Below are 288,358 nucleotides of genomic sequence, written 5' to 3' on the forward strand. Positions count from 1 at the left end.
AAGAGGCGCACTCATTCCTTCCCTGGTGTTAAATTGCAATCTTCGGATCCATTGAGAACCCTATAAGGAGAAGAAACAGGCTCAGTAGGAAATAAGCCCTTTTAGAGATCCCGGAGGTTAACTGTACCCCCCTTACTCACCTTTCCCCCTCACCCTTCCAGTGGCCTCTCCCACGGGGGGGTGGGGGGGGGGTGGGTGCTAGATTGAATTAAAGCTGGGGAAACAAACAGGAGGGGTAAGAAAGAAGGGAATAATGAACAAAGCAGCAGCTAAAGCAGGAAAAGGGGGAGTACCCAAAACCTCAAAGGATAAAACTACGGGTAGTACAATACAACAGTACATGTCCCAAGCTGCCAGTCCAAGAGGGGGAGACCCAGAGGATCAAGGTGGATTAAGGTCTGGGAGCAAAGGGGGAACCCCAAATAAAAGGGAAGATAGGAAGGCGCAATCAAGAGAGAATTCCTTAATGGAAGAAGAAATGGAAATGAGCCGAAGGGAAGAGAGAAGAACAAGCACCCAGTTGATTTCTAAAGAGGAACTGAGTAATATGCTACAGAAAATGGAGACTGCCATAAAAGTAGAAATAGGCCTGGCAAGAGCAGACCTGGGAAGCCTCTTGGAAAGAGTGGAAATAACAGAAAAAAAAAATGATGAACTTGATCTGGAGTTGAGGAACCTTAAAGAGCAATTAAAAATAGCCAGACAAAACCAGAAGATAATTCTCTACAAAATCGAGGATCAGGAAAATCGTGATAGAAGGCAGAATTTAAGACTCCGCTTTGTCCCAGAAAATAAAGGAGAAGATCTTAGGAAGATAGCCTCGGCAATTTTGGGCCCACTTCTGGGAGAAGATGCTAGGGAATCCCCCAAGATAGAAAGGATACATCGAGTTGGAAGATTATATAATAATGATCCCCAGAGGCCCCGGGATGTGATAATTAGATTTAGATTTTTTGAAGATAAAGCAGCAATTCTATCCAAATTGAGAATCAAACCCCCCCTAAACTTTGAAGGATCAGAGATTCAGGTGTATACTGACCTCGCGCCTGAAACGTTAGCTAGGAGAAAGCTTCTGAGGCCTCTATTGGATTTGTTGAGAGATCAGAAAATAAAATATAGTTGGGGGTTCCCAGCTTGTTTGATGGGATATAGGGATGGAAGGTCAGCAAGACTAAGATTCCCCGAAGAACTGAAGGACTTCTGTGATAAACTTAATATACAAGTCCCAAAATTGCCGGGCTGGAATGAAGAGTAATTTGGTCTCGCTTGTGGGGGGGGGGGTTGGGAGTGAGGGGAGAATGCATAAGAGGGTGTAGAGTGCCAAGGGGAAGAAACGGGGAGATAAAGGAAATTATGGAAGGTTTGTTGGGGAGGGGGGTCAGCGGTGGAGAGAAATGGGGGAAGAGCTAAGGTGGACGCCGGTTTACCCCTCTTTGCTAATACCATCATGCAGGAAGGGGCGAGAGACACGCTCAAAGTCCCACCTCAAAATAGAAGATTCACATCGTTCTATGGTATCCATAGCGCTGTGTGAATGGGGGGCCAAAAGGTGGCCGGGGGGAAGGGGGGAGGGGGGAGGGGTGGGGAAGGGGGAGGGAGGTGGTGGGGGGGGGGGAAGGGAGGCTGTGCACTGGGTTAAAAAAATCTAAAGTCAATTCAGTAAAGCAAGTCCAACAGAAGAGATTTGTAATAAGATGAGGAAGTTAAATTTTGTGACCTACAATGTTAAAGGCCTCAACACGCCTAGGAAACGTCATAAGATTCTTGAGGAGTTGGGGAGATATAGAGCAGATGTGGTGTCTCTCCAAGAAACCCATCTGACGCATGGTTCTAATATCTATTTGTGGTCAAAATCTTTTCCAAGTTGGTTTTATGGGGATTCACTTACTAAGAGGGCAAGAGGAGTGGCAATAGGAATAGCAAAAGGGGTGAATTTTAAAGAAGAGGAGAGATTAATTGACCCAGGGGGAAGGTATATCTTTTTGAAAGGCTCTTTAGAGGGATGGGAATGTACATTGGCCAATGTGTATGCGCCAAACAGAGAGGCTAGTAGTTTTTTAATAAATACATTAGAAAAATTAATGGAGTTTAAAAAGGGGGGTCTGATCCTGATGGGGGACCTAAACCTCTGTATAGATCCAGTGGTCGATTGTACGTCACGCGCACTGGGGAAGATGAACGGGAGCCTGAGAAACGGAAGTTCCATTCCTGTCAGTTGCTTGATGTATGGAGGATCATGAATCCTAATCGGAAGGATTACTCGTTCTACTCCCCAGTGCACGGGACGTACTCTAGGATTGACTATATCTGGATTGAGCATTCACTCCTTGATAGAGCCGTAGAATCTAAGATAGGGACCATAACACTATCAGACCATGCTCCAGTCAATATGGGATTGTATATCTCTAATGCCCAAAGAATCCCACCAGCGTGGAGATTAAATGAAGACCTAATACGGGATGAAGCGAATCTAAAAATAGTAGAACAAGAACTAAAACAATATTTTATAACAAATGACACAGCAGAGATATCCGGGTCCTCCCTGTGGGAGGCCCACAAGGCCTATATCAGGGGGATTTTAATAAAACTGGGAGTTAAAAGGAAAAGAGAAACAAGGGAAGAAATTAAAAATCTTAATGAAGAAGTATACGAGCTGGAGCAGGAGCATAAGAGAGGACTAGGCCAAGATAAGAGGGTGTACCAAAACTTAATCATAAAAAGAGAAGAATTGAAAAATCGGATAGATAAAGAAACTAAAAAAGAATTTAATAAAGTGGCAAAAGAAAGATACCAGAGTTGGAACAAGAGTAGCCGACTCTTAGCTAAAATTCTGAGGAGAAAGAAAGCTAGAAACTACATAGAAAAAATCCAGAATAGTAGAGGAGAGATGGTCTATACAACAAACGACATTGGGGAATCCTTCAGGAAATATTATAAGGATTTATATACAGTAGGGAAAAATAAAACTCAGGACAGATCCCATAAAATAAAGATAGCTGAATTTTTGAAAAAAGCAAATCTCCCTAAGATCGCGGATAATTGTAAGGAAGATCTAGAGAGCCCGATAACAATAGAAGAGATAAATATAGCATTAAGTGAGTCAGCTTCGGGGAAAAGCCCGGGTCCTGATGGATTTACCTCCCTTTACTATAAAAAATTTAAAGACATACTAACTACTAGACTTTGTGATTATATGAATGGGTTGGGTACGAAGTTTGAGCTAAGCAGAGAGGCATTGAAAGCAGAGATCACGGTTATTCCTAAAGAAGGGAAAAATGCTACAATTTGCTCTGGATATAGGCCAATATCCTTGATTAACACGGATATTAAACTATATGCTAGAGTTTTAGCCAATAGGTTAAAAGAAGGGATGAGTGAATGGATACACCCAGACCAGGTAGGATTTACCCCAAAAAGAGAAGGGAGGGATAATGGGGTGCGTACTCTGCTCCTTCTTCAGAACATCAAGGATAGGGGGCCCCCAGGTCTACTCTTGTCTATAGACGCAGAAAAAGCGTTTGACAGAGTGGACTGGGGGTTACTGTTCCAAACTCTTAAACATTTAGGATTGGGCCCAAAGATGATGGGTTGGATCCGTGCTTTATATAACCAGCCAACGGCCTCGATAAAAATCAACGGGTCTTCTACGGCTACCTTTAGAATGGAAAATGGGACAAGGCAGGGCTGTCCTTTGTCCCCCCTTCTTTTTGTCCTCTCCTTGGAGCCACTGCTTTCCGTGATCAGGGAGGACCCGGATATAAGCGGATTCTGGGTTGGAGATGAGGAGCATAAGGTCGCGGCCTTTGCCGACGACGTGCTGCTCTTCATAGCCAACCCTAGAGTCACCATGCCAAATGTATTGAAAGTATTTAGACAGTATGCGGAGGTGTCCAACTTTAAAATAAATTTGGCAAAATCCGAAATACTGAATATTAACATAAGCAAAAAAGAAGAAAGTAAGTTGAAAAAAGAATTCCAATTTATATGGAAAAAAGAAATAAGCTATTTGGGCATAAAATTAGCAAATTCATTAGGGAAAATCTATAAAATAAATTTCATCCCTTTACTTAATGAAATAAAGGCTGAGAGTAAAAGGATAATGGACAAGCCACTATCATGGTTCGGTCGCATTAATGCTATAAAAATGATTTTATTGCCTAAGATTATGTATAAGCTACAGATCCTCCCACTAGCAATTCCTCAGTTGTATTTAAAGAAACTCAACTCAATTATAGTAAAAACAGTTTGGAAAGGGAGAAGGGCAAGAGTCTCTTTTGATATTTTAAAACAGGAAAAGAAAAAAGGAGGTTTGGCTGTTCCAGACATTCAAGGATATTATAAGGCAATACTGGTGTCGAGGGCGGTCGAGTGGGTCAGGGAAAACAAACACAAGAGATGGGTGAATATAGAAAATAAATTAAGCAAAGCACATTTAGGACACATAATTTGGAATCCTCCACATTATAGATTATTAGATAGAAACACACATACACTGACGAAGGTAGCTATTAAAGCATGGGATACAATATATAAACAAATAAATAAAACATTTAATTCCCCTTTAATTTCACTTAGGGAAAATGATTATTTTGCACCGGGGAAGATAAAAATAGGGGGTAACTGGATTAAGAAGGAAAAAGTGCAATTAAGAGATATAATAAAAGAAGGTAAGATTGTTCCGTTTCACGAATTAAAACACAACAGAGATGTATGGGTGATAGATAGATGGAGGTATCTCCAGCTAAGTAATTTTGTTGAGCGCCTCCCAAAGCCAATAAGGTCTGGAAAAGAGCTCTCTGAGTTAGAGGAGCTATGTTTGAAGAACAACACGAAGGGTATAATATCTAAAATCTATAAAATGGGGCTAAAGGCAGGTAGGCAGGAGATACCTCCATATATCATAAAATGGGAAAGGGAATTAGAATCGCAGATAGAGAGTAATACTTTAAGTAAAATGTTAGAACTGGCCCACTGTTCGTCGGTCGACACCAGTGTTGCTGAAATGAATTATAAAATTCTGTCGGGATGGTATGTTACTCCCGACAAGATAAGTAAATATCAAAGGGATAGGACATCGGAGTGTTGGAGAGGATGTAAAGGAGTGGGCAATATGGCCCACATATGGTGGAACTGCCCAAGAATCAAAAGATATTGGGAAAAAATATTGGGGTTCATTAAGGAAATAACAAAGGTAGAAGTAAAAGCGGATCCCTGGAGGGTATTACACCATGGTATAGGAGGGGAGGTGAAAAAGTATAAGGAGTCCTTGGTCCCACACTTGCTTAATGCGGCCAAAAAAAACATACCAAAGAAGTGGCAGAAGGAAGAAAGTCCTTCAATATGGGACTGGGTTAATGAAGTAGAAAGTATACGCTTGATGGAGGAGGAGAACTATGGGAGAGATGGGGGTACAGAGGGAGAGACGAATAACTGGCAGTGTTGGAAGGAATTTAAAAAACAGTGGAGTATTACGGAGGGATTGACAATTAGATCTAATTAAAATGAACAAAGTGGACCTAGGGTGCACAGAAAATGGGGGGGGGGGGTGGGCGGTGAGGGAGGGGGTGGGGGGGGGGTAACGGTGGTGGGATAGGGTTTGGGGATTATATGGGATAGGGTTGAGATAATAGGAGTCTTTTTTATCTGTTATAACCCAAAAAAAAAAAAAAAAAAAAAAAAAGCTTATAGATATTTTTTTATAACATAACCCTGCTTTAAACTTCTTCACAACTTTATCCCTGATCTGTCTGGTGTGTTCCTTGGCCTTCATGATTAAATTACACACAGGTGGAGGGGGGGGGGGGGCTGAATACGAATGCACGCCACACTTTTCAGATATTTATTTGCAAACATTTGAAAACCATTTATCATTTTTGGTTGTAACATGACAAAATGTGGAAAATTTCAAGGGGCATGAATATTTTTTCAAGGAAGCAGAAAACCAAGCTGCACTTATGTGGAGTACCACATTGTGTCCTGGAATGTCTCTGACATTCCAGGACACATTTTTCAAAGGTAGAGACATTTTTCTCATGAAGACCTATGAATGTAGGATAAAAAACAGTAAAAGGGTGTACATGCTGTGAGGAGGTAGTTTCCAAGCAACATATAATACATAGCATGAGAAACAAAAAATATTCAAACTCTAGACATACAAACAATAGAATAAAAAACATCCCAATCATTGAGAGCATATAATCCCACAACAACCAACTATGGTGATAGCCAAAAGATTTAACTGGGGGGGATAGCAAAGGACAGTCAAAAGTTAAGTTTAAGTAGTCCCTCCTAAAACGACAGAATGTAAGCATAGAAAATAAAGGCAGCATTCAGTCAGAAAATTCCAACGTGCCACAAGGAGTCTCAGTTATGAAATGGCCAGAGAGGTGGCAGAGTTGGAACGGTGTAGATAGGGGGTTGCATTCCCCATAATTGCCAACCTAACAGGAACAGGAAAAACAGGGCAGTAGCAACAAGGATAGCATAAAATAGGAGGCATGGGCCACCAAGACCCCAGGATTTAGGGTCGTCAACAGATCATTAATAAGAAAGGAGTGGTATACTCGGGCAAGGAATCAGGAACAGCCAACTTGTGCAGGAGTGTCCGAAAAGCTCATTCAGCCTTTCCATGGCCTCTCTAGGGGTTGTGAAGAATATCACCTTGCCTGCCAAGATGACCTGAAGCTTGGCTGGATACATGATGTATTGTAGGCCTTGGGTCAGGGTAGAAGGAAATCTGATTATGGAGTGTCAGTGACATTCACAGGTTAAAGTGTAGGAGAGGAGTGGGAGGCTGTGAGACCTGCGACTGCAACTGCAGAGATGTCGAAGCCTTCTGGAAGCCAGCATGATGTTGCCGACAGAACCTGGCAAGTTCCTCAGCGGGGAGGTAGGTTGCTTCTTCTGTCCTATCTTTACCATGGCAGCGGCGGGGAGGCAGAGCAGAGGTAGAGGAGCAGTGCGCCAGCACTGGAGGAGCCAAAGAAAGTGCAGGACGGATGGACCTTGAAGATTAGTGCTCTGCCATCAAACCATACCCCCTAAGCACTTTTTTTGTATAATTCTCCTTTAACCACTTCCCGCCCGCATGACGTCATATGATGTTGTCGTCATGGGCTTTGAGTGGAGATATCTAGATGATGCCTGCAGCTACAGGCATCATCCAGATATCTTTTTTTTCGGCCGACGATTCCCTGCAATGTAAAAGCCATCCTAGTGGCTCATCAGCCACTGTATAGCTTTTATAGGCAGCTGGAAGGGACATCCTCCCCTTCGCCGATGCCTCTCCAGGCTCTCCCGTGCAATCGGGAAGCTGGAGATCTGATCCGGCGATGGCACTGGATTACCACAGAGCTGGCCAAGGACTGGATGGTCCCTGGCCATCTCTATGACCCTGGGAAGCCGCAAGTGATATTATGATTTCACTTCTGGCTCTGGCAGATGTAAACACTGCCATTTTTTCCCCCTAGAAAGCAGAGATCAATTTTTTTTTTTTGATCTGATGCTTTTCAGGCTAGAGGAGATATCTGGGGTCTTATAGACCCCAGATCTCTCCAAAAAGAGGAAAAGAGGACCTGTCATGCCTTATTTCTATCACAAGGGATGTTTACATTTCTTGCGATAGGAATAAAAACGATCAAAAAATAAATGAAGGGACAGTGTAAAAATAAAATAACATATATATATTTTTTAAAGCACCCCATACATAGATCATGCCCGCATATGTAAACGGTGTTCGCGCCACACGTGAGGTATCACTGTGAACATCGGAGTGAGAGCAATAATTCTAGCGGCAGACCTCTGTAACTCTAAACTGGTAACCTGTAAAAAATGTTAACGCTTCGCCTATAGAGATTTTTAAGTACTATAGTTTGGCGCCATTCCACAACTGTGTGTAATTTTAAAGCGTGACATGTTAGATATCTGTTTACTCGGCGTAACATCATCTTTTACAATATACAAAAAATAAATAAAAATGGGGTAAATATTGTGTTTTTTTTAAAGAGGAAGTAAACTTGTTTTTTATTGAAATGGCCGACAGGCAGGGTATTTATGACAGAAGAGACCTTTATTCGTCTCTTCTGCCATAAATGCATCCTTCTGTCTGTCAGCTGTCATGTTCACTGAGCCACGCATGCGCAGCTCAGCGAACATTTATGGCCCTGATCGGCCCCTGATCTGTGCCGTGGTGATGTGACTCCTGTGCATGTCATCGCGGCCTTGCCTATCAAGTGGCCGAAGGCACGGGACCAGGAAGGAAGACCGGGCGAAAATGGAAGCGCCTGGGGCCCACCAGATCGGTCCTGGCACTGTGCTGGGAGGACACCATATGACAGGTACGTCTGCCATAATGTACTAATATGCTGTGCATACTAGAAAATGATGGCATAACCCACCTGGGGGACCATGGAAAAAAATAAAAATACAGCAGACTTTACTTCCACTTTAACCACTTAACCACTTCAGCCCCGGAAGGTTTTACCCCCTTCCTGACCAGAGCACTTTTTACAATTCGGCACTGCGTCGCTTTAACTGCTAATTGCGCGGTCATGCAATGCTGTACCCAAACGAAATTTGCGTCCTTTTCTTCCCACAAATAGAGCTTTCTTTTGATGGTATTTGATCACCTCTGCCGTTTTTATTTTTTGCACTATACACGGAAAAAGACCGAAAATTTTGAAAAAAAATGATATTTTCTACTTTTTGTTCTAAAAAAAATCCAATAAACTCAATTTTAGTCATACATTTAGGCCAAAATGTATTCGGCCACATGTCTTTGGTAGAAAAAATGTCAATAAGTGTATATTTATTGGTTTGCGCAAAAGTTATAGCGCCTACAAACTAGGGTACATTTTCTGGAATTTACAGCCTTTAATTTATGACTGCCTATGTCGTTTCTTGAGGTGCTAAAATGGCAGGACAGTACAAAACCCCCACAAATTACCCCATTTTGGAAAGTAGACACCCCAAGGAATTTGCTGAGAGGCATGTTGAGGCATGTTGAGCCCATTGAATATTCATTTTTTTGTCCCAAGTGATTGAATAATGACAAAAAAAAAAAAAAAAAATTACAAAAAGTTGTCACTAAATGATATATTGCTCACACAGGCCATGGGCATATGTGGAATTGCACCCCAAAATACATTTAGCTGCTTCTCCTGAGTATGGGGATACCACATGTGTGGGACTTTTTGGGAGCCTAGCCGCGTACGGGGCCCCGAAAACCAATCGCTGCCTTCAGGATTTCTAAGGGCGTACATTTTTGATTTTACTCCTCACTACCTATCACAGTTTTGAAGGCCATAAAATGCCCAGATGGCATAAAACCCCCCCAAATGACCCCATTTTGGAAAGTAGACACCCCAAGCTATTTGCTTTGAGGCATGTTGAGTCCATGGAATGTTTTATATTTTGACACAAGTTGCAGGAAAGTGACAAATTTTTTTTTTTTTTTTTTTGCACAAAGTTGTCACTAAATGATATATTGCTCACACAGGCCATGGGCATATGTGGAATTGCACCCCAAAATACATTTAGCTGCTTCTCCTGAGTACGGGGATACCACATGTGTGGGACTTTTTGGGAGCCTAGCCGCGTACGGGGCCCCAAAAACCAATCACTGCCTTCAGGATTTCTAAGGGCGTACATTTTTGATTTTACTCCTCACTACCTATCACAGTTTCGGAGGCCATGGAATGCCCAGGTGGCACAAACCCCCCCCAAATGACCCCATTTTGGAAAGTAGACACCCCAAGCTATTTGCTGAGAGGCATGGTGAGTATTTTGCAGCTCTCATTTGTTTTTGAAAATAAAGAAAGACGAGAAAAAAAAATTTTTTTTTTCTTTTTTCAATTTTCAAAACTTTGTGACAAAAAGTGAGGTCTGCAAAATACTCACTATACCTCTCATCAAATAGCTTGGGGTGTCTACTTTCCAAAATGGGGTCATTTGGGGGGGGGTTTGCCACCTGGGCATTCCATGGCCTCCGAGACTGTGATAGGCAGTGAAGAGTGAAATCAAAAATTTACGGCCTTAGAAAGCCTGAAGGCGGTGCTTGGTTTTCGGGGTCCCGTACGCGGCTAGGCTCCCAAAAAGTCTCATACATGTGGTATCCCCGTACTCAGGAGAAGCAACAGAATGTATTTTGGGGTGTAATTTCACATATTCCCATGGCATGTTTGAGCAATATATCATTTAGTGACAACTTTGCGCAAAAAAAAATAAAAAAAATAAAAAATTGTCTCTTTCCCGCAACTTGTGTCACAATATAAAATATTCCATGGACTCGACATGCCTCTCAGCAAATAGCTTGGGGTGTCTACTTTCCAAAATGGGGTCATTTGGGGGGGTTTTGAACTGTCCTGGCATTTTATGCACAACATCTAGAAGCTTATGTCACACATCACCCACTCTTCTAACCACTTGAAGACAAAGCCCTTTCTGACACTTTTTGATTACATAAAAAAATAATTTTTTTTTGCAAGAAAATTACTTTGAACCCCCAAACATTATATATTTTTTTTAAAGCAAATGCCCTACAGATTAAAATGGTGGGTGTTTCATTTTTTTTTTTCACACAGTATTTGCGCAGCGATTTTTCAAACGCATTTTTTGGGGAAAAAACACACTTTTTTAAATTTTAATGCACTAAAACACACTATATTGCCCAAATGTTTGATGAAATAAAAAAGATGATCTTAGGCCGAGTACATGGATACCAAACATGACATGCTTTAAAATTGCGCACAAACGTGCAGTGGCGACAAACTAAATACATTTTTAAAAGCCTTTAAAAGCCTTTACAGGTTACCACTTTAGATTTACAGAGGAGGTCTACTGCTAAAATTACTGCCCTCGATCTGACGTTCGCGGTGATACCTCACATGCATGGTGCAATTGCTGTTTACATTTGACGCCAGACCGACGCTTGCGTTCGCCTTAGCGCGAGAGCAGGGGGGACAGGGGTGCTTTTTTTTTTTTTTTTTCTTTATTATTATTATTTTTTTATCTTATTTTTAAACTGTTCCTATCTTTTTTTTTTTTTTAAATCATTTTTATTGTTATCTCAGGGAATGTAAATATCCCCTATCATAGCAATAGGTAGTGACAGGTACTCTTTTTTGCAAAAATTGGGGTCTATTAGACCCTAGATTTCTCCTCTGCCCTCAAAGCATCTGACCACACCAAGATCGGTGTGATAAAATGCTTTCCCAATTTCCCAATGGCGCTGTTTACATCCGGCGAAATCTAAGTCATAAAATGCTCGTAGCTTCCGGTTTCTTAGGCCATAGAGATGATTGGAGCCATTCTGGTCTCTGATCAGCTCTATGGTCAGCTGGCTGAATCACCGGCTGCATTCTCAGGTTCCCTGTTGAGACAGGAGAGCCAGAGAAAAACACGGAAGACGTTGGGAGGGGGGGCATTCCCTCCCACTTCTTGTAAAAGCAGTCTAGAGGCTAATTAGCTGCTAGGATTGCTTTTACACGAAAGCCGACCGCTGGCTGAAAAGAATGATACCAAGATGATACCTAAACCTGCAGGCATCATTCTGGTATAACCACTCAAAGTCGTGAATGGCGTACCTGAAGACAAAAAAATGGTTAACAATAAAGCACAGTAAACGGTAAGGTATAAAAAATTGCATATCTGAAAAGCAAGCATGATAAAACATAACAACAATAAAACATTGCAGAATAGAATACAGTAAAAAAGAGCAGAACAATAGAGAGAGAATAGAGAGAGAGAGAACAATAAAACGACAACTATTTTTTTTTTATTTTATATTTTTGTTTGTGTTTTTTTTTTTTTTTTTTACACTTTTTTTTTGTAACTAACTTTTATAACTGTAACCGGTTCCAGGTTCGGGTCTCTCAAAATGCGATGGCATCTTGGGAGACCCTGTGAAAGTGTGCCTAGTCTGTGCAATGCTGTACCCTACGCTAATACTCAACTAGTGAATGGTAGCGTTCAAAACATTCACCAATGCAAAGACCAGGATTGTCAGGACAGGAGGGACAATAATAGCGGGTGTCACGCCTATATCCGCGCTTGCTGCAGACGCGACATCTTTTTTGGGGGGGTTCGCTGGGTAGGGGTACTCGGGAGGACATAAAGAAAATGCCTCTCATGCAGCCGACTGCATTTGGTTGGGGATGTGAATGGGGGAAGTACGGGCGCTGCAGAAGCGGTGGATTCCCAATTAGGATTGGCGAATGCAGCAGGAAGGGCACTATGGACACGACGGGCCTGTGTTTGTCTTCTTGGTGGCAGCGGGACACTACTTGTGCTTGCCACCTGACCCGCTTGAACTGCACTTATGGGACTCGCCACGTCACCAAGTGTTACTGCAGTGCTGGTTTGACTACGACCGGGGTGTACTAGGCTGCTGGTGCTTGCCAGTTCACCAAAACGCTACCAAAAAAACTGTTAGCGATCGCAGGGATCAGGCCTGACTCTGCGAACGCTGCAGTTATGCATTTAGTGTTTTGTAAGTGTCAGTGATCGATCGATACTTCACTTGGGTGGGCTGGGCTGGGCCGGGCGGAGGGGCAAAACGCAGGTGCTAGCAGGTATCTGGGCTGATCCTGCTAACACTGCGTTTTTGGGAATCCTAAACTGCTGGGGACGCTAGTATAGATCTGATCAGATCAGATATTGATCCGATCAGATACTATACCACTAAGGGAGGTGTACGGTGCGTGCGTGGGTGTTAGCGGTACTGGCGCTAACCTGACGCTGCCTGGGGCTGGTGCTTGCCAGTTCACCAAAACGCTACCAAAAAAACTGTTAGCGATCGCAGGGATCAGGCCTGACTCTGTGAACGCTGCAGTTATGCGTTTAGTGTTTTGTAAGTGTCAGTGATCGATCGATACTGCACTTGGGTGGGCTGGGCTGGGCCGGGCGGAGGGGCAAAACGCAGGTGCTAGCAGGTATCTGGGCTGATCCCGCTAACACTGCGTTTGTGGGAACCCTAAACTGCTGGGGACGCTAGTATAGATCTGATCAGATATTGATCCGATCAGATACTATACCACTAAGGGAGGTGTATGGTGCGTGCGTGGGTGTTAGCGGTACTGGCGCTAACCTGACGCTGCCTGGGGCTGGTGCTTGCCAGTTCACCAAAACGCTACCAAGAAAACTGTTAGCGATCGCAGGGATCAGGCCTGACTCTGTGAACGCTGCAGTTATGCGTTTAGTGTTTTGTAAGTGACAGTGATCGATCGATACTGCACTTGGGCTGGGCCGGGCGGAGGGGAAGAACGCAGGTGCTAGCAGGTATCTGGGCTGATCCCGCTAACACTGTGTTTTTGGGAACCCTAAACTGCTGGGGACACTAGTATAGATCTGATCGGATCAGATATTGATCCGTACAGATACTATACCACTAAGGGAGGCGTATGCTGCGTGCATGGGTGTTAGCGGTACTGGCGCTAATCTGACGCTGCCTGGGGCGACGCATATCACCGCCGGGCGATCAGGGGCTAAACCTTTATTCGGTAATAAACGGCGGGTGCCCTGACACTATAAAAAATAAACGAACTAACCAGCGTCACCCGTAACGGTTATACGGTGATCAGTGGTGAAAGGGTTAACTAGGGGGCAATCAAGGGGTTAAAACATTTATTAGATAGTATATGGGGGTCCCTGTCACTATAAAACGCTGACGGCGAACCTAAATATTTACGTTCCTAACTAGCGTCACCAGCGACACTAATACAGCGATCAGAAAAATGATCGCTTAGTGACACTGGTGACAGGGGGTGATCAAGGGGTTAAAACTTTATTAGGGGGGGTTAGGGGGGTATCCTAGACCTAAAGGGGGGTAATACTCACTGCCCTAACACTGTAACTGTCACAAACTGACACCATGCAGTAATCAGAAAAAAAAAAAAAAAAAAATACTGCTTGCTGTCAGTTTGTGACAGGGGGGGGGTGATTGGGGGGGATCGGGGGGCGATCGGGGGGGGGATCGGGGGTGTAAAGTATGCCTGGCATGTTCTACTGTGTGTGTGTGTGTGTGTGTGTGTTGTGCACTTACATGTCTTCTCTCCTCGGCGCTGGGACGGAAACTGCCGAGCCGAGGAGAGATGACATCACATCCTCTGCCTGATGAAACTACACACAGGCAGGGGAGGATTCCGATTGGCTGGGAGCGATCGCGAGGGGGGGGCCACGATCGGATGGTCTCCCCCTCGCCTCCCGACGCTCCCAGTCAAATGCCGACCGCCGCTGGCACCGGGGGGGGGGGGTCCGATCGGACCCCCCGCCCGCGGGAGGCAGATCACGTACAGGTACGTGATTCTGCCTGCCCGTGCCATTCTGCCGACGTATATATACGTTAGGCGGTCGGCAAGTGGTTAAGGACCGCCCAACACATATATACTGCGGCAGGGCGGTCCTATTGCGCGAAACAACATACCCGTACGTTGTTTCATGAACGAGACACTGTGGGCATGCCCACTGCATGGTGGGGGTGCACGGGTCCGGCGGCTGCAATCCGCCGGGCACCCGTGATTGCTCCTCAGAGGGGCAGAACGGGGATCTGTCAATGTAAACAAACTAGATCCCCTTTCTGACAGGGGAGTAAACAGAGATCAGAGACCCCTCCCCCCACAGTTAGAAACACCTCCTTAGGACATACTTAACCCCTTAATCGCATAGTGTTAATCCCTTTCGCCTAGTGTTAACCCCTTTCCTGCCAGTGTCATTTATACATTGATGAGTGCATGTCTATAGCACTGATCAATGTAATAATGTCACTGGTCCCCAAAAAGTGTCAAAATTGTCCGATCTGCCTGCCGGAATGTTGCAGTCCCGCTAAAAATCGTGGATCAAAAAAATATTATTATTATTATTAAACAGGATTTATATAGCGCCAACAGTTTGTGCAGCGCTTTATAACATGAGGGCAGACAGTACACTTACAATACAAATCAATACAGGAGGGATCAGAGGGACCTGCTCGTTAGAGCTCACAATCTACAATCTAGAATAATAATAATAGAAATGCCATAAATCTATCCCCTTTATTATCTATCTCTATCTATCTATTTTGTAGAAGCTATAAATTTTACGCAAACTAATCAGTATACGCTTATTGCGATTTTTTTTAAACAAAAATATGTAGAAGGATACATATTGGCCTAAACTGATGAAGAAATGTGTTTTTTTTTATATATATATATCTTTTTTTGGATATGTATTATAGCAGAAAGTAAAAAATATTTTTTTTTTTTTTCCAAATTGTCGCTCTTTTTTTCTTTATAGCGCCAAAAATAAAAACTGCAGAGGTGATCAAATACCACCAAAAGAAAGCTCTATTTGTGGGGGGAAAAGGACATACATTCTGTTTGGGTACGTCGTACGACCGCACAATTGTCAGTTAACCACTTCAGCCCCGGAAGAATTTACCCCCTTCCTGACCAGAGCACTTTTTACAATTCAGCACTGCGTCGCTTTAACTGACAATTGCGCGGTCGTGCGACGTGGCTCCCAAACAAAATTGAAGTCCTTTTTTTTCCCCACAAATAGAGCTTGCTTTTGGTGGTATTTGATCACCTCTGCGGTTTTCATTTTTTGCGCTATAAACAAAAATAGAGCGACAATTTTGAAAAAAACGCTTTATTTTTTACTTTAATAAATATCCCCCAAAAACATATAAAAGACAATTTTTTTTTCCTCAGTTTAGGCCGATACGTATTCTTCTACTTATTTTTACCCCCGCGGCGATCAAGTCCGCGGGACCCGCGACCCGACTCACGGAGCTTGCTGTGGGCGCGCGCCCGCCTCTTAAAGAGGAACGTACAGGTACGTGGTTTTGCCTGTACGTGCCATTCTGCCGCAGTATATCTGCGTGAGGCGGTCGGCAAGTGTTTAAAGCGACGCAGTGCCGTATCGCAAAAAAATGGCTGGTCATTAGGGGGCAAATCCTTCCGGGGCTGAAGTGGTTAACCTTTTTTTTTTTTTAATTCGTCTTTAAGGGGGCGTGACCTAGGCCTACATACTTTTGTTAATATACGTGTCCCTCACCCCCATGTCAGAAAGTTGGGAGGTGTGACTTATGCTGTGGGCCAAACAAAGATGGGCACAAGCAACATGCTTTCAGGTGGTATTTGCGCCCCTGCCACGTTCCGTGATTTGTCACTCGTGTCCACGCTCGGAAATGACTCTCCATACATACACATGGATTGCGCCTCACCGTGCTGTTAATATAAACTCCGCCCCCCCCTCACGTAATCCGGCCTGGCCAATGAGCGCAACGTCTTCCAAAAGCCCCGTCGCCGCCTTCTAATTCGCTCTCTGCAATCACATGGTACAGAAGCGTCACCCCTCCTCCCCTCCAGCTCCGGTCATGTGACGGCGAAGCTGGTTGTGACGGAGATTTGAATGTGGCGCTTTTGGGTTCCATGGCGTCTGTTCTGGTGAGACGTTGTCAGTCTGCCTTCAGACATAACATGATGATTTACGCCTGGGGGGCGCTGTGTTTCCATATGAGATAAACCTGTAGGGTGTCACAGGACTGCTGTCCTTTGCATAGTCCGGGCAATGGACCGGTGACTGCTTGGACAGGAGTCCTGTGTACAGTACCTGGATGTCAGTGCTTTCCATATACAGAGTTCAGTCTGTTTAGATTAGCTGGGTGGCAGTGTCCGTGCCTAGTCCTATGATATCAGGTATACTGGGGGAGATTTACTAAATCTGGTGCAGCTGTGCATAGTAGCCAATCAGTTTCTATGTGTTAGACTGGGTTCACACCTGTGTGATGTCAGACGTTGCATGTGATTCGGGCAGTACTGCTGTGCAGATCGCATGCCGTGTCTGTGCGATGCCAGTTCAAGTTTGCATTGCACTCGTACCAAAATAGTGCAGGACTTTATTTATTTTTGGTCCGCACTGAGATCGGATCACATGGGTGGTCATACCTATGCGATCTGATTCCTGCACCGTTTGACAGTTCGCACTGCGAACAGATCTGGGGGTGTCATTAACTTTGCATTGACACCTGCAACTAGGGTTGTCACCTCATCTCCGCTTAAAGACCAGGTCTCTTTTTCAGACTCGGTGTTTACAAGTTAAAAACAAGTTTGTTTGCTAGAAAATTAACCGCCAAACATTTTACTTTTTTTTCCCCCCTAACACCCTAGAGAATAAATCGGCAGTCATTGCAATGCTTTTTGTCACACCGTATTTGCGCAGCGTTCTTACAAGCACACTTTTTTTGGAAAAAAATACACTTTACTGTTTGTTTTTTAATTCAAAAAAGTTAGCCCAATTTTTTTTTTTTATATTGTGAAAGATAATGTTACACCAAGTAAATTGATACCCAACATGTCACGCTTCAAAATTGCGCCCGCTCGTGGAATGGTGTCAAACTTTTACCCTTAAAAATCTCCATAGGCGACATTTAAAAAAATTCTACAGGTTGCATGTTTTGCGTTACAGAATTATTGCTCTCGCTGTAATTATCACGGTGATACCTCACATGTGTGGTTTGACCACCGTTTTCATATTGCGGGCGCTACTCATGTATGCGTTCGCTTCTGCGCGCAAGCTCGTTGGGACGGGGTGCTTTAAAAATTTTTACTTTTTTTTTTTTCCTTATTTTACTTGATTTTATTTATTTTTTCACTGTTTAAAAAAAAAAAAAATTAAAAAAAAATGGATCACTTTTATTCCTATTACAAGGAATGTAAACATCCCTTGTAATAGAAAAAAAGCATGACAGGTCCTCTTAAATATGAGATCTGGGGTCAAAAAGACCTCAGATCTCTTATTTGGACTAAAATGCAATTTAAAAAAAAATAAAAAATTGTCATTTGAAAAAATGACAACAGAAATGGCCCTTTAAAAAAACGTATGGGCGGAAGTGATGTTTTGACGTTGCTTCAGCCCTGCTATAGTATGGAGATGGGTGGGGCCCATCTTACCCTCACTCGTCTCCATACCCGGCCACAGACAGGTCCCGATCGCCGCTGCCAACGGCTCCGGTAAGCGGCGGAGAGAGCAGCGAATCCGTCACAGAGACCACCATTATCGTAAACAGGACCGCCGGCTCTAAAGATGGATACCTCGGTTGTGGCAGCAGCTGCTGCCGTTACCGAGATATCCATCTTTAAACTGCCGACGTATATGTACAGGAGGCGGTCGGCAAGTGGTTAAAACTGAACACATTAATTACTCTGGTTCTGTGGCTGATTTAGGTGGTAATTAAACTCACTCGGTGCCTTATCTGCATTAACTTAGCCTCAGAACCTGTGTAATTCATATTTGTTCAGGTTTAAAGGTAGAGTTGCCACCTCATCCCTTTAAACCTGAACACATATAAATTACACAGGTTCTGAGGCTAAGTTAATGCAGGTAAGGCACCAGGTCAGTGTAATTACCACCTTAATCTGCCACAGAACCTGTGTAATTTAATATGTGTCTGGGTTTAAAGGGATGAGGTGGCAACCCTATCTGTAATGGTTCCCAGATGTCAGTGTGAGCCGCTGGCAGGTGACATGCGATGTGGGAACCTGCACTGGAATTGCACTGGTTCGTGCATTGCATATATGCGAACTGGCACTTAGCCTGGGTTCAAACTGACTGCGGGTTAAAAACTGTGCGAGTTCAGCTGATCTGGCACGGTTTTTAACCGCAGTCAGTTTGAACCCAGGCTAAGTGCCAGTTCACATATATGCGATGCGTGAACCAGTGCAAGTCCAGATTTCAAGCCGGCAATGCAGTCCGAGTTCGGGGGCGATTTGACAGACATCTGTGCGGCTTCCTGCACAGTCTATTCAAATCGCCCCTGGAGTCGCCAAAAGTAGTACAGGAACTACTTTGGGGAATCGGTGCGGCGCTGCTATGTCAAATCTCATGCCGAATCGGCCCGATGGGAACCTGGGCTTATTGTCAAAGCTTAACTGCCAAAGTTAGCCAAAGTTAGAAGCTGATTGGCTACTATGTACAGCTGCACCAGATTCAGAGTGCACCACTTTTAGTAAATCTCCGCCCACTGAGTGGTCTCAGGTTGTTCACCTAAGATTAGCTGTGAAATGGTATCTATTAGGCCCCTTTCACACAAGCATTAGGCAATCCGTGAACAGATGTACTAATGAATTGGAGCATAACGGGACACATGTCCCTTTTGTCCACCCAGTGTTTATGCTCCATGCTGAAGACTTTATCCTCCATATCAGATATATATGTGGCTAGATATAAACTTGCACCCGTCTACATCAGGCCACCTCTGTCACATTTAGGTTTGGAAAAGAACACAGTCCTTTTCCATTTGTTGTTTCTGGACCAGGATAGACTTGGAGGTAGGCAGATTTAAACAAGTAGTTTACATCTACCTGTCCATAGAACGTTCAATCAAGTCTGCTTGAAAATCTCACAAGGCGGATCTGATTGGGCTATATTGCACATTCAGCATTGGAGCAACTTGTCAAGTGATTTGACAGGTCAAATCATATGACACATTTCAGCCTATTGCAGACAATAGCACAAGTCCAATCTGTGCGACGACGACTTTGCGGTGCTGCGCCAATATGCAAAAGTAGTTCCTGCACTACTTTTGCCGCTATCAGGTGCAACTTCAATCGATATCTCTGCATGAAGCCGCACAGATGTCTTTTCAAGTAGCACCTGAAATCTCGCTGACCTGCTACTTTGAAATTGCACTGCTTCTAGTAAAGTAGCATAATTTTAAAGTAGCGTCAATGAGAACCAGGGCTTAAAGCAGAACTAAACCCGTCAATTTACCAGTTTTCCAAAACCATTGCATTTGAGGCATGCTGTGAATGATCCCTTTCAAAGTCATTTGTACTCAACCTAAAATTTCAAACCATTAAATGACTGGTGTTATAACTGATCACATGTGCAGCACCATGGTAACTGCAAATCACACAGAGGCCAAAATGGCAGCTTTCTTGGCTGTAAATTATGGGAGGGTTTAGTTCCAATTTAAACAGCAACAAAGGCACTTAAAGTGGAACAAAACTTTTTTCCATTTGAGATAGAGTAAGGCCCTCCCCGGTCAGTTTCTTTTTTGCCATCTTTGTCCCATTGGAGAGATTTCCCTTTACCTCCTATCCCATAGCCAGAACAGGAAGTGAGAAGAAATCCCACCAAAATGAAGAAATCCCTATTTGTCACCAGGGTCACTATTGGAAGATTTTCCTCTATTGCTGCTCTGGTGATGACCCAAAAAAATTGTGATCTTCTTTCACTTTCAATAACGATAAACTGGACAAATAGGGTGAATCTCACTAACAGGGGCACAGACTGCATTAAAGTGGAAGTAAAGTCCACTTTTGAATTAGTATCTACAGGTAAGCTTATAATAAGGCTTACCTGTAGGTACAGTGAATATCTCCTAAACTTGCACCGTTTAGGAGATATTCACACAAGATGTAGCCGGTTACATCACCAGCGCATGCGTTCTGAAGGGATGGGGCTCTTACGCACATGCCGTCGTGGCCCTGGCCATTCATACAGCCGGTGCCCACAAACCCAGAAGGAAGACTGGGTGAACATGGAAGTGCCAGGGAGCCATGACAGTGCTGCGCTGGAGGGCGTCTTGGACAGGTAAGTCTGTCATAATGTGCTAGAATGTGGTGCATATTAGTACATTATGACTTAAACCTGCAGTGGGCCTGTTTTTTTTTTTTTTGTTTTTGTTTTTTTTTTTTCTTGGTGTGTGTGGCAGTTTACTACCACTTTAAGATCTAACAAGGGTTCTAATCCCTCTCTAATGTATTTAAAACACTCTTGTTATACTTTTAAAAAAGGTTTGGGCTAGGCATACACTTGAATGGGAATATTTATAAAGCAATGGATGTGACATTCACCAAACATATGCTGCAGGTGAATTAATCACTGTAATTTAAAACATATGTACCAGAAAAATACACCTGCAGGCTACAGTGTATGTCACATTCACTGCTTTGTAAACATGCCCCTTAAAGAGGAGGTAAACCCTGATGGGTTTTACTTACTCTTTTGTTCCCTGCAAAGTAAAAGCATAATGAGCTAGTAAGCTTCGCATACTAGCCCATTATGTGCCGCTTACCTGCAAATGAAGCCCGCGATGTCTCCGCTGGTGGCCGTATCAATCTTCACCTGTCTTCCGTCCGGGGCCGTGACTGGCCGGAGTCGCATGGCGGTCACGGCACGGGCCCTTTAGAAATGTCACGATCATGCCCTTTCTTCAGTGCGCATGTGCCGATGTCGGTGCAAGTGTATACAGTAAATATCTCCTTAACCGTGCAGGTTTCAGAGATATTTCCAGTACCTACAGGTAAGCCTTATTACCTGTAGGTAAGAGTGGTGTAACTAGGTTTACAACCACTTTAAGTGTGTATGTGTTAATTATCAGCTATTCTGTCCTATAATTAACCCATGTAGAGGCATCTTTCTAGCAACCCATCTTATATTTAATAATATTAGTATTCTAGTGCACCAATATTGTATTTTTTTTTGCCAGGAGGATCCAGCCCTGCAGCAGCATTTCAGAGGACATAAAGACGCAGTCACATCCATTGACTTTAGTCCAGACAACAAACAACTTGGTATTTTTTATGATCTTATATTTTGTAAATGTAGATCAGATGTATTACTGGCAGGAGTCTGTGATATAAAGCAGAGTTCCGGCGAAAAAAAAAAAAAAAAATAAAGGTCAGCAGCTACAAATACTGCAGGTGCTGACTTTTAATGTATGGACACTTCCCTGCCCAGGGCGCCCGTGATGTCCTCACCCGTAGCCGATCTGTCCCCCGACTCTCGGGTGGAGGCATCGGCATCTCCAGTAAGGGAATCAGGAAGTAAAGCCTTGTGGCTTCACAGCATGGTTCCCTACTGCACGTGCACGAGTCACGCTGTACGATCTCACTGGTCCCTGCTGTCTTCTGGGATCTGTGTGTCTCCCAGAAGACAGCGGGGGGGACAGAGGAGGGGCCCGACATTGCGTAGATAGCCGCGGATACTGCGGCGATCTATGCCCGGAAGTGGGAGCAAATACCTGGATTATACGGGTATCTACTCCCCCCTGAAAGGTGTCAAATGTGACACCAGAAGGGGGGAGGATTCCGAAAAAGTGGAAGTTCTATTTTTTGGTGGAACTCTGCTTTAAACCACAATTGTATAGACAAAGTGATGGAAACATAGGGCCGAAACAACTAATCGATAGTAATTGATTCATTTCATAATCGATTAGTTATTTTCATAATCGATTAATCGGCCAGTAACATAATGGGATTAAAAAACTAAAATTAGCCCTTTAGAGTACAAAAAGAGCAAATAATCGCTACAGCAAATATTACTTTCACTGTTGCACAGTAAAAAAAAATGAACCCCTTACAGTAGCGATTATTTGTTATTTTTGTACTATAAAGGGCTATTTTTTTTTTTTTCATTTTAACCCCATTATGTTACTAAACGTCTTAGACCTGGTTCACATCTACGTGTTTGTTGATGCTTTTTGCAGAACCGCACTACAGTTCATTTAATGTTCACATCGAGGCTTTTTTCAGCTGCTGCATATTTGGAAAGGGTCAGGGACTTTTGTCAACGCAAAGACGGTGCTTTTTTTGGTTCATTATACTTCAATGGAGAAGCTGCAGAAAAGTGTGTGATGCATTTTTTGTAGCAATTTGTGTTTTTTGTTTTTTTTATCTGCCCAACAACAAATTGGCCAAAAAGGCATAAGAAAAATGCAAAAACGCAAATCGCAGCAAAATCACGTGTGCAAAAAATCAAAATGCACAGCAAAAAGCACTGTAGAAACAGCTCAAAAGCAAACTGCCTAGGTATGTAGCGAGCCTTATGCTGGCCACACGGTTCAGTTTTCAGACGAGAATATTCAGACGAAAAATCTTTGTGCATTCGCTGAATGAAAGAATGTTGTTTGAAATTTTCACTTGTTTTTAACATTCTGTTTTAAAATGAATGTAATTTCTGAACGAAAATCACATACACTGTCTGAAAATTCTTTTGACCAAGAGGTTTTCTATAATTTTTAAATTTTTCTGTCACTGTGGTTGAAAACAAACGTCGATTTGACCCCACTAACGATTAGAAAATCGAACGAACGTTCTTAAAATGAGAAATTTATTTGAAGGAAGACTTTGTTTTTGTATGGCCAGCTTACAATATATTACAGTTCTGTTTGAAAATTTGCAAAACAGTCTAACTTTTTTTCTTTTCAATAAAATTTTGATCTCTGAGTCTGATGATATTTACTAGATTCAACCTCTAACAGTATGTACAGTATATCTCCTCTAATAGTATATACAGTACATCTCTTCTGTCCGTTATTCTCAGAGTGGATTAAAGATTTTACTCCCTAAACATACAGTTGGTTATTTATATTTACCACTGCATATAGAGATATTTAAGAATAAATTGCCTTTTATTTTAAACTTTACATATTACCTAAATTATACACCACACTTTTTTTAAGGTTATTAACCGATTAATCGAAACTATAATCGGCCAACTAATTGATTATGAAAATAATCGTTGTAGCCCTGGAAACATAAATGTCAGCCAAATGAGCTGTGATATTGTGTGAAACAGCCTTGCAGCACAGCCTGAATAACCCAAAAAGGATGATATTGCGGAATTTATTTCTGTGTGTTCATATGGGTCAGCTGACTCATCATTATTTTAAGTATTTGATAAGTTTCAGTGTTATCGGTCACCCCCTCCCTTTTATGCAAGGTAATAAACATTTGTTTAAAGAGTAACTGCAGTCTGCTCACATAAGTTGTCAGAAAAACATCTTTGCCATTCCAAAGCTTCCCTCCAATCACTTTACATATTATTTTATATATACTGTGATTCTGTACTTGCCAGATATGCTGCAGAAATCTCCCTCCACTGAGTCTGGCTGCATCCATTTTAACTGTGGGCAGCTGAAGCTGCTGCCTGTTCACTTCCTGGATTCGCACAGAGGCACACCTCCAGCTCTGCAGCTCTCAATGACCCTCTTATGACTCATCCCCCCTCCCTTCCTGGCAAACTCTCACGTGAGAGAGATAGCTGTGCATGATGTCATAAGCCAAGGCTTTTTACCAGACAAGAAACAGGAAGTGGGCTGTATAAGGTATTTACTGGCAGAAAAAAAATGTTTTACTATCCAAAGTTAAAACAACAAGGGAAGAAGATTTAATAGATGGAAAGATAAAAAAAATGACTGAAGGTCCGCTTTAAGTTATTTCATGTGCTCTGATGCTGCTTGTAAGAGTGGTACAGACCAATAGACGTTGTAAGCTTCTTGATGTGTGCAGTTCTCTTTTTGTTGCAGCTCATGATTATATAAATTTTTTAGTTACACAAGATGTCATTTAAAGTGGACCTGTCATTTAAAAAATGACTTTGGTCATAATAACATATTTTTACAGAACAGGGTCTTTAAAACCATGGTAATTGAATTGTCTAGCCGTGCCAATGTGGCTAAAGAATAGTATAGGCGTCTACACTAATGCCTAGCACACACGGGTTGAATGTTGACTGACATTTTGCCCGTGTGTATGTCAGCCGGTCTGCTTGGTCGGCTTCTATCATACGAGCATGCTGGAAAACCAGCAGCTGACCGAATCCCGATCAGCATTCTCGGCCAGTGGTTGAGAGCACTCACTGAAGTGTTCTGGCGGGAGGGGGGTTGGGGGGAAATCGCAGTACTAACATTGAATTGTTAGTACAGCGACTCCAACTAGGGTTGTCCCTTTTTTTCATCTTACTCAATACTATTATTGGCAGTTCGCTAACACTACTAGTAATATCGCCTGAACTAGAGGGAAATCATACCTTATTAATCAGTGTATCGCTATAAATCCAACTACAGGGGGTCCCCGGGTTACAAACAAGTTAGGGACTGTAGGTTTGTTCTTAAGTTGAATCTGTTTGTAAGTCGAAACAGGTACATTTTTTAAGTGTAGCTCCAGACAAAAAAAACTATTTTTAAGCTTTTTGGATAGCATAGGGAAGGGTTAACACCTCTGTAACATTTGTTTTGCTGTGTGTGCCCCTGTTCAGAAGATTTCACCTCACTTTCTGTCCCAATGACAATTGGATTTTGAAAATTTTGGGTTGTTGTGGAAACAAGCCTTGGTGATAAAGCATCAGTGGAGGTACCTTTTCCCCATAATAGCTCTTATAGGAGTGAATTTCCCTTCCTAGGGGTAGATTTCCTCTCACTTCCTGTTGTCTCCCTCCGTTTGTAAGTAGGAGTCGTTTGTAAGTCGGATGTTTGTAACTAGGGGACCCCCTGTATACAAAAAAGTAATCAATGAGGTATAAAAGTGCAATTAATATTTCCGATATCAAGTCCAACCTATGTCCTAGAGTCCAAAATTATGGCGTAATAATGATGTGTGCCCCAATGTGAACATACACTAAAGTCCCCTGTGCATTCTGTGTGACGATACAACAATATCACTGTGCAAACTTTGTAAGCACTTAATAAAATCTAATGTGCAATTCATGCAAAAAACACTTTTCTTGCAGGTAAAACAATCTTTAGGTGGCACACTGCTCTCCCATATTACTTCAAACTGCTCACCTTGTGGTGTTGACCTCAAAGTTCCACAGAAGTCGGCAAACACATGTATCCCCTTCTGGGACCATAAGATGATGATCTCCTCCACAGAACTCCTACAGGGAAAGCAGTTCTAAGGGGTGCCTCATCCACTCAGAAGTCACATGAGAAATAAAGCCTATTATAGTGCCCACTGACCATTTAAGGGACGCTCACATGCATAAATTCTTTAAAATAATGAATAAATTAAAAGCTGCCACATGACTGACACTAGTGTGGCTCACCACTTGCTGGGCCCAATCCACTGCTAGCCCTGTCGCAGCTAACCATCTCCCTTGATCTTCTATGCTCGATTAAAGCATGATGATGTCATTGGCCAGAAACTCTACCCCCTCACGCTTATCGTCCAGTGCCGGACTTCTTCAGAAAGGTACCTTATCTCTCCTAAGAGGACATATATGTGTTTGCTGACCTCTGTGTAACATTGAGGTCAACACCACAAGTGACTTCTGAGTGGATGAGACACCCCCTAGAGCTGCTTTCATTTTATGATCCCTGAAAGGGATACATGTGTTGCTGACCTCAGTGTAACTTTGAGGTCAACGCCACAAGATGAGCATTTCAGAGTAATATTGGAGAGGAGTGCATCACCTGAGGATTGTTTTGCTTGTGAGAAGTGTTTCTGCATGAATTGCATATTGGACTATTGAGTGCTTACACAGATGGCACAGTGATTTTGTTGTATGGTCACACGGAATGGGCAGAGGAATTTAATGTATGTTCACACTGGTGCACAAGTTATTATTGCACCACGATTGTGGACTTTATATTTACACTGGATATATTGATTGTAATTTTATATATGATTGTTTATTTTTGTATATGTGGATTGATAGCGCTACACTGATGAGTTACGGCTGCACTAAGGGTCATATTTATACAGCCATGAAAATGACTTGCATCAATCATTCGCTGGTGGTTAATCACTCACTGTCATTTAAAATATATGCACCAGAAAGATTCACCTGCAGAAAACATCAGATTACCCACATTATAAATATACCCCTAAGGGTTCATTCACATTGGCGGCCAGGGAGCAGTAAAAGTAGGCGGTTGAGCTGCAGTTTTACTGCCTGTGTAAACACAGAAATACAGCCCATCAAAGCTGTACACATGCCGCAGACATATGAAAAATTAAATAGTGTCACATTAAGTGTTTTTTTTTTTGTTTGTTTTTTTTTAAATGCAGACAATTACTATATAACTATAATAATTTCAGAAATACTTCACTAACATTTTGAAGTGAGTAGAAAAGTTGGTGGCTACTTTCATTCATTTTACAAAATTGCTGATGTTCATCTTGGCATTATGCCTCTATGTATACAGTATATCAGGGATATGCAATTAGCGGACCTCCAGCTGTTGCTAAACTACAAGTCCCATTCTGCCTCTGGGTATCATGCTTGTGGCTGTCAGTCTTGCTATGCCTCCTGGGACTTGTAGTTCTGCAACAGCTGGAGGTCCGCTAATTGCATATCGCTGCAGTATATGATTAACGTTAGGGTAACCCCAAATGGAATTGTGAAAGAAGTACAGTACATCTTTTATATTTAATGAGAAATCCTTATTTTAGCCAAAATGTTTGCAAGTTTGAGAAGCTGTTGTCTTAATATTTTAGATAATGGATCACATAATGGGTTTGTTGGCGCATACAGTACCTTTTTGTGTCTAAAATTACTGGAAGAGGTGTACATTTAATAACAAAATAATTAAGCTATATTCACATTTTGTATCTTTTAGCTTTGTTTAGCCCTAAAAGGGAATGTAATTGGAGAACAATTCCTGAAAAGGCATAAACCCGAATCTATGGCATCTGTATCTGTAGGTTTAAAAAGACTCAAAGCAATAAGAAATTCCCCAGTACACTCTCTAGCTAGTCAGCCTGAACGCCTAGCTGAACTGTTTTAACATGTCATGTGTTTCAGTAAGAGAAAAAGCGTTTATTTTTCCCTCTGCTAAAATATTGATTGTGTTTTACTTCTGTAGCAACATCTGCAGCAGACACATTTGTCATGATCTGGAATTTCAAGCCTCAGTCACGTGCCTTTAGGTTTATTGGACACAAGGAGGCAGTACTGAGCGTGCAGTTTTCTCCCATAGGACACTTGGTGGCATCAGCTGCTAAAGACAGGACAGTGAGACTTTGGACCCCTAATATGTAAGTAAGGTTTTAAATCAATAGTTTTTGTGCACTATACTCAGTCTTGATGTATCCACCTTGGCAGCTGTGCTGATAACAAGGCTCTTTTACATATATATTTTATGTTGACGTAAAACAAGGCTAACTATAGTACCTTTTTCACACCGCCAGTGGGTCGCGTTAGCGGTAAAGCGCCACTAGTTTTAGCGGCGCTTTACTGTTTTAGGTTAAAAGTGCCTCACTAGCGGTCGAAGAAAGGGTTAAATGCGCCCGAAAAGCGCCGCTGCCGAATCGTTTTGCAGGCGCTGTGACAGCGATGCCCGTTCATTTCAATGGCCATGGGCGGTGGAGGAGCGGTGTGTACACCACTCCTCCACCACCCCAAAGATGCTGCTTGCAGGACTTTTTCTAACGTTCTGCAAGCGCACCTGCCAAAGTGTGAAAGCACTCAGGCTTTCACACTGTGGCTTCAGGTGAGGCGTTTTTCAGGCGCTTTACAGGTGATATTGTTAGCCTTTAGCGTGTAAAGAGAAAACAAATAGGCGCAATATAAATAACCCTTTTCTATAAAAGCTGCTGAACACCAATGGTCAATGATGCAAATCCCTAAGGCAAAAATATATAAAAAAAACAGTGCAGCCCTAATAAAGCAAGTCCATATATCATAAACAAGCCAATCCGTGAGATCTTCAGTGATGATATACAGATAAAGCATGCAGGTGACTTTGTGGGAAAACGGAACCTCCACCGAAAAAAATGGCAGCTCACCTCACACAATGGACCCTTTAATTATAGAGGGTCTGATACACTTTCCCTTTCAGGGTATAAGAGGATGAGTCAAAGATGCAGCAGACCAGTCCCAGAATTCCCCCTCTTTGCTCGGTTCAGATATGCCAAAAAAAAAAAAAAAAACATTTTCCACTCCACAGCCACATGGATCATGAAAATATAAAACATTACATAGTGCTCTCCACAAATATAAAATATTTAATAAGATTAGACAGAATAAAACTTACAAGTATGGCACTTAAATCCAAGTGCCTGGTAAAACAACGTGTATGCAAACAGAATCAGCGATGGCCGCGGGTGACGTCACGTCAAAAAAACAAAACCAGGTCAACACAGGCCCATAAAGTATCAAGAAAAACATGCTAAAAAATGTAAAAAAAAATAATTCAACATGCATTGAACATACCAAACACATATCCACCGGCCAGTGCATTGAAGAAAAGGTGGTTGTGAAAATCAAATAATATTGAAAATAAATGGTGAAGGAATATGGATAAAACATAAAATATTTAAGCAGCACATACAAACCTAAGTTTAGAAGGCAAGGTAAACCTCCCAGAAATAAATAAAAAAAAGTAAAATGTAGGGAAACTCAGTCAATGTAAAGAAAAATAATCATAAAAAATGATTAATTTTTTGAAATAGAAAATTACCACTAATCATCACAGCAACTAATAAAGAACCACAACACTCCTCAACATCCAAAGCATATTAAAAGACCAAGTGAACTTTTTTTATAGAATGTGGGCGTTTTACAATGTGCTAGTGCTTTACTGTTATATTAATCTGCCCTGTTTCAGAAGATCTCTGGACTGCTACTCTCGCACAACTCATTGGTCTGGGTCTCTAGCAGTCTGAGATGTCCGCTGCATAGTACTGCAGCATGAGTATGGATGTATGCTGTACCATTTACTTTTGTATGAGCCTTGCTTCGTGAAATTTGGTTTGAAAGCTGCCAGATTTTCTTAACCGTACATCACGGGACACAGAGTCATAGTAATTACTATGTGGGTTATAGGCCACCTTCAGGTGATGGACACTGGCACACCCTAAGACAGGAAGTCCACTCCCTATATAACCCCTCCCACTACTGGAAGTACCTCGGTTTCTTAATCGTACATCACGGGACACAGAGCCATAGTAGTTACTATGTGGGTTATATAGGCCACCTTTAGGTGATGGACACTGGCACACCCTAAACAGGAAGTTCAACTCCCTATATAACCCCTCCCGTTACAGGGATTACCTCAGTTTTTTCGCCAGTGTCTAAGGTGTTGGTCACGAGTAAAGATGTGCTGAGCTCCGCTGGAGTAATCCTTGCTGGGGCAGGCCAGGACCCGGATCCATTCAAAGTGTCTTTTTAGGCCGAATTGAATGGTACCTGGGCCTCATGTCGGAAGAAACAAGGTTTTACCTGTAAGACTTCTCTTTTTAGCGAGCTGGACCCCGGGATCCAGTGCTTTGGTATTTTTAGCCATAAAGTTTCCTGGCGGGGTGCTTTACGGGGTCCAGGGTGTGGATCCCGATAAAAAGGGGCTCCAGTTCCTGAAGGTTTGTTAACGGAGCCCACCGTGAGTAGGTGAAGATTGGGTCTGTTTGGTTTACCACAGAACCTTGCAGCCAGATAAGGTAAGTGGAGATTCCTAAGGAATTTTCTATTTCTTATGGGTTTTCTCCTTTAAGTAAATGTTGTCATGTCTAAAGTTGCCACCGGGGGCTGTCAAGAGCACTTACCTGTTCCATGCTGATCAGTCTTGTTTTGTGTCAGATAAGCTGCACGCTTCCTCCAGCCCAGGTCTCAGGTAGGAAGAGGAGGATTTTTTCTCAGATATCCCCCACTTGGGCAGAGATATATCTCTCCCCAAAAGGCATATGGGCACGGATTAGTTGGCGGTATGCCGCACCGCTCCCACCACCATAGCATGGCGGTTCTTCTTCTCCAGCCCTCCTCCCCTCCTTTCATCCCAGCCCTCCCTGCATGCGATCCTGTCTGGATCAGAGCCCCGCTCGCGCGGGAAAGCAGGCTTTTTTGAAAAAAGTGGGGGGGGGGGGGCACGGTGGGAAGTCGGAGGGGGGGGGGGCCTCTTAGTGCGACGTTAATGTTTTTCAGATGTTCTCAATGCAGTGGCTCTTTAAGCTATAGCATACACCTTTTGGCAGGTGCATTTAGCTGACGGAGGGACACAGAAAAAACGAGGGCATGTGAGTGTTGGTGTACTGGCATTCTAGGACACATTTACTTAGCATCAGGCTGAGTTTTTAATAGCGGCAGTGCTGGACTATTATTCAGAGGTGGGTGCAATTTTGGTAGTACCTCTGCATTTGTGCTTTGCACTATGGGTAGAGGAGGTACAAATACCCCAAAAGATAAGGGCTCAAAGGGATCTCCCTCAGGCTTGGAGGACCCTGCCTCTGCAACACCATCCTCCCCTGAAAAACCTAGGAAGGCTGGTCAGAATGAGCCATTGGGGTTGTCAGGGGTTGTTACTGCTTCCGACATTTCAGCCCCTGAATATATGACTAAGCAGAATTTTTCCTCAGCCATAGTCGCATTAGAGGAAAGATCAAGACTTTAATCACATCTTCACAAGGTGGAAGAAAGTGCATGAGGTCCCCTTCTGCCACCCAGGACCCTCAAGTAGAGGAACAGGGGCAGGGGGAAAATGAGTTCTCCTCGGGATCATGAAGAGACTGTTGACTCCTCTTCAGAGGGTTCAGGTGGAGTAGGACCTTTTTCAGCTTCGCAAGCTGAGAAATTGCGGGTGCAATCTCTTACTGAGATGGTCCGTTCCACATTTAAACTACGCTTAACTGAGTCGGCTGAAGAGCCCACTTCTTGTTTGGGTTCACTAAAGCTTCCTTAGGCTTTGCATGCTTTTCCTGTTCATTCGTTGCTGGAAAAGCTTATGTATTCTGAGTGGGACCACGCAGATAAACAATTTTTTCCTCCTAAAAAGTTCTCAACACTTTATCCTATGGAGGAAAAATTTACAAATATGTGGGGTATACTATGTGGGGTATACTAGCAATTGATGCTGCTATATCCTCTGTGAATAAAAAATTTGACTTGTCTGGTTGACAATGTTCAAATGCTTAAGGATCCAACTGATAAAAGATTGGAAACCTGCAGTGGCGGCAATTGGGGTATGTTAATCCCTGAGAGACCATTTTAGATTAGGGCTTAAAGTTTTCCCTGAACAGCAGGCTCAGGATTTAGTCGAGCTGCCAGGGGCTTTGTGTTTGCAATTGACACAATCAGAGATTCTATTCTTTAAACCTCTCGCCTTACACTTGGGTTGTTGGCCTACATCACCCTGTAAGCACCCGATTTCGTCTGATCTCGGAGGCTGGTTAGTACCTGGATGGGAGTCCGCCTGGGAATACCAGGTGCTGTAGGCTACAGATGCGTAGAATCTGATGGTTGAAAAGTTGGTCAGCCGAAGCGCCATGCAAAAGCTCTTGGCTGGTTTTCCTTTCCATGATGAAAGGCTGTTTGGGGATGGGGTAAAGTACCTTTTTTGCCAGTTAAGAAAAGGAGTAGACATCCCTCATTTAAACGGGCCCTTTCTCCAGTGCCAGGGGCATCAGCCTCCAGGCAGGCACCACGGTCCCCACCGTCAGGTTGGGAAAAGTGGAGAAAAGACTGCGCTACCAATTAAATAAAAGTATATATAGTGAAAAAAGAGCTGCTAACAAACAAAGTTCAACGTGTATGGTAAATCAAAAAGTGTAGCGCTAATATGCACACTGAAACAGTATAGTGTATATGTGCTATAGATGTAATACATAAAATTAAATGTGATAAGTGAAATCAAAAAGTAGCTGTGCTTGAATGCACAAGGTGTAAACATCGAAAACAAAATGAAACAGTCCACATGAATAAAAGAAGGAAGTCTCTTCTTGTTGGGGTGACACCCAACCAGCGGGGGTAAGCAATAGATTTGTCTGTAGTCACTCTCATCGAGACTCCAAGGTAAGTAATTAAATACTCTTACCGACTGAGGTGGACACAAATGTCGTACGACAATGGGTCAAAAAGGCTCAGACTCCTGTACGGTCTTGATGTTGTGTCCCGGAAAGAGTTGGGCGGGTCCAACACGTTATCCTCAACTCCTGGTTTCCGAGCTCCACGGATGGTCTCCACCATGGACGGGACTTTTTATGCAACCATCTCAGTCGGTAAGAGTATTTAATTACTTACCTTGGAGTCTTGATGAGAGTGACTACAGACAAATCTATTGCTTACCCCCACTGGTTGGGTGTCACCCCAACAAGAAGAGCCTTCCTTTTATTCATGTTGACTGTTTCATTTTGTTTTTGTTTTTGATTTTTACACCTTGTGCATTCCAGCACAGCTACTTTTTGATTTCATTTATCACATTTAATTTTATGTATCACATCTATAGCACATACACTATACTGTTACAGTGTGCATATTAGCGCTACACTTTTTGATTTGCCATCCACCGTCAGGTTCAAGAGGACCTCAGGGTCAACCTCAGGGACAAAGGAAGTCCTGGGGGGAGGAAACCTACAAGACAGAGCGCTAAAGCCTCTTATTAAGGGGCGTCCCCGCTCGCTCGACGGGGGGAAGACTTGCCGTTCTCAAGGGCCTGGCAGGAGGAGTTTTGAGACAGATGGATGTTCTTCATAATAGCTCTAGGTTACAAACTAGATTTCCGAGATTTCCCGTCTCCTCCTTTCCTCAGGTCAAAATGTCCTGAGACCCAGAGAAAAAGGTCTTTTTTTCAAGCATTAGACTGACTTTTGTCTCAAAAGGTGATTTGCAAGGAATCAATCTGAGCTGTTGTCTCCATCCTATAAGGAGGAGAACTTTTGGCATCAATTGACATTAGGGATGCATACCTGCATGTGCCTATTTTTCCCACTCACCAGAGGTGTCTGCATTTCAAAGTATAAAAGCTCCATTTTCAGTTTATAGCCTTGCCTTTAGGTATGGCTACTACACCTCAGGTGTTTACAAAAGTTTCTGGCCTTCCTTGGCCAGATTAAGGACTCAAGGTATAACAATTGTAGCATACCTAGACAATCTGCTCTTGTTGGACAGGTTGGTAGCCCACTTAGACCAGAGCATGATCACCACAATCATACTTAGGTTGGGCCTCAACCTAGAGTGATTTAAAACCATTAAAGCAGGCTAAGAGTACTTGGGTCTGATTATAGATACAGCCCATAAGAGGGTGTTTTTACCCCAAGCAAAGATCAGTTCCATAAGGGAGCTGGTTCAGGTGGTCAGGGCAAAGGATGGTCCTTCTATTCGCCTTTGCATGAGGTTGTTGGGAAAGATGGTGGCTTTATTCTAAGTGGCTCCCTATGCTCAGTTTCATTCGAGACTGCTGCAAAACGGTATCCTGTCTACCTGGAACGAGAAGGTCCAGGTGCTAGATTGTCCAATGTGTCTGTCGCCAGAGCCTTCAGTTGGTGGAGGATATCCAAGAATCTGCAGAAGAGGAGATCCTCCTTACCAGTTACCTGAAGGTGGTAATAACATATGCCGGCCTTTTGGGTTGGGAAATAGTCCTGAAAGGACTGTCCAAGGGAAATGGTCTAGAACCAGAAAGACCTTGCCCATCAACATTCTAGAGATTCGGGCAGTGCGCCTATCCCTAAGGGCCTGGACATTCAGGTTGTGGAATCGTCCTATTAGGATTCAATCTGACAATGCCACAGCAGTGGCTTATTTCAATCACCAGGAGGGCACCAGAAGTCATGCAGCCTAGGGAGAGGTAAAACATATCCTAACCTGGGCAGAAAGGCATGTGCCGTGCATATTGGCAATCTTCTTTCCAGGTGTAGAGAACTGGCAGGCGGACTACTTGAGTCGCCAGCAGTTGTTCCCGGGGGAATGGTTCTTTCACTTCGACATCTTCCTGGCTATATACCAAAGATGGGGGATTCTGGACATGGAACTGTTTAGCGTCCCAGGTTCAACATCAAAGTTGGCAACTTTGTGTCAAGAACAAGGGATCCACTCTCATATGGAACAGATCCGTTGGTAACCCCGTGGGATCAGTTTTCACTGATTTATGCATACCCTCCTATTCCACTGCTACCACGACTGCTTTGCAAGGATCAAGCAGGAAGGGAAGTTGGGGGTTCTTGTGGCCCAGAAGATCTTGGTATGCAGTGATTGTAAGGATGGCGGTAGGGGACCCTTGGACCCTACAACCATGTCCAGACCTGCTCTCGCAGGGACCAGTGTTCCATCCTGCCTCACAAACACTAAAGTTAACGGTTTGGCTTTTGAAACCCACATTCTGAAGAATTGGGGCTTTCAGGCTCAGTAGGTTCTACTTTGATTAATACAAGGAAGCCCGCTCTGGGAGGAATATATTCCAGGTGTGATTCCAGGGGTTGGCATCCTAGAAAGTATGTTATAGGGGAAATCCTTGCCTTTGTGCAAATAGGATTAGAAATGTAGCTGGCCTTGAGTACCATCAGGGGCCAGGTTTCGGCCTTATCAGCATTGTTCCAACGACCACTTGCTTTGAATTCCCTGGTCCGTGGTTTCATACAGGCGGGTGATATGGCTTAATCCCACTGGTTAGGTCACCCTTAAAACCTTGGGACTTGAATTTGTTTTTTTGTCAGTTTACAAAAACAGCATTTTGAGCCGATACAATATACTCCCTTGATCCTTTTGACAAGGAAGTTGTTTTTTTCTGGTTGCCATATCTTCTGCAAGAAGGGTATCAGAATTGGCTGCTCTTTCTTGTAAAGAGCCATATTTAATTATTCACAAGGATAAGGTGATATTGCGTCCTCATCCTAGCGTTCTGCCGAAGGTGGTTTCAGGTTTTCCTCCAAAACCAGGATATTGTTCTACCTTCATTTTTTCCAGAACCCTGTTCTACGGAAGAAAAGGCGCTACATTCTCTTGATGTAGTGAGTGCAGTCAAAGTCTATTTGAAGGCGACCGCTCACATTCGAAAAAACGGATGTTTTGTTTTTGTTGCCTGAAGGTCCTAGAAAGGGACAGGCAGCGTCAAAATCTACTATTTCTAAATGGATTTGGTATGTAATTATTCAAGCTTATGATTTGAAAGAGAAGATTCCATCTTTTCAAATCAGACCGCACTCCACCTGGACTGTTGGTGCTTCTTGGGCAGTGCGTCACCAAGCCTCCAATGTGGCTGTCCCCAAAGGTGTTCCAGAGCCTCAGTTGGTGATCGGTATCTGGGAATCTGCAGAAGGAAAAAACCTTCATTCCAGTTACCTGGAAAGTGGTAACGACAGATACCAACCTTTCAGGTTGGGGAGCAGTGCTGGAAAAGACAACTGTCCAGGGACAGTGGTGCAGAACCGAAAAAGCCTTGCCCATCAACATCCTAGAGATTCGGGCAGTGCGTCTGGCTCTGAGGCCCTGAACATTCAGGTTACGGGATTGTCCTGTCAGGATCCAATCCGACAATGCCACAGCTGTGGCCTATATCAATCGCCAAGTGGGCACTAAGGGTCACGCAGCTCACAGAGTGGTGGACCATATTCTAGCTTGGAAAAGGATGTTCCTTGCCTATCGGCAGTCTTCATTGCAGGAATAAAGAATTGGCAGGCGGACTACGTGAGTCGCCAGCAGTTGTTCCCGGGGGAGTGGTCCCTTCATCCCAAAATCTTTCTGGCTATAGCCAAAGATGGGGGATCCCAGACGTAGATCTTTTGGGGCCCAGGTTCAACATGTAGTTGGTCAACTTTATGTCAAGGACAAGGGATCCACTTGCATGCGAGACAGATGCGTGGTGACCCTATGGGGTCAGTTTTCACTGAGTTAGGCTTTTTTTTCCTATTCAGTTGCTGCCACTGCTTCTTTGCAGGATCAAGCTGGAAAGAAAGCCGGTAATTATTGTAGCCCCAGCATGGCCCAGAAGGTGCTGGTATGCAGAAATCATAAAGATGGCGGTGGAGGATCCATGGTCCCTTCCACTACTGCCAGACCTACTCTCACAGGGGCCGATATTCCATCCTACCTTACAAACTCTAAGTTTGACGGTTTGGCTATTGAAGACCACATTCTGAAGAGACGTAGTCTCTCTGGGTCAGTGATTTCTACCTTCATTAATGAAGCCGGCTTCCAGAGTTAGATATTATAGACTCTGGAGGGCTTATGTTTCCTGGTGTAAGTTCAAAAGTTGCCACCCTCGGAAATATAACATTGGTAGAATTCTTGTTTTTTCTACAAGTACAAATGAAGCTGGCCTTGAGTACTATTAAGGGCCAAGTCTCGGCTTTATCGGTCTTATTTCAAAGACCGCTTGCTTCGCATTCTTTGGTCCGGGGTTTTTTATACAAGGGGTAATGCGGCTTATTCCGCCAGTTAGACCACCCTTGAACCTTTGGGACTTGAACTTATACTACTTGGTATTGCAAAAACAGCCCTTTGAACCGTTACAGCACACTCCCTTGATCCTTCTGACAAGGGAAATAGTGTTTCGGGTTGCTACACCCTCTGCAAAAGGGTATCTGAGTTGACCGCTCTTTCCTGTAAAGAAGCCATATTTAATTATTGAGGTGGTTTTAGGTTTTCACCTAAACCAAGATATTTTCCTGCCGTTGTTTTTTTTCCAAAACCAGGGTCTAGGGTAGAGAACTCACTACATTGTCTTAAGGTAGTGAGAGCAGTCAAGGTCTATTTTAAAGTCGACTGCTCAGGTCTGAAAGACTGATGTTTTATTATGCTGCCAGAGGGTCCTAGGAAGGGACAGCTAGCATCGAAATCTACTATTCCTAAGTGGATTTGGCAAGTTATAATTCAGGCCTAATGGTTAAAAGGTAAGATTTCACCTTTTCATGTCAAAGTGCACTCTTCTAGAGCGGTTAATGCTTCTGGGGCAGTGCATCACAAGCCTCCATGGCTCAGATCCTCTAAAAAAGGGCATGAGGATATCGCCTTTTGGGCGCAGTGTGCTGCAGGCAGCAGTATAGATCCTCAAGTCTGTTGGCGCCCTAGGATTGTGTCTCCCTCCCCTCAAATAGCATTGCTATGGGACCTCCCACATAGTAATTACTATGGTGCTCTTTGTCCCGTTATGTACAATAAAGAAAATAGGATTTTTATAACAGCTTACCTGTAAAATCCTTTTCTTGGAGTACATCGCGGGACACAAAGGTCCCGCCCCTCTTCTTCTGGGGTATATGTAGATTGCTTTGCTACAAAAACTGAGGTGTTCCCCGTATGGGAGGGGTTATATAGGGAGGCAACTTGCTGTTTAGGGTATACCAGTGACCATCACCTGAAGGTGACCTATAACCCACATAATAGTTACTATGGTGCTCTGTGTCCCGTGATGTACTCCAAGAAAAGGATTTTACAGGTAAGCTGTTAGAAAACACGCGCAAAAAAGGGCATGTCAGAGGTTGGTGACACAGGCATTCCCTTGGCACATTTACTAGAAGCACCAGGCTGAGCGTTAAATAGCAGCGGCAGTTGCTGGACAATTTGCTCAAGCAAATGTGATTTCTTCTGGTAGTACCTCTGCATTTGTGCATCAGGCTATGGTCAGAAGGGGGTCTCCCCCCAAAAAAGGGCTCAAGAGGGACTCCTTCAAGTTTTAAAAAGCCTAAACTCATCTCTAAGATGGCATTCTTCCCTGAGAGATCTGAGGTGGCTGGTCAGAGTGAGCCATCAGGGACATCATATTAGGATTGGAGCAGAGGTTAGTGGCTTTAATCGCATCCCAGAGTGGGACTAAGCGCAATAGGTCCCCTTCCGCTACCCAGGACCCTCAATCTGAGGAACCGGGATCGGGAGATGATGAATTTTTCTCAGGGCACCGGGAAGATGCTGATGATGCCTCTTCTGAGGGGTCAAATGCGTAAGGATCAGGTTCACAATCTGAAAGATTGATGGTACAATCTCTTACTGAATTGGTCCGCTCCACATTTATGCTACCCTTAACTGAGTCGGTTGACAAGCCTACTTCTTGTTTGGGTTCGCTAAAGCCTCCCCAAGCTGTGCATGCCTTTCCTATCCATTCATTGCTGGAAGAGCTTATGTATTCTGAGTGGGATCACCCAGATAAGCATTTTTATCCTCCTAAAAAGTTTTCAACACTTTATCCTATGGAGGAAAAATTCACTGAAAAATAGGAGATACCAGCAATTGACGCTGCTATATCCTCTGTGAATAAAAGTTTGACTTGTCCGGCAGACAATCCTCAAATGCTTAGGGATCCAACTGATAAGAAGTTGGAATTCCTATTAAAAATACTTTTTCTTTGGCAGGTTCAGTGACTCAGCTTGCGCTGGCAGCAATTGGTGTATGTCAATCCTTGAGACCAGTTTAAACAGGTACTCAAGTTTATTCCTGATCAGCAGGCCCAAGATTTGGCCGAGCTACCAGGGGCGTTATGTTTTGCAATAGACGCTATGTGAGATTCTATTCTCCAGGCCTCACGCCTTACGCTGGGGCTGGTGCATATGCGTAGAATACTTGATTGAAAAATTGGTCAGGCGAAGCACCCTACAAAAAGCTCCTGGCTAGTTTTCCTTTTTTGCGTTGAACGGCTGTTTGAGGATGATCTGGATAAGTACATCCAAAGAATTTCTAATGGTAAAAGTACCATTTTGCCCGTTAGGAAAAGGAGTGATCATATTTAATTTAAACGAGCAGCTTCTCCAGTGCCAGGAGCATCGGCCTTCAGGCAGTCTTGATGGCTTCCACCGTCAAATTCAAGAGGTAAACCTCAGGGTCAACCCCAGGGACAAAAGAAGTCCTGGGGAAGGAAACCTACAAAACAAAATACTAAAGCCTCCTTATGAAGGGATGCCCCTGCTCGCTCGAGTAGGGGGAAGACTTCTGCAGTTCTCAAGGATCTGGTGGGAAGAGTGTCAAGAAAATTGGGTGGCTTCCTCAATTACTCTAGGGTACAAACTAGAGTTCCGAGACTCCCCGTCTCCTCGTTTTCTCAGATCAAACGTTCCGAGGGATCCAGAGAAAAAGAAGTTTCTCTTTCAAGCATTGGACTATCTTTTGTCTCAATCGGTGGTCCCCATAGGAGAGCAGGGATTGGGGTTTTATTCAAACCTTTGCACGGTACCCAAACCAAATGGAGATGTCAGACCCATTCTAGATTTCCAAGATCTAAACTGGTTTTTGAATATCCACTCTTTTCACATTGAGTCAATCCGATCAGTAGTCTCCATCCTACAAGGTGGAGAACTTCTGGCGTCAATCAACATCAAGGATGAATACCTCCATATGCCGATTTTTTTTTTTCCCCCCCGCTCACCAGAAATATCTACGGTTCGAGATAGAAAATCTTAATTTTCAGTTTGTAGCTCTGCCTTTCGGACTAGCTACTGCTCCTCAAGTATTTACAAAGGTTCTAGCCCCTCCTCTAGCCAGATTAGGGGCTCAAGGTATAACCATTTTAGCGTACCTAGGTGATCTGCTCTTGATAGACCAGTTGGTAGATCGCTTAGACCAAAGTATGGTCACCACAGTCAACTACCTGGAATACCTAGGTTGGATTCTCAACCTAGAGAAATCTTCCTTAAAACCATCAAGGAGATTGGAATACTTGGGTCTGATCATAGATACAGCCCAGAAGAGGGTATTCTTACCCCAGGCAAAGATCAGTGCCATAAGGGAGCTGATTCAGGTAGTCAAGGCAAAGAAGAATCCTTCTATTTGACTTTGCATGAGGTTGTTGGGAAAGATGGTGGCTTCATTCGAGGCTGTTCCTTATGCTCAGTTTCATTCGAGACTCCTGCAAAACAGTATCCTATCGGCTTGGAACAAGAAGGTCCAAGCTCTAGATTTCCCAATGTGCTTGTCTCCAAAGGTGCGCCAGAGCCTCAGTTGGTGGTTTATAACCAAGAATCTGCAGAAAGGAAAATCCTTCCTACCAGTTACCTGGAAGGTGGTAACAACAGATGCCAGCCTTTCGGGTTGGGAAGCAGTCCTGGAAGCGGCGACTGTCCAAGGGAAATGGTCCAGGTCAGAAATGACCTTGCCCATCAATATTCTAGAGATTCGGGCAGCGCGCTTGGCCCTGAGGGCCTGGACTTTCAGACTACGGAATTGTCCTGTCCAGATCCATCCGACAGTGCCACAGCAGTGGCCTATATCAATCACCAAGGGGGCACGAGAAGACGTGCGGCCCAGAGAGAGGTGAATCATATCCTAACTTGGGCAGAAAACGATGTACCTTGCCTGTCGGCAGTCTTCATTCCAGGAATAGAGAATTGGCAGGCGGACTACTTGAGTCGCCAGCAATTGTTCCCGGGAGAATGGTCTCTTCACTCCGATATCTTCCTGACAATATGTCAAAGATGGGGGATTTCGGACGTAGATCTGTTTGCGTCCAGGTTCAACAAAAAGATTTACAACTTTGTGCCAAGAACAAAAGATCCGCTAGAGTGCAGAACACATGCCTTGGTATTCCCGTGAAATCGTTTTCCACTGATTTATGTATTCCCTCCTGTTCAACTGCTTCCACGACTTCTTCGCAGGATCAAGCAGGAAGGGAAGTCTGTGATTCTTGTGGCCCAGGAAATCTTGGTTTGCAGAGATCATAAAGATGGCGGTAGGGGACCCATGGACCCTACCACCACGTTCAGACCTTCTCTCGCAAGGTCCAGTATTCCATCCTACCTTACAAATGCTTAATGGTTTGGCTATTGAGATCCACATTCTGAAGAAGCGTGGGCTGTCAGGTTCAATGGTATCTACCTTGGTTAATGCAAGGAAGCCGGTCTCCAGAATCATATATTATAGAGTCTGGAAGGCATATGTCTCCTGGTGTGAATCCAAGGGTTGGCACCCCAAGAAGTATGTCATAGGTAGAATCCTTGACTTTCTACAAATGGGGTTAGAAATGAAGTTGGCCTTGAGTACTATCAAGGGCCAGGTCTCGGCCTTATCAGTATTATTTCAGCGACCACTTGCTTCGTATTCTTTGGTTCGTAGCTTTATTCAGGGGGTAACGCAGCTTAATCCTCCGGTTAGGTCACCCCTGAACCCTTGGGACTTGAATTTAGTTCTGTCAGCATTACAGAAACAGCCTTTTGAGCCAATAAACCATATTCCCTTGGTCCTTTTGACAAGGAATCTAGTTTTTCTGGTAGGCCTATCTTCTACAAGAAGGGTATCAGAATTGGCATCTTACTTGTAAAGAGCCATATTTAATTAGTCACAAGGATAAGGTACTATTGCGTCCTCATCCTAACTTTCTACTGAAGGTAGGGTCAAGTTTTGATTTAAACCAGGATATTGTTCTACCTTCATTTTTTCCAGAACCCAGTTCTACGGAAGAAAAGTAACTACATTCTCTTGATGTGGTGAGAGCAGTCAAAGTCTACTTGAAGGCGACTGCTCAGATTTGAAAAACGTATGTTTTGTTTGTATTTCCTGAAGGTCCTAAAAGAGGACAGGCAGCAGCAAAATCTACTATTTCCAAATGGATTCGACAAGTAATTGTTCAAGCACACTCCACAAGGGCTGTAAGTGCTTCGTGGGCAGTGAATCACCAAGCCTCCATGGCTCAAATCTGCAAGGCCGCAACTTACCATAGTTATACTTATACATTTACCAGATTCTATCAGGTAGATGTAAAAAGTCATGAGGATATCGCCTTTGGGCGCAGTGTGCTGCAGGCAGCAGTATAACTCCTCTGATCTCCTGGTGCCCTAATTTTGTTGTCTCCCTCCCTTCAGTTGGCATTGCTCTGGGACATCCCACATAGTAATTACTATGGCTCTATGTCCCATGATGTTTGATTAAAAAAATAGGATTTTTATAACAGCTTACCTGTAAAATCCTTTTCTTTGAAGTACATCTGGTAGCAAAAGATTGGTTAGTCATTTAACACAGCGGAGCTGAAGAAAGGACATCAAACCTCCTAGGACACTAGATAAAGGGGCATGAGGCATGCTGGTATTAGGAGGGGTTAGCCAAGTCTGGCCAGCAGTTTTTTGTTTGGCAGTGTCCATCCCTTCCATAGGTGGCAGTATAACATGAAGCTTAAAGTGATACTAAAGTCTTGTGTTGTTTGTTATTTTTAATGAAAAAAAAAAAAAAATGTTATTCTTACCTGCTCTGTGTAGGGGTTTTGCACAGAGCAGCCCCGATCCTCCCCTTGATCCCTCTTCGGTGCTCCTGGTGCCTCCCTCCTGCCCCCACAGCAGCTGTGGGGACACCCGAGCCGAGCCTCAGCTTCGTGTGTCCATTCAGACACGGAGCCGCGGCCTGGCCCTGCCCCTTTCTCTCCTCATTGGCTCACCGACTTTGACGGCAGCGGGAGCCAATGGCGCCATACTGCTGTCTCAGCCAATGAGGAGGGGAGTCCCGGACAGTGGAGTCTATTGTGCAACATCGCTGGATCTAGATGGACCTCAGGTAAGTATTAGGGGGGCTGCTGCACACAGGCTTTTTATCTTAATGTATAGAATGCATTAAACGGTAAGTTCACCTTTACAGAAAAATCTGTAATGTGAAATTACACAGTACCCTCCCCCAGTCCCGCTGACCTGGATCGCGGCGATCTCCCGTTCTGAGCCCTGGTATAACCATGTCAGGGGTCTGGGGCTTAGAAATCCCTGCAGCTGAATCTCCAAAACGTATCCCATCAGGAGGGATGTTTCGGAACATTCTAATTGTCCGGTGCCGACCAATCAGAACCCGCGTAACCTGTCCTGTCAGTGGAGAAGACGTGAATGCCGAGGGGATTTCTAAGCCCCGGATCCCTAAAGCGGCTATACTGGGGCTCAGAACGGGAGATCGCCATGCAACAGGTCAGCGAGACTGGGGGGGGATGAGGAGGGCGTCCTGTGTAAGTTCACCTTACAGGTTTTTCTGTAAAGGTGAACTTACACTTTAAGTTAAAAACTTTTGCCTTCACAACCACTTAGAAGTTCTGTGTCCCTTAATGGATGAGAAAGGAACTTTGATTTTTCTGTGATTTTACCTTTAATATTTTAAGTTGGTGAAAGGGGTCTTCAACACTTTTTGTAGTGAAAGACGAACAAGCATACAGCTAAAACAAGCTAGAGCAGAATGAAGTCAGAATTTCTTAACTGCCTACTTGCTCAGAGGGCAGAGGAAACGTCAGGGGTCTAATAAACCCCTGATGTCTCACTAAAGGGAACCTGTCACTATAAACATGCCATCACATTGGGAACTATTTGTCCCCTATGTAAAAGCAATAAAGGTAAGTGAAAAACCCTGTAAAGAAAATAAAAAGGTACATTCAAACAAAAAAAAAAAATTGGATCTGCCCCTGTACATACATAAAACATCAAACATACAAAAAACATCAATTGTGCTATCCTGGTTCCATACTGCACTGCACACCACAGTTAACTCTAAAGTAGTGACCTGTAAGTGCTTTTAAAGCCCACATCAATAGAAAATTTAGGTACTGAAGTTTGTTGCAGTTTTATTGGCACACACAATTTTAGGGCTTTACATGTTGGATATCTATTTACTCAGCACAACCGCCTCTTATATTTTACCAAAAATTGTATGATAAATTTCATTTGTGCGCAATAAAATTAACTTTAATGTATTTTTACTGAAAGTTTGAAACTGCTGTACTAATATTATGTTACTAAAATAGAAGACGAAAATAAGATTTTTTCTATGTTAAAAATTATTTTCTTGGAATTCATTGAGGGAAATATGCCCTACTGCAGACCTGCTTTGCTACAAAACTGAGGCATATTGGTATATCCTGGTCTGGCCTATAGTTGAAGGTGTCCCTCAATGAACTCCAAGATTTAATGGTGAGAAGGAAGTTTCTTTTTACTCTTGTGTTAGGCAAACTATTCTTCCCCTTCTCTCAGCTCCCTAAATATCCTTTCAAGTAGCTACTGGGCTACTCAGCCCCCCTAATACTTACCTGAGCCCAAACTTCTTCCAGCAATATGCACGTGTACCTCGGCCATCCGGGACTCTCCCTCCTGACTGGCTGAGACACAGCAGCCCCATAGGCTCCCGCGGCTGACAGTTATTTAACCAATCGGGAGAGAGGGGCTGGGCTGAACCACGCCTCCGTGTCTGAATGGACACACAGAGCAAGCTGTTTGCTGTGGGGGCACTCAGCAGGAGGGAGGAGCCAGGAGCCCAGACGAGGGACCCGAGAAGAGGAGAATCCAGGCTGCTCTGTGCAAAACCACTAGCAGGTAAGTATGTTTGTTATATTTAAAGAAAAAAAAAAAAAAGAGACTTGAGTATCACTGCGCGTACAGGATATTCGTATGGGAAGATTTTTGTTGAAATGAATGACTTGGCTACAGGGTATCTTTTAAATTGGCGATAGACTCGCAAATATCAGGAATCAGCCGTGGAAGCCTCCTTATTTTTTTCATAACAAGTTTCTAATAAATTCACAAGCAAAAACTGTTTATTTGCTTGCCCCTCACTGTTTTGCCTGGTTTCCCAGCCCTCATCTAGAAAGATGAGCACTTCCTGTTCAAGTCCATTTCAAGCATCCTACGGCCTTACATGAGTCTGGCAAAGGGTTTTGGATGGTAGTAGGACCAGAAAGTGTATAGGACACAACTAGCAGAACATAGGTACTAATGAAAAAAAGAGGTGTTTTCTTATCACTTCCTTCTGATAAAAGATCTTTACTGGTCTTGTCTTTACAAGCCCTCTTAGGTCTTGTTTTACAGATTTGTGCTGGTAATATGTTTTAGCTTTTACAGTCAGCAGTCCAGTGCCAACTGAATTATTCAGATGTGTCTAGTTTTGTCAGTAGAAAAATATGCACAGTGCACTTCAGAGTTCATACTTTCTGCCTACTAATTGTAATGGCTTGTTTTACACAGTAGCTATGGGAAGCTAGTTTCAGAACACAATGTGCTTGAAAGTGTTCTGGGAATCCTTCCAAAAGTTACATCTAGCTTTACTTACATTTTTATAGATGTCCCTTAGAAAAAAACTGCCATTGAATGCTTTGCTGTAAAATTAAATTTAAAAAATCTGATTTCAACCGTGACTTGCATACCCTCATATATAAGTGGAGTATATTTCATTTTGTTGGTTTATCCATATTTGAACATCTAAATTGATTTGCTTTTCTTGTATTCAGCAAAGGCGAATCAACCATATTTAAGGCCCATACATCTTCTGTGCGATGCGTTGACTTCTCAAGTGATGGTCAAACCATTATCACCGCATCCGATGACAAGTCAATCAAAGCGTGGAATGTGCATCACCAACGTTTTCTTTTTTCACTTAGCCAGCATACAAACTGGGTGAGATGTGCCAAGTACGTATTGTACAATATTTACATGTTTTTGTGTGATTGCATTGATTATGCTGAAAACTTTTCCACCTTAGAAAATACATGTTTTCCTTTAAAAAAAAAAAAAAGAATAGTAAAGTATTGAATTGTTTTCCATTGAGAAATGCGTAATTTTGGAGTTTAAATGATAACATTTATTGACTAAATTAGGTTGTTAAAGATGCAAGTTTTCGAGGCCTGTTCAGTCCATTTTCTGGGTTTATTTCTGAAAATGGTTTTAAATGCACATATAGAATTATAAGAGTTACAAAGAGAAGCAATAAAATACAACCATTAAAAAAAAATGCCATTATTGTTTTCCTGACACACTTGAGTTGTAATGGCTATTGTAAATGTTTAGGCCAGTGATCTCCAAACTGTGGCCCTTTGCTTGCCTTTTATATTGCCCTTGGGGTACTATTTCACCAACTGACACCAATAATAGGGCACCATTCCTCCTACTGACACCATAAACGGATCACTATTCCTCCCACTCAATCCAATGATGGGGCACTGATGCTGGGGCATTTTCTACTCTCACTGGCCACAGTCCAGCCCCCCCCCCTCTCAAAGGACAGTAAACTGATCCCTCGCTTAGAACATTTGGGGACCCCTGGTTTAGGCAATAGAGATAACTTCAGAGTCTTGGGGAACTTCATCCTAGATATTGTTCCTAATATCGTCACACTAGATGAGAACTACCTCACATGATATATTACAGTGAATAATGGTAGAAATCTGCATGCCTCCAAGAAAGGGAGGCATCAAACTCAAAGGTGCCTAACTGGTGAATATCGGGGTTAGAGATGCTGGAAGTTTGGCAAAATGTCGTGCTGAAGAAAATGTAAATATGATATAAGGATGAGAGCCAGATAGCCTTACCAGTACAAGGTCAGGGGAGGAGACAGAGAAAAGTGCAGTGTTAACCACAGGGTGAAGTTAGAGCATCAGTGTTTGGGCCTATGATCAGAGGTTTGGCTCGGGAGCTTTTAAAGAAAGATGTCCAGGGCACCCTGTGATATAAAAGCTTAGAGTTTGATTAAGGGTCTAATAACGCACCACAAGGTGTTGTCATATTAGCAATGTAAAAACTATAATACAGCGTGGATGGGAGTAAACCCATCAAATTTCAGTTGCAATTAAAGTGATTCTAAAGGCAGGAGGTTTGTTTACCTTTAAGTGGACCTTCAGTGATTTTTTTTTTTCATATTTCCATCTATTTAACCTTCTCCCCTTGTTGTTTTAACTTTGGATGGTAAAACATTTTTTTTCTGCCAGCAAATACCTTATACGACCCACTTCCTCTTTCTTGTCTGGTCATTAGCCTAGGCTTATGACATCATGCACAGCTCTCTCTCTCTCACTCTGGTGAGAGTTTGCCAGGAAGGGAGGGGGGGGGGGGGTGAGTCATAAGAGGGCCAATGAGAGCTTGAGAGCTGCAGAGCTGTGTGGTGTGAGGCGTGTATCTGTGTAAATCCAGGAAGTGAACAGGCAGCAGCTTCAGCTGCCCACAGTTAAAATGCAGCCAGACTCAGTGGAGGGAGATTTCTGCAGCATATTTGGCAAGTATTGAGTCACAGTATATATAAAATAATATGCAAAGTGGTTGGATGGAAGCTTCACAATGGCAAAGATGTTTTTATTGCAAATTATGATAGCAGACTGCAGTTCCTCTTTTAATGCATTGTATGCATAAAGGTAAAAAACCTGGATGCAGCTCAACCCCCAGCCCCCCCTATACTTACCTAAGCCCAAATCCAGCGATGTGCATGAGAGCAGCGGCTCTTCTGGGTCTCTCTCTCTCCTCATTGACTCACACAGCAGTGGAGGCCATTGGCTCCAGCTGCTGTCAATCCCAGCCAGTGAGCCAATGAGAGCAGGGGGCAGGGCGAGCCACTCACTGTATGTTAATGGACATTATCCATTCACAGGAGTGCAACTCGGGAGCGAGCCTGCTCGATTCCCCCATAGCAAGAGGATTACTATCGGGGCACTCGGCAGGGGTAAGGAGCCAGAACCGACGGCGGGGGACCCAAAAAGAAGAGGATCAGGGCTGTTCTGTACAAAACCATTGCACAGAGCAGGAAAGTATAACATGTTTATTTTTAAATGACAGCCTTTATAATCGCTTTAGATTTAAAGGATCTCTCATAACAGATATACTAATAGGTACTGTATATAGAAGACCAGGCAGAAGTCATGCTGCCGATGAAGTTTTTAGCATGATGGGACATGCATTGTAAGTGAATAAAAGTCCTTGTGATGAAAAATCCTTGTAATCCTTCCTAAGGCCCCTTTAACACTTGTGCAACCTGAAAGTCGCACAATTATACCGCAGTTTTTTTCCAGTAACTTTGACACGACTTGAAGCAATGCCTGTGTAATCTTGAGGTTTATGGACCTCAAGTTGCATCAAAGTCAGACCAAAGTAGTGTAGGAACTACCTTAAAGTTGCACAGATATGAATTGTACTCATTGGAAACCATAGGGTACGACTTGTAATGTGACTTTGCTGTCGCACAAGTGTGAATCGAGCCTAAGAGGGAAGGAGATGACTATCATTGAAAGATGCAAGAAAGTGTAGGAAAAACCGTCTGCCTTGTGAAGCGGTAAATAAGAAAGTGTAGCAGAGAGAAAAAAAATTAAAAATAGGACAGCAATAAAGACCTTCTTTTTGAGCTTCTCCAAAAGACAGAGTGAAATAAAAGGGCTGGGACGTCTTTGCCGGAATACGGAGCAATTGTCAATAGACCTCCATTTTCTGCTTTAAGGGGTGGGGGGTGGGGGGGCAGCTTTAATGCAAAGAAGGTCTGCCACAAGGTGAAGGACCTGAGGTAGATGATGACTCTCTGAGGGGGCGAGCAGATCGTATCTGTACAGTAGAGAGGCCCATTGGGTAGGGTAGTATGATTGAGGAAAGTGGGGTATGAGCCGCCTTTACTTCAGTAGAGACCTAAAGTTATTCCTTAAGGGAATTTCCAATGAGGAGCTTACCTTTTGAAGGGCATACACAAAAGGCACCTTTTATGAGCACATTCTCCTAATTAGGCTTTAAAGTGTTGGTAACGTTAACTATAACTATTCTTAAAAGTGTTCCCTGCCCTGTATATATAAAAAAAAAATCTGTGTACTTGCCTTTTTTTTAAAAATCCGGTCTGATCATGTAATTCAGTAGCTCTGACTCCTGTGTAAGACCTTCATGTACACTAGCAGCTCCTAAACTTGAGTTTAGGAGCTTTTGGTGTTTTTTTTGCCAAAGCTCCTAAACTTGGACTCCATAAAATCCTATGTGTCAATGTACCCACATGCTTTGAGCAGAATTTAGGAGCTGCTGCTTTTAGGTGAGGTTCAACCTCCCTCTCTTGAACACAGAAGAATCACATTCAGGATAGGAACGTTTTGACCACCGGCCATAGAAAAATGCAAAACGTAGTGTACATGAAGCCTTAGGGAGCACTCGACAACGGCTTTGAATTCCCAAAGCCAGAGGTTCCCATGGCCCACGTGGTGTTGGCACTCCCTCCTGTTTCCTGCAGCAGCCGCTTGCTGACACAAGGCAGCCGGAGCTGCTTGATCATGTGACCGGACTGGGTTTATACAAGGTAAGTTCAGGGTGTGCAGGGATCAGTAGGAGGAGGGGGAGGAAATGATTTTAAGAATGGGTAAAGTTAGCCATAAGATTATGTACATATGCACAGAAAGTAAGGACATTCTTAAGATTTGAAGGATCATGTTTTCCATGGTGTCTACACAAAAAAGCACTGTTGAGGGCACGAGTTGTAATCTTGCAGCCTGATTAGGATCAGCTATATGTGGGAAAAGTTCACTAGCAATTAATAAGAATAGCCAGGTCCACAGCATGAACAGACTTTTCTTCTTAAACTCCCTTTCCATAGGGTGCAAGTCATCAGAATTATCAGGAGGAAGGCGTAACCATCTGAGTTGTGCCAGTCATTATATAAGGCCCTCTTGGCTTTATCAAGAATTGGGAAAGACATTTTAAGAATAGCCTTGTATATCATGCTTGGAAGGATATGTGGGGGATGAGCAGCACTAGGTGTATCTATCCTGGGACTAGAATGCACTGCTTTAGCCAGTGACTCCACAGTAGCTAGCATGTAGCGAGAAGCTGAAGAAGTAACTTGATGAAATTCTGGAGGTGAAAAATCATTCTCAGCCTCTGCTAAAAAGTCAGTGTCCCTCTTGCCTTCTGCAAATAGAAGTGCACTAGGCAGTTCCGGTCGTATTGTCTGAAGATAATCAGAGGGTGGAAAGACAGAAGAGCATATATGGGTGTTACTACCTGCCAATTTCCAGAAGTGGAGATAGCCCTTGGAATAGATCAGACATAGTAGCAGAGAATTCTGCTTTTGTCAGACAGGCATGTCTGTGAGTGAGTCCGATTTAGGAGGCTGGAGCGGCCTTAGTGCACCTCGCTCTGAAACAAGGAGACTTCTATCAACCTCAAGGAACTTGGAGTTTTCTCTAAGCCTATACATCAGTGGTCTCCAGATTGTGGCCCTTGCTCGCCTTTATCCAGCCCTTTGGGCACTATTCCTCCAATTAATTGTCAGGGCTGGGCTCAGCCCTTCCTTCTCTGAGCTGGCCACTCAGCTGTTGGCTAATTGCCAGCTCCTATCTCTCCACAATGACTTACCTGTTGCTGATATCCTGCTCGTCAGTCCTGCTTACCTAAGCCGTCCAGCCCAGATGAACTCGGCCTTTGCCTTGGTCACATCTCTAGAGACGCTCGCCTGTGTTCTTGTTAAAGACTTGTTCGGCTGACATTCCTCTTGGCTCCAGATCCTGCTTGCTGTTCTACTATGCTCGTCTCTGGCTCCCTGACGTTTTGGCTTGTCTGACTATCCGTTACTGTTCCTGAACTCTGGCTATGTTTTGACTAGGTTTACTCTGTTTACCTTTTTTTATTATTATTAAACAAGTGTGATTTAACTGTACTTCTGTCTCGGTCTGATTCATGGTCTCTGACAGAAAGCGAAGGCCATGAATTCAGAAGCCCCAGTCTCTGTTCAGGCACCAGCCTCGAGTATTACCTCTATAAGAGGTATGTCTGGTTTCGCTCTGCTTCCCCAGCGATTTGGGGGCGATCCAGTTCAATGCAGAGGGTTTCTCAACCAGGTTGAGATATACTGTGAGATGCTGCCCCAGGCGTTTCCCACGAACAGAAGAAAAGTAGGTTCTGTGATATCTTTGCTTTCTGAGAGAGCCTTGGCAAACCTTCCTATGGGAGATGCAAAAACCTGTTACCCAGACTTTGTGGCTTCCTTTAAAAGGGTATTTGACGTTCCCGCACGTTCCATTTCTGCTGCCAAAAGCCTCATGTCTATCAAACGGTACGAGAACTGTTGCCGATTACGCCGTTGACTTCCGTACCCTGGCAGCAGAGGTTGCGTGGAACAATGATGCTCTCGTGGCTGCTTTTTCTCACAGTCTCTCGAATAACATCAAAGATGAGATAGCAGCCCGAGACATACCCACTGAGCTAGAGAGGTTGATCTTGCTTGCCATGCTGATTGACTCCAGACTCTGAGAGAAAGCTTCCTTTTAAGGAGTGCTTACGGAAGCCTCCAGTACCTTTTTGGCTCTGAGCTTTGCAGTCCCACCCTTGCCTCCCTCATCTCCCATGCCTCCTGGTACCGAGTCTGTCAGTGAAGGTGAAGCCATGCACTTGGGCTCCACATGTCTCTCTGCGGATGAGAGAGCCCTTAGGAGGAGGGAGAGATTATGCCTTTATTGTGGCCAGGCAGGTCCCTTTTTTGAAGTCTTGTCCTACCCATCCAGGGAACGCCCGAACCTTGAGGTCCTGTCACGGACAGACCTTAGGTAGTGTTGTTTCATCCCCAGTGATCCAGAAGGATAAGCCCCTGGTTCAGGTTACCCTTTCTTGGGCTGAGTCATCCGTCGAGATACAGGCTCTAATAGACTCTGCGGCTGCAGGCCTGTTCATTGATGCTGCCTTTGTATCGAAGCACTCAATTCTGCTGCAGCTGTGTGACACTCCACTTGCCATTGAGGCTCTTGATGGGAGACCACTACAGCCTGCCCATGTGACTCATGAGACTGTTCCGTTGTCCATGGCAGTACGGGCTCTTCACCATGAGATAATCCAATTCCAAGTTATTTCCTCGCCTAAGTTTTCTGCTGGTTATTGGCTATCCTTAGTTACAGAGGCACAACCCCTCTTTTGATTGGCTCCGTGCTGAGGTTCTCTCCTGGTCACCACAATGCAGTAAGACATGCTTCCAGAAGATAGCCAAGGTCCTGTGCACCTCTTCACTCTTCTCCCTCCTGGAGGAGTACCGCAATTTTAGCGATGTCTTTGACAAAGGTCAAGCCAGTAGTTTGCCTCCACACTGGTCGTATGATTGCACAATTGACCTTCAACCTGGTGCCATAGCCCCTTGTGGCTGGGTTTACCCTTTGTCAGTCTTGGAGGATAGGGCCATGGAGGAGAATGTTGCAGACGCACTCTCTCAAGGTTTCACATCCGCAAATCCTTGTCTCCTGCTGCTGCTGGTTTCTTCTTTGTGAAGAAGAAGAGTGGTGAACTGAGACCTTGTATTGATTATAGGGGTCTCGGTTGTTCCATGATTAAGAGAGCCTATCCGATTCTGTTGATTACAGAGTTATTTGACTGCCTCAAGGGAGCAACGTTTTTCACGAAGCTTGATTTAAGAGGGGCATACAATCTCGTGAGGATTAAGGAGGGCGACGAGTGGAAAACGGCGTTTTAATACCAGAACAGTCCATTATGAGTACCTCGTAATACCATTTAGCCTTAGTAACGCTCCGGCAGTTTTCCAGGAATTTATTAATGATGTCCTCCGAGATTTGTTGCAGTAATGTGTGGTGGTTTATCTCAATGATATCCTCCATATTTTCCAAGTCCCTGGAGAGCCAACACACAGATGTCTGTTGTGTGATTCAGAAACTAAGAGAGAACAACCTCCTATTGTAAATTGGAGAAGTGCGAATTCCATCGTGAACAGGTTAAATTCCTGGGTTATGTCATTTCCACTGCTGGTTTTTCAATGGACCCAGAGAAACTTTCAGCAGTCCTGCAGTGGCCCGACCTGTGGGTTTACATCCTCTGCAGCGTTTTCTTGGCTTTGCCAACTATTATCGGAAGTTTTATTCGTAACTTCTCGTCTCTGGTCGAGCCCCTGACTGATATGACCAGAAAGGACAGTAACCCACAGTATTGGTCTCCGGAGTCCATTAAGGCCTTTGAGAGTCTCTAGGCTGCTGTTTCTGCTTCTGTGTTGGCACATCCTGATCCTACTTTACCTTTTATCCTTGAGGTTGATGCTTCTGAGACTGGAGTTGGCACTCTTCTGTCTCAACGTCCTACCTAAGAGCGCTATGCATCCTTGTGGCTACTTTACCAAGAAATTGTCACCTGCGGAGTGCAATTACGAGATTGGGGACAGAGAGATGTTAGCGATCATTTATCCCTGAAAGAATGGAGACCTCTCCTCGAAGGTACCATTGTGCCAGGGCTCATTCTTACTGACCATAAGAATCTCACATTCTTGTCTGAGGCTTAACGCCTCTCTCCCAGAAGGGCGCGATGGGCTCTTTTCTTGTCTAGTTTCAATTACATTGCCTCATTCTTACCCGGTACTAAGAATGTAAGGGCTGACGCTTTGTCATGACAATTTTCCTCCACTTCCAAGATGAAGTTGGTTTCGGTTCCTGTGATTCCTCCTGATCGTATTCTGGCTACGATTCACACCAGTCTCACTTCTCCTTTTAGTGACAAAATTCTTGCCACTCAGGTCCATGCTCCTCCTGAGAAAATTTGTGACTGCTGATTTGTCCCAGAGAGTCTCCATACTGCCGTGCTCCAGATTTGCCATTCTCCCAAGGCTGCTGGCCACCCTGGGAGGAATCAACTCTTTTGGGCCATTTCCCAACAATTCTGGTGGCCTAGTCTACGTGCTGATGGTAACCGCCTTCATAGCTTCCTGTTCCGTGTGTGCTCAGAGTAATGCCCCGTATACACGGTCGGACATTGATCGGACATTCCAACAACAAAATCCATGGATTTTTTCCGACGGATGTTGGCTCAAACTTGTCTTGCATACACACGGTCACACAAAGTTGTCGGAAAATCCGATCGTTCTGAACGTGGTGACGTAAAACACGTACGTCAGGTCTATAAACGGGGCAGTAGCCAATAGCTTTCCTCTCTTAATTTATTCTGAGCATGCGTGGCACTTTGTGCATCGGATTTGTGTACACACGATCAGAATTTCCCGCAACGGATTTTGTTGTCGGAAAATTTTATAAATATACAAAATAACAGCGCTGGCAACTGGCCCAATATAAATATGAATATAGCTGAAGGTGTCGCTATATATATGTGACTAAACAAATTGCATTTGGTGAAAAAATTAAATAGTATGTGGTGAAAAAATATTGTTTCTGTTTAGAAACAGAAACCATAGGCACGCAAAAAAATTATTATTAAATATATATACCTCAACATATAACCATAGGCAATCCAAAAAGTATTATTAGTATATATATTTTTGGATTGCCTATGGTTATATGTTGAGGTATATATATTTATTAATAATTTTTTTGAGTGTCTATGGTTTGTTTCTAAACAGAAACAATATTTTTTCACCACATACTATTTAATTTTTTCACCAAATGCAATTTGTTTAGTCACATATCTATAGCGACCCCTTCAGCTATATTCATATTTATATTGGGCCAGTTGCCAGCGCTGTTTTTTTGTATATTTATTTTAAGTCATAGCACTTGTATCTAGCAGCTGCAACAAGGTTTTTGGTGCACTTATTTATCTTGCGAGCGCTGCTTTCTTATATATTCATTTTTCATGGAAAATTTTATAGCCTGCTCTCAAACTTTGTGTGTCGGAAATTCCGATGGAAAATGTGTGATGGAGCCCACACGCGGTCGGATTTTCTGACAACAAGGTCCTATCACACATTTTCCGTCGGAAAATCCGACCGTGTGTACAGGGCATAAGACTCCATGACCCCTTCCAGTGGGCCTTCTACAGCCCATACCCAATGGAGAGAGGCCCTGGACCCACCTGTCTATGGATTTCATTGTAGAGTTGCCCAACTCCCAGGGTAACGCAGTTATCCTTATGGTGGTTGACCATTTCTTGAAAATGTCTCATTGTATTCCTCTTAAGAAGTTGCTCACTTCTAAGGAACTGGCTTCCATTTTTGCTGGGGAGATCTTTCGCTTACATGGGCTACCCAAGGTGATCGTCTTGGACAGGGGTAGTTAGTTTGTGTCCCGGTTCTGGCGAGCCTTTTGTGCACAGTTGGAAATTCAGGTTTCTTTCTCCTCTGCGTATCACCCGCAGTCTAATGGGGCCGCAAAACGAGCCAATCAGTCCTTGGAGCAGTTCCTACGTTGCTATATTTCTGACTATCATAACTGGTCAGACCTCTTACCATGGGTGGAGTTTGCTCACAATATAGTGCCTTGAATTCTGCTTCCAGATTGTCCCTGTTTATGGTGAACTTTTCTAACCTTCCATGTTGCCTGACTCATTTGTTCCGCAGAGTATTCCTGCATTGGGTTGGAGGAGCATCTTCGTGGTCTTCGTTCCACTTGGGCACGAGTCCAGGAGGCTTTGTGACATACTAATGATAGGTACAGACACCTTGCTGACCGCAAACGCCAGCCAGCACCATCCTACCAGGCTGGAAACAGGGTCTGGCTGTCATCTCGCAACCTCCGACTTCGTGTTCCCTCTCTGAAGTTCGCAACATTGGTTTATTGGGCCTTTCTGTATGCTCCGCAGGATTAACCCAGTGGCTTACGCGTTAGAACTTCCTTCTAATATGCATATCTCAAATGTATTTCATGTCTCCTTATTAAAACCTTTGGTCTGCAACCGCTTTACCACCTTGGTGCCACGTCCTCACCCTATACAGGTTGAGAACCATGAGGAGTATGACGTACAGTCCATTGTTGACGACACTCGTAGGTTCCATGGGCGCATACAGTACCTGGTGCATTGGAAAGGGTATGGTCCAGAGGAACGCTCCTGGGTCTCATCCTCAGACGTACATGCCCCGTTCTCCTCCGTGATTTCCATAAACGTTTTCCCCTCAAGCCTGGTGGCCCTCCGAGGGGAGGGGTCATTGAGAAGGGGGTACTGTCAGGGCTGGGCTCGGCCCTTCCTTCTGAGCTGGACGCTGCTATCTCTCCACAGTGACTCACCTGTTGATATCCTGCTCGTCAGTCCGGCCTACTTAAGCCATCCAGCCCAGAGGATCTCTGCCTTCGCCTTGGTCACATCTCTAGAGACGCTCGCCTGTGTTCTTGTTAAAGACTTGTTCGGCTGACATTCCTCTTGGCTCCAGATCCTGCTTGCTGTTCTACTACGCTATGTTTTGACTACGTTTTACTCTGTTTATCTTTTTTTTAATTATTATTAAACAAGTGAGATTTAACTTCTGTCTCAGTCTGATTCATGGTTTCTGACAAAGCAAAAATGTCAGGGAGCCAGAGATGAGCGTAGTAGAACAGCAAGCAGGATCTGCAGCCAGAAAGAATGTCAGCAAAGCATGCCTTTAACAGGAACACAGGCATGTGTCTCTAGAGATTTGACCAAGGTGAAGGCAGAGATCATCTGGACTGGACGGCTTAAGTAAGCAGGAATGACAAGCAGGATATCATCAACAGGTGAGTCACGGTGGAGAGATAGGAGCTGACAATTAGCCGACAACTGAGCGGCCAGCTCAGAGAAGGAAGGGCTGAGCCCAGCCCTGACAGGCTTGTCTGACTATCAGTTCCGGTTCCTGAACTCTGGCCATGTTTTGACTACGTTTACTCTGTTTACCTTTTTTTATTATCAAACAAGTGTGATTTAACTGTACTTCTGTCTCGGTCTGATTCATGGTTTCTGACATTAATACACTAAAATAAGGCACTATTCCTCCCACTGACACCATCTATAAGGTACTATTCCTCCCACTGACACCATCAATGGGGCACTGTTCCTCCCACTGACACCATAGATGGGGTACTATTCCTCCCACTGACACCATAGATGGGGCACTATTCCTCCCACTGATACCATAGATGGGGCACTATTCCTCCCACTGACACCATAGATGGGGCACTATTCCTCCCACTGACACCATAGATGGGGCACTATTCCTCCCACTGACACCATAGATGGGGCACTATTCCTCCCACTGACACCATAGATGGGGCACTATTCCTCCCACTGACACCATAGATGGGGCACTATTCCTCCCACTGACACCATAGATGGGGCACTATTCCTCCCACTGACACCATAGATGGGGCACTATTCCTCCCACTGACACCATAGATGGGGCACTATTCCTCCAACTACTACCAATACCCCCTACTGCCCATAGGCTTTATGCAATTTAGTCTGATGTATACTCTACTCCTCACTGGCCACAATCCGGCCCTTCTAAAGTCTGAAGAACAGTAAACTGACCTTTGCTTAGAAAGTTTGAAAAACCCTGCTGTAGATAAATCTCCACTGTTTTACCCATGTGCTCTTGCTTCTGAGTGCCTGTTATCCACCATTGCTAAGTGAGGATTTTCCCCTTTACCTTATTATTATACCTTATTATTATACCTTATTATTTATTACCCTATAACGAGTGCCCTCAAAACCATGTGTGTGCTTAGCACTGCAGTGTGACTTGTAGGATAAGCATCTAGTACATTTCCAGGTTATATTGCATCAAGATATGTGTAGCCAGGAACCGGTAAGTATTGTTCAGAGACCCTGTTTTACCTTGTCCTTGTTGCTGGTCCCATACAGGGTCCAGGTTTCTCCTGTTGCTGTAGGCATACCCCCCAAGGGGTCTTCAGGGTCTGGGTGCCATAGGGATGGACTGCTCTGGACCTGTATAACCTCCTGTGGCTAACTTGTTGCACTTACCAAGGTGAGCACTGAAAGCAGGTTTTAGTGCCCAAAGCAAACCTTACATGCTGACCCCATTGTTGCGGGATCTGGGTGCAGTTCCCAAGATGTACATCAAGGGTAACCGATCTGAAAACTGCTAGTAAGTCATAATGTGATAAGCTGCCAGATCTTGAAAGAAGTGGAGCCTCTTAGAGTGGGCAGGATTATATAGGTTCCCCCTGGAAGGGGTGGGGGGCTCCCAGCAAAGCCTTTCTTTGTGTCCAATCACCTGAAAGTAATGGCATATAACCCATAACTCAGGAATCATCTCCTGTGTCCTGTACTGTATGCATAAGATAACAAATATTGTGTTATGTAAGTAGTATTACCAACTCATTTTTTGAACTGTTGTTTTGTAGTAATTGTCCTTTATATTGTTGTCTTGTATAACTTCCCTCTTTCAGTGACTATGTGCCCTGCTGTCACCCACCTTTGACTAATTTTCTGATCTTCTATGATGTTTGGTTTTAGCCCTACCTACCCAATGTTCTGTATTGGCTCACTGGTTCCATTTTTCCCAGGTGCTGAAAACAATATAACAATAATACAATATAATTTTTTTTTTTTTTTATCATCAACTGCTATGATGTACTCACTGCCTCTTTCTGCATTTACAGATTTTCCCCAGATGGAAGACTAATTACCTCGTGCAGTGATGACAAGACTGTAAGAATCTGGGACACAACAAACAGAGTTTGCATTAACACTTTCATGGATTACAAAGGGTAACAAAGCTCATCTACTTGACTGAACATTTGACCATTGAGTTGTAGTCAAAATATAACATTAATTTTACTTCTCATACAAGTTTCATACTGTGTTGTGTTATTAACCATGCCTGAATTTTCATTCATGTTGGACAAAAGTTGCAAAAAATGGCACTGCGTTTTCTGTGCTTTTTAGTGTTTGATGTTGCACTTTCCATAAAAGTATATTGTATCCTATTGCGTGAGTGATAGTCAAATCTGTTACATGCCTACCAGAAACCATCTTCTGGCTTATTTAGTAAAGCAGAGCAAATGACAAACTGAGTGTAAAATCATAACCCATAGCAGGCTTTCAATTTTCAGATTACTGTGATTTTAAATGACCAGATTTCTTGTTAATTTGATGGCCTGATGTGATAAAAACAATTGTAAAAAAAAAAAACACATTTAATGCAAGCATATCAAATTAGTGTTGTTTTTTTGGGATGCAGGGAGGCCTCCTGCTCTTGTGCCTTCACTGCCTTATGGCCAGGTTCACACTATTGCAGTGCGATCACACACAATAGCTGTGACCACTCACACCTATCACAATAGTACACCCTGTGAGTGAATGGATGCCATTCATAAAAATGATTGCTTATAACAGTGATCATCAAATCCTGATCACTTCCCCAGAGTAGTACAGTGTCAGTATGGTAACACTGTACTGCTTTGGTCACAGTATTTAAAAAAAAAAAGCCAATTGTAAAATAATCCCTAATCACCACCATACCTGTCATATGATGATGCTGTACTGGTGACAATATGTAAAAGAAAAAGAAAATTGTGACAAAAAATTCACCATTCCTCTTACTACTGTCTACTTTCCAAAAAAGGGTCATTTTGGGAGGGAGGGGGTTGTACTGAGCTGGCAGTCAGTACATCAGGAATAAAACTTTCACACAGGCAAAATAATACACACAGATTTGGGTTATTTTTTCCAAAGGAACTTGGTAGAATATATTTTAGCCTAAACTTATGAAGAAAAAGTATTTTTTTGCTAACTTTTATAACAGAAACTAAGAAAATTGTGTTTTTTTTTGTTTTTTGTTCCCCCCCCCCGCTTATATAGCAAAAAATAAAAAAAACACAGTTGCGGTTTAATACCACCAAAGAAAAGCTCTGTCTCATTTAAATTATAAAAATTTAATTTGGGTACAGTGTTGCAGTAATTGTCATTCAAAGTGCGACAGGACTCCAATCTGAAAATTGGCCTGGGCAGGAAGGGGGTAAAAGTGTCCGGTATTGAGGTGGTTAAATCTCATGCATTATATCATTTTCAAGGATTACCATAGCATTCTATTTCCAGAATAGTAGACTGCAATACTTATTTACATCATTGTGAAATTACTGCTTATTTTCTTTATTTATAGAGCAAAATATCTTTGATTTCAGGCATTCCAACTATGTGAACTTCAACCCATCGGGAACATGTGTAGCGTCTGCTGGTGCCGATAGTACAGTGAAAGTGTGGGATATTCGAATGAACAAATTGCTGCAGCATTATCAAGGTAAAATGGCAGCATAATAGTTTACTAAACAAGGCAGGTTTTAGAGCGAAACTTCAGGTATTGCTGCACTTTTAAAAATATGCAGGTTTATATGGGATTAAGTCCAACTAGGTGAATAGTTGATTTCACAGGACTTGATAAACAAACAGAACTTCTTATAGCATTACCTCTACCACAGCCTTATATGTAAATCCCAGTTATATACTTAATATACCATAGATTCAATTAGTTGCTTTCACAATACTTGATATTCATGGCTAGTTGGTTTGTATTACTACTGCCAGGTGAATGGACACAAAAAAAATGGCCAAAAAAAGGCAGGAATTCCCACTCAGGCAGAACCCCTCCCAGTTCAGTTAATCCATTGTTTTTTCTTTCTCGAACATCACGGGACACAGAGCCACAGTAATTACTGATGGGTTATATAGGTATCACTGGTGATTGGACACTGGCACACCCCATCAGGAAGTTCAACCCCCTATATAATTCCTCCCCCTTGCAGGAATACCTCAGTTTTTACGCCAGTGTCTTAGGTGATGGACGTGTAAAGATGTCCTGTGCTGAGCTCCAAAGGGAATATCCTAAAATCCTATACTGGGGCAAGCCAGGCGAACCGGATCCATTCAAAGTGTCTTTTCATGGCCGAATTGAATGGTACCCGGGCCTCGTGTCCGAAGAAACGAGGTTTTACCCGTAATGCTTCTCTTTTTAGAGAGCTGGACCCCGCAGATCAGAAAATGGCTTTAAACTTCCTAATTTCTGGCGAGGTGCTTTACGGTCCCAGAACTGTTGGATCCCCCTATTTGTAGGGGGCCCCAGTCTCTGGCGGTTTTTTCAAACGGAGCCCACCGTGAGAGGTGAAGATTGGGTCTGTGTAAACAGCACCCTGCAGCCGGATAAGGTAAGAGGAGATTCCACAGAATTTTTGAGTTCTAGTGGCTTTTCTCCTTTAAGGTAAATGCATGCTATGCCTATTGTGACCACCGGGGGCTGCCAAGAGCACAAACCTACACATGCTGACTGACTGTCTCAGTGTTTGTTCATTGCTGTTCATGTCCCAGCATCTCAGGCCGGCTGCAAAAAAGGTAAGGTGGAAGGGGGGATTTCTCATGTTTGAATGTTCCCCCCCAGGCTAGAGAGGGGCCGCAGGGGTCTAGAAAGTGGTTATACCACCCGGGCTCTGCGGCCTAATGGCCACCATCTCTGAATCTAGCCGTTCAGGCAGATCTTGCTACCAGCCTCCCCCCCCCCCCCCCCCCTCCCCCAGCCTTTCTCCAGAAACATGACAGGAGAAGTGGGCCAGCGCGGGAAGCACTCGTTTTTTCAAAACTCGAGGGGGGGGGGGGGGGGGGCGGAACGTCAGCACAGGTGCTTAGACTCCCACTCAGGCCCCAGCTGCAGGCTATTAGAGGCACTCTGTACAGGTGCACACAGCCTTCTGAGAGACACAGAGCTGACGGTCGCATGTAAGGTGGGACACAGACATTCTCCTAGGCAGCATTTACTGAAGTAACACCAGACTGAGCAATGGATAGCAAGGCTTTTAGCCAGACTACATCGCTCAGCAGGCAGTGTTCATTTGTATACCTCACACCTTGTTGCTTTGCACTATGGGTAGAAGAGGTTCAAGCACCCCAGGAACCAGAGACACTAGGGGATCTCGTTCAGGTTCTGTGGGCCCCCTGTCGGCAGCATCCTCCCCCCCTAAAAATGGGCCAGGGACGGCTAGCCAGGGAGAGCCATCGGGGTCAGGGGCTACACCTGCTTCTCGCACTTCAGCCCCTGTATATATTACACAAGAGGTTTTTTCCTCAACCATTAATGGTCTAGAGGAAAGATTAATGGCCGTGATTACGTCTTCACTCAGTGGAAGAAAACGCACTAGGCTTTCCTCTGTTCCCCAAGACCCTCAGACAGAGGAGCTCTGGGATAAAGGAGATGAATCCCTTTCAGAGGATCGGGATGGGATGGATGATTCCTCTTCGGAGGATTCAGGTGGAGAGGGACCCTCTGCGACTTCCCAAGAGGAGAAAGCCTTAGTGCAGATCCTCACTGGATTGGTCCGATCCACATTTAAGTTGCCCATACCTGAAACTGCTAAAGAATCCTCTTCTGCTTTGGGGTCACTGAAACCTTTCCAAGCAGCACATGCTTTTCCTGTTCATACTTTACTTGAAAAGCTCATTTATTCTGAGTGGGATCACCCAGACAAACGTTTTTTTCCGCCGAGAAAGTTTTCAACACTTTATCCGATGGAAGAAAAGTTTATTAAAATGTGGGGAATACCGGTTATTGATGCCGCCATTTCCTCCGTAAATAATAGCCTGACTTGTCCTGTAGACAATGCTCAGATGCTCAGGGATCCTGTAGATAAAAGGATGGAATCCCTATTGAAGGATGTTTTCTCCTTAGCAGGATCAGTGGCCCAACCTGCAGTAGCAGCGATTGGAGTCTGTCAATACTTAAGAGACCATGTTAAGCAGGTCATCAAAGTATTACCTGAACAGCAGGCCCAGGGGTTTGCTAACCTTCCAGCGGCCTTATGCTTTGTGGTTGACGCCATTAGAGATTCTATCGTGCAAACCTCCCGTCTTTCACTGGGGTTGGTGCATATACGTAGAATCCTATGGTTGAAAAATTGGTCAGCCGAAGCACCATGTAAGAAGCTACTGGCTGGGTTTCCATTTCGTGGTGCAAGGTTGTTTGGAGAGGACTTGGATAACTATATCAAGAGAATCTCTTGTGGGAAAAGCACTCTCTTACCTGTCAAGAAGAAGAGTAAGCGTCCCTCTTTCAAACGGACTCTTTCCCCAGCGCCGGAGGCTTCAGCCTCCAGGCAGTCTCGACGGCCGCCTCCATCGGGGTCCAGAGACAAGAGTCAACCCCAGGGACAAAAGAAGTCCTGGGGAAAGAAGCCTACTAGGCAAAACACTAAGACCTCTGCATGAGGGGGCGCCCCCGCTCACTCGAGTGAGGGGAAGACTGCGACAGTTCTCAGAGCTCTGGCAGGAGGACTTCCAGGACAGATGGGTAATCTCCACGGTAACCTTAGGGTACAAGCTGGAGTTTCAGGAATTCCCCTCTCCTCGGTTCCTCAGATCAAGTGTTCCCAGAGACCCAGAGAAGAAGCAGTCGCTCCTTCTAGCGTTAGAGCGACTTTTGTCGCAGGAGGTCATTATGATAGTTCCCGCAAAGGACCAGGGATTGGGCTTCTATTCCAACCTTTTTACGGTCCAAAAGCCAAATGGGGATGTCAGGCCCATCCTGGACTTAAGGAATCTGAACCGATTCCTAAGGATTCAATCCTTCCGCATGGAATCAATTCGAACGGTAGTTCCACCCTGCAGGGAGGAGAATTTCTGGCATCAATAGACATCAGAGATGCATATCTGCATGTGCCCATTTTTCCTGCTCATCAGAAGTTTCTGCGCTTTGAGGTAGGAGGGCGCCATTTCCAGTTTGTGGCTCTGCCTTTCGGGATAGCCACTGCACCTCGAGTGTTTACAAAGATCTTGGCTCCTCCTCTGGCCAGATTAAGGGCTCAGGGTATAGCTGTCATAGCATACCTAGACGACCTGCTCTTGATAGATCGGTCGGTAGCCTCTTTGAATGGAAACTTGAGGACCACAGTCAGGTATCTAGAACACCTGGGTTGGATCCTCAACTTGGAAAAGTCTTTCCTAAAACCAGTAAGAAGACTGGAGTATTTAGGTCTGATTATAAATACAAGCCAGGAGAAAATATTTCTACCCCAGGCAAAGATCACTGCTTTGAGAGAGCTGATTCTGACAGTAAGGACCAAGAAGGGTCCCTCAGTCCGCCTTTGTATGAGGCTACTAGGGAAGATGGTGTCTTCATTCGAAGCAGTTCCCTATGCTCAGTTTCACTCAAGAATGCTGCAACACAGTATTCTGTCGACATGGAACAAGAAGGTTCAGGCATTAGACTTTCCGATGCACCTGTTGCATGCGGTGCATCAGAGCCTCAATTGGTGGCTCATACCCGAAAACCTGCAGAAGGGGAAATCCTTTCTACCGGTTACCTGGACGGTGGTAACAACAGATGCCAGTCTGTCAGGTTGGGGAGCAGTTCTGGAACAGGCTGCGGTCCAAGGGGTATGGTCCAAGACAGAGAGGACCTTACCCATCAACATTCTGGAGATCCGTGCGATACATCTAGCTCTAAAGGCCTGGACTATCAGGCTACAGGGTTGTCCGGTCAGGATCCAGTCCGACAATGCCACAGCAGTGGCTTATGTCAATCATCAGGGAGGCACCCGGAGCCGAGCTGCTCAAAAGGAGGTGAACCAGATCTTAGTCTGGGCAGAGATGCATGTGCCATGCATATCGGCAGTTTTCATCCCGGGAATAGAGAATTGGCAGGCGGACTATCTAAGTCGCCAGCAGTTACTTCCAGGGGAATGGTCTCTGCATCCCGACGTCTTTTGGGCCAGATGCCAAAGATGGGGGGTTCCAGATGTAGATCTCTTTGCATCCCGATTCAACAAAAAGATAGACAGATTTGTGGCAAGGACAAAAGATCCTCTTGCATGCGGGACGGATGCGTTGGTGATTCCGTGGCATCGGTTCTCACTGATTTACGCATTCCCGCCTATTCTGCTACTACCACGACTCCTTCGCAGGATCAGGCAGGAAAGGAAGTCGGTACTTCTGGTGGCCCCCGCTTGGCCCAGAAGGACCTGGTATGCAGAAATAGTAAGGATGACTGCCTTACAAACGCTAAATTTGACGGTTTGGCTATTGAGACCCACGCTCTGAAGAGTCGTGGGCTCTCAGGTCCTGTCATATCTACCTTGATTAATGCAAGGAAGCCAGCTTCCAGGATAATTTATCATAGAGTCTGGAAAGCTTATATAACCTGGTGTGAATCCAGAGGTTGGCATCCCAGGAAATATGTCATAGGTAGAATTCTTGATTTTCTACAATTAGGATTAGAGATGAAGCTGGCCTTGAGTAGCATCAAGGGCCAGGTCTCTGCTTTATCAGTATTATTTCAGCGGCCACTTGCTTCACATTCTTTGGTCCGAAACTTTATGCAGGGGGTGATGCGTCTTAATCCTCCGGTTAAAGCGCCCCTAAACCCCTGGGACTTGAACTTGGTCCTGGCTGTGTTACAGAAACAGCCTTTTGAACCAATAAGTCAGATTCCTTTGGTCTTGTTGACAAGGAAGTTAATTTTTCTGGTGGCCATCTCTTCTGCTAGAAGAGTATCAGAATTAGCAGCTCTTTCCTGTAAGGAGCCTTATTTGATTATACATAAGGATAGAGTGGTACTACGCCTTCATCCTAGTTTTTTACCGAAGGTGGTTTCTGATTTTCATTTAAACCAAGACATTGTTCTACCTTGCTTTTTTCCAGATCCCTGTTCTCCGGAAGAGAGATCTCTACATTCGTTGGATGTAGTAAGAGCAGTTAAGGCCTATCTAGGGGCAACTGCTCAGATCCGCAAGACGGATGTTTTGTTTGTGCTGCCAGAGGGTCCCAATAGAGGACAGGCAGCGTCAAAAGCTACCATTTCTAAATGGATTCGACAATTGATCATTCAAGCTTACGGTTTGAAACAGAAGATTCCTCTGTTTCAGATCAGGGCACATTCCACAAGGGCTATTGGTGCTTCTTGGGCAGTGCATCACCAGGCCTCTATGGCTCAAATCTGCAAGGCCGCAACTTGGTCTTCAGTCCATACATTCACCAGATTCTATCAGGTGGATGTGAGAAGGCATGAGGATATCGCCTTTGGGCGTAGTGTGCTGCAGGCAGCGGTACAGGGTCCTCAGGTCTGATTGCACCCTACTTGGTCGTGGTCCCCCCCCCCCTCAGGTAGCATTGCTCTGGGACATCCCATCAATAATTACTGTGGCTCTGTGTCCCGTGATGTTCGAGAAAGAAAATAGGATTTTTTAAAACAGCTTACCTGTAAAATCCTTTTCTTTCGAAGGACATCACGGGACACAGAGGTCCCGCCCCTCTTCTAATACACTATATTGCTTGGCTACAAAACTGAGGTATCCCTGCAAGGGGGAGGGATTATATAGGGGGTTGAACTTCCTGATGGGGTGTGCCAGTGTCCAATCACCAGTGATACCTATATAACCCATCAGTAATTACTGTGGCTCTGTGTCCCGTGATGTCCTTCGAAAGAAAAGGATTTTACAGGTAAGCTGTTTTAAAAAATCCTATTTTTAGCTAGTGTCCATAGGTGATGGATGTGCCTACAGATTTCTCTGAAGATTTTCCTGTCATGGGATTAATCCTGTAGTTTTTCTAGCTCCCCTTTTGGGGTAAAGCGGGCTTCATTTTGGATCGGCTGCTATGGCCTAATGACCAAGAGGGACTGTACCAGGACCCTGCATGCAAGAGCAGTAAAAGTCTGTAATGTCTGACAGTTCCTGTGTTCCTTCCGTTTTATAACAGTCCAGTGCATGAGGTCCTGGTCTTGAAAGACACAACAAATAAGAGGTCTTCTATAATGCATCCTTCTCTCTGGTAGGAGCGGCTCTTCAGACTGCCATGGCTGTAGTGAGAGTTTGCCAAGCTCTCAAAGTCTGGGCAAAACATATGCTTCGCTCCAGTGAGTCAGACTTGGAAAATTCTTTAATTTGGCAGGTTCTGGAAGTTTTTTCTAGAACCTTGATTTTCTCAGTAGGTGCCTTTCAAGAGAGCACCATGTCTGTCCGTATAAGAAGTGTTGGTCGGCAGATTTTCTCTGCAAGAAGCAATTTGAGAGGCTGCTCTTTGAGGACGATGGGCCAACCTTGGACGCCTTCATCCAAAAGGCACCTGTGGGTAAAAGCATGCTCTTCTCCCTAAAAAAAAAAAAAGGTGAAGGTAACGGGTCAGAAACTCGTGACGCCTTTGTAAAATCTTTATTTATAATTATATAAAAGACATAGTAATGAATCTGAAAGCACAAGAGACTCCAGTACAATTCTAAATTACATAAAAGAGAGACTAATTCAAAGAGATATCGCCCAGGCAAAAAATAGCTTGTAAAACCCAAGAGCATAATACAACAATTGTTACAAATTAGTACAAAGGGATTAGTAAAAAAAAAAAGCAAAAAAATGACAATAAAGACTCAAATAAGGGCCTAATACCTGAGCCTACTGAGTCCAAAGAAGACCAAGAAATACAGAGCCTGGTCAGAAACTGGTGACACCTTTTGGAATTAAAAAATAAAAAGTTTCTTTCATAAGCAGCCAGCCTTGGGCTCAAAACCCTCTCTCAGAAAATGACAACCGACACAAAATAAAATATAAAATCCAAAGTTCATTCTACGTGACTCAACATGAACAACAAGTAGATCATAATAAAAAAACGTAGAATTCAGTATTAAAAACATCAATGGTATGAAAATACACAACTAAACAGAACCCCTTATAGTGTTCTCGCGACCACCACCTTATATATAAATCATGTTTCTAGGCCTAATATAAAGGTTCAATTGCCAAATTGAATGTATTCATGTCAAACATCTAAAGCAAAAAAGTGAAATAATGTCAAAAGTTGTGCAGGAGTGCCAGTATCTCAATGTGTTTCGCAGATGTGCTTCTTCAGGAGAGGGGGTGTTTTGAAGACTCGAAAAACAAGAAACAAAGGTGTTATTACGAAGGACACACAATATGGTCTGGGGTGGTCACTACAAAGTGGCCACCCAAATAAGATGCCCTGCCTTACAAGGAATATTTTAGAAAATATTTACCTATATCAAGGTGTCTAATCCAAAGAGGTCACATGGAAAATAGCAACATTTCCTGAGCACCAAGAAGGAGAGGGAGGGCCCCAAGAATGGGTGCCAAAAACAAGGGTCTTTGAAAAAACATATATTGAAACCCAGGAAGTCCCAGACGACTGGATCTACAGCATGGTGGGCAGAGGCTACAAGCTGGTCACCATGTTTTTCTGCGTTCCACCCCTCTACGCTTTTTGTGATCAATGTTAGTCCCAAGGGATCATTGCACCTGTGATGGGAAAGGAAAGGTCTCATACCTTTTTGTTCCATCCTGTTCATGGTTCCCAAGCCAAACTGAGCCAGTCAGCCTATTCTGGACCTCACTGCTCTCAATAAGTTTGTAAGGAAAAAAGTCAGGTCATCCTGGTTGGTGATTGCATCATCAAGCGGACTCTGGTGTCGGTGGATATCAAGGATGACACACCAGTATCAAATGTTCAGCAGATGGTTAGAACGGCTGGAGAGGCTTGGCTGGGTGCTGTACTTTCAGAAATTGTCCTTGGTTCTGACATTCTGGAGTAGTTGGGCTTGATCCGGCACGGAAAATTTTACATTTCTTCAGCTCGTTTCTGGGCTGAGGGCGGCAGCGACTACATCCTTTTGGCCTAGGCCAGAAACCAAAAAGCGGCCGAAGAAATGTAAAAATAAAAAAAAGTGTAAAACCACAAAAAAGAATATGCATTCCTATCTATTTACGAATGCTAACAACAGCATGAGGATTAAAAATGATGTTGATTGAGAGAGTTTAGTTCCACTTTAAGCTCTATTGCCTTGCACAGCATAAACAGACTGACAACTTTCAGACCCTGGGTGCTTTAGCAGGAGAGTCCAGGGAGGATCTTGCCAATGGGCAAAAATACTTTTAATATAATGAACCTGTTTCTGTTCATGTTCTAGTTCACAGCGCAGGTGTCAACAGTTTGTCATTTCACCCGTCTGGTAACTACTTACTTTCTGCATCTAATGATGGCACTGTGAAGGTTCTCGATCTTCTGGAAGGAAGACTCCTGTACACACTTCATGGGCACCAGGTAATTGTTTCTCATAGTTACAGCAAGGAAGGTTTTTACTTTTTATTTTCAATCTTGTTTATTGAATAAACAACAATTGTTTTACAGAGGATATGACAGTATATACACTTCTATTGCGGTTAATGCATAACAAACAGATCTTATACATTGGTATTAACTATGTAACCAGTCGGAGTACAGGACTGACGGCTGGCACGGCACTCGAGATCCTTCAATTTGGTCCCCCCGTCTCCGCCAGCCGACTCCTGCCCCCACAAGCACCTCTCTCTACTTTTTGACCGTTCAAATAATACAAAGTATTGTTGAAGTTTGTATATGCTTAAAAGAATTGTTTAGTTCCAAAATAGTATTTTTAATAACTTTTTTTATATTAACTTTTTAGGAGAGTAGAAAAAAAAGAAAGGAAAAGGATGAAATAATAAAATAAAATAAAGTGGTCAGTCAACCCATATATTAATACCTCAGCATATAATATCATTATCATTTTGTTAAACCACTGATCTGTTGACATACCAATTTTGCCATGGGGCCCACATTTTAGAGGCCCATTCGAACTTCCCTCTCGCGGAGTAGTGTAACATCTCATATGTGCCATGTGTGTTAACACATGTTATTACCTCTGTTATTGTCGGCATTTCTGTATCTTTCCAGTGTCTAAGAATAATGAGTCTAGTAGCTAGAATAATATGGGATACTATCATTTTAGAGTGTGGTGGTATGGATTCTAATTCTAGTGAGAGAATGGCCATTCCCGGCGAAAGTGAAAGGCTCGATTGGGTGATATTTCTTATGATATGTTCTGATTGATTCCAAATTGTAGTAAGTTTTAGGCAACTCCAGAGCATATGTAACAATGTACCAGGTTCCCCGCATAGCCTCCAGCATGTCGGTGAGGTGTTTTTGAGAAATTTGGAAATGCGGATTGGGGTCAAGTACCATCTAAGGAGAATTTTTTGTTGCATTTCCAACAAATTAGTACTTTTGGTGGATGAATAAGTTAATTTAAGTGAATTTCTCCATTGTTCTACTGAATATTCCACTCCTATGTCTCTTTCCCATGCTTTCATAGATTCTGTCTTTACACACGTGTTCTTCTCTTGGAGCCCTGAGTAAAGGATTGATATTCCTTTATGTATTATCGGGGTGTGTGAATAGTAGAGAGTTATTTGTTTGGGTAAAATTGTTAGTATTTGAGGGGTCTTTTTGAGGAGTTGTGATAGTTGTATATGTTTATAATGTTCTGTATGTGGGAGGTGGAATTCGGATTGAAGTGCATGGAATGGTTTAATGGAGGTATTATCTAAGATATCTTCCAGATAGTAAATCCCTTTGTTTTTCCATGATGTTAGGTTAAGATCTGGTATTAGTTGATTAAGGGCAGAAATAGGAAGTTTCAAAGGTAGTGTCGGACCCGACCAGTGTTGCATTTTTCGGAGATAAGCCCAAGCTCGTATGGATGCTAATATCGTGGGAGCTAGTTTGCTATTTAGGGATGTGTTCGAGTGGGCTGTCATTATAAAGTCTCTTAAAGAGCCTTTTGGTATTTGTGTTTGTTCTATTTCTGACCATAATGTTTTAGAATCTGGGATTAACCATTGTTGGAGTTGGGCCAGTACAGTAGCAAAGTAATAATCCTGCAGGTGTACGTGTCCCATCCCCCCTGCTTTTCTGTGTTTTATTAGTTTATTGAATGTGCATCTAGCTTTTTTTCCTTGCCATAAAAACCTGTTTAGTATAGGTTGTAGGGTATTAAAATATGAATTCGGTATTGGTATTGGGAGGGTTCTATAAAGGTATAATAGTTGTGGTAGTATTTGCATTTTAAAAGCTGCTAGTCTGCCTAGCCAAGAAAGTTTGTTTCTGTTTATGGCTTTTAGCTTATTTTCTAGAGATTTCAAAAAGGGAGTGTAATTAGCACCTAGAAGGCCTTCTGTTTTAGGGGTTAACGTGATACCTAGGTATTTAATACCATCAGATTTCCAAATGTAACGTAGTTGTTGTGCTAATCTTTGTTTAGTTTTTTCTGGGATTCCTAAGTTGAGTATATAGGATTTGGACTCATTTACTTTGTAATATGATACGCTATTGAAGGTGTTTAGCGCCTTGTGAACCTCCTTCAATGAGGTGTCTGCTTCCGAGAGCATCAATATGATGTCGTCTGCAAACAGACTAATGATGTGTTGTCTTGATCCTATTTGGATACCTGTTATTAGTTGGTTTGAGCGTAAGTGTGAGGCTAATGGTTCCATTAAAAGGTTAAATATCAAAGGGGATAAGGGACACCCCTGCCTAGTCCCGTTGCTTATTGTAAATGGGGTAGAGATTGCACCTGAGATGAACACTTGAGCTGAGGGTTGGGAGTAGAGGGCCATTATAGCTAGATAGATGGAGCCTTCAAACCCAAATTTTTGGAGGACCTGTGCTAGAAACTGCCAATGTATTCTGTCAAACGCCTTCTCTGCATCCAGCGCTAGGAGCAGAGAAGGCGTTTTTTGTTTATCAGCCATATGTATCACATTCACCAGGCGACGGGTAGCATCCGATGTCTGTCTCCCCAAGTAGTTTTGCATACATCTTTACATCGTTGTTCAATAAAGAGATAGGTCTAAAATTTTGTGGAGATGTTGGAGCTTTTCCTGGTTTGGGTAATGCTATGATAGTTGCTTTTAGCATTTCTTGGGGAAAGGATGAAGAGGCAGCAGCAGCACCAAACATGCTCACCAAGTACGGAGATAGAATTTCACTATAGGTTTTATAATATTCTCCAGTAAAACCATCAGGCCCTGGAGATTTGTTTAGTGGCATGGAGTTTATTATTTGTCTTACCTCTGGATCAGTAATGGGTGAGTTTAATGAGGAGAGTTGGTGTTTTGTCAGTTTTGGAAGATTAACTGTCTTTAGAAAAGATTCTATAATGTCAGGTGTTGGTTGTGAGATTGTTGTGTCATCCTTAAGATTGTACAATGAGCTGTAGTAGTGACTGAAAGCGTCAGCAATTTCTTGAGGGTGTTGATGTTTTGTTTGTGTCTTAGGATGAATTATATGTTGGATGTTTGTTTTGTATCTGTGTCCTCTCAGTTGTTGGGCTAGTAATTTACCTGCTCTATTGCCACAAGTATAGTATGTCAGTTTTAGTTTCCTGGAAGCTTTTTCAAAGTCTTCCAGTAAAAGTAGTCTCAGTTCTGATCTTAATTGGGTGATTTGGTCAGTTAGTACATTAGAGGTGTGGGTCATATTTTGTTTTTCTAGTGTCTCAATTTGGGTAATTTTCACGGTGTGCTGCTGCCTCATCCTTTTAGCCCTCGTCCCCTGTTGTATCAAAACACCCCTGGCAAAAGCCTTATGGGCATTCCATAAGGAAAATGGGTTTGAGACCGAGGGTTGATTTAGTACGAAAAATTCTTTGAGCTGCCGTTCAACATATGACCTGGTCGGACCATGCTGGAGAAGGCGAAAATTAACCCTCCACACAAAAGTGTTGTTATGACTAGAAAGTCCCCCAAGTTCCAACTCCACTGGGGCGTGGTCCGACCATGTAATACCATGAATTTTGGCTGATTTACATTTGAACAACAATTGCTTATCTACCAAGAAAAGATCTATCCTACTGTAGGTTTTGTGACAGTGAGAAAAAAAGGAGTAGTCCTTCTCATTCGCATTTAAACACCTCCAAGCGTCGAAAAGATCGTATTTCCGTAGTATCGGCAGTAGGGATGGTGGAAGTCTTTTGGATTTTGCTGTAGAGTCACAGGATGGATCAGGGGTAAGGTTAAAGTCACCACACATTAGCAATGGACATTTTTGGATAATGCGGATCTTCTTCATTAATTTATGGAAAAATTTGGATTGCCTGACGTTGGGTGCATATAGGTTAACTAATGTAGATGTGTGGTTGTTGATATCACACACTAGAATGATGAATCGTCCTTGAGGATCAATGACGCTTTCGTGTAGTTGGAAGGCCACCGTGTCCCTGATAGCTATCATCACACCTCTTGATTTTTTTTCCGCGTTTGCTAAATAGACAAACGGGAATTTTGGGTGTGAACATTTTGGTGGAGCTGTGGATTGAAAGTGAGTCTCTTGGGTACATAAGATATCGCAGTTCCTCTGTAGTGCCTCCCTCCACAGAGACCTGCGCTTGGCTGGATGATTAAGACCTTTTGAGTTAATGGTTAAAAGTTTAATCGCCATGTGTTAAGGAGAGAAAGAGCAGATGACGTTGTGTGTAGTTAAAGACACTTACATTGGATGAGGTCGTTGCCAGTAGATTATGTGGTGGTGAACCTTCCTGAGGTTGCAGAAGTGCTGGTAGTGAGGCAGATTTCTTTTCCATTTTCTGTGGAAACGTGGTAATTGTGTTGACTGAAAAAATAACAAAGCAAAAAAAAATTGTGTAGAAACATAGAGTCAACAAAACTGTGGCTTGACGCCATTTAACATGAAAAGAAAATAAGTGTGACTGGTAGTCACTCATGTTGTAACTTGGGGTTAGGTAGTCTTTAGACTTTTACGGACCGGAGGTTTAACTCTTCTCAGCGGGATAAGTAATAAAGTGCACACCCACCTTCTGGTCAATTATGCGATCGGGAATTTTTACGATCAACCGTGCGCCATTCCGATTCAGATCTTGCGGAGGAATTTCTCTGGTGCGGGAATGGTTGAGGTTCTGGGATTATCCCCCATGTATTTAGCAATGCCATGCCTTTTGATACTGAGTCAATTACGTATTCTTTATCCTCTCTTGTGACAATCAATTTGGTTGGGAACCCCCATTTATACCCAAGCTTGTTGTTCCTGAGGGTTTTTGTGATGGTATTTAAATTTCTGCGTTTCTGCAATGTGTATTGGGATAAATCAGCGTAGAATTGGAGATTAGCATAGGATACGGGAATTTGTTCTTTTTGTCTTGCTGCAGACATAAGTCTTTCTTTTGTGTGAAAGAAGTGAAGTCTCATGATGACATCACGTGGCACATTTTCTGATAGAAAGGAAGGTTTGGGCAGTCTGTGAATCCTGTCCACTGTGAAATCTAGTGCTGACAGATCCGGTAGTATTTCAGATAGGAGCTGGGACACATAGTCCCTCAGGTCATGTTGTTTAACAGATTCAGGGATCCCCCTTATCTTCACGTTATTCCTCCTTGATCTATCCTCTATGTCCGCCATTTTGGCTTGCAGACCTTCTATATCATCCTCTCTATCCTCATTGGCATCTACCAAATCATTGAATGTAGTGGCGAACTCCGCCATTTTTTGTTCCACGTGGGTTACCTTGTCTGAGACCGAACGTATTTCAGTGCTAAACTTGTGCATACATGAAATCATGTCGGCATGTAGTGATCCCCTTAATGACACTAGCATCTCCTTTAACATTGTATCTAGAACCGGTTGGCCGTTTAGTGGGGAAAGCGTCTATGGAGTCAGGCAGTTCCCTAGTGTCATCCCCTGAATCTGTAAGGTAGCTCACCTCATGGTTTGCATCCGCTGCATCCGCCTTGAATCTCGTCTTTTCAGGGCTTCCTGAGGATGGTGTAGATGGGGGGGATTGCGATCCCTTAGGTGGGCTGCCTCTTTTTTTGTGTTTTGCCCTGTTGTAGCTTGCTATTTTGAGCTGCAGCTGCTGGCGTGGATGAGGAGCCGGCGCCATTTTTCCGGGGCTCGAGGGGATAGAACTCCGTCATACGCTTTGGCCTGTTGTTCTCTCTCTTTCTCCGCGGCATTGCTGGTATACGTTCCCCGGACGATCGGGATCAGATTCGCCTTGTTTGGAGAAGGTAAGATGGACCTGGTGGGTAGATATTCGCCGCTGTTGTCCCGCTGATACCGGAGCTCCGCTAGTATGCATCCATCTTGGTCTCCGGCTAGCTCTGCCCCCCAGGTTTTTACTTTTTAGTACAGCTTTACATTAAAAATATACCTTCACTGCACTGACAGTTCACAGATCAAGAGCCGAAAGTGGTAGTAAACGCAAAACCAAAAATATATTTTCTTTATCGTACATCACGGGACACAGAGCAGTCATAGTAATTACTATGTGGGTTATATGCCACCTATAGGTGAATGGACACTGGCACACCCAAAGACAGGAAGTCCCCCTCTATATAACCCCTCCCATACAGAAAGTACCTCAGTTTTTTGCCAGTGTCTCAAGGTGATGGTCTTGGTGGATTGAAGTTCTTGAAGAAAACTGCCCCGTTGGAGAAATCCTTGCCAGGATCAAGTGGCTATGCAGTTGGATCCATTCAAAATGGCAAGAAAGGCCAAAATGGATGGTACCCGAGCCTCATGGAAGAAGAAACAAGTTTGGGGATACAGGCCCTTGGATACATGTCTAATCCAAAGCGTTGTCCTGGCAGGGTGCTGTACAGGTCCAAGGGTGTGGACCCCAATATGTAGGGGGACACGGTCCTTGAAGGCCCATTCAAAGATCTGGCCCGCCGTGATGGGTGAAGATTGGGTCTGGCTGTGTTTTTTTTTTTTTTTTTTTTTTTCCAGAAAACCCTGCGACGGGAATAGTACGTTTTTAAAAATAAAGAAAAAAACCTGGGAAAGGAACACATCTGGTTCACTTCAAAGGATTTCTTCTGAGTAGCGAATGCCTTGCTTGTTTTTCACCACTAGAGGGTGTATTATAACATACCTGCTTTTTTTCTGTGTGCAGCACTTCTTTGGAGACAGCATTACCCCTCATGCTGGTTTGCCAGTTCCCTGGAACCACCCGCCTCCTACCCACGGCATGCAGCCTTCCCCCCAGAGATTGGTTCCAACTAGAGGAGCGGGGCGGCCGGCATCTCCCCACAATACACAGCCCCACAAGCTATACCGATAAGACTGGACCACCTCGTCCACGTGCGAAGGTCAGCTGGGAATAGACGCAGGGGGCATGGCTTAGGCGCGTCCAGCGTGCACTTGGGGAGCGAGCGTTCACATAGCACGGCATAGGCCATAAAGTTTGTGACTGTGATGAGTCTGGTGGCTGATGGAGGGACACAGAGTATACTGGGGCATGTAAGCACTGTATAGGTGTGGATACAGGCATGTAAAGGCACGTCTATTAGGCTGAGCAGTGATAGCGGCATTTTTTTTGCTGGACTACAGCTCTGCAGTGAATGCATATTGTGAGTATATCTACATTTTATGCTTAGGACTTGTCTTCTCGAAAGAAAGGTGGGGGGGAATACAGCAGGGAGGAGCGCAAGAGCACCGCTGTCAGGGTCTGAGGATCCTAGTCATGCTTCCACAGTATTATCTTTCCCTGAAAGGCCAGGTGCAACTGGCCAGTCTGAACCATTGAAGCTATCGGGCATAGTGGCTACATCCAACATTTCAGCCACTGCATCCGTCACCAAGGACGATTTGGCTTCAGCATTAGCTGGGTTGGAGGGAAAAATAGCCAACATGATCGTGTCTGTCTCCCAGTCTGGGAAAAAATGCGAAAGGTCCCCTTCTCCTCCTCCTCCTCCTGACCTTCCAGTTTTGGAACAAGAATGGTCAGATGACATTGAGGTGCCATTGGGTGACTGGGAAGAAGGGCAGGCAGATGACTCCTCTTCTGAGGGGTCAATCTCAGAGGAGCCCTTCTCAGCCTCGCAATCCCAAAAACAGCTGGTCCAATCCCTTATAGAATTGGTCCATTCGGCATATGAATTGCCCCCAGCGGAGGTGGCTGAGGCCCCCTTTTCTTCTTTGGATTCTCTAAAGGCCTTCACAGGGCCCACATGTTTTCCCTTTACACCCACTGCTGGAGCAACTAGTATAGGCAGACTGGGATCACCCAGAGGCATTTTCTCTCTCCTGGGAGATTTTCTCTTCTTTATCCAATAAATAAATAGGAGTCTAACTTGTCCAGTAGACAATATCCAGGTTTTCAAAGATCCAGCCGACAAGAAGCTGGAATCTTTACTTAAAGCCTCTTTTTCTATAGCTGGGTCAGCTGTACAGCCTGCAGTAGCAGCAATAGGGGTTTATCAATCCTTAAAAGACCAGCTCAAGCAAGTCCTTAAGTGTCCCTACTCAAAGGGAAGCAGCCCGCGAGTTAGCGGAGCTTCCAAGGGTGGTGGAGGTGTCACGCTTTGCCCTCTTATCTGTGCATATGTGCAGGATTCTCTGGTTGAAGCATTGGTCAGCTGAGTTGCTGTGCAAGTTCTCCTTTTCATGGGGAACGGTTGTTCGGAGATGACTTGGATAAGTATATCCAAAAAAATTTCAGGTGGTAAGAGTGCCCTTTTACTGATTTAAAAGAAGGAGTAACTGTCCTTCATTTAAACTTTCTTCTTCCCCAGCACCAGGTGCTGCAGGCTCCAGGCAGTTTCTATGGCCTCTGCCGTCAGGTTCGAGGTAAGCCTTTGATGTCTATCTACCCCACTCACCAGAAATTTCTGCGATTCGAGGTGGAACAGCATCATTTTCAGTTTATGGCCTTGCCCTTCGGGTTAGCCACCACCCCCCCAAGTGTTCACAAAGACTTTGTCCCCGGTATTAGCAAGATTCAGGCTCCAGGGTATATCAGTAATGGCATACCTAGATGACCTGCTGCTTATAGGTCAGTGGGTTACGCGGCTAGACTGCAGTGTGTCCAGCATGGTCGGGTATTTGGAGCACCTAGGTTGGATTCTTAACCTAGAGAAGTCAGCCTTACAGCCAGTAAGGAGGCTAGAATACTTTGGTCTGGTCATAGACACAGTCCAAGAAAAAGTTTTTTGCCTCAGACGAAGGTCAGGACTATAAGAGATCTGGTCTGTGTGGGAAAGGGAAAGAAGGATCCCTCCATCCGCCTTTGCATGAGGTTGCTGGGGAAAATGGTGGCTTCGTTCAAAGCTATTCCCTATGCCCAATTTCATTTGAGACTTTTGCAAAACAGTATTCTGTCTGCTTGGAACAAAAGGGTCCAAGTTTTGGACTACCCAATGTATCTGTCCCCAAAAGTACGCCAGAGTCTCAATTGGTGGTTGATAACCAGAAATTTGCAGAAGGGGAAATCCTTCATTCCGGTAGCCTGGAAGGTATTAACAACGGATGCCAGCCTCTTGGGCAGGGGAGCAGTTCTGGAGGAGGGCACTGTCCAGGGGAAGTAGTCAGAGATCGAAAAAGCCTTGCCCATCAACATTCTAGAGATTCGGGCAGCGCGTCTGGCTCTAATATAATGGACTTTCTGGTTGCAGGGTTGTCCTGTCAGGTTACAGTCCGACAATGCCAGAGCTGTGGCTTACATCAACCACTAAGAGGGTGCCAGGAGTCAGGCGGCCCAAAGGGAGGTGGACCATAGTTGTCCCTGGGGGAATGATCCCTACATCCCGAGGTTTTTTCATCCATATGCCGAAGGTGGGGTACCCCGGACATAATCTATTGGCGTCCAGGTTCAACAAGAAGTTGGACAGCTTTGTGTCATGGACAAGGGATACGCTCGCATATGGGACAGATGCGCTAGTGACCCATTGAGATTGGTTTTCACTTATTTATGCATTCCCCCCTAGTTCAGTTCCTACCGCAGCTTTTCCGCAGGATCAAGGAGGAAGGGAAGCCGGTGATACCGGTAGCCCCGGCATGGCCCAGAAGAGCCTGGTATGCAGAGATCATAAGGTTGGCAGTAAGGAAACCGTGGACTCTTCCATTCCGTCCAGACTTGCTTTCGCAAGGACCGGTGTTCCATCATGCCTTACAATCGCTAAATTTAACGGTTTGGCTATTAAAGCCCAAATTTTAAAGGATCGGGGGCTCTCTGGCTCAGTGGTAACAATCCTGATTAATGCAAGGAAACCGGCTACTAGGGCCATTTATTATAGGATCTGGGGGTCCTATGTTTCCTGGTGTGAAGCCAAAAGATGGCATCCTTCAAAATATGTGTTAGGGAGAATTCTTGCCTTCCTACAATTGGGAGTAGAGATGAAGCTAGCCTTGAGTACGATCAAGGGTCAGATCTCAGCCTTGGCAGTATTTTTTCAAAGACCGCTTGCTTCACATACTTTGATTTGGGTCTTTATACAAGGGGAAACTCGTTTAACTCTGCCAGTTAGGCGGCCATTGTGCCCATGGGATTTGAATCTAGTTTTAACGGTCTTGCAAAGACAACCCTTTGAGCCTTTGTGCCATGTTCCCTTGATCCTTTTGTCAAGGAAGTTGGTTTTCTTGGTTGCAGTAACTTCGGCAAGGAGAGTGTCAGAATTGGCAATTTTTTCCTGTAAAGAGCCATACTTAATTATTCATAAGGACAAGGTGGTGTTGCGTCCTCACCCAAACTTTTTGCCCAAGGTAGTGTCCAGTTTTCACTTGAACCAAGATGTCTCCCTGCCTTCAATTTTCCCAGAACCTCGCTCTGCGGAAGAAATATTGTTGCATTCTCTCGATGTGGTGAGAACTGTCAGGATCTATCTAAGGGTGACAGCTCAGATAAGGAAGACTGATGCTTTGTTTGTGCTGCCAAATGGGCCCAGAAAAGGGCAGGCAGCTTCAAACTTTACTATTTCCTAGTGGATTCATCAGGTTATAATTCAGGCTTGTGGATTGAAAAGAAGGGTTCCACTTTTTTCAAATTAGAGCACACTCTACCAGGGGAGTAAGTGCTTCATGGGCAGTGCGTCATAAGGCCTCTATGGCTCAGGTTTGCAAGGCCGCGACTTGGTCACCAGTACATACATTCACTAAATTTTACCAGATGGATGTAAGACGGCAGGAGGATGCTGCTTTTGGGCACAGTGTACTGCAGGCAGCAGTATAGGTCCTCAAGTCTGGCGACCCTCTTTGATATGTGTCTCCCTCCCCTCGCGGGAATTGCTTTGGGACATGCCACATAGTAATTACTATGGCTGCTCTGTGTCCCAGGATGTACGATAAAGAAAATAGGATTTTTAGTACAGCTTACCTGTAAAATACTTTTCTTGGAGTACATCACGAGACACAGAGGTCCCTCCCCTCTTGCTGGGATATACATTGCTTTGCTACAAAACTGAGGTACTTCCTGTATGTGGGAGGGGTTATATAGAAGGGGATTTCCTGTCTTTTGGGTGTGCCAGTGTCCATTCATCCATAGGTGGCGTATAACCCACATAGTAATTACTATGGCTGCTCTGTGTCCTGTGATGTACTCCAAGAAAAGGATTTTACAGGTAAGCTGTATTAAAAATACTATTGTATTGCTGCTTACCAATCCTTAAATGTGGTGGCTGCATCAGTTTCCTTTTCTTTTTTCCCCACCTGGTAATGTGGCCAGTAATACATCTCCTGTATTATTGAGGCAGATATGAATGAGTAAACTAGGCACAGCAGGCAGCAGCAGCATTGTCTGGGGGAGGTGGGGGGTAGCGTTAAATATAATAGCAGATTTACACATACTGAACAAATTAAAGCCAAACTCTAGCTCACACTTTATAATCAATTACAGCAAACATTTTTGTTTTTCCTTTTCGGATAAAGGTTTGGCATGAATAAAAAAAAGCTGATCATTTTAACCACCCCTGCCCTTGGTAAGTGGTTTGTCTACATTCTGCTGGAGAACTTGTGCTTTTGAAAAACAATAGATGTGCTGGCTGGATCAGCAGATGAAAATAGAAAGAAAGCTTAAAAAAAGGAAACTAATGCACTCATCACATCTAAGAATTGGAAAGCTGCAATATAATGTTTGGGTTTAATGCCACTTTAAACTCCTCCAAAGAAAGCATCCATAAAGCCAGTGTTCTGGAAAGCATATTGAGAAATGTAATCCCTTATTTAGGATCAAAGTTATCTCCTGAGCAGAGCTGTGTTAGAAGTACTAATGGGCTCAGGTGTGTTGGGGATCCTAGTCCCAACCCATCTGAGCAATCCTGCCAGGAAGCCAACACTGCACACCGCCAATCATAGGCAGTGAGTCATTTCCCAGTCTGTGCAGCTGCGGACCGGAAATGCCTCACTGCCTATGATTGGCAGTGTGCAGTCCCCACTTCCTGGCGGGATTGTTCAGGTGGGTTAGGACTATGATCCCAAACATGCCTGAGCCCATCACTAGTTAGGAGTGATAAATGTCTGTATATAATATTGAGCTCATAACATTGTACATGACATGTAGAATGTAATTCCACTATGTGGCGTTTCAATGATTACTCTCCTGCTCTGGTACACATTTCTGTAATTTCCATGGATTTTCAGTTACATAATCAAATAAACAAGCCTGTTTAGAAGGTGTAGCTGCTTCTTTTTTTAAGGTTATCTACTTTGGCCCATTTGTTAAACGATTTGTTATGTTCTCTGTAGTGGCATTGTTTTTGTGTCTTTAAAATGAACCTGACTGAACCTCAGACCTGGATAATGGACCAGTGGTCTGGAGTACAGTTCCACTTTGTAGTTCCATCAAGCCCCATCTCCTAGCTTTTACCAATCAAGTGCGAAAACATAAGTGGGCAGTGTAGGATCTGACGTATAACTTGGCAGGCTTTTACTGTGGGAGGTAACTTTGACTTGGTGTTTAGCTTGAGTCTTTAAAGGTTTTTTGCGGTATAAGCCAAGGAAGCTTAGACCTCTATAGTGTATTAATATTTGCTTTACTAAACAGAACAGGCTGCACATACAACTGCAGGAAACATAATATGACAAAATGTGCCTACAACATGCACAAGCCAATTATCCTTTCTAGCAAATAATAATATACAATATGTATTCAAAAAATATACTAAACAGCTACTTAACTGGGGCATTCTATTGATGGAATCTCCTCATGGCTCCTTGCTTCTTAAAGTCCAGCACAAAACATCTGTTTCCTCTGAAGTCTCAAAACCTCTCTTGCCTCTTTTGTCTTCCAGAACAACACTGTCTTTGTCTGATCACATGGCCTGTTCAGAGCCCTATTCCCCACCCCCATATCATATTCTGTAAGGAGCTTCACAAACTAACCAAATGGGTTTGTTAGCATATCAATAGGGGAGGCTTCGCTTCTTAAACTGCATATGGTCTTAAAAATCTAACTATTCACATATCATCAAAGCTATGAAAATCACCAGAAAAATAGCTAAGCAACACACTTGGGCATTTTTAGGTCCATTGGATAGCATGGGTCTAGGATTTAAAGTCTAAGTGCAGCCAAAAACAGAAAAAGCAGCGCAAAGGACCACACTCAGTAGGATGTGTCCCTTGAGCTGATTTCTCTTCTGTTAGTGAAAATCTTCCTCTGTTCTGAGCCTAAAATAAGCCACCGCCAGATGCTCTTGGGTGGTACTCGTGTTTAGGACTGTGTCCCCCGAATGCAAGGAGTCTGCAAAGATGCCAGGATTCATTGCCGTCCAAGCTACCTGTGTGTATGTAGCCTAACCTTTTTGTATACAAAAAAAACAACATAGCTTTCCAATTCTAAAAATGGTACTACAGGTCTATACATGAAAATGCTAAGATAGGAATGCTTTTTTGTAACATCTCATACCAGGTTGTTTGTCTTGCAGGGCCCTGTTTTGTCAGTGGCTTTCTCTAGAGGGGGAGAAAAGTTTGCCTCTGGAGGGACGGATGCACAGGTGTGTTACACTATACAAACTACCATAGTAAAGCAGCACAAACAAAAGTGAAAAATTCAGCACTGTATCTTTATTCCTATGACCATGTGTTGTACAAGAAGCCTGTTGAAGTACAGTATCAGAGGTTGTGACCTCCGTATTTAACTGCTAATAAAATCAGAGATGGCTAATGTTTAGAAACTAGCAGGACCTTACTCACTATGGTGGGTTTGTTTTTAGTGACAGTAAATCATTCGTTTTTTTTAATTTTTTTTTTTAGGAGTCTTGAAAATTTGCTATGCCAACTGTGTCTGTCCAACCTGAGTGAATTAGAACATGCAGAAAATGTACCCCTGTGAATAAAGTGAATGTCCAAAACAAATCTGTTCATGCTGCTCATCTGCTCAATCATAGGCTTTTTTACAGTTCAAGAGGGACAAGCAGTCAGTCATCAATACGAAAACCTTGCCGTGTTTTGCACATAAAAGTGCTTGCTCCTGAGGTTCCTTAGGAGCAAGCACTTTTTTATTTTCCGAGCACATCAAGGTTTTCATATTGATGACTGGCTGTAAGACCAAGCAAGGTCTGGGAGCTGTGATATGCAACTGCCAAGCTTTGATGTTTGCTGGTCTCCACTATGGCAGCAGTGAGTTAACTGTGAACATAGTAAATTAAAATTTTTATTTTGTTAACCTAAAAAAGGTGACATTGAGAGAGCCAACAGCAATGTTTTCATCCTAAGCTTTCCTCATCCATATTCAGCTTATTGAAGCAATGTTTTAAGCTTAGTAGCAGAAACGCATTCTACATTGTGCCATTTAATTTCCTATTACTAACCATTTATTTTGACTGCCTCCAGAATGTTGGTAGAATATTTCAAATGTATTTTAACCCCTTCCCGCCGACCGTAGAGCAGATATGCGTACTCGGCTTTCCGGGGTTATACCGGGATGATGCCCGCAGCTGCAGGCATCATCCCGGTACCGTTGGTTACAGCGGGCGATTGGCTACCCGTGTATAACAACCGATGCGGCTAAAAGCCGCTCGGTTGTTATACCGGAGGAGCGGGAGGGAACATCCCCCCCCTTCCGCCACCTCCCGCCGCTGTTACCGGGCCTCCCGTGCGATCGGGAGGCCCGGTGTCCAATCGGGTACATTCGGCGGCTGGGGGCGGGCTGGAACGAAGCTGTGAGCGGCTTCGTTCCAGCCTTCTCGTTGTAAACGCGGAAGCGACGTCATGACGTCACTTCCCGTTTACTCGGCTGCCAATGGCGCAGAATTTAAAAAAGTACACAGTATTCAGAATCGCCGTTTTCGGCGATCTGAATTTTTTGAAGTGTAAAGGAGGGATGGGGGGTCTTTTAGACCCCCCATCCCTCCATAAAGAGTACCTGTCACCACTTATTACTGTCACAAGGGATGTTTACATTCCTTGTGACAGCAATAAAAGTAAAAAAAAAAAAAAAAAAAAAAAATTTTTTTTAAACACAATTTATAAAGTAAAAAAATAAATAAAATAAATTTAAAAAAAAAAAAAAAAAAGTTTTTTTAAAGTGCCCCTGTCCCCGCGAGCTCGCGCAGCAAAGAAAACGCATACGGAAGTCGCGCCCGCATATGTAAACGGTGTTCAAACCACACATGTGAGGTATCGCCACGATCGTCAGAGCTAGAGCAATAATTCTAGCCCTAGACCTCCTCTGTAACTCGCCATTCCACGAGTGCATGCAATTATAAAGGGTGACATGTTTGGTATCTATTTACTCGGTGTAACATCATCTTTCACATTATACAAAAAAATTGGGGTAACTTTACTGTTTGGATTTTTTAAAATTCATGAAAGTGTCCCTTTTCTAAAAATTTGCGTTTAAAACACCGCTGCACAAATACCGTGTGATAAAAAATATTGCAACAATCGCCATTTTATTCTCTAGATTCTCTGCTAAAAAAATATATATAATGTTTGGGAACTCTAAGTAATTTTCTAGCAAAAAATACGGATTTTAACTTGTAAACACCAAATTTCAAAAATAGGCTTAGTCATGAAAGGGTTAAAGTATATGTGAACCCTTACCTTACAAAACAACCCATTCAGTTTAACTAGTTCCGCTCTAAAGCAATTTTTTTTTCTTGTGCTAGAATTAATACTCTCACTATGATGTGTGACGTGCGATGCAACCACAGTTTACATTTGTACTCATAGTCTCTAGTAGACCGTATTTAGGAAAGGTATGAAGGGAAAACAGGAAGTGACCTGGGGTGTGCCATAGTCACGTGGTCAGTATGCCTAAAGGGTGGCGTACCTAAATATAGGTAAAAGAGAAAGGGCGGGTGGGACATGAGAGAAATGTCGACAGGAAATGGAGGCCTTCCCAGTTGTACTCAGTCTCTAGTAGACCGTATTTAGGAAAGGTATGAAGGAAAAACAGGCAGTGACCTGGGGTATGCTGTAGTCACGTCAGTATGCCTAAAGGGGGCACAAATAAAGAAAGTAGGATGAGCTAGCAAAGCCGATTTATTGAAAACAATAAAAGAAACAATTATGGGACTTTAAATGAGGTATATGTCTCTGCAGGTATAGCATGTCAACTTATTGGTAGTAACCAATCCCCTAAGGGTAGTCCCTATAATGAACACTTCTACGTACAAAAGACATAATCAGTAAAGACCTGGATCTGCCTTGTTAAAAAAAAATTCTGAAGTAGCCTGATTGTCCGTGAAGAAAACCACCGTTTCATCTATCCAAAAGCGACCCCATGCTTGCGCTGCCGACACTATGGGGTAAATCGCAAATAAACCTGATATCCCTGCAAACCCTGGAATATCCAAGATCTCCTCTGGTCATGGCCCAGCTGCCAGCGAGTGCCAAAAATAGCCGCACAGCCTTTAGTGGCTGCTGCATCACTCAAAACCTTGAGGAGTAAAAACGACTCTTGCAAGGATGAACATGGCGAACTCGTTCAAGTGTTAAAGGAACTCATCCCACATACGCAAGTCAGATCAGCAGAATCTAGCTTGACCGAGAGTCTGAGTCAGGGCCAGGAAAAACTCTGGGATGGAAAGCTTAGGATTGAGCCTGTGGCCCCTGGACTTTACAACTACGAAAATGTCACCGCAAGCGTACGACTTGTCGGCTACATCATAGGCGGCAATTAAGAGGGACGCCAAATGAACATCTTTGCCGTCTGAAATATCTTTTTGATATGTCCAGGAATTAAGTGAGCCGGGGTAATGGAGGGAGCACTTGCACTTTTACCTAAAGCTAAAGGCCTGGGAGCTACCTGGGCTACCAAGGGGATCCTGAAACCTGCTGATGTCTCTGGAACGGCAGGATCCGATGGGGCCAGACTTGAATGGCTCTCCAAAGCCTCAACCCTGGCCTGCAAATCCTGACAGGGTGTTGCCAGTGAGCTCAGGGTGGTGTGCATCTGTGAAAGGGACAAGGTGACAGTCCGTAGGGTAACCTGCTCAGCATTAGAGCCTGAAGTACAGGGGAATAATAATGTTAATTGTTCTGCTTTGCGAGCCGAAGCCGGGTACAAACTACTTCTGCATCACAGTTCTGCCATGAATCTCGGGACGGTCCAGGTTCTTTAAGGAGGGCGTTCTACCCTGTTCAGAACCCCTGGCCAGTGTAGGAGGGATGGAGGCAAAATCTTCGATATCCGCTGCCTGTAACATAACCTATGCAACTGAGAACAAACTGTCATTAGCAAGCGTTATAACCTAATGAACCCCAAACGTACTCTAAGGAAAGGAAAATCTCTTTACTTTTTTTTTTTCATTTAACAACCTTCCAACAGTGATCATGGTTAATGACAAAGTATACATTGTGCAGAATTGAAAACGTGTCAGTTTCAAGTACTAAACATAAAAGGGGATTGGGAATAGGACCCAAGATGTCCTTACCTTCAGTGAAGGAAAAGGAACAAACTGCGGTTTAACCTGATATAACTTTATTAGAACAATTAGTAGAAAAACATTTTAATCATTGAAAGGAAAGTATAAACAATAGGAGATTGCATAAGGTAAAAACTGACAACGTTGTCACTTAAAAACGCATGCCCATGAGCTCAGCCATATCCCAGTCATCCACACGTGTCAATCATCTCAAGTCATTAAGTGTGACTTAATATAATGCTTACATGTGTTTAGGCGAGGTGAGTTCCCGGGAAACCTTGGTAGCACAAGTTGGTACCCGTATTGTGCTTAACCATGGACCTCCAGACTCCCTATATGCCTATAGAGCTGCTGCATTAAGTCTTTACAATGTTGAAGAAAGCATTGGTTATCTCAGACAAATAAATGCAATTCTGGTTAGAAAGTATTCCTGATAGTTAGTGAACAGGACAGGTTTGATTTCTGGGTGTAGCACTGTCAATCACAGAGATAATATTTAAAAAAAAAAAAAAAATGCAGCACGCTGTGATGCAAGCATGTGGCTTGAGTCAAGGAGAAACAATAGATCCACAACAAGCCTGTTAGTCATTCAGCACCATGTTTCCATGAAACATTAAAGATAGCACTGCATATAGTTTGGATAGGAAAATATAGTCAGCTGAGTCAAAACACAGAGCCTCCAAAAAAAAAAAAAAAAATGTTCAGGCTGTGATTGCTTGCTGGATATACCAGTTGAAAAGAGACTCACTGTTCAGATGGTATTAGATTGGTCCTCAATTGCAGCGACAAGGTGGTGAATCCAGAGTCCTTAGCAGGGGTCCACAGGTGTGCAGGATGCGAATCTCTGTATTCCCTAGTCCTGGTGACACCCACAGGATGTTATCCACTCAAAACCAGCATGGGGCCGCCTGGCCATTTACTTCGTTTACGGTTGTTTGTGGATTTCCAGTTTGCGGAGATAGGATGAGGGCTAAAGAGTGATGAAAAGCCCAAGTTGGCTATCGGCAGAGGGCATGTGTAGGCACACACAGACATGTTTCACCCACTTGTGACGTGGGTTTCTTCAGGGTGATGGCTGGGATATGGCTGAGCTCATGGGCATGCGTTTTTAAGTGACAACGTTGTCAGTTTTTACCTTATGCAATCTCCTATTGTTTATGCTTTCCTTTCAATGATTAAAATGTTTTTCTACTAATTGTTCTAATAAAGTTATATCAGGTTATAAATAATAAAATAGAGATTGTTGCAATATTTTATATCACACGGTATTTGTGCAGCGGTGTTTTAAACGCAAATTTTTGGAAAAGGGACAATTCCACGAATTTTTAAAAATCCAAACAGTAAAGTTACCCCAATTTTTTTGTATAATGTGAAAGATGATGTTACGCCGAGTAAATAGATACCAAAGATGTCAGGCTTTATAATTGCACGCACTCGTGGAATGGCGACAAACTATGGTAGCTATGAATTTCCATAGGCGACGTTTTAAATTTTTTTTTTTACGGTTACCAGGTTAGAGTTACAGAGGAGGTCTAGGGCTAGAATTATTGCTCTCACTCTGACGATCGCAGCGATACCTCACTTGTGTTATTTGAACACCGTTTACATATGCGTGCGCGACTTCCGTATGCGTTTTCTTCGCTGCGCGAGCTCGCGGGGACGGGGGCGCTTTAAAATTTTTTTTTTTTATATTTATTTTATTTATTTTTATACTTAAAAATTGTGTTAAAAAAAAAATGTTTTTTTTTTACTTTTATTGCTGTCACAAGGAATGTAAACAGTAATAGGTGGTGACAGGTACTCTTTATGGAGGGATGGGGGGTCTAAAAGACCCCCCATCCCTCCTTTACACTTCAAAGTATTCATATCGCCGAAAACGGCGATTCTGAATACTGTGTATTTTTTAAAATTCGGCGCCATTGGCAGCCGAGTAAACGGGAAGTGACGTCATGACGTCGCTTCCGCGTTTACATTGAGAAGGCTGGAACGAAGCCGCCCACAGCTTCGTTCCAGCCCGCCCACAGCCGCCGGAGGCAGACGATTGGACACCGGGCCTCCCGATCGCACGGGAGGCCCGGTAAGAGTGTCGGGAGGCGGCGGGAGGGGGGCTCCTCCGGTATAACAGCCGAGCGGCTTTTAGCCGCATCGGTTGTTATATACGGGTAGCCGATCGCCCGCTCGAAACAACAGTACCGGGATGATGCCTGCAGCTGCGGGCATCATCCCGGTATAACCCCCGAAAGCCGAGTACGCAGATGTGCTTACGGACGGCGGGAAGGGGTTAAACTGCAGTTTGTTCCTTTTCCTTCACTGAAGGTAAGGACATCTTGGGTCCTATTCCCACTCCCCTTTTATTTTGACTACTTCTCCTGTTCTGACAAGAAACACCACCGTATTAGGTGAGCCGGTAACCTGTTACCTGAATTGACCAACGATACTCGTCATCAGGACCCCACCCATTGCGGTTTTTTTACTACAGTCTCAAGTACTACCAAGGCCGAGTTACCTATCAGGCAAATTAAAAACTTAAACTCAGGCCTATGAAACTTGAAGACGTGTCAGGCAAGTGATATGAGTAGTGAGATGTCATGAGGTATGAAAACGTAAGCCGGATGAGGAGACTTGCCACCGCACAAGTCAATTAGAAACAATCATCTCGATCCGTTGGTACCCATAAATGTGATGGGTAAACCTGCAGAGGAGTGTTGCTGTGATACCTACAGTGTGAAGATATGATCATGTTCTGTGTATGCGATGACAATGTACCTGGTGTTAGGGGAAAATGAAGTATGCATTATAAGACTAAAAGTGTTCACCATATGAATTACAGTGACTGAGTAACCTGAGGTGAAGCAGGCCAATTAAAAATGTAAACTCAGGCCTACGAACCTGAAGACGTATCAGGTCAAATGTAGTGAGTAGTGCAATGACAACATCGTATGAAAACAGTCTAACGTCTACTGTATGAGAAACGGGTGAGGAGACTTGCCATCGCATAAGCCAATTAGAAACGATCACCTCAACCCGCTATTACCTATAAAAATGATGGGTAATACTGCAGTGGTGAATGCCGTGACCTTAAAAGGTGAAGGCAAAACTTGCCAAGTATGGAAATGACGAGACACCGGTAAAGGGCAAACCAAAAGTACCAATATCTGAGCATGAATATTGCATCAAAGGCAACCATAACTTACCTTTGACCTAGATTTCCTCTCTTATCCTTTTAAGGCCTGCACCTGGTGACCAAGGCCAATCCTGAAATACAACGTATGAGTAGGACTGAAAACGTGTCAACTCCCTAAAAAGCAGAGGCCGAGCAAACTGAAGCATGGCAGGCAAATTAAAACATAGCTCAGGCCAAAGGAAAACCTGAAGACATGTCAGGCAACTATATGAGTGGTGAAATGTCATGATGCATGAAAACGTAACATGAACCGTATGAGAACGTCTAAAAACGAACATCTCAATCCATTGGCACCAATAAACGTGATGAGGGACCTCACAGTGGTAGAACTCCGTAAGGCTTAATACATGAAATGATCACATGATATGTATGAGCTTAGCAACCGGCATAAGGTGAAACAAACAACACCTACCTGAGCTGAACAAAGCTACCACTCGAATGATGCATGGATTTTCGAACCGACCTGTGAGATGCCTAGGTACAACTGGCAGGTGCCCTTACTAGCTACTCCCCAGTGACGTGGTGGGAATGCGAGCCGCACCGACAGTAGGAACAAGGTGGTAAGCAGCGCTGCCCCAAAATCTCATATAGGCTAACTGAGGCTCAAGCAACCAACCAATAACTGCGGCAACAAGCTATGCTTTGAGGACCTGAAAAAGTATAAAACCCCTATTGCTACAACAACACCCACCTCACGTGAACATGGACACTGTGACCCAGTAAAGCTCTATCAACACAACCCCACAACAACCTCCAATGACCCATACCAAACCCCACCCAATCTCCTGCCTCCGCCTAACACCCATGCGACCATCACCGTGGTGAAGTGTGTGCTGTAATGCGAACACACAAGAAATGTTGATCCGAGAAACCCGAACCATGTATGACTGAATACATGACACTCACTGATTGGCGGATCACATACACACTTCAATCAGAAACCTGAAAAATAAACATGTGTGGGATGCAGCCTATGTAAGATGCTTAGATACCACTTAGAGCCGTGAACTGCGGTAAGAGTACCCAAAACACGGGGCTATAGACCGTATGAGGCCGATTGCATGACTCCCCACCTAACACAGACAACCTACCTACAGTGTGAGGATATGATTTTATTTATTGTTTTTCCTATATCTGAAACCACAGCCAAACAAGGAGAAGTGGTAGATGGCGTGAGCTTGGATGGGGATGGTCCGAATGCAGTGCGTGCACATGTGACCCCCTGAGTCATGCTAGGTATGTGGGGTGCTGAGCACTGGGAGGTACCCTTGCACTTAAGCCACCCCCAGGTATCCCGTGGCCGGATGCGAGCTGCTCTAGAGCCATGCGGAGCGGACCTTGTTCTGCCCCCCCAATGGCACACAAAGCAAAGATGCGGCAGCCCCTCCCCTGCCTGTAGTCCATTCACCCAATACCTATAACCCCGAGCGAACTACCTGCCAAGGTGCCAGGGTCCAGCAGAGACCCCCACACCTGCAGCCAGCAGAACCAGCAACGTGTGGCCATCGTACCAGGACAGGAGCTCAGCACCCATTCAGCACACAATACACTCATCTGCAATATACTATTTATACCCAAACCAGGACTGGGGGTGTACTCCTGATCAGCACCATAACTGGACTGGGGGGAGATCAGAATCAAGACTGGGGAGTACTTTTGATCAGCCGGGGACTGGAGGAGCCATAGAGGAGTACAAGAGACACCCAGTAAGCGTAGTACTCTACGATCTATACCTTCCTATAGAAGAGTAGAGGATCACCTACCGGCCCCCTGTCCATGATACACCAAGATGCGGGCGGACCTAGCTCTGCCCCTCCCCTGCCCGTATTGCCGCTGACCGATATCTGCAGCCCTGAACGAAAGAGCGAGGAGAAGCGGCGCCCACGCGACCTCCCTGTTGAACCGAAACCCGGAAGAGACGTCAGCAAGTTGCCCGGAAATGACGCCTGTTGACCGTCCACGAGACAAACGTCGACAGGAAATGGAGGCTAGAGGACGGGCTTAAATACAGCCCGACGACTCCTACAAATTCAGGCTGACCTGTGGTCAGCCTTCCCACAAGTGTGTACACCCTGAGCGTATGTTTGTGTTTGCACATGTGAGCAGGGCAACCGTGGTTAAGGCATATTGTTTTTTGTATACATTTTATTTTATTTCTTTTTTTACATTTTTTTTTTCTTTTTACTTGATATCACAAGGGGTTAATAAACCCCCATGTGATAACACTGGGCAGGTGACAGTTACTTCTTTGGAAACATTAGGGGTCTAATAGACCCCAATGTCTCCCTTACCCTTCACAGCATCTAACGAAGTACAGATTGGCTTGGTTAGATGTGTCCCCTGGCTGTACCAGCCAGAAAGTGATGAATCCGAAACTGAAAATGACAAAATCATCATCGCTTCCGTTTTCTTTGTTTACAGGGGAGATTAGGCATAGATTTCTCTCACACTCTCACAAATGTTGGGGTAACATATTTAAGTAAAAGCAATAATGTATAACTTGCTACTGGCATGTGTTTCAAGGTAATCTTGAGCCTCTTTCAAAAACAAGATGATCCATATAGCCTTTTGCTTACTTGCAGAAGTCTTCAAGAACGGTTATCTATATTTACTGTATACTGTCTATTGGGAATTTTTTTTTTTAGGTTTTAGTCTGGAGGACAAATTTTGACAAGTTTGGCAATAAGAAAGTTGTGAAACTGCAACAGAAAAGGTTGTGTCCTGAAGTACCGCCTCATTTAAATGATATTTATCCACGGTCTTCACATTTCCATACAAGCACTGGTCATTCTATTCAGGTAAGATGGCTTCTTCCCCAGAAATGTACTTAATGCAATGACATGTTTTTTTTTAATGTGTAGCTGTGCCTTTGGTGCCGTTATATTTAAATGCTAGCCCCTCTCAGCCCAGACTTATACTCTCCTGTCCTCAATCCAGATATCACTGACTAGATCACAGCTGTTCATCAAAATCTTCCCATGTGGGGCCAGCATATGCACTCTGCACTCCTTTATTCCACTAGAGAATGAGTCCAAAGTATGGACTTTTGATTGGAAGCTCCATATCGCTGAATGAGAGTGCAGAACATTTGTGTGCCCATCTGGAAAGATTCTGATAAGCGACTGTACACTCTAGTAAGCAATGTCTCTCTGGTTCGGGGTTGGGTAAGTATGTGATTAGAATGGGAAGGCTGGGAGACTACAGTGTAAGTGTATCTGCATTAGATGGGCAGTTATATTTTAAGCAAACCAAACAAACACCTTTAACAGAAATCTACTTATCTATTTTACGTTCTCCTGAAAGGGGGAGTAAGAAAAGACCAACCAGGGGCTAAATTATTGTACATTATTTGAATGATTTGCTTATGTTTTTATGTGTTAACCTTAGCTTGTATTTGTTGTTCAGATCTCAAAGTCTTAAAGTGGTTGTAAAGCCTAAACATTTTTTACCTTAAAGGGTAAGTTCACCTTTTGTACACCTTTTTTTCCCTTCTAAATGCCAGCTCCCCTATGCACCAATATAGCATTCATGTACTTTTTTTTTTTTTTTGCAAAAATGTCAAAGCTTTCCATTAAATCTACAGTCACTTACTTTTCTTGTGCTCATCCATGAATCCAGACATTTCCATTAGTAATGTTATTCTTCCTGATTAGACTTTAGGTCATGACACAGGAAGGAGTTGACCAGCTGACCTCATTAGCACAAACCCTGCATCATCTACCTACCCACTCCCAGGTGCACATTTTTTTAAATGAAATGCAATCAATCAGTGATTACCCTTCTTACTAAATACACAATATACAGTCAGAATGTTTAGTGTATGGCCATGTTTATACACCTAAAATTACTAGTTGCGCTTTCAGTGCCATTAATTGTTAACGGCACACCAAACACAGAAGCAAACACATATTTTGCCATGTTCTCAAGCTTCTTTGGGGCGATTGCTGTATGTAGGGCAGCCTATTCAGGTGGATGGGATGCCCTATGTGTGATGAGTGAAAATGCTCCAAAACACCTCCCCCCCTCGCTAAAAAAAGAAAAACGCAAGTGCGAGTTCCCACTATGCAGAGTTGTGAACGGGGCTTGACATCTGAGTGTTTCTGTCCACTCCCTCCTATGTACTTGTATAAAGATGGCCATACACTATGCAGTCTGATTGTGTATTTAGTGAGAAGGGTGATCACTGATTGCATTTCTTTTAAAAAGTGTGCACCTGGGAGTGGGAGGGTGGAAGATGCAGGGTGTGTGCTAATGAGGTCAGCTGGTCAACTCCTTCCTGTGTCATAACCTGTAGTCTGATCAGGAAGACAGACATTACAGGAAGATAGACATTAATCGGAAACGTCTGGAAATTCATGGATGAGTACAAGAAAAGTAAGTGACTGTAGATTTAATGGAAAGCTTTGATATTTTTGCAATAAAAGTACATGAATGCTATATTGGTGCATAGGGGAGCTGGAATTTAGAAGAAAAAAAGTGTACAAAGGTGAACATACCCTTTAATGCATTCCTTGTATTAAGGTAAATAATGTTTAGGTGTCAGCATATCCCCTCGCCCCCCCCCCCCCCCCTTTTACTTACCTGAGCCCTCATTGGATCCAGCTCTGTGTACGTCTGCAGCTCTTCTCTCCCCTCACTTGCGGGTCTCACTGGCTTTGCTGGAGCTCTGGGAACCATCGGCTCCCAGTGCTGTCAATCAAAGCCAGCGACAAGGAAGCAGGGGTCGGGTCCAAGTCCTGCTGTCTGTCAATGGAAGCAGCAGGATTCGGATGTGAGTATGCACAAGTACCCCCATGGAAAGCAGCTTCCCATGGGGGGCACTGAACAGTGAGGAGGGGCCAGGAGCACCGGAGGGGGACTCAAATAGAGGAGGTTTGTGGCCGTTCTGTGCAATTCCATTACACAGAGTAGGTAAGTATAGACATGTTTGTTGTGTTTTTTTTTTTTTTTTAATCTACCTTTACAATCACTTTAATTCTAGTCTTGGGCAGAATCCTTTGTGTAATCTGTTCAATTACTTCCATGCAAACCTTTCTTTATTAAATTCCTCTGTAACCCTTTGCTACTTATTTGTGTCATAAATGTCATATAATGCAAAACTTTGGGTAGATTTTATGCAAAACATACCTGACAAGCTTGCCTCAGATGAGCCGCAGCCCTCTGTCATTACTTCAAAAATAAGACTTACCATTATGATGTAGTGCCCACCATTCTAAAGCTATAGGATCAGCCTGTTGGTTTTACCAGTGCGGTTACCAGTCTTGGGTCCTTTAGAACCTCCAAAACCACATGGACTTTCCCAGTGTACTCACTGTTCCAAGTCTTCCTCTTTGGCTAATGTCTAAGATATATCTGATCTGAATGGCCTTTGAGTGACAATGTCTCTTTAGATCTACTTTTGAAACTATTTTCAAAGACACTGTTGTTGGCAAGAATGCCCATCTTCCTCAACGGAAGAAGCCTAAGAAACAGACTTCCTCTCGTACTACACCATCCAACTCCAGACCCTCCAAGCTTTGTTCCCAATCCATCTTCAAGGTTTTGAGCTCAAAATCTGTCAAAGCTTCAGAAAAACTTTCCTCAGCATGAAGATGCACCCCCATTTGTTAGAGGAGAGGGATGTTTGTTAACCACTTCCCGACCGTCTTCCATACATATACGGCAGCAGGTTGGCTCTCTTGCGCAAATCACTGTATATGTACGGTGGCAGACCTGATGCGTGATCGTCGCCGGCCACCAGCGATCACGGGCACGAGAGCCAGCATGGGTGTGTGTGTGTGTACACACACAAATCCCTGTTCTGACAAGGAAGGAGAGACAGATCGTGTGTTCCTACTAAGTAGGAACAGCAATCTGGCTCCTCCTCTAGTCAGTCACATCCCCTCACAGTTAGAAACACACCTAGAAAACACACTTAACCCCTTGATCGCTCCCTAGTGTTAACCCCTTCCCTGCCAGTGACATTTATACAGTAATCAGTGCATTTTTATAGTACTGATCGCTGTATAAATGTCAGTGGTCTCAAAAATGTGTCAAAAGTGTCCGATCTGTCCGCCGCAATGTCACAGTCCCGCTAAAAACCGCAGATCGCCGCCATTACCAGTAAAAAAAAAAAAAATATATGAACTATAAAAATGCCATAAACCTAGCCCCTATTTTTGTAGACACTATAACTTTTGTGCAAACCAATCAATATACACTTACTGCTATTTTTTTTTTACCAAAAATATGTAGAGGAATACATATTGGTCTAAACTGATGAAGACATTTAGGTTTTTTTTTTTTTTTTTGGATATTTTATTATTTTTTTCAAAATTGTCGCTCTTTGTTTATAGTGCAAAAAATAAAAACTGCAGAGATGAGAAAATACCACCAAAAGAAAGCTCTATTTGTGGGAAAAACGTTAAACTTGGACGTTAAATTTGTTTGGGTACAGCGTCGCACGACCGCGCAATTGTCAGTTAAAGCGACGCATTGCCATATCGTAAAAAATGGCCTGGTCATTAAGGGGGCAAATCCTTCCGGTGCTGAAGTGGTTAACCTTTTCAGACACTTGGACTGCTTATGCTCTAGAAGTCTGGGTGTAGCAAGTGGTGTCTAAGGGCTAAGCATTGGGGTTTCTTACCTCCAGTCTTCCTCTGTCATGGTACAGATTAGCAGATCTACATCAAGCCCATCCAGATCAAGGCATATTTGCCTCAGTTCTGTGACAGAATGGGGTTAAGTAGAAACAAAAAAGAAATAAAATGGGACTTTATATGAGGTATGTGCGGCAACAGAAACGCAGTCAAAAACATAATGTTTATTGCTAAATAATGATTACATAACTGGTTAAAAAAAATCCATTCATAGGTTTGTGTCCATAATGACAACATGTAACAAACATTATATGTAAAAAGCTGGCAACAATAAATGATACATTGTATAATAAATATATCACCACTGCATCAAGATAAGACATTGCAGGGTATATATAATAGGCATCCTAGATGATATGGACCACCTCAGAAACAGTATAAAGATAAAATCTGTATATATGAAACTGGTTAAACCATCCAATGGAGTATCCACTCTTCAGGGGCAAATGCATTGAATATCTGTGAATAAACATATATATATATATATATATATATATATATATATATATATATATAAAATAGAAAATAATATTGTATAAAACAATCTAGCCAGGATGCCTGACAGATGAATACTGGCCAGAGGGAGGGGATTTCTTCTCCCCCTTGGGTACTTACATATGAGCTAAATATGAAGTGGCGTGACAGCAACAATAGGGTCGCTAAAGGTGTCTGCCATGGGAGCTGAGGTATTGGGACCCAAGGAGTGTAACAGGAGCATAAAAGGAATGTCCAGAGGTGATGTGTATAGGATCTAATACTATAATTTAAAAAATAATTGAATTAAGTGGATGATTACACTTTTATAAAAAATTGGAATAATTGTGAATGGAATCCTCCACCAAGGACAAGCTAGAGATACAGGTGAAAGAAAAAAGTAAAAGGGAGGCATAGCCACATTGTGAAATTAAATGAATAAAAGCAGAGGCAGATATACAATAGTACATTGGATTACGAGCATAATTTGTTCCAGAAGAATGCTTGTAATCCAAAGCACTCATATCAAAGCGAGATTCTCCATAACAATAAATGGAAACTCAGATAATTTGTTCCAGTGTCACTGCTAGTGTATGGGGTGCCGGTGATGCTCGGAGACCACTTGGAGATGCTTGGGAACCTAATGTCTCCGACGCACCCCCCCACCTCTGGCCACATGCGGTACTGCACAACCCAGAGGCTTGAATCCTGTTTGTCTTGTGAGACAACGCTCGCAAATCGAGTCAGGATTTAAAAAAAAAAAAAAAAAAAAAAAACGTTCGTATTGAGAAACGCTCGTAAACCATGTTACTCGCAATCCAAGGTTTTACTGTACTTAATAATAGAAATCCCTCATAAGTAGGTCAGGGTGTATGCTCAAAGACTATAATAGTCAGGGATATAAGATCTCCAGTGATTACCTTAAACAAGAAGCCATATTCTAGATGGGTGTATGCAGTGTGCACAGTGTGTAATGCCATAAGGAATGGCTGGAAACGAATGAGAGTCTTTTATATGCTCCAAGCCAAGCCCAGGGTCCTGCCCAGTGTCACGCTGGCTTGACGAGCAGAGGGAAGGAGCAGGCATCCCCGCCAAAACACGTACAGCTGCAGAGAGGGGCTCCAATCACCATCTCCCCATAGTCAGCCAGAGTTGAAAACATGCCAGCATCAAGACACCTAGCCAGGGTCATGTGCCAAGGCATGTGGGCGTGTCACCGATGCAAATCAAGGCACACCAGCCCAATCCCCCACACCAACAAGAGTAGGTGAGAAGAGGAAGGGAGGGCAAGCCATGTGCATCGCAGCTCTCACACAACAGAAGCAGCCCAGCTAATGCAAAGCACCTGAAACTGCATCAACTAACCAGACAGCAAATTAATCTATTGGGCATGTAATCTATATGTAGATGGAATAAACCCCATATATACTATATTTAAATGAGGTCCGTCATGAGCTAGGAAAGAATAATACTGGTCACAGATATACATCCTTACCAGTCATATGAAAAGGGGGGGGGGGGGCGACTTAGTGGGACTTTATATGAAACGTATGTGAATACGTCTTCATCCCTGATTCAGTAGAAACAAAAAATAAATAAAATGGGACTATATGAGGTATGTGCAGCAACAGAAACGCAGTCAATATAAAAACGCAATGTTTATTGCTAAATAATGATTACATAACAGGTTAGAAAAATCCATTCATAGGTTTGTGTTTGTGTCCATAATGACAACATGTAACAAACGTATGTAAAAAAAACTGGCAACAACAATAAATGATACATTGTATAAAAATATATGACTGCTGCTTCAAGATAATACATTGTAGGGTATATATAACAGCCATTCTAGATGACACGGACCACCTCAGAAACAGTATAAAGATAAAATCTGTATATACAAAACTGGTTAAACCATCCAATGGAGATGAGATGCATCGACCAAGGCCTACACATTTCGTGGATTTAATCCACTCTTCAGGGGCAAATGCATTGAATATCTGCAAATAAACACAAATATATAAGTGGGTGATTACACTTTTTTTGTTTCTACTGAATCAGGGCTAGAGACGTATTCACATACCTTTCATATAAAGTCCCACTAAGTCCCCCCTCTCCCCCCTTTTTTTTTTCATAAGAATGGCGTTAAGGATTTTACTCCAACCTGTTCACTGTTCCAATACCTGAGCTGAACGAACTCAGAAAATCTGTATTGCATCCACCAGGACTATCATTGCCTCTCTTCACCAGGTAGGCTTTATAGATTCAGTGGACAGTAGCCTCCCTGGCGGTATTCCCGAGTGTGGCTCGGGGTTAAAATTCAGTACCATTAGCGGTAACCCCGAGCCACACTCGGGATCGCATTGCAGGATCCTGGGGCGGCTTTACTTACCTTGTCCCCGGGATCCTCCGATGTCACCCGCAGTGTCCGAGGGCTCCGTCCTCCTCCGAAGCCTCTCCGTGCCAGGCTCCGTTCCCTGCGAGCGGCGCGACGCACGGGGGGTGGAGCCTGGCGGCAAATTCAAAAAAAAGTAAAAATCATAACACATACAGTACTGTAATCTTACAGATTACAGTACTGTATGAAATGATTTCACATCCCTTTTGTCCCCAGTGCTTTGTCCCATGCCCTGCATGCAGTTTTACATGATATACACTGTTCTTTCTGCCTGGAAACTGGAGATTGTCCATAGCAACCAAAAAGTGTCCCTTTACGTCAAAAGTGGCTTTAGACCAGCTAGAAAACAGCGATAGTAAATTAGAACACTTGCAGAATTGAGCGATAGTGAATTGTGGGGAAATTTATTTTATTACTATTTTTTTTTTTAAATTATTTATTTTTATTTATTATATTATAATTTATGTTTTTGTGTTTCAAACTTTATCATACCCGGGATATCTACTAGACTCTGGTTTGGACAGATTTAAGTGTGTTATTGTTAAGATTTACAGACCTACAATATAAAACGCCAAATTTCCATGCAAAATAATTGTACCGCTTTCAGCACCTAAAATCCGAAATAATCATACCGCCAGGGAGGTTAAGGACACTTGCCTTTGCTTTGGGACCCCTGCACTATCATTTTGTGGCCCTGCCCATCGGTCTATCAGGTATTCACCAAGGTTTTGGCCCCAGTGCCCTGCTGCACTCTTTTGGATGACCTGTTGAGAAAACAGTTGGAGCAGGCTCAATCGTACAGGGTTGCTTCAACTGTCCAGGCTTTACAATTTTGGATGAATCCTGAGCCTTCAGAAATTATTGCTGTAACTGACCCATTTAAAGTATCTGGGTCTAGCTCAAAACAGTGCAGGCTGGAGTGTTTTTTTCCACAAGATCAACTTTGAAAAAAGAGAAAACGCATGTGAATAGAGTCCAAGAGTCGCACACCCCAATGTTTACAAAAAGAAAAAGTTCTCCCGGGGGGGGGGGGTTTAGGCGACAAAGTGTGTAAGTCAAGGCAATGACAATGTTATACAATTAATTCTTGTTTTTAATTATACAATAAATATACAATCGGATCGAATTCTAAAATCATCAAGTTTGTAGTCTCTGGTTAATAATCACATAAGAAATATACTTCAATGAAGGAATTGTAAAAATTATATACATTCTGGTTACAGACAGTAATGACAAATACCATAAAAATGGTCAATAATAAGATACATTGTATTACAAAAGGTAGGTTGTCATCCACATGAGTACCCCGACGCGTTTCGACCGATAGTGGTCTTCTTCAGCATTTGACCAGTATCAAATGAATTTTTCTACACCCACATGCTGGAGGGTATGCCACTCCACAACTCCAACGTGTGTTGGGACAATGTAAAATGGAGTACGTTAATAGACTGTCAAATAGTCATATGGTGATTATATATATAGTTTGATGTGCCATAACCATTAAACGCCATTGAGAAATGGTGGGTAATAATTGAAGTTACTGGGATCCATAATATATTGATAACAGAGGTGTAGAAAAACTGTGAATGTAAAAAATGTGAAAAAATAAATAAAAATGTAAATAAAAATAAAAGATCAACTTCAGACTTTGTTTTCAGATTCAGTTTGTCCAGATCAGAAGTTGTCCAATTCTCTGCTTTTACGAGAGCCTTAGGTCTAATGGTAGTCTCATTTGAGGCAGTTCCAGTTGCTTATTTTTAAAGCTGAATATCAGCAATTCAGCTACTTTTGTAATATATGCTGGTTTACTATGACTTAAGTCTATTGAGGTGCATGTCACCTGGTGGACATTTCTCTTTTTACAACGACAGTTTTATGGAGTCCTGGGTTGTAATGCTATTGCATACTCCTGGGTTGTAATGCTATTGCATACTCCTGGAGTTCTGATGGTGGACCTTCTGGCCTCAGCTCCTGTAGCTGCAAAGTTACTTGCAGCTGCTTTGCCTCCTTCTGCCGAATCACAGTTATTGGAACCTATTCACAGAATACAAAGCCTTCTGTGAATGAGCTACCATAATAAAATCTGCCGCAGCAAGAGAGGTCGATCAAATTCTTTCCTGATGAGAACTTCACATTCTTGCTTTGTCCACCTTGTTAATCCTAGGTGTGGACAGTTGGCAGATAGACTTTCTTATCTAGTATCACCTTGACCTATGGGAGTCCCTACCTAAAGTTGTTCCAGGATTCGCATTGCAAGTGGAAGACATTGAATGTGGACCTCAGGTTTGTCTCCAAGTTCAGGGATCCCCTAGCAGAAGCAGTAGGTGCTCTGTATTTAATTATTTTTATTGGTTTAATTATAGATAACAATATTTCAGGTTACATAAAACGTTTGATACCCTCTGTCAGATGAAAATTCGCATTGAAACAGGTATTCAGTAAATACATATAGAGGTGTTTAAACTCAACATAGCATAGCAGAAGTATTAAATGGAATAGTCCCATGAACGAAAAATTCAGGGTTCAAGGAAGACCGGGGAGACAGTCGTGGTGCAAAACAAAGCCACGAATCAATCACTCAGTTCGGCACGTGAATGGACGGAAGACTCCCGGATCCTCACATTCCAGCCTCAGCCTATGCATTCAAAAGTACAGTTAAATTTGATGGAAGAAAGAGAGGCAATATCAAAATTCGGTCAACTAACTCCTGTATCTAGTGTACCAGTGGTGGTATTCTGTCGCCAAGTTATGAATGAGAAGGAAAAGAAGTGAGAGGGAAAGGAAATAGAAGAAAAAGAAAAGTGAGCAACGAAAAAAGAATAGTGACATTAGGAGGAAAGGGAAGGAAGGTCACCTAGAGTATGTTGGAATATTCGGGGATATCTGCTAAACCGGATGTATTGGAACCCCTACGTATGTAGCCCAGGGCTCCCAAATTAAATCAAATTTGTGGGTTTTGTCAAGTAATTTGGCAACAATCTTCTCCTGGGCCATGATCCAGGATATCTTACGTTTCATAGCGATTATTGGCAACGAGTGTCTCTTCCAATGTCTGGCAATAGTAATTTTGGCACCCAAGAGCATATAAAAGATCAAGGATTGTTTGTGTCTGGGAATGTTATCTACTTGGGCTATTTCTGGAGTCTGTGGATTATCCATTCCCGTGATTTTCCGTGCTATGTGAAAAAAACTGTTCCAGAAGCTCCGGAGTCGTGGGCATGTCCACCAAACATGGAACAATGATCCCTAATGACCGCATCCTCTAAAACATAATGGGGATGAATCTGGAAATATTTTGGCCAGGGTGGTAGGCACTCGGTACCAACGCGTGATAATTTTAATACTAGCTTACATGAGAGAGATGTTCAGGATGCCCTTGAATGATCTGTGAAAGTCTCGATACCAGTCCTTCTAGTCCCACTCAATTGCCAGGTCTTGTTCCCACCTTAGGGCGTAGGGAGGTTTACTAATACTACTGGCAAGCAAGGTGTAGATAACGAAGATACCTCCCCTCTGATCCTTTATGTCAGAACACCATGTCTCATAGGCAGTTAGGCTAAGGGGTTCAGAGGTATCGGGCCATTTGGAACGAAGGAAGTGGATAATTTGTAACAATCTATATCTTTCCGAGTCAGGCATTTCTAATTTATTTTTGCAAAATCCGATATTGAGGGGCCCCTTGGCATTTACAAAGTGTCCAATTCGGTATAGGCCTTTATCAAGCCACCACTTGAAAGCAAGTATGTTTTGGCCCGGGGGAAACTCTGGGTTGTTAGGTGGGCGAGAGGGCGAATGTGTGATGTTAGGGAAGCGTTCTTTTGCAACCTGTCCCACAAGGACATCGAGTGAGAGAGTGTTGGGGCTAATATTGCCGGTCTAAGGCGGGGAGGAGCCCAGAGCAAAAAATCTATTGTGTGTCTTTGGGTTGCTTGCCTTTCCATCCGTAACCAGTCTGGTTTTGGGCCCTTGGAGTATGCTATGGAAATTTGGGCGATTTGTGCTGCCTGGTAATACCACCAAACGTTAGGAAGAGCAAGTCCACCTTGGGTTTTTAGTCTATAAAGTGTTTCCTTGGAGCATCTTCTGCCTTTGGAGCCCCAGACATATTTCATGATGGAGGATTGGAATTGCAGGAGCTGCGCTTTTTTCAGTGGGATAGGAAGGGAACGAAAGAGGTACAGGAGACAAGGAAGCTGGGTCATTTTTATGGAGTTCACTCTGCCCGGCCAGGATAGATCATGTTTTGACCACACGGACATGTCTGCCTCCAGTTTTTTGAACATCGGAGGGTAATTGGCAGCGAATAAGGTTTCGTATGAAGAAGTCAGGTTGATGCCTAAGTAAGGAATATGTGAAGAACACCAAGTGAAAGGAAAATGCATCTGTAGGCGTTTAAGGAGGTCTGGGGGTATTGAGATGTTTAGGACAGCGGATTTGGAGACGTTGACACGGAGACCCGAGGCATTCCCAAACTGTTCTAGGAGCTTAATAATATTAGGGGTGGAAATAAGGGGTGATGTGATGAAGAGGAGAAGATCATCAGCGAATAAAGCACATTTATGTTCTTGCGGATCGCAATAGACTCCTCTGATATTTGGATGGGCACGTATGGCGATTGCTAGGGATTCTATTGCAACTGCAAAAATCAGGGGCGATAACGAGCATCCCTGCCTTGTGCCTGTTTCTATTGGGAATGTGTCCGAATATCTGCCCTGCAATTTCACCTGGGCGCTTGGAGTAGAGTAGAGGGAGTGTAGCGTACCTAGGAAGATAGGGCCGAAACCCCATCTCTCCAGCACCCCAAAAATATATGGCCATGTGACTGTGTCAAATGCTTTTTGTAGATAAACGGAAAGCAAAAGACCCTCCTGAGGGGGACCTTTGTCCCACTGTGACCTTAAGAGGGACACTACATCAATTGCCCTTCTCACCTGGTCAGGGCCTTGTCTCCCCGGGATAAATCCTGCTTGGTCTTGGTGAACATACTGGGCTATGAATGAGGACAGACGGTTTGCTAAAATTTTTGTTAGTAATTTGAGATCATTATTGATCAGAGAGATCGGACGATAGTTGCTAGGAAGAGAGGGGTCTTTTCCTGGTTTGGGTATAACTGAAATGTATGCTAGGTTCAGGGATTTATCCAGGGGAGAACCTTTTTGAAGGAAATTAAAGAATCTGCCCAGGTAAGGGGACAGGATGTCAGAGAATATCTTGTAATATCCCACCGAGAATCCATCCGGACCCGGGGCGGATCCCTGTTTAAGATATTTGATGGTATCACAAATTTTCTTGGAGGTAATGGGTGGTTCTAGTAAATCAACGTGGTCCCTTGAAAGTTTGGGGAGTGAGATGGAGTCAAGAAATTCTTCAGGGGAGGAGTTTGGACTTGATTTGTTTTTCCCATAAAGGGAAGCATAGAAGTCATGGAAACATTCCATAATTCTTTGAGGATTTTGTGTGAGTGTGCCTGACGGTAATCGAATTTTGGGAAAAGCCAACTGACGAGGTTTGGGAGAGAGCTTGGCGGCTAATTTGGACCCGATCTTATCTTTTTGAAGATAAAACCTAGCCCCCGTTAAACGGAGGTGCTTCTCAGCCTCCGTAGTGAGGGCCAGGTTGAGCCTCAATCTATCTGCTTCTAGTTTTTGTTGAGAGGACTGAGTGTGTTCACATTTGTTACGCTTACAAGACTCCCGATATTCTTTCATAAGATTCTCGATCTCGGCTCTGTGTTCTTTTTTAATGCGGGAAGAAAGCTGAATGAGTTTGCCCCGCATTACTGCTTTGTGGGCAGCCCAAAGAATAGCCAGGGAAATCATCTCTGTGTCATTCGCGTGAAAGTAATCCTTGAGTTCCTTTGCTAGTATGGTGCAGTGTACCGGGTTACTTAATAATGATTCGTTAAGCCGCCACTTGAATTCCTTTTAGGTGTTATTGGCTTGGCGTATTGTGAGAATGACCATGGAGTGGTCCTAGATAGGTGATTCTTTGATGAAGGATTTTACCACTAGGGGAATGTGTGTCGCTTGGAGGAAAACATGATCTATCCTGGCATAGGTCTGGTGCGGGGCAGAGAAGTGCGTATATTCCTTGGTGCTTGGGTTGAGTTCCCTCCAGATATCAACTAGTCCTGAGTCAAAGAGGAGTTTGGCAATTTTTAGACTATGTTTGGGGGGGCGTTTAGAAAGAGGTCGGCCAGATCCTGATTTGTCTAGAGCCAGATCGAACGCTATATTCGAGTCTCCTCCCAGAATGATGATTCCCTCTAGTTGAGAAGAAAGGGACTGCATCATTGAGGCAAAGAATTTGTCTTGCGCCTTATTCGTTGAGTAGTACGAGACAAAAGAATATAGTGTTCCATCGATGGTGCCCTTAACCAGAATGTATCTGCCTGATGGGTCCCTAAATACGTATGACATAGCGAAATTTAAGTGTTTGGAGAAACAAATGGACACCCCTTTTGTTTTGTTCTCCGCATTGGAGAGGAAAAATAGGGGAAAGTGTTGGTGGAGAAAAGAGGGGTTATAGGGTCTAGGGAAGTGGGTCTCCTGGAGCAAAAGCAAAAGAGTTTTCTTCTTTTTATAGGGGAATTAATGCCTTGAACATTATGTGATACTATGCGTATTAGAGGAGGTTTCGTATCATTTACGTGCATGGATCAGAGAGGAGGTATGTACCATAATTGAGTGGGACTTACCTTGTGGTGAGCACCCGAACATCTTCGATCTGATAGAAAAATGGACTTCTAGGTGACCTTCAAGGGAAGAGAGGAGAAAGAGACCGAAGAATGAAGAAGAAGATGAGGACCATCTAAGAAAAAGCAAGAAGTAGAAAACATGTTAACAATACATAACCAATGGGATAAAATTACCCAAACCCCAGTAGCATGTGAGAACCCATTCCCACACACCATCATTCGTTCGTCTTAAGCAAAAACAAATAAAGAAAAATAATCCCCCTAAAAACCAGGGGGGTAAACAGTCACCGCCTGAGAAGAGAGATAAATACTCTTCCCGGTCAGAGACAAGCGGAGGCGTATGACATCCGCTCCGGCCGCCCTCCAGCACCTAAACATTGTAGTGTATGTGGGCAGGGCCCCTAGTACTATATTCGTGGTGATCAAACCACCCGAGCTGCCGAGCCGTCCACGACTCTTAAGACAGGGGTCATTTCGGGAAGGCCCAGGAGCTCGGGGGGGGGGGGGGGTTCACCACAGTCTTAAAGGGAACAAGAATAATTTAAGCATATTGTGTGGGGGAAAAAATACTGTCCTAGATTATGGACTACTCTTATATGGTTAAGCTGACTATGTAAAGGATGCCGAGCACAATATAGTGTCGTACATTTATGTAGGTGTCTATAAATGTTGCAACAGAAGAAAAAAAACTATTTAACTAAGAATTTTCAGAACGCAACCAGAATCAGAACAATTCTGTGGTTAAAAATCAAGGAGTCAACAAGAGAAGCAAAAATAACAAAAAATTATGTAATCAGGAGCAAACGTTGTAAAGGAAAAACCTCCCAACTATATAGTCGGGCAAAGGGGTGCTACGTCTAGCGCAGCCATCAGGTCACGGAGAAAATGAGTTCCTCAGAGGATCTGGATGGATCAGGTAAGATGGAAAACAGGTCCAAAAGGAGCCCTGTCCTTAAACTGTGGTTAGGGAGGCTTGGATTCCTTGGGTTTCTCAGATTCCTTGGATTTCTTAGACAGGCGCTGCTGCCATATAGGAGCGATGGGGCTGGACGGTGGTGGTCTCTTGGTAGAAGAATTAGGTCCTCTACCTGAAGGTGTGGATTCTGGTTCTTGGGAGATGAAACCCAGCTGGAACAAGAGCTTTTCCCCCTCCAGGAACGATGAGAAGCCGTATGATTTATTGTTGAGAGTGAAAGATAGGCGAAATGGAAATGACCATCTGTAAGTGATCGCTTTCTGATTAAGCACCAATAGGAGCTGTTTGAGTGATCTTCTTTTTTGTATGGTAAGTGGTGATAAGTCCCCAAAAACTTGTATGGGATGGCCTTGGAACATTAGTGCCCCTTCAGCCCGTGAGCGCTGCATCACCTCCTCCTTCACTTTGTAAAAATGAGGTTTTACTATGATGTCTCTTGGGAGGCCATCTTGGCGAGGAGGTTGTAGAGCTCTGCGAGCGCGGTCTATTTCAAGGCGGTGGTCTGGGATGTTGGGGATCAGTTCCTTGATAAATGATCGCACAATGTGGTCAGTGTCTTTAAGGGATTCAGGGACTCCTCTAATGCGGAAATTATATCTTCTCGAACGATTTTCGAGATCGTCAATTTTAGAAATCGCAATCTCGAGTTGGTCTTGTAAATCTTGAATTCTGGCCATGTTCTGGTTCATCCTAGTCACAGTTTGGTCTGCTTTGGCTTCTATGGTTTCGATTCGTGCCCCTAATTGCTGTAAGTCAGCATGGATGGCTTTAGTGATTTGGTTGGCAGTTTATGTAAGACCTCTGGATAGCATGGTAGCAAACATGGTCATCATTGTAGAAAAGTGTGGTGAGGATGGGAGGCCCTGTGTGAATGCTGAGCCTGCCTCTGGGGCGGCCATGAAATCTTCCAAGGGGGAGAGGAGCATATCATCCAGGGTCCTGCCGATCAGGGACTCAGTGGAGGTGGGAGAGAGATATCCATGACAGTGTGTACTTACTGTGGGGCCCGCTGGCCCTACAGAGCTGTCTTCCATGGCTGAACAGGAGTCCCTCCCTTCCTCCTGTTCTCCACCTCGTGCAGTCATGGCCGGCGCCATCTTAGCTGAGGCCGCGGGTCCCGGGCCGGAGGATAAAGCCATGGACAGGTCTCTCCTGGCCGAACTCCCCGCCATCCTGGGGTTCCCTGATGTATCCCCTTGCCGAAGGGGTAGAAAGGAGCCGGGGTACTGTGCTGTGTGCGGTGCCGGAGGGTGTATTGTGGCCGGAGCGGTGCGGACCTCTCGGATTAAGCGTCCATCCGACAAGCTGCCGCGCATGCGCGTCCAGCAGTAGGTGCTCTGATAGCTCTGTGGGATTAGTACATCCTAATCTATGTCATTCCCCTTTTTTTTTCCCACAGTCGTTTTCCAGGAGAGCCCATGAGACGTAGAGCTCCTCCTCTTGGGACAGAATTTTTTTTTAATCATCAAGAGTTAAAGGGCAGTCCACCAGGCTCTCGTCTAACTTTTGTTTCCCCTGGATGAAGCAAACATGTTACCCCTGGAATCTGCTCTAGGCTGTCAATGTTGGTACCTTTTCCTATGGTGCCCATCCATGAACCCCCCCCCCCCCTCTGTACAGGTAGGTGATGGCTGTGGATCCCCTGCTTTCAGTGGAGGTGAGTGTCCGCACCTCTGATGCACCTGCCAGCCTGCCTCTCCTGTGGATAGTTAGCAGTGCTTCTGCAGTGATGGATAGCTTCCTTGTGGAGGGACAGAGCATCATTTCTGGGCAGGTGACTTCATTGCAGGGCACCGGAGGCAGTGGTTCCAGGCCTCAGAGTGGCGCAGGCATAGTGGATATTGGGCACTTAACCCTCAGGCTTCTGCAGATACAGGCTCCTCCAGTGCCAGCTTTTGACATGTAAGCCTGGGGTGTCTACACACCAGCTTATCCTGTGTTTTTTTTTTTTTTCATTCATTTTGCTATGCAGTCATCTAGGGCTCCTTGGTGTTGGGCTTAGGCTGGCGGTGCACTTCACCCTTCTGACATTTAGCACATGGTGGCTAGAAAGCTGCTGGGCTAGTTTGCTATCTTTTCATTTTAAGTGTTTCAGGTCCAAGATAAAGGTCCAGTCCCTGCCCTCAAAAAGAAATGTGCGGTTCGTGCACATAAGTAAGCATCTTCGTGGGGCGAACCCTTTTGCCACTGCGGTATTGGCAGTTTGGTTAAAGAGGTGTTCCGCCCCCCCAAAAAAAATTTAAAGTCGGCAGCTATAAATACTGTACAAGCTGACTTTTAATATTAGGACACTTACCTGTCCAGGGTTCTCACAATGTCGGCACCCCAGCTGATTTTCAAATCGGCTGTCGGTTGCTGCCGTCCGCTATTTCTGCTAAGAGAAATCGGCAGTGAAACCTGTAGGCTTCACAGCTGGTTACCTACTGCGCATGCGTGAAGCACGCTGCACTTTCTGATTTAGCCCAGCAGCGGAGGGAGGGGGGCCGAACTTCTGAGGGACAGCGCCGTCTCCGGAAGTGGGGAAGGATACCTGTTTCTCCCTATGAAAGGTGCCAAATGCGGCACTGGAGGGAAGGAGACAGTTGAGTGGAAGTTTCACTTTTAAGGGGGAAATCCACTTTAAGCATAAGTTGGCGATGGCCTGTAGGAAACTGATGTCACCATTTAAAGAAGTTAGGCGTTAGAACCCCTTTAGTTGCTGCTTGTCAGCCTCTGGTAATGCCTAGGCTCTCTTCACCTGTAATTTCACCAGCATTGAAGGAAGTTTTGCTTTGGGAGGTGGCAGAAGATGCATCTGGGGCCTGGTCATCCTCTCCAGCAAAATCAGGCAATGATTTTGGTTTCTTAGGAAAATGTGAAGGACCATAATTTAAGGTTCTTTCAGATACTACTATGATTGCCTACAAAGCGTTTCACATGACTATGGGTTGAGCTCAATTCAATCCAGCTTTGATTTTGGCAAAACACCTGAAAGGCATGGAAAAAACACTTGTGGATTTCCTCAGTCATCATCAGGTGTTGCAAGACAAATGGTCTTTCAATCCAGAGGTTTTCTTCTCTCTGGTAGACATCTGGGACAACCAGAGGTGGAACTGTTTGCCTATATCCAGTATTATTAATACCCAGCACTCGGGGTGAAAACATGTACGCCAAGACTACCAATTAAATATACTGTGCCTGCAAAATTGTGTTCCCCTGAACAGTTATTACTCATTTTATATATGCTAGAAAAAAGCTGTGCAATTCCCGCAAGGAACAATTACAATCTTGGTGTGTGTAAAATAATTAAAAAACAAAGTTCTAAAACCAGTGCTTGTGTGTCTATCAGCCCTTTATACAAACATTCAAATAGATAAAACTCTCACCAGTTGATAAGACCCTTCATTTGGTCATAGCAAGGATGATGCAACAGCAAGCACAGCCTCCACATGTTGCTTTAGTTCATCTGTGCCATGAATTTTCCAAGGGGTATTAAAGGGAAAACCACAAGAGAGTGGTGAGAGAGGGCATAGTTTCTCAAGGTCAAGTACAGCATCCATGAGTGGCTACTTTGATTCTTGCAGCTTGGTTCTGGAGAACAGATTGTAAAATCTAGAGGTTTTTTTCAGACTGAGTAGTCAAAATCTTGTTGAACTGCTGCAAACCTGTCACGAGGACCATCTGTCGGCAGGTTTGGAAAAGATTTACTTCTTGGATGATGGAACATCAGAGGCCAGTCACTAATATACAGTCAATCTTGAAATGTTTTCAGGATGGTGCAGATTCGATAGTGGCCCTCCACAGGTAAAAGTTCAAGCATCAGCAATCTGTTTTTCTACAGGTTCCCCTTTTGGAGGACCCCACAGTTTTCAGACTTTTCAAAAAAGAAGACCTGTATTTGCAAAGATTGGCCCCACATAGGACATATCCTTGGGTTTTTGGGCCATTATTCTCCCTCCCTTTGAACCTTTGGAAGAGGCTTCTATTAAGCTTCTTTAAAGACTGACCCAGGGTTTCTACCCAAAGTTTTTTTTTTTTCCCTTCCATAGATCTAAGGACATTATATTACTTACCTTTTACAATTACCCAATTGGAGACAGAGAAAGAAGCTTCAGTTTAAATGGACGTGAGAAGATGTCTTTTGGCCTACCTGGAAGCTACTAGACATTTCAGAATGTTGAATGCCTTTTTTGTTCTCTTTTCCGGTAACCACAAGGATGTACAAGCCTCAGTCTTTTATAACCAGATGGATCAGACAGGCCATATGCAAAGCCTACCAGAGCATACAAGCAACTCCACCTTTTGTTAATGCTCTCTCTACTAGGGCTTTATCTACCTGTTAAAAAGAGAGAGGTGGTGCAACACCTGAGCAGATTTGTAGAGTGACTTGGTCCAGATTTTCCACCTTTTGTAAAGCATTACCATTTTGACTTATCTAGTCAAGACCAGGCGTTTAGTAGGAAGGTCCTCCAGTCTGTGGTCCCCCCCGCTAGGCTGTTACATTTTTGCTTATCGTCTCATGGGCTGTCCTGGAAGATTGCTGGGTGAAAATTGGAGTTGGGCTTACTGGTAACTCTATTTCCAGTAGTCTTCCAGGACAGTGGGATTCCTGGCTTATTAAATTGTTATGTTTTTTTGTGCTGTCTTCTTTTTAGTTACATCCTTCAGTTCAAAAGTAGTCTGTGGTGAGGTCCTGGAGGACTGCCTTTTAACTCATGATGGTAATGGGTTTCCTGTCCCAGTGGGAGGAACTCCACATCTCATGGGCTGTCCTGGAAGACTACTGTAAATGGAGTTACCGGTAAGCCTAACTCCAGTTTTCATCTGCTTCACAGGATAGAGATGGGGACATTCCAGTAATCTTTATTGCTTTGGCCTGGCTCAACGTATGTGGTACGCTGAAATGGTAAAACACCTAGTGGACACTCCATGGGTTCTGAAAGCTTGTCACGATCTTCATGGTTGATGGCTTCACTGGCAGGGTTGTTAAAGATTTTTAGAGACAGTCGACCATTCCTATGATGCTAAAAGCAAGGAAAGCTAGTTTATGCAAGGTCTGTCTCTGGACATTAAAGGCAAACTTGGGTGAGTCTTGGCTGGGTCTGGACAAGCGTATGGCTCTTGTTTCCCCTCCTTGTTGCCATCATCTCTGCAAGGTGAGTATTTAACGAGGCAGCCATATTCTGCTAAGGACCAGGTTCAAGACATCATTTTTCAGTCCCTATATTCAGCTCCAGTTCACCCAAAGCAACTTTCTCTTCATTGCCTGGATGTGGTTTTCGGCTGAGAGTCTCTCAGCTAATCCTTCTATCAGAAGATTGGTTCCTCATATTAATCTCTGAACCCATTCAGCATCTCATTACACTATTTTTGGGTGGCTCAGGCAAACTATTATTCAAGGTTATGGTCTCAGACATCAGTTTCCACCTGTTTTGACAAGACACGCTCTTAGATCTGAATGCTTACTAAAGTCATATTAAACTTAAAAACACAAATGTAATTTTTCACAGCTTGAATCTTAGATGTGGTGGCTGCTTTCGTTTTTCTTTTTTTAGTCTCCCCCCCCCCCCCTCCTTATTTTCACCTAGTGATCTAGCTAGTAGCACATTTCCTATTTTATAGTGCCTCCATTCTGGACAGAGGAACATCAATCTTTGGACAGCAGCTTTGTCATTCTAGGGAGCAGGTAGTACTCGTTAGATGCACTAGCATATTTAGATCGGAGTGACTAACAAATTAAAGCTGATTTCTAGTTAGACATGTCTGTGTTTTTTTTTTTTTAAATGGCTTGTTTCAATCCTCTTACTACCACTTTATTGGACAGCTTTGTCTGTTAGAGGAATTTAAAAAAATAATAAAACAGGTTTATCAGATAAAAATAATGGGAAAAAATTAAAAAGGGGAAACAAATGCAGCCACAACATTTAAGAATTGGCAAGCTGTAATATAATATAATGGATTCTACAAAAGTACAAAAATTCTATTTTGCACATCGGAATAAATGTTTAGGTTTGCAACACAAAAAAAGGAAATTGAACTCCCCCATAGCCACCATTCAGACTAATTTTTGTAGATAGAATTGATAGTATTTCTGATGCATTTTTATTTTCAGGTCCTTTTTGCTATTTGAGAGGTGTTCTAGAATAAGCCTTTAATTTACATTGTAACACACATAACTGAACAGTAGATGTCACTGTTTGCTTTCTGTAGAGGTTTCAGATTGTATTCTCAATGTGAAAACTTCAATAAACCTATGTATCCTGTCTTGATTCATGAAACCTGTTCAGATTTCATCCAGTAATGCACATGGCAGAATGAGAACAATCCCTCCTCTATAGTGTGCACAAAAAAGCTGCTTAGTTGGCTGCTGGAATAGCCATTTAAGGCTGTTATCTGAAACCTAAATGTCATACAGCACTGAAATGTAATACATGGTGATAGACATTTGTCTTTTGCATCCCTGTTGTGCTCATGTAAGGAGATTTTATTAACTGATAAATATTAAAACTCCTTATTGCATTATATGGTATAGAGTAGACTCTATATATACATGCTTTTAAGGGACACACATAGCCATGTGCTAGAATACATTTTATCTGTGACAGCTAATAAATATGTTTTATATGTAGGTGTATATGTGTCAGTATATGCAGTACATTTTTTGTATTTGCATTTTTACATTACTTAATTGTTTGCAAGAGTAGGCTTGCTTTCATGACTGTATAAAAGTGGTCCAAGATAATAGTCAGGACATTGGTAAATGACCAGACTGCCAGAAGATAACCAGTTTGTCATCCTTACTGCTGGAAACTACCTCTAGTAAATGATCACCATCTAATGTCTAAAAGTACATGATCACATATAAGCTCCATTTTGTCTATTGTTATTGTCTGTGACTCACCAGATGCAGTACGTCTCCTTTCAATATTTTGTTGCCCCACAGGTGAATCAAGCTGCTGGGAGAGCTGAAAATGTTTTAAATGTATTTGTATGTAACATGTTACATAATAGGCAAAAAAAAACTTCCTTCTGGAAATCAAGACCTACTATGGGATTATTCAGTCAGTAATCTGGTTCTGCCAAGGTTAGCTGAGGCAAGAACTCTTAAACCTATCATGCAGGAAACTTGTTCTTGCTTACTAATAATGGAAGATTATGTTGCAAGTTGGTGTGTGGCATTCCTGTTTCTGATACAGTTGATTGCTTTGGTGGAGATGAGCCAGCGTTTACGATGCAATAGTGGCGTGTGAAGACTGATCTCACCTGTTTCAACATGTGAAATATATGATATTTTATCTTTAATATGACTAAATATGCAGGACTCTGCAAAAGCATTAGGTCTCTTTAAACTTATGGTTGGGGAGCAGAAAAAAATGTGTGGTTAAGCTGCATTTTTGCTGCTTGCCAACGCAACCCCACCCCCCCACCCCCAAAACTGCAGTGGGCATCGAATGGGGGTGTTTACATGCCGCGACCACGATGCTTCGCTTCACACCTGCGGACAAGTTGACCTGACATGTATCGAGCGGTGGATGGGAAGCACCGCAAATGCCCTCAACCGTGTACATTGCATGCAGATGCGTTTGTCATTTAAAAAAAAGGGTTAAAACAGGTGCTGAGGAGGCGTTGCATTGCTTCCTCACTGCTGGTCAGTAGCCTCTGGCGTGCAATCCGAGCACCAATCAGGGTTCAGAGGCAAGGGAGATTTACATGCATGTCTAAATCTACCCTTAGGAACCTGTAAAAGAAAAGTCAGGATTCTTTGGAAAATAATGCATTAGTCTATTTATCAAGTAATAGCCTTCAAAGTGTGTAAATTAAAAAACTAAATCAAGTGTCCACCCTTTTCCTTTAAAACGACATCAATTCTCCAAGATACTTGCACATTTCTTTAGGATCTCAACAGGCAGGTCTTTCAAAACATCTAGAAGAACGTCTGTTGATTAAGGCTGTCTCAGTTCTCTCTACCTGACAGATTTAATGATGATAAAATCAGGGCTTTGTGGGGGCTAAACCATCATTTCAAGGACTTCTTGTTCTTTTCGCTAAAGACAGTTTCTTATGTGGCTGTATGCTTGAGGTAATTGTCCTGCTGCAGAATGAACTTAGGGCCAATCAGATCATTGCATCATCGATAAGTATCTGCTAGAGCTGCATGATTAATTGTTAAAAGAAATTGTGATCTCGATTAAACCCCCCTCACGATCTTAATTTGTCATTTCCACGATTCATGTAACAAGCGCAGAGCCGTTCTCTGCTCAGAGTTGTCAAAAAGGAAAAAGAGGGCTGGGAAAGTTTATCACAGCATTGCTCAGTGCTGAGATAAAAAGAAGCGTTGTATCGTTTGGTTCTTTTGGATCAAAGGGTGAACTTCTGTAAATGAAGGCAGTTTAACCACTTAAGGAGAAACTGCAGTCTGCTCACATAATTTGTAATTAAAAACATCTTTGCCATTTTGAAGCTTCCCTCCAACCACTTTGCATATTTTATATATACTGTGATTCTGTACTTGCCAGATATGCTGCAGAAATCTCCCAGACTCAGCCACTGAGTCTGGCTGCAACCATTTTAATTGTGGGAAGCTGAAGCTGCTGCCTGTTCACTTCCTGGATTTACACACACACAGAGGCACACCTCCAGCTCTGCAGCTCTCATTGACCCTCTTATGACCCATCCCCCCTCCCTTCCTGGCAAGATCTCAAAAGTGAGAGAGAATGATGTGTGCATGATGTCCTAAGCCTAGGCTTTTTACCAAACAGGAAGTGGGCTGTATAAGTTATTTACTGGCAGAATTTTTTTTTTTTTTTTTTTACTATCCAAAGTTAAAACAACAAGGGCAAAAGCTTTAATAGATGGAACGTTGAAAAAATGACTGAAGGTCCGCTTTAAAAACTAAGCCTTTTTCTGACACTTGTTGCTTACAAGTTAAAATCAGCATTTTTTGCTAGAAAATTACTTAGAAACCCTAAACATATATATATATATTTTACCAGAGACAATAAAATGACGGTTGTTGCAATATTTTATGTCTGTTAACACTGTATTTGCGCAGCAGTCTTTCAAAAGCAATTTTTTGGGAAAAAACTGTAGTTAGCCCAGTTTTTTTGTTTATTGTGAAAGATGTTGAGCAGAGAATTGTTAGAGAATTGTGATCTTCTAAGCAAAAAAATTGTGGTTCTCTGTGCAGAAATGCAGCCCCAGACCTTCCTCTGAGGAAGAAGGTAAATCCTTCGTAATACGTCAGGCAGCATGGGCTACTGTATGGTTTCTCCTGTGATTTGTGTAGTGTTGGTTCCAGGACTGCAAAGCCACATGATGATGGCATGTTCAAGCGATATTCTGTCTGTATTGGTGGTAGTTTCTATACCTCTTCTTCTCTTCTTTTTTTTTTTTTTTTTTTTTTTTTTTATATACAATAAATGTATCTGGGATAATGCACTAGGCTGGTGCGCCCTCTTTTCTTTCCATTTTACCAGCAGTATAAACCAATGTCTTTCAATCCACTCCATCCAAAACTAAGAACGTTTCCCTTTTAGTTATACTTTTAAATTGTAGCGTCATTGGCCTAATTTTTCCAGGCTTGTTAGCTGGAGTTTAGCTTTTTTTTTTTTTTTTTTTAATAGTGAAGCCCAACAAAATCTGCTAGTGAATCTAATACTACCCTCTCCCCAGACTGACTATGCTTCTGACCAAAGAAACCAGGATCTAAAAATAGATTAAACAGTTGAGACCAGGATTTTAAAATCCAGGATCTACAAATAGATCAAACGTTTTAGACCGCAAAAAGGAAGATGCATAGAATTGCATTCATAGAGAGTAAATGGGTGTAAAAGGCAAAAGAAATGCCAACTTTATTAATATACAAAAATATAAAATCGTAAGAGAAATTTTAGGTCAAATACATTACAAAAGTGCATTAATGATAAACATAGAAGTTTGTTGCGCATATGTATGTATCACCCAGTGCTGGTAATCCAGAGTCTTGCTCAAGACGAGTTAAACTCAGTTTGAATTGCACAGCTTCTATCCCGACATGTTTCGGAAAATCGCATTGAAGTGTACTTTTCCTTCTTCAGGGGAGGTTTATAGAAGGGTGTACTATTGTTATATCTGTAACACAAATGTATATGTAATTTATTATAATATAGGCATCAACAGTGTAGTTTGGAGCCTAATAATATCAAAGAGAATGATGTGGAATACTTACATATATATCATTGACTCATTAAACACACAGAAGATAAAAACAATAAAGGGGAAGAGATACACGCTGGCTGCGTAGATCCATAGACACGGCGTGGAGGTTCACCGTGTAGCCATAGACTGGGAAAGTGTAAAGCATTCACAAAGGACGCCTGGTATCACAGCGGCAAAAAAGTATAACCACTGTGGGGGTAATCAAAACGGGAAGGGTAATTAGGTTCACCTAATAATAGGTAGAGTAAAGAATAATGAATAAATAAATAGTTGCTGGTGAAACCAGATGAACACACGGACAAAAAGCATGTCCATGTGATAGCTAGTATGAAGATGGGGTTTACCTTTTAAAATACAGAGCATGGGTGACATCCAAGCTGCAACCGAGAGACTGACACTGGATATCCCAGCGTCAGTCTCAATGTACCCACTCAGATTGGTGTGGACCAATCGGGTGGTACTCTCCGCCAGATCAGCTGTATGCTCTACAGCTGATTGCGGAGGTCAGAGCACCCCTCTGACGCAGGGTCGCGCGGTGTAGCCACGCCCAAAGGGGCGTGATGTCACTCGTCTCCGTGTCACCGGAGGGGAAAGAGAAACGCTTGTCGATCAGACGGCGGCAGAGGTGCACATAGGCTCCTATGGAGACGGCAAGGCAGGGCATGGACAGGATGTCCAGTGCCCGCCCCACTCCAGTGGAGCCCGCCTGCCTGGTGTCTGCATACAGCGACACAGCCCAGGGCGGGGCTAGGAGCCACCTGGTGGTAGAAAGGAAGTAAGCAGCCAGCGTGTTTACAAACAAAAAAGGGAATACAAGAACATGGCAAATTATGATAATTAGAAAACAGAGTTGCATACATGTATATACCTATATACAGTGTTTTAATAAGCATCTCAGTTATTTAAAGAGTACTGTGAAGAGATGAGATAGGATTATTACCGAACAAGAATATACACAAAAATATAATTGGTTTAGGCAAGAAATCTTGGGCAGTTTGAGAAGAAATAGGAGATTCAAGCACACATATACACTGTAGCAGAAGAATATTTGTTAGAAGGCAGAAGTCCGAGGAAGCTTATGTGAGGCCTCATGACTAACGCTAACTTTTTTAACTGTATGTGTAGGGCAGGTGAGGTATTGCCACAGACATCTTATTTTGTTGACTGCGTTGTAAAATGAAAAAGATTGCTGATTTAACAGTTTGTGTATAAGGACAAGAGCAATAAGAATGTCTTGAATTCTAGTATAAGTGTCGATATGTAGGGAAAGATAAAGTATTTAGAGATTTAATTCACAGACCCCGGAAGTAAATCCTGGAAGAAATGAATGAAAATTGAACGCCTCATTTAACCCAGGTGGGGCGGTGGCTTGTAAATTAAATATCCACCGTAGGTCACACTGGAGGAGGCGCCTTGTTGAAGTCGCCTCCCCTGGAGTGGAGGTGAATGAGATCCAGACCCAGGAAAAAGATCCCGGGAAGAGAATCTGGATGTACCAAGGCCATGTATCGACCAATAGGTATCTCAGGGTCCCATTTGCGAATTGTGGATATATGCTGGTAGATTCTCTTCCAAAACTTGTTGATTGTCTCCCCGACGTAGTAGCAACCACACTCACAAGTGAGTAGGTATACTATGGTGGGAGTCTTGCAATTGATGTAGTGCTTGGGGCGAAAATGGTATCCAATTGGTAGAGATATATTGTGTCGCCTATCCACGTATTGACAGTATGGGCACCCTCCACACGGGAAAGTGCCCACAGTTTTACAGGGATCACCTCTGTGGGATCTGTATTCACTTGTGACCAATCTGTCACCTACGGGGGGAGCCCTCCTTTATGTAACAGCAGGGGTATCTGACACAAATGGAAACAGTAAAGGGTCTGTAGTAAGTAAATGTCAGTATTTGTTCAGAATTCGCTTTAGTTGTTTATGTTGTGTTGTATAGGTAGTAATGATCCTGGTGGTATTATCAGTGGAGGGAAGTTTTTTGTATTATACGTAGTAGTATACCTAATCACTTGTGAGTGTGGTTGCTACTACATCGGGAAGACGATCAACGAGTTTTGGAAGAGAATCTACCAGCATATATCCACAATTCGCAAACGGGACCCTGAGGTACCTATTGGTCGACACATGGCCTTGGTACATCCAGATTCTCTTCCCAGGATCTTTTTCCTGGGTCTGGATCGCATCTACCTCCACTCCAGGGGAGGCGACTTCAACAAGCGCCTCCTCCAGTGTGAGCTACGGTGGATAATTAATTTACAAGCCACCGCCCCACCTGGGTTAAATGAGGCGTTCAATTTTCGTTCATTTCTTCCAGGATTTACTTCCGGGGTCTGTGAATTAAATCTCTAAATACTTTATCTTTCCCTACATATCAACACTTATACTAGAATTCAAGACATTCTTATTGCTCTTGTCCTTATACACAAACTTTTAAATCAGCAATCTTTTTCATTTTACAACACAGCAAAATAAGATGTCTGTGGCAATACCTCACCTGCCCTACACATACAGTTAAAAAACTTAACGTTAGTCATGAGGCCTCACATAAGCTTCCTGGGAGAACTCTGCCTTCTAACAAATATTCTTCTGCTACAGTGTAAATGTGTGCTTGAATCTCCTATTTCTTCTCAATCTGCCCAAGATTTCTTGCCTAAACCAATTATATTTTTTGTGTATATTCTTGTTCGGTAATAATCCTATCTCATCTCTTCACAATACTCTTTTTAAATACCTGAGATGCTTATTAAAACACTGTATATAGGTATATACATGTATGCAACTCTGTTTTCTTATAATTTGCCATGTTCTTGTATTCCCTTTTTTGTTTGTAAACACGCTGGCTGCTTACTTCCTTTCTACCACCAGGTGGCTCCTAGCCCCGCCCTGGGCTGTGTCACTGTATGCAGACACCCGGCAGGCGGGCTCCACTGGAGCGGGGCGGGCACTGGACATTATGTCCATGCCCTGCCTTGCCGTCTCCATAGGAGCCTATGTGCGCCTCTGTCGCCGTCTGAGCGGCGGGCGTTTCTCTTTCCCCGCCAGTGACACGGACACGCGTGACGTCATCACGCCCCTTGCCTCGCGCCCCTGCGTCAGAGGGACGCTCTGACCTCCGCAATCAGCTGTAGAGCATACAGCTGATCTGGCGGAGCGTACCACCCGATTGGTCCACACCAATCTGAGTGGGTACATTTAGACTGACTCCGGGATATCCAGTGTCAGTCTCTCAGTTGCATCTTGGATGTCACCCATGCTCTGTATTTTAAAGGTAAACCCCATCTTCATACTAGCTATCACATGGACATGCTTTTTGTCCGTGTGTTCATCTGGTTTCACCAGCAACTATTTATTCATTATTCTTTACTCTACCTATTATTAGGTGAACCTAATTACCCTTCCTGTTTTGATTACCCCCACAGTGGTTATACTTTTTTGCCGCTGTGATACCAGGCGTCCCTTGTGAATGCATTCCACTTTCCCAGTTTATGGCTACACGGTGAACCTCCATGCCGTGTCTATGGATCTACGCAGCCAGCGTGTATCTCTTCCCCTTTTTTGTTTTTATCTTCTGTGTGTTTAATGAGTCAATGATATATATGTAAGTATTCCACATCATTCTCTTTGATATTATTAGGCTCCAAACTACACTGTTGATGCCTATATTATAATAAATTACATATACATTTGTGTTACAGATATAACAATAGTACACCCTTCTATAAACTTCCCCTGAAGAAGGAAAAGTACACTTCAATGCGATTTTCCGAACGTCGGGATAGAAGCTGTGCAATTCAAATTGAGTTTAACTCGTCTTGAGCAAGACTCTGGATTACCAGCTCTGGGTGATACATATATATGCGCAACAAACTTCTATGTTTATCATTGATGCACTTTTGTAATTTATTTGACCTAAAATTTCTCTTACAATTTTATATTTTTGTATATTAATAAAGTTGGCATTTCTTTTGCCTTTTACACCAATCTACTCTCTATATACATAATTTTTTCCTGTCCTTAAAAGTCCAAGGGGGCGTCTATTGAATGCAATTCTATGCATCTTCCTTTTTGCAATGCTATTTAGGATGTTGGCAGGCTAGCACACCATCCAATTCTTCTTATTCATATGTTTTGTCGAACGTTTTAGACCAGGATCTAAAAATAGATTGAACAGTTGAAACCCAGGATTTAAAAATCAAACTATTTAGACCAGAGTTAAAAAATAGACTGAACCGTTTAGACTAGGATCTAAAAATAGATCTAGGATCTAAAAGTAGATTGAACAATTGAGACCAAGATCTAACAATAGACTGAATAGTTGAGACCAGGATCCCAAAATGGATCAAACAATTGAGACCAGGATCTAAAATTAGATACCCCCTATCTATTGCATGAAATGACGTACAGTGGGGACGGAAAGTATTCAGACCCCCTTAAATTTTTCATTCTTTGTTATATTGCAGCCATTTGCTAAAATCATTTAAGTTAATTTTTTTCCCCTCATTAATGTACACACGGCACCCCATATTTACAGAAAAACACAGAATAGTTGACATTTTTGCAGATTTATTAAAAAAGAAAAACTGAAATATCACATGGTCCTAAGTATTCAGACCCTTTGCTCAGTATTTAGTAGAAGCACCCTTTTGATCTAATACAGCCATGGGTTTTTTTGGGGAAAGATGCAACAAGTTTTTCATACCTGGATTTGAGGATCTTCTGCCATTCCTCCTTGCAGATTCTCTCCAGTTCTGTCAGGTTGGATGGTAAACGTTGGTGGACAGCCATTTTTAGGTCTCTCCAGAGATGCTCAATTGGGTTTAAGTCAGGGCTCTGGCTGGTCCATTGAAGAACGTCACGGAGTTGTTGTGAAAGCCGCTCCTTCGTTATTTTAGCTGTGTGCTTAGGGTCATTGTCTTCTTGGAAGGTAAACCTTTGGCCCAGTCTGAGGTCCTGAGCACTCTGGAGAAGGTTTTCGTCCAGGATATCCCTGTACTTCGCCGCATTCATCTTTCCCTCGATTGCAACCAGTTGTCCTGTCCCTGCAACTGAAAAACACCCCCACAGCATGATGCTGCCACCCCCATGCTTCACTGATGGAACTGTATTGGACAGGTGATGAGCAGTGCCTGGTTTTCTCCACACATACCGCTTAGAATTAAGGCCAAAAATTTCTATCTTGGTCTCATCAGAACAGAGAATCTTATTTCTCACCATCTTGGAGTCCTTCGGGTGTTTTTAGCAAACTCCATGTGGGCTTTCATGTGTCTTGCACTGAGGAGAGGCTTCCGTCAGGCCACTCTACCATAAAGCCCCTACTAGTGGAGGGCTGCAGTGATGGTTGACTTTCTACAAATTTCTCTCATCTCCCGACTGTATCTCTGGAGCTCAGCCACAATGATCTTTGGGATCTTCTTTACCTCTCTCACCAAGGCTCTTCTCCCCCGATAGCTCAGTTTGGCCTTACGGCCAGCTCTAGGAAGGGTCATCCCAAATGTCTTCCATTTAAGGATTATGGAGGCCACTGTGCTCTTAGGAACCTTAAGTGCAGCAGAATTTTTTTTTATGTAACCTTGGCCAGATCTATGCCTTGCCACAATTCTGTCTCTGAGCTCTTCAGGCAGTTCCTTTGACCTCATGATTCTCATTTGCTCTGACATGCACTGTGAGCTGTAAGGTCTTGTATAGATAGGTGTGTTGCTTTCCTAATCAAGTCCAATCAGTATAATCAAACACAGCTGGACTCAAATGAAGGTGTAGAACCATTTCAAGGATGATCAGAAGAAATGGACAGCACCTGAGTTAAATATATGAGTGTCACAGCAAAGGGTCTGAATACTTAGGATCATGTGATATTTCAGTTTTTCTTTTTTAATCTGCAAAAATGTCAACAATTCTGTGTTTTTCTGTCAATATGGGGTGCTGTGTGTACATTAACGAGGGAAAAAAATAAACTTAAATGATTTTAGCAAATGGCTGCAATATAACAAAGAGTGAAAAATTTAAGGAAGTCTGAATACTTTCCGTCCCCACTGTACAGGTACGTTGTTTCATGCAATAGATGCGCCCTGTCACAGTATATTTTCTGTGGGCGGTCTTTAGTTTACTAGCAAACATGTCATACTTGCCTGCTCTGTGCAATGGTTTTGCACAGAGCAGCCCGATTTTCCTTTTCTGGGGCTTCTGCTGGCACTCTTGGCTCCTCCTGCCTTCAGAGTGCCCCCTGTAGCAAGCCGCTTTGTGCTTGGCCCTGACCCCCCCCCCAGCTACCATGTACTAACTGTGATTGACAGCTTTTAAGTCCTGTTGCTTCTGAGCCCTGTGAGGAGGAAAAGAAAAATTAGAGCTGCTGCCCCTGGGCACAGCGCTGGTTTGAGATCGGGATCAGGTAAATATACAGGGGAGGCTGGGGGGAGCTGGTCACAGTTTTTTAACCTAATGCATAGAATATATAGAAGTAAGAAAAAACTTTCTGCCGTTAGAATCACAAATCACTTCCTTCTCCTGCCCAGGACTACATGTCCCATGAGACATTGTTCCTCACACATTTAATTTTACAAGTTCTCAGTTACTTACATGTATGGTTGGTGTACTGAGCTGTATGTGTTGCACAGTGTATACAGACATGTTCACAGTGCAGCACATTACCAGCTTAGTACATTGTTTGCACTTGTCCAAAAACACAGTGCAACACACATACAGCTCAGTACACCGTATGGCATGTTTGCTATTAAACACAGTTAATACTGACATGTAAACAAATAATGCATTCTGAATGCAGGTCAACTAATTGGCTGCCCAACTAATTGGTAATGAAAATAGTTGACAACTATTTTTATTATTGATCATAATCCATTTTGTATATTAGTTGTTTCAGCCACACCAAGTTGTCTCTATTGCTGCTGCATCCGCAGTAGAGAAATCCTAAGACAGGAAGTGTGTTGGTGGCTGGATCAGCGGTGGAAATAAAGGGGAAAAAAAGAAAACGAATGCAGCCACCACATTCCAGGAATTCAGCTCCATTGTAAAAAGTAAAGGCACACTGTGAGTTAAGTCCATAGAGGTACATGACATCTCCTGGACTTCTCAATTTATATCCGACAGGTTCATAGCACTACTGAAAGACAGATCTCGCTATATTTCCGGGAGCCTGACACTGATCCTTCTGATCTCTGCATCTTTAACAGTAGAGTCCTGCAACTGCTATGCCCTTCCCTCCTTCCCAATCACAGAAGCCTTGGTATTATATAAATGCATTCACAAACTACAAAGGCTTCTCTGAATGGACAGCAGAGGGGAGGCATGGGCAAAACTGCTCTGTGTGCTTTTCTCAGATCCTGGAGTGTCGCTCCAGTACAGCAATAAACTTGTCAAATGTATAAAACAGAAGTCCAGGAGATGTCATGCACCTAGCTGGACTTAACTTGGTGTGCCTTCATTTTTTATAGAGTGGCTGAATTCCTGGAATTCAGCTTTAAGGATTGATAAATTGCAATGTATTACATTTTTGCTTTTGGGTTTAGATGCGCTTAAAAGGCTCGTTCACGCAGGGGACGGCAAAAGCAGGCGGCTGAGCTGCGGTTTTACCATCTAAATAAGGGCATGCAGCTGTTCAGACCTGAGCATGACTATGCAAAGTTGCATTCTTTTCAATTGTGCCTGTTCACACTTGTAGTGGCCCTACACTCTAAACAGTAAATGAGCTCTTTTTTTTCACTGTATTCAAAGTCTTTAATGGGAACGCCTGTAAATGTGCGTTTTTTTGTTTTTTTTTACACCTGAAGAATTCCTCTCCTCCTCTTGTCCTGCCTAATCAATACAGGCGCTGTGTATGGGGCCATGCAGTAACTGTATACAAGGCACAAGGTTGTCATGTGGTGATTCAGCCTTTTTAGCGTTAAACCAAGTGGTTAGGTGGTAACATATCACCTCCCCTCCACTTGCCAAAGCCCTATGAAAAGTGATCCACCGTGGATTGTTTTTTAGAGAGGCAGCAAGGGCTGCAACATGTCAGAATGAGCCCTAGGAGAATTGATGATGTTTTGAAGGGTTTGTAAACTTAGAAATAAAAAAAAAAAAAAAAAAAATTCTGTCTTTTTAATAGAGACAGAATTTCATTTTTGCCCATAGTGCTTCTATAATACCTGGTTGATCCTGCCAGTTCCCATCTTCCTGGTAATAAATTGACCTTGCTAAGCATGGGAGTTGACCCATGCTAGCATGGTCCGTTTATGTCCCCTGTCATCCTGCTGTTAGATACAGGCACCCTGTGCAAGCGCACAAGGTGCCTGTATCATCCGTGGTCCCTGTAAATCTCACTCCTCCCTCTAACTTTGAGCGAAGGAGCCTTCCCCAGCCGATCCTCCTCCTCCTCCTCTTTGTGAGGAAAAGGGGGAAGTGACATTCTGTCGTGGGGTAAGATTGCGCTCATTACCATGGAAACACTTGACACTAGGTGGCGAGCATCACTTCCTGCAATGATGTGAATGCCCAGCTTCGTGCACACCCACCGGCAGGTCTGTGAATCGCTCTGAAATAGAGATCATGTGACCTGCATTTGCAAGACTGAAAACAAATTATTGGCAAGTTCTATAAAAAAAATGTAAAGATGGATTTATAAAGTGCATACATTTTATTAATTTAAATATATGTTTACTGTGTTTTACAACTACATTAAATGCAAATGATGGAAATGCTAAATATTGATATGATTTTTCTGTTTAGGCACTTTGAAGGGTTGTTAACCCTTTAATGACTAAGCCTATTTTTGAAATTTGGTGTTTACAAGTTAAAATCTAGAGAATAAAATGGCGATTGTTGCAATATTTTATATCACACGGTATTTGTGCAGCGGGGTTTTAAACGCAACTTTTTGGGAAAAGGGACACTATCATGAATTAAAAAAAAAAAACAAACAGTAAAGTTACCCCAATTTTTTTTGTATAATGTGAAAGATATTGTTACGCCGAGTAAATAGATACCAAACATGTCGCGCTTTATAATTGCACGCACTCGTGGAATGGCGACAAACTACGGTACCTAAAAATCTCCATAGGCGACGCTTTAAATTTTTTTACGGTTACCAGGTTAGAGTTACAGAGGAGGTCTAGTGCTAGAATTATTGCTCTCACTCTGACAATAGTGGCGATACCTCACATGTGTGATTTGAACACCGTTTACATATGCGGCCACGACTTCCGTATGCATTTTCTTTGCTGCGCTGGGATGGGGGCGCTTTAAAATTGTTTTTTTTTTTTTTCTTATTTTTTTTAATTTATTTTTATATTTATAAATTGTGTTTTTAAAAAAAAAATTTTTTTTGATCACCTTTATTGCTGTCACCAGGAATGTAAACATCCCTTGTGACAGTAATAGGTGGTGACAGGTACTCTTTATGGAGGGATCGGGGGTCTAAAAGACCCCCGATCCCTCCTTTGCACTTCAAAGTATTCAGTATCGCCGTTTTCGGTGATTCTGAATACTGTGGATTTTTTTTTAAACCGGCGCCATGGGCAGCCGAGTAAACGGGAAGTGATGTCATGACGTCGCTTCCGTGTTTACGATTAGGGGGCTGGAACGAAGCCGCTCAGGCTTCTTTTCAGTCCGTCCCCAGCCGCCGGAGGCAACCGATTGGTCATCGGGCCTCCCGATGGAATGGGAGGCCCAGTAAGAGTGGCGCAGAGGGGGGACGTCCCCTCCCGCTCCTCCGGTATAACAGCCGAGCGGCTTTTAGCCACATCGGTTGTTATACCTGGATAGCCGATCGCCGGCTCTAAAAACCAGTACCGGGATGATGCCTGCAGCTGCGGGGATTATCCCGGTATAACCCCGGAAAGCCAAGTACGCACATCTGCGTACGTTCGGAGAGAGGGGTTAAGACTAAAGTTTGATCATTTCATTATTGTTGAAAGCATCCTCGTTTTACAGCTTTTTCCACAAGTACTCAAAATGTTTGTGTACCTAACTTTTGTTAGGTGAATATTTATCTTTAACAAGACTTTTTCCTGTTTTTTTTCATTTCTTTTTTTCAGATTAATTCAGTGTTTGAAGTACCAGATACACAAAACGTACATCCTGCAATTATCGATGTAAAGAACGAACCATCTTCCAAACAGCAGGTACTGAAAATGGGTTACATCTTGACAGTCTATATTCAAACATGATCGAGTTAGATTTTTTTAATTTGTGATAAAACAATGAGTTTCTGCCTTTATGAAACTCAATATTGCTTTTACTGGTTGCATTGCGGCTTTAAACCGGTTGTATACGTAGAAGGTTTTCACCTTAATGCATTCTATGCATTAAGGTAAAAAAAAGAAACCTTGTGTGTGCATCCCCCAAAATTGTCCTGACAATAAACGGGCACCTCCGCTTTTGCAAGGGGTGGGGGAAGTCTACCTGCCTTTTTGACCACTTGGGCTCAGGGCAATTCAGATCTTTGGGTTCAGTATGGTGGGACCCAGAGGTACAGGCTGGAGTTTACTCCCTACCACCTCTTCACTTTATGTCCCTAAAACTACCTACCTGTCCAAAGTTGTGGGCTTTTCAGGCTGCCTTGTAGCAACTTCACTCTTTGGAAGTGATTGTTTGTTCCTTCCGAGGAAGGGTTTCAAGGCTTTAATTCAAACCTGTTTAGAATTCCAACTTGAAGGTCCTCAATGCCTTGATGTGGGTTCAAAAATTCTGAATGAAATTGGCCCAGTCTGTAATTGCATAGTTGCAACAAAGCGAACTTATAGCATCTATAGACATCAATGATACATATTGCCATTTTCCCCCCTCATCAGCAGTTCTTGCAATTTGCAGTGGGCAAGCAACATTTCCAGTTTGTGGCTCTTGTCCCTTGGCTAGTTCTCACCAAGGTGCTTGCTTCGAAGCTCGCAGTGCTGTGTTGTCAGGGAATCCATATTATTAGAAATCTAGATGACCTTCTCTTAAAGGATCACTCCGTCCCAGCCCTGGCAGTAAATGTGTAGTGGACATTTCAGAGTTTTGGGTGGATTTAACCCTACAGATGTCTCAGTTGGATCCAACTCGGTGCAGACATGTGTAGGTGTTTCTTCCCTGGAATTAGTGTTGGCCCTCTAAGCTCATGTGTGGACCTTGCGCTCCAAAAAGCTTCCAGCAGTTTCGATTTTGCTTGAGAGTACTAAGCCTCTTTGTGGCTTCATTTGAGGCAATCTTTGTCCAGTTTCACTCCACACCTCTACAGCTCAGTTTGCTAAATGCGTGGAACAAGCTCCCTCAGTCTCTCAACAGACCTGTGCGCTTTTGTCTCAAGGCCAGGATATTTCTGTGGGCTGACCAGCCCTGTGCTGGAATCATGGAAGTCCCTTCTCCCATTACTTTATAGCAGGGGTCTCAAACTCACAGCCCTCCAGCTGTTGCAAAACTACAAGTCCCATCATGCCTCTGCCTGTGTGGGTCATGCTTGTAACTGTCAGCCTTGCAATGCCTCATGGGACTTGTAGTTTTCAAACAGCTAAAGGGCTGCTAATTTGAGACCCTTGCTTTAAAGTGTCTCATATACGGGTGCTAGCCTGCCAGGCTGGAGAGATGTCTTAGGGAAAGAAATGGTCCAAGGGACATGGTCGTCAGGGGAGTTCAGACTTTCCACCCATTATCTTGAATTAAGGGACAGAAATAACTTTTTGGTGGTTTTAAGGCCTTGGACTTCCATTCTGCTTAAGGTGGCTTTCTCCTTCCACAATAATCAGGCCTCACCTGTGGGCTCTTGCATGGACTGTCCTGCTTCCCGTTCTGACAATTCTAGGTGCATTAGGCAGGCTATCACTAAGGCTTAGGCTTTGAAGGATAGGAGTCCTTCTTTACATGTTAACGCTCGTTTGACATGTTCATTTGGTGCATCCTGGGCTTTTCAGCACCAGGTTTCTGTTTCCCAAATTTGAAAGGCCACCACCTGGTCTTTTGTTAACACGTTTGTGAAGTTTTACCAGGTGAATGTTCTTGTCTCTGCTGGTGCTAGATTCAGCTATATGCCTTCAAGCCTGTGTTGTGTAATGTACTCCAAGAAAACTATTTTACAGGTAAGTCAAAAATCCTTTATTTTATTCACTTTGCCTTTGAACATTAGGGAATTCGACTATTCCAAGATGAGTCAATTCCCTTGCACCAATTGTGTGTCCATTTACTTGAGTGATAGTTCTGAGCCTGCTGACAAAACAACACACACATTAAATACATTAAATGCACATGTAATCTTATAGGAAGATTGTGGTTAAAATTAATGGTTGATGAGTAAGGGACCATTCACGCTGCTCCAGCGGCTGCTGCACACTAAACGGGGTGTTGTCTAACATATATTTTTTTTTTTTTTTTTGTCAGTGAAAGCAAATATTTTGGATTCCTAAAAGTAGCTTCTAGCACTAGATTGAACAGCACTCCCATTGCATCCTGGGTTATTGCTATAAAAATAACATAAGCTTAATTGCGTTATAGACCATTGTCTTTTTATGATGTACTAAAGACATAGTTTGTTACAGTATGGACATTGTATCTGCCTTAAGATTCCAGCTATGGAAAGTAAGGCAGTGAAAAGCTAGACTTCCGCAGGTCTGTTATTAATAGCAACAGCACTAGTGTTGGTTTCCCTACAGTTATTCTCCACTGGTTCTCTGCGCAGTACAGCTGAAAATAGTTCTGTTCAAAGTGACATCGCTCTACTCATCAGAGCCTGATCCTTCTCTCATGGGAACCTGTCATAGTTGAGGCTTGTCTTTTGCAGATTCATTTAGAGAGTATATTTCTGCAGGAGACCACGGCTGACACCATTCAAATCCCAGATGTATTGGCCAGTCTGGTGTAGTAATGTAATAATCCTTGTCCATAGACCTTTAACAAATGAAATGTTACATAATAAGGGATTTATTTGCTTCGCTGTTTCATAGTAACATACCAAAACAAATAGACTGCGGCTGTTCTACAGGTTTTTTTTTTTTGGGTGTGTTTAATGCTATATTTAAAATAAGTCGTCAGTTATGTTTTTTTAAAGCTGTCAATACACTAGTAGAATTTCTGAAAATTTTTGCTTTTAGAACATTTGTTTGACTTTGTTTGGCCAAATTGGCATTTGTTTTTGACCACAGTGACAAGAAAATTTGAGGGAGCAGGATAGAAAATTTTCTTTAGCTGCTAAATTTTTAGCAGTGAATGTGGTTTTCATTCTGTAAAGTCCATGCTTTCCAAAATTAAATGTTAAAGTAAGATTTCGATATACTTTGGAATGATGTTCAAATCGGATAGCATCGGATACCGGCCTCCTGGGCCGGTATCGTGCTTTCTTGGTGACTTTGCTGCCTGGCTACCCTACTTTCTTTCCTCTGAAATACCCACTATCATTCTTGGTGACTTCAACATTCCTGTCAATGTTAACAGCCCAACTACAGCTAAACTTCTTGACTTAACCTCATCTTTTGACCTAACCCAATGGACACATACTTCCACTCACTCCAGTGGTAATACCCTTGACCTTGTATTCTCCCATCTCTGCAACCCTGGCAACCTCACCAACACCCCCTTTCCTCTTTCTGATCACAACCTCATTTCTTTCACTGTATCCTTGCCTCCAACCACCCATCCCTCCAAGCAGCAAACAATTACTTGTAGAAATCTTCGCCACTTTAACCCTTCTCTTCTCTATACTGCTACTGACCACCTATATGACATAATCTCTCCCCTGTCCTGTCCTGTCCTGACCTGGCCACCTGTGTCTACAACAGTTCACTCTCATCATCACTAGATGCACTTGCTCCTCTAACCACACTCAGAATCAGGCCTCAACCGTTACAACCCTGGAAAACTGACAACACTAGAAATCTCAAGAGACATTGCTGTGCTCTTGAATGACTGTAGCGTAAAACTAAATGCCTGCAAGACTTCACCCTATATAAATCTGCCCTTCTAAAATACAGTTCATGCCTCCATGCCGCCAAACAAACCTACTTTGTCTCTCTTTTTAATTCCTTGTCAACCAGTCCCCGTCGGCTCTTCTCAACCTTTATCTCTCTACTTCGTCCCCCACCCCCTCTACCCACTAACTCTCTCACTACCCAAGAGATTGCCAATCACTTCAAAGACAAGATTGATGCAATTCGTGAGCATACCTCTACTGTGCGTACATCTTCCCCGCCCAACATACCTTGCCTAACAGCACATTCAACACTCTCCTCTTTTGAATTGGCTACTACTGATGAGGTTACAAAACTTTTCTCAGATGCCCACTTAACCAATTGTCCCCTGGATCCTGTTCCCTCACAACTACTACGGTCACCCTCTTCTTCTATCCTATGCTCCCTCACTCACATCTTCAATCGCTCCCTCTCTAGTGGCATCTTCCCCTCCCCTCTAAAACATGCGCAGATCACTCCCATACTTAAAAAGCCCTCACTGGACCCTACCAACCTGAACAACTTAAGACCCATCTCTTTGCTATCATTCACTTCTAAACTTCTAGAACGCTTAGTCTTCAACCGTCTTAGCTCCTACCTCAGTGAAAATAACCTAAAACCAACAGCCAGTACTCCATACTCCTACTACTTGACCTCTCTGCAGCCTTTGATACTGTTGACCACCCGCTCCTTCTCAATAAACTACATTCCCTTGGCCTCCGAGATTCTCCTCTATCCTGGTTCTCTGCCTATTTATCACAGCGCTCCTTCAGTGTCACCTACAACTCTGTCTCCTCCTCTCCATTGCCCCTTTCTGTGGGGGTCCCCCAAGGCTCTGTTCTTGGACCCCTTTTCTTCTCTATCTACACCTCCTCCCTTGGTCACTTGATAACCGCCCACGGCTTCTAGTACCACTTATACGCCGATGACACCCAAATCTATCTGTCTACTCCTCACCTCACTCCCTCAGTCTCCTCTCGCATTACTAACTTACTAACTGACATATCAGCATGGATGTTGCACCACTTCCTTAAACTAAATCTCTCTAAAACTGAGCTATTAATATTCCCCCCCCCCCACCCGTGCCCCCCTCCACGACTTTTCCATCAAAATCCACAATGCAACCATCACTCCCTCCCCTCACGCCAGGGTTCTAGGTGTAATCATAGACTCTGACTTGTCATTTCAGCCTCAAATTGTTGCCAAAAGTTTGTACAATTCACCTCCGTAACATCTCTAAAATGTGCCCCTTTTTAACAAATGAAACCACCGAGCTCCTCACTCACTCCCTTGTTATCTCTCGCCTTGACTATTGCAACTCCCTTCTCATTGGCCTGCCTCTCCCTATCTCCTATCCCCTCTTCAGTCTATTATGAATGCTGCTGCCAGACTTATCCACCTTACCAACTGCTCAGTGTCTGCCAATGCCTACACTGGCTTCCAATCACCCAGCGAATTAAATTCAAAATACTAACCACAACATACAAAGCCATTCACAACTCTGCTCCGAGCTACATCACCAATCTTGTCTCCAAATATCACCTAAATCGTCCTCTCCGCTCTTCTCAAGACCTCCTACTTTCAAGCTCTCTCGTCGTCTCCTCTCATGCTCGTCTACAGGATTTCTCCAGAGCCTCTCCCATCCTCTGGAACTCGCTACCTCCACCTGTCCAGCTATCCCCTACTCTTGCTACCTTCAGGGGATCCCTGAAAACTAATCTCTTCAGAAAAGCCTATAACGTCTCTAACTAATCTTTTACCACTTCCATCAGCTCATTCTCCACAGTTATAACCTTTTGTACCACCTGCCCCACCCTATTAGATTGTAAGCTCTTCTGAGCAGGGCCCTCTTAATCCTCTTGTATCTTATTGTATTATAACTGTATTGTCTCCCTTTTATATTGTAAAGCGCTGCGTAAACTGTTGGCGCTATATAAATCCTGTATAATAATAATAGCATTATTGAATGTACTGATGAAAATTTTCATACAAATGTTCATTTGGAAATCTACTATTGTATGAACAGTATTAGTTTGGCTTTCATTAAAAGGGTAAAACAAACTGATGTCAACCTAGTTCTTTCCTCCTAATTGTCCAGTCTGCAATACGATCTCATGCCTAATTGGCAGCCTGCAGGGTAGCCATGCGACCTTTCAAAATCTATCTCCAGTTTGATGACTTTAGTTTTCTTTGAAGTCTAAGTGTAGTCATCACTACAAGAATTCTGATCCAAATAAAACGGATAAGGTTTCAAAACGAAGAACTATAGATATTACTAAATATAACCAATTAACATTTTCACCTACTGTCCCTACAGTAGCAAAGTCATATTAAAACATTGTAACTCACTCAGCTACATGCTGTGTGCGTGTGTTTTCTCCTCCATTACATTATGTTAATTGGAAGCACAGCACATACTGGATTAACCACTTCAGCCCCAGAAGATTTGGCTGCTCAATGACCAGGCCATTTTTTGCGATTCAGCACTGCGTCACTTTAACTGATAATTGCGCGGTCGCGCGACGTTGTACCCAAACAAATTTGATGTCCTTTTTTTTCCTACAAATAGAGCTTATTTTTTGCGCTATAAACAAAAAACAATTTTGAGAAAAACACAATATTTTGTACTTTTTGCTAAAATAAATATCCACAATTTTTTTTTAAAAAGCGATTTTTCTTTTTTTTTCCTCAGTTTAGGCCGATATGTATTTTTCTACATATTTTTGGTAATAAAAATGGCAACAAGCATATATTGATTGGTTTGCACAAAAGTTATAGCGTCTACAAAATAGGGGATAGATTTATAGCATTTTTATTATTTATTTATTTTTTGCTAGTAATGGCAATCTGTGATTTTTATCGGGACTGCGACATTATGGCGGACACTTTTGACACAATTTTGAAATCATTGACAATTTATACAGCGATCAGTGCTATAAAAATGCACTGATTACTGTGTAAATGACACTCACAGGGAAAGGATTAACACTAGGGGGCGATCAAGGGATTAACTGTGTTCCCTAGTGTGTGTTCTAACTGTGGGGGAGGGGACTGACTATAGGAGATGACAGATTGTGGTTCCTAGCTCTTAGGAACTCACAATTTGCCTCTCCTCACAGAACAGGGATTTCTGTGTTTACACACACGTCCCTGTTCTGCCTCCTTCATGCCCGCGATCACGCATGGCCACGGTCATCGCGACCGCCGGCCACGAGCATCGGCACCACACTGTGCAACGGGCGCTTAAAGGAGCCAACGGCTCGCGGGACCGTGCTGACCCGCCGCAGTATAATGACGGTGGCTGGTCGGCAAGTGGTTAAAGAGCAAAGAGTATAACATCATGGAAACTGGGATTTTTTTTTTTTCTTCAGTAAGACATGCTGTGCTATTTTTGAACTTTGAATACTGTGTGTGTAACCTTTCAATTCTTGAAAATTTCTGACTCTAGTTGTAAGCATTTGATGGGCATACATTTTTATACTAAGAAGAAAAAAAACTTCTAGGTTTCTCCTACTATCGCATAGCTTGTACAAATTCCCTTAAAGAGTTATTAAATCCCACAACAGTAAAGTCAGTGTGTATATGCAGTAAAGCATGCTCGTTATACTCACTGTGACACCTAAGGGGTTAATCCTCTGCATTGTGTACAAAGGCTGTTTGATCCCGTCTTATATGATCCTCCCCTTTTTCCACTGACTCCAGAATATGTCCGGATAAGACAGAGTTAGTGGAGTCAGGCTGCACATGCTCAGTTTGAGTATTGCTAGAGAGATTTTTTTTTTTTTCTTGGGAGAGTGCATGTGATTAGCACTGGACCAATCAGCACTGTCCAGACAGAGGGTCAGGGGTCATGCATCCTGATGGGACAGCCAGTGCCGTGTGAAAACTCCTCCCACAAGCTTTAACCAGGCACTGATAGAATTCACAAGACTGCTATATACTGCTGGTAAAAAAAGAAGGTATTTGGCAGTTTATATTTTCAAAAATAATTGAATTTCTATGTTCTGTGTACTGTGGGAGATCAGATATAGCGAATGCAGGGTCCTGTGTTTAGTAACACTTTGAGGCTTGGTTGCGCCCTGAATATGTTCTGATATTGTTGGTGGCTCTGCTGCTTCACTTTTGGTTAGTAAGGCATTTTACAGTTGTATGCAAAAGTTTAGGAACCCCTGACAGTTTCCATGATTGTCATTTATAAATATTTGGATGTTTGGATCAGCAATTTCATTTTGATCTATCAAATAACTGAAGGACACAGTAATATTTCAGTAGTGAAATGAGGTTTATTGGATTAACAGAAAATGTGCAATATGCATCAAAACAAAATTAGGCAGGTGCATGAATTTGGGCACCCAACAGAAAAATCACATCAATATTTAGTAGAGCCTCCTTTAGCAGAAATAACAGCCTCTAGACGCTTCCTATAGCTTGTAATGAGTGTCTGGATTCTGGATGAATGTATTTTGGACCGTTCCTCCTTACAAAACATCTCCCAGTTCAGTTAGGTTTGATGGTTGCTGAGCAGGAGAGCCCGCTTCAAATCACCCCACAGATTTTCAATGATATTCAGGTCTGGGGACTGGGATGGCCATTCCAGGACATTGTACTTGTTCCTCTACATAAATGCCCGAGTAGATTTTGAGCAGTGTTTTGGGTCATTGTCTTGTTGAAATATCCACCCTTTGCTTAACTTCAACTTTGTGACTGACTCCTCAACATTATTCTCAAGAATCTGCTGATATTGAGTGCAATCCATGCGACCCTCAACTTTAACCAGATTCCCAGTACTGGCACTGGCCACACAGCCCCACAGCATGATGTTACCTCCACCAAATTTTACCGTGGGTAGCAAGTGTTTTTCTTGGAATGCTGTGTTCTTTTGCTGCCATGCATAATGCCCCTTGTTATGACCAAAAAACTCAATCTTTGTTTCATCAGTCCACAGCACCTTATTCCAAAATGAAGCTGCCTTGTCCAAATGTGCGTTTGCGTACCTCAAGCGACTCAGTTTGTGACGTGTGTGCAGAAAAGGCTTCTTTCGCATCACTCTCCCATACAGCTTCTCCCTGTGCAAAGTGCGCTGAATTGTTGAAGGATGCACAGTGACACCATCTGCAGCAAGTTGATTTTGTAGGTCTTTGGAGGTGGTCCGTGGGCTGTTTTTGACCGTTCTCACCATCCTTCGCCTCTCCAATATTTTATGTGGCCTGCCACTTCTGGCCTTAACAAGAACTGTGCCTGTGGTCTTCCATTCCTCACTGTGTTCCTCACAGTGGACACTGACAGCTTATATTCCTGCGATAAATTTTGTAGCCTTCCCCTAAACCATAATGTAGAACAATCTTTGTTTTCAGGTCATTTGAGAGTTGTTTTGAGGCCCCCATGTTGCCACTCTTCAGAGGAGACTCAAAGTGAACAACAACTTGCAATTAGCCACCTTAAATACCCTTTCTCATGATTGGACGCACCTGTCTATGAAGTTCAGGGCTTAATGAGCTCAGCAAACCAATTGAGTGTTCCAATTAATCAGTGCTAAGTAGTTACAGGTATTCAAATCAACAAAATGACAAGGGTGCCCAAATTTATGCACCTGTCTAATTTCGTTTTGATGCATATTGTGCATTTTCTGTTAATCCAATAAACCTCATTTCACTACTGAAATATTACTGTGTCCTTCAGTTATTTGATAGATCAAAATGAAATTGCTGATCGAAACACCCAAATATTTATAAATGACAACCATGGAAGTTGTCAGGGGTTCCTAAACTTTTGCATACAACTGCATCGTAGATATGAACTGATTGGTAAGGCCTGGTTAAGTGGTGGATGTGGGACCAACCTTGGCTTTAATAACTGAAGTTCCTGTTTGCATATTTGTGCACCCCAGGCAAGCTCTGAAAACTGTGTGCCTTTATGTGCTGGCACCTTTAGTTGCTTCCTTTGCATATGTGTTGGCATGTCACGAAGGCATACATTGAAATTATACTGTACCTTAACAGGAGCTTACATCTGTTCAAGAAAGTGTCTACAATTAGAGACCCAGATTTGCTTGGGATCTTTGTAAACCCCTAATGGGTGTTTAGGGTACAGTGAGACATGCATAATTTTAAAACATTACAAGCTTCTCCTTTTAAATAGTAAATTGTTGACTTTAGCATACTGTATTAGAACAGACAAATTATTAGATATCTTTATTCAAAAAATGAGTGTACAGGTAGAATCCTTAGATGTGTAGGTCTGGTCTTCTCTTTGCATAGTGTCATCATGCCAAGATAAAAAGAGCTATTTGAAGTAATTAATTCCACTTTATGGAAATAATTTACAAGTAGCAAAGATTTCAAATGACTGCTAATTTATCCAGGACTGGCAAGCTCAGCAGATACAGCCCAAGAGCTGACTGATGCTAAAGTTAGGCTTAAGGAACCCCAAAATTTCATTGGAGGATCTGCAGGTAACTCAGGTAACTCTTGCAACAATTGGGGGTACATTTATTTTTTAAAAATTGCATAACATTTCACCCAGGAAGGTGCACGAAGGTGCATGTACGTTCATTCCTCATTTGGCAGCCAGTAGATGGTGAAAGCCAAAGAGAATATTTTAGAAGAGCCTTGTGCCAACTGTGTGTTGGTAAAAATATTATGGTTTGTGGTTGCTTTGCTGCTTCAGGGCCTGGACCGCTTACAATCATCCAACTATGGACTTTGCATGCTTTCAAAACGTGGAGACTGTGAGGCCGTCTAACCGAAAGTTAAAGCTGAACTGAAAAGTGATTTTTTTAAATCAATATTGGTCTGAAGCAAATCTGTGCAGGAATTGCTCACAAGAGAAGAAATGGGAGGTGTTATGGATTGGACTAGTCAAATCACTGATTTGAATCCCATTAAAATGGTATGGTAGGATTTTGAAATGTGCAGTTCATGCAAGGAAATTGCATTGAAAAGTGTTCAGAAATTTCACTGAGCCATTGTCAGAAACCTGGTGGGAGGCAAAACCCCAACAAGAAGTTATTTCTGCTAAAGGGGCAAAAGCAGCTTTTGAGGCTGTACTCCAATCCACGTTTATCGCTTGCAATGGTTGCTCTTTCCCTTTTCCCTTGTGTAACAAAATCTTTGTGTCTCACTGTATCCATCTGCTGTGCTGATGTTGGATCTAGGGCGTTGGATGCTAAATCATATTAGCTATGCACCAGCATCTGAGAATCACTGGACACCTAAGCAACTCAGTCTGCTGACCTGTTTTGTGTAAACGGGTCTTTAAGATATGATTGCATCAATGTTTAGCAATATTTTGCTTATTAAACAGGTATGCATTAAGTATTGGTGTATTAGATGCATGGTTATATACATGTAGAGCGGGTATATGCAATTAGCGGACCTCCAGCTGTTGCAGAACTACAATTCCCATGAGGCATAGCAAGACTCTGACAGCCACAAGCATGACACCCAGAGGCAGAGGCATGATGGGACTTGTAGTTTTGCAACAGCTGGAGGTCCGCTAATTGCATATCCCTGATGTAGTGTAATTTATGTGAAGGGGAGGGAACCTGGAGAGGTAAATGAGAATGGTTTTTAAAGCTACTAGTCTTGGTTAGCAGTTATTAAAGTTGAACTCCAGGCAAATGTTCTTTTTTTCCCCTCCCATGCAGTAGACTGTGCCGCTCTGCACGGGTTAACTGCTTGTTTTTTGGTTGGACATATTGCCTAATCCTCCAATCCTTCCAGCACAAGACCGGTCCATGCGGCTTCAGCCCTCTCCCAAGCTGTCTTATGTGGTGGACTGTTCCTGACGTCATCATGCCCATAGGCCTGTTCAGAGCGTGAGGATGTCAGGAAAAGTCCTTCTCTGGATCATGGGGGAGTGCCATTTGTCGCTGGAGCAGAGCATCGAGTGTGTATACAGTTTTCTGCTCACTCATTTACAAAACAAACAGTTAACCCATGTAGTGCAGGCACAGCCTCACTACATTTTTTTGCCCGGAGTTGCAACTATGAGCCACTGTTTTGGTGGGACACACATTGATATGAAGGAAGGTATAGACCCAGTGGAGTACACAGTGAATTGCTTGCATAACAAGGATGGGTTAAGAGGTATAGTGCCTTGAAAAAGTATTCATACCCCTTGAAATCTTCCACATTTTGTCATGTTGCAACCAAAAACGAAAATGTATTTTATTGGGATTTTATGAGATAGACCAACACAAAGTGGCACATAATTGTGAAGCGTACACACAGGGTAGCACCGCTCTAACTGTGAAAACCTACAAATATGCATGTTGGTTACTGGTAACTTCACTCCAGGTGCTGTGAACAAGGATCTTCGCCGAAACATGTTAGCAGTTACTTTGTACTTGATTATCGAATAAAGAATTTGGACGGATTCCAGAGTACGGGCTCTTTCCATATATCCATAATTGTGAAGTGGGAGGAAAATGATAAATGGTTTTCAAAATTTTTTACAAATATCTGAAAAGTGTGGTATTCAACCCCCTCTACTCTTATTATACCCCTAACTAAAATCTAGTGAAACTAAATGCTAGAAGTCACCTAATTAGTAAGTAGAGTCCATCTGTGTGTAATTTAATCTCAATATAAATACAGCTGTTCTGTGAAGCGCTCAGAGGTTTGTTAGAGAACCTTAGTGAGCAAACAGCTTCATGAAGGCCAAATAACACACCAGACAGGTCAGGAATAAAGTCGTGGAGAAGTTCAAAGCAGGATTAGGTTATAAAAAAAATATCTCAAGCTTTGAACATCTCACGGAGCACTGTTCAATCCATAATCTGAAAATGGGTAGCGTATGGCACAACTGCAAACCTACCAAGACATGGCCATCCACCTAAACTGACAGGCCGGACAAGGAGAGCATTAATCAGAGAAGCAGCCAAGAGGCCCATGGTAACTCTGGAGGAGCTGCAGAGATCCACAGCTCAGGTGGGAGAATCTGTCCACGGGACAACTATTAGTCGTGCACTCTACAAATCTGGCCTTTATGGAAGAGTGGCAAGGAGAAAGCCATTGTTGAAACAAAGCCACAAGAAGTCCCGTTTGCAGTTTGCGAGAAGCCATGTGTGGGGGACACAGCAAATATGTGGAAAAAGATGCTCTGGTCAGATGAGACCAAAATTGAACGTTTTGGCCTAAAAGCAAAGTGCTATGCGTGGCGGAAAACTAACACTGCACATCACCCTGAACACACCAACATCATGTGGGGATGCTTTTCTTGAAGCAGGGAAGCTGATCAGAGTTGATGTGAAGATGGATGGAGCCAAATCAAGGGCAATCTTAGAAGAAAACCTGTTGGAATCTGCAAAAGACTGGAGACTGGGGTGGAGGTTCACTTTACAGCAGGTCAATGACCCTAAACATACAGCCTGAGCTACAATGGAATGGTTTCAAAGCATATGAATGTGTTAGAATGGCCCAGTCAAAGTCCAGACCTAAAATCCAATTGAGAATCTGTGGCAAGACTTGAAAATTGCTGTTCAGACGCTCTCCATCCAATCTGACCGAGCTTGAGCTATTTTGAAAAGAAGACTGAGCATAAATGTCACTCCCTAGATGTGCAAAGCTGGTAGAGACATCCCCAAAAAGACTTGCAGCTTTAATTGCAGTGAAAGGTGGTTCTACAAAGTATTGCCACGCCACACTTTTCACACATTTATTTGTAAAAAAATTTGAAAAGCAATTATGTTCCTTACACCTCACAATTATGTGCCACTTTGTGTTGGTCTATCACATAAATACCCAATAAAATACATTTACGTTTTAACATGACAAAATGTGGAAAATTTCAAGGGGTATGAATACTTTTTCAAGGCACTGTAGGAACCCCAATGCACTGCTGCTTGTGCTAAAGAAACCGTAATACAGGAATTAATCCTCTTACATCAACATAATCCGTTACTCCTGATATTCCCTCTCAGAACTACTGCTGCGGTATATTGACCAAGGTGTTAATTGCATTACAAATAGTATATATATATATTTTTATTATTTTAAAAAAATGGGCATTTTATATACTGTATGTAGCATGGTAATATCGAATTGATCAGTGGGGAAAAAAAAAACTCATGACAGAAAGTGAACAGAAGTATGGCTGAAAGTGGTTTGGAGTAGTGCACGGAGTGAGCACTAAGAGCAGAAGGATTATACTGGTATAGAAGCTGAGTTTATATCAGGATGTGGTTTGTGAAGGGATTGGCTGCAAATAGTCATAGGTATAAAATGATAGACATTGGGGTGAAAATGGTGTACAACAGGATGGCGTTCTGTTTGGACATTCAGCAAGTACTGTTAAGGCTGAGATACATGGGACAAGCCAGCCAAAGGAAATACCGTACATCTTGATGTAAGGATTGTAACCCTTTTCTTTCTAGTGAAGTTTATGTAATTACAGAGACATCTATCCCGTTCTGACAATTCCTCTTTGCCACTCTATCCACAACTAAAAACAAATCATTTTTAGCTGGAGTTATATTTTAGGAACCAACAGACTAGCAAATGATAGTTGGCTAAATTTAAAAAAATCAATATTGTTAGTACCTGAGTTTGACTTGGTATCAGCCTCTTGCAATTCTGTATACAGCAGATGGAGAATAATATGGAGATTAATAAGTAGCACTTCTGCATTGCAGCACTAGGGTCCTTAGTTTGAATCCCAGCCAGGACACTACCTGCATGGAATTTGAATGTTCTCTTTGTGCTTGCGTGGGTTTCCTCCAGGTACTCCGGTTTCCTCCCACACTCCAAAGACATGCTCAAAGGCCAGTTGAAATCAAATAAAGAATAATGAGGCTTGTTTTACCATGTATATAAGTTCTGTACCCTAAAGCTATGGTTGCCTTACAGCCCCCGTATATCTGTAACCCAAAATTGTCCCAAAGGGGGGGGGACCAAAAGAAAAGCGGGGCTCACAGGAAAGGCAATCTAGATAAATGTATTAAATTCGAGTGAATATTGGTACAAAATTGAAAAACATGGGAATATATACAAGAGCATTACCTATAAGTAACATTGCCCTGATAAAATTGATCGATACCTAGATTGATACGTCCAGATGAAGCTACACACGTTTGTCTTGTGAAACGCGTTGACGTCACTCCGTCCGGATGTCACGCCTGCTGTCATCCCCCGTTGGGGCTAGCCGGCTCACCGATTGAGGGAGTGTTCCGCTCTACGGTTCGGAACAGCTGTATGGAGGGCAACAGGTGCACCTGTATGGCCGGCCATCCATCTACATGAGGAGTGTCCTCCGGATTGCGGAGAACTTTTGAGGCAGTGTCCGGTATCGTTTACAGCGGCAAGTGGTGCAGTCTACAACACAGGGGTCACTGCATCCCGGCGGTACCTAAGGATTCCTAAACAGGACCCGGGAGGGGTAACGTACCTGGCCACCTGTTTGTGTATTTCTGCCCATGCTAGTTACTACAGTACCTGACTTTATAACAGCACGCTCCTGGTTACATCTCATATACTACACCGGATAATTGTATATTCTGCTGCATACCATCTCGGACTCTGGCAACCGCAATCTAATATTTACACATGTATGGCCGATACACCTCCATCCACAGGATGATTGATGTCTAATTACAGGACTCATATTAGCACCCCACTCCACGGCTTCTCACCCTCTCCCTGGTTCCTTCCCTTCCTTTTTCCCAACCCCCCCTGCTTCCCACATCCTTCCACACCCCGCTCTGAGCCACCCCTCCCCCGGGGGAATTGATGTCTGCACTGCAACCTTATTCAGCATATCTGTACACTTCTGATTGTCACAGGTTGCGCAGACATCAATAGCCTAGATGTCCGGACGTTTTTGTTTTGTTAGTCTTTACATGTTATATGTTCCCCATGTCTGTGTTCTTGTTTTTGATCAATCTAGGTATCGATCAATTTTATCAGGGCAATGTTACTTATAGGTAATGCTCTTGTATATATCACCATGTTTTTCAATTTTGTACCAATAAATATTCACTCGAATTTAATACATTTATCTAGATTGCCTTTCCTGTGAGCCTCAAAGGCCAGTTGGATCATGTCTAAAAATTGGCCCTAGTATGGTTATGTAGGCATGTGAGATGGGTAGCTTAGATTGTAAGATCATTGAGGGCAGAGACTTATGTGGATGTACAATAGTAAAAACACTGCACATATTGTCAGCATTTCATAAATACCAGAAAGAAATAAGGAGCCAGCAGTGCTCATGTGCTAGCAAAGAACATTCTAATAGGACAAGAGCTGCTTTTTCTTCACTGTCCAATCTCCGGTTGTGACAATGACAAGAACTCTAAGGCAGGCCATAGATGATGCCCTGGCAGAACACAATGATCACTGTTGACGTCTGTAGCCGCCGGCAGTAATCACAAGCTGGTTGTGCTGAAATCGATCGATGGATCGATTTAGCACAGTCAGCCTGTTCATAGTTGAATCTAATCTCAGCCAGTCCTTTTTGAACAAGGCAAGAATTGATCCATCTATGGCTTAAACACTTCAATACAGGACATTTATACGCCCTTCCTGCCCAGACCAATTTTTAGCTTTCAGCGCTCTTACACTTTGAATGGCAATTACTCAGTCATGCAACACTGTACCCAAATAAAATTTTTATCATTTTTTTTTTCATACAAATAGAGCTTTCTTTTGGTGGTATTTAATCACCACTGGGTTTTTTATTTTTTGTATATTTTTGTATTATTTTTGTACATAAGTGAAAAAAGAGTGAAAATTTTGAGAAAAAAAACATGTTTTTTTAGTTTCTATGATAAAATTTTGCAAATAAGTAATTTTTGTTCATAAATTTTGGACAAAATGTATACTGCTACATCTCTTTTTGGTAAAAATAACCCAAATCAGTGGATATTATTTAGTCTCTGTGAAAGTTATAGAGTCTACAAGCTATGGTGCAAATCATTGAAAATTGATCACACCTGATTACACCTGATGCACTGGCGACCTATCTCATTTCTTGAGGCCCTGAAATGTCAGGAAAGTACAAATATCCCCCCCCATGACCCCTTTTTGAAAAGTAGACAGTCAAAGGTATTCAGTAAGAGGCATGGTGAGTTTTTTGAAGTTGTAATTTTTTCCCACAATTCTTAGGAAAATTAAGATTTTTTTTTCACAAAATTGTCATAATAACAAGTTATTTCTCACACACAACATATGCATGCTTCCGATTACACCCCAAAATAAATTCTGCTACTCCTCCCGAGTATGGCGATACCACGTGTGTGACTTTTACACAGCCTGGCCACACAGAGAGGTCCAACATGCAGGGAGCACCATCAGGGGTTCTAGGAGCATAAATTACCCATCTAATTTCCTAACGACCTATTACATTTGTGAAGCCCCTGGAGCACCAGGACATTGGAATTACCCACAAAATGACCCCATTTTGTAAAGCAAAAACCCAAACGTCTATTCTATGAGGCATAATGAGTCTTTTGAATGGTTCATTTTTTTCCACAAGTCTTCAGAAAATGAAAATCTTGTCAATTTATAAGATATTTCTAACACCTAGCATGTTTATAGAAAAAATTACACCCCAAAACACATTATGCTACTCCATCTTGAGTGTGACGATACCACATGTGAGACTTTTACATAGCCTGGCCACATACAGAGGTCCAACATTGAAGTAGTACCTTCAGGCGTTCTAGGAGCATAAATTACACATCTCATTTCGTTCCTACCTATCACACTTTTGAAGGTCCTTGAGTACCAGGACAGTGGAATTGCCAACAAAATGACCACATTTTGGAAAACAAACACCCCAACGTATATTCTATGAGGCATGGGCTGCAGATAGGTACTCGGGTACTCTGATGTCCTGGTGACAGGTACTCGGGTACTCTGATGGGCTACAGATAGGTATTAGAGTACTCTGATGGGCTGTGACAGGTACTCAGATGAACTGTGACAGGTACTCAGATACTCGTGTACTCAGATGAAATGTGACAGGTACTCAGATGGACTGTGACAGGTACTCGGGTACTCAGATGGACTGTGACAGGTACTCGGGTACTCAGATGGACTGTGACAGGTACTCGGGTACTCAGTTGGACTGTGACAGGTACTCGGGTACTCAGATGGACTGTGACAGGTACTCGGGTACTCAGATGGACTGTGACAGGTACTCGGGTACTCAGATGGACTGTGACAGGTACTCGGGTACTCAGATGCACTGTGACAGGTACTCGGGTACTCAGATGCACTGTGACAGGTACTCGGGTACTCAGATGCACTGTGACAGGTACTCGGGTACTCAGATGCACTGTGACAGGTACTCGGGTACTCAGATGGACTGTGACAGGTACTCGGGTACTCAGATGGACTGTGACAGGTACTCAGGTATTCGGGTACTCAGATGAACTGTGACAGGTACTCAGATGGACTGTGACAGGTACTTGGGTACTCAGATGAACTGTGACAGGTACTCGGGTACTCAGATGAACTGTGACAGGTACTCGGGTACTCAGATGGACTGTGACAGGTACTCAGATGGACTTGCGACAGGTACTCAGGTATTCGGGTACTCAGATGAACTGTGACAGGTACTCAGATGGACTGTGACAGGTACTCGGGTACTCAGATGAACTGTGACAGGTACTCGGGTACTCAGATGGACTGTGACAGGTACTCGGGTACTCAGATGACTGTGACAGGTACTCAGATGAACTAAGCTATGATTAAGCACTGTTTGTAGTGTGAAATACTTCACCTGTTCTGCTCTGCTGTGGCATGTACTTTGATTTTGTTTTTTGAATACTCTGGTACTCAGATGAGCTGTGACATGTACTCAGATGGGCTGTGACAGGTACTCGGGTACTTGGATGGGCTGTGACGGGTACTCGGATGGGCTGTGACAGGTACTCGGGTACTTGGATGGGCTGTGACAGGTATTTGGGTACTCGGGTACTCGGATGAACTGTGACAGGTATTTGGGTACACGGGTACTCGGATGAACTGTGACAGGTACTCGGGTACTCGGATGGGCTGTGACAGGTACTCGGATGTACTGTGACAGGTACTTGGATGGGCTGTGACAGAGTCGTTCCTGACACAGCCCAACCCCTGCTTTCTAGGGGGCGGTCATGTGGTAAAGAGCCATTTTTTAATTAGCTCTTTACACGAATCTGGGATGGGCCGTGTTTGAGGGACACACCTCATCCCCGATCGCTGGGGGCCCACAGGAGTGGTGAGAAACCAAGGATGTGTAATGACGCCCGCCCAGGATGGGAGATCCCATCTGTGGACGTCATATGACTATAGCCCGGTATTGAAGTGGTTATAATGAAACTAAAAGTCTTGTCTTTTTTTTGTTTGTTATTTTTAAGCAAAAAAAAAATGTTATACTTACCTGCTCTGTGTAGTGGTCTTGCAGCCCAGATACTCCTTCTTGGGTCCCTCTTTGGTGCGCCTGGCCCCTCCCTCCTGACGAGTGCCCCCACAGCAAGTGGCTTGTTATGGGGGCACGCGAGCTGCAGCTCCGTGTGTCCATTCAGGCCCTGCCCCCTCTGTCTCCTCGTTGGCTCACTTACTTTGACAGCAGCAGGAGCCAATAGCTCACAGCTGCTGTCTCAGCCAATGAGGGGAGTCCCGGGCAGCCGAGTCTTTCCTGCAACATTGCTGGATAGAGATGGGCTCGGGTAAGTATAGGGGGGCTGCTACACACAGGTTTTTTATCTTAATGCATAGAATGCATTAAGATAAAACATCTTCTGCCTTTACAACCACTTTAAGTGTTTAACTGTATAGCCGAGAAAGATCAGGTGTTCTGCCCTGCCAGACTGGTCTGTACTATGTGGCAGAGCTGTGAGCTGTGTAACTCTCCAGACTGCATGGTTGAGATACATTTGTTTTAGCTGGCGAAACTGCTGTCTTTTATATATGTTATATTTGTGTATTTAACTTTTTGTCTACAGTAAAAAAAAAAAAAAATATCCCACAATGCTGACAGATTTATTCCCCGCGATTTGCCACTGTAGTCACGAATGCAAATTTTTCTAAAAGTGTGCGTCAGTGGAACATATAAGGGTAATCTAAAAGCATCTACATTGCTTGTTGTATCCCATGTATGTGATTTTGTAGCCACAAGGCACCTGGTTTCAAGAGATGTATGTGCAGTTAAAACAGTTGTCTAATCAAAAGGGTGTTGTGTCTTATCAGTGCCAGGTTTATGGTGTCCATTAGCTAGGGTTTCAAGATGTGAGCCCAATCCCTCTGAGAATGTTCAGGAGCAGAATGTGTTATCCCTGCCCCAGCCATTAGATTTATTTGCTGATGACTTGATATCCTTTTGCATTTATGAAGTTAATCCAATTACAACATCTGCAAGAATGCTCTTATGAGATAATAATCCTTAAGCCAATCCATAAATCTCAGAGAAACATATTTCTGAGAGTGTCAGTACCCAAAAGAGGGCAGCCATACAGTCCTCCTGTTACCATAGTGCTAAATGGAATACATTTGCAGTTTATTACACTGAATTTATGCATGCTGATATATCAAATGCTGGCTAATCTGTCCTGAATGTTGATGGTAAAAATAAATGTACTTTTAATATTGCATAGATCAATTCTGGCAATAAGGTATTCAATTTAATTTTTAATTTTTTTTTTTTGAAGTTTGAATACAGTATTAGAATTTGCATGTTATAATATTGTTTAAAAACAGAATTTCCTTTTTTTTCTCCACAGTATGTTCCTAAAGCTGGCCATAGACAGAGCGATTTTCTTTCCCGCAACCGAAATAAAATTGCTTGATTCCTCCATCAATACAGTCAGTGTTGATGGGGAAATCCCTCCCACTGAGATTGTGTCCCTGCCAAGAGAACACAGTGATTACTGCTAGCAGCTATAATAGCCGCTTGCAGTAATTGCATGTAAAATCCGACAGGCTGGTTGTACCCAAGTTGATCAATCACCAACATTCAGCCTGCCCACTAGTGGTTCGAATCTCGGATAGTCCCTATTGAACCGGCTGAGATTCGAACTATCAATGGCCAGCTTTCCACTTGTATGTTATCTGTTAATTGCCCTCCCAGAGTTTAAGCCCTCTTCACATAGGTGTGTTGCAGTAGCACGCAGTAAAACATGCTGTTACAGTGGTGGGAAACAAACCCACCCACTGCATGCTTTGCACTACACTTAATAAATAATGCATAATAATAATAGTGCATTGCCAGCCAATTTACAAAGACTGGGCTGCTTTTAATAGTAACTACTTTTGTTGAGAAAATTTGAATCCCCTCTGAGTGATCTATGTATATCCTTCCTGTTTATGCCCTGAATAAAAAGCTTTTTATTTGATTATGTTAATGTGCATAGTGATTTCGAATGGAGGTAGTTTTTTCATTCAGCTGATAAACTTTGGTTTCTAATGAGGAAAGTTGCAGTGTTGGAATCCCTTTTAGAAGTGATAAACCTTTTGGGAGTATCTCACCAAAAAAATTTGATTTTTGTTGCACAGGTTTTAGTCATCCTCTGCCTTTGGGCAGATGCCTAGAACTTGTACCTTTAATAATTTGATCCCCTGCAGGTTTTGTAAGTTTGCCCATTTACAAAGAAATGAAGGGTCTATAATTTTTATCATAGGTGTGTTTTAAATGATAGAGACAGAATATCAACCAAAAATCCAGAAAAAACACATGATACAAATGTTATAAAGTGAGTTGCAGTTCAGTGAGTAAAATAAATATTTGATCCCCTCCCAACCAACAATAATTCTGGCTACAGTATGTGCTCATGTGGTACAAAGATTAGTCCTGTCAATTTAAGAATGTGCTCTGAACAACAACTCATTATGTGTATAAAAAACACCTGTCCACAGAATCCTTCTTTCGTCCATTCAAACCTCACCATCATGGTCAAGACCAAAGTGCTGTCAAAGGGCGTCAGGAACAAGATTGTAGACCTGCACAAGGCTGGAATGGGCTACAAGACCGGAATAGACTACAAGACCATCAGCAAGAAGCTTGGTGAAAAGGAGACAACTGTTGGAACGATTATTCACAAATGGAAGAAATACAAAATAACCATTAATCGTCCTCGGTCTGGAGCTCCATGCAAGTTTTCACCTCATGGGTTAAAAATGATCATGAGAAAAGTATGGGATCAGCCCAGAACTAAACGGGGGAAACTTGTGAATGATCTCAAGGCAGTTGGGACCATAGTTACCAAACAAACCATTGGTAACACAATATGTTGCCATGGATTGAAATTCTGCAGTTCCCGCAAGGTCCCCCTCCTCAAGAAAGGCACATATACAGGCACGTCCGAAGTTTGCCAATGAACATCTAAATGATTCAGAGAAGGATTGGGAGAAAGTGATCTGGTCAGATGAGACCAAAATTGAGCTTTTTGGCATTAACTCGACTCATCGTGCTTTGAGGAAGAAAAATGCAGACTATGATCCTAAGAACACCATTTCTGCAGTCAAGCACAGAGGTGGAAACCTAATGCTTTGGGGCTGTTTCTCTGCTAAAGATACAGATCAACTTTGCCGCATTGATGGGCCAATGGATGGGGCCATGTATTATAAAGTCTTGGATGGGTCTTCCAGCATGACCATGACCCAAAACATACCGCCAAGGCAGCAAAGGAGTGTCTCAAGAAGAAGCACATTAAAGTCATAGAGTGGTCTAGCCAGTCTCCAGACCTTAATCCTGTAGAACATTTATGGAGGGAGCTGAAACTCAGAGTAGCCAAGCGATAGCCAAGAAACCTTAAGGGTTTAGAGAAGATCTCTAAATAAGCGTGGTCCAAAATCCCTCCTGAGATGTGGGCAAACCTGGTAACCAACTACAAGAAACGTCTTAACTCTGTGCTTGCCAACGAGGGTTTCTCCACCAAATACTAAGTCATGTTTCTTATTTTACTCACTGAACTGTAACTCAGTTTATAACATTTGTATCATGTGTTTTCTTTTGGATTTCTGTTTTGATATTCTCTCTCTATCATTTAAATTACACCTATGATAAAAATTATAGACCCTTCATTTCTTTCAAAGTGGGAAAACTTACAAAATCCTCAGGGGTTCAAATAATTATTTTCCCCACTATATGTATGAATGTGAGATAAAGACCTTAGATTTACCGCTCTTGCTCTTTGAGGGCAGGGACTGGTGGTAATGTACAGTATATATGTAAAGCGCTGCATAAATTGACGGTGCTATATATGTTCCTGTAATAATAGTGCAGTTCAGTGAGCCAATCCCACAAGCAGGAAATTACATTTCTGGGGAAGTTTTGTAAGCCAACGGTGTACAGAATACCTCCGGTTTTCCATATTATCTTGAATTTTACAGAAAATTACAGTAGCTGTAGCTTGAAAGAGAAATTTAATTTTTAATAACATTACATTACAATTAGGCTTGTGTATCCATTGTATGTTCTATATTTCTTTTATTTGCTATATTTTTTTTCTCACATAAGTGTAGTTGCCCTTTAACGCTGTACATCTCCACTTGACTGCTGCAATAGAACCTAATACAACATAAGCATCTGCTTCTGGCTTCATTCTTAAAATGCACAAGTTCATTAAAGTGGTTGTAAACTCTCAAAAACAACTTGCAAGACAAAGGCATAACAAGCCCACACTGGACCACCAGGGATACCACCAGGGATGGTCAGCACACATGGATGACCAGTTATGCTCCCCATGGCCACCAGGCATGCCACACAGTGCCCTAAAAGATGCCAATCAGTGCCCAGAAATAGTGCCAGTCAGTGCCAACTACAGATGGCTGCCAGATGTCTCCTCATCAGCGATGCCCATCAGGGCCACCTACAAGTGCCCATCCGTGCTGCATACCAGTGCCACCTCATCAGTGCCTGTCAGTGGAGGAGAAAACTTACTTTACAAAATTTTATAACAAAGGAAAAAAAAATGTTCTAAATTTTCGGTCTTTGTTTTTGTTGCACAAACAATAAAAACCCCAGCAGTGATCAAATACCACCAAAAAAAGCTCTATTTGTGGGAACAAAATGATAAAAAAAATTGTCATTCAAAATGCGATAGCGCTGAAAGTTAAAAATTGGTCTGGGCAAGAAGGGGCAAAAGTGCCTGGTATTGGGAGCCCCTGTGTGAATTCTTGTGTGGAGGAAAAGAAGAAAGGGATCTGAATATACAGTTGGGTCCATATATATTTGGACACAGGCACAATTTTCATACTTTTGGCTCTCTATGCCACCAAACTAAAATTAAAACGAAACAATCCAAATGAATTTGAAGTGCAGACTTTCAGCTTTAATTCAAGCGGTTTAACATAAATATCAAGTACAAATTTTAGGAACTGCAACTATTTTTATACACAGTCCCCCCATTTTCAGGGGCTCAAATGTAATTGAACAAATGAACATAAATAAAATGTAAATTTTTAATATATTTTGTTGAGAATCCTTTACTGGCAATGACTCCCTGAAATCTGGAACCCATGGACATTACCAAAGACTGGGTTTCCTCCTTTCTGATGCTTTGCCAGGCTCTAACTGCAGCTGTCTTCAGTTGTTTGTGGGTCTTTCTGTCTTTAGTTTTGCCTTCAGCAAGTGAAATGCATGCTCAATTGGGTTGAGATCAGGCGATTGAATCGGCCATTGCAGAATATTCCACTTCTTTTCCTTCAAAAGCTCCTGGGTTGTTTTTGCAGTGTGTTTTGGATCATTGTCCATCTGCGAAGTGCTGTCCAATCAACTGCTGCATTTGGCTGAATCTGGGCTGACAGTATATCTCTAAACACTGCAGAATTCATCCGGCTGCTTCTGTCTTTTGTCACATCATCAATAAACACCAATGACCCAGTGCCACTGGAAGCCATGCATGCCTATACCATCACACTGCCTCCACCATGTTTTACAGATGACGTTGTGTGCTTCATGAGCTGTTCCAAGCCTTCTCCACATTTTTTTTTCATTCTGGTACAGATTAATCTTAGTTTCATCCTTCCAAAGAATGCTTTTCGACAACTGGTCTGGCTTTTTTAGATTTTTTTTTTTTGCAAAGGCTAATCTGGCTTTTCTATTCTTCAGGCTTATGAATGGTTTGCACCTTGTGGTGAACCCTCTGTATTTGAACTTGTGAAGTCTTCTCTTGATTGTAGGCTTTGACAATGATACGCCCACCTCCTGGAGAGTGTCCTTTACCTATCTGGATGTTGTGATTGGGTTTCTCTTTACCATAAAGAGGATCCTGTGATCATCCACCACTGTTGTCTTCAGTGGATGCCCAGGCCTTTTTATGTTGCTGAGCTCACCAGTGAGTTCTTCTTTCCTCAGAATGTACCAAATTGTTGATTTGGCCACTCCTAATGTTGCTGCTATCTCTCTGATGGATTTTTTATTTTTGAAGCCCTACAATGGCCTGTTTCACTTGCATGGACAGCTCCTTTGAATGCATGATGTAGGTTCACAGCAGTAGATTCCAAATGCAAATGCCACACAGAATAAACTCCAGACCTTTTACCTGCTTAATTGGTGAAGAAATAATGTAGTAGCCCACACCTGGCCATAAAACAGCTTTTGATTCAATTGTCCAATTACTTTTGGTCCCTTGAAAAAGAGGGGATGGCTATTCTTAAGAGCTGTCATTTCTAAACCCTTCCTCCAATTTGGATGTACATACCCTCAAATTAAACCTGAGAGTGTGCACTTTCAGCCCATATCCATTATATAACTATAACTTGAATATGTTTTGGTAAATATCTGAAAAAACTAAAATTATGCCTGTGTCCAAATACATATGGCAGCCAACCCCCATGTCCTAACAAGAACAGGCAGTTAAACAACCTTCTCATCCTAATAACAGTGTATGGCCATCGTAATGTACAAACCGCACGCTAATAATTTCTGCAGCAACATAAATCATCTCTGTCCCGTGGATTGAGGTGGCTATATTAAGATTATTTTCCTAAGCTGTATATATTACAGGAACACCCACAAGTGAGTCATTCTCTGCAGAAGGGAATTAGTCTTAATTAAATTCTTCTAGACATCCGTTTACAAAATTTAGATTTCAGATAAGCTTTAACACTGTGTCACTATTTGCTTATGTAAACCTTTAGTAGGTGTTACACAAGTGATACATACATTTGTTTCTTGAAGTCTAATGGGAATGCAAATGTAGCCCACCCCAGGTAGGAACCGCTGGTAAATAGAGATCGCTCACCATGCACAGCCAGGCACACTCGGGTCAGGAAAACAGTCCAGTAACTTTGTTTTGGGGGGGGGATTGAACATGGATGGGGCTGGGATTATTATTGGATGCCCACTTGACTGGAACAAAAGTCTCTTTGGGGACACTTCAACTATACAGTGGGGACGGAAAGTATTCAGACCCCCTTAAATTTTTCACTCTTTGTTACATTGCAGCCATTTGCTAAAATCATTCAAGTTAATTTTTTTTCCTCATTAATGTATAGACAGCACCCCATATTGACAGAAAAACACAGAATAGTTGACATTTTTGCAGATTTATTAAAAAAGAAAAACTGAAATATCACATGGTCCTAAGTATTCAGACCCTTTGCTGTGACACTCATATATTTAACTTGGGTGGTGTCCATTTCTTCTGATCATCCTTGAGATTTATTTATTTATTTCAGGTACTTGTATAGCGCCATCAATTTACGCAGCGCTTTACATATACATTGTACATTCACATCAGTCCCTACCCTCAAGGAGCTTACAATCTAAGGTCCCTAACTCACATTCATACATACTAGGGACAATTTAGACAGGATCCAGTTATCCTACCAGCATGTCTTTGGAGTGTGGGAGGAAACTGGAGTACCCGGAGGAAACCCACGCAGGCACAGAGAGAACATGCAAACTCCAGGCAGGTAGTGTCGTGGTTGGGATTCGAACCAGCGAACCCTTCTTACTGCTAGGTGAAATATCACATGATCCTAAGTATTCAGACCTTTTGCTGTGACACTCATATATTTAACTCAGGTGCTGTCCATTTCTTCTGATCATCCTTGAGATGGTTCTACACCTTCATTTGAGTCCAGCTGTGTTTGATTATACTTGATTAGGAAAGCCACAAACCTGTCTATATAAGACCTTACAGCTCACAGTGCATGTCAGAGCAAATGAGAATCATGAGGTCAAAGGAACTGCCTGAAGAGCTCAGAGACAGAATTGTGGCAAGGCACAGATCTGGCCAAGGTTACAAAAAAAATTTCTGCTGCACTTAAGGTTCCTAAGAGCACAGTAGCCTCCATAATCCTTAAATGGAGGACGTTTCGGACAACCAGAACCCTTCCTAGAGCTGGCCGTCCGGCAAAAACTGAGCTATCGGGGGAGAAGAGCCTTGGTGAGAGAGGTAAAGAAGAACCCAAAGATCACTCTGGCTGAGCTCCAGAGATGCAGTCGGGAGATGGGAGAAAGTTGTAGAAAATCAACCATCACTGCAGCCCTCCACCAGTCGGGGCTTTATGGCAGAGTGGCCCGACGGAAGCCTCTCCTCAGTGCAAGACACATGAAAGCCTGCATGAAGGACTCCAACCTGTCCAATACAGTCCCAACAGTGAAGCATGGTGGTGGCAGCATCATGCTGTGGGGTTGTTTTTCAGCTGCAGGGACAGGACGACTGGTTGCAATTGAGGGAAAGATGAATGCAGCCAAGTACAGGGACATCCTGGATGAAAACCTTCTCCAGAGTGCTCAGGACCTCAGACTGGGCCAAAAGTTTACCTTCGAGCAAGACAATGACCCTAAGCACACAGCTAAAATAATGAAGGAGTGGCTTCACAACAACTCCGTGACTGTTCTTGAATGGCCCAGCCAGAGCCCTGACTTAAACCCAATTGAGCATCTCTGGAGAGACCTAAAAATGGCTGTCCATCAACGTTTACCATCCAACCTGACAGAACTGGAGAGGATCTGCAAGGAGGAATGGCAGAGGATCCCCAATTCCAGGTGTGAAAAACTTGTTGCATCTTTCCCAAAAAGACTCATGGCTGTATTAGATCAAAAGAGTGCTTCTACTAAATACTGAGCAAAGGGTCTGAATACGTAGGACCATGTGATATTTCAGTTTTTCTTTTTTAATAAATCTGCAAAAATGTCAACAATTCTGTGTTTTTCTGTCAATATGGGGTGCTGTGTGTACATTAATGAGGAAAAATGGAACTTAAATGATTTTAGCAAATGGCTGCAATATAACAAAGAGTGAAAAATGTAAGGGGGTCTGAATACTTTCCGTCCCCACTGTGTGTGTGTGTATATATATTTATATTACATCAATGTAGATGGTATTTTCAACAATCATCCTAAGAAAAATGTTCGGTAGCTATAAATATATATTTTTTAAATTTCATGACGCATCTAGACCTAAAAGAAAAGGGTATTGCATTTTTAAGTGGGCTTTTTGCGTTTAACTCGGTGCCAAGTTTCTACCTTATTTTTATGTTTTCTATTTATAAAAAATGCACTTTTTATTACTATATTAAATATAGTATTTTGTAGACTGGTCACTAGAGGGAGCCCTCACCGACTCAGTGTAGCTATTTTGTCTCTCAAAGGAAACGTGCTGAAAGAAACATGCACAGTCTTTGCTGACCTCTTCCTTAAATTGCTAGATACCTGGCTGTCATGATAATCCAATGGCTTCAGTAGCTTCTAACTGAAATTTGCACATCATACTAATTTTCTTCATTCTAACTTCATGTGTTGCATGCATCAGTGACTTGAAAAGGGTCAAAGTTAAAGTGATATTAAATTCATTTTTTGTTGCTAAATGACATTCTATTTATGAAACTTGCATGCACTTATTTTGCTTTTTTTCTCCTCTCCCGTTATGTTGATGCCCCCTGTCCTGCAGCAGTCTCCTGTAAGAGCACACTTCTGTTTGTAATTTCAATGTTACGTTTAGCCGGTCACAGAGCTCCCGAGCTGTCAATCACTGCTGAGAAGAGGTGTGGCTTGGCTCTGTGCCCCTCTTGCACTGCCCTTGTGTGGCACGCTGTGATTGGTTGCATGTAAGTAGTTCCAAACAGGAGCATGGTCATAGAGTAAACTCCTGTAGGACTCCATAGGTCCAGGCAGGCACAGGGGGCACCAACATAATGGAAGTCTGGCAGCACGGCCATAAGTGAGTTTAACCACATGCCGACCGGGCCATAGCTGAAAGACGGCTATGGCCCGGTCGGCTTATTCTGGGAGGGCGTCCACGGACGTCCTCACAGAATCGTGCTCCCCCTGTAGCACGCACCCGGGTATGTCCGTGACATGGAACAGGGTAAAGGGCCAGTGACAGCAGCCCTTTACCACGTGACCGCTCCGTCCAATGATGGAGTGATCACTTGTCAACAAACCTGAGCTTGTCTGGTGCAGATCCTCCCCTCTCCTCGCACACTGTATCGATTGGTGCAGCAGCGCTGTGGGCTGTCTCTGGAGTGCTCACAGTGCTGATATGTACCCATCCATGCTACATCCTTTCATCGATCACTGGCTCATCCATGCCTCATATGTGCTCATCCATGCCACATATCTGCCCATCCATGCTCCATATGTGCTCATCCATGCCACATATCTGCCCATCCATGCTCCATCCATCCCTGGCTCATCCGTGCTCCATCCATCCCTGACTCATGCATTCTCCATCCATCCCTGACTCATGCATTCTCCATCCATCCCTAGCTCATTCATGCCCCATCCATCCCTGGCTCATCCGTGCTCCATCCATCCCTGGCTCATCCGTGCTCCATCCATCCCTGGCTCATCCGTGCTCCATCCATCCAGGGCTCATCCGTGCTCCATTTATTCATGTTGATCATCCATGATCCATCCATCCCTGGCTCATCCGTGCTCATCTATGCTCAATCCGTGCTCCATCCATGCTTATCCATGCTCCATCCATGCTTATCCATGCTCCATCCATCCTGTGGCTCATCCATTCTCCATCCATCCCTGGCTCATCTTTGCTCCATCCATCTGTGCTTATCCATGCTCCATCCATCCTGTGGCTCATCCATTCTCTATCCATCCCTGGCTCATCTTTGCTCCATCCATCCATGCTCATCCATGCTCAATCCGTGCTTATCCATGCTCCATCCATCCCTGGCTCATTCGTGCGCCATCCATGCTCAATCTGTGCTCATCCATGCTCGATCTATCCCTGGCTCATTCATGCTTATCCATGCTCCATCAGTGCTCATCCTAGCCACATCCATGCAACATCAGTGCTCATTCATGCTCATCCATGCCACATCAGTGCTCATCCATGCTGCATCCTTGCCACTACAGTGCCCATCAGTGTCTCACAAAAATGTAATAGGTAGTCAAATTAGATTTGAAATGTATGTCCCTGATGGTGTTCCCTGCATGTTGGGCCTCTGTATGTGGCCGGGCTGTGGAAAAGTCTCCCACATGTGGTATTGCCATTCTCAGGAGGAGTAGCAGAATATATTTTGGTGTGTCATTTTTGCTATGTACATGTTATGTGTTAGAAATATCTTATAAATTGACAACTTTCTGTGAAAAAAAAAGCGTTTTCATTTTCTTTCCACGTTTTTCAAAAACTTGTGGAAAAAAAAATGACATGTTCAAAAGACTCATTATGCCTTATAGAATATACGTTGGGGTGTTTGGTTTCCAAAATGGGGTCATTTTGTGGATGTTTCCATTGTCCTAGTGCTCCAGGGCCTTCAAAATTATAAGAGGTAGTCAAAAATGAAATGTGCAATTTATGTCCCTAAAACGCCTGATGGTGCTCCCTGCATGTTGGGCCTCTGTATGTGGCCAGGCTGTGTAAAAGTCTCACACGTGTGGTATTGCCATACTCGGGAGGAGTAGTAGAATGTGTTTTGGGGTGTAATTTGAGGTATGCATATGCTGTGTGAGAGAAATAACTTGTTAATATGACAATTCTGTGAAATAAAAAGGAAAAAAAAAATTCATTTTGCAAAGAATTGTGGGAAAAAATTACAACTTAAAAAACTCACAATGCCTCTTACTAAATACCTTGGATTGTCTGCTTTCCAAAAAGGGGTCATTTGGGGGGGTATTTGTACCTTCCTGGCTTGTTAGGCCCCTTTCACACTGGGGCGGTGGCGGCGGTAAAGCACCGCCATTGTTAGCGGCGCTTTACTGTCTGTATTCGGCCGCTAGCGGGGCAGTTTTACCCCCGCTAGCGGCCTAAAAAGGGTTAAAAACCACCGCAAAGCGCCTCTGCAGAGGCGCTTTGCCAGTGGTATAGCCGCGCTGTCAGATTGATTTCAATGGGCAGGAGTAGTGTATACACCGCTCTGAAGATGCTGCTAGCAGGACTTTTTTCCCGTCCTGCTAGCGCACCGCTTCAGTGTGATAGCCGTCGGGGCTTTCACACTGGAGAGACAGCGGCGGCTGTTTCGGGTTGGTTTGCAGGCGCTATTATTAGCGCAATAGCGCCTGCAAACCGCCCCAGGGTGAAAGGGGCCTTAGTGTCTCGAGATATGAGATAGGCTGTCATCAGTACATCAGGTGAGATCAATTTTCAGTGATTGGCACCATAGCTTGTAGACTCTATAACTTTCACATGGACCAAATAATAAACACTGTGTGGCAGTATAAATTTTGGCCAAAATTTATGACGAAAAATTACTAATTTGCTACATTTTATAACCGAAACAAAGAAAAATGCTTTTTTTTAACAAAATTTTTTATTTATGGCGCAAACAATAAAAAACCCAGTGGTGATCAAATACCACCAAAAGAAAGCTCTATTTGTGTGAAAAAAGGACAAACAATTCATATGGGTAGCATGTTGCCTGACTAGTAATTGTCATTCAAAATGTGAGAGCACTGAAAGCTGAAAATTGGTCTGGTTAGGAAGGGAGTTTACGTGCCCTGTGGTTAAGAAGGAAGCTCAGAGGAGAAAAATTTTTATGGTCACAGCATAAACTTTTGTTTCATAACATTAGCATCAGCACTGTAACAGCAATACAAACAATAGTTATTTTGACAAACAAATATAACTTGTGCCTGTCTGCTGGCCATCTTTTTTCCACGGCATCTTGGATTCCCTGCATGCTTTGCAGCTTCTTCTTCTCTGCTGTTTACTTTCATTAATAAGTAAACCTTTTGTAACCTGTTACATGTTACACCTTTATTCATGGTGTAACATGTTACAGATGCCCAAGCCTCCGCTCAGTGTTCTGTGAATGTGAAAACTACAAGTTCTGATAGCCTTTGCGGCTGTCGGCTTGTAGTTCTCCATGAAGTACCAGGGTCCTGTTGAGTGCCCTGGTAGTCCATTGATTCTTCCTGTTAGAGTGTAACTGCCTGCCTGTGTTGGAGTTATAGGCAGACAGATACACAATCTGCTGATTGTGGGTGCAACGTTTTACAGGCTCCTAACAAAAAAAATGCATATTTTTTTACTTGCAAAAAAATGTGCAATTATTATTTTTATTTTTTTGTAAAGATGAACTTATCCTTTAAAATTCTAAGGACTACATATCCCATAGTACCTTGCCTACAGGTAGTGATTGCTGTACTGACTTGCCTCCTGGAACTCCCCCTCTCGACACCTCTGTAGTTCGGAAGGCAGGCTCTGGGAATACTGTGATACAGCAGTGCCTATCAACAGGACATAGTGAATACGTGTCACCGAGTTCAAGGAAGTAAATGTGTGTGAATCGTCACAAAGCAAGTTTTTAGATTAATAGGAAAGGGCTAGAAATAATTGACATACAATGTGGAAATTACTATACGATTTTTACAATTTGATTTGATTGTACAAAAAAATTACCTTTTTAATAACTGTTGAGAAAAAATATCAGCCACAAATAAAATGCATTGTGACAAATTTCAATTGTCACAAGGAGCATAATAGAGCAAGGATGCACTGTTTTTCCTTTTTTTTCCCTGCAAAGTTAAAGCAGACCTAGAATTATATACAGTATATTACATTAAAGAAGTCCCATCAGAAGTTGATACGGCTTATTACACATAGCACTTGTCCCTGTTAAAATCGGTGCTGTCGTTCCTAAGCAGCATAGTTTGATACCTAGCCCCTACCACTGTTCACCGCTTTCTGATAGCACTGGGCAAAGGAGGCAGGCTTCTAATTTACTGCACAGAGGGGGGGGGGCGGTTCAGACACAGAGCCCACACAGCCAGAACATCTGCAGTCATCCTTTCCATGTATCCCTGTGCCTCTAATCTATTTGTACAAATAAGACTCGGCCCATAATCCTTTTGACTCAGCCCACAACCTCCCACATCCTCTTCTTCTTCAGCTGTACTGCCTCTGCTACTCTTGAGACTGAGTCCAAGGCCTCCTACAGCCGCTAACTGGTTTTGAGGAAATCACTACAGCAGTAGCTGGTGGCTTGTGTTGTATGAATGACAGCAACTGGGGAGCATCAGCGGTTAGAGAGTAGTAGCTGCCAGCGTATTACTGTTGTCAACTTTTGTGAATGGCCAGTGTTGGTCCCAGCCACTGTTATTCATACAACATGATCCACCAGCTTGCACCACTACAGTAATAATCTCACCTGAACTAGCTGACGGCTGTGGGAGATTGGGAATTTTGTTTTAACATTAACAGGCATGGCTGCAGAATTGAGAGGGGGCTGTGGAGCATGCAAGCTAAACCTTTTATTTGTACAGTAGAAGCAGAGGAGGCACCGGGATGCATAGCAGAGGAGGCTGTGGGGGGTGCAAGCTCAACTTTTTTTTTTTTTTGCACAAATGGAGTGTAGGAGGCACCGGGATGCATAGTGAAGGGTGCTCCAAAATTGAGGGGTTGTGCTTTGCTGCTCCCTATCTCTCGCATAGGAACACCTACTTGGGCTTCTGCCTTGGGTGAAGCTGCGGTTAGCACTGACAGTAAAAACAGCATTTGACTTCTCTACCATAGCACCAATATTAATGGGGAGAAGTTCTACATGCTCGGGGTTCCCTGGGGGATTTAACATTCAACTTCTGGTAAGAGTTCCTCTTTAAGTGCAGCATGCAAAGCATTAGTGTAGGGGGACAGATCTCCTGCTTATCAAAACAGTCTGTCCCATGTGAAAGGAGCCTTATTGACATTGGCTGTATGTTTGGGGTGGTTGTCCTACTGCAGAATATATTTAGGGCCAATTGCATGCCTCCCAGATGCTATGGCATGATGGATAGGTACAGTTGTGCTCAAAAGTTTATATACCCTGGCAGAATTTGAGTTCTTGGCCATTTTTTAGAGAATATGAATAACACAAAAACCTCTTTCACTCATGGTTAGTGTTTGGCTGAAGCCATTTATTATCAATCAACTGTGTTTACTCTTTTTAAATTATAAAAACAAACTACCCTGATCAAAAGTTTACATACCCTGGTGATTTTGGCCTAATAACATACACACAAGTTGACACAAAGGGGTTTGAATGGCTATTAAAGGTAACCATCCTCACCTGTGATCTGTTTGCTTGTAATTAGTGTGTGTGTATAAAAGGTCAATGAGTTTCTGGACTCCTGACAGACCCTTGCTTCTTTCATCCAGTGCTGCACTGACGTTTCTGGATTCTGAGTCATGGGAAAAGCAGAATTGTCAAAGGATCTGCAGGAAAGGGTAGTTGAACTGTATAAAACAGGAAAGGGATATAAAATGCTATAAAAAGAAAGGAATTGAGAATGCCAATCAGCAGTGTTCAAACTCTACTCAAGAAGTAGAAAATGAGAGGTTCTGTTGAAACCAAACCAGTCAGGGAGACCAACGAAAATTTCAGCCACAACTGCCAAGAAAATTGTTTGGGATGCAAAGAAAAACCCAGAAATAACTTCAGGTGAAATACAGGACTCTCTGAAAATATGTGGTGTGGCTGTTTCAAGATGCACAATAAGGATGCACTTGAAGAAAGATGGGCTGCATGGTCGATAGAGGTGCGCATCTTCACTGGCCTCACGATTCGATTACGATTATCCGGTCAACGATTCACAATGCATCACGATTACTGCGCACGGTTTGCATCCAAAAAATTCAAGTAGTCAGAAGAACTCCATTTTTTAAAATTTTATCTGTTCTTAAAAAAAAAGATAACACTCTATGCATGTAGCAAAGCGTAAACACAGCAGACAACTTAAAGAGGAGCTCCAGACTGCTCCCAAATGACTACAGGAGATGGTCAGAGACTGGGGACATACTACAGGAGATGATCAGACACTGCAGACATACTACAGGAGATGATCAGAGACTGCACACATACTACAAGATATGATCAGAGACTGCAGACATGGTACAGGAGATGGTCAGAGACTGCAGACATGGTACAGGAGATGGTCAGAGACTGCAGACATACTACAAGAGATGGTCAGAGACTACAGACATACTACAAGTGATGGTCAGAGACTACAGACATGATACAGGAGATGATCAGAGACTGCACACATGATACAGGAGATGATCGGGGACTGCAGACCTACTGGACGTGGTAAGGGAGGTGCCAGACTGTCCTATCCAAGATGACCAATACCCCGCCCCCCTCACCACTAACCTGTCCCCATACAATACTATTATCATAGCGCTCCCCTGCCCAGTGTCACCACGGACCAAATCCCATCCTTCTCGACCAGCATCCACACAGTCCTCTGCTCTCCACCCCCACCACCACCACCACCTCTACACAGTGAGCATGCGGATAGGGCAATAAAACAAAAAATGGTGTGCAGTGCTTTGTGGTGATAATAAATTCACCAAAGTGTCTTAAGTAGTGAATAAATATAGTCCTGAAATATATAATCTGTGATCTGATTAAAAGAAATCTTTTGTGTATTCCAAGTAATTCCAGTGCTGAGTGTGCTGTGCTGTGTTCAAATCATTCAACGGAATTCAGGAATGATTTGAACACAGCAGAGCACACTCAGCACTGGAATTACTTTGAATATACAGAAGATTTCTTTCAATCAGATCACAGATTTATATATATATTTCAGGACTATATTTGTTCACTACTTAATAACACTCTTTTGTACATTTGTCACTGCAAAGCACTGCACACCATTTTTGGTTTTATTGCCCTATCTGCATTCTGCATACAGTCTGGCACCTCCCCTACCATGTCAGTCTTTAGTTCTCAGTGTCCTCCCCGTGCCCCCCTCACCTGGCTCTACCGCTCTTCTGGCTCTCCTGCAGCTCTGCTTCATCCTCCTCCATCACACCTCCGGCTGCATACGCCGCGGCCGCTCTGAAACCTTCCGGGACGAAAAGCACTGATGGCTCCACTCTCCTCCTCGGAGCTCTGTGCTCCAGAAGCCGGCCGCGGCCACCACTCTTATCAGCAGCAGGGACAGCTCCAGCCACCACAAGCTCCGGCCCCGGCGCTCCATGTTCCCAACGTGCACACAGCGTGGCTCCTCACTTCCGCATTCCACCACCATGACGCTGCCTGGGATCACTTTCTATTGGCTGGTGAGGGGGTTGGACGATGAGGGGAGAGAAGGGGATTGATGGAAGGCCTCCTCTCCTTGCGACACAGGGGGGTGACGTCAGCGGGAGGTGGATCAAAACGGCATGGAAACTTCGGCTTTCGGCTCCACTCGGAGGCAGGGCATGGTGCGGCGGCACGGCGCGAGGATGACGTCATCCTCAATAATCGATTTCTTAAGGCTATAGTATCGATGCCGCATCGTGGACGGTCGAATCCCGATGCATCGATTCGACAATTAATTTCAACACCCCTAATGGTCGCGTCGCCAAAAGAAAGCCATTACTACACAAATGCCACAAAGTACCCCACTTACAATATGCCAAATAGCACAGAGACAAGCCTCAAACCTTCTGGCACAAATGTCATGTGGAGTGATGAGACCAAAATTGAGCTTTTTGGCCACAACCATTAACGCTACATTTGGAGAGGAGTCAACAAGGCCTACGATGAAAGGTACACCATTCCTCCATGAACTCCACTTCTGGCCAGACTTCTCCAGACAGTAAATGGGTGTACCTGGGACCCACTGGTTTCCATCAGTTTTGTGCTTATGGCACTGTGAGACATCTTCCGATGTTGATGGGAAATAAGCATGATGTGTTTTTCATCATTAACTGCATTAGGTTTCCTTTGCCGACCACTGCGTCTGTGGTTCTCGACATTAACCATTTTCTTTTGTGCTTTTTCAAAAGAGCTTGAACAGCACATCTTGAAACCCCAGTCTACATTTAAATCTTTGCCTGAGAGAGACCTTTCTCATGCAGTATAATTGTCTTGTTGCTTTGCTCAGTCTTGCCATGGTGTATTACCTGTGACATGAAACTGTCTTCCACAACCTCACCATAGTAGCAGATTTTGGCTGTGCCTTGCCCAGTTTTAAGTCTCCTACATAGCTGTTTCTGTTTCAGGTAATGACTGTGTTTCAACTTATATATGAAATTGATGATCATTAGCACCTGCTTGGTATAATTGGTTAATCCTGCACCTAATCAAATGTAATAAATTCTGATTAAAAATAATAAACAATCCACAAATGTTGTGATATTATGTTATAAACTCCTGGTGTCAGTCTCCACCATCCAGCACCTTGTAGTGATCTTGAACATCAGTGCCTCCACCAACAGCTGAAAAACTTGCTTACCAGCTCCTGTGGACCCCTCATTACAAGACGTTTCTCCAGATCCGGTTATTCTCCTTCACAGGATCACCCCTTGGCACCGTGTTACATGTGAGGATTTCTTCAAAAACAAAATGCTCCACATTGTGTAAAATCCTTTTAAAATGTATTAGAATATAAAATATTGCACTTACAGCATCAGCTGATTACATGTGCCTTAGGTTTAATGTGTCAGCCGGCGCATGAAATCAGCTGATGCTGTAAGTGCAAAATTTTATATTCCAATACATTTTAAAAGGATTTTACACAATGTGGAGCATTCTGGGTTTTTTTTTTTTGAAGAAATCCTCACATGTAACACGGTGCCAAGGGGTGATCCGTGTAGGAGAATAACCGGATCTGGAGAAAGGCCTTGACTGGGCTAAAGCCACAAGTTCAAACGACCCCCTGTAATGAGGGGTTTACAGGAGCTGGCAAGTGAGTTTTTCAGCTGTTTGTGGAGGCACTGATGTTTTTAAGATCACTACAAGGTGGTGGATGGTGGAGATCGACACCAGGAGTTTAGAACATAATATCACAACACTTGTGGACGGTTTATTATTTTTAATCAGAATTTACTACATTTGTTTGATTAGCGCAATCCTATATTTTTTTTTTTTTATGACTGTGTATATGTTTTACAGGAGGTTTGCTGTTTAAACTTTTTATTTATGAGGTAATTTTATTAGCAGTTTTTTTTTTCTTTAGTAATCATACACCTGACTCTTATCCTACAAAATTCGATGTGCAAGTGTAAGAATTGATGATGGTTTGAAGCCAAAGGGCAGTCACACCATATATTGATTTAATTTACATTTGTCACTTTGCATTTTGTAAAATGATAAAAATAAACAATTTAAAATATATATTTTTGAAAGCATTCTTACTTTACAGCATTTCTTCACACCTGCATAAAACTTTCGCACGGTATTGCATGTTGTGACACTTTAGGAATTTATACAAGCTGACTTGTAAAATTAATGTTCTTGGAAGTTGTTGGCATAGTTTTTAAATGTACCGTCCTATTTTCCTCAAGAACACCTTTCTAAGCATGGAGAATGCTGCAAAACCTGAAAAGTAGCTTTAATGCATAATTTTGCCTGCTGTTGTCTGTGCAAACACTAACATAGAATATGTTATAATAATAATAAATACACATTTTTTGCAGGTAAAAAAAAATGGGAGCCTATTATAGATTGTAGCCATGATCAGCAGATCGTAGGTGTAATACCAGGCTCCTGCAGACTGTCAGTGTAGTTGTCTAACCATACCTCCCATACAGGCAAGCAGTTGCTGAATGACAGGAAGCTCATTAAACTATCTAGAGCTATCATCAGTGCCCTGGTAGTTCATCGAGAACTACAAGCCGTCAGCTGCAAAGGTAGTTGTAGTTCATTGATTCACAGGAATCCTCTGCCCTTACTGAAAATGGTCACAGCTAAAAATGCTATGGTGTGTTTTTCAAAGTGATTTAGCAACAAAATAGAGACATGGATGAGTGAGTTTGCTTTGCATAGAATTAAAAAAAAATGAATTAAATAGCATTTTCGGTTTGTGGTGTGGTGATTGAACTAAACCAAAGTACAAAGTGTTATTGTTGCAGCTTTCCAATCCTTAGATTTGGGGGACATATTAGGTTAATGTTTCAAACAAAGAACATACCTGTTGATGTTGCCAGAAATGCCCTTCCTGTGGCCTGAACTGGAAGCAAAAACAGTGGTATCTTTGTGTAAACTACTACTTTCCTTAGCCCTCATGTAATGGAGATGAACAAAGGGCAGACAAAAGTCCAGCCTGGGTGGCTATAGCTTGCCTCCTTTCATAGATACACTGGAGGTACAGGAAGTGTGTTAATGGCAGGATTACCTGGTGAAGTAAGGCCCCGTTCACATCTGGCATTTTGGGCAGAATCGCTGCAATTCTGCCAGTGATCCCAAATCGCAATGCAATAGGGCAAAACGCACCATCTGTGTTCAGGTGCCATTCATTTCCAATGGTACCTAACTGCCATGTGGTTTTACTGTGATTGTCGTGTGAGTAGTAGTGGCAAACCCTGTCGCCCCAAAAGAAGCTCCTGTTCATTTTTGAGCGACAAGCTTTTGAGCGACGTGGTTTGCAGTGTGATTGACGTGAGAATCGCTGCAGAACCGCACTGCATTTAAGTGCCATTAAAAATGAATGACACTCGAATACACGTGGTGCATTTTGGCACTATTGCAGTGCGATTTGGGATCGTGGAGAGAATCACAGCGATTCTGCACGAGATCCAAAAACGCCAGATGTTATCAAGGAATTTAAGGAAGAAAAGCTTGAAAATAAATCTAATGTAGCCATTTCACTTAAGGACCCACCTGGGGACAGGAAGTGTTTACTAGCAGGATCACCTGGTGAAAGTAAAGGAAGAAAAGCTTGAAAAGAAAACTAGTGTAGCTATTTAATTTAAGGATTTAGAAGCTGGAATATACGCTTTAGGCCCCTTTCACACTAGCACTCTCTGCCAGCAGATCCACCTGCTCAGAGGGGGATCACTCCACTGATCCCCACTGAGCAGGTGGCTGACAGATTCGTGTCCGCTGCGCTTACACAGCCACAGTCCACTTTTCTTTTTGGACGGTCCGGTTACATCCAACTGTCATCCAATCTGCCAGACAGATGGGGAACGGATCCCCCATATGTCTGTTTTTAGTGGATAGGATTGGATGTTCCTCTGTAGAGGGCAATGGATGGCCCGATTTTAGGTCTGTCTAAAAAAAAAAAAAAAAAAAAAAAAACTGACAGGCGGACCCGATCCCCACCCTCCACCCCCCTTGTGAAAGGGGCCTTAATGTGTCAGTCCAGCCAAATCAGATGTTCCCAGCAATGTGTGGTAGTCTAAAGTTTTTTCATTCATTCCTTACATTTGGGGATTCTGAAAATTTGTTTCTTTGCCCTCCGACGATTTTACCCATGCGGGAGTACTAAAGAAGGCAGTTAAATGCTTCTTTACTTTGTCGCTTTACCTAGGATACATTTAGCTACCTAAATAGGGCATAGGGAATACTGATTGATTTCAGGTTTCCAGTTAAATCTGGGAAAGTGATTGTAAGAAAAAACACAAAGGTGTGCATTTTTAGTAATGATTTTTGTCTGTTTATAGCTTTTATATTCTTAATACCCACTCTAATAAACCCAGAGATTAAACATGCCGCCTAAGGAAAGCCCCAACAGAATACACAAAACCATGTCGTCTTGAAGGCCCCTAAATCCTCTGCCTTTGAAGGGGTCTAAAAATTTTCCAAATCTGAAAAAAAAAAAATCCCAGCTTGCTAACATTTAGAAAACACGCCAGGATTTTAACTGTTTTCCTTTTCAAAGCCTGCAGATGTCAATTGTTTTAGAAGCTAATCAGGGATCATGTTGGCAGGTCACAAGCAGGGTGTGTAACTTTCCTCCACCTTGTACAACCCACATTATATAGATGTTATTTTCTTATTGAGCACTGGTAGCAAGGCAACAAAGCATAGATGTCAGTAAAAGGCTTAAGTAATGTTTATGTCAACATGATTTATTTCTTTGTGCTGGTCTGAGATTAAATGAGCAATTTCCTGGCAGTTGGAGGTTTAGACGTTCCAGGTGTTATTTCTGTCTCTGAGCTTCCTGAGATCACTGTACTTGTAAACCGTGACCCTGTCTTTACAGCCATCATTTGATTTTCCTCACTGGGCTGGGAACTTGAGCTCAAGCCATCACTCTAACACAGCTGATACTGAGGCATGCAAAAAATGCCCGACAGCTATCATCCCACACATCCAGCAACAACTGGTTCCTTCCTCTCTTCCTGGGGAAGAGTAACATCCTCTTATAAGAAATATACCCTGAGGAATGCATCTCTAACAGGAGGGCTTTCACACAGGAAATTATTCATGTGCCACTTACAAAAAGTGCTTTGGTAGCTCGAACTGTCAATTCATAATGAGCCTCCTGCTGACCTAGAACATGCTCCATCTGAATCTGGCACCATGGAAAATACCAGAGCTTGTTTTTTGCACCTTCGGAAATATGCAACCACTTTGTTATGTAACTTTTGTTAATTGTTTACAATGGCAAAAACCATTATCTTTTTATGGTTTTTAGTCACCTGTTAAGGACTTTTGTTTTTGTTTACTTAAACTCTGAAGCTTCTTGAAAGCCCTCTTTGCCCCTTTAATGCCTGTTTTGTTTACTTGAATGAGCCAGGCTGGAGATAAAAGTTTAAATAAACATTAAAATCACTGTGGGTTAAGCCTCATACACACAGTGAGAATATCTGACAAATGATCATCCATTTTATTTTATTTTTTGCATGCTAGTCTCCTATCAAAAACCAATAAGTTACTAAAGTTACAAAAATTCTTGTACGACAGAACAAAACTTCGGAAGTGATGTAATCTATTGTATTGTAATGTATTCTTTCATTTCCAAGTATGCGTGGTCTTGGTCTTCCAATTATTTTTAGACGAAACAAAATAAAAATAGTTTGTTCTGGTATCGTACAAGAAAAGTTTTCGTGTTTGCCTCTTCAGATAATTTTGGCTGGACTCTCGTGATCGGCTCTTGACAGGTGTGTACTAGCGATCAGATTATCTTATGATCGTTTAGAAAGTGGTATTTTTCCTCTGATTTTCTCATTGTGTGTACTCTGCATTGATTTGGACATCTCTGATCTATCACCAACTGCATTTCAGCTATTGAAACCCTCCCCCCAACCAAGGGTATATATTTTGCTAGTATTGGATACAGCACATAATAGAGACCCACACTGTATAGTTATTAGTATTTACAACAATACAAATAAGGTTTGGCGCTATCACCCTAAAGAAAATTCCACATAAACCTTAAAAAAAATTTATATAAAAATATATATCAAAAAACAACTTCTTAATTTACCACCAAAAAAAGCTTATTCTTTATGCACTCTATGCATTAAGATAAATAGCCTTCTGTGTGCAACAGCCTCCCTCAGCCCCCCTAATACTTACCTGAGCCCCATCTAGATCCAGCGATGTTGCAGGAGTGTCTCATCTGCCCGGGACTCCCCTCTTCATTGGCTGAGACCGCAGCGCGGCACCATTGGCTCCTGCTGCTGTCAGTCAAAGTCAGTCAGCCAATGAGGAGAGAAAGGGGGCCAGGTCACTGCTCCATGTCTGAATGGACACGGAGCTGTGGCTCGGCTCCGATGCCCCCATAGCAAGCTGCTTGCTGTGGGGGCACTCAACAGGACAGAGGGGCCAGGAGCATTGAAGAGGGACATAAGAATAGGAGGATTGGGGCTGCTCTGTGCAAACCACTGCACAGAACAGGTAAGTATACTATATTTGTTATATTTAACTTAAAAAAAAAATTAGATTTTACAATCACTTTAAGATAAACAAAACCAAAAGAATAAATGCAAATGAACCAATAAAGTCTCATCCACCAGTGTGTGAAAAAGTGTTCTTACACAAATGGATATTCCTCCACTTCTTATCTGACGGTGTTTTCCACCACATGTGCCACTCCAATGCAATCACCACAATATAATGACCTCCTAATTAAAGGTAAGGTCAAAAGTGCTTAATCCAAAAGATTACATATGCTCTCCAGATAGTACTGCATCCACCACTCTACTCCATCTCCAGGAATGCTTTTTGTAGCTCTCAATGGGATAGGCAATGCACACCAGAAAAAAATGAAGTTCTCATAGTGTAGTATTTATTTAAAAGGATAAGGTTATCCACAAAATATAATAATTTACACTCACATTTTAAGGCCCAGTTCTCAGCACCAATACAATCTGCTTCTTTAGTGTGTCCTTGCCGCAGCTCCACTCACGGGAGTCAGCGCGTTTTCCAAAGTGTGGAATCGGTAATGATGTCATGTTAGGGTGCCAGCTGCTAACAGATGCAAAAAAATGAACAATTTGTCCATTGACATCCATTTAGGTCCTCTTCCGTTTTTTAAACGGAAGAAGAATAGGGCTTGTTAACGCATGTTACAAAGGCGTATGTCAAGAGATGATCATCCACGAACATCCACTTTCCCATAGAATTTCATGGGTGACCATTTTTCTTCTGTCGATGGACGGAGGAAAAGGAATGGAACACCTGTGTGAAAGGGGAATAAATGAACCCCTAACCTACCATTCCGCCTAAAAAACTTACTGGTAGATCTGTTCAGAACAGTCCTGGGAAAGATCTGACCTTGCCCTGCGATGCGTCCGGCTTCAATGAACGGGGATCCAACTTGGATCCCCGCCAATACCAGGCACTATGTTTGGTATGAATCTTGAGGGGGACCTCCACGCCAAATTTTAAATAAAAAACCTGCATGGGTTCCCCTCCAGGAGCATGCCAGGTCCTTCGTTCTGGTATGGATTTTAAGGGGAACCCCCTACGTCGAAAACCAGCGTGGGGGTCCCCCCAAAATCCATACCAGACCCTTAGCATGCCGCCCGGCCGGTCAGTAAAGGGGGTGGGGACGAGCGAGCGCGCGCCTCCCCCTCCTGAACCGTACCAGGCCGCTTGCCCTCAACATGGGAGGGTGGGTGCTTTGGGGTGGGGGGGCCACAGTGCGCATGTTAATGAGGACAAGGGCCTCTTCCCGACAACCCTGGCCGTTGGTTGTTGGGGTCTGCAGGCGGCTTATCAGAATCCGGAAGCCCCCTTTAATAAGGGGGCCCCCAGATCCCAGCCCCCCACCCTATGTGAATGAGTATAGGGTACATCGTACCCCTACCCATTCACCTGGGGAAAAAGTGTAATTTATTAGGCAGCTCCAGGGGTCTCTTCCGACTTCTCCGCTCTTTCCGGCCTCTTCTCCTGCTCTCTGATGTCTTCTGCCAGGCTCCTCCGCTATATTCTGCTCTTTTGCTAGCATTGGCCCGATCTTCTCTATCGTCTTCTTCCCTCCGGTCTTCTTCCTATGTTGACACGACGCTCTCTCCCGCTGTAATGCCACGTGCGCAACTACTTATATAGGCATGGGGTGTGGTCACCGGGTGATGTTCGGTGACCCCGCCCCTTATGACGTCTCCGCCCCATCATGCCCCAGGTGGTGATGTCATAAGGGGCGGGGTCACCGGATGAAATCACCTGGTGACCACGCCCCATGCCTATATAAGTAGTTGCGCACACGGCATTACAGCGGGACAGAGCGTCGTGTCGGCATCGGAAGAAGACCGGAGGGAAGAAGAAGACAGAGAAGATCGGTCAACGCTAGCAAAAAAGCAAAAGAGGCTGGAGACCGGGAGAAGAGCGCTGAGAAGTCGGAAGAGACCCCCGGGGCTGCCTAATAAATTACTTTAAAAACCGTTGAGTGTGATTTTTTTACTGACACTTTTTTTTTCTGACACTTTTTTTTTCCCCCAGGTGAATGGGTAGGGATACGATGTGCCCCATACTCATTCACATAGGGTGGGGGGCCGGGATCTGGGGGCCCCATTATTAAAGGCGGCTCCCAGATTCCGATAAGCCCCCCGCCCGCAGACCCCAACAACCAACGGCCAGGGTTGTCGGGAAGAGGCCCTTGTCCTCATCAACATGGGGACAAGGTGCTTTGGGGTGGGGGGGGCTGCAGTGCACCCCCCTGCCCCAAAGCACCCACCCCCCATGTCGAGAGCATGGGGCCTGGTACGGTTCAGGAGGGGGGCGCTCGCTCGCCCCCACCCCTTTTCCTGACCAGCCGGGCTGCGTGCTCGGATAAGGGTCTGGTATGGATCTTGGGGGGGACCCTCACGCCATTTTTTCGGCGTAGGGGGTTCCCCTTAAAATCCATATCAGACCGAAGGGCCTGGTATGCTCTTGGAGGGGGAACCCATGCTGGTTTTTTATTTAAAATTTGGCGTGGAGTTCCCCCTCAAGATCATAAGAGCACAAGTTGCATGCCAAAGTCGGATCAGGCAAGACAGCGATCCAACTTTGATCCGACTTCAATGATATTCAATGGGCTGAAGTCGGACCAAAGTCGGACCAAAGTAGTGCAGGGAGCATTTTCAAAGTCGGACCGACTTGTGTCCTGACGGCTTCCATAGGGAAACATTGATTTTCACACATCATGCGACATGAGCTCCCAATGTCGGAGCGTTTGTCGCACCAGTGTAAACCCGGCTTGAGACACACAGTGCAATCCATTTTTGCCCTGTGATCAGTTTTGTAATTTACCCAAAATGTAGACTTTTATGGTTGCATCTAAATTGGCAGTGCAAAGATTAATTTATTTTGTTAGTAGAAAAAGACTAATGCACAAATAACAATAACCCGTACTACCTGCAGCATAGCTTACTACACGTTTTGCACATTGGTCTTCGCTATGTGAAATAAACCAGATAGATACTTGAAGGTAAAGTATACTATGTTTTCAGTGAGTAAACCTTTGCAGATTTAATCAATAAAGCAAAGAACAAATCCTTTTCCAGTCAATCAGAATTCGTTTTTTACTGTTCTTGCTGGCACGACTGACTGCAGCTTGTACTAATTTCCATGTTCACGATGGTATTTACCAATTTCAGATATTTTACTCTAGTAGTGGGTGTATATGGAACTATTGTTATCCTTGCAGAAGTTACAATAAACTCGAATTGAGAGAGCACTGAAGCAATGTCAGTGGGTGTGTTGCACTACTGAACAGAAGCACGGTGCACTGAAAAAAAAAAAAAAAAAAATATATATATATATGGTACACTGAGCCCCCTGCATAACACACAGACCCCCTGCATGGTACACTGAGCCCCCTGCATGGTACATTGAGCCCCCTGAATAACACACTGAGCCCCCTGCATAACACACTGAGCCCCCTGCATAACACACTGAGCCCCCTGCATAACACACTGAGCCCCCAGCATAACACACTGAGCCCCCGCATGGTACACAGACCCCTTTCATTATAAAGCCCCCCTCCTCTTCTGCACTCCCAGGAGACCCCCAGTCTCCTGGGATGGCATTGCCAGCATGGTCTGGATCAGAGCTATTGAATACCTGCATTGCCATCGCTGCCAGCCCCTTCTCGTGCGCCGCTCCTCCTGTGTCACTTGTGAATCTTTTGAACACCTCCATTGGCGCCGTGGACCCGGTCATGTGACATATCTCTGCTCTGAATCATTGACGGTCACATGACCGCTCTCCAATCACAAGCTACACTCGAGAAAGGGGGTGGAGCGGGAGGAGGAGAGCGACGTTGGTGGAGGGGTCTGAATTGTCATATAATGGCATGTGGGAGCGGTGTGTGGGAGGGGGCTGGCAGTAATGTTATCTGGGGTTGTCATGGCAGCACTGTCCCAGGGCCAGGAGAGGCAGACGGACCGCCCGATAACCCCCCCCCGTTAAAAAAAAAAACAGATATCGGCGTATAACACGCAGGCACAGTTTACCCTCTGTTTTCAGGGTAAAAAAGTGCGTGTTATACGCCGATAAATACGGTATTCAGACCCCCTTAAATTTTTCACTCTTTGTTATATTGCAGCCATTTGCTAAAACCATTTAAGTTCATTTTTTTCCTCATTAATGTACACACAGCACCCCATATTGACAGAAAAACATAGAATTGTTGACATTTTTTTAAATTTATTATAAGAGAAAAACTGAAATATCACATGGTCATAAGTATTCAGACCCTTTGCTGTGACACTCATATATTTAACTCAGGTGCTGTCCATTTCTTCTGATCATCCTTGAGATGGTTCTACATCTTCATTTGAGTCCAGCTGTGTTTGATTATACTGATTGGACTTGATCAGGAAAGCCACACACCTGTCTATATAAGACCTTACAGCTCACAGTGCATGTCGGAGCAAATGAGAATCATGAGGTCAAAGGAACTGCCTGAAGAGCTCAGAGACAGAACTGCGGCAAGGCACAGATCTGGCCAAGGTTACAAAAAAATGTTCTGTTGCACTTAAGGTTCCTAAGAGCACAGTGGCCCTGATAATCCTTAAATGGAAGACGTTTGGGACGACCAGAACCCTTCCTAGAGCTGGCCGTCCAGCCAAACTGAGTTATCAGGGGAGAGCCTTGGTGAGAGAGGTAAAGAAGAACCCAAAGATCACTGTGGCTGAGCTCCAGAGATGCAGTCAGCAGATGGGAGAAAGTTGTAGAAAGTCAACCATCACTGCAGCCCTCCACCAGTTGGGGCTTTATGGCAGAGTGGCCCGACGGAAGCCTCTCCTCAGTGCAAGACACATGAAAGCCCGCATGGAGTTTGCTAAAAAAAACACCTGAAGGACTCCAAGATGGTGAGAAATAAGATTCTCTGGTCTGATGAGACCAATATAGAACTTTTTGGCCTTAATTCTAAGCGGTATGTGTGGAGAAAACAAGGCACTGCTCATCACCTGTCCAATACAGTCCCAACAGTGAAGCATGGTGGTGGCAGCATCATGCTGTGGGGGTGTTTTTCAGCTGCAGGGACAGGACGACTGGTTGCAATCGAGGGAAAGATGAATGCGGCCAAGTATAGGGATATCCTGGACGAAAACCTTCTCCAGAGTGCTCAGGACCTCAGACTTACCGAAGGTTTACCTTCCAACAAGACAATGACCCTAAGCACACAGCTAAAATAACAAAGGAGTGGCTTCACAACAACTCAGTGACTGTTCTTGAATGGCCCAGCCAGAGCCCTGACTTAAACCCAATTGAGCATCTCTGGAGAGACCTAAAAATGGCTGTCCACCAACGTTTACCATCCTACCTGACAGAACTGGAGAGGATCTGCAAGGAGGATCTTTGCATCTTTCCCAAAAAGACTCATGGCTGTATTAGATCAAAAAGGTGCTTCTACTAAATACTGAGCAAAGGGTCTGAATACTTAGGACCATGTGATATTTCAGTTTTTCTTTTTTAATAAATCTGCAAAAATGTCAACAATTCTGTGTTTTTCTGTCAATATGGGGTGCTGTGTGTACATTAATGAGGAAAAAAATGAACTTAAATGATTTTAGCAAATGGCTGCAATATAGAAAAGAGTGAAAAATTTAAGGGGGTCTGAATACTTTTCGTCCCCAGTGTGTGTGTGTGTGTGTATATATATATATATATATATATATATATATATCTATATATATATATATATATATATATCTATATTTATCGATCGAGATATATATATATATATATATATATATATATGTGTGTGTGTGTATATATATATATAACAGTATATAAAGTGCTAAACTTATCGTTTTTCTTTAATTCCGCCAAAATTGGCAACTTCCTTTTAAAATTATTTCTTGTGCGTCAATGAAGACCCTGGATCTAAGGCCCATTCTGACTATTTTTCAAGATGAAATTAAGTCCTGTCTCCTCCCCTAAGACTTATTCCTGTGTCATTCAGCTGTCAAATTCCAGAAATTCAATGTCCGATAGAGGTTTTGGTAAATGACGAAAGATAGAAGTCAAGAATTTTAATATAGGAGAGGACTTTAATCCCTGTGCCAAGGATATTGAGACAAATTAAAGCCAAAAAAATACAGGTGGGAGCCTAGGGTTCTGTCCAGGCACAAAGGCACTAATCTGAAGATAAACACAAATTCTTGCAGACACTACAAGATATCCACATTTATTGCTAATGTTAGAGAGTGCAAGTATGTGTAATTCATATAGTTCAGGGGTCAAGGAGTACCTAATGTATAGATTATAGGAGTCAGGAGAGTGCAAAAATTCCCTACAAAAAACCTTCCCCCTCCTCCTCCTTACAGCACCTGCCCAAAAAAAAAAAAAAAACCCACCAACCTGCATGTTTAACCCTCCCCCCAAGCACAAAAATGCAAAGATTCCCCCTTCCAGTTCAAATCTCTTCCCTTCTGGTTAAATCTTCCCTCTCAGCATACATCTCCTCAACACCCCCAAGTTTCTTTTCCCAGTAGAAATATTTATCCAATGCTCTCTCTGAGCACAAATTCCTCCCAGATCAATATTGCCCTAGCACAATTCCCCATCCCTCAACAAGCAAGGAAATGCTACCCCTCCACAGCAGAGACCTAGGGGAAGCTTACCTCAGCTCTGAAATCTACTGCCCTGGCAGACAGCAGGGCGGCTGCAGCGGTTGGGTGGTCATGACGTCAGCACCCAGGGCATCGGGCAGGAGATGCAGGACACATGCCCTGGATGTTTGCTACACCCCTCACATACCATCTCTTTCTATTTCTATTTCTGAGGATGTGTATCAGTTGGCAATAAGGTAGTCACATGCAGTAGACAAAGCATTTCCTCTAGATGAAAATAAAATACTTTAGAAGGTAGATCTAAATCCAATTTTCAAAATAAATCACAAATGCAAGAAGAGCTGATGGAACAGTTGGAGGTCAGATAGGCGACACGTTATATGGTTTTCTGATGCGATGTGAAATGGGCTAATAGTATATTGTCATGTCTCATCTAGCAAGTTAGGATCTTCTTCCCTTTGCATAGAATGAAATTATATTTTTAGTTCTTACATGCATAGTTGATGTCGCTGTGTTTATGGGTATGACCATAACTGATAATATCCAATCAATGTCGTGCAGTTTTACCTTTTTTCCTTACTTTCTCTTCTGGCCTAAAGCTTAATTAAATGTGCAAAGAGTGTACAAAAAGCAGTTCCCATTACACTGCTGCGCTACTTATGCCACACACCTCACAATGTTATTTTTAGCACTTACTGTGTGCTTCAGTGTTTTTGTAATTTATGTAAGTGTTGGAGTGTTATCCTTCCTGGCCTGTTAAATTTAGACTTGGCTGTCTGTTAGGGAATTTCTCACCTTTAGAAATCTGCAGCCTTTCAATTGCTTCAGTCAGCTCACATTGCTTTACTCAATAGTTATGTATTTTGGAGCTATGTTAATAGGTTTAGTTGAGGTTTGTGCTTTTTTTTCAACTAAATAGATATCTAAACCCCCAAAAAATACTATATTACAGCTTACCAATATTTGCTGTGGTGGCTGCATTGGTCTTCTTTGTTCAAGCTTCTTTTGCTTTATTTTCACCTACCCATCCTGTGAATAACACACTTCATGTTCCTGAGTGGCTACATCACCCCTAAACTCTATCTATGGTTCTCACCCTGGACTGCTGTCATAATATTAACCCTTTCATGACTAAGCCTATTTCTGACATTGGGCGTTTACAAGTTAAAATCCGTATTTTTTGCTAGAAAATTACTTAGAACCCCCAAACATTATATATATATTTTTTAGCAGAGAATAAAATGTCGATTGTTGCAATATTTTATGTCACACGGTATTTGTGCAGCGGTGTTTTAAACGCAACCTTTGGGGAAAAAGGACACTTTCATGAATTAAAAAAAAAATTAAGCAGTATAGTTATCCCAATTTTTTTGTATAATGTGAAAGATGATGTTATGCCGAGTAAATAGATACCAAACATGTCACACTTTGTAATTGCAGGCACTCGTGGTATGGCGACAAACTATTGTACCTAAAAATCTCCAAAGGCGACGCTTTAAATTTTTTTACAGTTACCAGGTTAGAGTTACAGAGGAGGTCTAGTGCTAGAATTATGGCTCTCGCTCTGACGATCGCGGCGATACCTCACATGTGTGATTTGAACACCGTTTACATATGCGGGCGCGACTTCCACATGCGTCTTCTTGGCTGCGCGAGCTCACGGGGATGGGGGCGCTTTAATTATTTTTATTTTTTTTATTTATTTTATTTATTTTTATATTATTAAATTGTGTTTTTAAAAAAATTATCACTTTTATTGCTGTCACAAGGAATGTAAACATCCCTTGTGACAGTAATAGATGGTGACAGGTACTCCTTATGGAGGGATCAGGGGTCTAAAAGACTTCCAATCCCTCCTTTGCACTTCAAAGTATTCAGATCGCCAAAAACGGCGATTCTGAATACTGTATATTTTTTAAAATCCGGCGCCATTGGCAGCCGAGTAAACGGGAAGTGATGTAACGTCGCTTCCGTGTTTACATTCAGGAGACTGGCACAAAGCAGTTTCCGGCTTTGTGCCAGTCTGTCTTCAGCCGCCGGAATTGGCGAATCGGGTCTCCCAGTGGGACCGGAGGCCCGGTCGGAGGGGGGACGTCCCCTCCTGCTCCTCCGGGATAACAATCGAGCGGCTTTTAGCCGCATCGGTTGTTATCCCTGGAAAGCCGATCGCCCGCTCTAAAGAACGGTACCGGGATGATGCCTGCAGCTGCGGGCATCATCCCCTTATAACCCCCGAAAGCCAAGCCTGCATATCTGCGTACGCTCGGCGGGAAGGGGTTAAATACAAACATGTCCTTATCTCTTCATCTCCATTACATGGGAGAGCAGAGAAAAAGGTAGTTTACAGAAGATAGCTAGGAAGGAATATATCATTCGATGTAACAGGATAGGATAAGATCACTGCATTTCTGACTGGTATTTTCTGTCCTTTCTGAAAATGTTGTTTGCTTGAAAGCACTGAGGTTGTTGGTTCAAATCCCAACCACAGCACTACCTGCCTGGAGTTTGCCTGTTTTTCCTGTGCCTGTGTGGGTTTCCACTGTTTACTCCAGTTTTCCCCCACACTTCAAAGACATGCTGGTAGGTTAATTGGCTCCTGTCTAAATTGGCCCTAGTATATGGATGTACGAATGTGGGTTAAGGACCTTAGATTGTAAGCTCATGTAGGTCAGGGACTGATGTGAATGTACAATATATATATGTAAAATGCTGCATAAATTGACGGCGCTATAGAAGTACCTGAAATAAAATTTAAAACTAGAAAAGGAATACAGCCACCACGTATAAGGACTGTAAGATGCAATATATTATAGTTTTGTTCTTGAGGTGATATATATTTAGATTTATTTAGGAATGTTTACTTTCATTTCAAAGAAAAATGTTAAAACTTGGATAGAGTAGCTGTAAACCTCAGACATGAAATATGAACCCAGCAATCCTTCTATAGTGTGTGTAGGAGTAAAGAGTGTAATCTCTGTCTGCTGCTTTGTTTCTCTGCATATCAGCATGAATCACTTCTGACAAGTTTTCCTGACACCAAAAGAAAAAAGGTGCCAGGGGAGGGAGCTCCAGCTGATTGACAGCATCAGCTCTGTTGCTGTGTGGAGGGGGGTATCCCTTCTCTCCAATCAGCTCTCAGAGCTCTCCTCACTGAGCTCTGCATAGTGTAATTTCAGCTCCCCACTCCCTTTTTTCCTGACAGCTCAGACAAGCTTTATACATTCTGGACTTTGAACAGATGTAGAGAGGAGAAGACTTCAGATAGACAGGTACAACTTATGCAGGAGGATTTGTTTCATCTCTTTGTATCACCTGAGGCCAGTCACTTCACTGGGTATATGTAAGGGTTTACAAACACTTTAAACGGAACTATACTGCTTCTGAGCACCACAAGTCAAAAATACTATTTGATTAATTTTTAATATTCAAAGCAAACTCGCTCATCCATCCATATCTCTGTGATTTATTCCATGACAAATCACTTGCTGAGAAAACCCCACTTCCCCTCCTGAAGACTTCTGGGAAATAGGATATCATTTGCCTGGGCCTGGAGACCAGGAAGTAGCTGAAGGAACATAAAAAATGAAAGAGTATTAAAGCAATAAACATGATATACTTTCCCATCTATTTACTAATGCTAGCGGTGTAAGGATTTTTAAAAATAGTCAATGTTTATTGAGAGAATTAAGTTCTGCTTTAAAATTGATTGACAGACTGTAGTTTACCTCTTCAATGGGCAAATATGTAAGTTGCATAGTTAGTCCGGTTGAAAAAAGACCATCTAGTTCAACCTACAAGTATTTGTGGATTGTCTTTCTACTTTAGACTTCCTTCTGTGATCTCTCATTTCACTGTGGTCTAATGTTACTGCCTCTCTTTTACCCCTTTCATGATACTTCCTTCCTACCCAAAGCTCTGTCTCTAGAAAGAAAAGGAAAACTGACATGGCACAGTAGAGTGTTTAATGTACAAGCAGCATGCCTGTATTTGTATATTGGTACCTGCATCAAATGTAGGCTGATAACACTGTCTTATTGAACCCTGCATGTTTCAGCTATGCTCTGCTTGCCTTGCAGCAAATAGCAGGTGAGTCAGAGGTGCTCAGTGATGATTAAAGTGCAAATTCAAGTAAACACATGTAAAAGATTTTGTAGTTTATCTTTTGGGTTTTAACCTGGATATGCTATTGGTAAACACCAGCTAATAGTTAAGACTGATCTCCTGACTTCTCAGTAGACTAGACTGCAGATTAGGTATACAGCCTGGACAAGGACCCATTCCAGCTTGTAAGTAGGCAGTAAGGCAGGGGTAGGCAACCTCGGCCCTCCAGCTGTGGTGAAATTACAAGTCCCATGAAACATTGCAAGACCCTGACAATCACAGGCATGACTAGAGGCAGAGACATGATGGGATTTGTAGTTTCACCACAGCTGGAGTGCTGAGGTTGCCTTACCCCTGCAGTAAGGCTTCAGTCACATGCGACTTTGGACACATAGTGTCAACATGACAATGACGAGTCACATCCTATTGTTTTCAATGGCAACCATGCAAATCTATGTGACTTAAAGTTGCAGCAACTTTTAAAAGGTTCCAGCACTACTTTTGTGGTGTTTTTCTAAGTGATTTCTCAGGCAAAATAAAGCACAGAGATATGGATGGGTGAGTTTGATTTGAATATTAAAAATGAAAGCAGGAAGGGGGAGGCACCACCTAAGTGCAGTATCACAAGGGGTTTATTAAAACAGTTAGAAACACTTAAAACAAGTAAAATAAAGGAAGGCTTATTGTGAGCTGGCTCGTCCGCCAGAAGATTATGAGGCCTTACTCCTGCATGGTCTGCTGGGTTCAGGTTCCTTGGGAAGCAGTGGAGGGGAATGAAAGTTCCTGTGGTGTGTAGGGAGCCCCCGCCAAACCAGCCTGGAATGCTCGGGCGGACGTGACGTCACCAGGAGGGGACAGAGTTGCTGGAATACTGGGTAGAAACGGGCTATGTGTTGGAGCTGTCTGCTCCTTCTGTAGGCCTGGGGTGCTACTACAGGCTAATGATTTATATAGGGAGAAGCGTGCAACAACACTTGGGGGACTAGAGGGACCAGTAATGCCGGTAAAGGGACATAAGACACCACAGCAAGACATAAATACAAAACATGGCACAGATATGATAATAAACTGGCAGATCAATGTGGCAACAATAAAAAAATAGTAATTTGGACAATGCAAATGCTAAAGAATATAAAATGACCCGAATGGTATTCAACATGAGAAATGGAAAATGAGAGGGAAACAGTATGAATAATGAAATCAATGAAATTAACGAACAATGATTTGAAAAAAATGTAAAATAACAGGAAAAAAAATGAAATAAAAATAGAGATGGAAATAAAAATAATAATAAAAGTAAAAATAAAACTATATTTGGAAAAAATATAATAAACAATAAAAATAATAATTAAACTGCTATGTAGCGTAAACACACTGCAAGTGGTCGAAGGTTTCTACATTGTAACTAATACTAGTGTTGTTATGATGCTAAACTTGTCACTAAAGTTGCTTACTAGAACTTCCCCCAGAGGACAAAGACACTGGCCATATAGGCCCGAGTATACGGGGAGAAGACCATAAGGGTCCACTGTGAGAAAAGTAAATGAAATCTGGGTAAGTATAATGAGAATGACAAAAAATGTAATAAATTACATAAATCTGAATAAATAATGACAATGTGGACATGTGACATGGCCGGGAAGCATGAGGTGTTTAAAGCAGGGTGTGTGTTTCTATCTCTTCGTTTAAAACACCGGGCACAAAAGTATTTAAGGAATAGATTCACTATGTTTCCTGCTGACACAAACATTTAAAACTTTCTGCAACAGGGAACGTAGGGTATGGCTTCAATTGTCCACACCTTGAGCTCACTGGTGGACTTCTGGTGGAATTCCAAAAAATGTCTGGGAACACTGTTTGTCATTACTGTTTTCGATGAATCTCCTGTGTTCACCAAAACATTTCCTAAGGGTCCTGATCTTGGGCCCCAGGATGACGTCAATATGTGACAAAACTAGTAGGGCGGACGACGTGCTGACATCATAACAACATACAAAGTCCCGGAAGTGCAGGCGTTCGATTTTATCTGTATCCACCGGTATATTAGCCTTTATACAAGGGAGATGTTCTCCTCCTCCTTTTTAATCTATTAATTCTGAAATAAAAGTGTTGGATTTTACGCTATGTGGAACATCTTTTTTTCGAGTGGGACATCAGCGAATATCTGAAAATGAGAGGACAGGAGAGAGAGTGTTCACAGGATCCTGGTGTGCTGAGCAGACTGCAGCCCAAAGGCCCTGGCAGGGCAATCAGCCATAGGCGCCTTTTGACCTCTTTACAGGTCAAATCTATCTGGTAAGCAGGCATGTTTCTCTGGTAATGGTCACATGCGATGTTGATTGCATATGGGATCTGGAATGCATCTATGAACTGTGACTTGGGAATTCAGGAGTGTGACGCCTCTATCTTTTCACTACCCCGGTCCTGCACTTGCCTCTCTCCTATCACATAAGTCTGTGTATAGTTGGATGTACTTTTAACATTTCTTTTTGGAATAAGGACTTTTATTTTGCACCTATCAATATTATGTTGACATGCTTATGAATAGTATGTTTTACTAAATGTTATGCGTGACTTTGTTCTTCGATTTACTGACTTTTTTGTGATATCACACATGAGAGTTGCTGCTTTTTCTTGACTTATCGCTTTTATCTACTGTATTGTTTTTAAAAAGATCGTTTTTTCTCCCGAACCACAAAAAAAACCACATGGGCAAGTGAGGCAGTAGACCACAAACTCAGTGGAACAATTGAAGAATTCCCTTTTTTTTTTTTTTTTTTTTTTACCTTTTTATTGTGGAATTTTTCTGACCATGATTAATGAATTGGGATGTGAGAGTTTTTTTTTTTTTTTTTTTTTTAAACTGATACATGCCATTCAGTGATATAAGGACATTATGGTGTTTATTGTTGTCAACTGGAATCTTAGTGACATTGCTGGGAGCCACCTTACTTTTAATATTTCTGGCCCTATGATAAGATATAATGGGTTTGGGAGTAAGCATGGGTTGTAAGAATGGGTCCTCCAAAAGAATGGGCCAATGTTTTTTAAAGACTGTCCATTTTTTCGAAATGTGCATGAAGTGGAGTCATGAAACGGGCGGGTTGTGATTCGGTGGAAGGGCCCTTAACCTTATGCTGGGGATTAACAGAGTAGCGCTGAAAGGCCTCATCTAGTTCCGTGGGTAACCCCTTATCAGCGAAACTTTCTGGCGAGCTGTTGTCAATGGGAAGCATAATCCGTGTCTCTAGCACAGTTGTTTCAGTAGCCGACAGAATTTGCTACAGGGATGTTACTAACCCACCTAGGATGATGACAGCTGGTATAATGAAGGAAAGAATTACCTGCTGTGGGTTTGACATAGTTCTGGGCATAAATATTATTGTCATCGTTGGAGTAAAAGATCAAGAAAGGCTGGTGAGTTGGAATCTTTGACATGGGTGAAAGAAAGACCTAAAGAGTTTTGATTACAATGATCAGAAAATCTGTCAACAGTGTCAGATGAATCATCCCTATGTCATCTATGTACCTGCCATAGAAGACCACGTGTGATGCGAAAGGATTGTTTTGAGTAATGTACAAGGAATCCTAATACCCCATAGTGAGTTTGCCATGACTGGGTGCAAAATTGGCGCCCATTGCGGTCCCATTAATATGTAAATAGTAGGTGCCATCGAATTGAAAATAGTTATGCTTCAAGAAAACCTGAGTGGCTTCCATTAAAAAAGCCACCTGCCTGTGATTGATAAGGGGGTCTTCCGCCAGAAAGTGTTCAACTGCTCTTAAACCTGCTTTGGGGGATGGAAGTATAAAGTGATGTTACATCGAGAGACACCCACATATAGGTTGGTTCCCATGGATATGATTGGAGTGTATCTAGTAAATGGATGCCATCTCTAATGTAAGAGGGTACATTTTGGGCAAGGGGCTGAAGGAACTGATCGATGTAGATCGAGAAGCCACTCGTGACACTCTCCATGGCTGCCACAATAGGGCAACCCGGGGGTTGTTAAGATCTTTCTGTACGTTTGGTAAATTATAAAACATAGGGGACATTATAAAAGTCTTTCCGGAGAAAAGCACCCAGAAAAGGGTATTCTTGCCCCAGGCAAAGATTAGTGCCATAAAGGAACTAATTTAGGTGATTGAAACAAGATGAGTTCTCCTATTCAACTTTGCATGAGGTTATTGAGAAAGATGGTGGCTTCATTCGAGGCCATTTCTTATGCTCAGTTTCATCCGAGACTGCTGCAAAACATTATCCTATCGGCTTGGAACAAAGGGTTCAAGCTCTAGATTCCCAATGTGTCTGACTCCAAAGCCTCATCACCCTGAAAACGCCTGTTCTCGTCTGATCTTGGAGGCTAAGCAGGGTCGGGCCTGGTTAGCACTCGGATGGACCACCTGGAAATATCAGGTACTGTAGGCTGGGTACGCTGGAGCCTCAGTTTATGGTTAATGTCCAAAAATCTGCAAAGGGGAAAATCCTTCCTTCAATTACCACGGAAGTGGCCCAGATCAGAAATGACCTTGCCCATTATTCTAGAAATTCAGGCAGAGCACTTGGTTCTGAGGGCCTGAACGTTCAGTTTACAGTATTGTCCTGCCGGGATTCAATCCGACTATGCCACAGCAATGGCCTATATTAATCACCAAGGGGGCACAAGAAGTTGTGCGGTCCAGAGAAAGGTGAATCATATCCTATCTTGGGCAGAAAACAATGTACTTTGCCTATCAGCGGTCTTCATTCTAGGAATAGAAAATTGGCAGGCGGACTACTTGAGTCGCCAGCAGTTGTTCCCGGGAAAATGGTTCCTTCACCCCGATATCTTCCTGTCAATATGTCAGAGTTGGAGGATCCCAGACATAGATCTGTTTATGTCCAGGTTCAACAAAGAAATCAACTTTGTGTCAAAAACAAAGGATCCGCTAGCATGCGGAACAGATGCCTTGCTATTCCCATGGAATCGGTTCTCACTGATTTATGCATTCCCTCCTATTCTGCTTGTGTTCCACGACTTCTTCGCAGGATCAAGCAGGAAGGGAAGTCGGTGATTCTTGTGGCCTCCAGCGGGGCCCAGGAAATCTTAGTATGCAGGGATCGTAAAGATGACAGTAGGGGACCCATGGACCCTACCGCCACGGCCAGACCTTCTTTTGCAAGGTCCGGTATTCCATCCTACTTTACAAACGCTAAATTTATTGGTTTGGCTATTGAGACCCACACTCTGAAGAAACGTGGGCTGTCAGGTTCAGTGGTTTCTATCTTGGTTAATGCAAGGGAGCCAGCCTCTATAATTATATACTATGGAGTCTGGGAAGCATATGTCTCCTGGTGTGAAACCAGAGGTTGCACCCCAGGAAATGGGTCAAAGGTAGAATCCTTGACTTTCTGCAGATGTGGTGAGAAATAAAGCTGGCCTTGAGTGCTTTCTAAGGTAGTATCAGGTTTTTATCTAAACCAGGATATTGTTCTATCTTCATTTTTTCCAGAACCCTGTTCTATGGAAGAAAAATCACTACATTCTCTTGATGTGATGAGAGCAGCCTACTTAAAGACGACAGATTTGCTCAGATTTGGAAAACGGATGTTTTGTTCGTATTGCCCGAAGGTCCTAAAAGAGATCAGGCAGCATGGAAATCTACTATTCTAAATGGATTCAACAAGTATCCATTCTAGCTTATGGTTTAAAGAGGTAATTTCTACCCTCTCAAATCAAAACTCACTCCTCTGGGGCTGTTAGTGCTTCGTGGGCAGTGCATCACCAAGCCTCCATGGCTCAAATCTGCAAGGCCGCAACTTGGTCTTCAATCCATACATTTACCAGATTCTATTAGGTGGATGTAAAAAGACATGAGGATGTCGCCTTTGGGGCGCAGTGTACTGCAGGCAGCAGTATAAGTCCTCTGATCTCATGGTGCCGTACTTTTGTTGTGTCTCCCTCCCCTGTGTTGGCATTGCTCTGGGACATCCCACATAGTAATTACTATTGCTCTCTGTCCCGTGATGTACGATTAAAGAAAATAGGATTTTTATAACAGCTTACCTGTAAAATCCTTTTCTTTTGAAGTACATCATGGGACACAGAGTTCCCGCCCCTCTTTCTAGTATACACGTGTATTGCTTTGCTACAAAACAGAGATTCTCCCAGTATGGGAGGGGTTATATAGGGAGGCAACTTCTTGTTTTGGGTGTGCCAGTGTCCAGCACCTGAAGGTGGACTATAACCCACATATTAATTACTATAGCTCTGTGTCCCATGATGTACTTCAAAAGAAAAGGATTTTACAGCTAAGCTGTTATAAAAATCCTATTTTTCTGCACAGAAATATGCAACCTATATGCATTTTTCTGCAGAGAAAAATACTTAAATGATACCAACATTGTGGTGTGACCCGGTCACATAGAAATCAGTTATTTTCTTTATGTCCTTGCAGAGACCTACGTTAGGAAAATGCATGTCTCCGCACATGATGTGAACAAGACCAAAGTATTCTATGCAGGTCAAATCTCTGCACCATCTTATATCAATTCTTATGCATGTATGTTGTGGACAAGGCCCAAATGTTCCTGTAGTCTGCTGTCCTATTTATGGATCACAATATTTGGGAGTTATGTTCAAGTTCAGTAAGGCCTTGTTTACAGCATGTATGCAAAGAAAATGATGGAAAATATTTGCAAATTTTAGAATATTTTGGGCTTGTTCTAACGTAGGTCTCTGCAAGGACATAAAGGAAACAATTGATTTCTATGTGCCCTAAAATGTTGGTGTCAGGTGAGTTCTAATTTTTTTCTTCTATGATTTAACCACTTCAGCCCCGGAAGATTTGGCTGCTACGTGACCGGGCCATTTTTTGCGATTTGGCACTGCGTCAATTTAACTGACAATTGCGCAGTCGTACAACGCTGCACCCAAACAAAATTGACATCCTTTTTTTTTTCCCCACAAATAGAGCTTTCTTTTGGTGGTATTTGATCTCCTCTGCGGTTTTTATTTTTCACGCTATACGTCAATTATGAAAAAAACACAATATTTTGTACTTTTTGCTATAATAAATATTCCCCTTTTTTTTTTTAATCTAATTTTTTCCTCAGTTTAGGCCGATATGTATTCTTCTACATATTTTTGGTAAAAAAAATTGCAATAAAGCGTATATTGATTGGTTTGCGCAAAAGTTATAGCGTCTACAAAATAAAGGATAGATTTATAGCATTTTTATTTTATTTTACTAGTAATGGCGGCGATCTGCGATTTTTATCTTGACTGCGACATTATGGCGGACACATCGGACAATTTTGACACATTTTTGGGACCATTGGCATTTATACAGCAATCAGTGCTATGAAAATGCACTGATTACTGTAATAATGTCACTGGCAGGGGGTGATCAAGGGGTTAACTGTTCCCTGGAAGGTGATTCTAATTGAAGGGGGAGGGGACTGACTAGATGAAGTGATGGATTGTGGCTCCTAGCTAATAGGAACACACGATCTGTCACTCCTCTCAGAACAGGGAAGTGTGTGTTTACACACACTCGTCCCTGTTCTTATATGTCTCGTGACCGGCGGTCATCGCGGCCACGAGCATCGGCACCCCCACTGCGGGTGCACGCGCGCTTGCTATCCTGGTCCCGCGAGCCGATGTATAGCTACGATGGTTCGTGGGATTGTGCCGACCTGCCGCTGTAAAATGACGGCGGCTGGTCAGCAAGCGGTTAAAGGTATTTCGGCTGGTTGGCAAGCGGTTAAAGGTAAGTGTGGTTATATCTACAGCTCGCTGATCAGATCCAATGTTCCGCGAGTTGTAGATCTGACTTTTTTTTTTTGTTAGGTGTTCCCCCGAGATCTCAGACGTTTTGCCAAGGGTTCCTCCATGGTAAAAAGGGAAACACTGCCCACCGTCAAACATGGAGGTGGAATCATTGTGCTTTGGGGGCATTTTTCCGCTAAGAGGACAGGACAGCTTCACCGCATCAAAAGGACGATGGACGGGGCCATGTACCTTCAGCCAGGACATTGGGTCGTGGATGGGTATTCCAGCATGACCACGACCCAAAACATATTGCCAAGGCAATAAAGAAGTGGCTCAAGTAGAAGCACATTAGGGTGCTGGCTTGGCCTAGCCAGTCTCCATGCCTTAATCCCATAGAAAATATGTGGAGGGAGTGAAAGACTCAAGTTGCCAAACGTCAGCCTCGAAACCTTAATAATTTGGAGAGGATCTGCAAAGAGGAGTGAGACAAAATCCTTCCTGAGATGTGTGCAAACCTGGTGGCCAACTGCAAGAAACGTCTGACCTTACATAGTTACATAGTAGGTGAGGTCGAAAAAAGACACCTACAAGTCCAACCTATGTGTGTGATTATATGTCAGTATTACCTTGTATATCCCTGTATGTTGTGGTCGTTCAGGTGCTTATCTAATAGTTTATTGAAACTATCGATGCCCCCGCTGAGACCACCGCTTGTGGAAGGGAATTCCACATCCTTGCCGCTTTTACAGTAAAGAACCCTCTACGTAGTTTAAGGTTAAACCTCTTTTCGTCTAATTTTAATGAATGGCCACGTGTCTTGTTAAACTCCCTTCCGCAAAAAAGTTTTATCCCTAGTGTGGGGTCACCAGTACGGTATTTGTACATTAAAATCATATCCCCTCTCAAGCTTCTCTTCTCCAGAGAGAATAAGTTCAGTGCTCGCAACTTTTCCTTATAACTAAGATCCTCCAGACCCTTTATTAGCTTTGTTGTCCTTCTTTGTACTCGCTCCATTTCCAGTACATCCTTCCTGAGGACTGGTGCCCAGAACTGGACAGCATACTCTAGGTGCGGCCGGACCAGAGTCTTGTAGAGTGGGAGAATTATCGTTTTATCTCTGGAATTTATCCCCTTTTAAATGCATGCTAATATTCTGTTTGCTTTGTTAGCAGCAGCTTGGCATTGCATGCCATTGCTGAGCCTATCATCTACTAGGACCCCCAGGTCCTTTTCCATCCTAGATTCCCCCAGAGGTCCCCCCCCATAGTGTATAGCTTGCCTTCATATTTTTGCCACCCAAATGCATTATTTTACATGTTTCTACATTAAACGTAATTTGCCATGTGGTTGCCCCATTAGTTTGTTCAGATCTTTTTGCAAGGTTTCTACATCCTGCGGAGAAGTTATTGCCCTGCTTAGCTTAGTATCGTCCGCAAATACAGAGATTGAACTGTTTACCTATCCTCCAGGTCGTTTATACAAATAAACAGGATTGGTTCCAGCACAGAACCCTGGGTGACCCCACTACCAGCCCTGACCATTCCGAGTACTCCCCATTTATCACCACCCTCTGAACTCCCCCTTGTAGCTCTGTGATTGCCAACAAGGGTTTTGCCACCAAGTCCTAAGTATTTTTTTGCGAAGGAGTCAAATACTTATTTCACTCATTAAAATTTAAATCAATTTTTAACTTTTTTTAAATGCGTTTTTCTGGATTTTTTTGTTGTTCTGTCTCTCACCCTTAAAATAAACCTACTGTTAAAATTATAGACTGATCATTTCTTTGTCAGTGGGCAAACGAACAAAATCAGCAGGGGATCAAATACTTTTTTTTCCCCTCACTGTACATGTCTCAAAATGTGTACTTAACTCTTTTACTGGAGCTGCCCTTTAATAGATTAATATTCTGTAGTTAATCAATTCCATGGAGATGAAGGGCCATGAATGCGCGTGCTCCATTTTTAAGCATTTCATTATAAATAAGTGTACCATGCACTTTTTTTATAAGCCTGCAGTACAACCCATGCTATCCTACATTGTGCCACAAAATGCCTACAAATTTGTACATCTGTGCTTGACACTATAAGGCTCCACGCACACTAAAGCTCATAAACGGACGTTTTTGGGAGTTTGGGAGGTTTTTTTTAACACCCCATAAATTCTCCTGTTATCCTATGTGTCCATGCACACATGGACGTTTTTGGATGTTTATCAGCAGAGGAGTTTATGGGCTGTTGTCTGAACGCCCTAAAATCACATTCAAGAGCAGTCCTAAAAATGCCAGACGCTGTTAAACGTGGTTTAACGCTGTAAACAGAGCGTTCATCAGACGTGTCTCTGCCTCTATTCAAAATCAATGGTTCCCTATGGAAGCCCATTGATTTAAATAGAAGTCGCACCAGAAGTTGGGACATGACATACCGGCTTGTGGTGCAACCTGTGTGCTGAGGATTTTGAAGGGGAACCCCCGCCAAAATGAAAACAAATTGGCGTAACCCCCCCCCCCCCAGACTATACCAGACCCTTTGGTCTGGTATGGATATTAAGGGGAACCCCCATCCAAAAAAAATGGCATGGGGTCCCCCCAAAATCTATACCAGACCCCTATCCAAGCACGTAACCCGACAGGTCAGCAAACGAGTGAGCAAACATGGGGGGGTGGGTGCTTTGGGGCAGGGGGGCCCTGCACCCCCCCACCCCAAAGCACCTTGTCCCCATGTTGATGAGGACAAGGGCTTCATCCCGACAACCCTGGCCCCATACTCACTCACAGAGGGTGGGGGGCCCCCTTCTTAAAGGGGGCTTCTAGATTCCGATAAGCCCCCGCCCGCAGACCCAGACAACCACCGGCCATGGTTGTCGGGAAGAGGCCCTTGTCCTCATCAATATGGGGACAAGGTACTTTGGGGTGGGGGGGAGCAGGCCCCCACCCAATGCTGAGTGTATGTGGCCTGGTATGGTCCGGGGGGGGGCGCTCGCTTGTCATCATGATCCGACTTCTGGTGCGACTTCTATTCAAATCAATGGGCTCCCATAGGGAACCATTGATTTTGAATAGAGGCAGAGAAACGTGGCTAAATGTGCATTGATGTCAATGCAAATCACTGATAAAATTGCATTTTTAAGCAACGTTTTCCTGCCAGCAATCCGACGTCCAGAACAACTTTTTTGAGCGTCCTGTGTGCATGGAGCCTTATGCTGCTGTGTAGCTAAAAGGAAGTACAGATTTTTTTCATTTAAAAGAAATATCAGTTTTTATTCTGCTTTTTACTACCAGGGTTATGTGGTTTTAACCTACGTTTTTCCTGTTATTTCACAACACAAGTATCTATTTTAATGACTCATTACTGATCATCTAAAATGATGAGAGACCCATCTTAAAAGCTTAGGTTTATGTAACATATTTTAGCTATATGAGATGTGACCCAGATGAACACTGAGGTAATGCATTTCTCACCCCTGCTCTTTTTATTTCTTTACTGAATGTATTACATTCAGCTCAGACATTAGTATTTTTCTGAACAGGAAGCAGCTCCGGAGAGACAATGAAGTGACAGTATAAAGACTCTATACGCAATTTTCAGTTTAGCTCTTTACACATCATGTGTATAAATTATCTTTCAGGCTCTGGTGTCAAAATGCACACGGGCATTAGGATTGCACTCCATTTTTACAGATGTATGTATGTAGCCAAATGTGTCTGGCTCTTAGGTTGGACCAAATGGCTGCTAAGTTACTTATTAATTTGTATACCTGGTCAGATTATCAAAAACAAATCTAGAAACACCCTACTGACCACACCTATCACAAACACAAAAATCATTCTACATTTCAGTCATTATTTAAACAATGTGTACATGTTAAAGTGATTGTAAATTCTAATTTTTTTAACAAAATAACAAACATGTTATACTTACCTGCTCTGTACACTGATTTTTCACAGAGCAGCCCTGATCCTCCTCTGGTCCCCCCGCTGGTGCTCCTGCCCTCCCCCCCCCCCCCCACAAATGCCCCCATAGCGAGCCGCTTGCTATGGGGGTACTTGTGCGTGCTTGCTCCAGAACCCCGCACTGTGCTTCCATTGACACACAGCACAGCTCTGCCTTGCCCCTGCTTCCTCTCTGCTGGTCAATGGCTCCCACCGCTGTATAAAAACTGATGAATATTAATAATAAGGAACCATCTCATTAAAATGTATTGCATATATTCCATTCTAAAGTATAATTAAAGGTTTGTTTTTAGTTTTGGATAGAGTGGAGAGGGTTAACACCTATCAGGTTTTTATTGCTGTCTTTGCTCCAGAACCCCGCACTGTGCTTCCATTGACACACAGCACAGCTCTGCCTTGCCCCTGCTTCCTCTCTGCTGGTCAATGGCTCCCACCGCTGTATAAAAACTGATGAATATTAATAATAAGGAACCATCTTATTAAAATGTATTGCATATATTCCATTCTAAAGTATAATTAAAGGTTTGTTTTTAGTTTTGGATAGAGTGGAGAGGGTTAACACCTATCAGGTTTTTATTGCTGTCTTTGCCCCCGTTGGAGAGATTCCCACTCTCTATTTGTCCTGTTTACCAAATTTTGGGTTGTCCTCAAAACAGTAATAGAGAGGAAATCTTCCAGTGGGGACACTAGTTCCGGTGAACCAGGTGGCAACCAGGTATACTTTGGAGGCATTTCCTCTCGCTTCCTCTTTTGGCTAAGGGACAGGAAGTGATGTGAAATCTCCCCAATGGGACACAGGTGAAAGCAGGGATTGTCCCTGTGTTCGTCTTACTATAAATGTATTCAACAGAATCCGTAGTGCATACTTTGTGATTCATAGGTTAAGGCCGAACTCCAGGGAAATAAAGAGATCACTATTGATTCAATTAATGATTTAATTAAAATATTTATTATATGTTTTTAAATATAGCTAGTCTAGGTACATTAACCTCCCTGGCGGTATGATTATTTCGGATTTTAGGTGCTGAAAGCGGTACAATTATTTTGCATGGAAATTTGGCGTTTTTATATTGTAGGTCTGTAATTCTTAACAATAACACACTTAAATCTGTCCAAACAAGAGTCTAGTAGATATCCCGGGTATGATAAAGTTTGAAACAAAAAAACATAAATTATAATATAATAAATAAAAATAATTAAAAAAAAAAAAAAAAAAATTAATAATAAAATAAATTTCCCCACGATTCACTATCGCTCAATTCTGCAAGTGTTCTAATTTACTATCGCTGTTTTCTAGCTGGTCTAAAGCCACTTTTGATGTAAAGGGACACTTTTTGGTTGCTATGGACAATCTCCAGTTTCCAGGCAGAAAGAACAGTATATATAATATAAAACTGCATGCAGGGCATTGGACAAAGCACTGGGAACAAAAGGGATGTGAAATAATTTCATACAGTACTGTAATCTGTAAGATTACAGTACTGTATGTGTTATGGTTTTTACACTTTTTTGAATTTGCCGCCAGGCTCCGCCCCCGTGCGTCGCGCCGCTCGCAGGGAACGGAGCCTGGCACGGAGAGGCTTCGGAGGAGGACGGAGCCCACGGACACAGCGGGGGACATCGCAGGATCCCGGGGACAAGGTAAGTAAAGCCTCACCAGGATCTTGCGATGTAATCCAGAGTGTGGCTTGGGGTTACCGCTAATGGTCCTGAATTTTAACCCCGAGCCACACTCGGGAAAACCGCCAGGGAGGTTAATCTGTGTTTGAAAATGTTTTTCTATGAGCAGGAACTTAAAGTGATTGTAAAGTCCTCACCTTGTAAAATAACCCATTCAGTTTAAGAAGAAAGGAAAGGCAAAACATTTGTGTATAGATGATAATAACATTATTTACCCCTTTTTTTTCCCCTTATAAGCGTTCTGGGCTACAAAAAAGCTGTCCAATATGGGTAGAACAGTGTAGTGTGCTAAACCTACCTACTAGCCGGAGCTCCCTTTCTGTTTAAACAGTTTAGTTCATAACCACATTGAGAAGAAGCTTCCTAAAATCATTGTCAGCCAGTAAAGACTTTGTCCCAAGTAGAGACAGAGCAGCCATTGGGGCCAGATCCCCCTAGTTCAATGGGAGAAAGCGCCATCTTTTTCTTTTGGGACGCACATGTTTTGTGTGTTCCCTCTCCCGTCGCAGCCGCTGAGCTACTTATAGGTAACAGGAGCAAATACACAATGCGCATGTGCGGACAGGAGCGAGTACACAGTGCACATGTGCAGCCCAAAAGATAAGGATGGCGCTCTGGTGCCAACACATGTTCTGCCCCAGATCGTCGCTGACTGTGGAAGATTTTAGAAGCTTCTTCTAAATGCAGTTGTGGACTTTTGTTTAAACAGAAAGGGAGCCCTGACTGGTAGATGGGTTTTATAACACTATGCTGCTATACCCATAAGGGACAGCATAGTGTGTAAAGCTGAACTTACACTTTACCTATCCTTGCTGAAAAGTTGCTTTTAGAAAATCACATAAACTACTTGTAGTGTATAATTTAATCAAAGGTTGTTTGTACTTTGTAGTAACAGTAAAACACAATTGTGCTGCCCTGTGGAGCCTATAGAACCTGCAAATGTGGTTGCTCACACGGGCAGATATGTTCATTGACTATTGAACACTTTCAAAAATATGAAACTACATAGATGAATTATTTCTCATTATGTTGATCACATACATATAAATGTGAAAAAGACTGGAGTCTTCTTTATAGTGAACATCTTGTGCAATTGTTAGTATGATTGGCGGGCTTGCATGCTATGCTGTGTGTAACATTTAAATGGCTTAGAGCCATGAAGCAGAAATATTTTGCAGTGCTCAGACCCTTATGGTTATTTTAGCACAGGCTATTTTTTTCTGAGAGGAAGCGCAACAGCCTTTTGTTATCTCTGTGGCAGAACTAACTAATAGTAAGGGGATGTGGTTTGGGGTGACACTATTGCACATCCAGGATGTGGTGTACTGTTATGTAGCACATGCAAAAACTTGTTTCCCATATTAACTGGTAAATAAGTTCTTTGTAATCAGCGGCTCTTAGGTTCTCAACAAGTTTTCATTTCTTGTCACTGGAATTGTGTGCATCTGTGGCTTAGACAAACTTGAACAAAGGAGAGTATTTGTAATCAACATAATAGATTGAAATTATATATTATATTTTATTTTTATTGTTGTTGTGTTAAATGGACTGACAGTGATGATTCTAGCCTTTGTTTCGGGTCACGAGGCAAACATTAAAGTGGTGCTAAATTCTAAAGTCAACAACTATTTTCATTCTTATGCTGCTAGCATTAGTAAATGGATAGGAAGGTATATTATATTTACTTGTTTTAAACTTTTGTTGTATACATTTCTTCAGTTGCTTCCTGGTTTCTGGCCTAGGCCAAAATTATGTCATACATCCCAGGAGTCTTCATGGGTATTTTTTTTTTTTTTTTATTCTTTCATCTGGAGGAAGAGAACAGAGGCTTTCTCTGCTAAGCACATCCTTCTACCTTCACGCCTAAATGCAGGGTAAATAGATTCCAGGAAGTAAATGGTACATGAATCATCCACCCTTACTTAAGATGGCCACAGCTAGAAATGCAAAGTGATTTCTCTACAAAATGAAGCACGGAGACATGGTTGGAAGGGTGAATTTACTATGAAAATTAAAAATTAATTGAATTGTGTCTTCATTTTGTGGTGCTTAGACGCAGTTGCATTCTTCTGAGTTCTGTTTTTAAAAGTGCCGCTCTCCAAATAAATTTATTATTATACAGAATTTTTATAGCGCAAACAGTTTATGTAGCGCTTTACAACTTGAATTGAGGTGATTTTGCATAATCTGTCATATGCAAGTGTAATCTGCATACTCCATGTACCTCCAAGCTTGTGGTTTTCGAGGAATAGCAGGAGTATTGGGTGTGAGGTCGAAGCCTACAAAAAAGTTTGTGATATGCGACGTGGCACAAATAAAAGCCATGGTTAATTAGTAACATCTTCAGAAGATTTTCAGAGACATACCCCCTCGTCCCCCAGAAGCATCATATCACTGTTTTGGTCCCTACTGTGAATGAGTATAAAGACACTGATATCACTTCAACAGTCAACCAATAGCAAGTCTAAAATGTGAGCTGGTGAGCCAGTGGTTTGTTTACAGGTCACAGTTAGCAGGAAGGATCCCAGGTCAAGTGACATGCAAAGGTGTACAAAACTTCAACATTCATATCTAACGTCTACATTGGGGATAAACGATGTGGTTTTTACACTGCAATAAGCATTATCTACATTATCTACAGTATAACATACCACTTAGAGCAGAACCTGGCACAGTATAGCAAAAATCAGCACCGTGCTGCTATCTCAGCCAATGAGGAGGGGAGTCCTGGGCAGCTGAGACAATCCTACAACATTGTTGGAACTAGAGGGAACTCAGGTAAGCATTAGGAGGATTGCTGCACACAGGAAGACTTTTTATCCTAATGCAGAGAATGCATTAATATAAAAAAAAGTCTGCCTTTACAACCACTTTAACCGCTTGCCGACCGGCTCACGCTGATATACGTCGGCAGAAGGGCACGTACAGGCAGATTAACATACCTGTACGATGCCCTTTAAGAAGCGGTTTGCAGGCGCGACCTCCGTGAGTGTGATCGCGGGTCCCGCGGACTCGATGTCTGTGGGGATACCCGCGATCGTCTCACGGAGAGGAAAAACGGGGAAATGCTTGTTTACATTAGCATTTCCCCGTTTTTCCTCTCCGCGAGACGATTGCAGGTTCTGCCTAGTGACAGGACACTGATCATAGCTCCCTGTAATCGGGAGCGGTGATCAGTGTCGTGTCACACATAGCTATGCATGCCCCCCCACACACACAGTTAGAATCACTCCCTAGGACACACTTAACCCCTACGCTGCCCCCTAGTGGTTAACCTCTTCACCGCCAGTGTCATTTACACAGGAATCAATGCATTTGTATAGCACTGATTGCTGTATAAATGACAATAGTCCAAAAAATGTCCGATGTGTCTGCCATAATGTTACAGTCCCGATAAAAATCGCAGATCGCCACCAAAAAAAATAATAAAAATGCTATAAATCTATCCCCTATTTTGTAGGCTCTACAACTTTTGTGCAAACTAATCAATATACAGTTTTTGCAATTTTTTTTTTTTTTTACCAAAAATATGTAGAAGAATACATATCAGCCTAAACTGAGAAAAAATCAGCTTTAAAAAAAAAAAAAAAAAAAATGGGGATGTTCATTATAGCAAAAAGTACAAAATATTGTGTTTTTCAAAATTGTCGCTCTCTTTTTGTTTATAGCGCAAAAAATAAAAATTGCAGAGGCGATCAGATACCACCAAAAGAAAGCTCTATTTGTGGGAAAAAAAGGACGTCAATTTTTTTTTGGGTGTCACACGACCGCGCAATTGTCAGTTAAAGCGGCGGAGTGCCGAATCGCAAAAAATGGCCTGGTCATTCAGCAGCCAAATCTTCCGGGGCTGAAGTGGTTAACCACTGCCCAGGGTGGCCGGTGTGCATCTCCATACACTTGAAATATCCATACAGTACACAACACTAGAAGCTGTGTAGAAGCATAATCTTTGCAAAGGTTCCTGATCATTGGTCAGCATTGTAATGTGACAGTGCTGACCAATAAGAGTGTCTTCTTTTGTCTCTGAAGAAAGAGCAGACACTCATTGGTCAGTGCTGTCACATGACCATGCTAACCAATGGCCAGGAGCCCTTGCAAAGATTATGCTTCTACACAGCTTACAGGGCTGTGTATGAATGTTTCAAGTGTACGGAGATGCACACCGGTGACCATGGGAAGTGCGGCGGTGGATGATGTTACACAAGACAGATACGTTCACAGGGGACGACAGCAGTGAGAAGGCTGTTAGGAAGGTGTTATTGGTGCCAACAATGAATGGGTTGACAAAAGCCCCAGGATGCAATTTCTAGGCAAACATGGTGACATGGCTCCTGGGACAAAATATAGGAAAGTAAAAAGGACCACAAAGCACTGGTTCCCCTTTATTAACTCTTTTCAGTGTAACAGTGCTAAATGCTATGCTGCCCAGCTACCGAATCCAAATTGTTTGCACATGCATATGGCTTTGTTGTTATCCCCACACAATGTGGAATTTTGGCTCTGGTGCCTAATCAATTTAATCTTGTTTAACAACTTGTTCTCTTAAACACTTTGGCTGCTTGAACCAAAGTCTGATCAAACAAACATCAATAAAAACCTGACAGAGGTTCTAACTCTTATCCCCTCTAATGCCTTATTCATGCTGTAGCTCAAAAACTCCTGTTTTACAGGCATTTCACTTTTTTTCTCTTTTGCTTCCAAACACACTCTATGCTAATTTAATTTAATATGTGTGGGTGGCACAGTGGTGCAGTGGGTAGCACTCTCTCCTAGCAGTAAGAAGAGTCACTGGTTCGAATCCCAACCAAAATACCACCTGCCTGGAGTTTGCATGTTCTCCCTGTGCCTGCGTGGGTTTCCTCCGGGTACTCCGGTTTTCTCCCACTCTCCAAAGGCATGCTGGTAGGTTAATTGGATCCTGTCTAAATTGTCCCTAGTATGTATGAATGTGAATTAGGGACCTTAGATTGTAAGTTCCTTGAGGGTAGGGACTGATGTGATTGTACAATGTATATGTAAAGCTCTGCGTAAATTGATGCCGCTATATAAGTACCTGAAATAAATAAATAAATATTCTAGACAATGAAATGAATGAATGAACGCCCAAGTGCTCAGCATGGCTAAACGCAACTTTAGGTGTGTTTTTTGTTGCTGCTTTTCTCCTGGTGGTTAGAAGAGCTGGTCAAACGCCCAGTGGACCTAAAAGAAATTGGGTTATATTGTTGTATTTGTTCCTGTCTTGGTGACCACTGTCATTGTGGAAAAAAGTAGGGGAGATCCATCCCAGTAGGGGAATATACTGTACAGCAATAAAACCTGACAGAGGTTTCAACAATGTAATCAAAAGAACAATTATTGGTTGGAGTACCACGTTTGCCATGCTTTGAGTATAGGTGGGGTTACAGAAACAACTGTTAAGTTGGGATTATAGATTACACCTATGACAAAGATCTAGTGGTATTTTATTTTTCTTTGATGGCAAATTTTGAGTATGTATGTACGTGTTTTTTATGATCATATCTATCTTTCTTCCTTTTTTTTTATCTTAGAAATGTGTACTTCCTCCATCGATGTGTCATTTTGTGTAATAATGTGATTTGCTGATAAGCAAAATAAGAATTTATTTCTGTGTTCAGAGAAATGACCTCCACTGAACTCTTCATTAATATTTAAGACACTACTAAGTATGTAAATATCAAGTATTCTATTGTAATTGAGCTGGCGATGTACAATAGAAAAAAAATGACATTTTAGATTTCCAGGGAAGCGTTACTGTGTTTCTTTTAGGGCGCAGATCAACAGTGCTGTCCTGCATTATGTAGTTTAGCAGTTCATTTTAGTAACTTGACTGATTTCTTTAGAATCCGGTGGCTTGGCAGGACTGACATACAGTCATGCCCAAAAATATTGGCATCACTGCATTTCTGTCAGATAATGCACCACTTTGCCGAGAAAATTGTTGCAATTACAAATGTTTAGGCTTTCACATGTTTATTTCTTTTGTTTGTGTTGGTATGACACAAAGTGAGGAAACAAAAAGCCAAATCTGACACGTTCCACTCAAAATTCCAAAAATGGACTAGACAAAATTATTGGCACTTTCTCAAGATTGTAAGAAATAATTGCATTCTAAGTTTTTTCCTGTAATTTGTAATTAAACTCACCTGTATCAATTAACAGGTGCTGACAATATAGATATCACACCGGCAACCAGTTAAAATTGTGAAAAATTGACTCAACCTTTCTGTTGTGTGTCTCTGAGTGCCACACAGAGCATTGAAAAAGAGAGCAGAAAAGAATTATCTGAGGTTTAGAGAATAGGAATTGTGGAACAGCATGGACAATCTCAAGGTTGTAAGTCTATCTTCAGAGATCTTAATGTTCCTGTGTCCACTGTGCTAAACATTGTCAAGAAGATTACAGCCCATGGCACTGTAGTTAATCTCCCTGGACGTGAACGAAGGAGAAAAATTGATCAGAGTTTGTCAAAACTTACCTAAGGAAGCCAAAATCCTTTTGGAAGAATGTGCTGTGGACAGACGAAACAAAATTACAGCTTTTTGGTAAAGCCCATCATTCTGCTGTTTTCAGAAAAAAAAATGTGGCCTTTAAAGAAAAGAATACAGTCCCTACAGTCAAACATGTTGGAGGTTCACTGATGTTTTGGGATTGCTATGCTGCTTCAGGCTCTGGATGTCTTGACCATGTGTATGGCTTTATGAAATCTGAAGACTACCAAAGAATTCTGGGGTACAATGTGTAGGGCCCAGTGTCAGAAAGTTGGGTCTCTGTCAAAGGTCTTGGGTCTTACAGCAGGGCAATGACCTAAAGCACAGTTGAGAAAAGGAACCCTTCCAATCTGAGAGACCTGAAGCAGTTGACGAAAGTAGAGTGGTCCAAAATTCCAGTAGAGAGGTGTAAGAAACTCATTGATGGTTACAGGAAGCGATTCATTTCAGTTATTTTTTCTAATGGGTGTGCTACCAAATATTAAATTGAGGCTGCCAATAATTTTGTCCAGTTCATTGTTGGAGTTTTGGGTGGAATGTGTCAGATTTGTTTTTTTGTGTCTCCACTTTTTTGTCATACCAGTACAAACAAAAGAAATAAACACGAATGCCTAAACATTTGTCATTGCAACAATTTTCTGGGCGAAGTGGTGCATTATCTGATAGAAAAGCAGAGGTTCCAATATTTTTGGCCATGACTGTAGCAGGAAACACTGTCAAGGTAACTGCAGACAGCTTATGGTGCCTGCAACTACACTGTTGCATTTATTATTGTAGAGAATCCAGTAGAGCTGCACGATCCTGGCCAAAATGAGATTCACAATTTTTTTGCTTAGAATAAAAAAAATCACGATTCTCTCATAATTCTTGCGACGTAAAATCTTTCACATTATACAAAAAATGGGCTAACTTTACTGGTTAGTTTTGTTTTTTTGTTTTTATTTTTTTTTTTTTTTAATTCATTAAAATATTTTTTTCAAAAAAATTGCATTTGAAAGACCACTGCACAAATACAGTGTGACACAAAATATTGCAACAACCCCCATTTTATTCTCTAGGGTCTCTACTAAAAATATATAATGTTTGGGGGTTCTAAGTCATTTTCTAGCAAAATAAAATGATTTTAACTTTTAAACCAACAAATGTGAGAAAAAGGTTTAGTGTTTAAGTGGTTAAACTTTCCTCATTTACACATGAAGTCTATTCCTTCCACAAATTGTTGCAATGTTTATACTTGGTTCCACTACTAAAGAATGTTGTGATTCTTGGCAGAATGCCCAGTTTTTTTCTTCCATTCTTTTGATGGTTGTGACTTCAGAAGAGCAGAGAGAATTCTTTGGATAGCAAGAATCGTGAAACACTTTTGTCAAGATCGCAACGGGGAAAAAAACGCGATAACAATTCTTGACGATGAATCGTGCAGCTCTAGCATCCAGTCACAGCACAAACCGCATTTACTATATCTGCAAAACTGTGCTTCTGTTTAAATAATGCAGTCATTTAGAAAATTTTGCTTTAATTGCAATATTTTCAAATTTGCTACTACATTGTAAAATATATTAACTAAGTAAAGCTAGTAAGCTATAACCTTAATTATGCAACAGGCAATCGTTGTTTTTGTCAGCCCTCTTTATGTTGCTTTCTCCAGTGTCCCATTTTATTTCTTTATGACAACATAAGATGTTATAAAACCATGAAAGTTAGTGACCTATGTAAAATGTTGCACCGCAAGAGTTCTCTGAACAGAAGCTATACTTTGTGTGTATGTATGTGTGTATATATATATTTTTGTGCTAATAGCTCCAAAGGCTCCTTTGAAGCAAGTAAATCTCTGAATAGCCATGCAAGTAAAATACCAGCATTAGGCCCCTTTCAAACGGGCGCCTCCATTTGCCAGACTCCGCTTGCTCTCCTCTTTGGGGAAATTGGATGAAAACAGAATGCCTCTCTGTTTTTATCCGATCTGATCCGCCAGACGGATAGAAAATAGGACCACCATCCATCTAGATTCAGCAGGTCAGATAGCAGCGGCTGTCAGCGGACATGTCACCGCTGACATCCGCCACTCTATAGGAGCGAATGAATGGTCTGATCAGGTCCGCCTGAAAAGCTGACAAGTGTACCTGATCGGACTGCCCGTATTAAAGGGCCCTTACTGGTGTGCCACTGGAATAAAAAATGTAAAAAAAAAAAAAACAAAAGAAGAGGATCTTCATTTAAGATTAGTTATAATATAAAAACACATCCTTCAAGAATTTGGAAGCATTTATATTTTAAAGCACGTGGACTGAAACTTGGTTTTGCTGCTATGGACAAATCCTCCACCTTTTTTTAACTGCTCGCTATAGAGGATCCCCAATGAGTACAGCAAGTATTTAAAGTGCAACTCCAGCTTTATCTTCTCAATAGAAAAAAAAACAGGGAAAAAAACTGCGGTAAGATATGTGTGAGTGAATGACTCAAATATGTGAAACTGAACCAAAACAGATAAATGTGAAAAGCAGCAATTCTAATTATATGACACCCATATAGTAACCCATAAAAACCCAAGAATTGTGCTTAATTGTAAGTATAAACCATAAATAATATATGAAACTGAGTGAATAAATGAATAATCACTACAAAAAAAAGTTCAAATTAAAGGCAAAATTGAATGAGTGTAAAGTTCAATCATTAATAAATAAGTCTCTGTGAATAATAATGACAAATATCATCCTCCCGTGCAAAACAAAAAAAAACGTCCACATAAGAGGATCTTCATCCACTGTGTGATGTAAAGATGTGATCCACCACCGGTATAGAAGGGGTTACTGCTTACCAAACAGACATGATCCCCCACTACAGAGGATCATGAAAAGCATAACAGCTGTGACTCTGAAAGTATCACCCATGCTGATCTGCCGCTGGGTCCTCAGAATAAACGCCTTAGAGTAAAGAGTTTCTTAGCTAGGTCTCCAGATGGGATATACCAGGGATGCATCATAAGAAACATTTGAACCAATTTGCAATCCTTAGGGCTTCCATTTGAATCTGGTGATATTGCACTGAGACAAGCTCTGAGACATGATGTGCATATGTGAAGAGAAAAGCCAGAGAATTACTAAGGCAGTGAAACTATTCCAATCACCTGTGCAAAATAATGGAAAGCCTGAAAATATGACCTGTTGGGGGTAGTGTTAATTTCATCAACGAAAATGTTTTCGTCATAATTTTCGTCAGAGGCTTTTTTACAGTGACTAAAAAGGAAACTAAAAGTACAGCACATTTTCCTCAACTGACGAAAACTATGACGAAAATAGAATCCGTTTTCGTTAAGGAACGAAAATGGGATGTTAATGGCAAAGAGGGACGTTTACCCTCATGAATTTACTGTATTTATCGGCGTATAACACCGTGTATACGCCAATATTTGTTTTTTACCAATAGGGGGCGTGGATCGGGCGGTCCGCCCACGGGTGCCCCACATTAGGGGGTGGTCAAGCCAGCCGCCCCGCCTCTCCTGGCCCTTGGACAGCACTGCCAGCAAGGGAGTCTATCATTAGGAAAAAATCATTGCCAACCCCTTCTCCTATACTGCTCCTCCTCCTGTGTCACTCATTGTAAGCTGAAGCTTCTAACCTCAATAGCTTCGTTCTTGTTGGCCGCCCTCCTCCTCCTGCTCTACCTCCTCCGAGTGTTGCTTTAGATTGGAGGAGGAGAGCGATCACATGACCATTTATGAATCTTCAGAGGAGAGCAGCCATGTGAACGGGTCCATGCAAGAACAAAGCTATGAGGTAAATTTAGAGACTTTGATTTACAATGAGAGTGACACAGGAGGAGCTGTGTATGAGAAAGGGCCGGTAGTGATTTATTCTTTAGAGTACCTGGCAGTGCTGTCCCAGGAGACTGGGGGTCTCCTGGGAATGCAGGGGGGCTGTGTATTGTGCAGAGCGTGGGGGGCTGTGCTGTGTATTGTGGGAGGCTTTGTATTGTTCAGACGGTGGGGGGGGCTGTGCTGTGTATTGTGGGGGGCTTTGTATTGTGCAGAGGGTGGGGGCTGTCCTGTGTACTGTGGGGGGCTTTGTATTGTGCAGAAGGTGGCAGGCTGCGCTGTGTACTGTGGGGGGCTTTGTATTGTGCAGAGGGTGGGGGGCTTGCTGTGTACTGTGGGGGGCTTTGTATTGTGCAGAGGGTGGGGGACTGTGCTGTGCACTGTGGGGGGCTTTGTATTGTGCAGAGGGTGGGGCCTGTGTTTTGTGTACTGTTGGGGGCTTTGTATTGTGCATAGGGTGGGGGGCTTTGTACTGTGTGGGTCTGTGTGCTGTGGGGGGCTGTGTATTGTGCACATTCAATTTTAGTTGACTAAAATGATTATATTAGACTAAAATGTACTGGAGATCTTAGTTGACTAAAATGGAACTAAAATGACATTTTAGTCAAAGACTAAGACTAAAACTAAAACACTTTCAGAAGACTAAAATGGAACTAAAACTAAAATGCCATTTTAGTTTTAAGACTAAAACTAAATCGAAATTTGCTGCCAAAATTACCACTGGTTGGGGTTACTTAAGGACTTGAGTTGAGATACATTGGGTTAAAGAACCTGAACAAAACACTCAGATAATGGCCTAACAACTTCCCTACTACAGTACGTGATATGACGTCCTTGAATTGTGAGGGGATATCTGAATGATGCCTGCAGCCACAGGCATCATTCAGATATCATTCTTTGCAGCCAGCGATTCTATGCATGATAAGAATGATCATAGTGGCAGTTCCACTGCTTGATCGTTCTTATAGTCGACGGAAGGGGATGCCCCCCCCTCCCACCGCCATCCGGTGCTTCTCCGGGCTTTTCCTTGCCATCGGGGGCCTGGCGTAAGAATCGTCCAGTGCCGGATGACGGCGATAGAGATTTCCGGTGACCAGATGGTCACCAGTCATCTCTATGACTGTCAGAGGTTCCCGGAAGTAAACAAAGCCGCGATCGCTGCTGTCAGCATGACATCGGTGAATTTTTTTTTTTTTTTCAATCTCATGCTTTCCAGCCTGGAGGAGAGATGTGGGGTCTTATTGACCCCTTATTTCTCCATAAAGAGGACATGTCACAATAGATTCCTATTACAAGGGATGTCTAAAAAGTTACAATGACCGCCATTTTATTCCCTAGGCGCAGTTTATAAATTCTTTTTGTTTTGATTGGTGTTGTCGCACTGTTTACTGCTGCTTAATTTTATATACTTCTAGCGCGGAATTTTTTTGTTATATTCCCTAGGGTGTCTGCTAAAAAAATATATATATATAATGTTTGGGGGTTCTGAGTAATTTTCTAGCAAAAAATTATGATTTTTACATGAAGGAGAGGAGTGCCAGAATAGGCCCGGTATGGAAGTGGCTAAAGTACTTGGTGACCATAGTTTACATCAGCCAAGGGCTGAACATGTGAGGACCAGGTGGCAGCCTTACAAATCAGGGAAGTCTGGTCATTGTATGTCAGAACTGCACTAATTCACAGTCTTCATTGACTGCAGCTTGCACAACCTTTACTTCAGATAAATCCTATTTAAATGATTGCTAATCTCATTTTGATGACATATATAATACAGATACTACCTGAAAATGTCATTTTCACAATTTTATAATGTATGTTTGCTGTTCCATATTTTGACTATATCTATCTATCTATCTATCTATCTATCTATCTATCTATCTATCTATCTATCTATCTATCTAATCTTTTTCAAAATGTTACTACTCTAGTTGATGACTTCCCTGTTAAGGGACTGCATACAATAGGTGTTTTAGCCACATTGGTAGTCTATTTTCAGTCAGTCTGACTAGACAGATAGGCTGGCCATAAACAGTATGATTCAATGGCAAAATGGAATGTTCTCAACTTTTTATTCAACCTGTTCAAAATGGCCCTGCTGTACATTGTCATCCCAAGCCAATCTGTGAAATACTGTACTAGAAATACCTAATATCTAAAATAGATATACATGGTTAAGGAAAATACAGTGCTGACATGTCAGACTTGCACATATTTGGGCTCTGTGTACTTGGACATAAATAGGATAAAATAACTGAGCAAGAATATTTAGATATGTATACAAATGATGTTGTGCATTAAACAAACACTGCCCTTTTTGCATTTTCGTTGGTTTTCCCTGCTCATTCATGAAATATATATTTAGGGTATTTTTTTTTTTTAATTACAAATAAAGGACTCATAAGTACAAAAAAGGTGTTAAATTAATTTTGGTAATATTGTGTAAACTGGTGCTTATCAAAATTTTGTCTGCTCATCTTAATTACCCTGGAATTTGACAAGCATGAAACGATAAATTTCAGCAAAGGAAAGAAAGAGGGTTATAAGGAGTGACACAAATGGACCATGAATTAGTTAAGACAATGTTTACATATTTGAAAATTTATATCTACAGTAAACTGATTACATTCTATGTATATAGTGTTGGGACAAAGCCCTCTGACTCTCAGTGCCAAAGCATGTTCCATGTCCCATCCCACTGTGATGAATGAAGCGCTCAAATCTGCGCAAGATAGTTTATAACTCATCAAAAGTGCAAATATTGTTCTGTGATTTGTCCCTTCTATTAAAGCGGTAGTAAACCACATAAAAAAAAAATAGGCACTGGGTAGTTTAAGTCATAATATTCTAGTATGCCTGGTATGCCTTAAGGTAGCACTTACCTGAATATGATGCCCTCCAGCAGCGTGCTGTCACCACTTCCATCTTTACCCAGTCTTCCTTCTGGGTTTGTGGGCTTCAACGATGTGAATGGCCAAGTCAGTGGTGATGTCACTTCCATGCATGCACACAGGAGTTGCTGTTTACAGCTCGGCTCTGAAGGAACAGCACAGGTATGCCATTCCTTCAGGCTGGGTTCACACTTGAGCACAGAGCAGCTAACAGCAGGGGTCCGGTGCATCCCCATTCATTATTTCAGGTCCGGTTTAAGTGCAAATTTTTGTCTGAATTCGGACCTGAAACGTACCAGAAGACGCATAGGACTACTGTGCAATTTGCACTGGAGCCACTCCGGAGATGTGTGAACTGGTGACATCCCTGGCTGCATCTAAAGTAAAATAAAGTAAACTGTGCAGGTTTAGGAGATATTTACTGTGCCTATAGGTAAGCCTTATTATTTTGTGCAGCAAAAGTGAATAAACTCGAACAAATACATATGGTTAAAAAAAAAAAGCTGGGAAAAAAATGCCCCTAGGAGTAGCAGACAAAACGTCCAGTATGCATGAGGCCTAAAAACCACATTGCTGAGCAGCCTAACTAGCAATACAGTTTCTAGGTGGTTACATCCCTGCACAACATCACTGGCACGTTCACAAGAGTTGGCAAATAACATTTATATTTACTGTGTCTCTTTTGATACTTCTGTATTTTTGTACAGGAACAAGATTGTAACAATCATCAAAGAAGTGAAGCCATGCCTCATGTGCCTTTATCATTACCAAGCACCAGCATGAAGAAACATGGTCATGCAGGAAGGCCTCTGACAGATGAACAATTAGTTCCCCACCCTTCACTGACTAGCACTTTGGAACACATACTAGATCAACTGAATGTGTTGACTCAGGTGAGCGTATCTGTTACTCCTAATGGGATTTGTCACACCTGTCATTCTGATACAAGCTTTTCCCTTTTGACCTGTTTTTACACAGATTATCTCTGCTTTTTTTGTAAGAATCATATAAGTTTGTGTACACACCATGCTGTTGTTCATTCATATATCAAGTATGAACTCCTTGATCCTTCTGCCTGAACGAAAATTGTACTCGAATATCTATAGCTGTAAAAAAAAAAAAAATGAACTATGAACAAGGTCTCTACTTCCCTTATGCCCAGTCCTTACACAACAGCTTATTATGTTTACTGTGAAAGAAATATGAAGAAATACACACTGCATATTTAACTTAGGCCTTGAAAGTCCTAAAATAAACACTTGAAAACCTGTAAGGATGTATTATGAGCAGAGGCGGCTCTAGGCTTTGTGAGGCCTTAGGCAAATCTGAGACATAAGGCCCCATTCACATCCATAATTGGAAAAATAATTCAAGCGATAAAAATGAACTGTATAAATTGCATATATTAAGAGTTTTAAGTCCTATGAACTATGAATTCACCGTGTAAAGAAGAATTGGTTACAGAAAATTCTATAATCAAATATATATATTATATATTACACGCATATTTCTCCATTTACATGAAGGTCAGGTTAATATAACCCAGCCAGCACAGAGTTCCCCCATATATCAGAGTGTCATTGCACAGGGCGTTCCTGTGCGATTCATGGTGTGAACCCGCCCTGTGTCTTGGAGCCAGGTGGGATTGGGGTGGGGTGGATGAAGCCTGGATGGGGATTGGATTGGGGTGGATGGAGCCGGGATGGGGTGGATGGATATCCTCTCCCCCAAATCATTTCAAGTGAATTCTTTACTTGTCTCCCCTCTCTCACCCTCTTCTTCATGCCCCCCTCCTCTGTAAGGCTCCTTTTTACACAAAACAGCGCGCTCTCGGTACAGTGATGTGCCTCCTTCCTCCTCCTCCTGTGCACAGGAAAACAGCACAGGAGGAGGAGGGGCGGGTTCAGTTCGCTCCGCTCCGCAGTGCACTATGTCTTGTCAGGCAGCTGGGGAGAGATGCCGGCTTGGCTGCAAGAGGGAATAGAGACACCCCGCACAAGCCGCGGGCATTGCGGGACTCTGATTCACCAGGACTCTGGGTCAAGAAAGGATCATATTGCAGGACGGTCCCGGCGAATCATCGAGGTTGCGGTATGGGCAAATTAGGCGGCGGCGAGGCCTACGGCGACCGCCTAATTAGAGAGCTGCCTCTGATTATGAGCACAAAATTAATACCAGAAGGTGACACATGCAAGATACTAGTGTCAGCAAGATAAACAGCAGGAATTAATAAAAAAAACAGGAAGAAATAAAAAAAAATTCTACATCTCCGAGCAGCTAAGGAGCTAAGGAAATATTCTGCTATAACTGAATATTTGTATATAGCAGCAGCTCTTCTGTATTAATTGCTGTATTTTAATAAAGGTTTACTTTATATACATTTTAGTGCACCTAATCTTATACTGTAAGATCGTTTGGTCAACATCACCACCAATTTTTAAACTATGAAGCCTGTGCTTCAGCACTTTTTCGTTCTAATGCCGCGTACACACGAGCAGATTTTCCGTCGGAAAAAACTTGGATGGTTTTTCCGACAGAATTCTGCTCAAGCTTGCCTTGCATACACATGGACACACTTTCGACCGTCAAGAACGCGGTGACGTACAACACTACGACGAGCCGAGAAAATGAAGTTCAATGATTTCGAGCATGCGTCAAATTGTTTCCGAGCATGCGTAGGAATTTTGCGCATCGGAATTTGTACAGACAATCGCATTCCGCCAGCAAAAGTCCGATGGAGCATACACACGGTCACATTTTCCGACCAAGAGCTCTCATCGGTCTTTTGCTGGCTGAGTTTGTGATCAGGGTCCATGCAGAGTCATGGGGGGAAAAGGGGAGGGACTACTTAAATGTTGCTTTGTAGTTAGCCTTTCCTGCTACTTTAACCCCTTCCCGCTGACCGTACACAGATATGCGTACTCGGCTTTCCGGGGTTATACCGGGATGATGCCCGCAGCTGCAGGCATCATCCCGGTACCGTTGTTTACAGCGGGCGATCGGCTACCCGAGTATAACAACCGATGCGGCTAAAAGCCGCTCGGTTGTTATACCGGAGGAGCGGGAGGGGACATCCCCCCTTCCCGCCGCCTCCCGCCGCTGTTACCGGGCCTCCCGTGCGATCGGGAGGCCCGGTGTCTGATCGTGTACCTTCGGCGGCTGGGGGCGGGCTGGAACGAAGCTGTGGGCGGCTTCGTTCCAACCTTCTCGTTGTAAACGTGGAAGCGACGTCATGACGTCACTTCCCGTTTACTCGGCTGCCAATGGCGCCGAATTTAAAAAAGTATACAGTGTTCAGAATCGCCGTTTTCGGCGATCTGAATACTTTGAAGTGTAAAGGAGGGATGGGGGGTCTTTTAGACCCCCCCATCCCTCCATAAAGAGTACCTGTCACCACCTATTACTGTCACAAGGGATGTTTACATTCCTTGAGACAGCAATAAAAGTAAAAAAAAAATTTTTTTTTTTTAAAACACAAGTTATAAAGTAAAAAAATAAATAAAATAAATGTAAAAAAAATTTTTTAAAGTGCCCCTGTCCCCGAGAGCTCGCGCAGCGAAGAAAACGCATACGGAAGTCGTGCCCGCATATGTAAACGATGTTCAAATCACACATGTGAGGTATCGCTGCGATCGTCAGAGGGAGAGCAATAATTCTAGCCCTAGACCTCCTCTGTAACTCAAACCTGGTAACCGTAAAAAAAATTTAAAGCGTCGCCTATGGAAATTCATAGGTACCGTAGTTTGTCGCCATTCCACGAGTGCGTGCAATTATAAAGGGTGACATGTTTGGTATCTATTTACTCGGTGTAACATCATCTTTCACATTATACAAAAAAATTGGGGTAACTTTACTGTTTGGATTTTTTTAAATTCATGAAAGTGTCCCTTTTCCAAAAAATTGCTTTTAAAACACCGCTGCACAAATACCGTGTGATAAAAAATATTGCAACAATCGCCATTTTATTCTCTAAATACGGATTTTAACTTGTAAACACCAAATTTCAAAAATAGGCTTAGTCATGAAAGGGTTTTTAAAGAAGGATTCCAGGTGTGATATATTTTTACATAGTTACTATGTATTTACCATACCTGGCTTAATGCTCCTGAAAGCTGGAAATCACTGCTACCCAGGTCTTGCAATGAGCGGCTGGCCTGAAGAATTCTGAACCCAAGTTTAGCCTCTTGACACGAGTGCCATTTAGAGAATGCTTTGCAGTTTCTGAATAAATGCAAAGTGTTCTCTGAGTGGACAAGGTAGATAGCATGATGTCACCCTACCTCCTGTAATCAGAGAACACTTTGCATTCATTCAAAGAGAAGTATGGCCAAAGCTATTATGGCTATACTTTTGTGGGTCACAAGAGTGTAAGTGTTTACATCATGGAGTCGTTTCATGTTTTACAAAGATCCTGAACATATGCCGGGTTACACCCAGCTGCCTGATTGACAGCTGGCTGTACTCAGATAAGAACCGAAGCCACCTACACCCACCCCTTCCTCAGCCTGGTGCTCCAGTGAACGTAGAAGGGGCAGAGCAGATAGCAGTTACTGACAGTCATCACTCGCTGCTCAGAGCTGACCAAGAACTGAATGATCAGTGGTCATGTGATCCCTCAGTTCTTGGGCTTAGATCAGACAAGGGACATCTGTTGCATGAAAGTGAGTGTGTTTTTTTTGTTATTTTTAATGTTAATAATAAAAGCAAAGATTTAATTTTTTTCACTAATTAGGTTTGTTGCCGTTAAAGTCCTAACAGAGGTTTTTGTATGGACTCATATTGACTATAAGGATTGTGGCAACCTCTGTCTACACCAGAAACTCAATTTGAATACAAATTCACAAAGACAAGAAACTGTTAGTGACAATTGTACAGAATAATATCATATGCTTTGTTTTACAGACTGTTTCCATCTTGGAGCGTCGATTGACATTGACAGAAGATAAACTGAAAGAATGCCTAGAAAATCAGCAGAATACCCCATCGCAAGTTTCAGACACGGAGTAAAGTAGAACAATCTACTAATCTCACTCTCAGGCTCCTCCACTGTAAATAAAATATTTAATATGTATTTATTATATTTTATTTTTATATTTGTGCCAGCCTTTTTAATTGAAATTTAGACTGGGTATGCGCCTTTTTTTTTTTTTTTTTTTTACTATTGCTGCCAAAGATGAATAGACAGAATAACTTGAAAAATGATGACAAATAAGTTATGTCCCAGGTACATTAGCACACTTATTGTATAAAGAGTTTTAAATATGGTAATCCATAGCAACCAGTCACTGCAATGAGTCGCTGGGTGAGCTTGAACTTTAACAATGCAGGGCAAGGCAAAAGGGTCACTAACATTTTCTGCCATTCAAGTTGCATATACTGGTAACTTTGAGAGGGAGAACAGAATCCCTGTATGAATCTAGTTTTACGCTAGATGTTCGTATGAAAATTCTTTGTACATTCAATAAGTGGATGAAAGTTGTTCAAAACTAATTCAAGATTTCATTTGCTTTTAAAATTACATTTTGTAATGAATGCCATTTCCCAAACGAAAACCATATTCACTGTTAGTGTGGATGATGGCACTGTAATAATTTTATTAAAAAAATAATCAAAGTACCTTTTTCCTAATTGATATACAACTGTCACATGACCCAGGTCTTTCCCAGCCTGTCTGCAGGGAAACATAAGCAGGAGGAGCTTCTAGTCCTCTGCTGCTGGTCACATAATAAAAAAAAATATGCATTAACTGTTTTAAATAGGCATACAAATGTATATTTGAAATCAAATCTTTATTATTTTTTGGCAAAAACATGGTGTGGGCGGATTTCCGGTAGTCACAGGCTGTGTCACGCCCCTTCAGCCTGTGTCTAGAATACAAGGAAGGTGAAGCCTCCATCAATCTACATGTAATATCCCACCCCCATTGTGTTTAGCTGGTTAGTGGGCATGGAGGAGGAGGGAGGAAGTGGGTTGTCATTTACCACTGTGTATACACCAACATGTGTGACTCTATAGTCACATGGATTGGTCAGATGTGATAGGGAGGAAATGCTCAGCATAGAAACTCGCTGAAAACTGAGCATGTGCAGAGCTGACACCACAGCTGCACAATACCTAGCTAAATTGGGGACATGAACAGAAGGTGGACACAGAACAGTAGGATCAACCAGTTTTTTGGGGGGTTTTTTTGCAGAATACAAAAAACTAATCCCATAGTGACTAAGTATGAACAGCATGTAATTCAGCATTTATTGATAGTTTTTTAAGATGTGGGTTTAGTGACACTTTAAATTCCATTGCCAGTCCTCCATGCAACAGCGCAGTGGCTTTCCATGCGGTTCTGTGCTACCATCTCTTGCACACACACTTATCCTTGGACTTTTTTGGCATAACAATTTTGGTTAGCATCTTATGTAGCTTTCTGTGTGGCCTGAGGACATGATAGGGTAGTAAAGAAAGGGTGAATGTGACATCCCCTGGGGTTACAAATAAAAAAAATAAAATTAGCAAAGGCAGTTAATATTGGCATGATATGACGTGACAATATGATATGTCTGTAAGCTCCTTGAAGTATTTTAGGACTATTGGGAAAACATCAGATTATTAAGAACAAAGTGCCTTGAAGCCATAATCCAGGATATTTGAAAAATCCCCCTTGCAGTGGAGCTGCACCCATAATGCAATAGTTATTGGCTCTTTTAGATCTTGGGAGCAATGAAAAGTACCGTAGATTCTTTTACCCGGCCCTCTGCTCCTCCACGCTGCTAAACTGGTCCCCGCATCATCTTCTCCCCCATGCTCTAGCAGTCTAATATCTAACGTCCATAGCCCTGCATTAGACAGTCCTCTGGTGGAGCATAGGGGAGTACCCTGGAATAAATGAGCGGTGAACCTTTGTGTAGTGTAGATGCTGCCTCAATGCAAGGGAAAGTTTTCAGAATTTTTTAAGGGTTTGGCTTTACAATTTAGATCTTTTATTAATAGTTACACAAAATATAATCTATCATTCCCTACTATTTGTAGCTGTATGAAGTTATAGTTGTGAAAAGCACAAACTTAAAACTAAAGGACATTTTAATTTACATTTTTGAATGGTGTACAATTGTACATTTGCACAAAACAACCAAGTTTTGTTGAAAACACACATTGAATATTCACCTATACAACTTGATAATAAAATTTTAATAAACCATTTCTTGTACATTTTGTGAAAGCAAGGTTTTAGCTTGTTAATTTTTATCTGCCTGTCAGTTTGGCTTTTACAAATGTTGCATAACGTGCTTCATTTTGCTGTAATAAGTTGTGTGTGTGTGTGTGTATATACACACAGTATCTCACAAAAGTAAGTACACCCCTCACTTTTAAAAAAAAATATTTTATAATATCTTTTCATGTGACAACACTGAAGAAATGACTCTCAAAATAACTCAACACACAGCCATTATTGTCTAAACCGCTGGCAATAAAAGTGAGTACACCCCTTAGTGAAAATGTCCGAATTGGGCCCAAAGTGTCAATATTTTGTGTGGCCACCATTATTTTCCAGCACTGCCTTAACTTTCTTGGGCATGGAGTTCACCAGAGCTTCACAGGTTGCCACTGGAGTCCTCCATGACGACATCATGGCGCTGGTGGATGTTAGAGACCTTACGCTCCTCCATCTTCCATTTGCACCACAGATGCTCAGTAGGGACATGCATGGCTAGTCCATCACTTTTACCCTCAGCTTCTTTAGCAAGGCAGTGGTCGCCTTGGAGGTGTGTTTGGGGTAATTTATCATGTTGGAATACTGCCCTGTGGCCCAGTCTCCGAAAGGAAGGGGATCATGCTCTGCTTCAGTATGTCACAGTACATGTTGGCATTCATGGTTTCCTCAATGAACTGTAGCTCCCCAGTTCCGGCAGCACTCATGAAGCCCCAGACCATGACACTCCCACCACCATGCTTGACTGTAGGCAAGAAACACTTGTCTTTGTACTCCTCAGCTGGTTGCCACCACACACGCTTGACACCATCTGAACCAAATAAGTTTATCTTGGTCTCATCAGACCACAGGACATGGTTACAGCAATCCATGTCCTTAGTCTGCTTGTCTTCAGCAAGCTGTTTGCAGTCTTTCTGGTGCATCATCTTTAGAAGAGGCTTCCTTCTGGGACAACAGCCATTCAGACCAATTTGATGCAGTGTGTGGCGTATGGTCTGAGCACTGACAGGCTGACCCCCCACCCCTTCACCCTCTGCAGTAATGCTGGCAGCACTTGTATGTCTATTTCCCAAAGACAACCTCTGAATATTATGCTGAGCACGTGCACCCAACTTCTTTGGTCAACCATGGCGAGGCCTGTTCTGAGTGGAACCTGTCCTGTTAAACCGCTGTATGGTCTTGGCCACCGTGCTGCAGCTCCGTTTCAGGGTCTTTGCAATCTTTTTATAGCCTAGGCCATCTTTATGTAGAGCAACAATTCTTTTTTCAGATCCTCAGAGTTTTTTTGCCATGAAGTGCCATGTTGAACTTTCAGTGACCGGTATGAGAGAGTGAGAGCGATAACACCAAATTTAATACACCTGCTCCCCATTCACACCTAAGACCTTGTAACACTAATGAGTCACATGACACCGGGCAGGGAAAATGGCTAATTGGGGCCAATTTGGACACTTTCACTTAGGGGTGTCCTCACTTTTGTTGCCAGCAGTTTAGAAATTAATGGCTGTGTGTTGCGTTATTTTGAGGGGACAGCAAATTTACACTGTTATACAAGCTGTACACTCATTATATATCACTCATAGTGTGTGTGTGTGTGTGTATATATATATATATATATATATATATATATATATATATATATATATATATATATATAACCAATCGGCCATAACATTATGACCATCCACCTAATATTGAGTAGGTCCCCCTTTTGCTGGCAAAGCAGCCCTGGCCCATCGAGGCATGGATTCCATTAGACCTCCAAAGGTATGCTGTAGTATCTGATACCACCTTGTCAGTAGCAGATTCTTTAAGCCTCTGTCGACTTGTCTTCTTCTCATGGTGCATCATTTTGCCATCTCTTCCCCAAGTAGGCAATGTACCCTCAGCCAGCCATCCACATGATGTAGACCAGGCCACCTTCTTCCATTGTTCCATGGTCCAGTTATTATGCTCACGTGCCCATGGTAGGCATTTTTGGCCATGGACATGGGTCGGCTTGGGTACCTTGACTAGTCTACAGCTATGCAGTCCCATATGCAATGAACTGTGATGCACTGTGTGTTCTGACACCTTTATATCAGAACCCAGTATTAACATTTTCAGCAATTTGCACTGCAATATAATTTCTTTTGGATCAGACTACATCAGCCAGCCTTCGCTCCCCACATGCATCAGTGAGTCTTGGGCATCAATGACCCTGCTGCCTTTTTAGCTGCTTTGCCTTCCTTGATCCACTTTTGGTAGGTACTTGCCACTCCAGACCAGGAACATCCCATGAGCTGCAGTTTTGGAGTTGTTCTTACCAAGTCGTCTACCCTCACCAATTTTTCTGCTTTTAACACATCAAATTCAGGGACATGTTTACTTGCTGCCTTATATATACATGCCACCCACTTTTAGATGCCATTGTAACAAGATAATCTGTGGTATTTACTTTACCTGTCATTGGTCATAATGTTATGGCTGAATGATGTAGATGTATCTGAAGTATGTAAATTGAACTGTGTCTTTGTTCTTTAAATACTGTTGGTTGTTTGCCACTGTTCAAATGAAATGGCTAAACACAAAAAGTGATGAACTTCACAATTTTTTTTTTATGTGTGTTTTTGTTTGGAATTATGCATTTAAATCAAATGAGATGGATCTCTAAAAATCTGTAGAATTGATAATCTTGAAAATGGATGCAAAAGGAAAGGGAGTCATTTTCTTGCTCTTTTTGCTTCAGCTGTAGGGCATCAGTTTTTTTCTGTCAAAAATAACAAACCACATAAGCAGACATTCTTTTTCTGCTGTCAACCAGCCGTAAAAGTCTTCTTTTTTTTTTTTTGTGCATGAACAAAAAAATTAAGAACATCAAAGATGAGAACAGATTAACCGTGCAAATTTACTTGACACAGTACTTAGTACAGCCTTTTTTGATTAACTACTTACAAAGGTCACCATGGCAGACCAAACACATTTTATAGATTTTAGTGATCATTTCCAACAGTTTTCAAGCTCAAGCATTAGCTGCGTCTATGAGTTGACCACCAGAGAGGACAGCTACCCTGGCAATGAAAAAGATTATTTTTTTATTATTGGTATTTACAGTGCCTTGCAAACGTATTCACCCCCTTGGCTTTTTACCTATTTTGTTACATTACAGCCTTTAGTTCAATGTAATTTTAATCTGAATTATATGTGATGGATCAGAACACAATAGTCTAAGTTGGTGAAGTAAAATTAGAAAAATACCTAAAACTATTTTTCAGAAATAAAAAAACTGATAATTGGCATGTGCGTATGTATTCACCCCCTTTGAAGTCACATAATTAGTGAAATGATGCCCACCTGTGTGCAATCTAAGTGTCACATGATCTGTCATTACATACACATCTTTTTGAAAGGCCTCAGAGGCTGCAACACCTAAGCAAGAGGCACCACTAACCAAACACTGCCATGAAGACCAAGGAACTCTCCAAACAAGTAAGGGACAATGTTGTTGAGAAGTACAAGTCAGGGTTAGGTTATAAAAAAAAAATCCAAATCTTTGATCCCTAGGAGCACCATGAAATCTATCATAACCAAATGAAAAGAACATGGCACAACAGCAAGCCTGCCAAGAGACGGCGGCACACAAAAACTCAGGGACTGGGCAAGGAGGGCATTAATCAGAGAGACAGCACAGAGCCCCAAGGTAACCCTGGAGGAGCTGCAGAGTTCCACAGCAGAAACTGGAGTATATGTACATAGGACGACAATAAGCCGTACGCTCCATAGAGTTGGGCTTTATGGCAGAGTGGCCAGAAGAAAGCCATTACTTTCAGCAAAAAACAAAATGGCACGTTTTGAGTTTGCGAAAAGGCATGTGGGAGACTCCCAAAATGTATGGAGTGAAGGTGCTCTGGTCTGATGAGACTAAAATTGAACTTTTTGGCCATCAAAGAAAATGCTATGTCCGGTGCAAACCCAACACATCACATCACCCAAAGAACACCATCCCCACAGTGAAACATGGTGGTGGCAGCTTTATGCTGTGGGGATGTTTTTCAGCAGTCGGGACTAGGAAACTGGTCAGGGTTGAGGGAAAGATGAATGGTGCTAAATACAGGGATTTTCTTGAGCAAAACCTGTACCATTTTGTGTGATTTGAGGCTAGGATGGAGGTTCACCTTTCAGCAGGATAATGACCCCAAGCACACTGCTAAAGCAACACTTGAGTGGTTTAAGGGGAAACATGTAAATGTGTTGGAATGGCCTAGTCAAAGCCCAGACCTCAGTCCAATAGAGGTATGGGCAAAAATCCCAGTGGTAAGATGTGGCAAGCTCATACTTATCCAAAGCAACTTGGAGCTGTGATAGCCGCAAAAGGTGACTCTACACGGTATTGATTTCAGGTAGGTGAATAGTTATGCACATTGACTTTTCCTGTTATTTTGTCCTGTTTGTTGTTTGCTTCACAATAAAAAAAAAAAAACATCTTCAAAGTTGTGGGCATGTTCTGTAAATTAAATGATGCAAATCCTCAAACAATCCATGTTAATTTCAGGTTGTGAGGCAACAAAACAAAAAATGCCGGGGGGGGGGGGGGGGGTGAATACTTTTGCAAGGCACTGTATATAGCGCTGACAATTTGTATGTCGTGTCGTACATTATCAGTCCCTGCCCTCAAGGAGCTTACTGCTACATACTAGGGCCAATTTAGACAGGAGCTAAATAACCTACCAACATGTCTATGGAATTTGTGAGGACACCAGAGTACCTGGAGGAAACCAATGCAAGCACAGGAAGAACAAGCAAACTCCAAGCATGTAGTGTCATGATTGGGATTCGATCTGTTGGAATAGTCATGTTGGAGATGCTTTGCAATTTCGAAGCAGTTCAGTAGTGGTACTTTATTTACCGCTTACCGACTGCCTCACGCAGATATACTGCGGCAGAAGGGTACTCACAGGCAGAATCACGTACCTGTACATTCCCCTTTAAGAGGCGGCCAGCGGGCGCGCGCCCGCGACAAGCTCCGTGAGTCGGGTCGCGGGTCCCATGGACTCGATCGCCGTGGGGACACCCGCGATCGCCTCACGGGGAGGAAGAACGGGGAGATGCTAATGTAAACAAGCATCTCCCCGTTTTGTCTAGTGACAGTGTCACTGTTCTCTGCTCCCTGTCATCGAAGCAGAGATCAATGATGTGTCACACACAGCCCATCCCCCCTACAGTTAGAAACACTCCCCTAGGACACACTTAACCCCTACACTGCCACCTAGTGGTTAACCCCTTCACTGCCAGAGTCATTTACACAGGAATCGGTGCATTTGTATAGCACTGATTACTGTATAAATGACAATGGTCCCAAAAATGTGTCAAAAATGTCCAATGTGTCCGCCATAATGTCGCGGTCACAATAAAAATCGCTGATCGCCGCCATTTAAAAAAAAAAAATTAATAAAAATGCCATAAAACTATCCCCTATTTTGTAAACGCTATAACTTTTGCGCAAACCGATCAATAATCACTTATTGCAATTTTTTTTTTACCAAAAATATGTAGAATACGTATTGGCCTAAACTGAGGAAAAACATTTTTTTTTATATATTTTTGGGGGATATTTATTATAGGAAAAAGTAAAAAATAATGCGTTTTTTTCAAAATTGTTGCTATTTTTTTTATAGCGCAAAAAATAAAAAGCGCAGGGGTGATCAAATACCACCAAAAGAAAGCTCTATTTGTGGGGAAAAAAGGACGTCAACTTTCTTTGGGAGCCACGTCGCACGACCGCGCAATTGTCAGTTAAAGTGCCGAATCGCAAAAAGTGCTCTGGTCAGGAAGGGGGTAAATTCTTCTGGGGCTGAAGTGGTTAATTTTTCCTTGAACAATGCTTGAAAAATCTAGATATGAATGCACTTGTATATAAAGCATTAACTCACTTGCATATGAAATATTACCAAAAGTGCCTTTACACGCACATGAACTTTAATGGCATCCCAGTCTTACTCCGTAGGGTTCAATATTGAGTTGGCCCACCCTTTGCAGCTATAACAGCTTCAACTTTTCTGGGAAGGCTGTCCACAAGGTTTAGGAGTGTGTCTATGGGAATGTTCAACCGTTCTTCCAGAAGTGCATTTGTGAGGTCAGGCACTGATGTTGGACAAGAAGGCCTGGCTCGCAGTCTCTGCTCTAATTCATCCCAAAGGTGTTCTATCGGGTTGAGGTCAGGACTCTGTGCAGCCCAGTCAAGTTCCTGCATGCCAAACTCACTCATCCATGTCTTTATGGACCTTGCTTTGTGCACTGGTCCAAATCATCTGGTGGAGGGGGGTTTATGGTATAGATTTGTTTTTCAGGGGTCGGGCTTGGCCCCTTAGTTCCAGTGAAGGGAACTCTTAAGGCGTCAGCATACCAAGACATTTTGGACATTGATGCTCCCAACTTTGTGGGAACAGTTTGCGAATGACCCCTTCCTGTTCCAACATGACTGCGCACTAGTGCACAAACAAAGTCCATTAAGACATGGATGAGCAAGTTTGGAGTGGAGGAACTTGACTGGCAGATTCCTCCTCTGACTCGTCCTTCCACCACGGTATTGCCAAAACTGAAATATACTATTTTGGTGTTTATTTAGGACGTCCACAAATGTCTTAAGTTAGACTCTGCAGTGCATGAGGGTCCCAAAGTGACCAGCATGGGCTTTAGATAACAGAAAAAACCTCCTAATGACTTTATGGTTCTTACCTTAGTCAAGGATTTTTTGTACTAGTATTGGGAACATCCTGAAAACGTTTATGATCTTTCTAAGCGCTTTGCACAAAAATATCCGTTGCGCCTGGAATTCTCAGAAAATTAGTTTTTTCCCAAGGTAGACCTGGCTATCTCTTGCCTCAGTAAATTTGGTGGTCCCAGTGAGAACTTACCTACTTTCAGGGATCCTGTTGATAAGCGGTCTGAGACTTTGCTCAAGGCTTCATTTTCACCTATCTGGGCAAGCCGCACAACCAATTCTGGTTGCCGTGGTGGTGTACCAGACACTCTATGGTCTGGTTGTTCGGCTAAGAACCCCAGAGGTATGAAAGATAGTCCTTCTTTTCAACACCAATTTCCAGCAGCCTTACTCTACTGTTTGAACTGCATGAGTGATGAGCTGTTAATTATCACGTATTGTATTTCTGTCTGTATAAATATTAATACTCTAATGGCTAAAGCCTTGTTCTGCCGGGGTGTTCCTTCCACAGTGAAAACTTTCCTCTCTAGGGAAGCAAGCTTGGGCCCTTTGGTCTACTGCGAATCCCTCAGTGATACAACCCCTGGCAAAAATGATGGAATCACCAGTCCCTGAGGATGTTCCTTCAGTTGTTTATTGTTGTAGAAAAAAAGCAGATCACAGACATGGCCAAAAACTAAAGGCATTTCAAATGGCAACTTTCTGGCTTTAAGAAACACTAAAAGAAATCTAGAAAAATAATTGTGGTGGCCAGTAACAGTTAGATTTATAGAACAAGCACAGGGAATAAATTATGGAATCACTCAATTCTGAGGAAAAAATTCTGGAATCATGAAAAACAAACAAAATAACACTCCAACACATCACTAGTATTTTGTTGCACCACCTCTGGCTTTTATAACTGCTTGCAGTCTCTGAGGCATTGACTTAATGAGTGATAAACAGTACTCTTCATCAATCTGGCTTCAGCCTTCTCTGATTGCTGTTGCCAAATCATCTTTGCAGGTTGGAGCCTTGTCATGGACCATTTTCTTTAACTTCCACCACAGATTTTCAATTGGATTGAGATCCGGACTGTTTGCAGGCCATAACATTGACCTTATGTGTCTTTCTTCAAGGAATTTTTTCACAGTTTTTGCTCTATGGCAAGATGCATTATCGTCTTGATTTCATCATCCCCAAACATCCTTTCAATAGATGGGATAAGAAAAGTGTCCAAAATTTCAATGTAAACCTGTGCATTTATTGAAGATTTAATGACAGCCATCTCCCCAGTGCCTTTACCTGACATGCAGCCCCATATCATAATTGACTGTGGAATTTTGCATGTTTTCTTCAGACAGTCGTCTGCATAAATCTCATTGGAACGGCACATAACAAAAGTTCCAGCATCATCACCTTGCCCAATGCAGATTCGAGATTCATCACTGAATATGACTTTCATCCAATCATCCACAGTCCACGATTGCCTTTCCTTAGCCCATTGTAACCTTGTTTTTTTGTGTTTAGGTGTTAGAGATGGCTTTCTTTTAGCTTTTCTGTATGTAAATCCCATTTCCTTTAGGCGGTTTCTTACAGTTCGGTCACAGATGTTGACTCCAGTTTCCTCCCATTTGTTCCTCATTTGTTTTGTTGTACATTTTCTGTTTTCAAGGTATATTGCTTTAAGTTTTCTGTCTTGACGCTTTGATGTCTTCCTTGGTCTACCAGTATGCTTGCTTTTAACCACCTTCCCATGTTGTATTTGGTCCATGTTTTAGACACAGCCGACTGTGAACAACCAACATCTTGTGCAACACTGCGTGATGATTTACCCTCTTTACCTACATACTAACAAACTTTCTTTTAGTGTTTCTTAAAGCCAGAAAGTTGCCATTTGAAATGCCTTTAGTTTTTGGCCATGCCTGTGATCTGCTTTTTTTTCTACAACAATAAACAACTGAAGGAACATCCTCAGGGACTGGTGATTCCATAATTTTTGCCAGGGGTTGTAGCATCCCAGTAGGTCTTGGGAATCATGGTGGCCTCTATAGAGGATGTCCTATATGCTCAGTGGCATTGCAGGCATCTACCGTACAACATTCTGTCAACCTGAAACAAGTCCTTCTGTTTGCAGAAATTATCCCATGTGTGTGTCTTCCAGAGCCTGGAATTCTCTGATGCAGTGGATGTCAAGGTCATCACTGGAACTGGCCTGTTAGTTACCCTCCCTTCAATTACTACTTTGAGATGTCCCATCTGGTATGATGAAAGACCTGTGCCTTTTACTGTACTCCCAGAAAAGGATTTTACAGTTACATTAAAAACGTTTTTTTTTGTTTAATCTTTTTCCCTTTATATCTACATTTTTTTAATTTTTCCATATGTACAAAGATATTGTATTGCAGGTAATATATTCTACTTTAAGACTAAAATAGTTATCTGGTCATTATTAGCCCCTAATCTTGTGCAATAGCCTCTTGTGTCTGAGAATTGGTGTCCTGTTTAAACCTGCTGTGGAAGATTTCCCAGGTATGACAGCTCGGAGAACAGGTCTGTTGGCTGCAGTTCTCACAAACAGCTGCTGTTCTAGACTTTAGACACCCAAAGTTGTGCATCTTTATTAACCACTTTTGGGTCCTATTTGAAAGAGGTTACTTCCAAATATGACCTTAGACATAGACATTTGTTACCCCAAAACAATTTAGATCTTTTATCACAGGGATTTTTTGTATGCTGACAGCTAACCATCATACACACAAAGAAAGAAAGCGGCACATCAAGTAATGAAAAATGTTGTTTATTGTAAAATCAAAATATTAAAAACATGACACACGAGGGATCCACAATGTTCAGCAGACGCTTTTCACACACAGTGCAGTAATGATTAAGCACTTTGTGTGAAACGCGCCTGCTTAACATTGTGGATCCCTCGTGTGTCATGTTTTTAATCTTTTTTTCATTACTGGATGCGCCGCTTTTTTTCTTTGTTTGGACTTCCTAGGTTGCGGACCTTGGCAGGCACCCGGTCTTGTTTCCACAACAGTATTTTGAGATCCTTAATTGCAGACAGCCTGGGAGAGGTGTGTACCCAGCTTGTCTCTTTCATTAGCTAACCATCATACACATACACCTCATTGTCCAGTATTGGTGCTGTCGTTGGATAGGCAGTTGGCAGCTGATTGGTCTAAGGCTAGCCATATATCCTTTGTTTTCTCTCATTAAAGAGAAGCTTCAGCCCCTCCACCAAAAAATTAAGTCAGCAGCTACAAATACTATAACTGCTGACTTTTAATATTAAGACACTTACCTGTCCAGGTATCCAGCGATTTTGGCACCCCTGCTGATTTTTCAGTCTGCTCTCGGGTGCTGCTGCCGCCATTCCTTATACAGGAAACCGATGCCCTACTGCACATGCACAAAGCGAGCTGTGCTTTGTGAATGGCCCAAGGAGGGGGGGGGGGCTAAAAAACAGGTACCTGCATCCCCTGAAAGGTACCGAATGTGGCAGCAGAGGGGGAAGGGAGGAAGCTACCGAGCAGAGCTTCCCCTTTTGGGTGGAGCTCTGCTTTAAGTCTGGGAGAGAAAATCATTTGATTCCCCTATTCACACTAAACAATGTGGGTAGAGGAATATCCCTTGCCGGCTATTGTATTCGAGCAGCCGCAACATCCTTTGATTTCCCAATCAACTTTTGTTGAGCCAGGTGATGCCTACAGTTCCACCATTAGCTGAAATTGTGCCTTATTGAGCAAAAATCAGCCAGAATTCAAGCAGCGTATGGCCAGCTTTAAACCTGAAGTCAGGGAAACCAGGCTTCTAGTAGCAAAACTGGTTGCAGAGTTGTTTAGAGCTTATGATTATCCAACTAATAAAATTAATCGCTAGCATTTGTAATGTAAACACTTAGGTTTGCTTTAAAGGGAAACTATAGTCTTTTTACTAATACATGTGAAACGTGTAATAAAAAAAAAATGTATATAGAATTACATCAATATGTTTTTTGCTTTAAGGGCCGGTTCACGCCATGTTTTTGCAGCAACACTTGTAGTACTGCAACACACGGTAATTGCACTGGAGTGATAAGGTTCCATTTATTCTGAATGGCACACCATTGCAGTTTCCGAAGAGCAGGGCAGTGTTTGGCTGTGCAGTAATGTATTGCAGTGTGCTGTCAAGAAATGGTTCATGCAGGGATGCAGACGTGAGACGTCTGCGTGGGGGGAGGGGCCTGCTGGCAGCGCTAGAGTGAGGGATTGGAGGCAGGCTGGATGGCCCAGGCAGCTTAAGCGCGGTGCGGAGTGAGAGCCCGCTGCCGCTTCGTGGATAGGAGCTTGTAAGACGCCCTGGATCCCCCTGCCTCTGCACCACCGCGTGAAGGAAGAGCACCCCCCCGTGAGGAATCGACGCTGGAGGTAGATTGGAGGTCGGTCCGGAGCCCGAGGTGAGCGCGGGCTGGTGCGGAGGTCCGCTGCACAAGAGGCGCGAGCCTCTCCACATCACATCGGCTGTAGGCGGCATTGGCTCGGGGCTTGGAGCGATACTCCGCTCTCTGCTAGTTACGGAGTGGAGCATCCCCCTCCCTGGCTGACCCCCCTTTCAGCGGTTCTCTACACAACATAGCAGGATCCATCAGGGAGTACTGGAGGTTGAAGCGGCAAGGTAGCAACAGACCAGGACCTGCAGGTAACCAGGCAAACCTTTCAATGTGTCTAGCCGCATGTAGACACCCCTATCAGGTATGAACTATGCTCTCTTCTTACTTTTTCTGTGGGGACAGGAGCCTATAAAGGGTGTTGCAGAGACTTGCCTACAAAGGGAAGAACGGAAGTAATGAGAGTGCAGGGGTGAACTTGTGTAGTTCCTGTCAGCGTGATGTCTGAGGGTCTCACCCCTCGCCAACTAAGTTAAGCTCAGAGGCTCAGGCAGTAGGACAGCCACAGGCAGGCACTTGAAACCCTCTAGGTGGGATATATGAGGACAGGGCTGCAAGCCATACATTACATTCTTAAGCAGAAAAATAGCAAGCCTAGAGTTAAACGATTTTGAGCTGCGTTTTCAGAGGGTTGCAGAAGTCGGAGGTTCGGCGAACCCGAGGGTCTGATCTGGCAGGCTCAGTCAAATTTTCTTTCTACAATAAGAGGAGTGAAAGTATTGGTGGAGTATGAGAGGTCGCACCCAAAAATCGGCCGAACCCAAGACCCCTAGGGAAAGCCTAAACTCGAGTTCAATTCAAAAATAGCTTAAGGAGACAAGCTTAAAGAGCCCAGGTACAGATACGAAACAAGTTGGAACGAAAGACAAAAAGAAAGATCAGTCGAAACAAAAGGGGGGTCAGGGGGAGAGGCCCAGAGAAGACCGGGAGCTTGAAGGAGGTCTCGCCACTAGTGAGATGGAGGGCCAAAGAAACACTGTCTCACTCCCCACCAAGGCAGAAATGCTGGAAATGTTCTCAAATCTTGAAACCGCTATAAAGTCAGAAATACTAAATGTGCGGACGGACATGGGTCTCCTGTTGCGCAGAGTTGAGGAGGTGGAGGAGACGTCAGGTAACCAGGCTAAGGAGTTATCGGAGCTTAAATCGCAGATGAGTAAATTGCAAAGCGATTACCGCACACTGTCATACAAGCTGGAAGAACAGGAAAACCAAAGCTGTCGTCAAAATCTGCGCATCAGATCTCTCCCTGAACAACAAAACGAAGATTTAGTGATCAAGATGGAAAAAATTTTCAATCCGATCTTGGGTCGACACGATGAAGTGGCGTTAAGGATTGACAGGGTACACAGGATCAGAAAACCTCCTAATTTGAGGGAAGATGTTCCCAGAGATGCAATAGTTAAATTTCACTCATATGAGGACAAAGAGAAGATTTGGAACAGTTTACGGGGCTCCCCCCCAGTCCGCTTTGAAAACAAAGACCTATAGATTTTTGCAGATCTCTCAGCAGGCACCCTGGCCCGGAGAAGGCAACTTAGACCGCTCCTGGAACAACTAAGAAGGGCCAATATAAAATATAGTTGGGGGTTTCCAACATCCCTGCTAGTGACGAAGGAGGGCAGATCAATTAGGATGAGGTTCCTGGAGGAGATTCAGGACTTCTGCGAAAAGTTAGGCATTCCTACCCCGACTACTACACATTAAGGGGGGCCCCCGAGATGTCATCAAGGAACTTTGAATATTGATTGAAATGCAGGACTGTTTTTTTCTTTTTTTTCTCTCTCCTTCCCCCCCGAAGCGAAGAGGAGTTTATAATGGGGCCTTTTGTTTGTACTGAAGGATCCAAGGGGTTTGTGGGGGGGAGTGGGGGTTTTCAATTTTCAGGTACATATGCAGATGGTGGGTGCAGTTTTTTTTTTGAGCGGGGGGAGCTGGAGAGGGTGTAATGTTGGGCTGGGCGGTCCGTCTCCGTCGCTCCTGTCCCTCCTGCCTCCGTTTTAGGAGGCAGGCGGGACACCAGTGGCTGTATTTGGAGTCTCACCCCCAAAAATTTAAAAATAAAGAAGCTTGCAGTAGGGACTCGGTATGTCCCATACTATCTGGCTTAAGGCCGTCGTAGGGCCAAGGGGGGGGGGCGGGGGAGGGGGGGAATAAATCCTGCAGGATGGGGTACAGCTGGGCAGTGGATGACGGACGAGTTTGGATAAATGTTTCCGGATCTATAATGTCAGAATTAAAGTTTCTATCTTATAATGTGAAGGGCTTGAACTCGCCGAGTAAAAGACATAAAATTTTAAAGGAATTACAATGCTATCAAGCAGACATAATATTTCTACAGGAGACCCATCTGCCCCTGGATTCAAACATTAAGCTGTACTCCCCAAAGTTGCCCTTTTGGTTTTATAGCGGTTCTCCCATCAGAAGAGCTAAGGGAGTAGCAATTGGATTTTCTAAAATGTCAACATTTTCTATATTAAATAGGATGTTAGATCCTGAGGGGCGCTATCTCTTCCTCAAGGGCAAGGTGGGGAGTATAACGCTCACTTTAGCGAATGTGTAAAGCCCGAATAGGAACCCGATTACCTTTTTAAAACAGGTTCTGGTTAAATTGACAGAGTTTAAAGAGGGGGAGATGGTATTGGCGGGAGATTTTAATTTCTGTCTGGAACCTTCTGCAGCTAGTACGTCCCGGGTACAGGGGACAAGTAAGGTTCAATTAGGAAGGATTAGGAGAAAGTTGCACCAATGCCATCTAATGGATGTGTGGCGGTTGCAACATGCAAAAGCAAAAGATTTCACCTTCTCACCTGTGCACGGGACGTACTCAAGACTGGATTACATTATGATAGATCACAGTTTACTGGACTATGTAGTGGACACCAGAATAGAGATTACATCGATATCAGATCACTCCCCTGTCACAATGAGGGTTAAGTTTCCTGAGTTGCAAAGACAACCATGTTCGTGGAAGCTGAATGGAAGTCTACTTAAAATGCCCCAAGTTTCAGACAAGGTGCAGGAAGAAATTGATTTCTTCTTTAAAGTCAACGACATGGGAGATATTTCTCCACCTATCCTTTGGGAAGCGCATAAAGCGTATATCAGGGGGCTTCTCATCTCCATTGGGGCAGGGGAGAAAAAAAAGAGAAAAGGGAAAAACTCCTCGATGAAATCGCCTCGTTAGAACTGAACCATAAAAAGTCCAAGGGACAAAATCAGGACAGTTTCCGCCTATTAGTGTCGAAAAGGGAGGGGTTAAAGGACAGTATGGAGCAGGACGCAAGGAGGGTATTTACTAAAATTACAAGAGAGAGATACTACTACGGTAATAAATCAAGTAAATATCTGGCGAGGGTATTAAAAAAGAAAAGAGATCGGACTTTCATTGAGAAAATACAAAATAAAAATGGCGAAATAGTGGCTACCACTAATGGGATAGCGGAAGAGTTAAGGAAGTTTTACGAAGCTCTGTATGCCATTAGACAAAAGGGAGGGGGTGACCAAATTGACAGTACGAAGGTGGAGGAATTCCTGAAAGGTGCGGGGTTGGCTGGGCTATCGGAAGAGGACAAATCGGCTTTGGATAGACCTATAACAGAAGATGAAATCCATGTTGCCCTAAATAACTCGCCTAAGGGGAAGAGTCTAGGCCCCGACGGCTTCACCACCCTCTATATGAAAAAATTCAGACATACCCTGGTACCTAAGCTTTGCCATTATTGGAATGAGTTGGGCCCCAAATGTTCCATGGGGGGGATGCCCTATCAGCAACCATATCGTTGATTGTAAAACAAGGGAAAAATAGCATGCTTTGCTCCAGTTATCGCCCTATTGCGTTGTTAAATGCTGACGTGAAATTGTATGCGAAGGTGCTGGCAAACAGACTTAAGGATAAAATTAATATTCTGGTGCACCCAGACCAGGTTGGATTCGCCCCGGGCAGACAAGGCAGGGACAACGGAGTTTGAACTCTGCTCCTGCTTGAGTCTATCAAATCGGGGGGCCCCCAGTTCTATTCCTGTCATTGGACGCCGAAAAAGTGTTCGACAGGGTAGACTGGGGGTTCATGGTTAAAACTTTGGAAGCGATGGGGGTTGGCCCTAGGTTTATTGCCTGGGTGAAAACATTATATAATCATCCCTCAGCCTCCGTTAAGGTAAACAGGGTCTTATCCAGGACGTTCAGGATGGAGAATGGTATGAGGCAGGGATGTCCCCTGTCCCCCTTATTATTTACTTTGTCCTTGGAGCCCTTATTGGCGACTATTCGTAACAACCTAGATTGCAGAGGGTTGACGATAGGGCATGAGGAACGTAAATTAGCGGCATTCGCCGATGATGTGATGTTTTACATAACGAACCCCAGGATTACAATCCCGAATCTGCTTAGGATATTGAGGAGGTATGGAGATATTTCGAACTTCAAAATAAACCTGAGCAAATCGGAGGTCCTTAACATAAATGTGGATAAACTAGATATAGAGAATCTGTCTAAGGCCTTCCCCTTCCCCTGGAAGAAAGAAATCAATTATTTAGGTATCAAATTGCGTAACACACTGAAAAAATTTTACCTGACTAACTATATTCCTTTGTTAGATGAAATTAGACCGGAAACAAGAAGCTTGTTACTGCGGCCCCTTTCTTGGTTTGGCCGCATTAATGCAGCTAAAATGATGCTTATACCTAAAATATTGTATAAGTTCCAGATGCTGCCAATTCCCCTTCCACAATATAGATTAAGAGCCTTACGAGGACTAATATCAAGGTTTGTCTGGCGTGGCAAAAAGCCACGTATTGCTCACTCAGTTTTGATTAGAGGAAAAAAAAGAGGACTGGCTTTACCAGACCTCAACAAATATTACACTTCTGTTGTGCTTTCACGGGTGATAGAATGGTCAAAGGAAGTACCAGATAGGAGGTGGGTTAACACTGAACACAGTCTAAGCAGCTCTGATTTAGGCCATATTATTTGGAACCCTCCAAAATATAGGACACTTAGCACTCAGACAGCGTCACTTACACGTAACACGCTTAAATTTTGGGATCAGGCACATGCACATAATAATTGGAGTTATAATTCGCCTTTGATATATATCAAGGACAATAAACTCTTCGAACCAGGGATGAGGGAGGTGGGAGGGAATTGGATAAAAAATAGTAGCACGCAATTAAAAGATATAATTAAAGAGGGGAAATTACGCCCCTATCTGGATTTGAAAGCAGAGATAGACCGTTTGGTGGTCAATGCTTGGAGGTACAAGCAGTTATCGCTCTTTATTGAGAAACTTCCGAAACCAATTAGAGGAGAGGATGAGTATAGGCCGCTAGAGCAGCTATGCATGAGAGATAAGCCAGGCAACATTATCTCCCATCTCTACAAAATCCTGTCCTCGAAGGAAGAACTGGTTGCACCTCCATATATTAAGAAATGGGAAAGGGATTTGGGGTCACAATGTAGTAAAGTCACAGTGGAGAGGATTTTGAAAATACTACACGGTTCTTCGTCCAATATTATGCGGTCGGAGACCAATTTTAAATGCTTAGCAAGATGATACGCCACGCCGGACAGACTTAGTAAATTCTACCCAGATAAGACGGATAGATGTTGGAGGGGGTGTACAAATTTAGGTACCATGGTCCACATTTGGTGGGAGTGCCCGGTTATTAAAGCATACTGGAAGAAAATTATACAATTGATTAAGGAAATAACTAAGGAATCTGTAGCAGAAGATCCATGGATATGTTTATTCCATGGAACCGAGAAGCCGATTAAGCAGTATCAATCATCCATCGTCCCCATATTATTAGATGCAGCTAAAAAACAGATATCAAGGAAATGGTTGCTGCCTGAGAGTCCCAACCCCCGGGACTGGCTCCTTTGCATAAACGAAATATACAATATAGAATACAAGGATTATCCGGGAGACGAGTCAGATGAGGGGGTCGCTGGAATGGGTAAATGGGCAGGGTGGAGTAGCTTCAAGAGGTCCTGGAGTTACATAGTGGAGATCACAAGTTAATCTTATGAGTTTGGGTCTAGGGAAAGTAAGGAAGGATATACAGAGTCCGGCTAGCTCAGCTGTAACTACCTGCAGGAAGGGGGAAAGGGTGGGGGGGACCGGGAGGTGGGAGGATAATAAGTTTAGAAGGGGATTATTGTATTTTTCTATGACAATGTTTTGTAAACATACTTTTAAACAATGGTTGTCTTTTGTTATTGTATTTAAAAAATATATAAATAAAGAATTTAAAAAAAAAAAAAAAGAAATGGTTCATGCACTATATTTGGCAGCACACCATGACAAACGTTAGTACATTGCCGTGTGTCCCCCTTTTGGGGTCTCTTTACTCTATTAATAATCTGACTTCTAAGGAGCCCTCCTAGTTGTGGAGGGAAGACTGACGCGTTTGGCTGCCGTTGCTCAGACCAATAACATTTTTTTTTCTTTTCAACCTTTTCACTAACTTCAAATTCTGAAATTCAAACTCCCTGGATTGAGTTCTCAGATCTCTTGATTCTCAAGAATTGTTTCTCTGTAAGTGACTGCTCCCTGTTTCACAATCTTCCCCAGCTTGCTGCTGACTCACCTCTGAATCTTTCCTGGATCACTGAACCTTTTTCCTTGACCTGCACTGGACCCCTTTCCTTACTCTGCACTGTGAATATCCTGGACATTTTTTCCTCTACTGTACCCGGATTTCTTGGTCATGCTGCTGAGAAGCACTGCACTTCAGCTCAAACAGAACAATTTCTTGGCTAAAGGCGCATATGAACTCTGCCGGAATATTGCCATTTTACAACCAAAGTGATACATGCATCATGGCACAGGATGCCGTCTCCTCCCTTTTAAATGCCTGTGCTGCCTCAATCCCTGCTTATCATTGCAGGGCTGCAAGACTATCCAGCACTGGCGCCGACCTCAAAAGCCTACGTTCACTAACAATTCCCAGACTTCACTCTGATTTCCATGGATCCTACAGGGAAGGCCAGACCAGTGCTCCTGAACACTCGCTCTGCTAATAATAAGGCATTACTTATATTGAACGTTATTGCAGATAAGTTGGATGTTGTGTGCTTAACCACTTCAGGCCCGGAAGGTTTTACACCCTTAATGACCAGGCCATTTTTTGTGATACGGCACTGCGTTGCTTTAACTGACCATTGCGTGGTCGTGCGACGCTGTACCCAAACAAAATTGATGTCCTTTTTTCTCCCACAAATAGAGCTTTCTTTTGGTGGTATTTGGTCACCTCTGTGGTTTTTATTTTTTGCGCTATAAACAAAAAAAGACTGTCAACTTTGAAAAAAAAATTAAAAAAACTAATTTATTTATCATTTTAGGCCAATATGTTTTCTTCTACATATTTTTAATTAAAAAAAAATCACAATAAGTGTATATTGATTGGTTTGCGCAAAGGTATAGTGTTTACAAACTATGGGATAGATTTATGGACTTTTATTTTTTTTATTGTTTTTACTGGTAATGACAGCGATCTGCAATTTTTAACGGGACTGCGACATTGTGGCGGACAAATCTGACCCCAAGTGACGCTTTTTGGGGACCAGTGACATTATTACAATGATCAGTGCTAAAAAAAAAAATGCACCGATCAATGTATAAATGAAACTGGCAGGGAAGGGGTTAACACTAGGGGATGATCAAGGGGTTAACTGTGTTCTAACTGTGTGGGGGGTGGGCTTACTGGGATAACACAGAGATCACTGTTCCTGATCACTAGGCACAGCAGATCTCAGTATTGTCCCCTGTCAGAACGAGGATCCGTCTTGTTTAGGTAGGCAGATCCCCATTGTGCCTCTCTGTACTGGCGATTGGGTGGCCGCCGGACCCGTGGGCACGCTCCCGCGGCAGGTGTGCGCCCACTGTATCTCATGCACGGACCAACGTACAGGTACATCGGTTCGCGTAGCCGGGCCACCCTTCTGCAGTATATGTGCGGTGGGCGATCCAGAAGTGGTTAACTGAAGCCTGGCGTAAGCAAAATGATGGCGTCCTTTTCAACCAGCTCACCCTTCCAGGGTACTGATTGACGTCTCTTGGGCAAATATGGAGGTTTAATTGTTATTTACAGCTTGCTCTACAGTTTATGCCTTGTTACCCTTTTTCTTCTTTTTGAATGCCTTGTTCTCAAGGTCTGTGTTCCCTACTCATCTGTTATTGCTACTGTTTGTCAACTACCCAAGTCTTGTAGAGCTTACTTAGGTGAATTTTCTGATTTGCTTTCATTTTTATGTCTTAGTTTTAAGAGAATCTTTATCCTTGGGAATTTTAATATACATACTAATAAATAATAAGAGTGCTGCGCAGATAAATTGTCCATTCGATAATAAAATAATAAAAGATGGGAGATGAGATCACCAGTGGATAGTCAAACGCCTAGGATAAGATCAGAGGTGACTAAAAATCCCTTCACCATATATGGATGGCCCCTCACCTGCAATCTTCGACCTGAAACCGGTCACACAGCATGTAAACCAAACAGAAGGTAAGCTGAAACAGGCAATAGTAACTTCTCATATAATGCTCCCACTCTCATCAGATGGCATATAAAAATAAAGCATAGACAATATAGTGCTCTCCGTTTCTAAAACTTTATTGCTAAAAGAGAAAAAACTAGTGCACTCACAAATCAAAGCACTCAGATCCGAGTGCCGGCTGGATGGCGTGTGATCGTAAACTGGCTGACAGCCGCGGGTGACGTCATGCGCTCCTGGCCCCCGTACGCGTTACGTCCTGTGGGCGGGACTTCATCAGCGTGGGGCGGGACACGCAACGACGGCCCGCATTGTTGATAAGTAATGGCATGGTAACCAATGCTCCAATCACGGCACTGATCCAATTATCCAGAGGACGCGAGCCCGCACGTCACTCCGGTTACATCTATTACATTAAAAAGTTTAAACCGCACAACCTCTCAAAAGGTAAAGGGGCAGTAGGAAAAAAACCTATTTCATCCCAGATATACAATACTTGTAAGGCTATGAAGGGATTATAGCCCAAGGATATCACTGGAACGAAAGAAACCCCCCTTGAGTTAGAGAGGAAATCAGAGCTGGTTAAACATCCCCTACTTAAAGGGAAAGTATAAGCAATTTGATTGCGCAAAAATCGCTAAAAATCGCATACACAAATAAAAAGAACAATTGATAAAAAATAAACTAAAAGAAATATGACAATCACGCCGCGGGTGTCCCCTGGATACGATCACACTTACATATCCCATTAAAAAATAAAATAAACACAAACAAATATTACACAAAACCAATAAACAAAAAATCATCTATTAGAAATAAAGCAATTTAAATCAAAATCCACGTTCATACCTGCCGGAGATAAGACCTTGGTCTCATAGATCCAGAAGGATTCTCTACGGCTAAGTTGTCGGATATAGTGACCACCTCTCCAGTGACGAGGGACCTTTTCGATCCCCCAAAATTTGAGACATTTGGGGTCTCTGTTATGGCATAGGCGAAAATGTCTGGACACACTGTGGGTTTTTACCCCCCGTTTGATGTTACTAATATGTTCGCCAACCCTAACGTGTAAAGCCCTTGAGGTGCGGCCCACATACTGGAGTCCACAATCGCACTCCAGCATGTAGACCACCCCCACCGACGAACAAGTAATAAGACCTTCAATTTGGTATTTTTTCTGCGTGCTGTTTGAAACAAACTCTTTGCGCCTTTTAATATTCTTGCTGGCCTTCCTGCAAGTAGCACACTTACCACAAGCGTAAAAGCCAGAAAGAAAACCAAACATCCTATTAATTCCTGTTTTAGGTGGATCAATAACTCCCGGGGCCAATCGGTCACGTAAAGATGGAGCTTTACGATATATAATCCGTGGACGCTCCGGCAGTACAGAACCCAGGGTACGGTCACCTTTAAGTATGGGCCAGTGTTTAGCTATGATTTGTTCGAGTTTTTTATACTGGATATTATAATCAAGTATAATCCGGTAACTAGTGGTTGCCTCTTCACTTAAGGGGGGTTTAGGCCTATCTGCCACTATAGAATTCCTGTCAGTAGAAAGTACTCTAGAAATTTCAGAGTCATCCATGGTCTGCGTGTAACCTTTTTCTTTAAACCTAGTTGCCAAGATTTGGGACTGTATTAGGAAGTCTTCATCAGAGGTGCAATTGCGACGTAAGCGGATGAATTGTCCACGTGGAATGTTACAGAGCCACGATTTATGGTGACAACTAGTCAGTGGAATGTACGCATTCCTGTCCGTCGCTTTAAAATGATTCCTCGTTTGGAAAACTCCCTCTCCTTTGAATATTTCTAGGTCTAGAAATGTAATCTGTTGTTTGTCTATAGTCCATGTCAGCTCAATGTTTTTATTATTTTCATTCAGCTTATCCATGAAAAAATGCAAACTAGTTAAATCACCTTCCCACACCATGATTACATCATCGATGTACCTTCTATAGCACAGTAATTCCGGTGGGGGGTCCTGAAAAATAATATCTTCCTCCCAGTGGGCCATAAAAAGGTTAGCCACACTGGGAGCAAACCTAGCCCCCATAGCGACTCCTCGTGCCTGCAGGAAATAGTCACCATTAAACCAAAAATAATTACTCAATAAACAAAATTCCAAACCTTCCAATAAAAAGGAAATATGGTCTTTTGAGAGCTCGGTGGTGGTTAAAGCCCACCTCATGGAATCCAAGGCCTGTTTATGGTCAATAATCGTATAAAGAGACCCGACATCTGCAGTAATTAAGAAGCAAGAGGGGGTACATGGAAGAGTAGACAGGATTTGTAAAATCTGTTTAGTATCACGCAGAAAGGCTTTGGTTTAAGTGACGAGTGGCTGGAGGAAGAAATCCAGGTACTGGCCTAGCCTTGAGGTGACGGAATCAATTCCGTTCACGATCGGGCGACCAGGTGGGTGCTCCGCATTTTTGTGCAATTTTGGCAGAATATATATAATGGGAGTCCGACAATAAAATGGATCTAAATAAGCCGCCTCCTTGGAATTCAGAATGCCCTTATACTTACCTTTTTCTACTAGTGAATGTAAATTATTCTTAAAAGTTAACATAGGGTCTCCTCTTAAAGGTAAGTAATTGTTCCTGTCATTCAATAATTTCTCCATCTCAGCCTGGTAGTAAGCTTTACTGAGCACCACTAATCCACCCCCCTTATCCGCTGGACGGATTACAATATCCTTCCTTTGCTCGAGGGAGGATATACCTCTTTTAATGGCCTGAGAGTCCCTGGCCCTCTTGATCTTGAGTTTATCAAGATCTTGACAAACCATGTTTTTAAACACCTCCAAGTGTTTGTTGTCACCACAGAGAGGATTAAAAACAGGTAAGTATAAGGGCATTCTGAATTCCAAGGAGGCGGCTTATTTAGATCCATTTTATTGTCGGACTCCCATTATATATATTCTGCCAAAATTGCACAAAAATGCGGAGCACCCACCTGGTCGCCCGCAGAAAAAATACCAAATTGAAGGTCTTATTACTTGTTCGTCGGTGGGGGTGGTCTACATGCTGGAGTGCGATTGTGGACTCCAGTATGTGGGCCGCACCTCAAGGGCTTTACACGTTAGGGTTGGCGAACATATTAGTAACATCAAACGGGGGGTAAAAACCCACAGTGTGTCCAGACATTTTCGCCTATGCCATAACAGAGACCCCAAATGTCTCAAATTTTGGGGGATCGAAAAGGTCCCTCGTCACTGGAGAGGTGGTCACTATATCCGACAACTTAGCCGTAAAGAATCCTTCTGGATCTATGAGACCAAGGTCTTATCTCCGGCAGGTATGAACGTGGATTTTGATTTAAATTGCTTTATTTCTAATAGATGATTTTTTGTTTATTGGTTTTGTGTAATATTTGTTTGTGTTTATTTTATTTTTTAATGGGATATGTAAGTGTGATCGTATCCAGGGGACACCCGCGGTGTGATTGTCATATTTCTTTTAGTTTATTTTTTATCAATTGTTCTTTTTATTTGTGTATGCGATTTTTAGCGATTTTTGCGCAATCAAATTGCTTATACTTTCCCTTTAAGTAGGGGATGTTTAACCAGCTCTGATTTCCTCTCTAACTCAAGGGGGGTTTCTTTCGTTCCAGTGATATCCTTGGGCTATAATCCCTTCATAGCCTTACAAGAATTGTATATCTGGCATGAAATAGGTTTTTTTCCTACTGCCCCTTTACCTTTTGAGAGGTTGTGCGGTTTAAACTTTTTAATGTAATAGATGTAACCGGAGTGACGTGCGGGCTCGCGTCCTCTGGATAATTGGATCAGTGCCGTGATTGGAGCATTGGTTACCATGCCATTACTTATCAACAATGCGGGCCGTCGTTGCGTGTCCCGCCCCACGCTGATGAAGTCCCGCCCACAGGACGTAACGCGTACGGGGGCCAGGAGCGCATGACGTCACCCGTGGCTGTCAGCCAGTTTACGATCACACGCCATCCAGCCGGCACTCGGATCTGAGTGCTTTGATTTGTGAGTGCACTAGTTTTTTCTCTTTTAGCAATAAAGTTTTAGAAACGGAGAGCACTATATTGTCTATGCTTTATTTTTATATGCCATCTGATGAGAGTGAGAGCATTATATGAGAAGTTACTATCGCCTGTTTCAGCTTACCTTCTGTTTGGTTTACATGCTGTGTGACCTGTTTCAGGTCGAAGATTGCAGGTGAGGGGCCATCCATATATGGTGAAGGGATTTTTAGTCACCTCTGATCTTATCCTAAGCGTTTGACTATCCACTGGTGATCTCATCTCCCATCTTTTATTATTTTATTATCGAATGGACAATTTATCTGCGCAGCACTCTTATTATTTATATGCTTTCTGAGGTTTTTGTTGAATTTGCCTTTGTGCTTGCTTGCATTTATTATATATTGTTCTTGTGTCAGCGCTGAGTTGTTTTTCATTATTTAATATACATACTAACACTGAGTCTTCCAGTTTAGCTAAAAAAAATTTTGGCTTTGCTGGGATGCTTTGACCTAACCAAATTTGTTTGCACCCTCACGCATTTTAAAGGACACACCCTGGATCTTATCATTGCGAATGGCTCTTTTTTTTCTCTGACTGCTCTTCCCGTGACTTAGAGAGGCTATACATGGAGCAAATTTCTTTTCTACAACCACGGCTTGCAGGAAAGAAAATTGCTCGATTCCCCCATTAACAAAGACAGTGTTGACAGAGGAATCCCTCCCACCGAGCCGTTGTATTCTCCTGGCAGGGGAAGCCGTGGTTATTGCTAGCAGCTATACAAGCCCGCTGGTGATAATCGCATGTAAAATTTTGGCATATTCAGCCTGCCCGTACATGGTTCGAATCTTGACCAGTTCCTGCTGAACCGGCCGGGATTTGAACCATCTACCGCCGGTCTTAGGACTGTCTGACCACCTAGCTATTCTTTTCAATCTGGAATTAGCTTTTTCTAACACCTCCCTGTCTCGATCTGTAAATTATCGCAATTGGGATTAAATAACCTATTTGATCCCCCTCCAATCTGGTTTTCGGTAATTGCACGGCACAGACACCACCTTGGTCAAAGTCACAAAAGACCTTCTGTTAGCCTCTAATTCAGGCTCACAACCTATTCTTATTCTGTTGTATCCAATTTCTGCCTCTGATACTGTAGGCCACAATCTTTTAATCTCGCGCCTTGAAACCATATTTGGAATCTCAGAATTGGCTCTAAAACGGTTTAAAGTGGAACTTCACTCTCATAATGATTATTTTTAATTGTTATGCTGCTAGCATTAGTAAATAGATAGCAAAGTATATCATATTTACTTGTTTAAATAATTTCATAATTTTAAGTAATTTCTGAGCAAAATAAAGCATAGAGACATGGATGGATAAGGGGGTTTGCTTTGAATATTTAAGAATTTAACAGCGTTTTTGGTTTGTGTTGCTCAGATACAGATAACACTTTAAGTCTTCTCTTACTGTCATTGTTGTCTGTTTCTCTTGGCGGATTCCAGTCTGAAGTTGTGGTCATGGACTATAAGGGTTATAGGGAAAGCATGATGATGATAACGGACACTACCACCTACGCACAACTTGCTAGACATCCAACACAGCGTATCAAGAATGCCTTGTCCTCTCTTACTATCATTGGATGATCAAATTGCTGGATCTCTTCTGAGACAGCTGAATTTTTGTTGGATGAACATTCAAAACTACCGACCAGTTATCTATGGGTTGCCTAAGGTCTATAAGGGAACCACACATTTGAAATTTAGGCTTATAGGATCAGGATCGATTACTCAACCTTCACCTAGGTTGATAGACTTTTACCTTCAGCCATTAGTCAAGAATCTGCCAGCTTATGTCAGGGACACGAGTGACTTTTTGGATAAGCTCAGGAGACTCTTGACATTTGATGGAAATTTGGCGATCTTGTCCCTATACGACGACAAAACTAGTGAGGTATTTCCTATCCATATCATCAGTCCAGAATCTCCCATGTGAATATATCTGACTGAGTGCTTGCTATTTGTACTTGAAAATTTTTTTTTTGCGTTTGAAGGAACTAAGTACGCTCAGATTTGTGGCACAGCTATGGGCAGCTCCGATGCCCCTTCATTTGCAATCCTGTTTGTTGGATACATTGAAGAACACAATAGCTACCCCACAACTCTCTTTTCTGAACTTGAATAGTGTGTTTCCCATTATATTATGTGAGATGTGAGGATCACAAACGAGTAGGGCACACTTCATACCTCTGTTCAATAAAACAACAGACAGGAAAACTTTGTTACACTATCGGAGTGCACACCCCAAACATCTCTGCTTCAGTGAGAAAGAAAGGAGTCTTCTGGAGGCCATGTATAAACAAAATTTGGAGCGTGGCTACCCTCCCACAATACTTATCAGGGCACTGACCAGAGTTACCTCAAATCCTGAATAAAACCTTAAATCTACAGATAGGCTTTTGTTCATACACAGTTTTAATCAGGAATCTGATCACATTAAACATGCAACCACACGCAACATCAATATCTCTAGAGCAGATGACACATTGTCCACTAACATTAAAAATCCACCACTGTTGTTTCATAAACGAGGTAGGTCTCTAAGAGGGTGAAGGGGAGAACCTGCTCACTTACAGGCTTACACCGCTGGCATCTTACACCGTAACCACTGCTCTCATCAATGGATCACTTCAGCACACCAATTAGCATCCAAGGATGTTGGATAAGAGAATGTCTGTGGCAGATGATCTGTGTCCTTAATTCACAAGGTGTGATAGCGCCATGCTGACGCGTTTTAATCAGAACCTGAGTTTCTTCAGAGCATGGATAGATGGGTAATGAGAGCCCTTTATATCCTGAATCAATCAAGTTAATTAGTATCCTCAGGGGTTACTCACCACTACCATCTACTTCCTATTAACAAGCCAATAACACAATGATTCCAATGGGGACATCCCATCCAAAAGCGCAGCAGCCCATGCTAAACCCAGCAGATCCATATTGGCGTAAACAAAATTGCAAAAAAAAAAAAATACTGTACATTTTTTTTAAAGTTAGTTTCCCTTGCATATAATATAGTCTAATATTGGGTGAGGGTAGTGGCCATTTTGGAAATTTAGTTTATATAAGGGAGGGGTAGTGGCCATTTTGTGGGCAGTCTGTGTGGCACATAGGAGATTAAGAAGAGGATCATGCAGTGTACACTATATTTTTGAGGTGTTTGCATGTGTGCTTGGGGCATCTCTAGCCTAATGTACACCAGGTAAGATAGATTTTTTTTTATTGTTTGTTGAGAAGGCAGTAATAGAGAGAACAAAAACCCAATTGATCAATATGTGGAAATAGAACAAATGATTTGAGGAAATGATCACTAGAGAGATGTTAAGGGAGCAGCTCATTCTTCCTAAACTGGTAAAATAATGTACTTTACTTTTTACGTTTGGAATATGTGTTCTTGATTCAAGTTAGCCAATGTTTCCACTCTGCGCATCTCTCGTATCATACAAAGAAACCAAAAAATATATAGTGTAGTATGTTCAAAAAGGTTAAAGAACACAAAAATTCTAAGGAGGTAATTTTTCTACATACAGTATATGGACTTTTATTCAGCATTTAATAAACATTTTATTTTAAGAGGATTATATTGATTGATTTTAAGCGCTGGTTGTTGTGGATCATCTTGTTCTGCTCAGGGGGTAGTTTGTTTCCAACCTCTGGGAATTTTATAAGTTTTCTATATTCTCCTTTTGCATACCCTAATGCAGTGTTTCTCAACTCCAGTCCTCAAGGCGCCCCAACAGGTCATGTTTTTAGGCTTTCCGTTATTTTGCACAGGTGATTTGATCAGTTTCACTGACTTAGTAATTACCACAGCCATTTCATCTGAGGGAAATCCTGAAAACATGACCTGTTGGGGCGCCTTGAGGACTGGAGTTGAGAAACACTGCCCTAATGCGATGATTATTAATATTAAGAATCAATGTCAAACATGAAAGATAGTTTTTCAGTTCAACTATAATTGGTAGTGAATGCAGTCTGGATAGACAAAAGCTGGGCAAAGTAAGGTTTGACTTTTTTAATGTATTTTAAAAACGTAATCCAAGGAGGTTTACTTCTTTGGTTAAGTGTCAGCCACCACAGAAGTGGTAAGTTATTTTGTGAGAAAGGTCAATGTCAACTAAAATGGTATTCTAAAAAATATTTTCAAGTAACCCCTTACACCAACCTCTCCTACAAAAAAAAATAAAATGTACAGAGTCGCTTAGTTTGTCTCTAAGGTACCAAAAGCGCTGAATGATTGCAGAATGGACTGCTGTCAGCTCACTCTAAAGCTGGCCATACACCTATAAATTATCTGCAGATTTTCTATGGTTAGATGGAAAAAGTGCAACAGATTTCTCAATGTTCGCTAAACTGTGTGGATGGAGGAATCTCCCACTTTTTCCATCTAACCATAGAAAATCTGCAGATAATCTATAGGTGTATGGCCAGCTTTAATCTTGGTGCTCCAGGAAAGCACCTTTGGAATGGGGCCTGCTCTTGGTCTTCATCACTTTGACAGCCACCTCTTCCGTGGAGGTATGCTATGCCAAAATCACCTGTTAGGGCAGAGGGTTAGAAAACTATTGCAATTCCTTGAAAATGAGTTTTACCACCCCGATTCTTTGTCTGTTGTATATAGTTCAAGGCCCAACTGAACTTTCAGTTGAAATCTGCTAAATATGTTGCAGATGCATTAAAACAATATATGCACAAGGTCTTACAGTTTATTTTAATTAAAAGAAAATAGCAAAGGACAACTTGGGCAGTGCTAGTGATTGGACAGGGTTAGAGCTGCAAACCTTTTTTTTTTTTTTTCTCGGCAGAAAAAGGGGACCTTATATATAAAATAGCATATAGGCAAGGCTACCGATTGTTGGTTGCCCCTGACTGTCTGGACTTTTTGGGATGTGAGCTGGTAGGAGCAGCTGGACGGACTGTTATTGCTGGGCCCCGCCACCACATTTTGATGACCCCTATACCTCCTGTGTGTGTCACTTCCTCCCTCCATCTGCCCAGGGATGTTGACCAAAGTTTTACAAAATGAAAAAAAAAAAACACACAAACATCTAACGACTATATATATTTTTATTCTGCAAACCACATTTATTAGTGTCAGTGCACTTTAATGTCCTTGTTCACAAATACGTTCAAGGAGTCCTGGAGGTAATGGTTTGGCCCCCACAGAGCCTTGATCTCAACCTCATCTACTCTGTCAGGGTTTACATGAAGACACAGAAGGATTTGAGGCAGCCTACATCCACATAAGAGTTGTGGTTAGTTCTCCAAGATTTTTGGAACAACCTACCTGCTGAGTTATTTCAAAAACTGTGTGCAAGCATACCTAGAAGAATTGATGCTGTTTTGAAGGCAAAAGGTGGTCACACCAAATATTGATTTAGTTTGGATTTTTTTTCACACCTCTCACGTTGTAGTGCTCCCTCACATTTGTTAGTGGAAAATGGCCCCCTTACATTAATTATTAGTGAAGTGCATATTAAAACTGGTGATCTGTTTAGTTCCCCCTTATACTGCTTTTCAGTGAAGTGCTCCATTACATAGGTGGTGAGTATAGAAGAACCCCCTTAGAAGGGTGGTCTGTGTAGGAAAGACCAAATTACATTTGTTTCAGTGGAGGAGGGCCCCATTACATTGGGAGTCAGCGGGAAGAATGTTCTTTACATTGCCGGTCAGTGGGAAGAATGCACAACACCCCACACACACATAAACACCCCACAAATATCTAAAAAAAAAAAAGTGATAACATATTTAAGAGACAGGAATTGCTCATTGCTTAAGAACCCCTAGCAACCTCTGGAGAATCTCTGGTTGAGAAAGGCTTATCTAAAATTTGGTATATGCTTTAGATGTAACAGTACCCTGGAAACACCAAAAACTACATAATTTAGAGGTGAGTCCATGTACTCTGCAAGCCAGCTCCAATATCAAGGCCCACCAAAAACTGAAATGTAAGTTCCATGTGGAGCCTAATTCACCACAATGGGCCAATGAACACAAGGGTTGCAGTGTTTGGGCTGAGCTGCAAGTCCTATAAGGTAAAGTTGTACAAGCTACACAAGTTTCACTTTCAGCAAACCTGCAAGATGCTAATTGTGAAATCATTGTAACTGCAGTGGTTTCCCAACGTGGTTCTGGGAAAGCAGAAGCTCTGTTCTAGCACAGTCCTTTCCTGCCTCTGCTAATAATAGGAGAATGCGATCATAGCCATTAATCAGCTTATTTCATAAAGAATATATTTTTTCTAACTAATTTTGTCCACAGCTGCCATGCAGCACAGTAACCTTACAATGCTGTGAGGTTTCCTTAGGTCCAGCTCGGGCTCCTGTAGCTTCTCTGAGATTTTCTTTCCTCGGTATTGAAATCAGAAAAGGACTCACTGCTGCTCTAGTGCTTCTGCCACATTTCCTGCATAGATGCCTCTCTTAGAGAGGAGCTTCTTGTGTCTGAAAGCAAAAGAAAACATAGAAGAAAGAATTGATTTATTAAAGTAAAGCAAAGAATGTCATTTACTCTTATCAGCCAATCACATCCTACCATTTTTAATGTATACTGTACCAGGGCTTTTCCCATGCAGGAGGGGAGTTGCCTACCTAGTGCTTAAACTTACTAAGCTCCAAGTTGATTGGGTGGAGTTTTGGGCTGAGCAAGCTCTTTGCCCTCACATAACAGTAATAGTGTTTGCTGATTGGCCACTGTAGCACCTAGCTCCTATTATGGGAGGATGGATGTATGGTACTAAAGCCAATTCATTTGCATAGCAGGTCAGGGAACTAGCATTTTCAGAAAAGATCCATAATGGCATCCTCTATCCTTTTTTTTTTTTTTTTTTTTTAATATATTTTTGGCGAGGGATTGTTGGCATGAAAATAAATAAATGGGATTAGATAATAGCATTAAAAATAAGGAGCATTTATTTAGTGCAGCTCCCCCCAGTACAGATCTCTCCCCTTGCAGTACACAGCCCCCCACCAATACACCCCCCCCCCCCCCCCGCCCCAGTGCAGCTCACCTCAGTTCAAGAGCTAACATTAGTAATGCTAAATATCTCCTGCTGGCCCATACCCAAGGCCCCTTTCACACTGCTGTGCTTTACCAGGGAAACATAAGCTCAAGAAAACCATTCCCCATTAAATGTAGCTGTTCACACTGCAAGTGTGTTATTTTAAAAAGTAATTGCATGCTGCATCCTTGGTGCAGTTTTTCAAAAGGCACCTTCCATTGTAAGTCAATGGTAATGCAATCAGTGTAAAAGGCCCTAAGATAACAAGGCTAGCTAGTAGTTTTATATATGAATAGGAAAACAATTGTAGTTGGATATTCAGGGCTTCAATGTTAGAAGAAAGAGTGTGAAATATTTGAGGAACCCATTTCTGCTCTCTACATTTTATGCATCAAAATTGTAATATTGATTTGTATAATTTGCAAAGGTATGGTTTGCTAATGTAGTAACTAGGTAATATTGCTTACGGGTTTTTAACTTTAACCGCTTGCCGACCGACTCACGCCGATATGCGTTGGCAGAATGGCACGGCTGGGCAAAACAACGTATGGGTACGTTGTTCCCTTTAAGAGCAGCTGGGGGCGCAGCCGCCGCACTGCAGGGGACCTGATGCGCGTTGCCGGCCACCCGCGATCACGGGCACGAAAGACAGCACGGGGATTTGTCCTTGTTCTGTCGGGGGAGAGGAGACAGATAGTTTGTTCCTACTAAGTAGGAACAACAATCTGTCCCCCCCCCCCCCCCCAGTCAGTCCTATCCCCATACAGTTAGAATACATCCAGGGAACATGCATTTAACCCCTTGATCCCCCCTAGTGTTAACCCATTCCCTACCAGTGACATTTACACAGTAATCAGTGCATTTTTATAGCACTGATCGATGTAAAAATGTCAATGGCCCAAAAAAATTGTCAAAAGTGTCGCAGTACTGCTAAAAATTGCAGCTCACCGCCATTACTACTGAAAAAAATAAAAATGGCATAAATTTTTCCCATAGTTTGGAGATGCTATAACTTTTGCGCAAACCAATCAATATACGCCTATTGTGATTTTTTTTTTTTTTTTTTTACCAAAAATGGAAGAATATATATTGGCCTAAACTGATATATAAATTTTGTTTTTTAAAAACATTTTTGGGGACATTTATTATAGAAAAAAGTAAAAAATATTGTTTTTTTTTTTTTCAAAATTGTCGCTCTTTTTTTGCTTATAGCACAAAAAAATAAATAACGCAGAGGTGATCAAATACCACCAAAAGAAAGCTCTATTTGTTGGGAAAAAAAGGACACAAATTTCATTTTGGTACAGCATTGCATGACTGCACAATTGTCAGTTAAATTGACGCAGTGCCAAATTGTAAAAAGTGTTCTGGTCAGAAAGGGGGTGAAATCTTCTGGGCCTGAAGTGGTTAATACACAAATTATTTACCACCATCACAACATACAGTATCAATGTAATGTTTAATGTATCATTAAAAAGCAGCACTTGAGCTCGAGCCCAGTGATTTTGCCTAGGCTGAGATAATGCCATTAGTCAACTGCAGGCAGAAGGAAAGATTTCCTCTGTCTCCTCTTCTCCACTGATCAGCCTGCCATGTTATAACTCGTAGCAAGTTGAGAAGCAGATGTCTGCTATGCGTCCCATTTGTGGCCATAGCCAAGAACTGAAATAACACCATGATTTATTTGATTGAGTCATCTGTGAGCCAATGTCACAACTTAGGAAATAGATGCTCACAAAGGATGATGACTGAACAAAGGAGTCAGAAGAATGTATTGTCAAGAGGCGTACTATGCTGTCTATGAGGGGTAACAAATACCTGCAAGTGTTGTACATTATTTAGCATGCATGCATATAACATGAAAAAATTAAGTTTTTGCTCCCTTCTTATCCCCATGTCCAAACAGGAAGCAAGGGAAAAATTCTAGTGGAAGCATATAACAAAAATATAAACCTGTAGGTTCTAACCCTAAGGCCTTATGCCCATGGGCGTTTTTACAGCCGCTTTTAAGATCGTTTTTTGCAGCTTAAAAATGCCTCTCCATGTTAGCCTATGGCAGTGATGGCGAACCTTGCCACCCCAGATGTTTTGGAACTATATTTCCCATGATGCTCATGCACTCTGCACTGTAGTTGAGCATCATGGGAAATGTAGTTCCAAAACATCTGGGGTGCCAAGGTTTGCCATCACTGGCCTATGGCCTCATGCCCACCAAGGCATTTAGGAGCTGTAAATGGCATAGGCGTTTTTAAGCTCCAAAAAGACCCCACATCCAGCGCGTTCTGAGGCGCGGCGCTAGAGCTGTAAAAATGTCTGACGTGCAAAAACATGGCTAAACACAGCTTAACGTTGTATATGCGATTGCCTCAGCGTTTTTAAGCTTTACAAATTTGATAGGTCACTGTAATGTCAGGAAAAACAGGAAATTCCTGTCTGTACATTACCCAAGAGTACTTTGCACAGCCGTGTGCTTTTGGGTAGAACAGAGGAGAGAAAAGATGGCCAGTGCTGTGTCTCAGGTAGACCTCATCAGTGCAGTCGAGGCCCATCCTGAACTTTGGGATCTGGCACATCCACTGCATGAAGACCATATCAAAAAAGTAAAATCATGGAAGGATATCAGTGCGGCAATAATGACAGGCTGGGAACTGATGACCAATAGAGCCAGAAAGGAGACAAGTAAGTCTATTTTCATTGAATGCATGATCTGTTGTGTAATGTAAATGAAGAATGTATAAATTATTAACCCTTCTTTTCCACTTTTCTTTAGGCAAAGTTTTGCAGCATCGGTGGAAATCCCTCCGGGATCGAGTCAGGAGGGACCTAACAGAGGAGGAGAAGGCATCACTGAGTGGAGCACCAGCCCCTGTCAAAAAACCCCACGTATACCACAACCATTTGGCTTTCTTGCACCAAAACATGATTATTAGCAGCAGAGAGTAAGTGATTTTTATTTTTTTCATCATATATTTCCCTATGTGCATTGCTTTGCAGGCAGTTTAAATTTTCCAGGGACATTGTTTTTAACTTTTTAAATTTTATTCTCTGCAGGACAACATCTAACATTGCCCTGTCCACACATGATGTAACTGTCCGTCCGTTATGTCTGCCTGTCTAACTCACTGTCTGTCTATCTACATGTCAATCTAAACATTTTTGTTCTTTTGCAGGAATCCAGGGCCTTGGAGTTGTCGGCTGGAAGGCAAGAACATAGGGAGGTGCGTGGTCGAGGTGGTGTTCGTGGGCGTCAGAGGAGGGGCGGCTGCAATATTGAGACAGAGGACAGTGTGTTAGCACTGCTGCAGGAAGTGCGGCAGGAGGATGCATTCTTGGATACCAGCAACCCACGTGCCTGCTTCTGCCGCAGCTTATATCACATCCTGGAGGACATTGGGGGAGACCAAGAGGAGCATTGTATGGAACGCATGTATGCTATTGCTATGCAATACAGACATGCCAAATTAAGTGGTGGGCCACCACCATGTGATCCGTATACTGCTCATGATCCCCCAATGGACCCCGGGATGTCAGCAGCGCTAGCACCCTCTCTCAATAAAAGCCCCCTCCTCAACACCAGCCACCACCTATCCCGTCCCAGACCTCATTTTATGCCCCACACTCCTACAGTGAATTTGCACCTTCCAAATCCCATTTTCACCAGGATCGAACACCTCCCTCATATCCTGTACTCCGCTACCAGCATGAGTTTGTGCCTAAATGCCGCCAATCATCATTCCCCGGTCCCCAAACCCCAGATCCCCATGGTGATCAAGCATTCCCCCACCTATCACCAGTTGTTATGAACCCTGTTCATTTATTTTTGAAAAATAAATAGATATTTTTTTCAGAAAAAATTTTGTTTGATTTTTTGGGTTTTTATATGATGCACAACAGCACTCCTTTGCACTCTGCCTGGGGCATGTGTATGCTAAGCCTAAAAAGGGCTAACATCCACTTCTCCGAGTGAAAAGGACTCGTTGAACAATTGAAGAAAGATGGACATAAAAAGAACTAACATGAATTTGAAAAGCTTTATTCAAAGAAAAATACAAGAATCGCGTAAACATTTTGCCATGACACCTCTCCATCAGGTGATACAAAAAAATCAGCAAATGTATTTCGGACGGTCATGACACACGCCGTTAACTGCAAGTCCATAAATTGTACTCTCTCAGTTTGGTTACTGGGCTTCGGTTCAACATTGTAAATATGAAGGATAACTGTATAAACCCTAAACCTATCCTTCTATCATTGCAAGGAATCCAATTTCAATTCATGTGAATATACAAAATTGGGTGAATACATAAAAAATATGTAAGAAAATTTATAAAAAAATAAAAAATATATATTATAAAAAAAAACTTGTGAAAAATTATCAGTGAAAAATATTTCAAAAAATATACAAAGTCCCAGTGCTGCTCCTTTAAGTATATACAATATTCCTTGTGCTCAAAAACTTCATGCTTTTATGCACCTCCAATTCGTGATTCACCACCTTCCAAAGTTTGCACTCATCAGAAAGCAATAATAAAACTGCCTCAATATTATGCCAGGATTTGTTTCCCTTCCATAGGGTATAACACATGTTTGCCAGCAATTATCACAGTGTTCTATCCATGCTTCAACAATCTCAAAACCTCATGGAAAACAAATAGCCATCATTGCGCAACATTCTAAGCTTTATTTTGTATCTTAAAAAATGTATAGACGAATGCACTCACATGTTATTGTGCCTATAAGACAGGCACAAGTCTATCCAGCGATCGGAGTAGCCTTTTGCTCGCCATCCCGTCTCTGGAACTGGCGTGCGGTGCAAGCCTCGGTTTGCTGTGGGTCAGTGGCAAGCCTCGGTTTGGTGCGTCATCAGGCACCCTTCTGATGACGCACGAATGAGGCAAAACGCGTAGAGGCTGGTGAATAGCGTCAACATCACTTCCTGCCATATTTAATTCAAGCACCTGAATACTGGACAATTCTTTCCTGCCTGGGCCGTTTGTCAACTGTGACATCGGCTGTTACTGGGACACTAGTGTTACAGAGGTTTTGTGCAATGGTACACTGTGTGTGACAGATGTTTTGGTGTGCACTGGTACACACTGAGACAGATGTTTATGGGACACTAGTAGTACAGATGTTTTTGTACACTGGAACATGCCAGCTGTGATAGTTGATTGGTTGCACTGGTAAGCTCTGGCAGATGTTGACACACAGTACTACTACTACAGTATTACAGATGTTTTTGCAACTGCTATGACCAGGTTGTGTCAGGTCGTATTACTATATATATAATAATTTTTAGTGTGGGTTCCCTGAGACCAGAAGGTTATTTTAAGGGTTCCTTGAAAAGAAACTTTTTGAGAAAGGCTGCTCTATGGTGTGATAAAAAAAACTGCTACACTGCCTCTGTTACTGAAACCCACCTATTGTGAGATGCAGTGTCTGGGAGGGGGAGCATGTGAGATAAAATTAAAGAGGATTTTGCTCAGTCAGGGAAGGTAGAAGGGAGTTTTTGTTAAAGTGGAATTCCAGTCAAATTCTAACTAAGCCTAAACCTACTCCCACCCAAATTTTATAATCATTCTATCTGTATCTGTAAAAGAAAAGATGTCTATACTCACCTATTCTTAAGTCACTCCGGTTTGGTCACATGATTGGATTCCAACGCTGGCTTCAGTGTATAGGAGGGACAGTCTACAAAAGAGGCCATGTAGTAAGCCTATGGGTCCCATTATCACACAGGCTCTGCAGCCAATTTTAGCTATATCTCCTCTTTACTGAAGCTGGTGCTAGAGGGATCATGTGATTGGACCAGAGCGGTTTCAGAACAGGTAAGTATAGACAACTATTCTTTTACAGTATAGTCGTAGAATGGGGGTGGGAGTAGGTTTGGGCTTAGTTAGAACTTGACTGTAATTACACTTTACTTCTATGAAGCTGTGTATCACATAGTAACTGGATTTGGCGCTTTTTCCATTTAGTATCATATAGGATCCCTTAGTAGTAAAAAAAAAAAGAAAAAACTACTAATTCAACACATTTCCCCTCTTCCCTTCAAAAGGAATTAGTAGGAGTGTCATCTGTAATTTTTGCAAAAGTTCCCATGTACTGTATAGTATAGCTGCACCTTTGGGGGGTATATGCAGTGCACTTCAGTGCAAATATTAAACACAGCTGCTATGTAAACACCAGAAGATTGGTGAACTTAGCTTTATCAGATCTCTACAGGTAGTCACACTATCATACAGATCAGCCTGGTTTTGAGTTCAAACAGTTTTTTTTAATCTGGTCTGATCTCATAAACAAGTGTTCTTATTAAAGTGGTTGTAAACCTCAGATATGAAATATGAACAAAGCATATCCCTCTATAGTGTGTACTTGTCTCAATTAAGAGCACTAAGTGTAATTTCTGTCTGCTGCTTCCTTCTGCTATCAGCATGAATCACTTCTGACAAGTTTTCCTGACACCAAGAGAAAAATGGTGACAAGGAGGGTCCTCCAGCTGATTGACAGTCTCAGTTCTGTTCCTGTGTGGAGTGGAGTATGTCCCTTCCCTCCAATCAGCTGTCAAAGCTCTCCTCACTAAGTTCTGTAGAGTATAACTTTAGCTCTCCGTCCCCTTTTTTCTGAACTCTCAGCCGAGCTTTATTATTCAGCACTTTGAATGGATGTAGTGAAGGGAGGGCTGCAGATAGACAGGTACAACTTATGAAGGAGGATTTGTTTCATCTCTGTGTATCACCTGGGGCCAGTCACTTACCAGGTATATGTAAGGGTTTACAGGCACTTTAACCCCTTCCCGCCCACGATATAGCTGAAAGACGGCTACAGCGCAGGCTTAAAATGCCAGGAGGGCATCAATGGACGTCCTCCTGTGCTCACGCTGCCCGTGCACTCTGTGAACGAGGAGTTCTCGGGACTCGGCTGATCACAGATCTGGGTAAAGGACCAATCACAGCATGAGAAAAAAAGAAGAAAGCCGTTAACCAGCTTCTGTTACAGGAACATTGGTCCCCTCAGTACTGCTAATTAGTGCCCTTCAGTGCCACCTATCAGTGCTACCTATCAGTGCCACCCATCAGTTCAGCCTCATCACTGCCACATCAGTGCAGCCTATCAGCGCCCTTCAGTGAATGAGAAAAATTTCCTGTTTGCAAACTTTTGTCAAAATTTTCAGTCTTTTTGATTGTTTAGCAAAAAATAAAACACCCAGTGGTGATTAAATACAACCAAAAGAAATCTTTATTTATGTAAATGAATTGATAAAAATGTCATATGGGTACAGTGTTGCATGATCCCGTAATTGTCACTAGGGGGTACGCAAGGACTCGTGAGATAGAGGTGTCATGTATCCCAGGAGTCCTTGCGAATCACCCAGTGAGCAAATCTCATGTGTCAGCAAGAGGGAGAGCTGCGCAGTGGCGTTAGTGCTCAGGCGCGATATCGGGAGGTGCATGCTGGGTAGCCAGCTGCACCGAAATCCCAGAAATGAAAAGAGGACTTCAGATGCCCACAGCTAACATGGAACCTGCCTGCTTCCGAGATCTGGTTAGTAATAAAATATTTTAACAAATACTACAACGACCACACATATCACATGTTCTAATTACAGGGGTGTTTTAAAAAAAAAAAAAAAGTTTTTGGGGGATGGGAACTCCTCTTTAAAAGAGAAGTAAAGGATTTTTTTTGCACATTCATACTTGCCTAGGTGGTTGCAGCATGGGTCTGATGCTTTATCTGTCCCCCGGCGTCTCTACACTGAGAAATGTGTGATCAAACACCACTGATCGCTCAGTTCTCACAGCTCTGTGAGGAGAGAGCTGCAGACTGTCAGTCACAGCTCTCTGCTCCGCCCCCTCCTCGCTCACTGGAGAGCTGGCCTGTGGAGGGGGGTGGAGCGGCCGTCTCAGGCTCTCAGCGGCTCACTGAGAGGCTGAGCCAGGTTTCATTCCAGGCACCTGGCGGATCAAGACTCACTGGTCGGGATGACGCGGTGCCTGGACTGACGATGAGGTCAGCAGAGAGCAGACTTCAGTCCGCTCTCTGCTGAAAACGGGTCACAGGAGTGCAAAATGAATACTTCTCCTTTAAGCAACATGCATTGTCGCAATACCTCTATGTGGCTCAACCTCTTCCGCCTTGAGCCTTCTCCTTGTACAATGAATTGGCATCATGTGTCCAATAAAGCATGCAGGTGACTCAGGTGATTGCATAGCTAAAGCAGGAAACAGGAGTGTCACCTGCCTGGCTGTCAGAAATCAGAAATCCTTTGAAAGTTTTATATATATATATATATATATATATATATATATATATATATATATATATATATATATATATATTGCAGTTTAACAGCACTTTAATGTTAAACAAGATTTAAAATATAGTGGAGTACAATCTCACAGGAAATAAGCAAAAGATGTGGCACCAAATCATCTTTTTTTTTTTTTTTCAAGTATAGGGTGAGCCACTCAAGACGATGCTCTTGAAATGTATTTATCCTTCAATTGTTTTTTTACTGTTGTCAAATTTCCCAGATGATACATTAGTGGTCATCTGAGTCTTTCATAGTCACAAGTCAAAGCAGGGTCTCAAGGTCATTGGCTTGGCAGATTTTTCTAGCAAGGATCCTAGGTATTTCCAGAGACTGTTGTCCACCTTTCATTTAGTAAGCAGATGATTTTGCAACATACTTACTTAAGATGGGTATTCTTTCTCATATCTGTGGAGTGAGAAATTCAAATGACCATATCTAGTAGTGTCTAATTTATGGGAATATTGGAATGTTATGTAAGAAGCAGCCTGCTGGTTATATAATTTTTTTTTTCTCTGTAAATTTTCTCTTAAATAGTTTACAGGGAAAATATTTTCTACTAATATAGTATTGTCTGGTCACAAGGAAATTGATTATGGAATCAAAATGCTTTTTGTGCCTGAATTGTTTATAACCACTGCAAATTAAGTTGGCCTCCAGAAGATTTTACCCCCTTCATGACCAGGACATTTTTTTGCTATTCAGCACTGTGCTACTTTAACTGGCAATTGCGCGGTCATGCAACACTGTAAGCAAATTACATTTATATCATTTTTTTCACACAAATAGAGCTTTCTTTTGGTGGTGTTTGATCACCACTAGTTTTTTTTTTCTTTTTTAATGTCTAAAAAAAAAAAAATCAGAATGCTTCCTGTTCTAAAACATATCCAGTTAAAAGAAAATCAAAAATTAAAATTTCTTAATAAATTTAGGCCAAAATGTATTCTGCTATATGTCTTTGGTAAAAAAAAAAAATCCCAATGACCACAGAGGTGATCAAATACCACCAAAGAAGCTCTATTTGTGGGGGAAAAAAAGGACATTTTATTTGTGTACAGCGTCGCACGTGTCGCTGTGCAACTGTTGGTTAAAGGAACGCAGTGCTGTATCGCAAAAAAAAATGGCTTGGTCCTGGTCATGAAGGGGGTAAATGTACTGAAGCTGAAGTGGGTACTTGGTTTGTGCAAAAGTTAAAGTGTTTACAAACTATGGCATATATACAACGGTATTTACGCCGTTACTGTGCTATACTGGTAATGGCAGTGATTGGTGACTTATACTGGGACTGTGATAGGGTGGCAGACAATCTGGAGCTAACTAACATTATCTAGGAGGGTCACTAACTGACACTGATGCTGCTAGTGACACTAATACAATGATCCGTGATAATACTGTACACTGACACTTTGCTGTTTTTTTTTATTTAGTTATATCCCTTTTTATGCCTCCTGTAGTCACTTATGGTCCTAATTTGGCTGCCTCCATTGGGAATTTTAACCTTGGATAGATACGCTATTTTATCTGAAAGCAACTTTGGGGTAAGCATGTATGATCAGCATTACTGAATATATGTACACAACTATTGTAAGATCTATGCATAGTCATATTTGTCTCTATTTGATTCAGCGACATGACCTTTTAGCAGACGGTACATCCCCTGAAGAACCCCAGCGGGCAAAACATGTTTTGATTCATCACTGTACTACCGCTATGGACTAAAGGACTATAGGAAATGGGTCATGAATGCGCTTGATTTTACATGTATATATTGTCTTAACTTAATCTTTCAATAAATTTTGCAGTTTTAATGAATTTTCTATAGTTGCTATGTTGCACCTTAAAAGTCCCAAGGAACCCCTTTTCTCTATTTCTACAGGTATTGAAGGGATGTGGTGCTTTATTTAGATGACGAAATACCCATACAAACCTGACACTCTACTAACACTGGCTGGGAAGGGGTTAACTGTGTGCCTAACCATGTGTAGCGTGTGCTGCTTTTACTTTACTATCTGGCTGTTTTTCTCTCTGCTTTGCAGGGAGAAGAAACAGCTAGATCACTGTTACCTCTACACAGAGTTCTGTTTTTTTTTGTTAACACAACTCTGTGTGTGATTGGAGTCATTGACTGAAATTAGCTTCCAAACTCGTGCTGTGTCCAATAACAGCACAGTCGGCAGGGCCGCATGCATGCACGCCTCAAACCCAGAAGAAGGCCTATTACGTACATGTATAGTTACTGTGAACGGTCGGCAGCTGGTTAAATAACCTTTATGTGTAAAATATTGCAAAAAGTGCAGGCCATCTAGTTAGTAGGCAGAAGTCTCACTGTGAGTATGGAGAATACAAGTGTAAAAAATCATAACCAAGCACAGTAGTATGCCTTGCCATCAATGATGTTATATCAGTGTCTATGGCACTAAGAACATAATAGATGCCCTGTGAATAAAATTCAAATGGAAGATATTTAATGTTATATTCATGTATATACTTTTTATTTCCAAATTTCCTTAAACTATTGTTGCATAACTTGCCTTTCTCAGTATTTGTTTATTATACCCCCAAAAAGCTCGCCAAATAGTAAAATAATTTTAGGTTTGCTTGAGAATTAGTTTTTTTTTCAATTTTATTTCTTATTTGACAAATTCAGGAAAGGGCACATTATACTTGACAAATGTTTTTCTTTGCTTTGTACTGTTAAACTCAAGGTTGTTACTTAATATGGTAGAAACGGCTCTAGTACAAAGACCTGTGCTTTTTTTTTACGATAATGAAGAATTTCTGGTATTTTGTGTGTATATAGGATAAATCGTAGGACGTCACTTACCATGAGTGTTCGCTGCTAGTGTTTAAGGATCACAGCCCTGCAATTCAAAACAAATGTGAGATTGCAGTAAAAGGAAATGTTTGGGTTTGTTATGCTTTTATTAGCCTTTTATTTAAGGGAAATATTGATTTGGAAATAGGGTATTAATAATTCTATTTCCATTTAATCTAAACTGTAGTGTATATTTTCATAAGTATGACTTTTTATAGACTAAGTTTGTCAGAATAATTACTGGTACTTGTTGTAAATTTATTGGGCTCTGTAAAGTGTTTTTTCTTATGAGTAAACTTGATGGGCTTGTGTCTTTTCCTAACCATTCATTAAGGGACATAGGGTCAAAAGGAATTTTGAGACAATGGGTTATTCGGGAGAATAAACTTCAGGAGAATTAAAAAAATTTCTGAACAGGCAGTATACACCCTCCCACTCCCAACATGCTTGTGTTTTTTGTTAGTGTCCTAAATAAAAGCAAACACCGTTTTTTCTTTTTATCAAGACATTTTTTTTCTCCAATTAAGTTTCTTCATTCAATGGAAGATCTATGAGAGCTCCTATTGCAGATTACCATGTTGTCTGTTCCTCAGCTTTAAATATTACAGAGCCCTGCTGTATGAATGACACTGGCAGGGAAGAGGTTAACACTAGGGGGCGATCAAGGGGTTAACTGTGTTCCCCGGGTGTGTTCTAACTGTGTGGGGGCTGGGCTTACTGGGACAACACAGAGATCGCTGTTCCTGTTCACTAGGAACAGCAGATCTCCATGTTGTCCCCTGTCAGAACGGGGATCCGCCTTGTTTACATAGGCAGATCCCCGTCCTGCCTCTCTGTGCAGAAATCGCGGGTGGCCGGAAGACGTTGAATCTGCCGGACCCACACGCGCGCCCACAGTATCTATTGCATGAAACGATGTACAGGTACGTCGTTTTGTGCAATAGAGCCACCCTGCCGCAGTATTATGTGCGGTGGGCGGTCTTAAAGTGGTGAAAAACCTATACAAAATACATTAAAATATTAACAAAGTGCATCTGTCTTATATGTCAAAAACATATCACAAAAGAAAAAATGTCCAGTGCCTAGTTCAATCGATGAAAGTTTCCAGTGTCTCCTGAATAAAGTGCGCAGTGCTTTTGCTCCATTATCTCTTTACTTGCAATAATCCATAATAATAATGGTGCTTCTTTCTCTTGATGGAATGTATTATCCACCTGCCAACACCTACATAACAAAACATTCACCAGATGACCATGACCCCTTTGTTTATCAGTGGGTCATAGAGGGCTTGTACCCCTCGGGGGGGAGTCCAGGGCCACAATCACAATTTCTCCTCTCAATATGTTCCTCGCATAGGTTGAAATGTCATAAAAAAGAAAAGCTTATATAGTGTAAAACCGCATTTATATTTAAAATGCCATCAATAAAAACAATGTATATCCACTCACATTTAATTGTGCATAACCTTGCACCAAGAATGGCACATGTAATATATCTAAGGCATCGGCTCCACCATCTGTGATGCGAGTCCTTCTTCCTTCTTTCTCCCGGGACTTCCAGGTGGACCTCGTCCCCGGTCGTACATTGCAAAATTACGTATTTTCCTCTAGCTCCGCTCTGTGATATAGTTCTACACATAGAGTAACACAAGATTGTGTTTAACACAGCAGCTTTGAGATTTTGTATGAAAAAAACAAGCTATTGTGCTGACTGGAACCCAACTGTCATTAAATGGGGCACATAAGAGGGCCAGGAGAGTGGTAGGATACACCAGGTAAAATGTATGCAGGTCTTGAGATCCTAATGCACATATAAAAAACAAACAAAGAGGGAGCCTCCATCTATATGTAGCGATTTCTTGATGAAAGTGCAGCTGTCACGCTTCAGGCAGGAACATCAGCAACTTCCAGAAATGGCAAGATGGCTGAGGCTCCAAACGGCACCTCTCTCAGCTGGGTGATGACAGAAAGTGGAGGACACAGTGGCAACTGGTGCTCCATTTTTTTGGGGGGGGCGCAAACACCCCTCCCCGCCCGCTCACAAGCCCGCCAGCCCCGCACTTACACCATCCAGATCACGGGCGGCTTCCCTAGTTTCTCATCCTAGCCAATCCGGTCGCTTCTCCTCCTGGCCAATCCGGTCTCAGGACGGGCTTCCTGTCCTGATTGCCTGGGAGGAGAGGCAGGATTCGGTATTGTCACAAGTGGGTGGGGTCAGGGTGCAGTGCCAACCTTTTTGAAGCCATTAGAGCCTCTGGCTCTAATCATGTGCTTCACAAAAAAGAAAAACCCGTAGAACTCTATGCGTCCGCCGCCCTGCATGGAGATTAGAGGCCGGCGCATAGAGATTATGGACGAGCTGCCGCTGGGAGGGTATGTGGCTACATGTTTCATGGCAGACAGCAGCGCCTCTTCATCAAACCATAGCTTCCATTTTTATTGTCTTTTATGCTTTTTTTATAAATTGCTACACCTAGATGGAAGCGCCCTCTTGCGTTTGTTTTTTTTTGTTTGTTTTTTGCTTTGAGATTTTGTAGAGGTTTTAAAATTGGCACAGGGTTTTGTAATATTTATTTGCAAACTTCTCTAAGAAGGTATCACCAGCAGCCCTGGATGTATTTCAAAATAGAGGTTTTAATGCAGAAGAAGTATTTAATAGCGAGAAAAGTGATAAAATGGATTGCGATACCATTTTTAACCACTTCCCGCCCGGCCTATAGCAGAATGACGGCCGGGTGGTGGTTGCGTTATCCTGACTGGGCATCATATGACATCCAGCAGGATAACAGCCGCCTCACACTCGTAAGGGCGCGCATCGCAGCGATAGGCGGAGGCTCTGACAGAGGCTCTTTACCACGTGATCAGCCATGTCCAATCACGGCTGATCACGATGTAAACAGGAAGAGCCGGTGATCGGCTTTTCCTCACTCGTGTCTGACAGATGCGAGCAGAGGAGAGCCGATCGACGGCTCTCCTGACAGGGGGGGGTCTGCGCTGATTGTTTATCAGCGCAGCCCCCCCTCGGATGCAGGCCCAGATTAAGAGCATCATGGGCCTGGTGCTAAGGATGTTGGTGGGCCTTTTTATGAAAATAAATAAAATGAAAACGCAAACAATTTTTTGTGAAATTTAAATGAGAGAGAGAGAGAGAGAGAGAGAAAAATGTATGGTGGGCACAGCACATGACAGGCACAGCTGAGCACATTACATGGTGGGCACTGGACATTACAAGTGGGCACTGCACAGAACATTATATGGTGGGCACAACACATTATATAGTGGGTACTGCACATAGCATGGTGGGCACTGCACAGCACATGACAAGGTGGGCACTGCATGACACAGCACAGCACATTACATTGTGAGCACAGCACATTAAATGGTGGACACCACACATGACATGATGAGCCCTGCACACCACATTCCATTGTGGGTACTGCACGGCACATGCCATGGTGGACAATGTACAGCACATTACATGGTGAGTACAGCATATTACATGGTAGGCACTGCATGGTGCAGCACATGACATGGCGGGGCACAAAACAGCACATGACATGGTGGGCACTGCACAGCAATTTACATGATGGGCACTGCACATGACATGGTGGGCACTGCATGACACAGCACATTACATGGTGGGTACAGCGCATTACATGGTGGGCACTGCATGGCACAGCACATGATGTGGTGGGCACAGCGCATTACATGGTGGGCACTGAATGGCACATAACATTACATGGTGGGCACTGCATGGCATAGCACGTTTCATGGTGGGAAATGCAACTGCACATTACATGTTAGGAACTGCACATGACATGGTGGGCACTGTTGAACAGCACAGCACATTACACAGTGGGCACAACACACTACATGCTGGGCACAGCACATGGCAGGGTGGGCACAGCATAGCACATGACATGGTGGGAAGTGCACATGACATGGTGGGCGCTGCACATTACACGGTGGGCACTGCACATTACATGGTGGGATCACTGTATGGCACAGCACATGACATGGTGGACACTGCAAATTACATAGCGGGCATTGCAAGGCACAGCCATGACATGGTGGGCATTGCACATGACATGGTTGGTACTGGATGGCACATCACATGACATGGTGGGCACTGCACATGACATGGTGGGCAATGCAAGGCACAGCACATGACATGGTGGGCACTGCACATTACATGGTGGGCACTGCAAGGCACAGCATGACATAGTGGGCACTGCACATCACATGAAGGGCAATGCAATGCACAGCACATGACATGGTCAGCACAGCGCATTACATGGTGGGCACTGCAATGTACAGCAAATGACATACTGGACACAGCACATTACATGGGGGGCACTGCAAGGCACATGACATGACATGGTGGGCACAGCACATTACATGGGGGGCACTGCAAGGCACATGACATGGTGGGCACAGCGCATTACATGGTGGGCACTGAATGGCACATAACATTACATGGTGGGCACAACACATTACATGGTGGGCACTGCATGGCATAGCACGTTTCATGGTGGGAAATGCAACTGCACATTACATGTTAGGAACTGCACATGACATGGTGGGCACTGCAAGGCACAGCATGACATAGTGGGCACTGCACATCACATGAAGGGCAATGCAATGCACAGCACATGACATTGTTCAGCACAGCGCATTACATGGTGGGCACTGCAATGTACAGCAAATTACATACTGGACACAGCACATTACATGGGGGGCACTGCAAGGCACATGACATGGTGGGCACAGCACATTACATGGGGGGCACTGCAAGGCACATGACATGGTGGGCACAGCACATTACATGGGGGGCACTGCAAGGCACATGACATGGTGGGCACAGCACATTACATGGGGGCACTGCAAGGCACATGACATGACATGGTGGGCACAGCACATTACATGGGGGGGCACTGCAAGGCACATGACATGACATGGTGGGCACAGAACATTACATGGGGACACTGCAAGGCACATGACATGGTGGGCACAGCACATTACATGGGGGGCACTGCAATGCACATGACATGGTGGGCACTGTAAGGCACATGACATGACATGGTGGGCACAGAACATTACATGGGGACACTGCAAGGCACATGACATGGTGGGCACAGCACATTACATGGAGGGCACTGCAATGCACGACATGGTGGGCACAGCACATTACATAGGGGCACTGCAATGCACATGACAGGACATGGTGGGCACAGAACATTACATGGGGGGGCACTGCAAGGCACATGACATGACATGACATGGTGGGCACAGCACATTACATGGGGGCACTGCAAGGCACATGACATGACATGGTGGGCACAGCACATTACATGGGGGCACTGCAAGGCACATGACATGGTGGTCACAGCACTTTACATAGTGGGCACTGCAATGCACATGACATGGTGGGCACAGCACATTACATAGGGGCACTGCAATGCACATGACAGGACATGGTGGGCACAGCACATTACATGGGGGGCACTGCAAGGCACATGACATGGTGGGCACTGGGCACAAGAGAGCACATTACATGGGGGAAGCAGCAGTCTGTCCCCTAGCACAATAATTACACAACATCCCCCTAACAAATGTACTGACCTTATCATAACAGCATGTAAGATGTCCTTCCTCCCGGGCTCCTGCTGGTTAGGACATCAGCGCCCCTCCCCCAGACACTGAGGATCTGTGTGAGTGAACAGATCCTGTGATAGGGGTCAGGCATCGGCAGAGACAGGACTGGCTGCACTGACTTGTCTCCTCCATGTGTGCACAGAGGGCTCCTCTTCCTTCAGGAAGGCACACAGGAATTGACAAGCCAGTGCCATGGGCCTATATTGAGGGAGGGGCCTGGAGCTGCAGCTCCACCAGCCCCTATGTTAATCCGGCCCTGCTCGGATGCCCACACTGGACCACCAGGGAAGCCGCCAGCCGCCAGGACCACCAGGGAGGCACATAACATGTGGATGGCCAGGTACATCCCCCATGGCCATACACATGTGCAAATTAATGCCACATTTGGGCACTGATTGGCACCATTATGTAACAGAATAATTAAATGATGCCCAGCAATGCCACCCATCAGTGTCCATCAGTGCCCACCTATCAGTGCCCATCCGTGCCACCTATCAGTGACACCCATAAGTACCCATCAGTGCCGCCTACGAGTGCCCATCAGTGCCGTCTATGAGTGCCCATCAGTGCCACCTATGAGTGCCCATCAGTGCCGCATACCAGTGCCACCTATCAGTGCCCATCAGTGCTGCCTATCAGTGCCATCTCATCAGTGCCACCTCATCGGTGCCCATCAGTGCCGCCTTATCAGTGCCCGTCAGTGCAGCCATATTAGTGCCCATCATTGAAGAAAAAAGGAACTTATTTACAAAAAAATTTAACAGAAACAAAGAAAAACTTGTTTTTTTTTCAAAATTTTCTGTCTTTTTTTATTTGTTGCGCAAAAAATAAAAAACGCAGTGGTGATCAAATACCACCAAAAGAAAGCTCTATTTGTGGGAGCAAAATGATAAAAAATTTGTTTGAATACAGTGTAGCATGACCGTGCAATTGTCATTTAAATTGCGACAGCGCTGAAAGCTGAAAATTGGCCTGGGCAGGAAGGTGTCTAAGTGCCTGGTACTGAAGTGGTTAAACATCTGAAACACATGCTTATTCTAGGCTAGCCTTTCTCACCTGGGGTTCCGCAGCACCCTGAGGTACTGCCTGTGCTCTTTAGAGGTTCTGCGGCAAAATGGTCAAAACTGTACAAATGCAGGTGGATCTAGTAGCTTAATCTAAGCCTGCCTTAATACAAACCCTGCCCTAGTGCAGGGCTGCCTGCTTACATCCTATTAACCAGTGACGTAATTGGTTGCTAAGGAGCACATCAAGTTCCTGTGCAGTGTCCTTAAGTTCCCGTCATCTGCCTCCAAGCCGCCAATTCAATACCATTTTTAAACACCTGAAACACAACATGGAAAAGAAGGTAAAAGTCTGATGGGACATTGCAGTGTTAGAAAGCTATCAAAAAAAGGAAATACGATGGACTCACTGCTAAACAACATGGAGAGGAATGGTATGACTGCTGAAACCATTGCAAAAGGAAATTATTAGAAATATTAATAAAAAGCAAAAAATAAAATTGATTTTACACTATATAAGCTTTTCTTTTCAACCTATGCGAGGAATATAATTCGAGCTGCGGCAATAAAGCTCACAAAAGAGCAAGGAATATGGCCATAGTGCAGTATTTTGTTAAACCAAAGCATACAATAAAACCAAAGCTTCCATGGAACACAATAACCCTAAAAACATAGAGCCATTCCAAACCTACAGCTGAAGCCACTGCCGACAGATTTGTGCAGCGGCATGACGTCAGCACATAGACTCCACCCTGATACGTTTCATTTCTGCAAATATTTACAGGACTTATATATATGTGTGTGTGTTCTATGCACCCATATGCAGTCAGACCCATTGCTGTCATATGGGATGCAGTGGTTGAAGGGACACAGCTGCTGCTCCCAATGTGACATAGCTGGTGACCTGTGTTAGCCACAGGGTGTTTTACAGTTTCAGAGACATGATACACCAACTGGTGTAAGTCTGTCGATGAAAGACTCTTTTGGAGTGTGCCCACTGTAAGCACAAAGACTGTCTGGACCATGACTGTTGCTTTTAGAACTGCCATTGTGGTAAGTGTAGGGGCTCTCTCCTCTGCGTTATCCAGGGAGTATTTTCCATTACTTTGTCAGAATTAATGCAAAAAGATCAGTGCCATGATTGCTGATTCAGGATGCAGGGGCTGCAAGTGTATTTCTAAACCACCTTTCCCAGAGTCTGTCTCTAACATGCCTGCAGCTGTTTTTGCACACACTGCACAGGATGACAAGGAGTCTAATCTATTCCTTTTGTATGATCTAGTGCCTAAGGCGTTACAGACTGCTGACAGAACTATTATGCCGCGTACACATGAGCGGACTTTTCGGACGGACTGGTCCGACGGACAATTCGACCGTGTGTGAGCTTCATTGGACCTGCAGTGAACTTTTTCGTTCTAAAATCTGACGGACCTTAGATTTCGAACATGTTTCAAATCTTTCCGACGGACTCAAGTCCGGTCGAAAAGTCCACTCGTCTGTATGCTAGTCCGATGGACGAAAACCGACGCTAGGGCAGCTATTGGCTACTGGCTATCAACTTCCTTATTTTAGTCCGGTCGTACGTCATCACGTACGAATCTGTCGGACTTTGGTGTGATCATGTGTAGGCAAGTCCGTTTGTTCGGAAAGTCCGTCGGATAGACCGTCGGACCAGTCTGGTCGAAAAGTCCGCTCGTGTATACGCGGCATTAGGCTTAAACTTACCATCTCAGTCTGTATTGATGCAGTGTGTACATGTTTAGAACTGGAGTGATCTGCGTCTGCATACTCTAAGGTTACTTCCCTGGGCTCCCTTTAAAGTGCCTAATGTCAAAATTTTCCCAGTACATGCGCTACTACAACTGGTTTTATATGGTGACCAGTGGTCTGCTGACAAGTTATTTTCCTTTCCCAAACATATTGCTCTACAATACCCTATTAAGGAAGCTTTTTTCAAGAAAAGGTCCCTTCCCATGGTGGACCTGGCCTTGTCTTGCCTTAACAAAACCCTGACTTACCCTTTTGAGGACATGCCAGTGTTTATTTTTAATAAGAAAGGGAGAGAGAAAGAGAACTGATCCTCCAGGTTTGTGATAAAACCCATATAAATAAAATTATGATATGCAAAACTAATGAAGGGAAAGGATTTAATGAATCAGCAGGTAAGTGAAAAACAGGAAATCCCTTTTAAAACACAAATGTCTACTGTGTGGGATCATGTGACTTTTCATACTTTTTTTACCAAATATAATTGGGATATCTGGAACAGGAATTATGCTCGTGAGTATAGCAAGAACAGATGCTATAACAGAACAATAACCACAAGGCCATCTGTGTTTAATTGGCAAACCCACTTTTTCTGGGATGTTAATAGGACTATGGGATCCATGTGTCGGTTTAATACCAAAGCAAAGTTTTAATTTAAACAATTTGAAATCATGTTTTTTTTAGTGAAGAATGCCATGCAAGGGCATATGGTAATTTTATTTACATATTGTCAACTTAGCAAAACAACACCACAGTCATGTCAGATTTTAGGAATTGCTTTACTGTGTTATATCCTTCTTGAACTGAAAAATAGACTGTGAATACAATGTATTGACAATGCAAAATTAACTTGAATTTTAGAAGCACTGAAGAACACTTGTAGGTGTGATCTGTTTTAAAAGCTCACATTTATTTTGTTATATGGCAGTAATTCTAGGAATACCTACAGCATGCTCTGCCATGCTAGGTTGGTGTAGGGTGGATTGGGGCCACTGCAGGAAAAACTGTGTATGGGATGGAAATTGGCATGGTATACTCAAATTGGATATAAGAGCGAAAACGCAAATGACATCGGATGATGACGAAGTAGGATACATTAGACAAACCCATTAGTGGTCATTGGATAGTACAGGGTCATATTATAAAAATGGGAATAGCATAGTAGAGTGTGAGAACTGAGGGATTGTGTACTTGTGCTAAATGGGTAAAAAAAAGGCTATGGATAGGAGGAAGATCGATTTGACTTGGTAGGTGAAAGAAGCATTGTAACATATGAATGACTGGATTCATGGGGACTGCATTGGAGTAGTGTCCACTAGAGTAGGAGTTGAGAACTGGCACTTCTGTCTGGGGTCGGGGGAGGTTAATGGACAGGAGATTACAGTACCAATCCTGTAGTGCACTGATACAAGAGGACATTACTCAATTGTGCATGTGTCAGTGCTATAATTGTTCTAGCCCAGCACAGTATCCACCTTATATAGCATTGCATGTTGGATTGATCTATCCAAATATTCTGTTCTATCAGTACCATCAAAACAAAAATGTCAGTGCTCAATTACGCAAAAAAATTCTCTTTCCAAGAGCTGCACAATGTCTAATATGTTAGAGGATCATACCATCAGTTACATGCGCCCTTTGGAAAAAAAATGGAGAAAAGGGTCTGTGGAATTTTTATAGCGATTACAATTGTGTGAACCACCTTGTGTGGTTTATGCAATCATGGTTTTAAAAGCCTCCCTACACACACCAAAATCCCTAGATTCTTGCTGAGTGACAGGAATTGTAAGTTTATTGAACCCAGAGTGCAAACTCAAACCAATAATCATTAACTGCATCAATTTGTACTATTAGTTCTCTATAATGTAGATGAGGAAAACTGTGTAAAAGAGGCAACTACTGTATTTCATTTCATGACTACACATTTCTTCTCTGCACAGGGCAATACCAATTATCAACTACATTATATATATAGTTAGGTTAGGTGTTCTTCCTGTTCTGCGTTATTTTGAGTTTTTACTAGCACATAATGCCTTGTAAGATGTATTGATTTCTCTATGTAAAACACTTCTGGTTTTCATCCTGCCACTCTGCATACAGTACTAACAAGCTGACTTCTCTAAACAATTCACTAAGTATCTGTAGCATCAAAGGAATGTTCATCGTATCTGGGTTCATTTAACAGTGAAAGGGACCTTGTGCAGAAGGAGAATTGTGGTTGAAGGACAGCCTGTTATGCAAGTATCATGGCCATACCTCACATGTAGTGGTAAATTCTTTGGAGTAAAGACTAACTTCTGTGGATGCACGCTCACCTAAAATATTGTGTTCTGATCAATTTATGGGGTTAATACATATATTGATCTTATTTAGTATAGGCATTGCTTTAGTTCACAAACCAGTATATTTTTCTCAACTTGCAAACCAAGCTAAACGGAAAGTATCAAAAACAGGGGTTAAAATATGTTGTGCTTTCACAGTTGCAGCTACAGTTTTTTTAAGAGTAGCTTCACCAAAAGGTGATATCTTAATTGTTAGATAACCCAGTAAGCCGAGTCAGTGTCTTTTTATACAGTGCCTTGAAAAAGTATTCATACCCCTTGAAATTTTCCACATTTTGTCATGTTGCAACCAAAAATGTAAACGTATTTTATTGGGATTTTATGTGCTAGACCAGTGATGGTGAACCTTGGCGCCCCAGATGTTTTGAAACTACATTTCCCATGATGCTCATGCACTTTGCAGTGTAATTGAGCATCATGGGAACTGTAGTTATAAAACATCTGGGGTGCCAAGGTTCGCCATCACTGTGATAGACCAACACAAAGTGGCACATAATTGTGAAGTGGAAGGAAAATCTTTTACAAATAAATATGTGAAAAGTGTGGTGTGCATTTGTATTCAGACCCCTTTACTCTGATACCCCTAACTAAAATCTAATGGAACCAATTGCCTTCAGAAGTCACCTAATTAGTAAATAGATTCTACTTGTGTGTAATTAAATATCAGTATAAATACAGCTGTTCTATGAAGCCCTCAGAGGATTGTTAGAGAACCTTGGTGAACAAACAGCATCATGAAGGCCAAGAAACACACCAGACAGGTCAGGGATAAAGTTGTGGAGAAGTTTAAAGGAGAGTTAAGTTATAAAAAATATTCCAAGCTTTGAACATCTCATGGAGCACTGTTCAATTCATTATCCGAAAATGGAAAGAGTATGGCACAACTGCAAACCTATCGGCCATCCACCTAAACTGACAGGTTGGGCAAGGAGAGCATTAATCAGAGAAGAAGCTAAGAGGTCCATGGTAACTCTGGAGGAGCTGCAGAGATCCACAGCTCAGGTGGGAGAATCTGTCCACGGGACAACTATTAGTTTTGCACTCCACAAATCTGGCCTTTATGGGACAGTAGCAAGAAGAAAGTCATTGTTGAAAGAAAGCCATAAGAAGTCACGTTTGCAAGAAGCCATGGGGGGGATACAGCAAACATGTGGACAGAGATGCTATGGTCAGATGAGACCAAAACTGCACTTTTTTTGCCTAAAAAGCAAAACGCTATGTGTGGCGGAAAACTAACACTGCACATCACCCTGAAGACACCATCCCCACCGTGAAACATGGTGGTGGTAGCATCATGTTGTGGGGATACTTTTCTTCAGCAAGGACAGGGAAGCTGGTCAGTTGATGGGAAGATGGATGGAGCCAAATACAGGGCAATCTTAGAAAAAAACCTGCTAGACTCTGCAAAAGAGTTGAGACTGTGGCAGGGGTTCAACTTCAAGCAGGACAATGACCCTAAACATACAGCCAGAGCTACAATAGAATGGTTTAGATCAAAGAATATTCATTTGTTAAAATGGCCCAAAGTCCAGACCTAAATCCAATTGAGAATCTGCGGCAAGACTTGAAAATTGCTGTTCACAGACGCTCTCCATCTAATCTGACAGAGCTTGAGCCATTTTGCATGGAATAATGGGCAAAAATGTCACTCTCTAGACTTGCAAAGCTGGTAGAGACATCCCCAAAAAGACTTGCAGCTGTAATTGTAGCAAAAGGTAGTTCTACAAAGTATTGACTCAGGGGGGCTGAATACAAATGCACGCCACACTTTTCACATATATATTTGTAAAAAATGTTGAAAACCATTTATCATTTTCCTTCCACTTCACAATTACAGTATGTGCTACTTTGTGTTGGTCTATCACATAAAATACATTTAAGTTTTTGGGTGTAATGTGACAAAATGAGGCAAATTTCAAGGGGTATGAATACTTTTTCAAGGCATTGTATGTCTTTGGATATTCCAAGAGCTCCCTCTGTCATAATGCCCAATTCTGTTCTACTGCTGGGAATTGAATTCATTTTACCTAATCTATCATGATTTCATGCTGTGCATACTCCCTTTATTATTCTAGTGTATTGAAGGGAGACAGAAAATGTAGTTGTTGGAACCATGTATCAGTTGGGCATGAATTTTGGAAATGTAGATATGGAGGTGTTCAGGAGAGGATAATGGAAATTATATGGGTTGTGCTGGCAGGGCAGCCAACTGCAAAATATGAATGCTAGGATAAAAATGAGAGCCCTTCAGTCTACCTTGTTCTATCCCCTGAATCTAAATACATAATTATCATCTGCCTAGAGCAGTGGTTCTCAACCTTCTAGTGCCATGACCCCTTGATAAAATTTCCCAAGTTGTGGGGACCCCTAACAGTAAAATTCTTTTCGTAGCGTGGGTTGTCAGCACCCAAGGCAAGACATGTAATTTGCGCCCTTAACCCACGGACATTTACCGCTTCCTGAGTCCCTTCCACTCGTACAATATTGAAACCCCTTATGGTACATTTCACGATGTACCACTCTCTCTCTTTGTTCTCCTTTCTTTCCCTTTTATCTCTCTCTATCCTAATTTCCTGCTTTTCCCCCCATCCCTCTCTCTAGCCATCTTTATTGTTCTCTCGCTCCCTTTTTCTTTGTTCCTCCCCCTCTTCTCCACTCCGTTCCATGTATTCTCTATTTTTATTCCTTCTCTTACTCCTTGGTGGGGGGAATGGGATGAGTGGCAATGCTGGGGGGAGTTCTGATCAGCCAACTTAGGTGCTCTTGATTAAGGTCATCTGCTGATCTGAGAACTGTAGTGGGGACTTTTAATGGCAACTATAATCACAGGTAGTGTTACTCACTGTGTCTCCGGCTTCACTGTGTCTCAGACTTTGTGGTGTCTCACAGCAGTGACACCTATGCCAAAATCAGGAGATGGGGTCCCCTCCAGCCCCCCCACTTCACATTCCTCACCAGTCAGCTCACCTCTAGTCTCTACCCTCCAGCCATGCCGTGAACTGAATGGACGGCTGCTAAGAGGCTGAGTGGGCGACTGCGGGCACCAGGAACAGCTCAGCTGGGCGGCCACAGGTTTCAGGGACAGCCCTGCAGGTCGGCCGCAAAAAGCCTGGGAGAGCAGGGCGGGCTTCAGAAACAGCCCAGGATTTGGTGACCCCTGGCAAATCATCATTTGACCCCTGAGGGGGTCCCGACCCCCAGGTTGAGAACCACTGGCCTAGAGTCTTACCTTTTATTTTCCAAAAAGCTACATTTTTCAGTTACTGCAAAGCTGAACCTAATAACCTATAAAGGTTAACTCCACGTGTTAAAAAAAGATGTAACATGCCTTATTGTCATAAAAGATCTTTTGTAATGTACTGACATTAGAATTTATCTTTGTACTGGTAAGATACAATCAACAATACAATAGTGGCATGTGCAGAACTCCCTCAGAAATATAACTTCCTAATTAATTGCAGGGACACAGGATGAAGTAATTCAGGTATATTGGTTAATGCCAATGTAAGCACAGCTTTTTGCTAGTGTCCCAAAAGAAAGGACATCTTCTTTCCTCTAAAAAAAGAAAACCCTTTTCTTCGTTTTTATTAAGATTTGTTTTTCATCTAGAAAGTTTCTCAGTTGCTGAAGAGCCTGAAGGGGCTCATTTTGCAGCTTTTTTAGATTGACTGATCCTCTGTATTTCTACAGAAACCATACCCAGAGTCTGCTGAAAAGAAAAAGTGGGTCCAGCCTGTAATGTGTCTTTTGATATTGATATTGCATTGGGCGTTTACCTAGGTACCTATGGTGCAATCTTCTGAGTCAGCTGCAAAGTGCCTTACAGGTCCAGGGCTGTGCTGCACACATTGGTGGGAGCCTGCCACTGAAGACTCCCTTAGGGGTACACCCGCCAAAGGGACAAAGGCTGTCTGGATGGGTAGAGTGCCATGGGTCCTGCCTGCCTCTCTAACATAACTAGTAGGGACCACAGGCAGGACTACCACTCTGGTTGCCTAGGCGGTCAGAGCAGACGTGGGAGCAGGTACCTGCTAAAACTAGATATATGTAGCACTACCTCCGCAGGAGCCACTGTTAATATTAGGTCCTCTGCTTTTTCTCTAGCCCTAGGCAGAACCGTACTCCTGACACCACCAAAATACCTTTACTGGGAACTCCCAGCAGTCACACAAAGATGGCACACACTGGCCATTAGGAAATAGGCAGATTGTATTGGCAGACCAAAGAAAAAGCTGACACAGCAGATCAGTAGTTCAGTATCAACATATTAGAAAACAGTGCAATAAAAATACAATGCAGTTACCCAGAAACCACTTCAGCTCCAGGCCTTTTCTGACACTTTTATTTACATGTAAAAATCTGTATTTTCTGCTAGAAGATTAGTTAGAACCCCCAAACATTCTATGTTTTTTTTTTTTAAAGCAGAGGCCCTAGAGAATAAATTGGTGGGTGCTGCAATTTTTTATGTCACATGGTATTTGCGCAGCGTTTTTTTCAAACACAAACACAAAAAATCTTTTTAAAATTTAAATCCAAAAAAACACAATCTATAACCCTTTTTTTTTTTTTTTTTTTTTTGTAAAATATAAAAGATCATGTTACGCTGAATAAAAAGATACCAAACATGTCACACTTTAAAATTGCCAAACAATAGTCTCCTGCACTCCGGTGTTTTACTAGACACAAATGGTGTGGATCATTCTTCAGTACGAGGCAAATGGTCTTGCAGCCCTCTTCGGAACAATGGGTGTTCGTGCAACTAAAGAGAAAAATGAAAAAGAGAAGAGGGCGCACCGACCTAGTGCATTACCATAAAAAGGATTTATCAAAAGTATAAAAACAAAGGTACTACTCACAAGCGAGCATAAAAAACAGGCTTCTCTTAACAGCAGCAGCTATATCCCTTGCTGCTTGATGACGAGAGGTAGATGATGGTACCCCAAACGGCTGACGTTTCAGGGGCGCACCACTTTCCTCAGAGACCGTCTAGGCTCTGAGGAAGGGGGTGCGCCCCTGAAACATCAGCTGTTCAGCCGTTTGGGGTACCATCATCTACCTCTCGTCATCAAGCAGCAAGGGATATAGCTGCTGCTGTTAAGAGAAGCTTGTTTTTTATGCTCGCTTGTGAGTAGTACCTTTGTTTTTATACTTTTAATAAATCCTTTTTATGGTAATGCACTAGGTTGGTGCGCCCTCTTCTCTTTTTCATTTTACACTTTAAAATTGCACACATCCGTGCAATGGTGACAAACGACGTAAATTTTACTATACATAGGCGATGATTTAAAAGCCTTTACAGGTTACCACTGTAGATTTACAGAAAAAGGTCTAGTGCTAGAATCACTGCCCATGATCTGACATTCGTGGCAATACCTCACATCTGTGGGACGATCGTTGTTTACCTGCACGCTTGACTGACGAACACGTTTGCCTTTGTGTGCAAGCACGGGGGGAGGGAGCACTTTACTTTTTTTTTAATTCATTTATTTTATTTTTATTTTATTTTTACACTTTTGCTTTAATTTTTTTTACCACTTTTATTGTTGTCACAAGGAATGTAAACATCATTGTGACAGCATTAGGCATGTGACAGGTACTCTTTTTGGAGAGATCCGGGGTCTATAAGACCCCAAATCCCTCCTCTGCCTTTTAAAAGCATTCCAAGATTGGTGTTTTTGAATGCTTTTAATTTTTTCAAAAATGGCGCCGTTGACATCCAGGTAAACTGGAAGTGATATCAGGTTATCACTTCCAGGTTACCATAGCGGAGAGCCGATCACAGCTGATCCCGTATAAAAGTTGCACTTACACAATATACAGTATCAATAGCCTTGTACACGTCATGCCTCCTCCAAGATGGCCAACAGGAACTGAATAGGTCAACTGGAAGTTACAGCCCAACATGTTTTGTCATAAAAATGTGATGTCCTCAGGAGCTGACTCTGACCTAGGCTATTGATACTGTTTATTGTGCAAGTGGAACGTTTATACATTTTTATGGTTTAATTAATGGTGCTTTCACTATATGGAGCCCTCTTTTCTTCCCTAATTCATGCCACTTGTTGAGAATATGGTCGGGTCACATACTACCAGTGTGGAAATTGGGGAAACTATTTAAAGAGGAGAGTTGCAGAGAAGCAGGAGTGGAAGTATAAAGAGCTGCTGTCGACTCACTTGGTAAAACAAGGGGTCAATACGATCCGGTGAGTGCAGCGTTTTACTTCTATCTGTAGGATTTTTCCTCTGCTTGGATCCATCTAGCTTGGGAGTTTTTCACACTATCATAACTTTTTTTGCACAGGAAGGAGAGTGAAATGTTATGAACACTGAGCACATACACATGTGGATTATTTTATATTACGAACTTTGATTTGTGGATTCCATATTTTACCACATTTTGTTCACAGTTTATTAATTTTGAAAGCACCGTCATCCCTTGTACAGTATCTAGGGGATATATGGTGCATGGTCTGTTAGGTAATTCATCAGTAGTGGGAAGCAGCTACTAGCATTGCTTTTTATTATATATTTTTTGGGGTTTGTCATTTGAAGTATTTGTATCACCATCAGTGCAAGTACATTGGTTTCAGATAAAGATGTCCCACTTTCTGCTCTCGCGGTACTCAGGTGGGTTATGGTCTGTACCACCAATGGTCTTCCCCAGGAAGAGACCCTTCTTCCTCTTTCCACCTGGGAAAATTACTGCTGTCTCTCCCTTTTAATACCTCTCTCTTGGGAACTGTAGTTTTCCAGCAAACCTCTGGTATTTGATCAGTCTCTCTTGTAAACCACATTTCCAACAATCCTCAACAATCCTCTTGTATTCCATGTTCTCCTGGGCACCCTATAGTGGATGGAGGTAGAAATAACACCACCTGTGTCTGTGTAGAAGACTTGTGTGGATTTACATAGAGAGTAGCAACAGCACCGTGAGACTACAGCTGCTCCTCTCGTGCCAGTTTAGTACCACACTACATATATGTGACTGAATATCCAATGATAGCTCAAATACCTAAGCAGCCCTTTGTGAAGAGGATCAGTCCACAATACATTATTCCTGTCCTTGTTTTTTTCCAATATACATGGTAACAGAAATGTAAGTAGTGGTTTTGTCTATAGAGCCTGTATGGGCCAGCCTTTATAAAATGACAGTTCACAGAGAAGAGTTAAGTGCAGAATATGAAGCAAAGTCATGAAGCAGTAACAAGAGGAAATTGGAGTCCTATGACTCATATTGCTAGTAATCTAAATGACTTCTTGGAAAAACATACAAACACACCAGGTAGACTTGGATGGCAATTAAAACAAATGCACAACATAGTTTAGGTGTTGTCATCCAGCTTTTGTTAGGTAAGTGTGAGGGTCTGGTCTGCAGAAACAGCTTATATGAGAAACTCTTTTGGACTTGGTCTGTAGAGATACCTATGGCTGATCCACAGCAAATGTATGTCTCTATAATCCAGAGTTTAGTGCTTGTAATATGACACATTTTCTTGTTAGTTTAGAAGAAAGCCGGGGAAATGTATAAACTTTTGTCTGGTTTGAAATGCTTTCTGTGTTCCTGTTACTATTTTCCATCCTTGTCTTCCTCCTCTAACCCGTCTTTGGGTATGCATTGGTGGATAATGTTACATTTGCCGACTCAAATGCCATTTTAAAGATTTTAAGAGATTCTTGCTATTTTGCTGTTCTAAGTAAGTTGTATGTGAATACACAATATAAATGTATAAGATGATGTAATATTATAAATAGCATTCTGAAACTTTGTATTCCTCCTGAAGAAGTGAGCTTGTTGCCCAAGAAAAGCGTTGTGAGAAGTTCTTCCATCAACCAAGTGATAGGGGTTGATATATTACGTATTATGTTGTGATATTGCTATTAGCAAACTTAGATGGTTAGAACTATGCAGGGCTTTTTTTTTTTTCAGAGGGTCCATGGGGGAACCCAGTTTTGAGCACCTCCAGCACACAATGTATGCAATGGCAAGGGTTGCTATTGTTGGTAGTGGGGACCTATTGTTGCTGTGAGGGATCTTATGTTCCTGTGGCTCCTGTAGAAGCTACAGTTTTTACTTAATATTTTTTATTTTTTTTATTACATAAATATACAGCGAAAGACAAACATAGGGTGCATAAAACATAAGCAGAGTAATATACAAACAGAGGTACTGGCCAAAGTATCCATATACATGGGATGGTCACTGATGCATGTCAAGTCCCTACATGTTTCACGAAACAATGGCTTCTTCAGGGGTTATGTAGTCACCAGTGTTCAACAATGGCTCTGATAATAAACACATAATCAATATTACAAAATCAAAAAATGGAAATAATATTATGAATATAGTATGAGAAAATTACAAAAAAAACACACAAATCGAGTGTCATGGCTTATAGACTCTCCCACCCCACAAATCCCACCCAACTTACCAAAGGGACTCCCCCAATAGGGAACAAAACCGGGCAGCCCAACAATCACGGCAAAGGAAGGTTTCATTCATGCGACCACACAGGGGCCAGGCTATATTGAAATTAAGGAGAAAGAAATAAAAAGAGTGATGTACAGTACATTATTGGACATAACACAGTCCAATATGATGGGCTAACATAGCCTCAATTAGTGCTTACATATACGCTGCTAAGAAAAAGTATGGGTACAGGGGCGCCAGGAAAGTCAAACAGCACTGTAATGTTGTAACTTCACCATATATAACCCACTGTAAGTAAAAAGGAAGAAGGAATACTGATAAGGGTAAGGGAATCAAACATGTTTTGATAGAAAAAGGAATATAAAAAACATGTTTGTTCGCTATATATGGATTGCGATCTCTTCCTCCATCTGGCTCAATGATGTGGGAGTTTTTCATCCCCCACTTCCATCCACCCCCTCCCTCCCACTTTTCTGACTCATCCCTCCCCATGGTAGGTATATGAAAGTCAGTCCATGTGCTGCTTCATTCATGCTGCGTTCTTCAAAAAGTGGGGACCTTGGCTCTGTATCGATGGCTGTCACTCACCTTGGCAAAATACTTGGTAAGCTTATGTTTCTGATGTTTCTAGGTTGTTGGAAGAGCAGTAATGCTCACCCAACTCCTGAATTTCCTTCTAACCATTTTCTGGCTTGTATACTGATATCTATTTTTTTAGATTGATCAAATGATTCTCCATTTTATTGCCATAGGTTTATGCCCTCATCTCTAGGGTCGATACATTTACCCATTCAGGTGATCCCTCCTTCTTTGGTGGCTATTCCATTGGATCCTGCTGCTTCGCGATAACAATTTGCAAGTATGAATATACTTTTAATCCACTATATCATACATATATTATACATATTTCCCCAATGGTTATGCTTTCCAGTTTGGGCAAGTGTCAAAAGCTGCAAATAATATTTCTTTTTTGTAGATCACTTAATCATCCACCATACCACCTCTTTACCGGCCTAGGGTTACCTTTTGGTGCCCTTTATCCTTCCTTCCTCTACCTTTTCCAAACCTGCATATTTCTAGTTCAGTACACCATTTATGTCAAAGTGAGGTAGGTTTGGATATTATTAATCAATCCAATTTCTCTGAATATATTATGTTCCTTTTGACATCTGCGTTTTCCCTAAATATTGAGCTTTGCTCTTTCACCCTATGTCTTTTATATGACTGTTAGATTTGGACCATCTACATCCTAGCCACGGACATTTTGGCTTTAGGTTGGGCCTCTTCCCCTCACTATTGTTCCCCCCCTTTTGAGCTCCATTGCTGTCCGGTCGGTCGTGCTCCTGTCTTCTGGGACACTGTCGAGCTCAGCGCAGCTTTGTTCTCCTTGTGTTTTGTCTTTTATCCTTTACTTCGTACTCAAGATATCAGTTTCTACATAACTGGTCAGTAGATACGGTTTTTAATCTTTAATCTTAAATCTATAAAATCAAGTGCTTGCCTGTAGATAAAGGAATTTTCTGTTTTTCAAACAGTTTGTATGCATATATTCTATACTTATTGGTATTTTTTGAATTGTAGGTATCATAAATTTCCTTACCACTTGCTCCTGATGAAGAGGAATGACGCATAATTTCGAAACCTGTAGAGTTTCATTCTGTACTCCTGCACAAGAGTGATGTAAACTAAATAAAGTAAACTAAAGTGGTTCTTTATGATTTCATGTGGATATACCATATTGTACTTGTAAACTTGAGATATAACTCTCTATGTATTGATTCTTCTTTTAGACATTTGTACCATTAAACTTATAAATTGTATATATTTCTTGCTTGCATACCCATTTTTGGAGTTATCACATCTTTAAAGTCCCGCTAGAGGGTTCTTGTTTTCTATTCTTCTTCATTTCAGTAGAGACATGCTATGTCTCAGTACTATACAATAAGACCCCATGCACATGGGGCATTTAGCTCTACTGCATGGGTCTCTGGTGTTAGCTGTTATCAAATGGCACAGTTATCCCTTAGCAGAGGGGTAAGCAACCTGGGGCCCTCCAGCTGTTGTAGAACTACATTTCCCATGAGGCATTGCAAGGCTGGCAGTTACAATTACTCCCAGAGGCATGATGGGACTTGTACTTCTGCAACAGCTGGGGGGCCCCAGGTTGCCTACCCCTGCTTTAGCATATCAAACTCTATGAGAAGCTGACAGCTGCGGGGGCTGGAAGCTGCACCTAGTGTTATTTAGGGCAGTATATTCCCAGAGGCGAATGCCCAGAACACAAGAAGTCTGCATTTTGGGTGTTTGTTCCTAGGCGCATACTGCCCTAATCGTTCATACCTGTAGGCATCCAGCCACAGAAGCTTGGCTATAGTCAGCTTCTCATAGTGTTTGACAGGCTGTGGGATACCTGTACCCTCTGCCCACAACTCATTCATTTTGACAGCATACCATAAAACACTAAAAATCGGACATTACTTTTTTTTTAACACAGCAAACTCCAATGTGCGGTATGTGTACTGTGGTGCACTGCAGTGCAGATGCATACTCCACTACTGTGACAACATTGAGGTGCTGTTTAAAATAATGGAACACATGCAATTTAGCACACACACATTTTACACACATTAACACAATGCACAATTCAGAAAAAGAAACTATTGTGTGGCCCACTGGGAATGGTGCCTATAGTAAATACACTCCTCAACATGTACAAGAAATTCAACAATGTGCACAAACAACATGGACAATATGGCTTCTTATAGTTACAGCTTGTTCTATTATTGTCCATAACCTCCTTTGTACTACATCCTGGGAAACTATAATTTCATATTTATTAATATGCTGCCAAAAGTTTGTTCCCCTCTTTCATTTGACAAGCAGCAATTATTCCACAAGTGAATGATTCATTGGTATTCCTGCTGAAACATTTTCTTTGAAATAAAAAGGGCCAGCTTAGTCACTCTTTGAATTTGATGCTGCTGTTCCATTCAGCCCTATAATGTAACACCCCCATAAGAATATTTAGAATGTGTGTTTTTTTTGTCCCTTTCTGTCCCATTAAATTGTTCTCAATAATTTTGCCGATTTTTACCTTTCAAAACAATGTTAGAGGCATATTCTCATTTGTAGAGTTCTCTTCTCTGGTCAATATCACCGCTCTTTTGAATCTAACACTTGTTTTTTGGGAGGTTTTTTGTTTTGTTTTTTTAAATAGATCTAAAGTTGACTTAAATCATTAAAATCTTTTATAAGCTTTAGCATGTTAATGTAATCTTAAAAGTCAGTTTCAATCGTTTTAAATCTGCAGCTTTCATTAAAATAGTACCTGGTGGTTCTGCTATGAAGGTCCTTATTTAGGCACTTCTTGTTATAGAGTGACAAAACTGGGGCGGCACAGTGGTGTAGTGGATAGCACTTTCGCTTAGCAGCAAAAAGGGTCGCTGGTTCAAATCCCAACCACGACACCATCTGCCTGGAGTTTGCATGTTCTCCCTGTGCCTGCATGGGTTTCCTCCCACACTCTAAAGACATGCTGGTAGGTCAATCGGATCCTGTCTAAATTGGCCCTAGTATGTGTATGTATGAAAGTGTGTTAAGGACCTTAGGTTGTAAGCTCCTTGAGGGCAGGGCCTGATGTGAATTTACAATATATATGTAAAGTGCTGCGTAAATTGACGGCGCTATATAAGTACCTGAAATAAATAAAAATAAATGTTCTGCCGTTGTCTCCCAATTGTGCCCCTATGTTGTCACCCTGTCACTTTTTTATAGAGACTACAACCAGCTGTTTCATGGTTTGGTCTACTGTTACCATCAGTAAAACCCATATATATTATATATACTTACCATTTTATACATTAATAAAGCTATGGTTTTAGGATAATGCACTAGGTCGGTGCACCCTCTTTCTCTTTTTTGTGGTATCAGTAAAACCCAACCTGAGAAATGACATGTGGCTGTCAGGACAGCAGGAGATTGGCACTGCCGCACTAAGATGTAAAAAAAGGTAAAAATAAATTATTTATAAATAAAAAGACAGTTACGGTATTTATGATACACAGTGCTCTAGCAAACTGGATGCCATTTAGCTAGGGTTTATATCTACTTTAACACAAAAACATGAGAAACCTTTGTAGGCTGTCTGATCTGTCCTTTTTTAAAATGATTGTTGCCTAGCTGTCATGCCAACACTTTGGCTTTATACTTACAGAGTCACTAGTCAAGTATACAGACAAAGAGATCTGAGCTTTCTCTGATTTTGTAAGCTCCATGTTTGTTCTGAGTTAGAAAAGTATTAATGCCAAGCACAGCTAGAAAGCTATTATTTTAAAAGAGGAATAACAATGGCAGCTGTTATAATTCTGTCATGATAAATTCACTTTAAATGACATTAGGACATTTTAATTGGTCTCATATAGTTCTCTGTTAGCTAATATAGTGATATAGTTATGGAAGCAGGTCATTTGTAGTTCATATGAAAATTGAATCGAGCTGTCTATCAGGTCGCACATACCTCCTGCAGAACTGACAGGCAGGCTAAAGTCAACGGAAGCAGCATGGACATCTTTCTGACAATGCCACTGCTAATTGCTAGGCAGTAGTTTAGCGATGTCAACCTTCAACAACAAGTGCTGTTACTGGCAGGATCTCCGGGCGAGAAGCTTTGCTGCAGATTTAAATTTGTTTAAGAAACATATGCACTTATATCGTGTTCTATTATTTTTAGTGTTTTTAGTCAATATGACCTCCCCCTACTACTTCTTATATCTCTCCTATTTCCATTTCAATATTCCAACCCCCCCCCCTTTGTGTAATTTCATTACCTGTTGCCTATCCCATTCCTCCGTTATCATTATAAGTTATCCTCTTCCATTAAGACATCAATCATCTCTCCACTGTGCTTCCCAGGGGGGAGAGAGTAGGGGGGAAAAAAAACACCCTCCCCTCCCAATTTCCCCTCACCAGATGCATCCAAAGAGAAAAAAAAAAGGAAAAAAAAATTCACAGAATATCCGATTCTAAACACAGCACTATCCCCCATAGGGTTTAAGCCGCCCCTATTTCTGAGTAGTACAACCATCCTGCCCCATGTATCTTTAAATGTATTCTGTTGATCCTTAACCCTATGTATCCATCTCTCTGCTTCTATTATTTTTTTCACCTCTCTTCCAATACATTATAGTGGGGGCATCCAGACTGCTTCCAAAATCTAGGTATCAATATTTTAGCAAGTGTAAAGTAACACTTCTCTTATAAAACTCTGGCATCCCATGAAAGAGAAAATGTAATGGAGAGGGTTCTATAGGTCTAAAGCCTCGTACACACGATCGGATTCTCCGACGGGAAATGTGTGATGACAGGATGTTGGCGGAAAAATCTGACCGTGTGTATGCTCCATCAGGCAATTGTCGGATTCTCCACGGACAAATTGTTGGATGGCAGGCTTTAAAAGTTTCAGCGGACAAATGTCTGTTGTCGGATTTTCCGAGCATGTGTACACAAGTCCGACACATAGCCAAGTATTCTCCACAATTTTTTTATTGTGCATTAAAAAAAGAAAACAAATAAAATTAGACATGCTATCTGCCAATAAAAATTAACTAAAAAGTGCGTTCTATGCATCCAAAAATATAGACCAAATCAAATCATTATTCAACCAAAAAATAAAATAAAAGCCTCCTGCATGTGTCCTGCTTCTTAATATAGGGGGTCAACAATGGTTGGTGAAAGCAGGGGTCCGTCATCCGGAGATAATTCCGAAATTCATCCAGATTGTTCTCCTGGAGCTCCTGCAGCAAAGCAATATGACATAATTGGTCACCATTAATAAAGCAACCAATTTTTGGTTCAAGAAATCCTCCTGTTCCTGGACTGCACTTGGGTCAAAGCAACAATTCCTTGCCATTTGTATGCAAGACAAAATCCAGGCACATGCCTTTGGACAAAAGTCTGAGGTTTTGTCTGCAGAAAATCCGATCGTGTGTATGAGGCTTAAGTTTCATTTTCTTGATCCAAGGAGCTATTGCCTCCCAGAATACTTTAATCTTTGGGCAGTGCCACCATAAATGAAGACATTAACCCCTTTGATTACATCCCCTTTAGCAGTTACCATCCGCCGATGAGTATATCTGAGCCAGTCAAACCGATGTACGATACCATCTTGTCAAGAACTTATACGACATCTTCTGTTTATGGGAACTTATTGAGGTATGGTGTGTTGCCCCTATCACCCTTTTAATTTGTTTGGATGTAAAATCATAACCCAACTCCCTTCCCCATCCTCGGATAAAATAGGGAGTTGTCATATTTTGGGCACTCAGAACCAGCTTATACATTCGAGACAACATATGGCCCTGATCTGATAAGTTGACACACCCTTCCTCAAAAATAGTAAGCGGGTTCGCTGGTCTAACCTGATACTTCCACTTATCAAACAGATCCATCAATTGACGGTATTTCCATAGGCCATTGGTATCTCCCCCAATCTCAAATCTAATTCTGTCAATAGTAGCAATTTACCCTGTGGGGCCACGCTAGCACAATTACCCTTCCTGCCCAACCCCCAATTGTCTAAACTCCCTTTCTCTTCCCCTGGGGGAAACCAGGGGAATCCTTCCAGTGGTGTCATGGGGGATATTGGGGGGGAAAACTTTCATGAAACCTTTTAGGACTGTTGCACACAATATCTCACAATGGTCACCTTCTCAAATATGGGACATTATGGCTTTTAAAGCCATAATCACATTTTGGCTATGCCCACAATGCATATTGTGTGTCATTAACTCCTGACCTAGAAAGGTGCCTCTTGTAAATTTTTGGGTGAAATGCTGGTAACTATACCGTGGTTACTGTTAAGTAGTGCACAAGTTCTTAAGAATGTAATCAAGTCAAGTTACAAAACTGGAGCATCTACTCATTTATAAAAGCATTTATCTTTCCTATTTCATGAACTCAACTTTGTAGTCTTCTGCTCATGAGCAAACTCAATATCTATGTGGCTACCATAAACATAATCTTATATTCAATATTTTATGTTCAGATGAAAAGGAACACACACACTGCGGGTTTACATTGTTAATGCCAACAGGAAATCTCCATGCTTTTTAAATAGGATAAAACATTAGATCCTGTGACGGGAACTGGCTGTCAACATTCAGAAGATTTTCACAGAACCTTTTCCAGAGCTGTGTTGTGGAAGCTTCTGACTTATAACATGTCTTCAGCACCTGTATAATAATATGCCTGAGGTTTATGTGTTTAGGGTAAATACAGGCTATAGCAGCTCCAGAGGAACAACGTTTATTATTATTCCATGGTAAGGTAAAGATAAAAGAGTAAAATGCTATGACACGTAATGCGACTCAAGGTGTTTATATACTCACACCTGCTACGGCTATGTGTATTTTAGCTGCAGGTGCATGGAACAGAAGGTTTTTAGACCCACCACAATGCACCTGGGAAATACCAAGACTTTCCTCCATCAATAAAATGATAAATGTAAAATCCTTTTAAAGTCAAAAAGAGTATATTTAGTTTTGGATAGACTTGGAAGAATTAAAGCTGAAATCTAGGCAGATATAATAGGCACAGCTAATTGGACAGTCACAGGTTGGGATAGGTCCAGGACAATCTGAGCTCAAGAAAACTAGGTTGAATGATGTTGGTTATCAGACTAGGGAGCATTTTAGGGTGGAAAAGAAGTAAGCCAGAGCTCTGTATTAAAACTGAATATTGCAAAAAAAATTAGCTTGTTAATTAAAGTTTTATTCTGTTGTTTTTGGCTGAAGTTCTGCTTTAATACAAAGTATTAAAGTATTTTATTGCTTTTTGTGTCCCTGCTGCGGTTACAGGAAAGAAATTCTCACGATTCCTCCATCAACACAGACCGTACTAACAGGGGAATCCCTCCTGCTTGGCTATTGTCTGTCCCCAGCAGGGGGCAGGAGCCCATCGGGAGAAGACAGTGGTTATCGCTAGTGGCTATAGCAGCCACTTGCAATAATCGAAAGCGAATCCAGCAGGCTGATTGTACCCAAGTTGATCGTTCGACTTGATACATTCAGCCTGCCCCATTATTGGTACGAATCTCAGCCGGTTCCAGCTGAACCAGCTGAGATTTGAACCGTGTATGGCCGGCCTTACTGTCCCTGGACAGGACAAGATATGCGGGGCACATGAAGACACAAGCAATAGTAATAATTTGACACCGTTTCTATCCATAGTTACATAGTTGGTAAGGTTGAACTATGTCCATCCAGTTCAACCTGTGTAGGTGTGTGTGTGTGTGTGTAGAAAAATCATTCCCATATCCCCGTCTATTGTTTTTGCTCATCCAAGTGTCCTTTAAAACTATCCATACTTCCTGCTGACACCACCGATTGTGGAGGAGAGTTCCACATCCTTATAGCCCTGACAGTGAAAACCACCCTACACAGCTTAAGGTTAAACCTTTTCTCTTCCAGTCTCATCGTGTGGCCCTCTGTCCTCTTACACTCCCTGGGAATGAAAAGTTTCATACTTACGCTGGGATCACCGTTGAGATATTTGTCAATCACTATCATATCTCCTCTCAAGCGTCTCTTCTCCAGGGAGAATAAATTTAACGCTTCTAGTCGTTCCTTATAATTAAGGTCCTCCAGTCCCCATATTAATTTAGTTTCCCTCCTCTGGACTCTCTCCAGGTCCGGCAGTTTTATCCCTTCCTTTATATAATGAAAAAAGTGTTTTGTTGCTGTCTGTGTCTCTATTTGGAGAGATTTTCCATCATTTCCTTTCTCCTTAGTCTTGCAAGTGTGCACAGAGTTGTGCCACAATGAAAAAAAAAAAAAAAAACAGCTACAGGCAGATTGAAGCAGAAGTAAACCCATCAACTGAACTGTTTGCCAAAACAGTTAAGGGGCGTACACATGGTCCGACTATCAGACGGCATCGGCCGGTTGAATAGAAACCAACTGACATTTGGCCCGTGTGTATGGCAGCTGATCCAATAGAAGCCGGTCGTTCGGTCGGCTTCTATCAAAGGGGCATGACCTAAAAAGATCTGCCGATCGGCATCTGATCAGCACTCCTTCCGGTTTTTCTCGCTAAACCCACTGAGTTGAAGGAAAAACACTAATCGTGTGTACCAGGCTTTACATTCAAAACATGCAGTGAATGATAACTGTTACAGTTGCTCGTGCTGCCAAGCAAACTGTGAAGCCATCAAATGACTGATGTCATAACTGATCACATATGTAGCTCCATGGCAACTGCAGTCCAAACAGAGACTAGGACAGCAGCTTACTTGGCTTCAAGGTCCATCTAGTGGAGCTAAACCCTCCTATTCTTTAGGCCCCTTTTACATGGCCGGTTTGTTGTGGCAGTTGGATTCCTGTGGCAAGAATCTGCAGACTGACGGGCTAACAGCAGCAGCTGCTAATCGCATGTAGCTGCACACAGAGCGATTTGCTGCGATTTGGGACAGTTGCCAGAGACTGGACATAGTCAGCTACAGATTCTCACCATAGGAATCTGGCGGCCGCAACAAACTGGCCCCGTGAAAGGGGCCTTAGGAAAAACATTTTTTTGTCAGTCAAATAACATCAGCCTAATGTATTTCACTTATTTTGTCTGAACAGGAAGTCAGAGGAAAATCTCTCCAATGAGAATATCACATGTTGACCACAAATTGAAAACCTGACACAGAGCCTATCCCTTCCCCATTCTGTCCAGAAATGAAAACAAAAGTAGGCTGGAACTGGGCTTTAAGGCTATGTGCAGCCACGGGACACAACAGGGGGTCCGGTGCGTCCCTGTTCTCTGTTTCAGGGGCGAATCAGGTCTGAAATTTTGCCGGAGTTTGCACCTGAAATGGAGCCAAAGAGGCACAGGAACCTTCTGCTGTGTGCTCCACGGGAGCACTGGAGATGTGTGAACCAGCTCCATTGCGAGCCGGTCACATTCTCCTGTCAATGCGAATTGGAGAAACCCACATCCAATTCGCATAAGTATGAACCCAGCCTTAAACAACCCATGATCAACCATATAAAGCTTATTTTCTATATCTTGTCTTTTATCGGCCAAATCACAGTCACATTATAAGATTATTGCAGAAGGTTAGGCATTGTATCAGTTCCTAGGATTGCTTGAAGTTTTATTTTTAAGGAGAGTTTGAAATGGTTTTGTGTATTTTTTGTTAGCCAGCAGGTAGCGCTGCTTGCCCCTTTCAAACATTTTCTCTTTATATCCTTACCTCTTGTTGTAAAATGGTAAAGGGAGTCAGAGCGAGGTGTCTCAGTCTGACGTTTCAATTAGAAAAACCTAGCCTTAAGGCGGGCTGCTATCGCTGTGATGTCTCTTCAGCTCTGGGTGACTATTGTTACATATAAAATGTTTATTTTTTTAAACACAAATATAAAACATTAGATTAGAAAAGTATTAACCACTTTAACCCCGGAAGATTTTACCCCCTTCCTGACCAGAGCATTTTTTGCGATTCGGCACTGCATTGCTTTCCCACAAATAGAGCTTTCTTTTGGTGGTATTTGATCACCTCTGCGGTTTTTATTTTTTGCGCTATAACCAGAAAAATAGTGACAATTTTGAAAAAAAAGCTATATTTTTTACTTTTTGCTATAATAAATATCCCCAAAAAAATGTATAAAAAAAACTAATTTCTTTCTTAATTTATGCCGATATGTATTCCTCTACATATTTTTGGTAATAAAAATCGCAATAAGTGTATATTGATTGGTTTGCACAAAAGTTATATCGTAATTTTATCGTGACTGTGTCATTATGGCAGACACATCGGACACTTTTGACACTATTTTGGGACCATTGTCATTTATACAGCGATCAGTGCTATAAAAATGCACCGATTACTATGTAAATGACACTGGCAGGGAAAAGGTTAAACACTAGGGGGCGATCAAGGGGTTAAGTGTGTCCTAGAGAGGTGTTCTAACTGTAGGGGGGATGGGCTACCACTGACATGACAGCGATCACTGCTCCTGATCACAAGGAGCAGTAGATCTCTGTCACGTCACAAGGCAGAACAGGGAAATGCCTTGTTTACAATGGCATCTCCCCGCGCTGCTTCTCCACACCGCAATCGCGGGCGGAGAACATTGAGTACCTGCAGGCAAGCGCGCCTGATAGGCAGCAAATTCAAAGGGACGTACAGGTACGCCCATTTGCCTGCCTATGCCATTCTGCCGACATACATCTGTGTGTGGCGGTCGGAAAGCGGTCTGCTCACATAGTTGTAATAAAAACATCTTTGCTATTCTGAAGCTTCCCTCCAACCACTTTGCATATTATTTTATATATACTGTAATTCTATACTTGCCAAATATGCTGCAGAAATCTCCCTCCACTGAGTCTCTCTGCATCCATTTTAACTGTGGGCAGCTGAAGCTGCTGCCTGTTCACTTCCTGGATTTACACAGAAGCACACCTCCAGCGCTGCAGCCCTGCAGCTCTCATTGGCCCTCTTATTAATCATCCCCCCCTTCCTTCTTGGCAAACTCTCACCCGAGTGAGAGAAAGCTGTGCATGATGTCATAAGCCTAGGCTTTTTACCAGACAAGAAACAGGATAGATAGAAAGATGAAAAAATGACTGAAGGTCTGCTTTAAATTAGGGCACCTTTCACCCCAGCAGACTGATCAGGTGCGCCTGTCCGTTTTTCAGGTGGACGCGACTGGACCATCCATTGTTCTCTATGGGGTGGCGGATGTCAGCGGACATGTGTCTGATGTCATCTGCCGGTGTTCTGTCAAAATAGCCAATTCATCAAGATCTCCAATTACGTAACTTCCGGTTATTGTAAACCGTCAGTAATTAGAGATTTTAACAATTTGCTGTTTTGCATCGGCAACTGTAATCACTACATAATATTATGAGCGAATATTGTTAGTCTGCTCCAATACTAACCAACAAAATGGCCGCCTCCACTGCAGCGTCAACTTTTTCCTCGTTACCTGCTGTTGTCTCAAAACAGCAGTGTCTTTGTGTACTGGAGTGTACACGCTTGCCGGTGTTGTGTCAAAACGCCAAGTCATCGAAATCTCCAATTAATGATGGTTTACAGTAACCGGAAGTAATTGGAGATCTTGATGAATTGTCTCTTTTGACAGAACACCGGCATCTGATCCGGTTCGCTAAAAACAGATGGATGAGGATCCAGATCGGATTGATGACAATTGAATGAAAACAGACATGCAGTCTGTTTCCACCCGACGGCCCCATAGAGAACAATGGACTTTGCATAGCGGAGCGGACACGGACCTGTCATCCATCTGCCCAGCGGGGATCAGCGGAGAGATCCCCCGTTTAGCAGGCAGATCTGCTGGATGGAGTCCACTCCGTGTGAAAGGGGCCTAACACAAAACCATTATGGTTTTCCTTTAAATGTGTGAAGTAAGCCCTAGCCTTATGGCTCATGTCATAAAACACCTCTTTGACTTCCCATATCTTTATAAAATACTATGCAGAGTACATTATCCCTTATATACAGTATACAGCATGCATTGCTTTACATAAAGATTAGTAGAATAAAAAACATCTGAGATAGTTCCTAGTCATTAAAAGATTGGGAATTAAACAGGAACCTTAAGCTGCTTGTTGCTTTTACATTTTACATATTAATGATAGCAGCTGAACCTTGTTTCTATGTATCATTGTAAATATAAAGGCCCTTTTACACTGCGATTTTACCTTACAAGAAAAATGTTTCCCTCTTAATCCTTTGGGACTCTTCACATCACTGCATTATTTGTGTGGTGCATTTTAAAAAGTCTTGCATGCTGCATCTTTGGTGTGGTTTTGAAAAATGCACCAAAAACGCAGCTCCCCATTGAAATGAATGCACCGCGTTTTGCGTTTTTGAGTCATATGTGCATTTTTTCACAGGGGCAGGGAACCCAAAAAGGCACCAGAAACCCACAGCAAATACATCTGAAACACAGCAATATTGCAATTTTGCTACAGAGCAGTGTGAAAGGGGCCCAGGTGAACATGAGGGGAAAGCCATTCTTGCTCAGTACATAAATAGAACCACACTGTTATTTTTCCTTTTATTGGTCCTCTTATGCCCTGTACACACGGTCGGATTTTCCGATGGAAAATGTGTGATAGGACCTTGTTGTCGGAAATTCCGACCGTGTGTGGGCTCCATCACACATTTTCCATAGGAATTTCCGACACACAAAGTTTGAGAGCTTGCTATAAATTTTTCGACAACAAAATCCGTTGTCGGAATTTCCGATCATGTGTACACAAATCTGACGGACAAAGTGCCACGCATGCTCAGAGTAAATTAAGAGAGGAAAGCTATTGGCTACTGCCCCATTTATAGTCCCAACGCACGTCTTTTACGTCACCGCATTCAGAACGATCGGATTTTCCGACAACTTTGTGTATGCAAGACAAGTTTGAGCCAACATCCGT

General features: G+C 42.6%; 1 protein-coding gene across 2 annotated transcripts; it reads left to right on the forward strand.

Moving 5' to 3' along the window:
- Positions 1-16,313: 16,313 nt before the first annotated feature.
- On the forward strand, positions 16,314-213,932 carry POC1B (POC1 centriolar protein B). 2 transcript variants are annotated; one of them, XM_073620198.1, is made up of 12 exons: positions 16,314-16,421; positions 21,470-21,554; positions 27,569-27,740; positions 45,563-45,742; positions 58,343-58,450; positions 59,867-59,982; positions 68,632-68,765; positions 82,171-82,239; positions 91,945-92,097; positions 126,698-126,784; positions 207,448-207,633; positions 211,643-213,932. In XM_073620198.1, the coding sequence occupies exons 1-12, from the start codon at positions 16,407-16,409 to the stop codon at positions 211,745-211,747; spliced, it is 1,410 nt and encodes a 469-aa protein (XP_073476299.1). In that variant the 5' UTR covers positions 16,314-16,406; the 3' UTR covers positions 211,748-213,932. The 2 variants fall into 2 exon arrangements, with proteins under 2 accessions (XP_073476299.1, XP_073476300.1); XM_073620199.1 differs by lacking the exons at positions 16,314-16,421; positions 21,470-21,554 and having other exon boundaries at positions 27,602-27,740; positions 45,563-45,728.
- The last annotated feature ends 74,426 nt before the right edge of the window (positions 213,933-288,358 follow it).

The sequence above is a fragment of the Aquarana catesbeiana genome, linkage group LG03, assembly GCF_042186555.1.
Source record: "Aquarana catesbeiana isolate 2022-GZ linkage group LG03, ASM4218655v1, whole genome shotgun sequence".
In the NCBI taxonomy this organism is placed as follows: domain Eukaryota; kingdom Metazoa; phylum Chordata; class Amphibia; order Anura; family Ranidae; genus Aquarana; species Aquarana catesbeiana.

Coding starts and splice junctions, on each gene's coding strand:
- POC1B (XM_073620198.1), top strand. Junction 27,741..45,562: donor AGACTTTGGACCCCTAATAT/GTAAGTAAGGTT, acceptor TCTTGTATTCAG/CAAAGGCGAATCAACCATAT. Junction 68,766..82,170: donor ACACACTTCATGGGCACCAG/GTAATTGTTTCT, acceptor TTTGTCTTGCAG/GGCCCTGTTTTGTCAGTGGC.